At 44.4% G+C, this 288,358-nt stretch overlaps 7 protein-coding genes and 1 non-coding gene across 14 annotated transcripts in view; 3 read left to right on the top strand and 5 right to left on the bottom strand.

The window, feature by feature from the left end:
• TRPC5 (transient receptor potential cation channel subfamily C member 5) overlaps window positions 1-92,265 on the bottom strand; it is a 97,139-nt gene extending 4,874 nt beyond the window's left edge. Inside the window, exons 1-11 of one of the 2 annotated variants that reach the window (XM_030498209.1) lie at window positions 91,857-92,265; window positions 63,059-63,463; window positions 46,997-47,518; window positions 32,348-32,684; window positions 29,171-29,310; window positions 25,130-25,452; window positions 20,486-20,681; window positions 5,381-5,587; window positions 5,166-5,207; window positions 3,686-3,775; window positions 1-2,968 (exon numbers count right to left, since the gene is read on the bottom strand). The exon at window positions 1-2,968 is cut by the window's left edge and continues 4,874 nt beyond it. In XM_030498209.1, coding sequence (XP_030354069.1) covers window positions 2,234-2,968; window positions 3,686-3,775; window positions 5,166-5,207; window positions 5,381-5,587; window positions 20,486-20,681; window positions 25,130-25,452; window positions 29,171-29,310; window positions 32,348-32,684; window positions 46,997-47,518; window positions 63,059-63,436 — 2,970 coding nt within the window. In that variant the 5' untranslated portion in view covers window positions 63,437-63,463; window positions 91,857-92,265 and the 3' untranslated portion in view covers window positions 1-2,233. The remainder of the gene's footprint in view (window positions 2,969-3,685; window positions 3,776-5,165; window positions 5,208-5,380; window positions 5,588-20,485; window positions 20,682-25,129; window positions 25,453-29,170; window positions 29,311-32,347; window positions 32,685-46,996; window positions 47,519-63,058; window positions 63,464-91,856) is intronic. The other variant, XM_030498210.1, reaches the window with a different exon arrangement.
• Window positions 92,266-158,628: 66,363 nt separating this feature from the next.
• Window positions 158,629-221,530, bottom strand: AMOT (angiomotin). 4 transcript variants are annotated; one of them, XM_030497410.1, is made up of 14 exons: window positions 221,358-221,506; window positions 217,165-217,258; window positions 195,695-195,858; window positions 193,334-194,252; window positions 186,513-186,966; window positions 184,549-184,693; window positions 183,078-183,170; window positions 180,293-180,438; window positions 167,894-168,043; window positions 166,907-167,097; window positions 165,047-165,169; window positions 164,143-164,375; window positions 163,079-163,303; window positions 158,629-162,033 (listed from the first exon to the last, which is right to left on the bottom strand). In XM_030497410.1, the coding sequence occupies exons 4-14, from the start codon at window positions 194,203-194,205 to the stop codon at window positions 161,933-161,935; spliced, it is 2,733 nt and encodes a 910-aa protein (XP_030353270.1). In that variant the 5' UTR covers window positions 194,206-194,252; window positions 195,695-195,858; window positions 217,165-217,258; window positions 221,358-221,506; the 3' UTR covers window positions 158,629-161,932. The 4 variants fall into 4 exon arrangements, with proteins under 4 accessions (XP_030353270.1, XP_030353271.1, XP_030353269.1 ...); XM_030497411.1 differs by lacking the exons at window positions 217,165-217,258; window positions 221,358-221,506 and adding exons at window positions 194,786-194,989; window positions 209,199-210,030; XM_030497409.1 differs by lacking the exon at window positions 217,165-217,258 and having other exon boundaries at window positions 221,358-221,530.
• On the top strand, window positions 220,803-221,441 carry LOC115613114 (basic proline-rich protein-like). The gene has a single exon (XM_030498203.1). The coding sequence runs from the start codon at window positions 220,803-220,805 to the stop codon at window positions 221,439-221,441; it is 639 nt and encodes a 212-aa protein (XP_030354063.1).
• A 2,987-nt stretch (window positions 221,531-224,517) lies between the features above and the next one.
• PGK1 (phosphoglycerate kinase 1) lies at window positions 224,518-238,086 on the bottom strand. The gene is made up of 11 exons (XM_030497241.1): window positions 237,907-238,086; window positions 235,225-235,275; window positions 233,950-234,105; window positions 233,678-233,822; window positions 231,655-231,758; window positions 230,819-230,938; window positions 228,163-228,277; window positions 227,697-227,876; window positions 226,979-227,156; window positions 226,622-226,720; window positions 224,518-224,993 (listed from the first exon to the last, which is right to left on the bottom strand). Exons 1-11 carry the CDS (start codon window positions 237,969-237,971, stop codon window positions 224,953-224,955), a joined length of 1,254 nt encoding a protein of 417 aa, XP_030353101.1. The 5' UTR covers window positions 237,972-238,086; the 3' UTR covers window positions 224,518-224,952.
• A 4,955-nt stretch (window positions 238,087-243,041) lies between these two features.
• On the bottom strand, window positions 243,042-269,590 carry ATP7A (ATPase copper transporting alpha). 3 transcript variants are annotated; one of them, XM_030497238.1, is made up of 23 exons: window positions 269,534-269,590; window positions 262,918-263,054; window positions 259,789-260,278; window positions 258,330-259,064; window positions 257,818-257,997; window positions 256,648-256,811; window positions 255,958-256,119; window positions 255,279-255,355; window positions 254,910-255,135; window positions 254,247-254,480; window positions 253,856-253,947; window positions 253,309-253,436; window positions 252,986-253,140; window positions 252,548-252,682; window positions 251,515-251,709; window positions 251,112-251,294; window positions 250,335-250,548; window positions 249,618-249,764; window positions 248,694-248,836; window positions 248,163-248,366; window positions 247,433-247,550; window positions 247,030-247,132; window positions 243,042-246,268 (listed from the first exon to the last, which is right to left on the bottom strand). In XM_030497238.1, the coding sequence occupies exons 2-23, from the start codon at window positions 263,023-263,025 to the stop codon at window positions 245,992-245,994; spliced, it is 4,470 nt and encodes a 1,489-aa protein (XP_030353098.1). In that variant the 5' UTR covers window positions 263,026-263,054; window positions 269,534-269,590; the 3' UTR covers window positions 243,042-245,991. The 3 variants fall into 3 exon arrangements, with proteins under 3 accessions (XP_030353098.1, XP_030353099.1, XP_030353097.1); XM_030497239.1 differs by lacking the exon at window positions 269,534-269,590 and adding an exon at window positions 268,236-268,640; XM_030497237.1 differs by lacking the exon at window positions 269,534-269,590 and adding an exon at window positions 263,528-264,321.
• Window positions 269,591-270,230: 640 nt separating this feature from the next.
• On the bottom strand, window positions 270,231-272,774 carry LOC115612667 (cytochrome c oxidase subunit 7B, mitochondrial). The gene is made up of 3 exons (XM_030497244.1): window positions 272,460-272,774; window positions 270,953-271,077; window positions 270,231-270,432 (listed from the first exon to the last, which is right to left on the bottom strand). The coding sequence occupies exons 1-3, from the start codon at window positions 272,494-272,496 to the stop codon at window positions 270,358-270,360; spliced, it is 237 nt and encodes a 78-aa protein (XP_030353104.1). The 5' UTR covers window positions 272,497-272,774; the 3' UTR covers window positions 270,231-270,357.
• A 37-nt stretch (window positions 272,775-272,811) lies between these two features.
• On the top strand, window positions 272,812-272,928 carry TRNAL-CAA. The gene is made up of 2 exons: window positions 272,812-272,849; window positions 272,883-272,928. It is a non-coding gene; the product is annotated as a tRNA-Leu (tRNA).
• Window positions 272,929-273,660: 732 nt separating this feature from the next.
• On the top strand, window positions 273,661-285,225 carry MAGT1 (magnesium transporter 1). Its single transcript, XM_030497242.1, has 10 exons — window positions 273,661-273,773; window positions 274,875-275,044; window positions 275,918-276,035; window positions 276,861-277,001; window positions 277,462-277,602; window positions 277,940-278,029; window positions 279,764-279,827; window positions 281,816-281,890; window positions 282,353-282,443; window positions 283,720-285,225. The coding sequence occupies exons 1-10, from the start codon at window positions 273,663-273,665 to the stop codon at window positions 283,733-283,735; spliced, it is 1,017 nt and encodes a 338-aa protein (XP_030353102.1). The 5' UTR covers window positions 273,661-273,662; the 3' UTR covers window positions 283,736-285,225.
• The last annotated feature ends 3,133 nt before the right edge of the window (window positions 285,226-288,358 follow it).

The following is a 288,358-nucleotide window of genomic DNA, read 5'->3' as shown; positions in this document are numbered from 1 at the left end:
TTGGTGTGACTGCAGCTCTCTCAAATGACAGCGCTGCTGGATCTCTTGAGGAGTGACCAGCAAGCTGCTGCTGACCTGCACGTTTGGCAGGTCTCCTTGTGCAGCACATGGGTCAGTTTGCTCAGCCTTTCCTCAAGGAAGAGGAGATGCAGTTCTCAAAGACAACTCTAACCCTGCAGTTAGTATGAAAGCTTGAAATCTGTTGATGCAAAAATGCTTTTCACTCTGCCTTAACTAACACAGATAGAGGCTTAAATATTTGGGGCTTTATACTGCATGCTGGTAACAAGAGTGGTGTCATAAGGAGTACAGAAACATTCTGGAGTCTCTGCACCTCGCTGCTGATTTTCCTTGACACCAGAGCTGACCTAGAGCCAGAGTCTCCTCCCTGAGGTCTGTACTGAAACCTGCCCATGAGTCCAGTGTGTTGGCACCTACAGCTCTGCTACAGGAGCTGGGCTGCAGCGTTCACATTTACCTCTGATGCAGGTGTAATCTTTAGGTACCGCTGTATAGGTGCCCAAAGGGAAAACCAGCTTTCAAACCCCAGCAGAGTATCCACCTGCAGGTGTCCCAGTAACTCTTCAAGGCAGAATTGCTGTAATGACAGATCCCTCTCCTCTTGACCCTCGTGTTGCCATGACGAGCGCTGCTCATGCCCTTGTGGTAGCATCTGACCAGTGCCAACGGGAGGTGTGGATTTCCCAGCATTATGCTTTTACAAATGCAATTCACAACCAGTTCATACAAGAGGTGATGTTTTGGGGGCCACCCCTGGGATATGCTCCAGCTCCTGTAACCTCTCCTGGGAACAGAGCCTTAAGCGTGACAGCACGAGCACTGTAACGAGGCTCTGTCATACGGGAAGGACATTTCTGAGCTCAGGACTTGCTTCCTCCAAGCAAGCGGCTGACTAATACCAGCTCTGGAGGGGTGGTAAGTGCTGATCTCTGTGTTTCTTAGCAACACCACACAAGAAAGTTCAAGTATCACATGGTTAAAATAAATCACTGTTAAAAAATGAACCATTTTGCCCTTGATGGGGTTGTCTTCTCCCCACTCTGATGCTCCTTAGGACAAAAGCAGTGACAGTGCTAGGCCCTGTCCTGACACTGCCATGACTAGGGAAAGAAAAGATCACCTCTACTGCTGCACTCCTTTCTGCTGCACCTTAGAAAAGGAGCTTCAGAGACTTCCCAGGCTGCCAGATGCAGTTTGAGCTGCTATTGCTTAGGTTGCTTGTCAGAAATGCAGCTCACGGCCCCAGGGAAGATGCTCTCTCTTGGCACTTGCCATCCAGGAGGATGGTTTTCTTCCTAAAGGCTGACATCTGTCAGAGAGGCAGCAGAATGCAAATGGAGCAGTGGAATGAGATCAGGAATCTCAAAGAGTAGATGCAGCTGAGGGGTGGGCTGTGAGGGCGAGGCCAAGGGCTGGGTTTGGCTCAATGTGAGAACCACTCTGAGGTTTGGGTTTTGAGCAGCCATGGCCCGTTCAGGGGCACTTCATCTCTGCAGAAGTCGGCAGCACGGCCAGGTGCTGGCTTCCAGCCTAACTGGAAGGTCATTCTGCTCCCTATGGGGGGAATCTCTCATAGGAATTGGGTAAATGAGCAACTCATACCATGTTCTAGGTGGATGACTGGAGGGGCCTCTTATTCAGTAACAATTTACAGTATTAATGTAATAAACAACCTGAAAACCACACACAACCGAAAGACTCGGAGATCATATTGCTTAAAGAAAACAAAAAGCCCAGATATAAGTTGAAACCCTTTCTAAAAAGATTTTAGACATGATTCTCAGCCTCCTGCTAAGCCACTGCTCACCAGCTGCTTGTGTGGATGAGGAAAACTGAGCAGGATGCAGACCCAATGGGTTGGATAGCAGCAGTGAGAACCCAGCGGCAGTGGGACGATGGTGACAGCACTGGAGGAATCCTTTCCTCGGCCCCCAGCATGTCTGAAGTCTGTGGGGTTTGAAGACAAGACTGCATCTGAAGGGATTCCTGTGGTTTATAGTGACCTTATAAACGTTGAAACCTTTAGTTTGGTATTTGTGAGTGTACAAAAAGTAAATGAAAAAGGTGCAGATGGCTATAAAATAGGCTAACATGAGTCTGACGCGCTTTTCCCACCCGTGGACAGAAAGGAAATGGTAATGCTGGATCAGATGAGAGCAAAGCATTACAAAGAAGGGGCTAAGTTCTCCAGGGAGTGCTAAGATAGCTCTACTTATAGCCGAGTCGTGACGTGATCCTCCTGCCCATCTTTCCACTGGTTTATAAACAAGTCACAGGCCTCTCCCCATGAATCAAACACGTCCTCTGACGAGTCTATAAGTTTGGAATTAGAGGAACAAATACTGGAAGCACAGTGAAGGGAGCTGGTACAAACCACAGGGCACTCCTTGCTCTGTCCTGTAAGTCTTGTGTTCCCACTGTAGTCCACCTCATTGAGGTTAATTTCACTTTTGGAACAATTCTCTGCTTTCTCTTTATCAATCTGAGAATATTTAATGTCTTTCCACATGTAGTGTGGCTGAATAATTCCGTCTGAAATCGTGTACATGGGCTCTGAGTTTGGTTCAGGGACGTGTCCATTCATCTTGGAGAAAAGCAGGCCCAGTCTCTTAAAGGACTCCTTCTTGGAGCTGGAAAGTCTCTGAACTCTATTTCCATTCCGGACGAAGGAGCGTTTACTGATCCCGTTGCTTTTTGGCTTCTCTTCCACCATATCGATCCCAGACATAGTTTTAATTAGAGCAGATACATTGAAGTCCTTTTTTTTGTTGGCTACATTGAAAGACACGCTCTTGGCTTTAGGTTTTTCTCCAGCACCATCCTCATTTGTTTCATCCTTTTGGGACACCTCCGTGCTGCTGGTAGAGTAACTTCTCCTCTGGGGCTTCCTGTTTCCTAAGAGGTCAAGAACTTCATAGCGAAAACTTGAGATGTCCTGTTTTAACTCCTAGGGCAAGAGGAGAAATGAGTTACACTCAGCAGCTTTATCTGTGACGTGGAAGAATGATCGTGTTCCCTTGGGAGAGCTGTTCAGTTGTGCAGATGGCTGACAGCAAATTGCACTTGCAAGAACACCAGATCCATCATCATTACTCAGTGACACACAACAAAAAGTATTGGCAATCCCAAGAATTGGAGACCTCCCAAGATCTTTGTCTCCAAAGGCTGTGGGACCAACCCCAATGACCAACCCCCTCTGCCCACCCCACCACCCACTCCAATAAAAAAAAAGGTCAAATAAGACACTGCTGAAGTTCAGAAATGAGGCAGGAATCTTATTTAGTTGATTTAGTTGATAGGCCCAACTATAACATGTTGGTGTGTGTTCTTCATATCCATTAACCCAGACTCATTCTTTGGCTCTGCCTGCGTTAGGATTAGGAATGTGATGTTGACTCAAATCAGATACTTCATTCCTACCATTTTCCAATGATTTTGTCTACATAACACACTGTACATTAAAACCTGGAAGTGATCAATGAGAAGACACTCCAGTAATAATATTTTCTGCTCAAAACCCCCACATGCACATCATCTAGATCCCAGCTCCAGTAACACTCCTACTTCCACAGAGGTTACAGATCATCCTAACAAGTAAGCGTGAACTCTGCAAGCTGCTACTTGAATGAGTGTAATAAATTATCATTCAGGAATAACGAATTACCTTGAAGTTTTCTTCAGTTAAACCTTCGTTGGTTTTGGAAGTTCTTATCATTGCTGCGACGTATCTTTTCACAAGGTTTCTTATCACTTCCTGGAACAGGAAAGAACAAGTGATTCAGACTCTGTTCTTACTGCAATTCCCCGAGTTCTGACCCACAGAACTCTGTCCTGACTCTGCTGACTAGAAACAAAATCACCCACCATTAGAAGGAGAACCCCTTCTTTTAAAGAGAACAAACCTTTGGCAAGGGTTATGTACCTTCCACCCTGAATGCTCAGCGTTTACTACAGCGAGCAGGTACTTTGTACTGGTTTTGTATATGTAAAAGCTGTCAGGAAAAAATTCTGGATGTTCTTAAATGTCCTCAAGCTGTCTAATGTCAGTTCTTAAGATGACCAAACTCGTGTATGTGCTGTGTGTGTGCCGACAGGGCTGTTAGTTACAGTGCAGGGTTTTGGTAGGATGAGATCCATTTTGCTCTGTGTTCATGAACCTCTTTGCTCACTTTACATAAGCAAACTGGTACTTTAAGCTTGTACATGTATCTGTGCTGGCAGCATACACAGAGGTGGATCTCTCAGCACGCAAAAGACTACTCCAAACCTTTCCCTCATTTCCCCCATTTCATAGATAGGGATAACAAGTCTGAGCAACACCAAGACAGTCTCTGCACTGAGGTTTTACTGGGAGGTTTGTGTAAAAGCTCCTGCTGTTGGTACCCGTAAGCTGTGCTGTGAAGTCAGGAAGTACCAAATGTCTGTTGTCAAAGGTGACTAATTACAGTAAACACCAACTTCAGAGAAAAATAGTCGTTAAAAAGCAGATGTCTTAAGTAAGACAAATCACTGATGGCTTTTGACAGTACAGCTGAATGCACCACCTAACATTCTGGAGAGCACTTTTTTCCCTTCCAGCACACTGGCATATTGCACCACACTGAATGCAAGTACTGAAGCTGGTTTTAATACAGTTTCATCCTTTTGTAGCTTGACTTTAATGAGCATTTGATGATAGGCAGGCTGAGAATAAACAAACCCAGCAAAACTCAATAAAGGGACCGTTCCTCCTTCCTGAGCTGTCCAAAACTAATCCCAACCACTGTCTGAGGTAGGGATGCTTTACAAAAAACAGCAGGAGAGGAACAATTCAAGAGCATGTAAAAAATGCTGCAGAAACGGGTTTAATCAGGATGCTGTGACAGCCGGGTCCCCCTGATGGACCTGGAGGTGTCACCTTTGACTTCTGCTGCCAGACTGATACCCGGCAAGTTTTCCACTACTTCAGGGGGGGTGAAAAACAAGGAGTGATTTACTGAATCACCCCACCTCTAATGAGGAAATGATTTAATCCATGATAAGCAAAATCCAAGAGGACCTGCACTTGTCAGAATACATTGTAGAAGTAAGAATGGAGGTGTTTGTTAGAAAATGAGCAGGAAGAGAAAACAGCAAGTAAAAACTTTATGTGCTCAAGAGTTTACCTGGTAATGTTGATTCTGGATCAAGTTGTCAGCATGCCGCTCCTGGAAAGGGAAAGGCACAGACATGTTACCTGTTCAGTCCTGTCTTTAGAGCTCCTGATGGCAAGTTATGAGCCAGCAACCTTCTAGTGCACCAGCAGAGCAGCGGCCCTTGCGATCCTGAACGTGCACAAGCACCCTGGAAAAGTGAAGCATAAACCCATGCAGCTCCTTACTGTGAATGTTTTGAGGTTTTCATGCCTCTTCTGTTCGTTGTCAGAGTCGTTGCCTGGGCACAGCTGATTGTGAATCCACTTGCAGAGGTACCAGACGGACTTGGGACTTGGGACGATGTTAAAAGGAGGAGGCAGAGTGGCACCTTCATCAAAGTAACTCATCCAGAGCTTCGTCCGTGCAAACTTCCACTCAATATCCGCATGGTCCTGTGGGAGAAGGAGAGAGACTATCAACAGCTTCAGGCAGGCTTTGCACAGCCAAGGAGGCAGCATGTGAGCAATAAAGGATTTCTCCAGCTCAGGCAGAGCTTCTTCCATCTCCCTCACTGGGGATGTACTTAAAACCAATGTGAAATGTAGCCAGAGTGCCAAAATACCAACCCCTGAGGAACGAGATGACAGCAATATTCAGCACAAGGAATTGCAGATGCTAAAGCCCAGCTTCGTATTAGAGGTTGTGCTTATATTAGTTTTCCAATACAAGAATCAAGAAAACACCTTTGCTTTTTGCTAGCACTTTTATTACCACAAACTGTTGTTTCTCATGCCCAAATCCAATGAATTCTCACTTTCTTCTCTACGAAAAGATATTTCACAGTGGTTTTTTTGTGTCTTTTTTATAGCATCCATGAATTCAGCTCTTATAAGGAAGCGACACATTTTATGCGTGCCGTATTTTACATCTTGCCTCTGCATTATCCTTACACAAAACAGAAGACATTTTACTGTTTGTTTTATTCTATTTGTATTAGCATCATGCTAGCTTGCTGTATTCTAGTGGTTATCATCCCCAAAAGTAATGGTGGAAAGTCAACAGCATCATCACTTTACAGCTGCACAGATAGGCACATGGTCCAAACAGTCACCAGGAAAGGAATACTGAGGCTGTGCAAGACACTGCCCTCACAGACTGCAAAATGGTGATCCCCAAATCAAGGTATTCACAACCTAGCCCATGGAGTCAACAGGCTCTTTTCAGTAACAAACTCCATATTCTCTTCACCATCAGGGCAGAGCGCTATGCCTCCAGCCTCCATTCAGAGAGCTGCTGCAGCAGCTATTCAGAATGGATTTAGTGCTAACTCAGAGTTAAAAAATGCCACTGGTTTGTAGGTTCTGCAGAAATTCTGACATTAGACAGAAGAAGAAGGAAATAGTTTGAAGCCCTCAAGCCAAGCAGTGCTGAACACAGCTTACAACAGGACACTGAATTTAAATGGTAGGTTAGCGTATTGTTATCACTGCAGAGGACAGCGCTGAGCTGATGGTTGTGACATTTTAGCTGTTCAGCATTTCTGGTAGCAGTACCTGGCAGGAGATTAAGCCAAAGCTGTAGTGATCTGAGCTAAGGAACAGCGCAAGGTAGGAGGAAAGGACAGCTTCAACCAGGCTGGAACAAGCAGCCCTCGAGTGAGGGATGCTGCAGCTCTCAGAAACAGGCACTGAAGTGTAGGACAGGGAGTTTGAATAAAATATGGCTCAACATTAGGCCCAAAGAATGACTACACCAGCTTTGCGGCTGTGCTCCAGTGCTCTGACATGGGGAAATGTGCTCAGATCTTGACAGTGAGGTGCAGCTGAACTCCATTTTAGAGGTGTATTCAGATTATGTCTGGCGCTCGGTTTAAAACAAGAGCCTCAGTGGCCCAGGAGCACATTAGTCTCTGCAGATGGCCTGAATCAGCCTAGAACACTGCTGTTCCCCTGCCAACTGACTGAAAGGGCTGTTTTCAAGCCACAGGTAGACTCAGAGCAGCAGCCTGCCATGCCCCTTCTTGCCTCACACATTATCAGATCCCATAAGCAGGGAAATCGCAGCATCACCATGAAGTATGAGAAGCTGATGCTGGTGGAAATGAAGCTCTGGGTAGTAAAAAATGTGGTTTGCCGCAGTAGAAATAACTGCCAGTAAGAAAATAAAAGAGTGTTGCTCATTTCTTCATTTGTCTCTACCTGCATGACACCAGCACTGAGTTATTCAGCCCTACTGTGAGTATACCTTTCTCATGGTGTGCAGGAACTGCAGCACTTGGCACCACTGACAGCACTGGCTGGGGCAGCTGGAGAGTTTGGGATATGACAGTAGCTGAAGAAGAGTGCAAAGACTGTTATTTTGGGTACGGACATGTGTGCATTAAGTTCTTTGTCAATACAGAAGCAGGTGTGAATGTCTTATTGAGGAGTCAGAAGGGAGAAGGCAGCTTGGGGAAGGTTATAAATCCACCCTGCCCTTTTAGAAAGGCCCATCAAAGGTCCGGTGTGGTGCTTGGGTGGGATCAGGTGTGGTGACTTGGCAGCAGTTCCCTTCAGCACCTTATAAAAAGGTCATGTCCTGGGCAGAGGCAGGTTAGCAGTGGATGCTGTTTGCAGAGGAAGGTAAGGCAGAGCTATAGCCTGGGGACTGCAAATGAGTGGGAAAGGAAGAAAAGGGCTAAAGCCCTTTTCTGTGCAGTGGTTTCTTTTTGTTCCTTCAGTTTTAAGTAGCTGTAGGGGATCACATGGGCTTGGCCAGGGGCTGAATGGAGGAGCAGGGCAGTGCTGTGAAACTTAATGGGAGCTTTTCATTAGGGAAGTTCTGTGGTTGGTCTGAACAAACCTCTGTTGATGTCAGTGTCTGCAGGTGAGGTTGGTGGATGCTGGCTTCAGCCCCACCTGTGTTTCCTTCTTTCTATGCAGTCTCAGTCAGTAAGTGCAACATAACCTCTCTTAAAAGACACTCTATACAAAGCTCGAAGTATCTTTTTTGTTTGCTGCTGCTGTGAGGTCCCCAGGGTTTACAAACTCAGCCTGTCTCAATTACTCACCTTGATGTTTTGAGGACCTGAGCAAATCAGATGAGAGCTCCTGGCAGAAGTTTTGTGTTGGAAACACAGCAAAGAGACATTTCAATTTTACTGAGAATGTCTTTGTGTGCACCAGGAAACCATTTCTGTGGTTAGAGTTCTCTTTAGTGCCGTAAGCAGTGAAATCTACACACAAAACTACAGTTTTCCTAACTCTCCTCCCTGTGGTGAGTACCAGGAGTACCATGCCTCAGCAATCATTCAATACCCAATTGAAAGCTGAAGCACTCCTGAGTTAGAGCCGGTATCGTGGTCATTGCACTGGCTGTGAATGTGCCCCAGGGGACCATCAGACGTGCTCCAGGTTTTTGGAGCATCTCATAGAATCCCAGCCTGGTTTAGGTTGGAAGGGACCTTAAAGCTCATCCAGTTCCAACCCCTGCCACAGGCAGGGACACCTTCCACTAGAGCAGGTTGCTCCAAGCCCCTGTGTCCAACCTGGCCTTGAACACTGCCAGCCTGGACCTCCTATGGAAGAGGCTACCTGCTGCGGTGCTGCACTGGCCACTGATTTAGAGATGGGTCACAGGAGGTGGGTGTTGGAGCCCTCTCCCAGGGACATCCAGCATGGACATCACCCTGGGAGGCTTCAGTAGAAGTGGGTTCCTAAGAGAGGGCAGGAGGAGGCACGGGTGCTCTGCCCCTGCACAGGGAGCACTGACAGAGGGCACAGCCCTCACCCAGAGCTCAGCAGTGTGAGATGTGCCCTGCAACGCTCTGCTGTGGTGAGGAGCTTCCAGCTGAGCCACCATGCAGCGAGGATGGGCTCCTGTGCTGTCTCATACAACATTCTTAGATGACAACTCTTTTGGTAACATTTATAATAAGCTAAAGAAACACATCCACTAATGCTGCGAGTGTGACCTTGTTGCTAGGAATTTAAATCCAAGTCTGGATTTCATTGTCCTCTCTTTGAGCTTCTGTTGCCCTTGTTCTCAACACCATTTTCTTTAAAGCACTGCTCATCATTGCAGCTATAAAACACTCCCCTTCTTAAGAGGGCCAAGCCCTCAAGCTCAAACAACACATGAACTCAGAAAGCAGCACTCAGCTTCTCTGTGAGAACAAAAGAAATGTATGACTTACTATCAGAGTGTGGATGTGTCATACTGGCCACATAATCCTCTTGCAAGTCTCTGCCATTTGAAGTGAGAACTAATCTCCCATAAAGATTTCCCCCGTGGGATCGCTGAAGCCATCTTACTGTAGCAGTTGTGAGGATTTTCTAATTCACTCAAAGTGATGTATTCACAGGTGTGCCACATTTTAAGTAATTACCTGCTACACTAATGATCCAGGATAATTCCAGCATTAATCTCCATCTTTCTCTCTGGGTAGAAAACCTGTTGTTTACATTTTGTCAAATGTTTGCTAGAAAGATTTCCATCGCCATCTCCTTGCTGGGCCATATGGTTTAGATCATACTTTGCCAAGTAACAGCCAGTTTCTCAGCTGGTACTGACCCAGCCAGCACAGACCCAGACTGTTTCAGTCCTCTGCATGAGGTGTCTTCCACAGCCTCTAGGTTCACAAACCTCTTTGTGTGTTCAGTATTTCAGCTCCCATGTGGCTGGAAAGCTGATGGAGGAAAAGGCTGTTACTTTTAGCACACAGGAGCTGAAGCACAAGGCTGTCCCATGGGAAGCCTGTGCCAAAGCAGAGCAGAGGAGCCCGATCTCATGACTCTTGAATTAGCATCCCTGAAAGCACTGGGGTAGTTCTGAGTTCACGTTGTGAAAGGGATTGTGGCAGCTCCCTGCGCTCTGCTGCACACTGTGGTTAGCTCTGGATTAGGCTGGTGTAGAGCCATGGTACAAACACTCAGCTAAAACACAGTGCTGAGGTGATGGTAATGCTCGGCAGCCAAGCACCCTGAGATCTTCAAACTTACCCACTGTAAACCAATCACAAGATAACCAGTTACTTAAGCTCCTCTATACTACACAGAGGTGCACTGAGAAGTATGTTCCTGGGATGCAAATCCTCCCCATGCCCATTAGGAAAGAATACAGATACCCAGCATCTTTCTAGCTGGCACAAAAACGGCCGTATGTGCTTTTCTTGTGTTTTATGATACAACAGTCAGTGGGCTAAGCTGGAAATCAGGCTGCTGCCTGTCAGATGCAGATATAGATGGCTGTGACGATGCCCTCGGGACCAGGCTGTCTGGCTGTGGCTGAATGCCTTGGAAAGAGGCACAGGAAGCTTTCCAGTTGTGCCGGGAATGCTGGCAGAAGCATTTCTGCATCAGGAGTAGCAGGATTGCTCCCTGCGGCTATCCCAGGAGGTGTCAGCAGCAGCCCCATGAGATTAGGAACTGCCCAAGCTGTAGTATTTTCCTCTAGGAAGGAAGAAGGAGCTCACCAACATATCTCATTTGCAGCCTGTGTAGAAGTCATTAAACTCTCTTTAGTATATTTCTATCTTACATGCCTCTTTACTGCTCTTTGCTAAACCCAGAGCAGGAAATGGCACAGAAAATACATCACCTTTTGGGCAGGGTAGCACAAAAAATACACCCTGGTGTGTCCGGAATAGAAAGCATTGCAGAAAGAGGGTCAGGGGAAAGTTACGCTTTACAGAACCCAACACAGACAACTCTTGTGCAGTTTCAAAGCTGTTAATTTTGTAAGATGCGTTGGGCAAACTGGTAGTAACGTCAGCAGAGCTTGAGGCTTTAACGACGAGCTCGGAGACTCGAGCAGCAAAAACCCAAGCAGACTGTTTGAGGTAAATGATGTTTAATAGTTTTCAAAGAAAAATATGTCATAGAAAGAAAGAAAAAGTCTGTGAGAAAAATCAAGCACCTACAAAGGCAATTAATGCACAGGTAATTCAGCTGCAGCTGACAACAAATGACTTTGCTTTCACAGCTGGGGATGACATACTGAAGGATAAGAACTTAATAGGATCAATCTCAAAAAGAATACAAGAAAAATTACTAGAGGAGGACAATCCAGCACTAGAAGAAGCAATTAGAACAGTGAGGGAATGAGGCAGCCAGAGAAGAGATGGAAGTACTGCCTAGCACAAAATGACTGGGTAAAGCAAATGGAATCCTCACCAGCCATCCACACCATGGGAGCCGTGGTGGCCCCAGGACAGCCACACACAGCTTTGAAGAGGAGCATGTGGCAAAGCCTGGGGAGAACCAGCCCACAGCAGATTCAAACCAGCACATACAAAGTGAAGGAGCACCCAGATGTGAGGGGAAAGGTGCCTGGAGAGCTGCAGAGCAAAGCCTATGTATGAGCACTCGGCACGGGCAGGGAGAGCTGCTCCTTGAGGGCCTTTCTGCTCCAGCACAGAAAAGGAAAAGGATGTTTGTGAAACGGGCAGGTCCTGAAGAAATACTCATAAATAAATACCATCGCTGGGATACAAGTCAAGTGAATTCTTAGGCCAGGGTACAGGTAAAGGCTTGACTTTAGAAAAGAATTCTTCTTATCTGGTAAAGGCAGACAGCAGCAGGGCCTTTAGGTGAGGGACTCAAACAGAGCACAAAGGAGAAAAACACCAAAATCTGAACTTTTACACAGCAGACATTTCAGATAAGCCATCAATGGGATTGAGCCTTAAAACCCTGAAAGCTGGGATGAAGATCCCACTCATGGCAGAGCCCATAAAAGAACACACTGTGACAGGGGAAGTCAGGAAAAGCTTCCTTAATTTTGCAGTGTCCTAGGTCCATCGCTTCAAACAGCTCAAGGGAATGGCCAGTGTCAACAAGACATATAGCACAGCAACAGCATTGTGTACTGAGATGGATAAAGGACTCCATCTTTGGAGCATTGCCAAAGAGACTTGGAAATTATGGGAATGGGGCAGGTCACTGGTTGCGGTGGAAAAGAAAACCACTAATGGCTTGTGAATACAGAAGATTAAGTGAAGAGCACAGGCATTCACTCCGGGGTGACACCACAGCCAGACCTCCCCGGTGAACTGCTGATCTGGCCATCGCTTCCCAAGATGATGAGTGATCTTGGCTGATTTTCCCAGCTCTGGGGAATCATTCTGTTTGTACTTGGAAAATGCATGCTTTAGCATCTCTGCTATTTATATCCTCCATGTGCAGAATATACTCATAATTAACAGTTTTATTATAGCTTGACTGTGCTACATTCCACAATGTATTTAGGTTATATATATATGTCAATTACCTTTCATCTCCCACCAGCATATTGGATAGAAACAAAGATAGCTAATGAGAAGGCCAGGGAATATTATATTTGAGAAAACACAGAACGGTGGATTGTGCTGGTTTTAGTGCAGTTAAATTATGTGAACTGACACCTTTTTTTATTTCAGTCATCTTCCAGCAAAGTTCAGTTTTCATTTTAATAGTCAAATAAATCAGAGCAGTAGGAAGTTCATGCAGACAAACAGGTCTCTAAAAAAGCCTCAGCAGGAAGAAACAATGAAAAAGATATCACTACGGCTTTGTTCTTCCTGCCATCCATTCCCTCGCCTTTAGCACTGCCTGATAAGAGCCTCTTTTCATGCTGAAGGTCAGAGAGATAAGGTGCATCTGTGCTGGTAATGTTAACTACCTCCAGCCAGGTCAAAATCAAGTAATTCGCACATGCTCATAGAGAAATGGTGGGCTGAGAAGGTACGTCTAACCTGGAGTGCTGATGTAGTTCCATGGCAAAAAGAAAAAGATCTTCCCCTCTTTTCTACCTGCACTATTTCCAGAATGTTATTTTTTTTCTGCAGCCTGGGATTTGACCAGGAAGGAAGAAGAAATGTCTTGAAATCCATTGCTGGACTGGTGGGAGCCAGATACAGGGGGAGAATCAGGTACTTCTCTATTTATTTATTTATCCTTTTTTTCTTTTTAGTTTCCAAGAGAAATTAGTCCAAGAAGAAAAATCCCAGTTCAGATCCACATGTGAATTCCAGATCCCAGGATCTACTCTGTGACATAATAAGAATGTGATATCAGCTGAGAAACATGATGTCAACTGCCACAAAGGTATTTAAAGGTCTAACAGTTTATTTAATGTGTTATTTAGGGCCATTTGCAACTTTCAGATCTGAGCTCTGATTATGAATAATCACAAACTGCATTCGATGGTCTTTGCTGCTGACTCCTGTGCTACAGAAATGTTCACCAGAGCATCTGGTCACATGGAGCTGACCAGGAGGGTAGTAACACAGTAAATTCCTTATTGCTTTGACCCTGGGAGCTGTTTTCATGTGTTGCTGGAATTTCCCTGAAGCGAAGCTCTGCCTCACTGTCTCTCCTTATGCTTTACAACCTTCTTGCGCACATACATACGCAGCCCTTATGTCCCTTCCTCAAGTAGCCAAAAGAACAAAATGACCATTCCCAAACTTCCATAATCAAGCAATGAAACCGTGTACACGTACTCAGGTACCAGGTGCTTTAGTATTTTGCTCTTTTATGCCTGGTCATAAGCTGCCTTTCCTTAGCAAAGCTGGACTATGTCTTGTGCTGAGTCTCTAAAGATCATAGCACCAGTGGGAGAAGCAGGTGCCCAACACCTCTGGAAGTCAGCCTGCTTGTACAGTCACTTAATGCAGTGCCTGAGCTGGGCTGCCAAAAATTGAATAACTGCTGAAAAATCTTAGTTAACATCCCAATCATTTACATATATCCTTGAGCCAAAAGAAAGTGACCCATTATAAATGTATGAGATTGCTCAAGTCTCCAAGTGAATCCTGAGCCGTGCAGATAGCACTGATTCAGGAGATGAAACTGACTCTGAAAGCAGGGTCTGAGCTAAGGAGCTGCAGAAGCCAGACCAGAGAACAGAAATGCAGCCCAGGAGCCACAGCATCGCATCCAGGTTATCAGACATATTCCTGTTTAATTGGATGGAGTTGTATGTTTCCTGTTTCACCTGCAATAAAATCAGCATCAGCTTATTTGCTAGATTGCAGTGTGTTGAAAAGGAAATCTGTGAAGCACTGGCATCTAAACAGTCACGTTTCAGGGGATTCTTAATATAGCTGTTTCCATTGCTCAGCATCAGGTGAAAGCTCTTCCCAGATAAATCCCTTTTAGTTTTTCACTGCTTTTTCCTCAGCAATTTTTTCCTTTATCTTCCACTGTTCTCTTTTCTTCTGCCCTTTTAGCTAAAGTCCCCTTGATGCAGAAGCACAAGATAATGCTAATTGAGCTTGTCAGGCCTAAATAAAAGATGGGATAATGCAGGGGGCTGCAACCTATGTGGTTCCATCTGGATACTTCAACTCCTGTCATGTAGCAAGAGCAAACCTTGCTGCGCTGCTTTGCACGTAATGGGCAGAGAATTATTGACCTGTCATGCGGGGCACTGGTGTGTTAACTACACCACAGAAAACAGAACCCACCTGTATAAATGCCAGCAAATTCCCTGTAATAACTTAAATGAGACAGGGGTCATCTGCAGATCGCAAGCTTGTCTTGTTTTTTACTTAAATGTAATGATTTTGCTCCTCTGTATAAGTCTCGAGGTGGTTTGGCGATGGTGGTACGCAGGGTCAAGTAAATATCTTGGTTTTGAAAGATTAAAAACAACAGACAGGATTAACCTTCTGATCCTCCTGACAATACTCTCATGAGCAGGGGTTTGCAGGATTGGGCCCTAGGATGGAGAATTAGTTTTGTCTAGTCTTAACAGCAGAAGAAAGATGCTGCATGTGAAGTCAGAGCACATCGAGTGCTTCCATTTAGAGGCTCTGCAAACACCAGATGAATATTAACAACTCGATTCAAGTCCACGGGTTATATGTAATTAGACCAAAGCCAGCAAAAAGACAAACAGTTCTACACCTTCAAATGAATACTTGAGCTTGCTAACAAAAAGTAATTAAGCTGCCTGCCAGTCTAGAGCAAGGCTCAGGGCTAATTTCACATACAGGCCAGTAGCTGTATGGTAGCATCCTGGCACACTGCTGCTCCAATGTTTTTCCCTTTACTTTCAAATGAAAAGCTGCTGGAGGTCCCCTGCATCCAGTCACAAGCCACAGAGAGAGCATCCAGCCTTGGGAATCGATCCCACTCCTCTAAAGATGTGCTGCAGCTACTCAGGAGGGAACTGGAGAGCAGGGGTCCAGCATTTCTTGACACGTATCGCACTCCATGGGTAGATGTAACAGAAATGTGCCCGTCCAAATGTCACAAAATGCCTCGAGTAAGTTCAGGAGAGCTTGTGATTTCAATTAATTATTACTGATGACACGGATGAGTTCTGGGAGCGCAGTAATTGAGATCTGGGTAATTACAGCTGCATTGTAGAATGAAGCAAAGACTTGAGCATATTACCTGCGCTAGATCTACTCGTGGGCAGGGACCAGCAGGATGCGTGTGCTGGTCAGCTGGAGTCCCCAAGGGCTATAAAACTGGGGGACAAACAGTGATATTTCACTCAGCCAGCAAACCAAAGAACCTCTTAATCCCCTTTCCAGAGCCTAGTTGTTTTGCTACATCATAAAAAACTTCAAGACACATTAATCCCAGCTCATACTGGCAACAGGAGTGTAATAAGAGCATAATTTAATTTCCTGCTGCATGACAGAGTTAAAAAACAAATACATCTCAATTTCTCCTAAGAAATTCAAATGTATGGTTCTGAGGGCTTGTGAGATGAACACCTTCCTGATGCTTCGTAATAGCTTTGATTTGAGCACAGCCTTTGGAGCTGGCCTTACCTCTACAGGAGGACTATCTACCACCATAATCCTGCCACAGGCACAGGGGCTGTCAAGCTGTGGATCTTGAACTAAGTTTATGGATACATAAAATTCTTCCTTGGCAAAGCCACCAAGTAATAACTGTGCAGGTCATGCAACCAGAGGAGGTGCAACATTTTTTTGACAGTCCTAAGGGTCCTAGATCACAGTGAGGAAGGGAATTTCTGCTGCTGTTGTGAATTAAACTGGGTAGCAATTACTGAGGCAGTTCAATTGGTGCAGAAAACTGGAGGGATTCTTGTTCTTTGTAGATGAAGAAAAGTTTGATACTACTACCTGGGGGAAATCCTGAGTTATCTTAGAGATAATGTAAAAGGGAGCTGAAAAATCTTTATATCCCTCTGTGCTTTCATTTTTAAGTTCTCTGCTATGCAAAATTCCACGTACAACATCCCTACACTTAGAGTCAAAATCTCCTGAAAGCAATCACTTATTTTTAGCTGCACATACCAACTGTTTCTGTTTACTGCACTGTTTTTGTTTTGCTATGCGAAGTACTTGCCATTTTCATTCTTGCCCTCCACAATATGTGCTAATCCAATCTATCTCATGCCATCATTTAAAACTACGCTCCTATTTTGGTGTCCAAGGCCCTAATTTCTCCAATCTTAACACTGGCAACTGTGTTTCAGCTTGGTCATACACTCCCAGAGAATACACTTGAAAAAATATATATATATATGTATACATATATTGCAGTCACAGCTGAGATGAACTAGCTTGAAATAACAGACATGCAAACCAACAGAAGGATCCAAAATTTCATAACTCAATACATACTGCTAGAGTGAAGTCATTCCAACATCACACATACACTGTGTATTGCACACTTGAAGCTGTAACACCTTCACTTTCACACACAGTAGTTAGAGGTCATTTTTCTCAGACCTGTTTTGTTTTCCCTGAGGTATTAAGCATCGTTGTACTTTCCTAAAGCACCTGAAAGCTCCATTCAAGATGCTAAAATCTCTCCTTAATATGTCAGTGGGATGCATCATGCTGCAGTGCTGTTGTGTGCCACTTATCGCTCTAACTCACCAGGAACTCGGATTAGGAGTTCACAGCTCTACGGTTTTCCTCCTGCAGACGGGTCTTAGTTGCTGTTCCTCAATCGATCTTGCTTCCCATTGCTCCTGCAGCTGCAGTCAGAACTGTTGGTACAGTTCCAGAGACTAATTCCTGCATGACTTCCCAGAGCATCACAGATGTGTCCATAAGGAACATGCTTTCAGATTGTAAATTGCTAATTCCCTGCAAAACATGCCTGCACCCTTGGACCCCCAGTAACACCCACTACCACATCACTTTGAAGAGATTACAAACTGGCGGAAGGATTGTGTAACTATTAACAGGCAAGTGGCATTCCTATGAGAAATAGCCTATCATATGAAGTGTCCTTATTACCCACTCTACTACTTTCTGCCACTTACAAATGATGGAGTCACCTGGCTACTCTCAGATAAGCTCCATTGTCCTTCCTCTCGCCATCATGACGTATTCCTCTGCTATTAACCGGGTGATGGTATTTCTGTCACGTCTGGAAGGTACTGAAATGAGGACCCGGCAGTGCATCACATCCAGTCACATTGTGTGCTGCTTGCATAGAACATTCTGATCCTCGAGTATTGACACGGTGCAAAGTGTATGGAAATGCTGGTGTGCGTTTGGATTTTGTTTGCTTTGGCAGTGAAATATTGTGCCTGCTGGAACCAGTTTGGCAAAAGAGAAAAATGGGCTGCATGAAAATAAATCAATATTGAAACTGCCTCGGGGTACCCCTCGAAAAATGTGTTTATTGAAGTCTGAAATAGCTTAGTGAAAAAACCCCAACAAAATTATGGCAGAAAAATTCTTCCTTCTGTGTGCGTGAGGAATCGTTCAAAGCTGTGTGGAGGTTTTACTCTTTGCTTGCCTTGCTCTGCCTTCCACAGAAACACTGTGGTTTCATGGTGTGTACTTACAGTGCTTCATTAACTACCAAGCCCTAACCCCCACACTGGGGAGACACAATGAAGAGTGGAGAAATACACAGCAGAATTAATGTATATATATGAGACAATGGAGAAAAGCTAACTTGATGAGTAACTGCTACAAATGCATTAACGTATTTGTCCCAGCAAAAAAGCAGGGGAGAAAGACTGTTTGCACTGCAGCAGTGCCACTGGCTCATTAACAAGTGGAATTAATTAAGATGTCCTGATCACTCCACTGCAGAGAAATCAACAGCAAAGATGCGCTCTCATCTCTGGTGTCTAGCTCATTTTATTTCTCTGTAGAGCCCCGCACATGGCACAAAGTTTCCTACTGAAGTATTTGAGAAGATCTCCACCCCACTCCAAAAGCTTCTTGGTCCTTTCCCCTTCTCCCTCCCTGGAATACTGTCATTCCATGTGTATTGAATGTAATATAAATACCAGGAGGAAGAAATGCCCAGTCTAGCAACCAGTCTACTGTGATTCAGAAAAGGGTAGAGCTGATTACAGGAGGTTAAAAACTGACCCACAGTTGTAAAGCTCAACATTTATTAATGAGTTGTTTTCTTCAGGGAAGAGATTAATTGATGCTTGTCACATAAAGGAGACTTATCCTCGAGACAATGCTGTGAGCACACAGAAATATTAGCTTCAAAAACCAAGCTGCACGAGAAGGGGCTGGAAATGACTGCTCTTGCCTTCACAGGAAATGTCACTGCTCTCAGCAGCCATTGCAACATGACAGCTTAAGTGACAGAGAATATCCTGTAGCATTTTCACTGTCATTCCTCTGAGTAAGGACTCACGCTGCACACTGAGTTGGGTGTTATGCCCAGGTTTATCTGGTGAGTTCAGTCCTTCACCTTCAGGCCTCTCACAAACATACTTTCTGATCTAGCAATTCACTGTTTCCAACTGCTCCAAAAACATTAAGACAAGTCCTGCTCTGGACCATTCACTTCAGTTAATTGTTATGATGGGTCTCTAAGTCATGTGGGATGGTTTGTAATGTGTCGCTGCACCACTCAGATTATTCAGGCAAAAGAATGATGAGTGGTTTGTGTCCCAGTGAATAGCAAATACTGCTATTCTTATGCCAATCTTAGGTTTGGGCTTTGTGTCAGTGACAAGCCTATTTGATGACAATAAAGGAAAGGGAATGGGAGAAAACGACCAAGGAGAGTATCTTTGTTTCCTGCCCCTCATTCCAGTCTCCCTGGAATGTGAGGAGTAGCACTGAACAAAGAGAAAGCACTTAAAGCATTGAAACAGACTGATAAAGCACTGATGCTTTGTGATAAGCTGCTTTTCTGCTTGTTTGGAAGGTCAATGGTCCAGTTTTTCTCATACTTTTTGATGTGATAAAGATCAGGTGTCCAAAAGTATCACTGATTTGACTGGGTCTGTGCTCAGTTTGGCCAGATAACTAAATTTATAAGCCACTTGAAACAGCAGTTGTGGAACCTGTTCAAGCAGACAACTCAATACCCTCTGTGTGCTTTAACCAGGAAAGGAGCTCACCCATACATTTCCCCAGAGATTTGTCCAGGAACTTGGGAATGAAAATAGTAGGAGAGCTGGTGCTGGTTCTTTTTCGTCTGTTTTATCCTATCTTCTAGAGTAAATCCAAGAGCAGAGAAGGAAGTCTCTATGCTGTCTGTACTTCTGAGTGAGCAGCTGAGGAGACAAATGACTTTCCCAACTCCTGTTTCTGTTCACAGATGATGTAACACTTCATCACCTCACTAGCTCTAAACCCATCATGTTAGGCATCAGAACTGGAAAGTGAGTGCCCACTGATTTACCTTAAGTACTGTGCATACAAGATTTAGCTTCCTTCCATACTGTGTCTGTGCAGTTTACCTGAAGAGCCTTAAAATGCAGAGCCACGCTGCTGCAGTTTTCAATCTGTTGACAAATTTAATCATCAATGTACAGATTGGCTCTTAGGTACGCAGAATGAGATTACAGTAGAGAGACCAGTTTTGAACATTCAAATGAAGATAAAGTCTGAAACTGGCTCTACAGCCAACTGGCAGCTCAGATCCATCCTGCACTGAGGTTACTCAGAGATTATGGGTCTAAGAGTGTCAGCTGCCAGGAGACTGGCTGGTGTTACAGATGGGAATGATCTAATTTCAGTGGGAAAACTGTGGAATAAGGAATTATAGGTCCGGGCTCCTGACACATTCTCAAATGAGAGAACAGTAATAGGAGAGAGGAAAAAAAAATAGCACCCCAAGTTAAACCCAAACATCAGGAAGCAGTGGGAAGGCTTCCCTTTATATACCCTCTCTGCTACCAAGTAAATCAGCTGCTCATGACAAAGGGACCAGTGAGGTGACTCTACAAGACAAGGGCAGATCACAGCTGATAAGCCTTTTCCAGCTAAGTAGCATTACAAACTGAACAAAACCTCCTCCGCAAGCATGGTTTAGGCTAGTGAGGAGAAATCCCAACTATCTGCTGTCAAAAACTGGGGGCAGCAGCCTCCAGCATCCCAGAAGATACACACTTGCTGTAAGCCAAACAGATGAGGCACATAGGAGAAAAATAAAAGCAAAGAGAAAGAGAATGAGATAACTTACAGCAATGAGCTGGTAGGAGTTGTTCATCATGGCTATGAGCATGTTCAGCAGCACGACGAGGGAGATGACGTTGTAGGTCCCAAACATAGTGGCCCCAACAAATTCTGTGAACTCATGTCTGGCTTTCACGTTGGTGACGTAGAGATTGAGCAGACCAAACACAGACCAGAAGAGTGACTGGAGGGTCTCGAAAAGTCTGCAAATAAAAACAGCTTTTTTACTTGGCTACCTGGCTCTGGGGAATGGAAAAAAAATGCCTGGTTCAGGTGGTGGAGAACACATAGACATCAGGAGCCTGGGGCACCCCAGAACAGCTGCTCAGTACAGCCATTTATTCTCCCTTGGGACAGTCCCCCCTCCAGCCACAGTGACCCACTGGCCAATGCATGTGAGAGCTGTGTCACATCAACATTTGCCACTTGTCCAAGAACCGGTCCTTATCCTTGTGAGATGCAGCGAGCCTGACTGCCCTGAAGGAAGCCAAGGTTCCCTTTCACACTCTATACACATGGAAAGAGCAGCCACAATATATTCCCTCTAATTAGAATTGCTGTGCTGCGATACTGCTGTTATCTATAGATACAAACTCTCCTGTTTAATCAGTGCCTGCATCATTAACATATCTGCAGACTAAATGTTCAGGAAACCCACCCCCAAGTACAGCCTGACTGTAGTAGTTAAATAGTGCACAACAACAATGCACCACGAGGTAGAAGATGTGAGAAATCACATTGACTTACACCTTTTGCTCTAATATAGGCTGAGAGCTTGCAATTACTTTGGCTGCGAGTCACTAAGACCCTGTCAGTTTGCAGAGCATGAGGCCAAAAATGCTGGTCTCTGTGGCTTGTTTGTGCAGCAGCTCCCACCACTGCAGCGCAGTGCCCGCAACAGCGCTGCAAGAATTGATCAGTAACGACTCTGATCAGGAATGACTCAGATGAGAGTCATCACTTTAATTCAGCTCAAGAGGTTTTTCTTCTTTTGAAGTCTTCCTTCCATAGATGAACTAGACCTGACCTCACAGTGCTTTACAGCTGATGAGATCATCCCAGGTCTCTATTTGCTTCAGCCAGAGACAAGTGACCTTCTGCAATCACATCAAATACATAATCAGCAATCTAAATAATAGCTCTATTTGGGCATCTTTGTTCTGGCTTTCCAGAATATGGCATTTATATAATCAAAAAATGACATTTATATTCCTGTTTAAGAGTTTCCATTTTGGCCCGAGGTCAGTAGGTATTTTCAAATGCTACTACTAGAAAAATCAATACAAATAATTCAGATACTTTACTTGACATACCAGGAATCTGTACCCCAGGCTGCTGCTCCACATGTAGCCCCTGTGCTCTACATGGGGGTTTAGTTTCTTTATATTTTGTGGACATATCTTATATTTTTCACTGGCCAAAATGATAAAGGCTCTTTAAATCAAAAATCCTTTCTCCCAAAAGTCAGGCTGTTCGTTAGATTTATTAAATAAGTGAGGTGATAAAATAAGAATGCTAAACATTCCCCTGCTAAAAATGGGGGAGTGCTAGCTATCTTTTAACTTACTTCAATTATTAGCAGTATAAGTACTGATCAGGCTGTAGACTCAGGGGAGACAAAGGTTCCTTTCATGAAACCTGAAATCAGCCTTCGAAGCCATCAGTGCCTTGCTCTGAATTCACAGTATTAACCAGGAGTATAGTTTGACCACAGACTAAGGCCAATATATTTACACATGGACACGTAGTCCCCTTTGAAAAGGATAGTAACTGGTTTCTGCACCTCTGCAGAGAAATAAGGCTTAGTTACTCTCTCCTCAGTGTTTAATGGCAGGCCAGAACCATGATCTCTTTCCACAGTAAGTGTTTCAGGTGGGGCTCACACTCCTTGGGAGAAGCAGCTTTAAAAAGAGAATTATGTTAATTGTGATTGAGAGACAACCCCTCTTGATGAGTACATCCTGGATCTTAAGCAAACTGGATAAATCCAAAAGCTCCACCATCTCTCCACCGAGGCAAGTGCTCCTCTGCTGCAGCAACCCTCCTGCCCTCCTGCAGCCGCTGGGGAAACGGCCCCAGACGTTGGCGTGACCCTCCAGTGAGAATGACAGAGCAGGCAGTGAGGTGTGACTTCCTCCACCCCTTCCTCCTCTTCCTCTCCCTCCTCTCCTCCAGTTGCCAGAATCACAGTGATAAACACATTTTCAAATTGCCTAAGCTTTCGAAGGTGAGGCCGAAGCATAAAACCTTAAATTATTCATGACTTCCCCTCATTGCTGTCACAAAGGAATATTACTTTTCCATGATCTGTGTTTGCAATGCAGAAAATTTCCTCACCAAGAAAGTATTAAACCCATCCTTTGGGACTAATAGGAAATAATGCACCAGTAACTAGGTGTCACATTTTAAACAAGCTGTACAAACATGACTGGCGTCCTGCTTTTCCGCCCCTTAGGAAATTAGGTCTCATTGTGTGAGTGCCTAGAAATGCTGGCAGGAATCAAAAGGTACTGATTGAAAGCTTTTTACATTTATTCTTTCATTAGGGATGAACTATGAGCAAACTTGAGGTACCACCAGCTCTGACTTGAACTCACTCCAGCCCAACAATATAATGTTCCGTTTTGCAGGTTGCTTGTTCTTAGTCAGTCCCCCATGCTGTGCATCTGCTCAGGGGCCAAGTGTCAGCTTGTACTGGGGGTGTTAATAACAACTATTTAAACTTTTAAGAACATGTTAAATAAATTTCTTAAGCAAGTCTCAAACAAAAAGCAACTGCAGAGCATTCTGTCCCCTGCCAGGAGACCTCAGTTCTAATGGATCCCCTCCCACTGCGATTTTGTTTTACACAAGCCTCTGCCATAAAGGTTGAGCCCCCTCAATTTCCTTTCTGTGCTACATTCTCCTTGGCAGGGGGTTTAAACTGAATGTTAGGGTGGGAGAAATTGTGGTCTGTATTTAAGCTGATCTGCACACTTTCTGTTAAGTGGTTCTGTATCATTGCTAGTTCCCAAGATACTACACCTTCTTACAGGCTTGAAGAGCTTTTTCTTTTCCCCACTGACTTAAAGCTCTTTTTCTTCAGTCAGATCCTGCTGTTGTTTTCTCTACTAACCTGCTGACAGTGAAATATGTAAAACAACTGGTTTGCAATGGAGACAGATCCAAACCAGAATGCAGAACTGAGCACATCTGCTCACCCTAGCTCCAGGGGAAGGCAGGCTCTAGTCCTGAGCTTGGTGGGTTTGACCCTTCCTGCGCTAGAAGTTGCCATTTAACAAACACCGTGCTCACCAAACGTTTCTCCCTCTGGCTGCTGCATCAGTATGGACGTAGATCAAGGAATCGTATTTGTTATTTAATTCCTCTGCAAGGGCAGCACAACACATTTCTGGGGCATGGGAGGCAATTGACATACAAAAAAGACTGAAGTCTTTAATTCTGTTTTTCATTAGCACAGTGCAGTTCCATTCACTTCCTCCAGATAGAGGTGGGTTTCACAAGAAAATTAATCAAGCCTGTGGTGCTCCTGCTCTGCAGTGGAAAACAGCAGCATGTCTGGTCTATCAAGTCATGATGCTCTCGTAAGGCTGGACTCTATCCTGTGAAAATCCCCTGCTTTTTTTAAGCAGGGAGCCCATGGGATGGTGTTGGAGCCTTTCCTCTCCCAGCCTCATCATGTGGCCTCAGCCATCATCTGCTTTTGATTAACAGTGCAAATATGTGACAAGTCCTTTCTTAACCTCAAGCCTTCAGCTGAGGAAGGGTGGAGAATTATTGGGCATTATGACAAGTTTTACTTAATTTAGCATAACGTGGTGGACAATAGTTCTGTTTTGCTTGTTTGCAGGGCGTAGGCCTTTTTCTAGACACTGCTTTATTTATTTCTCTTCCCATTGTGTTTTAAGTACTGTGCAAGCAGCAAGAACAATGGCATAGGGGCTGATTATTATAATTATTTCCACTATTAGTAATTAAAACAAATACATCAGAAAGACAATTCATGTTATTTTTCAGCATGTGCTATCTATTTCAGCCCTGCCAGCTGTCACCACAGCAATTTCCATGCCAACATCTCAGTAAAGTACCAGCATCTCCAGCAAAAAGGGTTTTGCTGAGATTATAGTCTCACCCCACTGCAAGGAAATCAGAGAAGCCTGCAATATCATGCATGCATAAAAACGGCCTAGGTGAGACTGATGTTGTTTTTGCTGTATCGTGTTATTTATTAATACCTTTTTTCATAGGTTTATCCCTTGTTTGCTACATTTTGTTTAGCTTTCCCTCCTTTCCTCTGAATCAGACAAAACAATGACTATGGCAAAAGTATTCTTGCTTTCTGAAATACACTGGGATTGTACACAGCCATAATAAATGTAAGTTTCAGGATCATGCAGGGTGACACTTTCATCCAGAACTAAAACAACATCTTCCACTTCCAGGCATAAGTAAGAGTCTTTCTGACAGCAAAGCTCAGCAGAATGTCTGCCCCAGTTAACTCACACCTTTCCTGCAGTCAACCAGCTGACCCAATACTTGCAAATGAATAAATAAGGGCTCTGTCAGTACAGTGACAGACAATATGCAAAGGCAGGTAACACAGGGGACAGTGGAAGTCAACCTTAAGAATGGAAAGGAAAGGACATCTTACGTGGAGAAGGCATTGTTCTGTTTCTCACATCGGATCCCCTTGCAGTTGTTGGGTTCCTCCGAGGCACTGGTCTCATAGTAAAAATAAAGCTGGTTCAGTCCGTTGGCAAAAGCCAGAAGCACCAGACAGTAGATAAAAAGGAATTTAAGGATGTCTAGCAGCATGCGTCCCAGAGAAATCTGCAAGGGTCCCAGGTGTGAATTTGCTGTAAACAGGGATATGAGACGCAAGGAACTTAAGATGTTGGATATTGCAAAGAGGGCTTCTGCAATGAGAGTCGGGTGCCACATCTCCCACTCCTCCCTCGGACGAGAACCGTTATACTGAAAGAAATCGTAAGGGTATAAAAGTAAATTATGTTGTAATTACTCTCAGATATCTTAAAAAGACACATCTGCTAATACTAATGTTTCACATGTAAATATTACCCAGGTACTGGTGACACGAGAAGTAGTTTTAGACTCTTTAGAGGCTTCTGGAACATTGGCTGTTCTTAGCCTAAATTTAGAAAACAAGGCTTTTGAATTTTGAGTTCATTGTTTGCAGGTTCTTCAGGTTCTTCATACACAATCTATTTCAGTGTTTAAAGAGTTCACCCTGCCCTTTAGCAGGCTCAGGTCAGAAATTTCCAATTACCTTTTCTTTCTTTTTGTTCCTAAATATGATTGCACATTGAAAACACTGCACATTCCTGGAAGAATCCAGGGGAGGGAGGAGAGAAGAAGGAAAGCGACGAACTGGTGAGCGTAAGAAATGGATGCTTTCCTTCCCTAGTAATCTCAAAACCCTGCCAACAGCCCAGAAACAAAATACTTTCTTCAAATTAATTTTCTTATAAGTTAATTTGTCATGGCAAATTTTAGGAGAGTTGCTAAAGCACAGGTCCTAATTACAGCTGAAGCACTGGATACATTTGAGTGCATCAATTATAACATTAACTTGGTTTGTAATGCAACTGCAAAAGCAGAAGCATTTTCTGAGCAAAGAGCAGCCAGATGCAAATAGGTTACACGAAAGAGGTGGTTGTATAAATGTTAACTACTCTGGCGTAACTACGCTGGCACAACAGAATGGAGTCTAAGACATTTTAATGTCAAAGAATAATTGTCCTTTTAACATTTGTCTCTGCTCATTTCACATGTATAAAAAGGCAAAAATGTGCTTGGAATATATAGCTAATAGTGTAGCCAGTGTGTTTAGGACTCCTAAAATAATTTTTGTGTCTCTTAAAAGGAAATGGTACCAGAGACAGATGAATTCGGGGGACTTTTCTATTTAAATCTGAAGGTCCAATATATGAGCTCACAATTTTTTCCAAGGACACAGCTAAAAGCAAGTTGGTATTTCAAACAATTCCTCTGTATGGCGGAGCTGAGACATGATACAAAGGCATTTCAGCATGACCTCTGATTGCTTCTGACATTTCCAAACTGTTCTTTATTACATGAACATCATGACCTGTGCCTGTTAACTTGATTTGAAGATGGGTCTTAAAATGTTTACAAACAGGCAGACATGTTAAGTTTTTGCCAGTATCCAGCACTGGGGGTGGATGGTTGGGATTGGAAAGTCTCCCCTGCATAGAGAGCAGATTGTACAGTTGTGTGCAATTCTCTTCTGCATGATGCCTGGACACAGCAGCCCAGGGGCCTTCTGCTAGGGCTTAGCATAGACTGCATGTAAAGGTATGCGAAAAGGTCATCTTCATCTCACATCTATTTTTAAAGCAACTTGTTAGTGTCAAATATTGGCCCTGATGGTATATCCCTGCTTGGAGATCAGTAGACTCTTCAGAGCAACCTAGCCATCATAGATATAAGATTTCAGAGGTATCTAATGAAGCTGGGTGTCTAGGAGGGCTGCAGTTGGTTGGGTTGGGCATCACAAGATGAAACAGAGCAGAGATGTATACAAAATAGTACAAATAAGTTACACCAGGCAGTCACATTTACCCTTCCTTATTACGTGATAATTCAACGCAGCAAATGAAAACTGATTAAGAAAGTATTTTTACCCTGTAATTAAACTGTAGGTTTCATTGGTATTGGGCAATATTAGGGTCAAGTCTTGGAACCAATCAAATCAAGACAAGAAAAAGTCTCCACATAAAAACAAGGATGGAAAACATCAGCGTCAGTTTGCAATTTATTTTTCTGATATTTGGCAGAAATCTAAATGTCCATGTAATCCTTTGAAGTTCTAAGAAGTGTTAGAATACGGTATATTGGCATATATCCCAGCATTTTCCAGCTCGGGGCTGTTCTATAAATAACAAAAACCTTTACAAGCCATGTTGCAAAAGGTTCTGAAGCCATTATCAATGTTATATATCCTCATGTTTCAGAGCATACTGCAACCTCTAAGTGACATAGGTCAGAAGGGAACTTCTGGGAGCACGCTGTTTCAGAACTACTCCTATAGGAGATTTTATGCACCTCTCAGAATTGTCTGACATTGGAGCAGAACTTAGATCAGCCAGGTTTAATCCAAGAGGGTCTGATCTGTACTCAGAGACAGATACATTCCTTTTGTGTGCTGGCATATACGTCTTTGTAGTCAGCCTGCAAGCTTCTGCAGTTCTTACAGAGTATACAAACAAAGCTGTGCTTCCTTTGTACATGTGGTTTGGCTATGAGTTTAAATCTCAGTATGCGACTGTGTAAGTCTATGGATGCACAGCTCTTCTAGTAATTTGTGTGTGAGAAAGAACAAGATTGTTAACATTTTAAGATTTGTTTGTGAATCTTACCATTTCCAGTATTACTTTTTTTGTATTGCTCTCAGTTTAAAGGCCAACCTTTCAAGTCTGTAATTTCCTCCCTGGTTCTGAATCTTGAGAGAAAAAAGATGTAATCTCTTCCTGCTTTGATGCTGTTACAGAGCTGCTTCTTCAGGGAGCAGCAGCTATCTTAAAGCTTTTCCCTTTGAAAATCTAACCCTGTGCTATGCAGCATTCTGGATTTTAAAAAGGCCCCATAGCAGACTGCTTGCCATGTTGGAGTCAGAGCTTTGTGAAATTTTCTCCTCTTTTCCGCTCTGCCTGTGCATATGCTTGGGTGGGACTAAACAAGGTTACTTTGGGGAAGTGCTTGTCCTGGTTATTAGGAGCTGGGCTAAAAGAAGTAGTATTTTTCTACCAGGGCAAAACCAACACAGTAGCACAGGAAACCTGGAAAGTGCATAAGTGGCCAAGGAGCAGACTCCAATTACTTGATTTACACCTATGTAATTACACGAACTGCAGTACAGTTACTGCAGATTCATACCAAGAAAAGAATCAGGCCAAGCACACACGGATTGAAGTCAGAAAGCCATTGCATAAAGAAGTTTGCAGGAGACCATTTGTGCCTTGTCTGTGTCTTTGAAACAGAGAGACAGAAGGAAAGTGCTTCAGGCCATCCTCTGGCTTCAAAACATGGGCATACGCTAAATGGAGCGTCAGAAGTTGATAAATGTGGAAGGTGCTTTTGAGGATGAGCTCTGATGTGTGTTCTTGCCATCAATGGAACACGACTGTGAAGCATCTACACGGTATTAAAGCTCCAGCATGCTCCTTTGTCATTTCCTTGCCTATGGTTTAAAACTATATATTGAAGAGAATAAGTTGACTCTTTTGTATCAGATGGAAGCCTCCTACTAGCAGGCCTCCTTTTCTTGGTAGACTTTTCACAGGTTATAAATCTTGGCTGCAGATGCTTTCAGATAACCCTATTCTTGTTTTTAATTTTACTGTTTTATTTTAAATTCATGTTTTCACTATGTCTGGCATTGCTGAAAGATGTCCAGTGTCAGTATGGAAAACAAAACACATCTTTGACAACTGAGTAGGTGCAAAATGGACACCAAATGGGGAAACTTCTACTCAATGCCCAAACAATCCACTTCAGTCTTAATTAAAGAGTCAGGATGAGAAGGCTGATCACTCTCCAAACAAATTCATAAGCTTGAAAAGCAGCTATTCTCTTTGATTTTGACAGTTACTACCCTGTGTACTACAGTTCTCAGAAGCAAGTTACAAATTATCGCTCCCGAGATATTTACCTTGACGTAGGCAACAATTTTAAGGGAGATAGTTGCAAGGTAGAGTGAGTTCATTGCAAAATCCATCAGATTCCACCAGTCATGTACGTACTCATTGAATCCACCATCCCACATCTCCTTGATTTCTCCCCAGATAAAACCTGTGGAAAGAAAAAGAGTTCATTGACATGACAAGGTATTATTTGCCATTAAAGCACTGTGTATACCTGATGAAATAAAAGACAATTCTAAATTAACAGCTTGGAAAAAATGTCTCATCCCTCCTGTCTTCTACAAAGTACAATACTGCTGATTATGAAGCATTTTACAACTCTGTGGGGAATGTAGTCTAGAGAGAGATGAAACAGACATAGGTTTCCTATCTAGGGCTCCAGACATACACACAAGGAGACTGCTTGAAATGTATGTTAATTACAACTAGTATGAGTTGGCTCAGATCAAATTTGTTCTACATGAATAAACTATTTAAGCCACTGTATTTTATATAGTTTCTAACAGATTGTCTGCCCTCCCAGAAACTATCAGTAATTCATTGCTCAGTTGGACAGCACTGATTTTTCCTGACTTTCTCTGCAGCACATGCAACACTAGTACCAGCTTCTGTGTGCCAGTACATTTCCTCCCTGACCTAGAAATATCACACCAAAGAAGGAAGAAGTGAATTCATTCTCTGTGCTCAGTCACTGTATTGATGCTTCTTGCTGCATAAAGAGCCCACTGGGACCACTTGTGAAAAAAGGTAGGACTCAGCATGAAGAAAGGCACTGCAGCCTGGCACTGCATCTCGTGGCACTGACTCACCTCATGTCGGACATGCCTATGGGTTCTGTGAGGTGAATATTTGTTCCTGAGGATATGAGGTGTATCTATGAGGTTCTCATCTTATCAACTCTGAAATGCCTTCTGGTAATCATTTTTGGCACTTGCTAACCTTCACTACACCTCCTTGGAGCTGGTGGGGTGAGGGCCAGCTTCTGAAGTTCATTACCTGACTGCTAGTCTCACAATTCTAATTTTAAGTAACTTACATGTCCTTTAGTGTAGAACTGTTTAAGTGTTTTTGAGAGCCTAAGTGCCATTAAAAAGCAAAAGGCAGGTAGGCTCCTTCATCATCTATATGCTTCTGAGAATGTCTATAGAGCCCCCAGGTATTTTAAATTACTCAGTTTACAACATTTTCCTTGAATGAAGACCTGAAACATGTGAAAAGAAAAAGAAACCAACAAAATACATCTCAGGTGCATTACCACTATCGTTACCCAACTTCCTACCCATACAGGCTACTGCAGTGGTCACTGAAATGCTACTTGCAACTCAAGTTTTAGGACCTGAAAGCTCAATCTGAAGAGCAGATAATGTTGAAATGAACTGCTGCAAACATCTAAATATCTGTCTTGCCTCTTCAGCTGCCAGCCAGCAGGTCAATGGTCAGGCAATGTCAAGGCCAATGAGGTGATTACAGCTGCCTCCAAATCTTTGCATGCACACAAAAACAAAAAATAAATCATCAAGAGGAGCCTGTTGAAGAACTCATACACTGTATTTATAGAGAGTTATCACTGCTGGTTACTATAGTTACAGCAATGCCGTGTGTGCCTGCTCTCTCTCTCCTTTTATTGTGGAAAATATTTCTTAAATCATAACCTTTAAGCTGGTGAAACTGTTCTAATTTCTCAATAAACTGTCCCACAATATCCCTACTTACCCAAAACAAAGGAACTCAAAAGGAAGAGCAGATAGCTGTAAGAGGTGATTCTGAAAGGGTTTTTTAATGGATTATCCTTCTGCAAATCAATTTGGTTGAAATATTTACCATTTCCCTCAATTTTAACCACAAAGTTAAGGATAAAGTGAAGAGATCACCTAAGCTCAATAAAGATGTTTATCCTTCTCAGCTTATGCTGAAGTTTCTACCAACACATGTATTCAATGCCATAAAGGAGTTTAATAAGATAGTGAGGCTTGAGTTACCATTTGTAACTTGTGGTAGAACTGTGCAAGAAGCAAAGTGCCCTGGGTCACCACCAGAAGGGATTTGTGGACATATTTGCAACTCAATTTCTTTTCTCGTTTTCCACCAGCATCAGTGTGGCTTTCCAGGCCACTGACCCCCACTAGACAGTCTCAATTCACTGTTACCTGATCTCTGGGGTTTTGCAATGAACTGACCAGGGCTGTATTGGTAGAGGCTGGAGGAGAGCTATAAGGGTATGGAAACCACTTCCAGTGAGCAGGCCTTCTGGTAACACCCCAGCTCATAGTGGTGCTGCATGTTAATGGCACAGCAAAGGAGATGTGAGCTTAATTAGGGGAGAGATCATGCTTCTAATGGAGTTCTCAGGTTTTTGCTTGCTGTTGTGTTGAAGCTCAGTTTGAGAGGGTAAATACTTCTTTCTCATAAAAAATACATCCAGCTTTGCTTCTCTGCTCTTCTCCCTTGGGGCCTCTGTCTGCTTTCTCCTGTCCCTCACCTGTACGTCCTGCCCTCAGGAACACAGACACCCTTTCTTCTTAGCCGTGGTTGCCCAAGCCAGACTGCAGTAAGAGCCTCATGTTTAACCTTCTTATAATAAATACTGTCTCCTTCTAGTGCTTATATTAGAGCAGTAGATACCGATTTGGTCAGTGTTTAGTAGCACACAGGCATATGGCAGAGTGAGATTTATCTTCCCTTTTCTGCCTCCCTTAGACTGTTTGGGAGTCTAGGAGGCCAGAAATCAACAGGTCTGGTACCTGTGCACTGGCTCCGGGCACAGATCAGTGAGAGGGTGAAGGCAGAGACAGGCTCTGGGCGCTGCCTTCTGCCGTGTATCAGCCAGCAGAACTAAGTCAGCATGAGAAGTGACACTATTTGTTACTAGGATGACCCAGAAGCTAATTCCTAACCCGTTCCTCACACAGAGCATGGGGGAAGCAGGGAGAGAGCTGTGTCTGCTGCGGTTTACTCAGGGTCATGTCTGATGGCATGTCAGATGGCAATATGAACAGCAGAAGAGCCCTAGGCCAACAGGATCTGTTGTTCCAGAAGGAGCCCAGCTGTTTTATGCAGTTACTGAAGCTGGCTGCCAAATCTCTTTACATGCTGCTGATGCTGAGATCAGGAATGAGTCTCCACACAGTTGCCATGGGTGCGAGTCAGGAGACTGTGGCTCAGGCACGTTTGTGTTTCTGATTTACCTAGAACCCAGGGCAGGATCATCCATTCCACGATGGTAGGAGGTGGTCCCTGCATGTGAAGGTCAGTCCTGACAATGTGCTGTGACGCCAGTAGGAGCATGAAGAGGAAGGTTAGGTAAGAGCCGGTGTGGCAAATAAACTTTATAAATGGCTTTTTAATGAACAGTCCCAGCCTGCTCTTCGGTGCAATCAGATATGCCACGGATAGCACAGGAAATAGCAGTCCAATGGTGACACAGGTCAAGAGTTTTACTGCCCAGTGTTTCCGCCTCCATCCTGGAAAGCCATCATACCAGAGTGTTGCTAGTAGCTGCTGGCAGTTTGGCTGAGCAACAAACTGAGGAGAGAGAAAAACAAAGAAAGATTATTACTGACTGGTACTTTATGTGCACTCCCCCTCATGTATGTGTTAGAGCCCACACAGACCCTCATATTGAGTTTAGGGCTGGCTATGGAGTGGAAAAGCATATTCTGAAGACAGAGGGAAGAAAGGAGGGAGATTTCACTCTTATTTTTCGGCACAAGATTGAAGATTTCTTCTACAAGTGTTTTTTCTATTTGAAGGATCCTTATGTAGATCAGTCGCTCACCACACAAGAAACCTTGTGCAAAAGTGATACAACGAAAATTACTACAAGCTTTTTCTCTTCCCGTGTGTTTCTCTTCCAGCACATTTCCTTTCAGAATGTTTCAGGTCTCGACTGCCTCAAACAAATCAGTGTCAGCATCTTTAGAAAGTGACTAAAAGATGAGGCAAGAGGGAAAAGGTGTAAAGCTCTGAGTGCGTGAGAGAGGGAGAGAGAATGTCTCCAGAAGTGTGTGGGGTGCTGCACGTGGTTTTGTGCAAGGAGGCCAGCATATGTGTGTGTGGGCTGGGTTGGGCATGAGACAGCATGCAGTAATGTGAGGTTCAGCCAGGTGACATCTGCTGGGAAGCAGGACAGCACATTTGTAAATGTGCCTTGCTATTAAAGAGGAGAGCAGTTGTAAAATGGAAGAGATTAAGCAGAGGCAACCAGAAATCTTTGATCACAGTACCAAAAGTGACACTTGAAAGTTTACTTTCACTCTGTAAAAAAAAGCATCCTGATGGTGATTTATTGCATCTCAATGACTCTGCACCAGACATGCTCAGGTTGCAACTACTTCAGACTGCTCTAATACCTAACAGCCTCCGGAAATTCAAACTCTGGTGTATGCCAGAAGACTTTATGTTCCTGATTATACCTGGACAGCCCCATGGTTTTCAAAACGTTTCCCATAGCTCATTAGAGATGTCTGCAAGACCAAGACAGCTTTGTTTTCTTTACGCATTTGATTGCTAATCCATCTTAATGAAGTTACACTTTTGAGCTACTAAATTCAGATTTCTCACTGAGCAATCTCAACTGTTGTTTAAGGATGCTTGTTACACTTACTTTCCTGTAATGAAACCAGAAAAACTGTCTTAGCATGGATACAGTTACTGATAAATATACTCCTGTAGCAATATAACTACATTTATGATCGGATACAGCTATATCAGAAAGAACCACACTTCCAGTAGACACAATAGTTCTAGCAGCATTTACCTTCTCTAAGAGTCTAAACCAAGGTCAAGTGAAGGGAAAAACTAGTTGCTCAGTCTCATAAAGTCATTCATTTCTGTAGGTATTTTTAGATTTTGTGAATACATTTTATACTCTACATCAGGCTGTTTATATCAGAATCAGACCATTTTGGAATGGGCAGTTCAAATAGATAGGCTGACCAAAGTTAGTATTGAAAATAAGATCTCCAAAAAGAGTATCTGGCGTTTATGAAGCTGGATGTTTATCTGTTATTACTATACTAAACATGACTGCTGCATCCAACATACAAGTGACACCGTGCTCCAGAGGGCATCAGGAGACAACATCAGAAACACACGTGATTTGGAATCAACCTACGCATGCGTGCAGCAGAAACTGGACAACAGCTGATCTGGTGATGAACTCCAGAAAAAGCCAAGACCTGCAGCCTGCAACGACCAGAAAATGTTATTGTAAAATTCCAAGTCTGGAGACCTGAAATGAGGAAACTGGTGAAAGAAACTATTCTACAGAAACTGAAAAAAACCCATCAAGCATCGATTGTCCTTTTGTTGGTTGGGGTTTAATCTGTGGTTTCAGAAGGGTCAGCGTGTGTTGTCTAAAAGCCCAAAGAAACTGAAGGTTACACTGCTATATATTCTCTTTTAAGATCACAAGCAGAAGCTGTGACTGGATGTGTTCTGCAGTAATTTACATGGTAATAGATGCTGCTGTTTCTCTGCGATGAGGTACAACTTTTTTTTTTTTAAGGGGGAAAATGTGTAAACACATTTTCTCTTCATCACATATGAGAGAAAGCTCTAAGGGGAGAATAAAACTGTTTTTCCCCTGAGTCAAAGTCAGAGTCATTTGAGAAATCAAATGACTGTAAGTTCCCCTGGTTGCTGTGCAACTTGCAAGCATCTTAAAAGCGCCTCTTCTCTGCCTAATAGCTCATTTCTAAAATCCGCGTTCTGTGTTGTATCTGATGTTAGTTCTTCAAATGGAGAGAAATTCACACATCATGAAAGAACAGCTTTAAAGACCAGCTTGGCAAAAGGGAATGGAAACCATTAAATGGAACCCATTAAATTTTCCAATCAAGCCCATCCCAACCTCACTGAAAAAGGCCTAAGGGAAATTTAAGCATACCACAGAAAGAAGCTCTCCCTAATGTCACAAACCATCAAATGCTGTCTTTATTAAAGGTAAGGCTAAGCACTTACTAATGTGGGCTTTTACTAACATATTACTCCAACATATTAATCATGGATTTAATAGTGCACAGATAAATGAATGCACGTAACATATAAACCCATGAAAAAGCTCAGCTTTAGCCCTTTCAGGTGTGAAGCAGCCTGAAACTGTAATAGTATCACAGAACTTTTGTTGTCATTCCATAATTTCTAATTTCTTCATAAAGTTAAGGAAACAATCTCATTTCTGCTTTGTAAATAGACAGAACTAAGATCTGGAAAAGCAAGTTGACTTCTCCAGCACTACTTATGCCAAGGCCTTTCCTGAGTACTTTTCAAGTTCAATTTCAGCTTAAGTACAGTCCCAAATACGTTTTCTCACTTTTTTTGCAAAGCTTTTCCTTTGCCATAGGTAGAAATAGTGCATGTGTATATCACAGTCTTGTATCATTTCACATGAACATACCACATGTGACAGGATTTGGTATCAGTTAGTGTTTCTGCACAGTGAAAAGGAGACATCGTGATGATTTTAAAACCTGTATATTGTCCCAGTTTTGTAGATGGTCCAGAATGAGAGGCAGATGTACTGTGGCAGAAGCTCTCTGTTTGTGTAAGAACACGAGTATACAACTTGCAAACAGTGTATTTCTCCAATACATAATAAGGATGGTGTCAAGCATTTCTTCCAAGGACTGCTGTGTTATCAGAGCCTCCAGTCTCTATTACAAGTGGCAGCACAAGACATCATCCCACAGACATGATGGAGAATGTTCTGACAGCTGCATTAATGAAAAGAAATGCTTCCAAAAGGTGGCATTTATACTCAGTTCAGCTAATGTATGAACTAAACATTCAACGCTACAAACCCTGGGGTAGTGCTGGCATAACATTGTCAGGATTTTCCCTACCTGTAGACAAAGCCTGTAGATGCATTTCTGGGGGAGTTGATCCAAAGGGCAAACTCCTCCTTTATCTGTTGAGCAGAACCTGTCCCTATCTGAAGCTACAATTCATTTAATGACTAGTAACTCAAAGTACTTTCTTGTGAGGACAACGCCACTGTGTCACCGTGGGCAAGATGTTCAGTCTCCTGGCTTCTGAAAATGGGAACAAGTATCTCTGCCTTTCCAAGAAGTGAGATCAGCAACTTCAGTCATGGTTGGGAAGCACTTTGAGGGTAGAGGCTACTGCAATACAAAGTCTTTTATGTTCCCTCTTTCTTCCTTCAGTCTTGCCAGAGTCTTTGTGTAACACTTGGCTTGCAGCTGGATTGTGCTATTAGAGAATTTCATTTTCAATGCTCATCATACTCATTGTCACCTGATCTTCTACCAAGGGGGAAATTTTCAAGGGAAAAAAGCAGCTGCTGGATGGAGTGTCTTTTTCTTCCTATCTAATCTTTACTGATCTTTTTATGTCACCTAAATTCTACTTCTTGGGAATTAAATGCTTTCTGCATGCTGTGCCATTAATATAAATATCAAACACAGAAATTATGTTCCACCCCCCCCCCCCCCCCATCTGTGGGGAAATCCCTTATCTCTCACAGCCATAAGTAATTTAGGATCAGACACAGATGGGCTGAGATGTGAATGCCTCAGGGAGCAACTGAAATAGCTCCCTGATAGACATCACAGGGGCTGAGCACAGTATTTCTCTGCATTTATTCTGATTATCATGAAGACTGCCAACAGGCTCTTCTCTTTGGAGTTTGTTGGAGCTCTTTTCTGTACTCTTGCTGCGGATGGTGATAGCGAATGCTCTTCATAGATGAATAAGCACTAATTTGTAACTGCAGAGCCTTGTGTTAATAAGCAGGACCAAGTTCTTCTATCAGTCAGCTACATCAGCTCCCAATGAGGTTACCACTGAGAGGCAAATGTGGCATGGGAGCCATGAAATTAACTTTAGTTCCCCTGTCTGACACTCATTTCAATAGGTTAGATCTCACCCGCAGCACTGAATCCCACAGCACCTAAAACATGACAGCTGAATACCTGCAAGGTTATGTGTTTGGGGGTATATTATATGCTGCTGCCTTCTACAACGAAAGCTATTTTGGCCTTGCAAAGGCAGATTTTCACATGAACTGAGCTACATTTTGCAGTCTGTGTGACAATCGGGTAACTGCAGTGTCTGATGTAGTAGCATAAGTATATATTCTAGCTACATCCATAAAGAATGTGATTTCTGTGAATCCAAGTCTATCATGAAAAGGAGAAATGCCATTGCTGGCGAGCACAGCATGGCTATGCAGGGCTTGAAGTAGCAGGTCTATGTTCCCATCCATCCCAGGTTTGAGCAGGGGAGGCCTACCCAGGCACAAAAGTATCTGCCCCACACACACCAGTACAACTGCAGATGACTGGGGAGAACACAGCCTTTTTTACTTGATTTTTCAGAATCAACTGACTAGGATTTCTTTCCTCCTATGAAGATATAGGAAGCTCCTCACTGTCAGTCCTATCACAGGCTTGGGTTTATCTATCAATGCCAAATCTTAATGTATTAACCCACAAAGCTTAATACACAGTGTCCAATAGCCCAAACATGCTGTAACACTTGGCACAACCTTAACAGGCACATGGATCACACCATGCAGTGAAGTGATCCGACTTTAGGAACATGAAATGGCATGCAAAGAAACGAACTTTTAGAATCCATCTTCTTCTTGTGCTCCCAAGTCCTTCAGATGCTCCTGCTAAGAACCAAGTAGCACAACATACTTCCAGTGCAAGAGACATGCCACTCTGCCTCCATTTCCTGTCTTCTGAGGAGGAATGTGGTTGTTATTTCAGTTTGATGGCTCTTAAAGGAAATTCCAGTGGGCAATACTCAAAGAGCTACATTTCTAAATTAGCCCAAGACAGAAGAGAGAAAGTATCTGTGGCCTAATTTGATGTCTGCTGCAGAGAGCCAGTAAGCCCTATGAGACCAGCTATTCTACATAAGAAATACCAGCCTCCTCAAGTTTGCAGTGTTGCAAACAGTGAGATGAATAAGAAAATCCTCTTTTGTAGCACATTTCTTTTTAAAGTTCAACCCTGTTAATGACTGCAAAGTTATTTGCATTCTGCTGCTGAAGTGGGAGCTGCAGAGGGTAAACACCTAATGGATGTTCATCCCGCTAATTACTTTTGCAAAAGGAAAAGAAGGAAGGAAGGAGACAAAGAAGTTGGAGGGGAGGTGGTGGAAGTTGGGGAAAAGGAACTATAACCCAACATCCTCATCAGGCACTTCCAAGAGATCATAGTTTTTTTCTCAGGAAAATACAGGATGAATATCCTATCAAAAACACAGCTGCTACTCAGATGTCTGTTACAACTCATGATGCAAATCCAAATGGCAGTCATTCCTGCCATTAAGAAGATCACTAGTTAAGCTGCAAGAGTCCTTCAAGAAAACCAGGTGCTACCCAAATTACTCAATCCTTTCGCTGGTGAATAAAACAGACTCCAGACCCTCCACAGATGAACATATGGCCTCAAATTATACAGAATTTTGTCTAATCTGTTCTCAAAATATTTTAAGTGATGATGACACATGAATCTTAACTGAAGGCCTTCTATCCATAACACATCTCTTGATGGTAGCAGATATGAACTCATCTTAAGCAGTAGCAATTGGAAATTCACCAGTGATGTGAATGCTGCAAAGGGAAGACCGAATAACCTCTAAAAGCCTGAATAACCTCTAAAAACATAAAGAGTTTTCATAAGATCATGTTGGATTGGCTTAAATATTTAAATAAAAGAAGTCCCACATATTCTAGGACAAAGGCACCTAGGCAAATCCTGGGTATCTACCCATGGAAGAAGCAATTAGCAAAGTATTTAAGCTTGAAATTAAACTCATCTCTACTCAGAGTGCTTAAACATGTGTGTAGCTATAGGTTTGTATTTATGCCTTGTGTAGCAGGATTTAAGAGCAGGTATAAATTCTTCACTGAATAAAGGCAAGCTGCCGAACAGAGGCCATACCCTGTTAGGAAACTCCCCACCAGAACACAGCTCAACTGGGTCAGACCCTGGGCAAGAGTCCAGATATAAGCAAACCTTGCCAGCGTTTATTTTAGCAGACAGCAGATTACAGCTGACAAACAAATCCATGCAGGATGTATTTCAGCAAACACTCCAGGATACAGTTCTGTTACGAAGATTAAGCAGGAATAGACTGGCTTCCAAAGGCAAAGTGCTGCAGTACAAGCAAGTGTTGGATATGAGCGATATACCTAAGAGACAGTCAGCTAATTCACAACACACTACCTAGTTTCCAAGAGCTGAACAGGGGATATCAGATACATCCTACAGAAGCACTGAAAAACCAGGCTAAAAGCTGTTGAGAGACAAACCTTACAGTTTCCTAAGTCCTTCTGTAGGCAGCACTTCAACAGTTACGGATCTTGCAAATGAATAAGAGGAGCTCTCACTGGCTTTAGCTGGAGAACGTATTGACTTAAGTAAAAGGCTGGCTTTATTCTCCTTAGTGAATGTCTAACATTTACATTAAATAAGTGCTAAGTAAAGCAAACATGAGAATTTAAAAAGTCATTCACAAGCATTTTTAAATGCATACCTACTTTATTCTGTTAGTGTTAATAAAAAGTCCTAAAAATGTTTTTCGTTTGCTTCCTTTCTGACCTGAGCAATATCTGTGTTGAAACTATTCAATTGTGTTTTGTCTTTCTACCTTACGTTCTCCTGAATGAGGAAATTTCGTCCAATATCCAGGGAAGAACAGACCAGCATACTATAAACATTTCTTTCATTCCTGGGAATCTCTAAAGGCTACCTCTGGTCTGAGCAGTATCACTGTTGTACAGTGAGGAGGACACATGCTTTACTGAAGGATGTTTACTCAGCAGCCAGCGGGGGTTTGTAGAGAAAGAATAAGAACACAAAACCTGCAGTCACAGCTTCTAAATGCCATGCTGCACAAGATCTCAGTTCGGGGAGTTATGATTAACCCATCTATCCATCTCACTTTTCTTGGAGTGAAGAACTATGTGTTCTCAATCATGAGACACCTAAATGGCTTGTCTGGATGATGATGAATCTGATGTATACATAAGAGGTGTAAGGGGAGTGGAATCTCAGTTCTTTATAGAAAGAATTTCCTAACACTCTTCACTAAGCCACAGAAATAAAGCTGAAATTCACAGAAATCAGACAAATAACAAAGACCACTTCTATATCCAAAAGGCAGAATCCATAGCAGTATTTTTTCCATAGAGTTTATTATTTCAGGGTATCGTTCAAAGTGAAGTATGAAATGACATGATGTACTCTTCACTACTGACATAAAGCTGACTCTGAAAGACACTCTAAACCTTCAGACATAAAACGACTGCACACTTGGCTTATACAATATACAAAGCATCACTTCTCCTTTCCACTTTCTGTTGTGTATAGAAAGCAAATCAATCATGTCCTGTACTTCAACTCTGGCTTCCCAGGCCTCTTCCCTTGCTCGCAAGAAGACTGATGAGATACACGAAGTTAAGGGAACTGATGAACCCACTAAATCATTCTTGAATGTTCTTTAAACAGTGTCAATCCCTTTAGCTTTCAACATATTTCCTGTCTTTGTCGAAGAGATCATTTAAATCAGAGGCATGAGACACCAAAAATGACTTAAGAGAATGATCTAGGCATTTACTGCCTGCTACACATTACACTAACAGCAGCAGAGCCCTTGTCCTTGACTGACATACTGATCTTATGCTGTTTTTTCATATTTGTTCATGGCAAGATTAGTCAGAGATGATTTTGCTGTCAAAAGATAGTCTTCTGCACTTCTGTTCTGTGACAGCTGCAATATGTGGCTAACCTTCATCAAGTTAGAACGTTTTGGTGTTACAGGAATAATATACCAAATAATACTGTTTCCTCAAATAAACATACAAGTCCACTTTGTCAAACTGATGAACCATCAGTTCTCTGAATATTTCTTCTTATTCTTCTTCAAAGTTTGGAGACAATGCACGAACCCATAAAGCAGGGGCCCCAAGACATGCACCGCTCACCCTGCTGCCCCACCAGCCATTGGCAGGAAGGCCTGTTTTAAGGGTGCAAATGCAGATATGTCTCCTCACCTGCCACCCAAGGTCCTGCTGCTGAGACTGTTGGTAACAGCTCAGATGGTACCACATACATGGAAGATTTTGTAATGTGGTCATCTGCCTGTTGGGATTGAGTTTGAGGAAAACCAGCTTCATTCAGCATAGGCCACTGATCATGCATCAGAAGGTAACTTTGCTGCCTGTAATACTGAATGAAGGAATGCTGTTGGAAAATGAAAGATGACATTTGGACATTCAGTGCTTTTGAAATCCCTAAACTTAGATTCTCGTTTGTGGTGAAGGACACATTTGGACATAGTGTAACCACACCATCCTCACCATCTACTACCCTAAGGGATACGGATGTTCCAGGTCATTAGAAAGGAAAAAAGGTTCCATAAGGAGCAGCTTTGCTTCTCTCATCTCATCTAATAAAGATCTTTTCCTGACATGGTATGACTTCATTCTAGAAACCTGAAAGTAAAAGCCTGTTTATTAACCTCCTGAGTTGTGCAGGCTCGCAAAACAGCTATTTATTGTGCCTTTAAAGAGCACAATACGAATATTCAGCCCTGTATCATTATACCTCCAGGCAGTGTGGCATAAAACTAGACAAAACCATAGGAGAATAACTTAGCATTGCCTGCAAGCAAACAAAGATCTGTGGCTTTCCATCCGGATACCTGAATGGCTTTCAGAACAGGTAAACAAGGTGCAGTGGACGAGCTTTGATTTTCACAGGCCTCACACTTCATTTTTCATTCATTTCTGATATTTTTAAAAGCTCTTTTTATACACTAACTGAAGTGCCCTTAGAAATTTGCCAGGTTTATGCATACTCCCTGGAGAATGATGCTGTGCTTCTAACTGCAGCCACACAGATGACGAGAGTCAAGACAGAGCTGAAAAAGATGTGGCATGGCAGGAATGATTATTCATTTGCTCTAGTACTGTATCTCAGGAGGTACTTGTCTATGTAAATGTCTTGGAAAAAAAGAACTAGAACTTTTGAAGGTTCATCCTGAAAACAGAAAAGAGCACTGTTTTTAAATGAGAAAAGCTAACAATTATACTTCTCTCCTTTCCTGTCACTGATTAGAGTATAGTGAGTAAGAGGGACTACAGTTAAGATTTCTGTGAGGGAATTTCATGCACTTCTTTGATCTAAGGATCTATATTGCTAAGCAATATAGCCATAGGTAAAATAGTTTATTTCTGAGTGCTTTGCATGGTGTGTTTCTTACAGACATATAAACTAAACCTGCACGGCCATTTGCAACTACCAGTACCAGAAAAATGCAAAGCACTAAAACCCCTCTACTGTGATGTTTCACCTCATCTTGAAGATGTGAATGCCCTGCAATGGTATACCGTACATACAACTGTGCTTTACATGACTGGCAAGATCCTGAGAGATGACTTTTCCCCATTTTTTCTTAGAAATACAAACAAATTAACAAATGCAGAGCTAATGTGGTGCCAGAAAAGCAAACTGAAGACTGATCCTCAACAGCGGAGCTGTGCCTTTTTGTATTAAGTTTTCAGCACCTTTCTCCTTCCAAAATTAGCCATGAATAAAAGAATTTGATAAGTGATAATACGAAGAGAAATGCCACATGCTGCAGAGCATTTCTGAAAAGCCTACTTGTCCCTTAGACTGTGAATTGCTGTGATCCCATTAAAACAACTTCTTCCAAAAGTGGATTGAGAAAATTGATGTGTCCATGCTGGATCTAACTCATCCCATTTCCCAGTGTACTAGAGCTGTCCTCAGTTTTCTCTAGTATTTTGTGACTGCCATCTAAGAGTAATCACAACTATCAAGTTCTTCCTACCTTCTAAAGAAATTATCGGGTCCTTTTGTAATTTGGAGCTGAGAACACAATCATTCTACACTTAAGATGAGATGGCAAGGGAGCTTGTGAACACTGCACAGCATGGTTTTAACATTTACTACCATAAAATACACTACAAAGCTACCTTAGGGCACATTTTAATCTTTCCTGTATAATTGAAATTTTTCCTTCTCTGTAAACAGTAATTTACCTTCTAGGATATATGGGCTTATTAGAAACAAACATGAAAAGCAAGAAATCTTTTCTCCATTGTTTAGGCCCTCCTCCAAAGGAAAATTACTTCTTCCTTATGAGCGACACATTTGCCACTTTGTAAAATACTTAACGCATGTAATGTCTGGGAGAAATCAAACCTTGTACCTCCCAGGCTTTTTTATTGAAAAAAGGAAAAGAATGGGAGATTTTTCTACCCCTGTAAAGACTAAACCCAGATCTGCATCATGAGGCAGAAATGCACTGGTGGGATTTACCTGGGGACACAGACTGAGGTGGAGCCTTTGAGGAGCTGGTATTCCTCTGGAAGTAGGACTGAAGTGGTTCCCCTTGCTAATCCAGCCCTCGTCTAGGTTGCTCACTGTGAAAATTGAGGCACTCAGGCCGGATCAAAAGATGAAGTCATTGTGTATCATGAGTATGTTTACTGGATTCAGTGCAGAGAACAGGGATTTGAGTTTGTGGTGGGGCTGACTGCTAACTGTCCACTAAAACTTACTATACAAGATCATGTTTTTCTCCAAAAGATGCAGCTAATTCAGCAGTGGAATTTCAGAATGCCACAGCAAGGTGTCTAATCTCCAACAGGATTTAGGCACTTAACCACCTTATACTCTGTTTAAAAACTTATTGTCTACCTACTTGCATATTTAAGCAGCCTAACTAGCTTTAAAAAGCTTTCCTCCAAAGCTTTCCTCCAGTTTGGAGCAATAACCCATAGATACCTAGCTTTTCCCATAAGGATTTTTTTCAGTTCTGTATAGTCACTGCTGGAGATCATCAACCTGCACTAGAAATGTAAATGCTGTTACTTTTCTGTACCTGGATCAAACCAGCACCTACTCTTCAGTACAGAAGTGCAATGGGGGCAAAAACAAACACGCAGAGCGGTTCATCTGAAATGCCTGGGAGAGAAGAACACTGAGTAATGTGTCTGGTGAAGAGTACTCTTGAATTCCCAGATCACTTGAGCTGATACAAAGAAATAATAACTTTAAGACATATTCCCTTCCCAAAACACACAGTAGAGCCCCTCCATCCAAAGGCAACGATCTCTTTACCAATTCCCTCATAACAACTTCCATAGAAAAATGTTGAAGTCGAACATCTCTGCCTGATTACTCTGAAATGGAATAATTTCACATTGGGGGGGAAATTTTGATGTTTATTTCTCTCAAAAAGAAAAAAGCTGCAGGAAATTTGTCTATCTATTAGTCTAAAATCAATGGGAGATTATGCATTCTTTATGCTGAATATAAAGAACTAACAACTGAGGTAGCAATTTACAGCCCCAGAAAATAACTTAAGGCCCACTTTGGATTTTCATCTTAGGCTACTAAAGATTTGACTTGTGACTTTGTCAACTTTAAGACATGAAAATCTTCTCCATCCAATCCAATCCCATTTAATGTTAAGTCATAAAAAGCTTCAGTGGAACAAGGTGATCTACTTTTAAAAATCCTGCTGTTTCTCTCTGCAGAACTGTCTTTCACGAAACCAAACTTGTTTCTATTTTTCTCCCAGTCCCCATAAAAATTCTCTCAGTCTGATACTCTTCAATCATGATTAAAAGGCCTTTCTTAATGCCTCCCTGACAAATGTTCCTACTTCTGTTCCAGAAGCTGGCAATGACATTTGCACCTTGCTTGGTGTTTTGTACTGGACTAAATATCATGGTAAGAAAAGAACTGCAATATTTTGTTGCATACAACACCATCCTGCAGGCTGTACCAGGTATGTGGGAATAACTAGGTAGGATAATGGGGTTCAGTAGTTTCCCAAACTCATTCTGTCCCAGCCCACCAGTATTCCACCTGGAAACAGCACTGACTTTAGCTGGCAACACAGAGCAGATTTGCTACCACTTCTATGCTGGAACTGTGATGAATATGTCACAAAACATGGAATTTGTCCATATGCTTGGAATTCAGTCAACTATGCCTGAAAAAAAAAAGGGATTAAAACTGTCAAGCAAGCAAAGATTAAAAATTTGTTACTTCAAATGAAAGAGCTTCAGGGCTGTTGAGCACTACATTTCAAATAGTGAACTGCTTCAGACTTGCAGTTTCTTAATGTGAACACAAGGTAAGGGTAGCCACAGATTTATGCTTGGATGTCAACAGTGACCCTGAACTGTGACATCGAAATCAGCAGTGATCTACACACAGCAGAGCCACTGGTGTCCTGGCTGCTGAAGGATGTATGTGCATGCAGCATCTGTGGTTATCAGGCCAGTAAATAAAACAGAAGTAGAGTTTCTGGCCCTTCTTAGATTCAAGGAACATTTGATCTGATTTACTGTATTACCCTTTTCCAGACTAATTCTTCACTACTTGTGTGTGCCCCTAAAGCACTTATGGTGTCACCTAACTCAGCTAGAGTGAAAAACACAACCTGACATGAATCCAAGTGAGCCTTGCTGACACGGCACTGGAGCAGCCCAGTAAGAGCAGTAAGTGACCACTGTAAGATCTCAAAAAGCTTGAGGTTTCATCTCCAGCTTGTTGCAACAAGGGGCTGGTACTCAGGAGGCATAACAGGCCAAAGAAGAGAGGAAAATCTGCATCCTTCCCTTCTTGACTATTGTACCTGGGATGACACAAGCAGGGAGGTGGAATGTATCATATCAGGCTGTCCTCAACTGGGTCAATGCATAAAACAAAGCATCAAATGTGGGGAAGAGAGTGAAAAGAGGAATGTGGCAGGCTTTTCTGCCACTCCTGTCACCCTCTGGACAGCAAAGAAAGCAACAGACACAGCAATTCAGCTCCTTAACCAAGCAAGCTAAATTCCTCCTTCAGATAACCTGGAACATCACTGCCAACAAATACATATCATCTGCTGAACTCTACTAAATGTCCACCTTTGGAAAGAGAAAGAAAATCCAGAGCCAACTAATGAAACTGTTGCAGGCATTCTCCTTGGGTTCGTGGCCTTTATTGAATCAGGTTATAAATCTCTGGATTTGCAGGGCTTCTGAAAGGCTCCCTGCCCTTTAGCTGAAGAATGTCTTTCCTTTCTGGTACTACGGGCAGGGGTTTAAATTTCTGGGAATTGCTTCTCAGTTCCTAAAACAGAGAGGAATCAAAGAGCAAGAATCAACCTGAGGTGTTTCAGGTGTGAAAAAGTATTTGTATGTTGTGATCCACCTCCTAGCATCACACGAGCATTCTGAACTAACAAAATTGCTGGCAACATGGAGACCTGGGACAGTGAGGGTGCTCTTGATCCTCCCTGCTCTCTTCTGCTGCTGTTGTTTCTCTGGCCCTTATAAGTTAGTGTTGAATGGGTGCTAGGAAGTGTTTGGTGGCTGGAGGAAGTGAATTGTATATTGTATTGTTTCCTGTAGTCAAGACCTTCACGAGCCAAGCAAACCCTTCTAGGTTTTGGTTCCTCTGTAAAAGCAGCTACTGGGAAAACCTTTCGGAGCAAACAAACCTGGAAATCTTTGAAGGCTGTTCTTTGCAGGGGGATGGGTCACAGTGAAATGGGATTCAAGTATCTGAAACAGAAAGCGTTGGTGCTGCAGAAGCCCTAACCTACTGCAGCAAGTCCTCAGTCCTGTCGCCCTCAACTGTCACCAGATTCATGCTGTCACCAGGGTGCACTGAACCTCCTGGTTTGCAACTAACCCATCTGCACAGGGTTCTCCACTCAATCCAAACTCATCCTGCTGGCAACCCTGAACGAACCCATGGAGACTAGAGAAATGAATCATTTTACCCAACACATGAAGCCTTCACACATCTTTGCATTTAGATGACTCTTACCTCTTTCTGGTGATACTTTATTGCTACCTTTAGCTTTGCCAAATCATGACATTTTTGGGGATCCAGCTCTTCGCTTTGATCATCTCTGTGATTGAGAATGATCTCCAATTCTCTGGAACTCCGTGCTTGATCCAAAAGGTCCTTAGCAAAACGCTTGCACTGCTGTGAAAGCTCTTCATATTCAGCCTTGAATTCATTTTCCACCTTGCTGAGCTCCTTCAGCTCCCAGCCCAGTCGGAAAGCCGTCAAGATGGGGTCCTCACTTGATAAGGCAATCAACGAAGGGCTGGCTAAGGCTTTGTAGATGTTCAGCCTTGACCTGGAATGCCTCAGGCTGTCCACCTCTGAACTGGAGACACATTCCACACAGTTGCATCTGATCTGGTGCGGGCGTGGAATTGTTACCCGTCTTTGGACAAGCAGTTTGATGATTTCATAGTTGTTGGTGTGAGCCGCCAGCATTATTGGGGTGATATCTGGAGTGAATTCTGAAAACTGGGTGTCCATCATCAAAGTTGGAACCTATATAAAGGGATAAACCACAGTCATACTTCACGTGGAACAGCAGAAATCAGATGTCCCTCCTTCATACTTTTGAAGTGATGTTTTTGTAACACCCTCTGTTCTTTAAATCCTGTTGTATCCATGCACACTCACACCTCTGCTATTCTGGCAAAACCACCTTCCCCCAAATCATGCCTGTCTGCCTCCCGAGCAGGAACCCGTGACGATTCAGTTCCCAGCCTAGTGTAAAAGCCAGTCACATCCCCATCTGAATGTTTTCTCTCTGTTCTGAAACGGGTATTGGTTCATATACCAAAAGGTGGAATTTTGCATGGAAAAAAGAAGGCAAAAGACCCAGATAATTACACAAAAAGAAAGGAAAGTCAAAAAAAACAGTGAGCACTGAATAGACTTCAATAACTATAATTATTTGCATTATGTATCTGCATTGGCATGCCAAGAACCTGCTTGTAGATGGCATTGCACAAACCAAACCAAACCAAACCAAACCAAACACCGGCCTGCAGTTGAGCAAAGCTCTTCCTCACCTTTTCCCCACTGTTTGTATTGGAACATACTTTTCAGTGGCAGGATACATTACATAACTGCCCTCAGAATAGATTTGGTGGGGTTTTTTTTTTTAACGGGTTTGAAAAAATCTAAATGTAAAATTAATGAGCCATAGTCCACTACAAATAAGACACTCCAGGGTGTGCATTATTCAGCTACTGTTGCACTTCTCAAAAGATGAGCTTAATGCATACCCTGTTGTGACTTATTACTATATGCAGAGTGCAAAATTAGACCAAAATGCTCTTACATCCCAAGCACGCAGTGTGTTTCCATTTGAAGCACAGGCAGCACTCTTTGTTGTGTGTTAATCATTACTCAAGCATACTGTACTCTGTGTGCCCACCGCTCCTGCCCTGGCAGTTGGCATCCTGCTGCTCAAGGGGTGATTGCTGGTTTTGGTGAACAGTAGGCCCATTTCCCCTTGCAAATGTCAGAGGTGTTTCAGAGAAACTGTTGTCAAAGAGTCCTAATGACAGGAAACATGAGTCAGTCTGTGAAAATCCAAAAGTAAAGCGGTGATAAAGTAGCAGGAAGTAACCTGTTAGAAATCCTGTAGGATGTACCTAAGACTGGTTATGAGACAGTGAAGCTCTAACCTCTGAATCTGAGTTCCCTGGGAGTTAAGTGCCTCTACAGCATTAAAGAGCTAAAGACTCCTGGGCTGTAGATGATTGATAAACCTCTCCATAACCCAGATGTGACAGCAGGCTGTTGACAATACACAGCGCTCTCCCAAAGGTCAGCCCCATGCTGAGGTACAGGGTTATTTACTGTACCTGGGCTCATTGGGTGGTATTTTTGGGAATCCTACAGGTTTGCTACACTAGATGTGGCACATGAGGAGTTAAATCTCTGGCAGCCAACAGACACACAGGTGTAAAGAGGATTTGCTAAGGCGGCTGGTCCCTACAGAGGCTGCCAGGAGGGAGCCTATAAATACGGCTCATGGGGAAGAAAAGAGAATGGTGGTGAGGATCTGCTGTGGGTCATGGAGGGCTTGGTGTCTCTTAGCAAGGTGGGGTAAATGTATTTCAAGTAACAAACAGCTGAAAGCAGCTCTCTTTGTGAGGTTTTGACTTTCTTTTGCTTTGTTCAGCTTGTTTAGGTACTCTGTTAAATGTCAAGAGGAAGGTGCAGGTTTTTCTTATTTTCCACTCTCTCTTGGAAGCAATTTTTTTTAAGCCCTGATGCTTGAATAGCTGCATTTATCTTGCTTCCCCTCCTTTTCCAGTCAGTCACTGGCTGCTGTATTCAGATCCTCTGCCTCAAAGGAACAATGTCTTCCCCCTCTATCACTCCTATTACTGTCAAGTTTCATCTTGTTTTTCTATATGAAAGTTACTGTACCCAGGGCTGTGAAAAGGATTTTCAGCTTTACCCAGATGAGGTGTTTGTGTTGCTCAGAATATCAAATGGGCATTTGCAAATAGGTAGTAATGTTGCAGGTGGGGAATAGCGTTAATCTTGTCTGCTCCTCTGTGCTCCTAAGGCTTCCTAATTCTGTATCTAGGGCTCTCAAAATGGTTGTCCCAAGGTCTAGAATCAAATTGGGAGTATTTATCAAGTGATGTTAAATCCCTTATTCTGGCTCATATCACAAGCCCCAAACGGGAGCACTGCTTTGTTTGGGCTCAGGCTGCTGTGTGGAAGGCATGTTTTCCTGGGCAGTGTGCATACCTTTAATTAAGGGATAAGAAGGGAAATGGTGGTGCAGAGACATAGAGGCTCCCTGGGGCCTGGGAGCAGACCACTGGAAGGCCTCAAATCACAGGAGCTGAAGCTTATTTCTGATTATAGCTGAGCAGCAAAACAAACCACCAAAACACAGAACAGGAACAGTGTGAATGATAGCTGCTGTGGCCTCTCTTCCATGCCTGGCTGCTCCGAAGACCATGCACTGGTTAAAAAATTCATGTCTTGTGGTCAATATTTTTGTTGTCACCTTGCACAGTGCTTTAGTAACCTGCAGCTTAACAAACTGTCTTGTTTTAAAGATGGGGCTATGCAAAGCTAGCCTTGCTCTGAAGGCTGTACTCTGTGTATTATCACTGGAGGGGCAGCAGAGATGACGACAATGCGTTGTAATTGCTGATATTCCTTCTGCACTACCCTAACAGGCTGAGTTCATGTTTAAATCAGCTTCTTCTATGTCTTGGGTTAACTTACAGTGATGGAAGCAGATGAGGAATAAATTATTCTACCCCAGGGCTCTGCTAAGCTCTACCAAGGTTATTTTCATTAAGTGACCTGAATAACATTCTTTTCCATTAACCTCATCACCTGACACAAGCTGTTAAGCTGAGTCCTTCAGAACCTTATTGCCACTACTTGCATGGGAGCATGTGCCTTGTCTATATTTCATCTTGGTAATGTTCACTTAAGAAATTAACTACCATTAACAAGTGACTGAATGCTTGCTACCATCTTTCTAGACTTAATCCTCATAAAGGTAGGCTGCTTACCACTGCTGCTGCTCTGAATGGTACTGCAGTGAGTGAAAAATCCCCTGTAGTTAAAAGGCGGGGGGGGAAGAAACAAGCTTAATGAATTTGAGAAGCAAATGGAGGATTAGCTCACATAAAAGCACTGTGTGGTATAGCTAAGCTCTCCTCTGAATGAAAAAACAAGTTTTCCAGTAAATACTGCACTGCTGGAAAGAAGCTCTGGATAGGAAGAGTAAGAATCTCTGCTTATGTTAGTAACTAGTACAGTGTAAGAGGAGCAGGAATACACAGCAAAAAACCCCACCCCAAACCTAGTACTGAAGACCCAATGGCCTTATTGTAGGTCTTTTAGGAGTTTTACTTTGGACTTAATCTAGTCTGCTGTCTGAGGGCCCCTGGAGCATGTGCTCTAGTTTAGCGTTGCGTAAAAGCAATGCAGCTCCAGTGCTCTGAGACTGCGCAGCGTTGTGAACTGAACCACAGTAAATGGGGAGGTTAAGGAGATACAGCTCAGAAATATGCTCCTCAACCAAGCTAGAAGACTAATATGAATGTATCTTCTACCTGCTTCTAACAGACCATGGAAGCTAATATCCAGGTTTAAACACCAGAAGATTTAAAAGCAAGCTATAGTCTTTCTACACCATGTCATCTATCTATGCATATAAGAAGGATGACTAGGTGAGAATAAGCTGTTCTCAGGAAAGGAACTTGCCAGTTAAGTGCAAAATCTTGAACTCCAAGGAGAGTCTGGCTCTGTCTAATGGCTATTTGGGGATGGTTTCCTGTTTCTATCTCTGCTTATGCTTTTCTGCCCTTCTATACAGATAGTCCTGATTATGGCCTGGTACCCCTACTAGGCTCCCTTCATACTCAGGTCTCTCAGCGTTCACCTTTACTCATGCTCACAGCTGCAGTCTCCCCAGGGAACAACTCACCAGTGCTTCAGACCTGATCTGGAAAGAGAGTACCTAGAAAGCAAAGCAAAGACGAACTAAAAGATCCTTTACTTTCTGAAGTTTTGTTAATCTCTAATTATAGGTTTCTTGTGTCAGAGCTGGTTTAAATACGTGTCCTGTCTGGCATTGAGAGTGCTTCCAGTTTTGCTTGACAATAACAATGCTTTTACCCATCACAGGTGGAAGTGCCCCATTTTCAAGCCTTCTCCATTCCATAAACTAGCACCTCACCTGGACCAGTGTAATAAATTGTAAGTATAACCATAACAAACAGTACATATATTAATCTGCATTATTTTCAGCTTGCATAACTTTTTGATACAACTATATGTTATAAAGTATTTTAATTGCCAAAACAATGCTTTACTAAACAAAAACAACTCATGCAACCTCACTGGGAAACTTCAAATTTAACATTTATAGAAATGGAAGCCTGGGTAACTTACTGAGCAAGGATTTCCTCTTTCTAGTTTGGTTTTCTATGGGGGGAAGCGTGTATGTCATCCACAAGCATGTAACAGGCACAGCCAATTTCTGTCGTTCTAAAAGATTTTTGTGCTAAGTGGTCAGAAGGAGCTTTACCAGTGACTGTGATTTTGCTCAGCATCCTGTGGTACTTTAGCTGCAGCTCTATAAATAGAGCATGAGAGATGGAGTCAGTGTTGCTAGACCATGGGTCAGCCGTGTTACCAGCAAAAGGGTCTTGAAAAACATCAGTATTGTGATTAGCATGACTAGTTGAATGCTGCTCCTTGCCTAAACCCATACACAAGTTCTTTCATTGACAGAACCCCAGGGGGATTTGTTTCCTCATGTGGGACTTCAGAAAAATGTTATATGCTGCTATGAATTTAAGCATTCATTTTAATTGATGCTGTGGTGCAGGTTTCAATAACAGAGTATCTTAATCAGAGATGCCTTGAGAGACTATCTTCTATCAGAGTAATGACAGTATCTATATTAATAGGGAGGTTTTTTTTCTCTAAAGAGCTATTAATTGACTGAAATGATGTAATTTGGTTAATGAAATATGATAAACACCACAAACGGATAACAAAGTCATGGACTTTAAGGGCTTTTGTACTGGTTATGAACAAGTTTGTAACTCTGGCATAAAGCATAGGTGGTTATAGAAGTACTTTTGGGCAAGCTCTGCCGTTGTTATTGAAGTATTCCAGTGGTTTCAATACAGCTGTCCCAGAATATCCAGCTAAAGAAAAAGCTCCTTCTGGTCTAAACTCTGCTCATTGACCTACATGCCTGTAAAGCCAAATAAAGTCTCTGCCCCCCAGACTGATACTGCAAAATGGGGAACATTAGTACCTTCTAGTGCCTTGCAGCAAGCAAAACTCTGATACAAGTTTACCAGATGGCACACAGTAACACTGAAATAGGTATCTATCTTTGATTAAAAACCAGCATGATGTGATGCATTCCTGCTGAAATAATGTGAAAAATTAGGTTTGTGATATCTGTATAATCAAACTTTTTTCCTCTGCAACCAATAAACAAAAGCAAAATACAGATATATCTGCTCTAGATTCTTCAAGTTTTAATTTAGCTTCTTATCCATGTGTTTGAAAATGGAGGTAGACCCAAGGGATTAGTTTTCAGAGCTGAAATGAAACCTAGTGCATCTGACAGTGGCAGAACTGCATCAGAGCTTGTGCTCAGCCATGTGTTTAGGAAATGCAGCACAGCCAGAAAGATTGTCAAAAGATGTCATCATTTGTGGTTGATGCTATATAATAACTTCTTTTTTGTTGGGGATTAAAAAAGAGGAATCCAGAGAGAAGCCTTCAGAAGGAAAGGATTTTGTAAATATGCATTTAAATGGCCTGTGGCAACTTGTTCCAGACAGAGCACTTTCCCCTCTAAGCCACTCTTCCTTTCTGATGCGGGTGGAGGAAATAAGATGAGGCACTTGAGAGTGAAATGAAGAAAGAGCACAGTCAGTGTGGAGTTTATTCTCCAAGTCATAGAGGGATGCTGTTAAAGACATAGCTTGTGTTTGAACCTCTTGTATTTAAATGAAGTGCAGTCTTGAGGTCTGCTTTGCCTTGAATTCCTGTGTCTTGCTCCAGCTAAGAACTACTGAACCCAGCAGGAAGAGGGACTAGTGAGTGCCTACCGTTGCTTAGAGAAACAAGACCAGTGTTGTGCCATGAGCAATTGCACCCTCTTCTGGTTATGACTCTGTAAGAGCAGTTGAGAAGTTCATTGTAGTCACAACTTACATGTTACGTCACATTATCTCTATGATATGACCAACTATCAAATGAATCTTGGTTTTATATGTTTATGTAGCCTGGGGCTAGTGAATGACCCTTGTCCAGTAAAACAAACAAGGGACAAAAGTTTGGGGTTGTTACAAATCCAGGTGTTAAGTGGCATAAGTGACATCAGAACCTGGCTCACAGCATGTTACAGATCTACCAGAGCCTTGCCAAAGCACAGAGATTCTCTGGCTGCTTGCTCAATCTGTTTCCTGAGACCCTCTGATACCATCTCAAGTGTAAGCCTAGTACTGCTGACATGAGAGTAAACCCAGTTGTCTTGTGCAGCTTGGATAGGCAGACTAGTTCATACATGCCTGAAGCTGGGGTTTTTTTCCCCCATTTGGAAATATAAAACACTGTTTGTTCATTTTTCACCTTCATATCATTTTAAGAGTTACTCTGTGATAGGAGTAGCTGCTTTGAGTAAAAATAAAAGCTAAATCCTAAACATCTTTAATGTTTTTAAGTTTGGAAATGAATTTTGTTAAAAAGCTTACTTAATCCAGTTTGGTCCCCAACGACATTTAAGGCCTTGGAATGTCATCCAGGTTTTTAATTTTATCTGGTCTCTGTATTTTCTATTCTTAATGGTAACAAGGACAAGATGTGCTAATATAGGCTAATAATCATGCTATCTATAGTTTTCTATGTCATCTTTGTACATAAAATGTGCCTATTTCCTGAAATTTATTACTGTGTATGGATGAGAGATGTTTCATTAAGTTTAGGTGAGGTAATACGTTGCTAAAAGGGCTTGAAAAGGGAAGGCTTTTTGCTTGGGAGAAGTGGGGTTGTGTTCCTATTCAATCACACGCCTTTAAAAAAAGAATGAGATTAAATCATAAGACAACATCACAGGGAGGAGCAAGTAACTGCATCTGCTGCCAGCCCAGCACTGTCTGATGCTGTACAAACACATCTTGATGCTCACAAACCAGGAGGCTGCATTTCTCCCCATTCTGACTATTAAGCTGTGCTTTTGGCATTCTGATGCTAACCAAGAAGACACTGTGGCTTCCGAAAAGATCGCTGAGTTTGTGATAGCAAAGAAACGACAATCTAGACAGATGGCAGGGTCTCACATGAGAATAAAATCTGCGTGGTTGTGATCTTCCTTTATTGTTACCACTCAGGCAGTGACTGTTTCTTATTTCTGATGCTAACACACACACCCCCATTGCCACCAAAAGACAGTCCATCACAGGGATAAACAAGCCATAAAGGTGCCATTCTGTTTTGCAAACCCAAGCACAGCTCTATTCAACAGCCAGATAAGGACTAGGAGACTTCTACTAAACCATCCTGCAGTTTTTTATGGATCCCAGAGCTTTGCTTTGGAGGAGCCTGTAATTCATGTTCAATTTCCTCATATGAAGAAGCTTCCCTTGGAAAATGGGTTGCAACTATTGCACCAGGCAGACTTTCCTGCATTTTTGTATCAGTGAATCTAAGTAGCCAAGTCAAAAGCCCCTTCTGGGTTTCCGAAGTCATACAGACCAGAGGCAAAACCACGTGTTCTGTGATGTAAGGGAGCAGCTGATGCTGAAATTAGGGCTTATGAGCAAAGGGTGGTGAATAAACTAGGCACATGCATGGATGCTGCACAGGTAATGAAATACGGGTTTTTGAAACTTAACACTTTCATCAACAGATCAATAGAGAGTCCAAAGCAGGCAAGTGCTAAGATCACTCCCACAAATTGATACAGATAATTCCCTGGGAAGCACCTTGTATAACAGTGCATTCCCAACTTTTCCACCTGCCTATATGTTAAATTTAAAGCATGACATGTTTGTGCACGTTGTAATGCAGTTCTTGCCCTGACAACACCAGCTCTCCTAGGAGCTAATAACAGACTTCATGTTGGCCTGGGAGAAGGGGCCAGTGACTTCTTTACCACTGTCAGATGTCTGGTAGCTGGCACTGCAGCCTGTGAGCCCTAGCTCCAATGCTACTCATTAGGCCTACACAATACATCACCCGAGTTCTTCATTCTGCCTCACACCTTCTCAAGGATTTAAGATTCTTTAGGGAGGAAGGCAGTGGGGAGAGAGGAAAGAAATTCCCAGTTAAATGTAATCATTAACTGAAGTGGTCTTTGATTTCTCTGTTGCTCAGTTTAATTAGATGGGATTCATTCCGAAGGCAGCCGCCAATGTCAAAGGCATGTTAACTGTAGCTGTGAATTATTACTGCATCAATAACAATAATGAAAAGCTTGGATGCAAGCAGAGCCATTAGGCTTTGGAGCTGTAACAACTAGTTTTCTGTTTTCAGACACAATCTTCCCTCCTTAGCGTGCCTTTCAAATATTTTTGTTCTGAGAACTTAGGGCCAGTTTTTCTCAACTGCTTCTATTCTTCAGAACCTGTGTTTTTATCTAACCAGGTTCAGCCTTGCCTTTTCACTGTGGACCTCTCGTATTAACATGGAAATGGCTGGTTTGAGTCATACCAAAGGGCACAGTATCTGCACTGAGTCACACCACTCAGCCTGTTACCCTGCCTGTTAGTGCCTGACAGGAGGAATTCAATGACAACAGGTCATGCCTACAGAATTCCTTGATACAGGTGCCCAGGTGTCAGCAACACCTTCCTGAATTAGCCAAACTTTTTAAACTTAAGGAAAACTGCAAATACTGCTGGTATGCAGTGGTCAGCGCTGCAGAAGGGCTACACAGGTCTGCTTGCACTTTGGGCTTGCTTTGGTCACTTTGTTGTACTTCACACCTTTGTAATGCTCCCTGCATTATATATCTATTACCACCATGTAAGCAAGACTTATTTGTTCACCCTGTATACAGGCAGTGTCCCCACATCCATTCTCAGCTCCTAGGCTAGGAGCTAGTGCTGCAAGGCTTAGCAATTATAACTGGGAAGTCCACAAGTCTCGGATAATGAGACAGGATAACGTTTCTCAGAGCTACAAACCCCTGGTCCTGCCGCAGGGTACCTCTGTGCACTTGCCTGGAGATGAGACATGCCACGGCATGAGGAACACTGACTGCTTCTAGAACTCTTCTCTCCAATTGCCTGCAGAATCTACCTTTTATGCCATAAGGTATCTGACAACTGATCTGTTTCTTCTGACTTAAAAAGTCCTGTCAGTGATAGCACAGTGCTGACAATGCTGGTAATGAGCCTGTACATCTAATAAGGATCAGCAAGTCTGCAGAAATCAAGGGCTGTTGGTGGTAAGAGCTAAACTTTGCACTAGACTCTGCATATTAAGAACCCTATGTGAGTAGGAAAATCAAGCTAAACCACATTGGATTAAGAAAGTTACTGGACTTGGGCAAGAATAAAATGATTTAATGCAACATATAACTTCTGGTTCACAAAAGATTGTCTCTAGGCTGTTATTCTATCATGTTTACACAAAGATTAAGGCAGATTTTCACTCATCAGCTCATCTGGAAAAGGATTTTTTGCAGTCAAATTTTAAGTTCACTAATGCTATCAAGTGCAGCACCTTCCACCAGCAGGTATCTGAGGATTAACAACTAAGACTGAAAACTTGCCTTTTATTCTCTATAGTTTCCTCTTCACAACCATATTCTTCCAGGGTTTATTTCTGTAAAGCTCCTTCTTTTGGAAGCCATATGGACAGGTATCTGTTGAGATCTCACTGATTCAGGCCTCTGGTCCACCGAAACAAACTGAATCACAGTTGTAAATACTGAGATCCCTTTTCTTTTTACTCTCATTATTGAGAAATTGCATTTGTAGTCCCATCTGTGAACCAGATTAATTTGGAGCCATCTGCCATGAGCAAATTGCTAATTTTGGCAGATAGCAGAGAGATGCTAGTATCATCCTTATGTAAACATTTGATGTCAGCTCCGATTGTTGTGAAGAAAACAGCTACCCGTAAAGGTGCTTATGGCTGCATCATGAAGGTGCAGGAACTCAGATGACTGATTACAGCTTCTTAAAGGACAGAAAGAGGCTCAGCAGTCAGCACAGACTGTGCCTGGTGTGCTGCAAACACATCCACTGTAGCAAGGCAAAAAATGATGTGAGAGGGATTTGTGCAAACTGAACGTGCTGCCCTGAGAGCTGTGATGGTGTTCAGAGGAGAACCGGGACCATTTCACTGAACTCACACAAGTGCTGTTAAGAAAATGCCCCTGAAGAACTCATCTGGAGTCAGAGGGAAAACTTGTACTGATTTTAGTGGTCTTCAAAATGCACGATGATGATTTTACTAATGACAAATGGAAAGGGAATCAAATATGAAGGAAAATGTGAGTTTTGAGACCTATACTTCCTGTTCTTTGCTGGTGCAGTTTAGGTGCAGACTCCAGGCTGGCTGAACACACAACCCACTGTATTGATGTTTGTACAGTAAAAAAAATGCTGATATGACTTCTAGCGGGGAAAACAAAAAAGTCAAACCTCAAAGACTGAATAGGTTGGGAGACAGAAGATTTTATTAAAAAAGATAATTTGCTCAATTGGCTTCACTTATCCATTCCCTTGCTTCTACAGTAGTAATGGACCAAAAAATTAAAGAACTAATATGAAGTTCCCTCTTAATTCCAACCCCATAGGACCCCAGCCAGATCTCTGGTTTTGACATGTACCAAGAAGTCCCATTTTGCCATTGTATGTATTGGACCTGTCCTGTGCAGTGACAACTCTGCAGTTTAACATTCCTACCCTGTAAGAGATGAGCCACCTGATTCAATAAGCTTGGTCTAAAGTTATTGCTGCATCTGTGTGTGCTGAGTTTTACTATTTCTAATCCAGCCCCAGTCTTTTTGATAGTTATTCAGTGATTTGTCTTATTTAAATGAGATGATACTCATCGTGTGGAAGACCTGAATGCGGATTGCCGTGCCAACAGCCTGCAGTACACATATACTACTCTTCTGCCTCTATGCAGTACAACATCAGCCTGCTCACTGTGCCAAAAAGCAAACAACAACTACCAAAGCACCAGATTAAGCTCACTTTTCTTTTCTGGAGAATACATATTCACTGAGTACAAATCTCCTCAGGAAAAGCACCACCTGCACACCCTCCAGGTGCCATGAATATTAGTTTGCTTTGTTGTTCCTCTTAATATTCATGAATAGGCTGCTTGCTTTCCAAATGTCTGTCATCTATTTAGGGAAAAACAAACTATCCTATGATTTAAGTGACCAATCAGCGATACAAAGTGACTGGCCAAAGCAAACTATGATTTAAAAAAGAAACTTGGGGGATTAACTGCAGTAAATTACGTAACGTTTGGAAATAACAAGTGAGCTTGTAAAAATCACAGGCCCAGAAAAGCTCTTTTGTTACTTAATCTAGTTTGAGCAGATAATTGAACTTTCCTTTATTTCCCTGACAATTCAGCTCTCAGTGCTGGGCCAGGTCCAAACCACGTCCCATCGAGGTCAGCAAAGCTTCTACCTGCACTGTGGTGGATGAGCAGGGCTGTCGCAGCACTGCATGCTCTACAAGCAGGCATCTTCCACTGCATCCTGGACCACACTTGCACACTGACAGTACAAAACAGTGAGAGTGCACCTCAGAGCATGGTGTGGCATGTCTGAGGAGAGGTTAGCTCTGATCTGAAGAAGAGAATGGGTCCTTTAAAGCCTCTGAGTGAAGCACACCTCTATGGTCTTCCCACTGTAGCAAAAGTAAGATGCTTGCACCATGATGACTCTCACTGACCCCAAAATCTCCCAGAGGTGACAGTACCTTTCAAAACAGTTCTAATATTATTAGCTATAGAGTTATTTTGGCTGTAATTGGTGAAGTCTTCTCCCCAGCTTTATCAAAGGGCTCACAGATCAGTACACAAAAGCAAGGCTTCAAATTGCCAGGACCAAGCAGAGTAGATTTGAGGAGAAAAGTTCTTAAAATAGCTTTGTGAACCTTGCTTGGAGGTAAACCTAAAAGGAAATGCGTCTCAAGCACATCGCTGTTTAGCACACTCATCTATCATGTGCCTTTAGAGAGAGGTGGTTCATGCTCCTGGCTCTCATACGCTCCACATGTAAACAGAGTAATTTCTTCCTCTCCCAAGACACCCCTGACACGCACGGCTGCAGTGCAGGAGAAGCTGTTGTTATAGTTACTGGCTATGACTCGCCCTGCCATTAGCACGGTATTTTCAGTAAATGGTGCTTAAACAGCAGTTGGGCACAGGTTTGTAGAATAATGACTGCCTACATTCACAATAACATGACACAAGCATCTCTGCCACCCGATCTCTTCATCCATTTCTCCCTGTCCTTTATATTGTGATTTTCTTACATAAGGAACACAACAAAGGTCACTTGTTACATTTACTTCTGCTCCCTGGAAAGGTCATCATACAGGGGAAAGCAGAGCTCTTCTCAGGCAGCTCTCAAGTGACAGGTATGGAACACCCAGGACACATCATCTTTTAGAGACTCTGGCTGGTGAGCAAAACTGCTTTGCAGGTCAAGTCTGTACAGAGCCATGGTTTTCTGCCTTGGTTTGGGTGTATCTTTTGCTAACTAGACCCAGCCACTGTAACCCCACAAGAGGCTGGCATAATGCAACCTGGTACATCTTCAGTCAGGATTGTGGTATGATGGTAAAGTTGTAGGAGTGAGCAAAGATACATGCCCATAAAATGGATTATGCTGAATGATGCTACTCAGCTGCTTTTGAGATGCAAAGACAACAATTAACTGAGCTGACGTGAACAGACGCAAATAGGAACAGCTCTTCATGCCTGGCAGAGAAATGAGACTTTGGTATAGAGGCAAATAATAACCTCTCAGAGGCAGACAGCAGGAAAATGGGAACTAACAGGGTTTCACAGACCCCAGACTCAGACGAATGAAGGTGATGTATTGAACGTTTAAGAGAGAACAATCAGAAGACGCTGCTTCTGCACCTTTGCCTGGAGTGCAGCACAGACAGCCAGCCCCTAGCTGGAAACAGGCTGCTACACATGAGTCCAAGGAGCTGCCTTCACATGGGTTTGTTCAGGCAAACTGAACCTTGTGTACATTTGATGAATAGTTTATACTCACCCTTATATATAAGAAGTGCTGTGACACTATCTTACAAATTTCTCAGATATAAACTGTTCCAGGAAGTGTGAATTTTTGGCACTACTCGACCAAAAAAGTGGTTTTCCTGTATGTTTTAGAATGTATAAGTAGATGATTAGGACAAAACTCTGCTAATCTATCAAGAGCTTTTTGTGAAAGCAATTAGGTATGGGATTCCCAAAAGACTTTCTGAGAAAGAGTCAAGCAAAGATAGTTGCCGAATGCATATCAACACTGCTTTGGAATTAGCAACTTGTGTTCAGAACCCACTCCTATATTAGCTTTGTGATTTGACAAGCTAACCAACTTTGTCCCAACTTTGCCTAACTACACACTTAATTCCATTTAATGTTATATCACTATATACACATATGATTTCATATATACTATGAAATAAATGTTAATTACCATCACTGCATCAGTGAAACTGCTGAAATGGAAGTCCCATCCTGCAGCCCTTTACCTGCAAACGCTTCCTGCAGTCTACTGAAGAGCCTGAACCCCAGCCAGGGAAGTTAATCCTAGTGTGTACATAGGATCTTGCATCAAGCCAGTACTAGTCCCAAACATACTGATGAAATCTGCACTAGTAACAAACCTTGTAAATAAAGCTGAAACTGGCACCGCAGCTCCTCTCCCACACACGTTCTCCTTTAAGTTGTAAACTGTGCAGCAGATACAAACCTAGCTACAGAGGGATGGCTGCACACTGGCAGGGAGAAAAGTCAAACAGACCTGCTATGAAATGTATCATTGAACTAGAGACGCTGGAGCTCAATTTCAGCTGCAATAAAACAGCCTTATTTCACGGTCCTCTGTCCAGTTAAGCCAGCAAGGCTGTGAATTTCAGTGGACAAAAGTTTTGGTATTCAAGAGATCTTACAGAAATCCACATGAATCCCATCGCTTGCTTTCCATGACATTTCAGGAGAAACTTGCCATTAACCTGCATTAATTACTGGCAGTTCTTCACGCTACTGAAAAAACCCCTCTTCTATTCTACTTTCTACCCTGTTGGCCTATAGGGTGGTCAAACTTTCTAGAAGACAAAGAAAAAAATGGCTCATTCTCCATGTATGATCCGTATTTTGCTACTTACATTTTGTCAGACTAAAACCTAGTGCTAACATTTCAGTTTTTAGGTCTGATAGAAGAGATTCTTTGTATCTCTTGTGCTTAAACCACACATTAGAATCCCATTACTATAGCATGTTGCTGTTTCCAAGTATTAAGCTGAGCACTTCTGAATGTTGTCAAGGTTGACCCTTAATTTTTGCTTTGGCTACATGAAATTACTATTGAAAAACTATGTGCCAAGGGGCTTATCCATTAAAAACATTTTCTTCTATGATTGACTAGTATTAATCATTTTCTTCTTTCACACACAGAGGGATGTGTTCCAGTGGGCTTCAAAATGAGCCTTGATATATAAGGTTATTCAAGTTTTGAATGCTCCTTTCTAAGCAGTGAACATGCAAAAATTGTCAGTGGTCAGTAATGTATGTAGGCTATTCCAGGCATTGGCAGTAAGTACCTGCAAATGAAAAGGAGCAAAAAAGAAGGAAGAAAAGAAAAGTTAGGGACAGTGATATGTGACACCTGAAGTGACAGGATTCAGACTTTGTGGGTTTTCACAAAGACCCTTCTGTAAGTTACTGATGGCTTGTAGCTAAGGATCCTTCCTCTGAGTCATAGTTGTTCACTGCTCAGATATATAGCAGGTTAGCTCATGCTGTAACATTATGTACTGCCTCAGCATTTCTGAACCGGAGCTCTTTGGAGATGGAGACTAAGATGATATGTCTGTACTATGGCTAAGTACTGAAACCTAGCAGACTGCTTGCTTGCTTACAGTTATTTATAAGCTTGTGCGCTTTCAGGATTTACTTAGGAAAACCAATTGCACTTAATACCAGAACAACAGCATGGCAATAGTTCATATTTATAGATTGCAATATAATTTCAGACAGCCCCAAATTCCTTTATAAAGTGTGTGTCTGTAAATCAGCCTATAAATCAGTATGTTCACAAACACTGTAAGACTGAAAAGAACACTCAGTGAAATTGAAAATGCTCAGCATTTAAGTCAGGCAGAACATGTTTGCTCAGACTGGAAAGTTATCATCCAAAAGGACTGCCCATGTCTACTCCGGGCATTTAAAGCAATGAGCCTATAAGGATTTTGTTTTATGACTCCTGCACAGCACCTCTCTGTGCAGTACCACTTCCCTAACGCAGGATAATACCTTAAAACTGCACTGGAACACTCCACTAACCTGTTTTTCACCACTTGGCTTCCTGTAATTCAGCAGCAGCTCCACAGCTCCCACCACCTCTTTCCGTATTGCATACAGCAGAGCATCTCCCACGTACACACTGTGGCTCAAAAGTAACTCCATGATCTCCAGATTTTCATTCTCTATGGCTATTAAAAGGGCACTGCGACCAAGAGGATCCATACAGTTAATGTTGATGTTGTAGTAGATCTCTGCCTCTTGCAAGGCATGTTTCACACTGGCATAGTCCCCCTTCTCCACAGCGCTGAGGTAGGCCTTCTCCTCCGCCGAGAGCTCTGCCTCTGCTCGCACGATCTGTAGTGGGATCCGGTCTCTGTACGGTGAGTAGTTTACCTTTTTGTAGTATAGCTGGGCCATTGTTCATAGTGACCGGGCAACCTAGGGCTGAAGAAGAAGCGTGCATAAGTGACAAAACAGACAAGCAACCCCTAACTGTTCTTCACAGGGGACAAACTGCCAAAGGTCCATCACAGTAAAAGCTTCCGATCCCTTTTTAAGCTGTTTTATTCTCAACACATTCCCCTTGAGCAATCCCACGTTAAAAGGATACCTGGAAAAACAAAGGTTACACTGCTGCTCAGAAGAGGTACACAGAATGGGAGACAGTGTATTTTTAACGCAATGCTATTGATTTCTCTTACCTGATCAGAATCATGACCTTGCTGTTTATGGATAATCTATCACATCTGCAAATAGGTGGACTTCTCATCTTTGCTTCGTTTCCTGCTCGATGTTTTTCTCACTTCCCTCCTTTTTCACTGCTGAACCAGGCCCTCAGCATCTCTGAGCTGTCAGTCATGGGAGCTGCTGATTTGTACTCTCCTATTTACAGTAATAAGGTTTGTTTTGATTATTTTTGCTGATTCTTCTCTGCTTCTACCTCTCAAAATAGGTTTTCGTTTTTCCCTAATGTTTAGTCTTTGACTAGGTCACAGTCTTATTTTTAAAGCTTGCATGTTTTTAAACATATTTTGTCACTCTCCTTTTTTATAAATAGGACCTAAAGACAGGCTGATGTAGAAAGCCACCACCCTTGTTCTTCAGAGGCAGTGGTGGTGTTTGCGATCTAGGAAAATGAGAAGTAAATCCTGCCTTGGAAAAGTGTACCAAACTACATTAATTACTGTTTCTTCCCATGGCTCGAAGAACCTAGCAGGCGACTGAAGTCATAGGAAACATGGGCTGCACAGCTACTCACACATCAGCAAGGAAAGAGCTGTGCTCATCTACTTCTGTTTGGCACCAATAACCTACACCACATCAGGGCCAGGAGACACCACCAGCTATTAACTAATTGGATGACTTATTTCATGCCCAAAGCTCAATAGTTTCCTGCAGCAAATTCACCAGGGCTTTGTTCCATTTTAGTGCCCTATCCAGGAGAAAGAGGAGGTTTTGATAAAGAGATAATGAGAAGGAAGATCTTGAGGTTCAGGTGCCAAGCCATGAGTGCGACACCATAGGTTCTGGTTCTCCCATCCCACCGCATGCCATAAGGCAACCGTGTTCAGCAGAGACAATCTGCATTTTGCCTTCAGCTCCAGTGTGCTGGGCCTGGTGCAGCAGCAGTGGGTGGATCTGCGCTCCAGCCCAGCTGACACTGCAACCGGTGGGTGGTTGTAGCACACAGCAAAGCTACATCTGCGAATTTCCTGGGGAGCCAGAGATCTGGAACAACGAGTTTGGCATCTCAAGAAATGTGCTGTATCCCGGTTTCCCACAAGTACGAGGAAAGTTTTTGTTTGTTACACTTCCAGAGTTGCAGTTCTCTGCACATATGCTTCAAGCTGAAGACACACAGAAAAGCGTTAAGAGGCAGAAGGGCCTATCTTCTGAATAGAAGCTATCACAAAAAACATCGATCTATTTTCTGTGGTTATGCTGCTGAAGCTTTTAGAACCAAGGAACAATCTTGAGTGACTTAGGAGCTCGAAGTCTCAATAAGCTACATGTAGTAGCCAACTACTGTGATCTTCAAAAGGACTAAGGTTCACTCTTCATATTTTGGTTTTGAAAATGTCATCCCTGCGGGGTCCAGACAATTCCCACTGAAACACTGATGAGACACAAAAGGATGCAGAACGAGCCTGACAACAAGTAAGACCAAAGAGATCTTTGGGAAAATAAGGCTAAGCCCAAATGGGAAAGGAAGTTATGTCCTCGTGACAATCTGGCTCACTAGAGAGGGAACACCAACCAGTGGGACTGGTAACAGAGGACAGTAGCCACTGTGTGGAGATCTCCAGGAGGGATTCTGGTGACAAGTGAAGCTGCTGAAGTGGAACTGAGTGTTTTTCACTGCTCTTCAGTTTAATTGAGTGTTTAGTAGATGGTGAGTAACATTTGGAATGAGTTATAACAAATGTCACCTTATGAAACGTCATGCTAGAATTGGATCCCTTTCCTTTCCAACAATTCTGGAGAAAGAAAGCTTCAGATATCTCAATTTCTCAGTGAGATCTCATCTCCCAGTACAACCCCAATCCAAGAAAGCATTTTGTTAATACTTCAAGCACATAGGAAGCCTATAAAGCCAAACAGGAAAGACTCATGAAAGGAATTATTTGCCCTGAATAGTGATAGGACAAGGGGTGATGGCTTTAACCTGACAGAGGGCAGATTGAGATGAGCTCTTAGGCAGAAGTTCTTCCCTGTGAGGGTGCTGAAGCGCTGGCACAGACTTTTCCCAGAGAAGCTGTGGCTGCCCCATCCCTGGCAGTGTTCAGGGCCAGGTTGGACACAGGGGCTTGGAGCAACCTGCTCTTGTGGAAGGTGTCCCTGCCCGTGGCAGGGGGTTGGGACTGGATGAGCTTTAAGGTCCCTTCCAACCCAAACCATTCTATGATTCTATGAATTCTTCTCATGCCATCATCTGCCCAGCCTAACAAACATGCACTGCTGACTGGATATGGAAATGATGGCATGTAGTATCAAAACAAATACGTCTGCCTGGATTATATGGAAGACTGCAGAAAAACTGTTAGCTGAGCCACCCCTCTGCCTGACACCCAGCATAATTACAGACGGCCCTTCCAAACCTGGTGTCTTTCTCTTCCAAAACTGGCTAACAGAGCATCGGTCAAGCATGTGGATGAAACAAATGAGGCCAGGAATCACAGCTCTCTAGCTGTTGCTTCCAAGCACCACCAGTCTCCTGGAGGCAGCATCTCTTTGTGAAACAGACAATACTAGTAGACCATAGACCCAGATAGACCACATCTGTCCCAGAGCGGTACTGTCTCCTGCTTAACAGTTAAAAAATGGCAAAAATATTGATGAAATCCAGGTAAGAAAAGGGGCTGGCAATTCAGAGGTGCTCAGAGAAAAGAAGCAATGACGTACTTGAAAGGTAGCAAAAATAGAAACATAGTCACATTAAAATTTTGGAATCTGTGCAGAGAGCCTGAAAACGCCCATTTTCCATCTGAATTCTCTTCACAGAGGGATTTTCTGCTACTTGAGTTAATATTTGGGGCAAGGAAGTATTTTTTCAGTCTATGCCTGATTGCAGATGCATCAAACAATAACCAATGACTGGCTAATGCAGTGGTGATACCTGCAGCACAAACAGGCACAGAAAAACTAAGAGAACCACATAGTAAACTACACAAGGGTAAGAGGACTTAACACTCAATTTGCACTCTATCACCTCTCTCTAGTTGGGTCACCCTTCTTCCTGAATTACTAGTCCAAATCTTTAAGCCATTTCAGCCTGACACCACTTCCATGTTGCCTGGCACAGAAATGAGAGCTTTAGCCCCTGAAAAGCAGCCATACCTGGCAGAAACAGCTTGTCTGGTTTGGGGAAGGAAGGTTTCCAGACACATTACTTTGTCTAATAACACAAAATGGATTTTCTATCCCATTTCCCAAATTTGTCTGCATCTTCCAGCACTCAGTTCAGATGTATTTAATCCCTGCATCAACGGGGCCACTTTCTTCAGTCTGAAGAGTGAAATGGCATCACAGATGCTACAGGTGGGTCTGTTGGGATCTCTGCCTGCTTTTGGACTGGACTCTTGGGCTGGATATGTTACAATCACAAGGGAATGGTCTGACTTCAGTCGAGGGCTGAAAACAATGGCTTTTGCTAAAAACTAAGTGGCTTTATACATGTCACTGTCTGTATGAAATCTACAGCCAGCACTCTACAGACACTGCACTGTCCTCAAGGCCCTTGCATTGATTCTCCTACCCTGGATCATGACCTGATACCAAATGATCATCAGATTGATGCATCATGCCCAGGTGAATGAGAGGTCGCTTCAGCACAACAGCAAGAACAAAAATTAGCTTTCCTTTCTTACACTTGTTGTTGGAGAGAACAACGTGAAAAGTTTAAAGCAATGTGTGATAGCACAGGAAAAGGCAAAGGGGGGGCAGCCTGAGCGATGGGTAAGAACCAGTGAGGAGAGGGCAAGGAGAAAGAAGAGCAGGGGAGCAACACCGAATAATAGCCATTAGTTAGAGCTGTGGTTAAGGCAGAAAGAAAGGCAAAAGTCACTCAGCAGCACTGCCTTTTGCCACTAAATATTTAATGAGTTTCAACTACGCATTTATTTTTTAGGATCTGTTAAACCACCTTTATTTCCCACTTCACATGCACAACACACTCCCACATGCCACTATCTCATGGGAATCAGAATGACCTGTAGGAAATGGGATGAGTGTAACTGAAAGGATGGGAGCGAGTGCTGCTTCCCATCCATGTAGTCCTACTGTAAAATAGCACCTTCCTGGCTTTTATTTGCTGTTCTCATCATTTGACTTTTCACGATGCTGAGTAAGAGGTGGAAAAGCACCACTGCTCTGATTGCTGAGCTCCCTGTGTAATGGGAGCAGCAAAGACTGGTAGAGGTTTTGCATTTAAATATTGGAGCTTATCGCTCCCAGCTGATGTGAGCGTCTGGCTACCTGAGGAACAAATCAAATCCTGGATCTTGAAAACAAGCCCAACAGACAAGAGCTACCTTTCCTGTTTGATGGGACACAGTATGAGCAGCCGACTCACATCACACATTAGAGCAGACAACAAAACACCCCATCTGCCAAATTGCAAATAGAGAGGTTGGTTGTTCCCTCCTACTGGCGATTCACTCTGACACATGCTGGCAAAACTGTGTGTGTGGCTTTAAATGTCACTACATCTTCTGTCTCGGATCTGCAGAAGGGTTTATGTGCTGGAAAGCCTGCCTGAATTGTCTAGTTGTATCAGCGCAATAAAAGAACTGATCTCTGGCAACACATCTTACTTCACTGCTTCCATCCATCCTCTTGCCAAAGCTATTTTTTCTTTTTGGTATTTCAGGGAGAGTATTTTCCTCATCTCGCATTTCTAATCTGGACTTTGGGTCTGGAAATCATGGACCACTACTGCTAAAACAGCCTGACTCTTTCATCATGCTCAGAGGCAGGTTGTGTGCTCAGTAATATTGATCTTTTTTGAAGAAGCTTATAAACCTGAGTTATGAAATAGTCCAGAAGGGCCACTTAGCTAAATAATATTACGTGTAGTTAATGGACCAATTGAATTTGTGATTGGATCCTTCTTTTAAGTGCCCTAGATCTTATTTACTAACAATGCCTGACTGAGCTTACACCTCCCACAGTTTGAGGAAATAAAACTGACTTTGTAATATCCTGCAATTCCTTTTCTTCTGCAAAGATACCCTCTTGTTCCAGAAAATTGCCTTTTCCATGGAGTTCAGTGGGAACCAGATTGCAACCCTAAGCCTCACCGCTTCTCACGATGTCTCCTTATCACATTCACCACCTTTTTGGTAAGAAGCAGAAATTTTTCCTGCTGCTTTAAATGCAAAAAGAGCCACTACTGAAAAAATGTACAACCTCAGAAGTATTTTAAAATTATACAACTGCAATGACCTTCTGCTGTATATGGCTATGTGAATTCCTGTTAGCAAAGGCCCCATGATCTCGGGAAGTTTATATTCAGCTCGTAAGTTATGCAAGATATATCATTCCCCTGGAATAAGTGCTTTCCAAAACTTGCAGGGTTGCAGTGCAGCACAGAAATGAGAAACCAACAGCTAATAAAACTGCAGATGAGTAATCTGGTTTCACTGCCTAAGATGAGTGAAAGGGAGAGCACTAATAGAGTGTGTGATAAAAATGCAAGGCTGCAGTCGTTCATGATTCACATTGGAGGGTATGTCCTTAGAAGAGGCAGAGAAAAAATCCTTCTTAGAACATTTTTCACTCCTCATCACTTCAGGCATGGTTAAGAATACATACAGACACTGGGGTACTGCATGTAACCTTCTAATCTGAGAAGCATTTGGAAAAGAAAGACAACCTCAAACTTCAGGTTAGAAATTTACAGAAGCCAAAAGAAAATTCTTTGCCAGTAACTCAAAATGTCATAATTTGACTCAAGTCCCAGCTGCAATTCTTAACTTCGGGGGGAGGGTGACAATTATCAAAGATATATGTTTGATTTGGAAAGGCCAACTCTTTGGTATAATTCTCTTCCACTGCGTAATCAATTGATGAGTCATGACCAACCACATATGGGTGCCTGTATATATATATGTATATATGAACATAGCATTACAAAAGATGTCACGTATGCAGTATGCTTGGAGATCCCGTTGGGCTTCAGAAAGTACTTCAGAAAGTACTTCCTGTTGAGCACCCACTGGTCCTAACTAAAACTTAGAAATCAAATACAGTTCTCAGTCTTCTGGCTTTAGGATGCTCCATCATGTCAGTGCAGGACATCTACAAGGCCGCCTAATGCTGCAGGATGGGAATCTTGGCACAGCTGAATTCTCTACTAGATGAATAAGCTCTCTCTGCTGGATAACAGCCTTACTGAGAGCCAGTATGACTCTAGCACAAACTTGCCCAGGATGCAAAATATACCACTTTCCAGTCCATGTGCAAAGCACTTGGTTTGACCTTGCCTTCTCAAGCATTTGATACTCCTTGCTTTCCTCATCAAGCCAGCTATGAATTTTGTTCTGTTCTTGCTAGGTTTCTCTATTGAACTACTTCAGCACTTAAGTCCTTCATAAAACTGGGGACAGGATAGACCATTGTTCCACGGGACCAGGATGTTCTCAAAAGGCTTTTTTCCATGGAGCTGCAGAGGTGGGCTACCATTGATTCACCGCTAGCAATGACCACCTATAGCAACCCAGAAGAGTTATTCTTCTCTCTTTTGCCCCGCAATGGTTCTCTGTTCTCCATCTCCACCTACTGAGCTCGATGTTCTCTTCAGCAGATCTGTATTTCAAAAAGGTGTTCTCCAGACATTTAAGTTTTCTACATCTGTGTCTTAAATAAGTTAATTTTCCCTCAACGGGAAACTTCTTAAATATGTATCTTAGTGTATTCTAGCTGTGTTTTAAAGTATGCAGTGTAACAACATTTCAGTAGATACACAGTCACCACATTTTGTGGGCAGGCTGCTTAATTCATCCACATGAGTAATGCCCTGAGTTTTAACAGTGCATGGGAAAACACTTCTCTGGGGGACTCTGCTTTGCCGTGGAGGAAAAAGATGTGTACTCACCTGGCTCAGCTCAGCGTATTTCAGTCACCTCCATCACACATGACTCTTAAATGCCTGAACAGGATGTACTGGCACGATTTAAGGGTGTAAGTCACCAAGAAAACAGTATTAGGAAACCCCTAGTTTGTGTTATAGCCTTCATTAGTTTCAGTCTAGTTGTACAGCATAAGTTGCAGCATTTCATACCAATCTGACAAGCCCTAGATATATGGGCTTAAACCAGAATCCATTACTGTGAGCACACTGGTATGAGACTGCTCAGCCTCATATACTCCGCAAATTATACTCAAATTATAGACACTATATTCTGCAAATGAACTCAAACAACAAAGTACCTTTTCTTGGGGTACTCAAACAAAAGCTAATACCAAGCTTGTGTGAATTTATCAAACTGTAAATTCATTCTATGCACACATCTATAGTGTCTGCATTCCAGCGAAGTTGCTAACATGTTTGACTTTGCTTTCTCTGGTCTCTGGACAACAATAAACAGGACATCTACTCCTTGCTGTTGTGACTTGCACACAGCCTAAGCAGCCATGTAGAACATGGGCCAAGCAACATCCCTGTCTATCTCCAGCTCTATCTTGCAGGGTCTAGGTAGCCTAAATTTGGTTTTATCTGTCCTGAAAGCAACGCACAGCTTCCAGCATGTCTTAATGGAAAGGATGACAGAAAAAATCTCTGGTGTAGAGCCAATTGCAAAGCTCCTATTTGGGAGGCAGAGGGAGGGGGGAGTATTAACCCATCCCTGGAATATTTCAGTATTCCCTCAATAAAAATCAGTCTGGGCTACTCAAATGACTAGAACGACTTCTGATCATGGAACGGCTGCAGCACATGCTTTTAGCTACTATTACAATGAAGTATTTACAGTTTGTAATTCTCCCACTTCTCTCCACACAGCCATCACACAGGTGTGAATAAATAAAAATGTACCATTGTGAGGAGCTTAAAAAAAAAATAACCCTAGAATATATTCATAGTATGTATCTTTGCAAATGCAGACAGAACAGAGAGCTTATTTTGTCTGTCTGACGTCACTGCTCTGTCCCCTACTCTTTTGCGATGGGCTATCTATTCGTTTTCCACCACTAATAACAAAAAAGAGATGTCAACTGAACTGAGAAATATTGTCAAGCAAGCTGCCCCGTTGTCTTATCTGCTAATGCAGCACTAATGTGGCATGGCATCATTATCATCTCTCTGCTCTGTGTCCACTGTTTCTGCTGCTTGTAATCTCTTGCTGCTGTAGCTATTGACGAAGAGATTTTTTTCCCTGTTTCCACTCCTGCTCAACGAGCGTTGTAATCATTTCTTCAATCAACAAGATAACCTGTGAACACTGTAGGAGAGCTGGTGGCAGCATGGACTGTTAGACCTGCCTTACCCTGGCTGAAAGAGCAAGTAAACCACCCAGTCACAAGAGGAAAGTACAAGATGATGGCACAGGTGCTGGGATGAGGAAAGGGCAGTTGCAGCAGGCTATAAACAATCCACAGTGACAGCTGTGGAGGCTCTGTTTCTTGTCTCAGTAATAGGTGGATTTATTAGTGGTTATCAGTTACCTCTTCTGAACAAGCTCTGCTGGAACTGTTTTCACGGGCACATGTGTAAAGATACAGTCAAGACCCAGTGTACACAGCAGCCATCACCCGCAGCCCCTACACTGACAGTCTCCAGGGTTACTGTGAGTAGTGACTTAGCTCTGGCTCCATTTTAGTTTTGTTCCTAATTTTGTCACTCAAACCAGACTGGAGGTTTTTGGAACAAGAGGAAAGATCTTGTGCTCTATTCTCACTTAAATGTTTCCCAACTGCAAAGAAAGGCTGTTTTAGAGAATACTGTGTTCACCTACAGCACCTCTTGGAGATGAAACAGTGCAAGACCCATGATTACTGTTTCCCTGAGTTAATTTCCAAACTGTAGTAAATATGCTGGTTCAGTCACACCTCATCAGCAAACCCTGTAGTCTGAGCTGCCTGGGTGGGTGTAGAGCTGAGAAGGAGAAACATTTCTCAGAGCAAAAGGTCCTGCTGAATGTACTGTTTTAAAATGATGGAGACTAAGCACTACAGCTTGCAATGGTCGTGCAATCACAGTTTGTCTCAGTCATGTTTTTGCACAGGTCAGGCCTGGTCCTAGCATCCTTCACTGCCACTTCTGCTGAGACAGTCTCTTGACAAAATGACTGCTTTGGCTGTGCAGTAAAGTGGGGCATTTTTAGGGAGGTGGAAATGCCATACAGAAAAAAGAAAAGAGAACTCATCATAGAAAGAAAGTGGGAGGGACCTTTCCCTGACAATGATAATAAACAGAATAGTCTGCAGATAAAATAAAGAGGCAAGTCAAATCCTGGTTCATTAAGATAGCTCTGGAAACCGCCTAGAACTACAAAACGGACAGTTTTTGAAGACCCACAGAAATGTTGGAGGGGATAAAAACACATTCATTCAAAATGGAAAAATATTGTTCTCAAGATAATTAAGCATGTGGATCTAAAAGGCACAAAAAAATGCTGCACAGACAACGCAGTGTGGAAAAGGAGTGACACTTATACTGCTTGTAAGTAAAGAAATGTAGGACACGTATTTGCTTCTATTAAGGCCCTAATAAGGTTCCTGAGTACTATCTCCAGTACAGGACTTGTCTATTCAACTACCAGATCATTCCTATAAAGCCAGAGATTGGGGTCAGAGTTTTGAAGGAGTAACCATGTTATTTCTTAATCTTTACATACTTACATTGTGCCCTTTAGCTACCAACAATAACAATACCCATCTCTTATGTGACTTTTCAGCCACGGATCTAAAGGTATTTTGCAAAGGACAGACAGCATTCATCCTCTCAGTGTATGGATGGGAAATCTGCAGCAAACAGAAGTGACTTGCTTCATCCTTTTATGACAGCAAGGGATAATTGGCCAGCATTGCCCAGAAATACACAGACACATACATACATATATGTATAGCTTAATATATGTAACAGATCCCTCGGTATCTACTGAGACAAGCACAAGGCAGAGCTGTCTCGAGCCAGAATGCCTCCAGGGGAGCTGAGTCAGTGAGCCCCTTTAGATGGATGTGAAATGCTCTTCCCCTGCCCTATTTTTGCCTTCTGTATAGAGAAAACCAAGCAGCAGCTTTGCCTCTGCCCACCCTCTTCCAATCTCATGGTAATGACTTCCCTCTCCCAGGGCCCATGCCCTGATGGGGGGCACAAGTTCTGTCCCACGAAAGGCTGAATAAGAAGTGATGATCAGCTATGGAAATGTCCCAGCTCCCGAGGGAACACCTTATTTTAAATATTCCACAGGGCTACTCTGTCACCTCCTGAAAAATCTGCAGGACATTATCTTGGAAATCAGTCCCTGGTTCTCCTAAGGGGAACTTCTCACATGGGCATAGGATGTTTGTTCTTCCTCCCCAAGCTCTTGCCTGAAGTATGATGTATTTTCTTTCTTCAAGATACTATTCTAAAATTTCCTCCCATTTTCTTTTGGATTTCATTTTGCTGTTTGCTTCCCTGTTCAGTTAAGTGTTCCTTCAAGATATCTCGGCTTTCAAGCGACATCTGAGGTGAGGCTCGTCAGTTTTTCTTCAGAAGAGATTTATTTTGTATGCTCTCAGTTTTAGGCTCGGCTACAGTCTAACTGCAGGGGGTTCATGTTTAAATTGAACTATATTCTTCTGGCTGCAGGAGTGAGCCTATGCAAAGGAAATGCACAAATCCATAAATAAGGCTTGACACGACTTCACTGCTCTGCTTAATGCTGACATTTGCAACCTCTGTTTTCCCAAACCTCTTGCTTCCAAATTCCTGCACCTGCTAATTTGTTAATTCTGTTTTCAGTGAGTTTAGACTCGTGTATTCTTAATTATGCTAATGAAGGATAAACTATTTAAAATATTAATGTTTTGCAAACCTTAAAAAGAAAACAGTTAATGAATACCTTGCCCCAGGGTCTTCTCTGTTGGATTCACAGACCAGTCCAGGGCATTACTTTTTCTCTCCCAGGTTCTCTTGAGTGGATGTCCTATCCTCCCTTTCTCCCTTCTCCTCCCTCTCAGGTCTCTTCTGAGACAGCTTCACTTTCCCTTTTTTGTCTGATCTCTGCTGAGAGGAAGATCTTGCAGGTTGGCGAAGATCAACCCTGAAGTGGTAATTACCACAGAGGTCTCTACTAGTTTTCTTTTCCTCTCTTGATATGGATCACCTCTCCCCCCCAAGGCTCAGTAAAGGCTCTTTGCTTCTGCTCTCTTCCAGTTAGCCCTCATGCCCGGAACCTGCTGGGAGTTACTGTGGTGCCACAGACCTCTGTCCCCCTCACGTCCTTTGGGCATCTCTCAGGCGTCTCTGCGAGGCAGAAGAGTTATACTTCTGGCAAAGGAATGAGGCATGAGACAATGTGTGGTCCCTTACGGCAGCAGCTGTGGCCTCTCCTCCCCAGGCACCTACAATTTTAATGCACTGTTGTTCTGCTTCCCCTGAATGAACATTGCTTTGCAGAACTGGTTAATGTTTTCCTGGCTTTACATAAAATATAGGTCAGATCATGGTAAACATACATGAAATTGTGATCTACTGCACATGGAATAGTGCGCACTGAACCCACAAAGAAGAAAGGTGGCTAATTGTGTAATTTACCCAAACATCTACCTGCAGAATGTCTCTGTTCTTGGTTTCTTGGGGTGCATTCCTGATGTACCTTTAGCTGTGCTTTTTATGTGCTTGTCTTTCCTGGATGTCTATGCAGAGCTGCTAAATCGCAGATATACAACACGTAGGATATCATTCTCACCATCTCCCTGACAAGACAGCATTGTTTCTTACAGTACAGATGGCTTACAAGATACTGATCTCTTATAGTGGAACAGCAATGCACTCTCTGTAAAGCGACTCTGAAAGGAACTGTTTTGGCATTATGATTGTGACTGAGGACAAACCACATCACCCAGTCAGGGCTGAGCAGGCCATGTAAGCAGCATCACCCTTAGCAGCGTATCAAGAGCTATTTCACCCCAAGAGAGCAGTTTTCCCCAGGGCTGTGGGCTCTCATAACTCTTCACAGTCTGCACGACTAGACTAGATTACAGTCATGCCATGCTTGTCACTTCCTTAGGAGTCTAGCCACATTTACTGGGGTTTATTTTCAGCCCTGAGCTTTGGGAATTCAATAATTACATGAGAATGTGGTGTTCTTCTGAAAAAAAAGAAAAAGAAAAAGAAAAAAAAGAGGAAAAAAAAAGTTTCTAGCCTCTAGGGTGTGAAGTAAAGAGTGTGAGTCACCGAGTGAACCTCATTGATGCAGAAACCAGACAGAAAGTGTCCCACATTCTCTCGGTTTAAAAATCTCATTAAGACAAAGTTTGCAGGTCTGAGGTATGGGGCAGAATGGGGAGAAACAGGGCTTTAGAGCCCATGCACTTGGCAGTTCTACAACTGCTTGATTTGGGCATCCCAGACCTTCTCTGCAAGCCATGGCCCCAGCTCCTCTAAGCCCTTTCCTGGCTGGAAAAAGCCTGGCATGGTCCATGCAGCAAGGGATGTCTTTGTGCCCTTCTCTGGTACCAGGCAGGTCAGGGCAATGGTGGTATTTTGTACACTGGCTCGTGCCCACACACTTTAAGGATTGCCTGCTTTGCTATTTATAAAACTAAAAGGGTGTTATCAACACAGTGCAGAAGCATCACTGGGTATTCTCCATGAAGACAGTTTTCTAAGTCCATTAAATCACGCCAGCCAGATATCATAAACCCTTGTTCACATGTAGCATGAGAGGAGCGCTTGGACTCAATCAGATAAAACAGCCACCAACTTAACACCACTTCTGGCTGAGGAGAAAGGCATATCTATACACGTCTTCTTAGAGCCAAGGCCTGCTGAAGCTTCTCTACTGCAAGACACCTCTATTACTGCCATGCAGAGTTTAAAATCAGCTGAGAAAATATGTTACAAACTAGACAACTTTATACTTAAGCACAGCCGTAACTGGGGCTGTAGACAGAAACGCAAACAGCGTGTGTATTACCAGACAGGCACTACTTTCCCATTTCTTTCCTTTTTCTTTAAAGTCCTGGGCTTAAGGAGACCTCCTCCAGCAAATCCTTGCTCGCTAGCATGTCTAGTTAAGGCTCCTTACAAAATAGAAAGTATCATCACTCCCATTTTCTAAGTAAAGAAAAGCAAGAGACACTACCAACTCTTGACAAGAAGTCTAGGGCCAGAAAAAACCCTCCTTCCACTCTAGGCTCACACCTCAACCACCGACTGACAGCTGAACTATGTGTGGAAGACTGTAGAGGAGAGTCAGGCTTCAGGGTAGCAAAGCTGTTTTCCCTACTGATGTTTTCACTAGAACAAGGCACTGGAGCAGCAGATGTACAGTGATGATGCACTGCTAGTCTCTTCTGACAGGCACTGTTCTCTCAAATCCTCAGTTTCTTTAGGCTTCCTCTCGCTTTTTTTGGTCTTGATTTCTTATCTGAAAGCCTTCATCTATGACGGCTGTGAAGAAACTCTGATGCTTAGACAGCTACCGGAGTTAGCAAAGAACCTGGGAAAGGAACAAAAGGCTCAGAGAGGTTTGAACAGTCCCATCCATCTCAGTGACAGGCTAATTCCAGGGCATGATGATCAAGGTATCAATGCTGATTGCAAGTCTAGTCCTTAGAGAAGACAGGAGACGGAAAGTTGCCTCCATGCTTGGATGATGCTTGAAGATACCCTCACCTATTTTGCCCTACCAAACAGGGGGTGCATGAACAAAATTTGTACAAGTGAACAGAAAGGGAGCTATGCCTGAGGTGTTCATTGAAACACAGACAGAGAATTTAAATAACTATGCAAACTGCTGCAGATATCAGACATCACTTGGACACCCTATCACCTGGCATATGTTACTTTAATGAGTAGAGACTGAAGAGGCACTTTTGCTTCTCGGTCTGACCCCAGTCCTGGACTCTGAACTATCTCCTGCTGTGAGGATGGTGTTCAGAATGTAATCTTCCCTTCTGAGAGTTATTTCCAGAGGAGCAGGTCTCTTGACATTGACTGGAGAAATGAGTATCAAACCAAGATCCTCACTTTCTAGCTACCTGAAGCTTAGCTGTCCGCAGACCTTCGAAGGTCAGGAGGGTTGGGGATGACCTCCATAACCAGGTCAGGAGAGCTTCTCACACATCATCAGATCTACAGCAAAACAAGCAGAATCAATGTGTGCGAAATGAGGTTAGTGCCCAGCTCTGCTCTAGCTTAGGCTTCTCATGTCAGTTACGTGAAGGGTCTGGTCGTTCCCACCAGAATCAGATCTGCCTGTTATAAAGTATACTCCACCAAACGTGCCAAAATAAAGTGGCTAAAATCCTTGAGGTGCCCGAGGGCTTCTCTGGGGTCGGAAAGAAATCAGGATTTTAACTGGGAGTTTTATGAGCAGCGTTTGCTCTATCTGCCAGCCACATCCCAGTGACATGGCAAACTGGGGATTTTCCCCTTGCCTTTCTGGTGCACTTTTGGGCAAGTGGTTTTTCAGATCTGCACTTCCTTTTGCTTTTCTCATTTGATTTTAGAGGATATAGCATCACTGGTAGCTACAGGTAAGGACACCAAGAGGTCCTGATCTTGGTTGCTGTAACAGGAATGCATTCTGTTTCTAGAATTCATTTTTTGCCTTCCTCCCAGCTTTGGTAACTTTCTGTCACTGCACAGCTCTCATTTTCAAGATCCTGTCAGCACTGTTCTTTCCAGACACATAAAGCAGATGAAGTGTCTGATTAAGAAACACATCCAAAAGGCTAAACCCAGCCTGTATAACAAACAACTGGCAAAGATACTAAACGAAGACCTGTGGATTTTTTTCACCTCAACTTTCAGTGGGCATGGTGATAATGACCATGTAGAGTTCTATAATTTCAAGCTCTATGGTTGGTTTTACACATTTCTTTTGCTCCTCTAATGAGCTGTTAGCATTCCTGAACACCATCCATTAAATTTTATTGCCCACAGTCAAGTTTTCATAACGGAATAGCAAAAATGACTGCAAGGAGAGTATCCATGGAAGACATGGCATGTCACATGCATCACTGCAAGGGAAAATTGGGACTTTCCTCAAGTTCTGAGCTGTTCCTAGATCAGCCGAATGATTGATGAAAATCCTGAGCCTGATTTTGCTTGAGGGCACGTTGTCACAAATCTAAAATTAATTGCTTGACTCTTTAGAATAACGCTGCATCTCCACTGGTTCAGTTACATCCAGGACCTCATTTGGCTTCACCGAAAGTATTCCAGTCCCCAGTTTTCTCAAGACCTTCTAATTTTTTAGGTCCCTTTCTGTAACTATAATAAAGGAAGGGGGTTATATTTAGTAGCTCATTTCAGCTAGTACATACATGAACAAATACATAAAACAATGAATTTTTTACACTGATGAACTGAAGCCAAATTCTTCTCAATGTTCTGAGGTTCCACTTCCTAGACCCTGTGTTCTGAAGTGCCATGATGCACAAGAGGTATCCTTCTGTTTAATGTTATGGTACTTGTAGCCTAGCTATCTTTCCTCAGCTTCTTCAGTCCTTGTTTCTCTGAGATTATCATCCCCTGCCCATCAAATACCTTTGCACCGCACAGCTCTCCAGTGAGAAGCTAAATTCAGCACCCACTTTCCTGTGCCCTCCAGCACCCTGAGGAGTCTTTGCATTCTCATTTTAACTGGATTTTGCTGTCAGTGAAGACCTCTTCAATTTTGTCCAAAATGCATTAGACCAGTTGCTTGCTATTTGCTTTCTTGTTTGCATGCCTTCAGCCCAGCAGGTCTGGCTTCTTCCTCCCAGAGCTATTTTCAGAGCTACAGGTCAGGTCCCTCTTTACTGATTTCTGATCAAAACACAGCAGTGTAGACCTTATGTCTATCTACATGAGCACAAGTACTACTTTTCTCCCTACAGTGAGCTAAGGATGGTGATGCTGCTGCTGCTCATCCTGCAGTTCCCAGAGCAAGGAACTCATCCGCTCCTTTTTCAGCCTTTCCCCTTGCAAGAGAAGTTTTATTCTTTGCCCCCATGATGCCAGCTTGCCTCCTGCCCACATGCTCTTGCAATGGGAAGGAAGGCAGTACAGTCCTTGCACCTTCCCCCAAGGTCTTGAGGCTCCAAGTGGCATTTATTCAGAGTATGCAATCTGGAGGGATTCCAAGTTGCAGATGCTTTTCTACCTCAAGTCTTTCTTTTCGCTCCTAGTACTCTGGATTTTCTTTCATCCCTGAGGTGTCACAGAACAGTCCACCCTCGCTCAGTCACAGATGATTTATCTTCCTTGGCAAAATCAAAATGTTTTGCTAAGGGTATTTTCTGGGCTTTGAAATAGGTTCGGGTTTTTTTTCTGTGAGGACTATTGCCCAGTTTCCCTTTATTTGTGCTTTAAGTTTTCTGTGGTGATTTTAATGACAGCAGCCCTTAAGCTCACTCTGAGTATACTACGCCAGGTAAAGCAAACAGTGCCCCACTCAGTTAGTGAGATTCCCTCTGAAGCCAAAAAACCAGCTCAACATGTCATGCTAATACTAACACCAGTCCCAAACCACTGCTGACTTAGTCAAGATACATGCATCGCCTTCAAGGGAGCTACAGGAGTGAGGGGTCTGGGTGAAAGAATTCCTGGGGCTTCTCAAAGAATTCCCCTATATTTCAGGCAAGCTACTGAATCTCCTTGTAAATCCTTAGCAGGATGGTCCAGGCCATTCCACAGTGACTGTTGCCTGGTGTCTGGCTATATTGGTTCACAAATGTTACTTGGCTGACATTTCAGGCTGAAAAAGTCAAATGCTATCCATTTGTTTGCCAAATTTCATCCTGGGCTTCAACTTTCTACAAAAGAAAATGAGGGGCAGTGATAGCTCCAGGGATACTGCATTCCTGCCAAGGATCCTGCAGTTTGAGCTGCCCCAAAACAAGCTCAAACACTGCACCATATAATGCCGTGGACAGTGAGTGAAAGCCAGCATGAAATGTTCAGCACACCTCAAGTATGCCCTCCTGAAAGCCTGAAAAAGGTGAAGCCACTCAGACAAACAAACACCATCCCTCCCTGGGGAAAAAAAACCCCACAAGATTGCCCACTCTTGATTTGTGTAGTGTTTGACAAGAGCTACACTTCCAGGGCCACTGCACCAGCCACTGAGCCAGCCAGCCTCCAAAATCTGTTATTGACAATGAAGCTGTTTGTTTGTCATCTCAAGGCTGAACAGGAATGACATTTCTATTGCAGTGCAGTAAAAGGTTAGCACTTGCATAAGCTGATAAATGTGAAGTCAAGGTGACTCTACTTTATGTATTACATTAGCATAGGACTGCAAATCCTTAGGGCACACAGTGAAGTCTAAGCAAGCAATATATGCAACTACGGCACTGCAACTGAAATGTGTCAGAGAAAATCCTCCCTTTACACACATAAAATGTGGGACAAAATCGTATAGCATGTTTGCAGTCTGCAGGGCAAAGACACAGAACAAACCAATCCAACGGCACAAGGGATGAATATTGCCTATTAACAGGGGAAATACCTGTTCTAGGATATTATTTCTTTCCATTAAGTTGACCAAAAAGACCGAAGCTCTGGAACAGTGTCTCATTGTAACACCTGCATGACTGGATGAATAGATCTGTTTTAATTAAAGGCCTTTTTTATAGTAGGCTGTAATAAAATATTGTGAGAAAGTGTGAAGCTGATAGCTGGCTTTGAGATTTCAAGTAACCTTCTCCTAATTAAGTCTGTATATATTTATACGTCATCTTAGTGCAAGAAAGCAGTTCGAGCTCTCCTTTCTTTTACTTTCTTTTTCTATTTCCCTTTCTAGTGTTAGTTATTAATTTACTACGCTCTTTCTTCACATTACTTCAGCCAAAGCAGAGCCAAATTATTTCAAATGCATTTTATGCATTCTAAACTTCATTCTGCTTAAGCAGATCCACTTGTCTTGCTGGTTTCAGTGACATAATTGCACAGGTAAAACTGAAAAGAGAAGCCACTATCCTGGACTCCTTCCTCCGTTACACTGGGCTGATGCCATTGACTAGACTCACCAAGTTAAAACTCCAACTCAGCAGGGAAGCTACTGCAAAGCTTTGGTAGCATATCAAAGCATCTCCATGCTTTGCTTCTCATTGAAGGTACCACTGATGCAGTCTATCACATGCTGTTCTTGAACTTCTTCAATTCTCAGCCCCAAAGCCTCCTACGTTTTGACTTAGTCTATTGTCACTCTCACTTCTGGGCTCTATCTTCCTTACTCAGCACCCTCAAAAAAAGCAAGAGAAGAGAACAAGTGCCAATTTAGAAATACGTCTCTATCCATGACACCAGTGCTTTGCTGGGCTTGGGTGTGTGCAGCAGGGGAGCTTTAGGACCTAATACAGCAAAAATTGGCAGGACCATCTCCAGGTCCTGCTGTATGTGTATCTGTATGCAGAAACAGGGTGTCTTGGAAACATTGGAGGGTGCACTTCAAAGACTGTCTTGACATTACCCTTTGTGTATTCAAAGACCCTTCTGTGTTTCCAACATCCCCATGGCACAGAGGTGGTTCATCTAGGCTAGAAAAATTCTGCAGTCTGAGGAGGCTGTTTCCAGGGTAAATTTTTCAGGTGCAAGAGGTTCTTTTTAGGACCAACCTGACGCTCTTCATAATGATAATTGATCCATATGGATTCAACAGGAATGTTGGATAAAAAACAGTAGATCACGCCTCTGGATCCAAACCAAGATAAAAAAAGAATGAATTTAAATGAGAAAAGAGTAGGTCTACTTATGTGTTGGCTAATTTGGAAACAAACCAGTACTTTTGAACAGCATCAGTTATTCATTATATTTATAAACGATCTTTCCTATAAAAGACTTCCGCTGAAGAGACAACCTGCCCATATTCCTTACTTCCTGTATTTGCAAATTAGAATTCACTCATTCACTCCTGCTTTGGGCTGACCTTAGTGGCAGGAAGATCGACACAAGACTGTTCCACAGCTTGATCCATTCCTCATCATTCAGCAAGACAGAAGTGAAATGTGAAGTTTGTAGAAGTGTGACATCTGCACACTTCTACAAACTTCTACAGGAGCTTCTGCTACAAACTATTGCTTGGATCCTCTATCTAACAGTGCTTCATAATTATTTCATAAATATCCTACTTTATGTTCCTTTCTTCCTTTCTTCCCAACTGCCAGTCCCATTTTAGCACTGGGTATGTTCGATATTGAGTTTAAGCTGGTCATAACAACACGATGTGTGTGTGTGTAACTGCAGCAATGCTAATGGTCTCTCTGTGGGGAGTGGGCTGCGCTTTGTGCCCCCAAGTCTCAATTCTTTATGACTTGATTCCCCATTTAGTACTCACAAAGGCTTATGGTATATGTTTGGGCTATAAAAGATGATTAAAACAGGAATCCATCCATCACAAAATCTACACAGCATGTTGGTATTCCTCGTGTAACCATGTTGTTAGTAACACACTGTTCTTTTGCTTCTGAATAGTAAAACATACCACACAAAGCTGAACTCAGTGACAGCTTTCTGTGGCATGGCATCAAGGAACAAAAAGACCTGGCTTTTGATTTCTTGATCTTGCGTGATCATGGGAATGCTGCTGTGTTTCTCTTTCCTTGTCTGTAAAATGGGTGAGGATGCTGCTAATCTATCCTAACTCCACATTAAGAGGCTCAATCCATAAACTGATTTAAACAACTGCAATATGGGCACAGTATATTAACACCATTTAACATCAGATTTTCCAGAAATGAACAAGAACTAAAAGCTTAATTTGGTTTCTTTGGAACTCTGCATTCTCTTCATAATGCTTCAACACTTAAGCATAGGAACACGCTATGGACCAGGCCTCATTGCTCTGTGACTACATGCTGCTGTTTGCCCCAGCATGTACCCACTCATGCACGGTTATCACTTGAAAAGGGAGGAAACCCCATGCTGTAATGTGTACAACAGCAATCAGCTTGCCAGTACTACCAGAGAACATCTGAACAGAGCAGGCTCTCCAGCCCAAGCATCAGTGTCTGGATCAAGAAGAGACATATCCTGTGGCTGCCCAAATCTTCCTACAGGCATCACAGAAAGTGAGACCAGTCTACAAGCCATTGCTGGCAAAAATGTGTTTGGCCAAACATCCAGGAACACCAGAACCATTTGTAGAACCTGGATCAGGTTCTGAAATGTCCATAAACAACAACAAAATCCATCTAACTATGTAGCTGCTGTGAATAATCTCACAGCAGCAGAGATTTTACAGGTATTTGTGGTCTTACCTGGTACAAATATAGGAACAATCAGGCACAGGATCCTCTCATGGCACTGCAGCCTCAGCGCTGCAAGGCTGGCAGTTAAAGGACTTCAGCCAAGCAGAATAACCAGATTAAAGGACTCTAAAAGAGCACTGCCATGAAAGGGGCTACGTAGCAGGACTGCAGGAATCCCATCTTTGTGACTCTGTCTGGAGCAACTCCTTAGCTCCCTTCACCTCAGCCTGTCACAGTGCAAAACACGCTCAGCTTTTACCCAGCTATTTGTAACTCCATGCTTACTAAGGGCTGAGCCTGAATCTCCTGGGCTGAGCCAAACCCCATTCTGGGAGGGACAGAAAGATGCTTCTGAAGAGGTCACCTTCACAAGCCTCCTGCCACACCAGTGGCACGTCCCTCATCCACATACACACCTCGGGCCACTGACAGGAAGCTCTGCATGCAGAACCAGGAGAAAGAAAGGCTCTGATCCTGCAAAAGTGAACACACAAAGCAGCCCAAACAGGCCAGCTCTGCACAGGGCAGCGCCACAGCGGGGGGAGCTTTGTTTCCAGTTGATTTTTGTAAGAGAGAGATTAATCCAAACATGCATGGGAAGGTCATAGCAGCTACCCTGCTTCTTCACTACACCCCAAATACTTCACCCTGAATTTTGGTGCCATCAACTATTGGACCTTAAAAAAGAATGAAAATAAGCCCTTCAGAGGACAGTGAGAACATCTGAAAAAAAACCCAGTGTTCTTCAAAGCTCAGTAAAGTCAGTGGGAATTTTTCCATTTCCCACTGCTGTTTCTATGCTCACCTCATAGGCCCAGAGATTCCCTTCAGATTCACCAGCAATTCAACCCATGGCCACTCCTGGGACTGGTGAAAAAGAACAGGTCGCTTAGAGCCACATTTCCCTTCAGCCAGGCAAAAACTGGGAATTCTGAGAATTGAGCTTAGCTTTGGACTGGAAATGTGTCTGAGCAAGGACCAAACAGAGCTAACAGCTCCAACAAATCTGATCTTTCTTCCATACAGGAAAGACCAAACGGGCTTTTGGCCCAAAATGCATTGGTGGCCCAAATCCAAGCCTTTCCTTTTCTTTCCCCAGGCCTCTCCTGAGTGATTTAAGTACCAGGCTCTTGGCTTCTCTAGATGCTCCATTTTGCACAAATAATGACAAACTTTCAGGGCTTGTAGGCTGGAGTGACATTTTGGGAATCTATAAGATTTCTATAGGAAGAAAAACCCCATTTTCTTTCTTGTTCCATTCATGATTACATTCAAATCTTTGGCAAAATCAGAAGCCAACCCAGGAAGATCTGCTAGCATTTGTGCTACCTGAATCACTCCATAGATGTATGGCCAGTGCAGATGAACTATTTTTGACTGAAGATCCATCAGAAACGCTCACATAAAGAGCTAGAAGACTTCTAAAACACCTCTTTCTTTCATCCATTGCAGCATCCTGCACACATTACTTTCAGCTTAGCCACTCTTCAACTTCTTCCTTTTCCCAAACTGTTTCAGTCAACCAGGGGTTCGTGTGGCTTCTGTGGACAGCAATGGGTTTATTTTTGGGAGGGGTGTCTACCCTCACTGGTTACATTTTGTGCCAATAGCTAATGTGATGGCTTGTTGACTGCTGATATTCATACCGGTATCTTTGACAGGCAAGGCGCCCACTCACCAGCTGCTCAGCCTGTTTGATTAGGTTACAGACATGGTGCAGGGAAAACTGCAGGAGATGATGTGGAAGTGAAGCCATTTTGTGTGTGTGCGCAGGCGTGCACTTCAGGACCATAACGGATCCCTCCTCATCTCCAGCTCTGTGTGTAACCTTAGCAGTGTGCATGTGTGCACACCAGCATCAACCCCTGTGTAGGGTGAAAAAGTAAGGGGAGCTGGAAAGATATCATTTCAAACCTGGCGTGATTTCAAGATCAATAGAAACCCACAGACAAATGTCAGAACATTTGCCCTAACACTCCATAAACACAGAGCTCCACGCTTAAACAAAGATGTGCATTTTAAGGCATACACTTGTTTTAGACCTTGAGTCTGAGAAGCCTGAAGTCCTCTTCCCAGCTATGGAGCACACCCCAGGTCTGGGTTCAGCTTGTGCCCCTTTTATCTATGGCCATGTTGTATCTATCTCCTGTTGTGCATCCCCCTGACAGCAGGAGCTGCTGATGGAGCGTCAGCCAGGACCTTGTGGGAGCTGCTTTTCCTGCTGAGGAACCAGGAGGATGGTGGAGATGCTGGCTGAGCAGCCCTGTCCTCTCCAACAGCCCCTGTGGAGCCACTGCACACAGTTGGCTCCAGATACAGCCCTCATGGACCTTCCCAAGAGGGAGGTTAGTCTTTGTTTTTCCTGCTGAAGAGACAGGAGTTTGCAGGAGAAGCAAACTTAGGAAGACTTTTAGGATTCTTCAGAGACTCAGCCTGCTCTTCCCAAATGGGGATACCCTGATGGTGTTATACAGCAAAGAAAGATCTGGGTAAAGGATTTTCACCGTAGCCTTAAATATACTGCAGGGACTTCACACCTTTTGATTGAACATAGTCTCTGCTTTCCTGACCTCTTCCTCTTCCCTAGATCAGGCTTTACTTCCTTTGCTAATGTAACCTCTCCTCTACTGTCACAAAAATCTCCCTTGCAGCAGATGCTTCTCTTTGAAAGAGCCTCCCTAGCTGTACCTTGGGGACCCATCCCACAGCCCCTCATCCATTCTCTGCATCTAACTTGACCTCCCAAGAGAAATGGGTGAAGAGTCAATGATGAGGTGCTGACATCCTAGGAATCTTTATTCCTCTTGTTCCCATTAGGAACAATTTTAGGTCATTAGGGCAATTTTATAAACCTGGAGGTCTTTCCACCTGGAAACTTTCAAATACCCCAATACACATAATACAAGTATTTCCATTAACTGCAGCTCCAAACTAAGTAGGAGATCGGCACCTCCATTTCATAATGCAGCACAAACCAGAATGAACAGGACACAAAGACTGAATGAGAGAGTGGAATTATTTAATCTCTTGTCCCAGCCAAGCCCTGAGCCCCAAATGGCTTCATGCTTTCGCACTGCTTTGCCAGTAAGGCTTCACACAATGAACCTCTTTCAGCTTCCTATGTTAATCCATTAATACCTGTGAGAGCAGGCTGAAATCCCTACTCTGGTTATCATTCTGGAACCAGAATGCCCAATAAACATTATCCCATAAGCTCTGCTCTTCCCTCTTTATTTTACTGAGGAGAAAGTGAATTGCTGTTTCAGCAAGCTATGTGTGTCAGTGCTGGGAGAAAACAGGAACAGATTAGAGCCACGGTCCTTCTCTCCCAGGATGTTATATCTCGTGATGGGCAGCAGTCTGCATCCACTGCACTTACAGTGACTGCACTCTCCTTGCATCTGGCAATTCACAGTATAGAGAGCCAGAGCCATTGTGTTTCCTATCCACAATCTGTTGTGAACTCATCTCATCCTTTTCAACCTGCTTAAGCTTCTGCCCTCCACAGCATCCTGTGTAATGAGCATTACAATTTAATTAGCAGACATGATAAGAAACATATCTGACTCTATTCAGGTGCTTAAGACAGTCTTTCCCAAACAGTGAATCAAATGGTTCTCCAAGGATGCAAAAGAGATGCAGGACACGTGAGAGGAGCCAGGAAATTGCTTCAGGTCTTACTGGAACATGTTCACTGCACATGAAGAGGAGGAGACTGAGAAAAGGGAATAAGGACAAAGTAGCTTCCTGACTTGAATCCAGAGATTAAGCTGGGAATAAATGAGCGTAAGTGTCTAATGATCTAACAGAAACACCCGTAATTCCAACAGCAAAAACCGTCCTGATGCTTAAGTCAAGTCTCCTGTCACGGCCACTGTGACCAACACTATAAAAACCCTAATGTACTCTTAAAAAAATTAAAAAATGGAGCAATGAGGACTGAGGTCTACCCGCCACTCATACACATAGAAAAATGTACTTTGCCTCTCAAGTTCCTCCCCTTCACAGCCATCATCTCACAGAAAACACTGCAAGGATGCCATACCTACAGCCACACTTCACTCTAAGGACACCTCACTGCTTTCCAAGACAGGAAATCTCAGGAAGAGCACAGGTTTTACACTGAGTGACTCCACAAAACAACACAGCATCCTCTTCTTACCATGATGATAAACCTGCCCGGAGCAGGAGCTCCAGGGATCTGATTCTTGCGCAGCAAAAGGGGACCAACTCCAGCTCTCCTCATTTCAACCCTGGATGCCAGCACATTTCTTGCTTCCCCAAGAGGGAACTTAACCTAACTTACCCTGGAAACACACTGAAGCATAACAGCTCAGACAGCTGAAAGGGATAAAAACCCTGCCCCAGCTCTTCCAGTGACTGCACTCTCCCACACACAGAGAGCTCCACCTTCCTATGCCTTTTAAGTGCACAGGGCCTGGACAATCAAGAGAGGACCTGACTGGCAAGGCGCTCTGTTGCAGTGATTTGTGCTTACTGGCACGAAAACCAAATGAGAATAGCCTCTGCCTTGTTCTGATTTTGTGCTAGAGACTCACCTAGCTAAAAAAACTACAGTTGTTTCGAAACCACTGACTTGCTTTGGTACTTCTTAATCTGAACCACAAGCTGGGTCTGGATCCTTCTGCATGTACCAACACCACATTCCTATCCAGGATTCTGGGTTCAGAAACTTCCAGGAACCACTTGCTAGCTTGTATTTTTCCCTAAACTGGACATTGTAGAGACTACCAAGACGACACTGGCAGCATCCTGCCCCTCTGAGACAGGCAGTACACCTGGTTCCCAGCTGTCACAGTAAGTGGGACATTTAAAAGTGCCCAAATGCAGCTTTTGACATGAGCCTGCACACCTTTGTGTGACACTATCAGCCCAAGCAACTGGAAAACTCTGCTTGCTTCTAATACTTGCATTTAGGCACTGACTTCATCCAGGTTCCTCTCATGACCAAGCTAAAAGACTGTGGCAAATCCAGCCCTGAGTTTTTGATGGCTGAATCCTGCTGAACCTAGTGATCCTTGCTGATCATGCCATTATAAATGTCTTATCCTTGAGGCTTGCTTTTCTCTGCTCCCTCATGTTTTCCCTTCCCTCTCTCTAGCCAGAAATGATTTACATGTTTGTTTACTCTGAGCTACATTCATCTGAGTCATTCAGCAACCCTCTACCCACAATCACATTACAGCAAAGTTTGTACTGGAGTCTTGGTGAGTGAATATCATGCTGTTGTGAACATAAGAACGGGGCTAAATTCTGCCACTGGGTTTCCAGAAGAACTGACCTTTGCTACGAACATGTCAAAACTCAAGAGCATCATATTCCCCTGTGTTGTACATTACTTCATAGAGCAGGAGAAACTCCAGGCAAAGAAATTACTCTTTATTTACACCAGTGTAACAATTAGTAGGATTTGGCTCATTTCGTACAAATTATACTACTATACTTGTAGGAATAATCTTTTCTGTTTCAAACTAATTTTAGCCACTCTTGAGTGGTGATTATCGAGCTCTTCCATCTGTTGTACCAAAAAAAAATATTATTTGCACATAGCTTTTGTGAATTTTCTCCTCTGAGGTATGTTTCCAAGAACTGCATCTCTCAAAAACCAACGTAATCATATTATCAGCAAGACTCATAACTCAGCTGACAGTACCTTGTCTATTAAATCCACCGCATGAAAAGACCTCAGAATTGACATTCTAAGAATTTTTTAAGGTGGTCTGAAAGCAAATCTTTGCAAAAAGCGAGTTAATCAAAGAATTTTGTGTCTCGCCATTACCCCAAATGCGATTCTGAGCAGAAGCTATTCAGGGATCCTACCAAAGCAGAAGGTGGTTAAGAAAAATAACAATGCCTTTAAAAAAATATCCATTACAAAACCAGTGAGATTTCAATCTGCTAGAATGAAAGCAATGCATGGCAAAATATAATGGATTCCTTCAGAATCTCAGTAATAAAAATAAGGAATTCTGTTCATGTTGTATGTACTTGGAAGACAAATTAAAGCTCATCAGAGGTTAGTCACAAACTGAAGTGCTTTTCCATCTAGTCTCTTTTCACAGCTTAAAAAATAATAAAAGAAAATAAGCCAGCATCTTGACCTTTTTCTTTACTTCTAACACTAGAAATGTGCCCTGTCAGTGTCTGAGACATCATTCTTGCCTAGGAAGACTTGCTCCTAGCCAAAAGCACACTGATCACTGCTATAGCTCTAAATAAAAGCACAACCAGATGGAACAGTGAAGCCACACCACAGAGACCAGTGGACTCACAGTGGGCCAGGCTGATGTCATGGTCAGGATAAGCTCTTTCACGTCTTCATCCACCACTTGCAGCTTAAACCACCTAGGACGGAAGTGTTTCTTCAGCCGATAATTACTGCGTGCAGTAATTACTTACGTGCAGAGAAACTGGGGGTGAATATTCAAGGACAGAACAACGAGTGGCACATCTGATAAAACCCAAATGTTATGTATTTTTTTTTCCTTTTCCTCAGAAATGACACTAGATCTCTTCACTCAAGAAAATAGTTCCTCTATCCAGCTTTGGACCTGTCTGCAAAGACATTCTGCTACAGCTTCAATAAGGTGCCTAAAGATCCTGCTTTAAGGTCTGAAAAGCATTTTTAAAACAGCAATAGAGTAATTTGCATTTATACAGTACCTCCCTGGCTGAGAAGTGTTTTCAAGGGCTTCTGAGTAGCTGCACACAGCCCTGAGAAGCAGCAACACAGGATAAGCCATATTTTATGGAGAAGGCAAGCAACACTGAAGAAGACTGACAGATTTGCCCAAGATCAGGCAGGATGTTGACAGAAGTAAATAACCCTCCTTGGTGGTTCTCCCATGGGGACAGGCACACACACACAGAGACACTGCAACCACATGACCATTCTCTTCCCGAAAATCTTCCCTTCCATCTCCTCTTGCATTCTGCACAGGGCGCCGCATTACATAAGCTTGCTTGCGAGGAGGTGCACCCGACACAAAACTTACATCTGACCAGCAGGAAGATGAAATATTTTTCATTATACAGTGGAAAACTTAAGAAGAAGCAATCAAACGGGCTGGAAGTTCAAAGCAACATTGCTCCCGTGCAGCAGCAGCAAGACTTCATACATGACAGTTCACCCATGTTACCTAGGGCATGTGGGATTTAATGGAAGACTCGCACATTACCATATTCATAACCGTGACTAACAAATCTGTTGTCGGTGCCACCAAAAATATCACACAAAGCAGAATGTTTTTGTACCAGAGACCACTGAAGTCACGGTTCCATAGTAAACAAATGAACTTACGGAGAGTCTTGAGGATCAGCCCTGACTTTCCTTTGTAGGCTGCAGAATTTGATAAACTATAAACTGCCAGATGCTCGGTAGTCTGTGGACTGAAGGGACGATAAATGAGGCATTTCTTGTGTGAGCACCACAGCAGAGAACACCCTTTGCGGTATCACTGTTACCTTTCCCATCCTGAGGGCTCCCGGGTCAGCGAGAGGACTCACAACCAGGTCAAAGGATGCCGTAATTAACAATTTACATCTCTAGCTAAGCCGTACGCGGGAGGATGCAGGTGGCTGACACGGGGCGCGCTGTCATTTAGCGCAAGGGCAGGGAAAATTCATCTCCGTCTCTCGGGGTGCAGAGTCCCGGCGGGGCCGGCAACTCCTCACCGCCCGCCCCGGCCCCGCGGCCCCGACAACTTCAGCAGGAGAAACCCCCCGGGCCGGGGCAAGCGGGAGCCGGTGACCGCGGTGAAGTCAAGGAGCGGCCCCGCCACACGCGGCTGGTGCGCGGGGAGAGGGGACGAAGGGCCCGCGGCGCCAAGTTCGGTCAGTGCCCTGAGGTACGCGCCGCTCCCCGCCCGGCCCCGCCGCCGCGGCCCGCTCCCCGCGCAAGGTGCGCGCCCGCCGCGGCCCCGCTCACCTCCGCGCCGCTCCGTCAGGCTCTACATGCCGGGGTGCCCGCGGGCCCGGGCCGCCGGGCCGTGCCGCTCATTTGTAATCCGCTCCTTGCCGAGCGCCGCGGGGGGCGGGAGCCCCCATGCCGCCCCGCCCGCGCTGCCCAGCCCGACCGCCCGAGGCGGGCGCGCTACGCCGCTGCCGGCGGCGCGGAGCCGCGGGGCCGGTGACAGGCAGGGCAGGGCGGGCGCGGCATCCCGCTCCTCGCCCCGGTAGCGGGCGGGCGCCGGGTCCCGGCCGTACTCCCGGCAGCCGCCGCCTCCTGCGACCGCCCCTCGGCGGCAGCGGGGCCCGAACCGGAGCGGAGCGTCGCGGGCAGGGACGCGCAGCGCCCCTCGCACTCCCTTCACAGGCACACGCCGCCCCTCGCACACACGCGGGTACACCCGCCCCTCGCACACACACACGGGTACACCCGCCCCTCACACACACACACACACGTACTGCCTCCTCTCCCTCACTGTCACATGCATACACCATGCCCTCACACACAAACACACTCGATGTGGTCTCCCCTCACACACCTGCACTCACAAATACACAGCGATACAGGCTCCCCTCACACACACCCCTCCAAGTTCAAGCAGCAGCAAGGGGGGACTGAGGGAGCTCACATCCATCTCCCCAAATCACACTCCATCACCCCCCCACACCCCTTCACACACACGCTCACACCCACCCGTCCCCATACCCACTGTCCTGGTGTTGGCTGGGATAGAGTTAATTTTGTTCCTAGTAGCCGGTACAGTGCTGTGGTTTGGATTTCGTATGAGAATCATGTTGATAACACAGCGATGTTTTAGTTGTTGCTGCTCCAAGACAAGGACTTTTCAGTCCCTCATGCCCTGCCAGTGAGGACAGGCACAAGAAACCGGGAGGGAGCAGAGACAGGACAGCGGACCCAAACTATCCAAAGGGATATTCCATACATCAGGCTCTCTATAGAGACTGGGGGCGGTTGACCAGGAGGTTCCAATTGCTGCTCGGGGACAAGCCAATTGTTGGTCACGGTGAGCAATTGTTCTGTGGCTCACTTGGCTTTCTGGGCCTGTGGCGGGGAGGCTGAAGGTGAAGGCTGAGGGGTGCCCCTCCATCCTGGCCGCTCCTGGGCTGGTGAGAGCCGTTGGAGCTCTGCACCCCCGCCTGAGCCCCCAACACGGGACAATTCTAACAGCGTGCCTCAGCTGCATCCAGCCAAATTCCCTTACGGGCTGTTAATACCTGTCAGCCCACTGCTGAGTGGTACCCAGCTCAGTAACCAGCTCTTTCCAGCCACCTGTGGGCTGTGGGTTCGTATCTCCTCATCGTTTCCCAGACACTATGACACATGGGTGTCTAAATCCTTTAGACAACTGAGAAAATCTCATAACTCATTTACTGACAGACTAAATCCAGGGAAATCCAGTTTTTACCTTTTCCCTCGCCAGGAAAACTTCCCTCTGGCCAGCAGGAGGCACTTTTTCTGTCTTTCTCCCCTTTCCCACTGACCCTCCCTTTCCAGGCATCACTGGTTACTACTGGGGCTCTCTCCCCATTCCTACACTCTCAAGCTGACCATAGCATTTTATTTACACCAGAAGAGAGGAGCTCCAGTAGAGGCATTTGTGCCAATCCTGCCTTCTCCATCATGCTGCGACGTTGCCCATGGCCAGACCTATTGTGGGGAAGATTGCACCATCCTGACAGCACCCATGCGGGAGCAGGTTGATTTTCTTACTCTGCTCTCCCATGCTAATCCTCTGTGGTTCTGTCATGGGCACAAAATCCCATCATTAAGGTGTTTTTCCTTTGTAAGCACTCTAATTGTTACAATGAGCCTTTCTTACCGCTTTACACTTGAAACTGAGACTTGACGCTCAAGAGGAGTTTGTAATTGCCCTTATAGACATGTCAAACCCGTGTCCTGCCCTCTTTAATCACCAAAATCGTCACCATTCTCCTCTAAATTTTGCTGTGATATTATTCAAAGATGAATAATACATACTAACGCTCTGAACTTGCTGCACTTCTCTGGCACTTTTCATAAGAAAGCACTTTACTAGCTACAGTCTGTGTACAGGGACCACTTTACCTGTCACAGAGATGCACCCACCTATAAGGTGAAACGCAACAGTGGCTTTAATGGGGCACAAAAGCATTACGCAGCCAGTAATAGGCTCCGCAGCTCCAAGTGCCATTGCCTGCCGGCAGCCATGCTAGGAATGCACAAGCTAAATTGGTCAGAGCATCAGGACAAGCACTTCTTCCCCAGCAAAACAGTACTAGATTCGACTCAATATTTTATCACTGCAAGTGTTTAGCAGCCCTCCTTGTCCTCTGAGGTACCGAGTAGCGCTGAGTAAATGATTCAGAGCAAATCATTTATTCAAAACTTCTGCCCACATTTTGTGTCAGTCCAAGAACACAAAATTATTTTCCTCCTGCTCAGATTCAGTCAACCCATGCTTTAGAGTTTGCCTGGGTTTTAAATCCAAGGACTGGCGTATGTGACACGTTGCTGCAGGGGTTTTGCTGTACCATATATACGTGTATGTGCTGAGTGCGTGAAGTTGGCTTTGTAAATGACATCTATTTGTCCCTGTTCCAGTGGGATGAACTGAATTTACTGCCAGGGAACAGCCTTGAGCCCAAGGAGAGAGTCCCCTTAGTGGCCAAGATTAGGTTCAGATTATGGACAGAAAATAGTTTTAGTGAGAAAGAAAAAAAGAATTTGCAACCATGAAGCAAAAGCCTCACATCATTGTAAAGTGATAACATAGGTCAGGGCTTCTTGAGCTACCCTTTCTGGTTGGTTCAATTAATTCCCTTTTGTATATTCTCTATAGGATTTTTCTTCTGTATTTTACTGCAGACCCTGGCCCTTGGTTCTGCCCAGCCAGGGTGTTTTACAAGGTGACCACAGTCTGGAAGAGCAAAGGGTTGATTTTTGTGCATATAAAAGGGTGCAATGCCACCCAAGGGACAACAGGAAAAGTTGGTGGCACGGCGGCCCTGTGAGCAGAGAAACAGGGCAAGGCTGCAGCGAGGCTGTGGCAGGGTGCTGGGCAGAGCGCAGATTCGCTCAAAAAGCAATGCAAAACACCCACAAAAATCCCATAAATGCAGGCGGTTAAGGAGAGTGTTATTTCTGAAAAGCAATACTAACCCAAACTCCATTTAAAAAGTATATATGTGCATATCCCACTTGGGAAGTCATTCCTCTGGAGCCACCTAAACTAAATTAAAGCATAAGGGATGAGGTTCCTAACTACAGCAAGCTCTGGCAGTGTGTGGTGGTCCCAATGTCAATCAGAATCAGGCCATTGTGCACTGACAACCAATTTTGTCTCACAAAAGCTGTCTGGTGCTAGTAATCTCAAGAACAAAAGCAAGTCAAATGGGCAAGACTGTTTATTTCCCATTTCTCTGTCATAAAGTGAAGCATCTAAGCCCTAAAAACAGAGAGGGGAGCAATTATTCTTGGAAATAAAGCCTCTGGAAAATGCCTTTTATCTCACTGGAAGAATGTGTATTCCTTCATCGTGCAGAAAGGGAGATTTTGCATATTTTAATTAGATCAGTTGAAAAGTTGGGAAAAAGGGAACCTGCTTTGCTGTCAAGCTCCCTAGTGAAGAAAAGTTCTGGAAGTTCAGGAATTTGGAGAGAGCTTTAAATCTCCATGGCTAAAAATAATTCATCCCTTAAGAAAATGCCACAGATTTTTTCTTTTTCTCTCTTTTTATCGCTGCCTTATATGACTTCAGGTCATCAGAACATGGAAATTAAACTGGGAAACTGGAAATCTTTTTTCATTTTAACTTTCTGCACTTCAAAATCTCCTCGCTGTGAACAGGGCAGTGGGTAGTCCCTGCGGGGCTGCCATTTTACTTGTATTTGCAAGAAGTAGTGCAGCTTGATGAAATACAGCTTGACAAGATGTTCGAGGCTACAGCTGGTGATGCAGACATGGGCAGGAGATTTCTGTGCCTTCTCTTCAGTAGTTTTCATTTTTCTCTGGATTACCTTTATTACCATTATTTCAGATTCCATCTTTTTTGCTCCAGTGAACACACACTGAGCAAACACTCCAGGCCAGCTGCTTCACTGGTGCATGGTCAGCACAGTTGGGTTTGTGTTAGTGGCAGAGCACTGATTTACACCAGGGGAACATCAAGTGTTCAAGGCCAGGTTGGATGGGGCTTGGAGCAACCTGGTCTAGTGGAAGATGTGCCTGCCCGTGGCATTTAAGGTCCCTTCCAACCCAAATGATTGTATGAGTCTACAATCAGGCCCCAGGACCTGCTGCTTCCACTAAGCTGTATGGAAAAATGAGTTTAATTTCTGTTGTCACCATATCCCTTCCATCCTGCAATGGATGTGTTAGCCCAAGGGCAGTTTGAATCCGTTTACTTGTTAAGCTAACGGTCCTTTTTTCCCTTTCATAATACATAATTTACGTTGTTGTTTCCTGCTTGCAGACAGACATACTGCCAGTCTGTTTGGCTGCTCACCTCAGAATGGGATATTTTCTGGCAAGGCTGACAATGAGCTCTAGGGCAGGTGAAATGACCAATATTATCCCCTGGAAAGACAGCCTTTAAACAAGTTATTCCCTTCTTCAATTTTACTCCAGTCCTTCGGCATGAAGCAAGCCAGCTTTGAGTCTGTTACATGAGTGCATCATTTCACGTCTGCTGCTACCTGCAGGAGCCGGGAGGAGATAGATGACCGTGAGCAGCAGCCACAGCGCCGTTTAATAGATTGCTGCTCATTAACTTAATGCCATTTGCTCCTTCTGCTCCCAGCAAACACGGCTTGTAATGTATTTGCTGAGCCCTCCTCATGCTCCCCATGCATGTGGCCTGTGCATGCAGTTCTACAGGGCACGCTGGCCCCGGCACGGCTTCCCTGCACCCGCTGGCAGAGCTCATGCACCTGATAGTCTGTTCTCAGAAATGCCCTGGCAATTCTCCCTGCAGACACGGGTGTGGGTTTAGTACATACTTGAATTGCCAGAAAGGAAGCAAAGGTCTTGACCTGGCAATAAATATCATGGGAAGAGTGTGGTGTAACTGCACACAGCCCTGGGGAACTGCAGAGCGCTCAGCAGCCAGGGGCACTCAAGTGTGTGCTGCTATTTGCAGGCATTTGTATGAGACCAAAGCAGTTTAATTTCTATCTATCTGCCCACAATTCACCTCTAATTTTAGCCTTTAGGATGAACACCTCTGAAACTGCCTTTATGCTCTCTTGCTCTGGTTTGAATATCTGTCTTCAAACCTGGTCTTTTCCTTAGTATGCAATTCTTAATTCTTTGAAAAGGAGAGTTTTAAAAATAAAGAATTACTCCTAAGTTAGCCATGGTTTACTTTGTATTAAGTGACTGAAACTATTTTACATTCCATCACTGCCTCATATTATTATTATTATAACTTCTTGTCCTTGGTTCATAAGCTTTCTTTCCCCAGCGCTCTGAGCCACCCTGCATTTCAAGAAAACCACTGAATCTCCAGATAAAACTGGAAACTTACTTACTAAGTCATTTGCCAGCTGGGCAAAAGCAAGTACTGTCAAATGCTTGCTTGAGAGGGCAGTGGGAAGAGTTTGTTGTCAGTAATACCTGTATCAGCTGCAGCGTGTTTCCCTTGGCATCATATTCCCCATCCACAGCCTCATGGTGGGACCCCAGAGGCAAGAAAGGAGTATGAGGATTTGGGGTGAAACTGCTTGCTGTGCCAAGGGAGAGGGTGATCACTTCTGCCCTGGATGGTTTGGGACCAGTGCTTTAGGAGTAGAGGGGCTGTTCGTAAAATCCACATCTGGCTCTGGTTCAGACCCTCAGCACTGTCAAAGCAAAGATATTTTGAAGTGGGTCAGCTACAGGGGGTGGCTCCAACTGGTGCAGATTTGAGAGTTCAGCCAGCTCTCTTCTTCCCAGACAATATCTCAAAATGCCATTGAACCACTTAGCTATATGCTGTACCTGTCCCTATATAAATTAATCTCTAGGGAGCTTACCAGCAAACTGATGCAGCATATCCTTGTCTGTGTTTAATTAGGATTTGCATACTGGGGACATCAAATCCAATGCCCTATCCTTGTCAGGGCTGTGTTCTAGCTGAGTGAGAGAAAAAAGGCAGGAAACCACATTGTGGATGCAAGTGGAATAAATAGCCTGGAGAAAAGGCATCTTCCAATTTCTGCTGGCAATCGGCTTCTGTGCTGAAGCAGGAGGGATTATATCCCTTAGAAAAATATTAACTTCCTCTGATACAGTGGAGAAAACTCTCACTTTACAGATAAATCTCACTATGTGCCATCTTCAGTGCTATTTATCCACGATGCATCTCTCAGACTAATCACAGACAGCAGCTTTTTTGCATGCAGTGTTTTGCTGTTTTGGTCGTTGCACTCTTTGGTTTTACATTCTATTTACATTTGCATGAAAATCATGGACTCAGGAAAATCTACAAATGCACAATATGCACTACATGGTTGATGACTGTCTGTCCTTCTTTCTGAGCATCTGCGTATCACCTCCCCACACTGAATCATACCCATCTTTTCTCTCTCCTCCTCAGTAAGAACATGTGTTTTAATTCAGGACTTTTTCTTTTCATCCTTCAGCCCTCAAGTGTTTCAAACTGAAGCAGGGTAGTGGCTGTCCAGGGTGTACCCCTGGCATTAGTCACCTACAGCCAGACTGATTTCATCTACATGCAGGCTGAGCCTAAGCAAAATATTGATTTCGGTGTTTCTCATTATTTATATTTATGTAACAAAGTTGTTTCTGCTACACATATCCGATTTCTCTTCTGTTTAATGGAAATAAGGTTCTTCACGTGGGGATAATTTTGTTTGGCTTCTAAAACTTGATGCACTGGAGACAATACAAGAGATCAGAAAGTATACAGTGGGATTGAGTTCACCAAATAAGACCTCTGATTTTGAATCGTTCAGACTACAAATTATTCTTTGGGAATAGGAACTGCTCACTTTTCTGTTGCAAATTTTTACAAAAGGAGTCTGTTAAATCATCTTTCTGTGCCTTACACAGTTCTTAATGAGCTCAGAGATGGAGCCACAATGGAGGGGTAATAAGTTGATGATCACTTATATCGGTTTTATCACAAAACTGCCAGTATAATGGGATTTAGTACTGTGTTTGAGGACAAAAAGAACGATTTTTTATGTATCAGCACCTGTCTGCAATTTCAAACCGTGGCATCAACATAGATCCTTTTGTAGGAGCCTTTAAAATGAATTATTTTGCTGTGCAAAGCTCTGCTACCTTGCCCTTAGTATTGCTGTGCATTATCTTTTACTGTCTTCTTTCCTTTTTATCACCCCATTTTTATTTACAATACAGCCCTCAATTTAGTAGTGCTGACACAGTTACATTTGCAGTAATAGCATAATTACCATATATTCATGAATAGGGTGGTTAGGGATAGTAGCTACAAACATGACAGATTCATTTGCATTATTGTCATTAGCATGCTGCACAAATGAGTTTATGTTTGTGAAGTAAGCATTTAATGGGGCTGTATTGCTTCCATAAGAACCCAAGTCTGGAGGAGAACAGCGAGCTGCTACTAACACTGTACCGGTCTGAAACTTCCAAATTGCACTAGGATCATGCTGACAGATGGTATGCAATGCCTTTTTCCAACTCAGCAGAAAATGGAGAAATATAATAAAGAGACTACAGAGATTAGAGTCTTTATCAATGGGACTTGAAAATCTAGTGCACCATATGCTTGGTATAAAAAGAAACATTTATCTGAAAAAATTAAAGCAGAACATAGACTGAATTTATCTGTTATTCTTCGTAGGCCTCGTGGATAGGTTTTGATCCATAATTTTAAGCATAAATGTAATTGCAGTGAGTAATAACTTGATGCCCTGACATCTTCCTTGCTCCCTAGTAGCGAGGGCTTCTTCAGTGCTCTCAGAACCAAACTCTCTGCATGCAAAGGTGATTTTGCCAGCGGGAGATGGGCTGGCACCAGCTGGTGTTCCGAGTCCTTCTTCCCACACCGTTTGGTGGCGTCAGACCTGATCCAAAGCCCACAAGAGCAGAGGGATGCCAGCCAGCAGCCTCCTGACCTTGCAGGCGGTTGGTGGAGAGGCCTTTGGCAAAGGCCCAAAGCTGTATCTTCAAACATTCACAATCAGCGCTGGTGCTTCTGCAAGGGTTGTTATAGCTGCTTTTTATTAAGTGTTCCTTGGTGGCAACAGATGAGGTGTTCAACAGCCTTTGAAGTGCCTTGCGTATTCACACAGTGCTTGAAATCTAGGCTTACAAGTTCTGCTGCTAAATAAACTCCTTTCAGGTAGTATGAAGAGATAGGCATCCTTCCTGATAAAATGCTGATCGCCAGCTCAAGTGTGTGTGAAATGCTGTACCATTGTTAACTGCACGTGTTTCTCTGCACATATTCACAAAGAGAAAAATTGCAGATCTTCAATCACAGAGGTACTTAGGTGCCTGCCTGATTCTCAGCACATGAAAAGTCCCACTGTAGTTATTGCACTTGCTGAAAATCAGGTCATTTACTGAAGTGGATGCCCTACTCTGGATCAGAATTAAGGTCTGAGGGAGCAGGGAAGCTAAAATGTTGCTTTGATTCCCCTTGAAGCCATGAACTATATTTAGCCATGAAATTAAGAGTGGTTGGGAGACTAAGGGCGCAGAAAGTGATGAGTAAGATGGGGTAAGAGACAGATTTCCCAACCTTATTTATGGATTTGCAATACACAAAACTAATGATTTGAAAATGATAGCTTGTAACCATTTTTCCCCTCTTGCCCTACCTGTTAGCTACTTCTTTGGGGTGGACGTTAACCTGAACAAAAGCTCCTTTCAACCACACTCACAATAGAAAAGAGACATTTGTTTGGAATGGGTAGAAAGGCCAGACAGGAGAGATTACAAAAGGGGCAGCAGGTAGCAACACTTCCATAGGAAATGCTCCCAAACTCCCACATCTTGGAGCCTCAGAGCTTCCCAGTTCAAACATGCTGTCTTGGTATTTGAGATACCTCAATGATATTTCCTTTCTTTAATTTTTCCTGCTTCTAGCACCTACAGCATCCTGTAGCAAGGAGTTCCATTGCCAATTCACATGTTCTCTAAAAACCCAATTTTCATGTTTAACTGATTATCTACTTGCTCTCTCCCGGAGTCTTGGTTGACTCCTGCATAGGCAATCCTATGGCCCTGGTTGTTCCTGGATTTAGGATGTGTCAGCAGGATGCACTTGGCAGGGTTACAAAAGTGTTTCACTGGAATAAGACTTGGTCTCTGTGTTCCCAAGCACAAAACCCACTGTTACTCAGCAGTATATTCAAGCTATAAATACACTTTTTTTCACATTAATTCATCCTTATTTACCACGGCAGATAACAGAACTCCAGGCTCAGATTCATGCAGCAACAAAAAAAAAGGAAGAAATTTCTCCCAGATTATAAAGATTTGTCATGTTGTCACTATGTTTATTTTCTCTATCTATTTCTCTCCTTCCTGTGCATTGCTTTACGCTCTGCAGGCCCCTCAGGGAAAGAAAAGAGGGTACTATTTTGAAAAATATAAGTTTTTTTTTATTAAAGGATACAGAATTAATTTGCTTCACAAAGCCTGGGAGCGTATTATTTGACAACTGTACTCTGCTGAACAAACAGAGCACACATGGCTAAATTTATCATGTTCATCACCAGACCCTGGTCTTTTGTTCTTCAGACCATGGAGTCGCTTTTGCAACTAGAGAATGTGAATTTGCTAAAACACATGTAACCACAAAGTTGCTGTTTTTTTCACTAACTCACGCAAGGTTAGAGTAATGATGTAGCTACAGCGTTCATTGAGCTGGGAAGAGCAGAGGAGCACAGCATTGACCACACTGTAGATAAAAGACATTGGAGACTGAACCACCTTAAGTTTACTGTTAAACCCAAACTTAAGCTTAGTAGCAAGGACCTAAACCTAAGAGCAGAGAGATCAGAGGTTGAAAGAGCTACAGTGGTTTTCTCTGAAAAGAAGATTTTTCCCATTTGAAGGATTGGAAATCAGAGGTTCAGAGCCACATCTGGATGGACTCCAGAGCACCACCACTGCTCTCATGCTGGTTGCATCCAGCTGAGGTTATTTTGCATGTTTGATGCTCTCAGAATAGGGCACTGCCTGTCCTTTGAGCAGATATCATTAGCAAGATCGGAAACAAAGCTGAAAACAATTTGCTCCTTGGGATATTTGTGCACCAGAAAATGGGGCACAGAAACCTGTCTGGTGGCTCCGCCCTGGGAAGGTATGCCTGTATGGTGCTGTCCCTGATGGATGCAGCTTCATTGGTCCCAGCTGGGACATCCACTTGATGCACAGTAGTAACATTGCCTGTTATATCTCCTTTTTGCTCTGTGTTTTTGAGTGTGACAAGGAAGAGCCCAAAAATACTCATATAGGCAGAAATGTCACTATGGAAACAAGGAGAGAGTTTAGTGTAGTTTGGCCAGTATTGACACAGCCGCTCTAATAACCCAGAAGATGGTGTGACCCTGTGCGTCTGCAGGAGAGCTCCCTGAGGAGCAACCTCACGTTGCAGTGAGGTTGGTAAAACCAAACAGCACAGTGCTTCTTTCAAAAGCCTTGGGTATCTGTGCCAGGAAATCCAAATCCTTAAAGCTGCTAAAATATATATGCAAAATATATATGGGCCTAACAGACATTATCAACTTTTCCCTATTCTCACAGTGCCTTCGCATGTCTAAAGGACTTTGGGATAACAGAGACAGGATGAGACTTGAGCAAGTCAGACGTTTGCAGAGTGAAGACACTATGTTTTGCCTGTCCCAGCCTTTCTAAGGGATCAGACGTGCGTTTCTTCGGTGGTGTGTATTTACACATTTAAATTACATTATGTTTATATGCACACAGTAGCTAAGGTCTGTTTGCTGCAGCCCGGGGAGGGCTATGGTCCTGGGCTCAGGATGGAGAGTGTCACACACTACCGGTAAGCACAAAACACACTGTGCTGTAGGACCAGCAGTGACACTCGCCACAGCAAACACATCTCATGTACAGCACAACCAGTTCCATCAACCCAAGTGAAAGTAATGTTATAAAAACAAGTTACGCGGGGAGTGGTCAAAATCCTGCTGCTTATGAGCCCTGGGGAGAGCACACCTCCCCTTCTCCCATCTCTCCGTGGCTTATTTCCCTCATTGCCTCAATCCATGCAGAGATTTTTCGTAAAGATGCTGCTGTAACCATTTTGGCTGCAGATGTGCTCTCTGTGGGGTCTTACTTTGCAGTCACTTGACTGAGAGATGAGCACGAGGAATATGGATTTGAGACTCTTCCTGCAGATTAGCAGGAAGCTTTCCCTGCCAGCACAGACTCTCATACCTCATGTGGTATAAAACCAATTTAAGTTGAAAATACAATTAGAAGCAGTAAGTGTGTAACGTCAGTACTTTAAATACCTTCCAGCCACCTCCGTACCAAGGCAGACACTCAGTGTGGCGTCCAAGTGGATGGTCCCCAAAGGGTGAGTGGGAATAGGCCCTCCAGGACCCCCTTTGGGCAATTTTGGCTAGTTATTCCCGCCCAAGGTGGGAAACATGCACAGGGCTCCCACCACATCCCAGACACCCACAGCTTCAGCCAATTTGCCTGCAGCAAACAAAGTAATTAGTCTGATTAGGATGTTTTTGCTGGTTTTGTTGTTTTCTGGAGCCAATTATTGGTGAAGAAGGAAAAGGCAGTTTTTAACCATCTGTATTTTGGGCAGAACAAACCCTCTCTCTCCCAGAATACCCAAAGGGCTTCATGGCCCCTAGACCTCCCATGAATAACCAGGGCCATCACTGCTGCTGGAGAAGCATTTTCAGTAACGGTGAGAGTTGTAAGGGAGAGCTTCCAGGGATGTGCTCTCACCTTAAGCCTCGAGCAATACTGAACTTGCAGCTCAGACTTTTCACACAAAACTTGCTCCAGTGCTGTCAATCCACCATGCCTTAAACTGCAAGAGAAAGCAAAAACCTTTAATCTCTTCTAGCTCAAATCAAGGTTAACCTACAGGGACAATTCTTCTCACTCATCCTCTCTACACAAAAGCAGCTAAGCTGGTGCACGAATAGGAGCAGAATTTGGGGAAAGGAGCAGAGATATGCACACACATTACCACCCCTGTGCTATCTCTATTTTGCTCACTTAGCATAATTTCTTTAACAATGCATTAGATGATACTTTCCAGTACAACCAGGGATCTGTGACCAAAGGTTAGCATCATTTTGGAAAGACATGATTTCTTAAAAAAAAAAAATGGGTGTAAATAGGATTAACTGACCCATTTAAGCTATCAGCTTTGCTTTTTCATATGTAACTATGCTGTCCTTTACACAACCACCTTTCTTAAAATAGGCAGCTTTAGAGAAAATTAATCCTATAAAGTCAAATGCATCTTGATCCTTTCTGGGCTAGTGTCTCTGATCTCATCCATTTTTTCCATGCCTATGCTGCTCAAAAGCAGAGGAAACAAATCTTCCTGCAAATCACTGCCTTCTTCAGCCTGTGATTTCTATTATCTGATTCATTTAGTTCTGTACATGAAACAAAATGAGGGGAGATGATAATTTTCTTCCCACTGAGGCAAGTTGATATTGGGACTTCTTAGACTCCGGCACTTCTTACTCTTTTGAAGGCTCTGCCATCACTGTAGTACTACTGGAAACACACAGTAAAGCAGAAAAGTGAGCTGGTAAGACCAAGAGCTGTGAACAACGGAGGGAATCTGCCAGGCTCCTCCATGTTAGGAAATGCAAGCATTTTGTCTCAGGCTGCTCTAGTAAACAGAATTTATAATATGTTCCCCCAGAGGGAAAGATGAAATAAGCTCCCGTATATAAGATAATTTCTGTGGGAGGAAGTTGTCTGCATCATTAGTTATATTGCACATGTTCCCGTTTTCTTGCATTGTGCTCTGCTTTCAAGTCTTAAGTCTCAGACAGATTCCCCTTGGAGAACACTGAAATTAAAGACTGAATCAAGAATGAATTAATTCTGTTCACTAATTATAATGCTCGTGTTACCTGGTCCTTGGGAGCAGTGTGAGGAGCAGCTGCTGCTCTGCCGTGGCGAGGTTCTGCTCCCTGCAGCCAGGGAAGAGCTGAATGTTTAAATTTAATGCTTCTTTTGGTCCCCGGCATCTCAGTGAACATGTGAAATGTTTGCTGATGCCAAAGTGGTCCCTGTCCTGGGATAAGCTTGGGCAAACTCCAGGGTCCCGCTGAGCTTTGCCAAGAGGATTTGCTCTCCCAATGTCTCCCATGCTGCAGAGGCAGGAACGCACTGGTGAAGCACCGCCACATAAAATCTAGTTTTCAGCATTATTATGTCTGATTTCAGTCGTGTAAGTAATACTGATCCTGCAGCTCTCCAAGTCCCTTTCCAGGCTGGTGGTAACCTGGTAGGATGCTGGTGTGAGAGAAGAGCTTCAGTGTTTGGTGTGACCCCTTCCCACCCCGGCACACCACAGCAGTGGAAGTTGGTGGCCTTAATTTAAGACCCAAACAGCGCTGTCATAGCTCCACTCCCCCAGTAAATATCATCCTTCACAAGTGAGCTGTTTGCCACCTAACTGGGGAAATTACTCTGAATACCAAATCGCTGTGCTGCTCAGTCACCTCTTTGCTTCTGAGCTATGCAAACAGTTTATTCGTCTTGTCAACTTTTCACTGGTCAAAAGTCCTTGTTGGACACCATGACTTGAAGCATCAAGCTGATGAACTGGGTGGTTGTGGCAGACTGTTTTTCCCATTGGAGTATTGCTTGGCGTCACAGAGTGTGGACCTGGTTTGCAGCCAAGAAGCCAGTGGGAAACTCTGGCACACGGTGTGCCTACAGTGTCCCTTGACACCGGGTGTGCAGGGGAGCACTTTGTAAAAGTGGGTATGACAATAAGAATAGTCCCAAAGCACACCAGTATTATTCCTCACTATACCTGCCTACTCTTAATTCTGGAAGTATTTCTGGTGGGTGTGCTCTCAGTTCACCAACTCCTTCATTCAGCATGGGCTGTCCTGGGCTGGTCCGGTGTTTTCTGCACTGCTTGGAAGGTGCAGCAGGGCAGAAAGAGAAGAGACATCTGTAACTTGAATGCTCCCTGAAAAGAACAAGGTCTTTTGTAGATTTTGTAGATTTTTGTAAGTTTTTATAGATTCTTTTTGTAGATTTTGTAGATTTGTAGGTCTCTTTCTTACCTACAAATCAAGTTGTCTTTGATTTTCCAAGGCGTACTTCTTCCAAAGTGGCACATAAAAGGTCCCCAAACCTTAAAGACTGTATTATGCCCATTGACTTTACAGCACATTGGAAAATAATCCATATTAAACATACATTATTGAAAAAAGTCTCAGAGATCAGTCAGAGCAAATATTTCAGCTCTGGATGTGCTTGTCAGAAGACAAGCAGATACATAGAGCCCCCATTTTCATAAAAGCACACTTTGAATGAGTGCCATCTGTATATTTTTTTAGCTTTTAACGAGAAGTTTCACCTCTTTGAAATTAACTTCACTTTTGACATATAATGATGCAATTGCTCATCACATCTTCAATTCTGCATTAGCTGTTGGAATTCAAGACATTCCCTGCTTCTCTTTGAGTATCTCTTAATAACAAAGTTCAGTTAAAAAAGAACCAGCTTATTTTCATATGCATTTCCCTTGTGTGTGTAAAGCCCACAGCCAGCTCAGAGCTGCCTCCTGATACAAAAGCCCTCAACGATTTGTTATAAACTCTACAATATATTGCTGTCACTTTGTGTTTAACAGCAGGTGCTATCAAAGGACATAAAATATGTCAATGTAACCCCCGGAGGTAATGGGAGAGAAGTGTCTTGGTGGCAGCGCTTTGTGTGCAGCGGGAGAGTGACAAGTGGTGGGTGTTCAGCGCTGGCACGTTCCCCGCTGGCAGGCTCCTTGCCTTGCAGGGTGGAGAGTTACGGTACGACTCATGTGGCATCAGCTCTTTATATATAAACTCCAGATTTAGATCCTCCTTTTCTGGGGGGACATTTTATCAAGGAAAAGGCAGGGCACTACTTCTTGTTTAGCAAATATTTCTGATCTTCTCAAATGGGGAGAAGAGAGGGGAGGGAAAGGAAATCCCTAATGATACAGGACTCATCAGTCATTGTTCACACCTAATCAGCTGGGGACATAAAGGAATCATTATCATATTAGTGCTGTTCCTAGGCTGCAGTGATAAGATGGTGATAGACATTTGGCAGTCAGACCAACCAGTGATTTTTGCTGTGATCTGGAAAACTTTTCCCTGTGTAGTGAACTTGTAACAGGAAAAAAATCCAAATTTAGATTCCATCTCTGAAAGGCACTCTCTGAATTTCACTAGATCTGATATATCCTTGTTCAGCCTAGAGAAAAGAAAGCTCAGGGGAATCTGATCCATATATTTAAGTATCTGAAGGGATGGTATCAAAAGGATGAGGCCAGACTCAGTGCCAGATGATAGGATGAGAGGCAATGGGTATAAACTGATGAGAAGCAATGGGTATAAACTAAACCACAGAAAGATCCAGCTGAACTTCTTTATTGTGAGTGTGGCTGAGCATTGGAATAGGTTGCCCAGAGAAGTTGTTGGGTCTCCTTCCCTGGAGATTCCAGCCAAAATCCAAAACACAGCACTGTATAAGCTACTAGGAAGAAAATCAATTCTATCCCAGCCAAAACCAGGACATTCTGGATTCCTAAGGCTTTGGGCTTGGCAGAGCAGAGGATGCTGATAGTACATGGATTTCCTAAGTCCAATTATGTTTCAGACATGCTGCATGGTAGAAAGATTCTCAGTGGTTCTGTGCATGTTTTTCTATACATATGTGTATATTTACTCATCCTGTATTTGTTGCTTGCCCCTACTATGAGGCTAGAGCACAATGTACCTCTTAGCTCAAATACAGATAGAGGGCAAAAGTTTCTGGTTTGCATCCTGGCAGCCTTTGTCGTCCCTGGCGTATCCACTGAAGCAGTGTTTGTGCCTTTAGAATCTGCTACAGCTGGGCTCTCGTTTGTACAGCACATGTAATGTGAGCTACAACTGACAATACTCAATGAAATTAAAAGCATCGAGGCTGTGGAAGTGTAAAATGAAGGAAGGAAAAAGTCAATTTACTGGTAAAAAGAAAGAAGGATTTCTTTCTGATTCGTTCATATTAAACTGTGGATAATGTCACTGAAGGCAAAATGTAAATGGCACCAGGAAGACCAGAAACTTCCCCTAAATCAAAGCTGCTCACCCTTTCAGGTGAGAGCAGGTCATAACTGCAGCAGGAAATTGTCATGATTTTGTTGTAAGAACAAGAAAGTGCAATCGATAGCAGGGATGCCAGTGTAACTGAGGGGTGAGGAATTTTGAGCCAAAAGGTTGTCAGAAGAAGGGGAGTGAGGCTTATAACAGCTAGAAATATGGCTCAGGACTGGTAGTTGTACACTTACCTGCTGAGTGTGGATCCTATCTCCTGTGTGCAGTTTGGAGTAATAAGAAAGCAGGGTCTAGAGGAGATAAATGAAATTATCACTTGTTTTTGACTTATTACTTCCCTCTGTCTGGAGACTACTGTCTTCCATGGACAGGCATTGTCCCCCTAAAAGAGCTTGGGACCCCGGAGGGTCTCTGAGGTGTCTGTGGCAAAACCTACCCAGCTCCAATGTCATAGAAGTATACATATATATTTATATACACACACACTAGTATGTATATGTGCACGTTTACGTATACTTAGGCCTGTTGGTATTGTAGAGAGTAAACGCTGCCTCAGAACTGTATCTTTGCGGTGTCTTATGTTCTCAATATTATATAGAGAACAGAAACAGGAAAGGAAACAGGCCTTTTTGCTCCAAGCAAAATAGCTAAAGCTCTTCACGTATATTTAACTGGGAAAAGGCAAAATAATATTAAAAGAATAATAACACAGAAAAACAAAAGCTCATTTTTCAAGTTAATTAAACACATATAACAGCCCAGTTTCTTGGTGGACATCCTTTGAAATACAGAGTTATCACCTTTGCTTAAAAGATGAGTACAAAGAACACTCTTTATCTTTACTCTCCCAGCCCACCTGCTCTCTGTAGATGTGCCCTGCTGCAGTCCAAGGAATTGAAATAAAGCTCTGCAAGTGGAATAGTGCAGAGAAAAAAGGATGACTCCAATGTCCCATGTCCAAGGATATCCTAGCACAATATAAGATGTCAATCATAGGATATCCTGGGTGTTGAGTGCAGCTGTGCCCTCTGAAAGCCCCAAATATCTCTAACAAACGTGGCCCTCAAATAAAAGTGGCCCCACTTTTGCCTGTGCTGGTGTGGGTCCAGAGCCAGCTGGGGTGTTCATAATGGACAAAATGGCATTTTCACTATCAGTTACAAAAGAGATCCATTTACCACAGTCTGTTTCATCTGAGGCTTTCCAGATGCTCCTGCTGTGCATTAATCATCAACAGAGATCATGAGGATGACTGGAAGAGCTGTCTGCTTTTGAGGCAGGGCAAATGCAAAGAGGACAACTGGAAGATTCCTGCAACAGGGCTTGTTGCAGCCATGCTGCAGTTTTTAATTTACATCAGTTTGTCCCAGGGAGCAGTGGGCAGCGAAGGAATGAGGGTGTTAGCAGGTGCCTGGTGCTTCTGGGTGCTGCAGGCCAGCATCTGAAGCAGCAAATGATGTCTTGGGTATTCCTACAACTTTGCACATAGCTCATGTGTTGAAGAGGCAAGGTCACAACTAAACACCATGCTGGGCATCAGAGGAAGGATTTAGCTTGACGACATCTGCACCAAAAGTGGGTGATGCTCTGGTAGTGGCCTCTGTTGGTTTGTCCATCCCTGCCAAGCTGATGGTGGGTGCTGTGAGTGGGTATCTGGGTGAAGCAGGGGTGATGGGGAGCAACCTCCTCCAGGCCAGCGTGTCCTGCCATCCCTGCCCTCTCATTTCGTCTAGTACAGCTACTTCATCCTCAACTTCGTGTTTCAGAGCCCATTTTCGGAGCAGCAGATGACGGGCTCCAGAAGAGACTGGGGTGCCGCAGGTCAGGAGCACACCTCCTCACTGAAAAGCCGAGAGATCTTGCTAAATAGAGATTTCTTTCTCTCGCTCATGAGAGTCAGACTTGCCTCCTCTTTGCCCTCAACCCTGATATTTTTGGAGATTAGCAGAACACCCTGTGAGCCTTCACAGGCCCCATGGATAAGCTGGGAGAGGAAGAAACCGGCTCTGCATGCAAAGCAGCCAGGGACACAGGGAGGACTCCCTGCACGTGGGTTCAATCCCCTGCCACAATACCAACAGCCAGGGACAGGGGACTAGAAACAGAGAAGTCATTTGGGAGCTGGATGACAGGGAAGCCTGGCTGACAGGGACAGGGAAAGCCTGGCAAGGTCAGGGGGTGGATGCTTTGGCAGGGATGGAGCTGTGGGCAGAGCCCAGGGCACCGCTCGCATGCCTGCAAAACATGTCGTTTATCAAGGTGGCTGATACTGCAGGTTGTCAAGCCAAAATCTTCATCATCCAACTCCTCTGAATGCAGTGGAAGGAGGCCAGAGGCTTTCTGCTCAGCCAGTACATATCTCTGGACCATAAAATGTTGGGGGGGGGGGGAATATGGGTTTGATAATGCTTTCTATGCATGCTGGCAACAGATCTTTTCAATAGGGGCACTATCCAGAACACCTGTAATGATATGTTATATATTCTGAAGGTACCATTTGTTGGAATTGTCACATTTATGGGGAGATCAATAACATTTTGAAAATGCTTTTAATGTTTTACGCCACATATATAGCTAAAGGAAAATAATGGACTTTATCCTCATTTACCAAGAATGACATCTTCTTATTGAAAACCAAAGTTTTAAGAAAATAATTTATACATCTGGTTTGAAACTGGCTATTTGATATATAGGTATAAAGGTATTTGATGAATATCTTTATTCCACTGCTTGTAGAGCAGTGCTGTTAATAATGACGTGGAAAATGGAGACATTCTTTCATGCAGGTTTTCTAATGGAAAATGTTCTTTGAAAGAATATCTTCAAAACAACAAGTTTTCATACAAAAAAGATTAGTTAATTTTCAGCCAGTTATCCTACCAAAAATCTCTCACTCAGAAATGTTTTGCTGAGTTAAGGGCTATTTCTTTCATCTTTTCTCCTAGAAGGCAAGGGCATTGCAGCAAATTCTGCTGAATAAAGCACTGACAAGAGATACAGATTGACATTAAAAACCAGAAAACTTCTACAGGCAGCTGTCAGGGAATGTCATTATTATCAAATCTCATCTTTCATTGCCATCTAAAACCGGATGAAATCTTTACAGACCTCAGTGATAACATTTCTGTAACAAATAGTGAAGGCTCTTACTCCCAGATCTAATGAGCTACAGAATAGACCTGGAATCTGCCAATGGCTATGGGCAGAATATCACCCAAGATGGATTTCAAGAACATGTAATTTTAATACAAAATCTTACTTTTGGGTGGGAAGAAGGGCACATTTCTTTGAAAAGTGTCTTTCAACATTGCCAGAGGAGAAGGAGGTGGGAACGTTGGGCTAGTGAGCTACATGCTGTTCTGGTTGTCAGAGGTGCATCAGGCACACACTTTAGCACATGGCGCTCTAATTGCCTACATAGATAACAATGTAGGATCTGGGAATAAAAGCAGCTTAGCTGTGATTTATATCTCCCACAGAGCCCACCACCAGCAATTCACTGTTCCCCTAGATGCCTATTTTATAGGTGTCAGAGCACAAAGACCTCGCTTGCCAAAAAAGTTTGTAAACTGGCACAAACATATCTCAGATCCTTTTCTCTGCAACAGATTTCCCGTATCCTCCCAGCAAGCGCCTCATGTGCTGCGAACATTTTATTGGCACACATTGGAGCAACCTACACGCGACTCCCGCTCGTCCCCGCTGGCTCCTGTGCCCTGGAATCTGAGGCAAGGAAAACCATATAAGCTCTCAATCGAGGCACAGCAGCTTGTGATCCATTCGATTAAGCAGAGACAGGTGAGCTGCTGCGTGAGTGAAATGGGGAAGTAGTAGAAAATTGCAAAGAAATCCTATTTCTTTGCTTAAAATACGTTCCCAGGCTAAACCCCACCAGTCCGTTAAAGCATCTCTGTCCCAGATTTTCTCTTGCTGGGTGCTCAAGCAGCTTCTTTGCAGGGCTGATGTGGGTCCAGGCAAGCCCAACCACTCAATCCTCATCCTTCCTTCCCTGCCTGAGGCGGGCATTAGCAGCTCGGCAGCAAAATTCAGACTTGGAGTGTTGTGTACAGTTCTGGTGTCCTCAACATAAAAAGGACATGGAGCTGTTGGAACAGGTCCAGAGGAGGCCATGAGGACGATAAGGGGGCTCGAGCACCTCCCGTATGAAGACAGACTCAGAACATTAGTGGTGTTCGGCCTGGAGAAGAGAAGCTGTGTGGAGATCTCAGAGCAGCCTTCCAGTATCTGAAGGGGGACTACAAGGATGCTGGAGAGGGACTCTTCATTAGTGACTGTAGTGATAAGACAAGGGTTCAATCTTAAACAGGGGAAATTTGGGTTAAATGTAAGGAAGAAGTTCTTTACTGTGAGGGTGGTGAGGCACTGGAATGGGTTGCCCAAAGAAGTGGTAACTGCTCCATCCCCGGCAGTGTTCAAGGCCAGGTTGGATGGAGTCTTAGATGACATGGTTTAGTGTGTGGTGTCCCTGCCCATGGCAGGGGGGTTGGAACGAGATGATCTTAAGGTCCTTTCCAACCCTAACTATTCTATGATTCCATGAAAATCAGGGTTTTCAGCCACAAGGAGGTGATTGCAGCCAGAAGGATCAGAGATGGGATTTAATCAGGGGAATGTGCTTTTAATTTTGCCTTTTTTCTTTTTGTAACGAGCCTGCTGAAGAGCCTGGGAAGAGGAATAATTAATACATGAGGCCTGAGAGCAACATGGGTAGCAAAGGCAAAGATTTCATTGAAAGCCAGGTTTAATTGTGCCTGCTAGCCGTCTGCCAGGGAATCGCTGCTGCTCCAAGTGCTTTGGAAGAAAAAGGGGACGGTTTGCTGAACCACTTTGATGTTCTCGGCTTTTTCAGGCTGCTCTGGAGGGCATTTGGTGGGTTTCTCTCTCCTGAGGAGCCCCAGAGGACTCCAGCTTCTCTGCCTCGGATCCAGAAATGGGGTGAGGCAGAGGAAGCATCTATGTGGGGTGAACCCAGACAGGCACAAAGCCTTAAAGCATGAAGAAAATAATAACCAAAGGCCTTTCTACAGGCTTAAAGGAAAGAGCTGATGTTGCTTTCTTCAGTCTTTTTGAAAACTTAACAGGCTCGTTTTTCTGTAGAACAATGTGATTTTGTTAATGAAAACCTTGAAGGTTTAAACTCCTTAAAAAAATAAAAATCCCCATTTCCCTTCCTCCAAGCCAAAGTTATTAGATGCACTCAAATGAGATCCACCAACATTAGTCCTCTGATCTGTCTGTTATGATGAATAACTTCACCTTCAAAACTCTTCTGGCTCTAGCTGAGACCATAGGAAGAAATGGAATGAGCAGAAATTAATGCCTCCCGATAGCTGCTATCATTGATATGATATTATATTAGAATAACTGTTTGTTATTCTAAAAAAGTAAAAGATTGCCCTTCACCTGATGTGTCAGTGCCTCCTCAGCCATGTTGTTGGAACCATTGGGAAGGGACCTCCCGTTGCCCTGCGAATGCTGTAAGTCTCTGGAGCATTTCAATCAAAAAAGGGAAGAAGGAGGCTGGGAGTGTGTTGTGCTGTACAGAGAATATTGTGTTTCTTTGCATGTGTTTCTTCAGAGGAAGGCTCTTTGCTCAGCCTTCAATCCTCGCATTTCACAAACTCTCTGCAGCTACACTGGAGCGGAAATCAGCTCCCAAAAGACAGTTTAAGAATAAATAGTCCCAAATACATTCCTGGCAGGCAGCAGAGTTTACCAATAACAGAATAACTTTTAAGTCAGTAGTGCTGGGTTTTACCATTTGCTTGGGCTGGAGCAGTGGTTGAGTGTGAGCTGGGTATAAGAGCAGCAGCTCCACGGCTGTGCGAGCTGCTGGCAGGGGACACTGCAGGAGCAGTGTTCTCCTCTGCTCCCATGGGATTCTTGGTTGATGCAACGCCACAGCATCATGCCAGGCCTAGCATCAGCAGGGAGTTCCCTCCAGGTCTTTAATTAATGCCTGGATAATGAGAAGTTTCATTGTGGAAACCGTCCATTAGCACAGGGCAGAGTTAACATCCAGCTCCCAGTGCTGCGTCCTCCCAGCTGCACACGTCCCACTGCTTGCTGCCTATTTCTGAACCATTAGGAGAACTGGCACGGTGGATTTCCCAGTCGAGGCATTCCCATCATCTCTGTTGGCATTGTGCTGATGCTTGGCTCCAGACTCCAAGTCGAGCAGGGCCAGAGAAAAACTCAACCTGGGGGGGAAATCAGGACACTGGGGCACAAGATGTGGTGGCAACCTGAAGGCAGATGCATCCAGAGAGGAAAGAACATTCAGCAGTTAAATGGTTAGTCTGGGGACACCACCTCAAGTGCCTCAAGAGCCCCTGTGCTGCCTGAGCTCAATAAATGACCCTTACAAATATTCCTAGATGGCACCAGTTATTCCCAACATCCTCTAGCCACATTGTGCATGCCCTACGCCAGACGTTCATCAAAACCCAGAGCAAGGCTGACTATTTAAGGCTCCTTTTCTGAAGAACTGGGCAATTATTATAGCTAAATGATGGGGGAAAGAAAAAAATGCACTTTTTTAGCAAGATGTCATTACCTGCAGACCTAAGTGAGACCTTCACTCCCCCACCTCTATTGCAATGTACAGTCTCCTGCTGTAATGATGACATGACTTTGTGTTCAAACAGAGCTTTTTAAAGGAGGAAATAGCTGCTATCCACCTTCAGGAGAAAATGGAGGTCAGTTGTCCAGGGCTGCACAGTGAGACTTGGCAGAGACAGCAGCAGATTACTCTCTCTCAGCCAAATTGATGACAATTCAGTAATTTTCTCCCTTTCTCCTGAATCTCCAGCAATGTGAGCAGTGGGGCTGAGGGCAGTGTGACCCCCAGACTGAGAGTCTAACTGGGCTTTTCAGTTCCTTGATTCTCAGGTAGATTAGAAGGTCATTTTTGTTGTCATATTTAGGTTCGTTAGTAGCCCATCAAATAAATTGCCTCCGATCCCACTGATGACTCTTGGTTGGGCTCCAGCTCCAAGCACACCACGACGCTGCTGACAGCACCTGTCTTACTCCCAGCCAGTTGTCAGCAGGAGGAAAAAAAGTCATTGCAAATGTCACTTTCATTTGGTCCAGATTAGACAGATTATGGTGGAAATAGAATGGTTTTTTTTCCATTCAAGATGGAAACTTGAATGTTCCATGAAAACAGAACCACTGACTACAAGTGGCATCTGCTGGCGCTTGCTCTCCGTACTCTTTAGAGCCATCTCTGATGTTTCCCAAGCAGCAAGGATTGGAGTTGAAAGGGCTATCTGATGGCAGGTATGATCACAAGAGCTTCACCTCTGTGTTTAAGCCCTTGGTGTATGGTTTCTCTCCACAGCCATGGCCTCAAGACAGAGGGACAAAATGAAAGCCAGAAATTATGAAACAAACCTTTCCTGCCTTTTAATTTATTTGCAACCAATGACTGACTTCTCATTATAACCCACTCACATTTGAAATATAATTTTGGCATGTTTCCACCACCTAATACAATACAGATAATTCTCTCACAATGTACCAAAGATAATGCAATTAGCATGGAGTTTCCATAGACATGTTTTATATTATCTACTTAAAATAATCCCATTTCCTTGCTGTAATCTAATCTAGCTGTGTCTTGGTTTGCCCTAAATGAGATATATGGTCAAAGACAACTCAGAAATAATATACAAGGGGAGGATAAATGCTGTATCATTGCATTTCGATTGAGACACTATGGATTCAGAGTAGACTTAGCACTACGTCTGGCTTGGGGTTGTATAGTTGTTAATCAACTGACTGCACTGTTTAAAGGCACCAAATGATGTCTAGATGCAGGAAGATAAAGGAAGAATATGACTGAGCTCTTTGGCCAGTGCACTGGAGTGTAGAGGCAGCTTTTGGCTAGAGGAAAAGAGCAATGGGATCTGTGGATCTGAAGGGTTATTCCTGCTTCAGAGATGCGTGTGATCTGCCAATGGCCATAAAGTCTGCAAGAAAATAAGGAGCGGAACCAATGTTCATGGTCTTGACTGTTGCTTCTGCCTTCCTGTGGTATCCAGCTGATCCTGCTGGTGTTCAGGGCATGAGAAGTGGTGAGCCCCCAAACAAGGAGCATGCTTCAGCACCTCCTCAGCAAAGCCAGGACATGGCTTTCCATTTAGCTGAGGTGGAACAGTGACAAATCTGGCTCCATCAACCCCAAGGTGCAGGAAGGGCCCAATGTGAAGTGAAACATTAACAATTATTAGTATTGGAATAAGATCTGACAGTATGGTTAGCAGGTTAAATAAGGATTAATGAGACTTAGCTGCCGTGCTGTATGTGTTTGCTATGGGAAACATATTCCTCGCATCTTGGAAACCTATGTGACCAAGTGAAACATCCTGTACTGTACCCAGGAGTTTCCAAGTGATGTGAAAAATTCCTCCATCTGCACCAGAAAAGCAGTTTGGGCTTTTTTTTTGTTCCTTTCTCGTCCTCTAATGATCTGTCTGCCACAAAATGAATTTATAGTTGGCTGAAAACCTAGATGGGCTTTCAGTTCTGTCAAAACTGCCCAGTCCAATGTCTGTCTTCTGCAACCATATGCATCCATCACTTTTTCTTCTTCTGCCTTCAAAGCATCGTATAATGGACAAGCAGGAAGCATGGAATTTCAGACAATTTATGTGGAAAGATAGAAAATTCCCTGTTTACGTAGAAGACCAGATTTTGCCTTGCATTTTCATGCACCCCGTACAGCACCCATTGGGATACATCTCTGGAGGGGTCTGAGCTCAAGCCCCCTGAGGTGGGATCAGTGCCACAACCCCTGTCCCCAAGGAGGGGGCTCCTGGTTGTGCCCAGGGCACAACGCTGGGCTCCATCACTCAAAATCCTGGGAACGGGTGCTCATTCTTCCTGTCCCAAGCCCACACAACCCACAAATGTGCTTTTCTTGTAGACATGTGTTTTTAACAGGCAATCATTCAGCCTACAAACTCCAGACATCCTTTTGGATTTGTTGCCACAGCTGAAAAATCTCATGGAAACAGGATGGCTCTTAGGTGTAATACAAGTAGTGCTTTTGTCACAGTTTAAAGTCAGATTAGTCAATACAGATGGAGGGCCTGATCCTGCTCTTAGCATCAGAGGTGCACCATCTATTCAAGCTTCTCAGTATCTTGTGCAGGAAAGCACTTAAGCACGTACTTAGCTGCATGAACATGAATCCCATCTCCTTCACTCTGTGGGATTTGCGGTTGTACTTATAGATAAATACATCTCCAAAGTGGCTTAAGTACTCAATGAACAGGGATGAAGCATCTCATAAGCTTATAGTCTTTGCCAAACTGGGTCTTTAAACAGATTTTGTGGCTTTTAGGATGTTTGTGTTTTTTGTGTTTCTCCCCAGCACAGACAAAACCCCTGCCCTGCAAGGCATAGTGGAGGCTGAGTACCCAATCCCACCATCCTCTCACTGTCCCCAAAAATCACATTTATCCCTATCTGACCAAATTGGCTGATACCTGCCTTGTACCATGATTGCCACTCGAATCCCACCACTGTGGTCATTGGACAGATGCCTAAAACACAGTCATCTTTCCCAGGCTTCAGTTGTGTCTCTATCCAAGTACACGATTTGTTTGACTACCCCCAATTAGAAAGCTGTGGATTTCCATGTTTGTCTGTTTCCTGGAGATGAAATAATATACACCACAAAGACAATTTCAATTTTAAGCTCCTGCATTCATAATATTTCCTTTTTATTTTTGTCTTTAAAATTATCACCACTGAACTGCAGCATCTCTAATCTGTATAGATGAAGATGCAGGAAATCCAGAACACATTATTAATCTACAGTAATTTCCAAAGCATTAAGAACAGACACATATTATGGCAGACACTGTAAACCAGCAGCGAAACCTAATAATAAGTAAAGCAAGAGCAAACCGTATTGCAGAAAGCTTTTTACAAGTTGAAAGATGATGTAAAATACAATCTGGTGGTAAGGCGAGCACCTTGAAGTGCTGCATAGAAGTGCTGAGTGCATCCCTCACACAGCTCAACTGCATGTTAATTACTGGGGACGGGGCTGTGAGGGGGTCCCAGCCCTTCCCTGTGGTCAGGCCAATGCTCATGTCCCAAAGGCAGGAGCTAATGGCAGGATTTATCACTGCCATCACATTTCATTACAGGAGTTTAGTGTTTAATGGAGCAAGCAGAGCTCTTTCATCCTGCTTGTCCTCCGGCTGCGGCTGGCTGCTTGGGAGTGGGGAGAAGCTGCCCAGCCCTGCTGATCAATGTGGGACGAAGTGTTTTTAAGGGTTAATTTAATGAGCCCTTCAGCATGAGAGCATCGTTTATCTTCATTCATCATGAGGCTGTTTTGCTCTGCTTCCTGGGTGGGATGTGCAGAGCCCAAGAGCAATGGCAGCCCTGGGTGGGATGCACAGAGCCCAGAGCGATGGCAGCCCAATGCAAGCCTCACAGCATGGAGAAGGCAAAATATGACACAACAAGGGAACAGGAGCCAGGCATCACATCCACAGCCAATGGGGACAAATCTTTCCTCACCAGCACTGCTGTGAATTGCGCCGGTGACAGCTTTGCTGCAGTGCGTGTTGCAGTGCGCTCTCTGCACAGAAACTGCTCACTTTCTGCATGTGAAAATGAACAGAAGTGTGCAAGGAGGCTCTGTGCTTGCTGCCATGGGCCAGGGGGGTCACAGCAGGGAAAGATGATGTGCATGTGTTAGTGCACATGTGCACGTGTGTTGGAGTCAGTCTTTGTAATCGGTGCCTCTGGAGATTTGGGGATGCGCCTGTATCCCCAGGGAGGCAAGAGGACAAGTACCACATAGCAAAAAGGGGTCAGAGGCTGGTGAATCAGTCCCCAAACCAGGCTCCTAAAGCCATCCTTTTCCCCTCACTGCTCTCTTACCCATCTTTGGCCTCTCTTTACTACCCCAAAAGCACCAGGGAGTGCAGAGCTCGTGCACTGCAGGTCTCCATCAGAGGGATTAGGGGGTTTATGGCTCTTGCAAGTCTCATCTCCACTCTGATCAGGGCAGGTTTATAAGAGTATGTATTAACACAAACACTCAGTAATAAGCACATCATGAAAAAGAAGGAGAAGAATGTACAAATGATTGAACAAATAATGAGTGATTTGGAAAAGTAGAGGCAGTAGCCAAAAATCCCACTGTGTGAGTGTTACAGATGCTGGCTGTCACACACAGCAACCCAGCCAGGTAATTTGCTGCCTTTAGAACAGAAACAACTTCATTTTTGTTGCTTGAAATGTAAGCTTGGTACCAACTGCTTTTGAACCATCTCCATTGTGCCCTGTCTCCCCCAGCCATGCTGCTCTGCCTTGGGGTGATGCTGGCCTCATCCAGTTTGAGAGATCCCAAAAGCTCTGATCTATCACTCCAGAAATTCATCCAAATTCTTCTGTCTACTTTGGTCATAGGACCAAAGATGAGAGTCTCAAATTTGGCATCTGAGTCACATAACCCATGCTAAAGAGCTCAGAGTTAATCCAGCCTCAGCTGTACTGCTTTAATTTTTTAAATGCCAGAGATCCCCAGAAAGCACCATTCGGAAGAGTTTACCTACTTAAATCCTAAACACTCATAAAAACGCTATTTAAAACATTGGGGTATATGAAAAAGAGGCACTTGAAAGCGGATAAAACAGATTCAGCAAAGTAGCTGTGCACACACATAAACCACCCATCCAGCACGCACTTCACTGGTTTTAGATGATAAGCTTCAAATAATGCCCCATGAATTAATGCTGAATGTAGTATGAGAGGTTCCATAATGAAATAAAGTGCAGCAGCAAAAAAAAACCCCTAAACCCAATAAATAAAGCCTGCCTTCTGTCTTGAGCTGTCCCCCAACCACATGTTCTTGTTTCACCCGTGAATTATAGTGCCTGGTACATCGGACATTGGGGAATTAATTTCATTATTTCATTGAGAGAAGATCATAAAAATTGTTTTACAGCTCCTGTACCTCATCTGAAAAATGCCCTGAGAGGAGATGGAGTGTCCTGTTATTCTTACCTGAGACAAGCCAATTGGATTTCATTGGGAGGAGAATATTTATTAACACCTTCTCAGTCTCTAAAGAACCAGTTATTTAGGGTCTGTGCCTGTGATATAGGGGTCACAGCAGCAGAGGCACACACGTCCTCACGAGCATCCTGCCCTACCTGGGAAAGGCTTGGTGATGCCAAAGAATGTCTGTATTCCCCTGCAAGGGTGAGATTTTAATCTGCAGCCCATTTTGTATATAATGTCACAATACTCCCTGCCCCATCTTTACACTTAATCACTTTTAGAGCCCACCTTGCTTATAAAATGAGCTTTCAGCCCATTTGCATCTTCAAATGTAGTGGAAAGGGCTGGGTGAGGAACCCAGGCGGCCCCAGCTCTCATCTCGAATGCATCTTCATAAAGTAGAAATGGGAAAAATAACAATGGAAAGCAAGCAAGTTTTGCTCATTTCTTCAACTAAAAGCCCCACACTGATTGTCAGTGTTCGGGTGCTGTATTCTTGCAGCAACCACTTTGCTTGGGTTGCCTCACACATGCCCTCCTTCTAGGACAGTGTGGACAGTGTCCCTGCATAGCAACAGCCTCAGGGACTGCCAGAGGCCGTGTCCTTGGAAAGCAGTGATGGGATGCAGCTCACAGCCGCCACTTGTGCCTTCCTTCATGCATCCATCTCGGATCAAGAGGTGATGGATAGTCTGTCCCTGCTGCGAAGGGCAGCTCTGCTGCTCCCGCAGGCTCTGCTTGGAGGCAACAACGCACTGAACAGGAACTGATGCCACCCACCAGGTTTAAGCTGAACATTTTTTCCTTTCACATTTTAATATATTAAGCCTAATACTAATACCAGGTCTAATTTTTAGACTTCTTGTTCCCCGCTTCCTGGTTACAAATGGGTCTGGACAGCAGCAGCAGGGCAGAAGAGCAGAGCTCAGCTTTTGTGCTTCATTTGGTCTTCAAAACCTCTCAATTTTTCTAGTTTGGATTTCATTTCTTACCCATTGGTGTACAATAAACTGGTTCCTGGAGGGAATAGTGAGGGACTATCTTCCTTGGCCACATGAGAGATTTTGCCCTGTCCATAATCTGTCGCAGGCTACAGTGCTTTTACATTGTTCTCTGCTCCATAGAAAATGCAGGTTTACCTGCCTAAATATACTATGTTATATATTAAGCTTCTGTTGCTAAACTGAAGGATGAGCTTCTGTGCTCAAGTGCCAGGGGAGAGAAGTAGGAAGGCTATCGAACTGTTTTCATTCCTCAAGGACCTCTTTAGGGTCACACCGAGAACGTGGCCAGGGCCACACTTAAGTCCTTCAGCTCCAAGCAAAGACCCTGGGGCTGGTCTCGCACTGCAGAAGGAGCCCAGCACTGCCAGTCCCAGCGGGATTTCTATAAGGGTTTCCTTGACTCCAAAACAGAAACTCTGCCAGAAATCCTAGTGAAAAACCCTACTGTTATGTTGAAAGTGGAGGCTCGGGGCAGTGTTACCAACCCAGCTCTATTTTAGGACCTCCTGATAAGCCAGTTCCACTTACTGAGCAGGACCCCCACTTCACCGAGTTTTCATTCCAGTCTGCCCCTGCTGTTAATGTTTCCAAATATTTCCATATTTCCATCAATCATTGCAAGACTTCTTGTTTCTCTTAGCGTGCCATGTGCTGGAAGCATCCCCTTTAAGGGCTGCCAGGGTGAATTCAGAACCGAGTCGTGTAATGAAAAGGCTTCATAATGGCTTTGGCTTTGAACATATGAAAGATAAAGGTAAAATTCTTGTTGGCACTCGTAGGTGCTGAGTGGAGCCCTGAGACACACCGTGCCTACAACATGCTCTGTAACTGGGGTTCTTCCTCCTTTTCTTGCACTCCTCTGTTGAAGCTCACAGGCTTCACACCCCAGGGCCCTTGGCGTACACTTCCAGAGCTTCTTCCGTACCCAGCACTATCTGGGAAGTGGATGCTTCTCTGTTGGGAAAGGAAAAGAAGCCCAGCTCCAGCTGAGAGCTGGGAGATGCAGTGGGGAGAACGATGGCCTCATGTTGGAGCCCCACAAGCTGACGTGCATAACTGCCCTCCAGGCCTGCAATTTTCCAGGGAAAAAGGGAAAAAGAGAAGGATTTTTACCACTGTGCATGCTCTAAGCTCCAAGTCACTCACACTTGGCTTGCTATCGAAGGAGCAGCTCTTCCAAAACTGGGCTCTGGGAGATGAGGAATCCCAGCGCAGCATCACGGCGCAGCATCCCATGGAGGGCAGAGGGTTTTGCCCTGTGCCACAGTGGTGAGGCAGAGCCAAAGCTCCTCACCAGCAATGGTGACAGCTCTGCTCCTCCCAAGAGCTGCCTTCTGCTGCCTCTGTCTCCTGAGAGCTGGGGATTAATGTGCACACTGCCCGCGAGACAAACTGCCTCTGAATAATTTAAGGTACATTTTCTCAAGGCATCGAGCAGACTTCAGCACGTCTTATTTTTCATTGCTTTGTGTTAGGCATGTAAGAGACTCTAAATTACAACTGGCAGTACCCTCATTTCTTTAGAAGAAACTACCTATGGGACATGGTGAATAGGATTTCATTTTTCTTCAGAGGTAAATATTCTTTATTTCAGCACAGATCACCAGCAGAGCATCTGACACCCATAAACCAGGAGATAGTCTTCTCTCTTCTACAAGTGTGACTCAAATACGTATTGGCTGCAGAAATTATTGTCAACCTGCAAATAAAGAGTTGGAAAGAGATGGCATTTACACCTGGACTTTAGTATGAATGACATTCCCAAATTTGCTGCCAGGAGGCAGCACTAACAGTTGTTGACTTAGTGATTTTTTTAAAGAACAATAAGTCATGAAGTGTGATGTCATTTATTTTGAGGTATCATTTATTCTGGGTTGGGGAAAAACCCCAAATGCTCAAGACTCTTATTTCATCTAGTTTTCTTTCTTTTGTTTTAACAGTTTAGTCCTGTAGTGAGTCTGAGAATCTTGGTCAAATGACTTATTTTCTCACTATGAGACTGCTATAAATTAGAGGGTTTTTTCTTAGTGGAATAGCTGTCTCCCTATAGACTGTTTAGGCATTACCTGGCTATGGGGATTTTGTACTTTAGGGTTTTAAGCATCTAAGCTGAGGCCTGGGGGTCTCTGCAGAGCCACTGGGAGCCTCCATAGGTCCATTCCTTGCAAAGAACGTCAGGATTCTGCTCCATGTGGGCGTGCAAGTTGGACAGAGTAAACACCCCTGGCATGGCACAGCATTGCATGGCTTAGCACAGGGGACCTGCCTTTTGTGGGGTCTGGGGAGGCTATGGGGCAGGATCTGGCTTAAAAATGGATGGAAAGGAGACCCATGCTCTCTCAAGGCCATGGCTCTGTGGCTAGTTAATATGGGAATTAGTTGGGAAACACAAAACGACAGGATAAAAAGAAAATATTGTTGAATTAATATAATTTATGAGGCATAACACTCAAATGAACCCTCTAACCACAAACTGGGATCCCTAAAGCCTTTGATGGTATTACTGCCTTCAACTGCAGAGTTGCTTATCTGGCTTTGTTGTTTGGAAGCCCAGCCTGCCCTCTGCTTTGAAGGGACCAAAGCATCATTAAAACAGATCAGGCTTTGATTCCAGTTTCCAACCCACCCAGCCCTGCGTATCCCAGCCACCCAATTCTGCAATAGCCTGTGGCTCCGTTGTCGTGACGGAGGAGATGTATTTTTCCTGGAACAAACAGTGATTTGGTATTAATAGCTGGCACATCACTTCCTTCTAAAGCTACACTAGCACTACACAAACAAGAGGGATCTCTAAGGAGACACTATTGAAAATGAGAGGTCAGAAGGGAAGCAGAAGAGCTCAGGTACCCCAAAGTAGCCCGGGGCATGGTTCACATCGTGACAGCTGGTAAGATTAAATTGTTCAGAGAAGAACAACAAAAGCTTTTCCTTGTTTTCTCCTTCTTTCTCCCCCTAGTACTATTTTAATCAGTTTGGCAGCAAAAATGAGGCCCATAAGGCATCTATCACCAATTTTTCTCACGGGTAAACATTTATAAGATGACAGATGTTTCTATGAAGACTCGAATCCCACGGTCACTCGACAAGTCATAGAAAATTAGACCAGGGGCTTGTAACAGGTGATCTCTCCCATGCCCATACTTTGGTAATAGAAAATACCCACCTTGCTCTGTGAGACAATTTCTAAGGACAGATGTGTAGGTGTTTGTAAAGCACATGGAGATCCGGCGAGGAGCAGCACTGCGGGCTGTGTTATTTAGAGCCGGATCCCGTTCCTGATGAGGACAGCAGCAAAACTGGGGCCTGAAAATGGATTTCAAGGTTTCTAGATGCTTCACCTTCCTACTTCAGCACACACATATATATGCATGTACATGAAAACCAATAAATAAGATATAATTATTACTTTCCCCATAATCATACAGTTGCACTATTCTGGGAATCGTTTTATCGCAGCATTTAGGAACAAATTTGTCTCGTCAATAACTGCTGAGTGACAAGTATGTTAAGTGTCATCTCCTCCTGGATGTTTCCTTCTCCCCCTCCCCTGTATTTAAGTACAGACTAACACTTTCCACCTGCTGTTTCTCTGCATTGAGGAGCAGAGCTATGACTTTTGTGTAACCCTGTCAAAGGAGATGGATGCCCAATCTTTGCTTCCTGGCTGGGTTTCTGCCAGGTTAAAGGATGCCATGGCTTAGTGCAGGGATTTAGTTGCTCTGAGGTGAGCCCTGGTGCCACCCCACCAGCCCTGCAGATGCTCAGCCCAGCAATGGGACATTTACATCTTACAGAGTGTCCCAGCCCTCAGAGTTCAACCACCCTGTTTCCCCTGTGTAAATCCAGTGGCACCAGCAACAGTCACTGTGGTCCCTCCTCAGGCTTCCACCAGAATCATTTTAAAGTGAAACCCAATGGAAACAGGCACAGGAGGGCTCAGTCACCTAGGATGCCCCTCTCCCGTTACCAGAGGCCTCTGCCAAGCTCATTCTTCCCCTGCATTGACCAGCATCCCAGCATCCTTTTTCACAAAAAAGTGTGCACTAAATGTGCACAGAAGCATGCAGGAAAATGTGCACTAAATCACACATTCAAAGCTCATACAAAAGCACGTGCAGCATTTCCCACTGGAATTTTAAGGCATTTCAAACCCAGATGACTTCAGGGAGTTTTTCTGCCAGCAGCAACAGACCATTGCAGAAAACAGTTAAACAGAAGCAGAAGGCCCAGGCAGCACAAGGATAACTGCTTAACAGCCTCATGGGGCTTAGGGAATCATGAGCCAAAGCAGAGACATGGTGTGGGGGTTTTCCTACATGATGCTAGTAAGGAAATAGCGGGGATCTCTGGGAGACTATCCTCTGCTCCAGTGGTGCCTGTTGGCAGTGGCTCTGCTTCCCTGGGAAATGATAGGACATCCCCTATCCAAGATGAACAAGCTGAGTGAGGAAAGAGGCCCCTCCTGCTGCCCCCAGCCCTTGTGTATGGCCACTTTCAAGACATTGGTATGTATAAGATATATATATGGTGTCTGTAAGAAGACCTGAGCATGGGCTTGGGTCCCAGCTGAAGCCAAAAGGCTGAGGCTGGAGAAAACCCGGCCAAGGGGAGAGGGCTGTTCTGTGGGATGCCAGGACAAGACTGCAATAGGGGAAAAGCCCAGAAACCCAAGGAAGGAATTCAAATGGGCTCAGTGCAGCACCACAGCGCCCTGGCAAACTGATAACTTTGCTGAAGCCGATCCCTTTAAATGCTGAACTGACTGGAGCAGCCTGCCAAGAACAAATATCTGTTCTTCTCATACACTTCTTAGCAAATTAAAGAACCAGTGCTGTTCACCGACTGCTTCGAGCTCATTAGGAGGAGAGGGGGGAGGTGACTGAGACAAATCCATCATTTGCTGCTAAGTGCCAAAATGCAAAATCTGCATCATGAAAATGGGGCGTTAAGGGAAGGAAACCTTTGGCCTGCCAACAGTCTTGCCTGTGCCCTGGGATTGGGTTTGATATCTGTGCGTATCAGCAAAAAAGTTTGTTTTCTGCTCCCTGAGATGAACCCCAACACCTCCACCCAGTGCCTGGTGGTTGGGTCCTTGCTCCCTTCTCCTTTTTCCCTCCCTAATGAAATCAGAGCAAGCTTCTACCTTCATTTCCCCCTCTCTTCCCAAGCAGGCAGGGCTGCATAGATTCAGGCTTTACTTCTAAGCACAGACAAGTGTTTTGTATCAGAAAACCCAGCATCTCCTGGAGCCTCATCCCTCAAAATCACATTTTGCTTCTTGCCCGAGGTCTCATTACACTCACTGCCTCCTCCTTGTTTGATGTCTTGCATCACAGACAATCACATCAATGCTCTTACTCAAACATGCAGCTAAAATAAAATGCTTCTTTGCAAAGAGAATGTGTTGCAAAGAGAATGCAGCTGGTAACTGCACCTACAATAGAAGCTGTCGACACGGATGTGCTCTCCAATAGTGGCCACAGACAGCAGCAGCTCTCATGATGCTCTCAGCCCTCACTGGATGTTGGACTTGTTTGACTGGGGACCAAGCCCTCCACTAGCGCTGCTGGAAAACACCTTTCCCAGTGTCAGGGCTCGATCTGCTCGGGCAAAAAGCTCTTTGACTCGTTTTTCTGGCAGTTGTAACAGAAATGCAACACAAACACTTATTCTTGTGGGAATTTTCTCCTGGACTGTTTAAGACGAGCTGGGGCTAAGCTGCCCAGAAATCAACTTGACAGAGGAGGCTTAGCTCTCCTTTGGGTTGTGAAGATATTCCCAGGCACAATTCTGGGTCAGGGAAAGGTGTGATGGAGCACGCAAGCACGAGAGCCTGCAGCTTTTCACTGTCACTTGACGGGCTGTAGGGTGCACTGTGATGGAGATATTACTAACCACCCCATAGAAAACAACTGTGATTTGCAGTATCGAGTTCCAGCTCTTGCAGAAGCGGCTGGCACACCTCAGCCCTCATCCATCCTTCCAAGCAGCCCCCGCCGCTCTTCACTCTCTTCCACCCTGCCGGGAGAACGGCACCAATTTGCTCCCACTGTTCTTTAGTCTCTTGATGAATATTACTTCCAAATTACAGCCCTGGGAAAGGGTTTGCTGTTGTCAGCGGGGCAGGGGAAAAGGAGGAGGATATTGTGAGCCCAGCGCCATGTAAATATGCAATGCGGAAAGTGCAAACAATGAGGTTAAGCCTGACAGCAGTGTTGGACGAGTTATTGTATGCATTGAGTTTGGGAAGTGGGAAAGCTCTCAGAGGAAGAAGCCTGCATTTTGGGGCTTCATGGACTCTTTTCTCAGAAAACAACCCTTATAGTGTCCAAAAGCCTAAATATTCCCACCATTTCAGATGCATGAAACAACCATGTCTCCTTATTGAGCAGAAGAAGCCGTGATCTCTCAGGAGGAAGCATTCCCCCTCAAGCTCTGCCTGATGCATACCTGGGCTTTGTAACCAGCCCTTCTGCGCATCCCAGGATGGACTGCAGAGGTGCTCAGGTGCTTAATTAGGGGCTTAATTACCTTGAAATCTGGCTTCATTTCTGCTGATTAACAGTAGCCCAAAATTAAGGCATCACTTGAGAAAAACCCAAGGCAAAAACATTTTGGTATCTGCTAGAAACCGGAGGGGGATTGAGTGAAATAATCCACTAAACTGGACTCAAAATAGGGGGCAATCACAGAATCACACAGAATCACAGAATGGTAGAGGTTGGAAGGGACTTCTGGAGATCATCTAGTCCAACCCCCCTGCCAAGGGAGGATAACCAATCTGTATTGTCGCTTCCTGATACATGAAGCACAGCAGATATCCATGCCCTGGTTCTGCTTAACATTGGGGTCAAGCAGTCAACCACACATCATGGTAAGACAGGCTCAGAGGACAAGCAGCGCTGTTTCATCAGGAGCTGTACCCTCCTCATGCCAAATAACTTCTAAATACACATTAGCACTTTATGAGCAATGCTGGAGGAATATTTCCATGTCATTTTCCCTAGTAATTGTCACCTATTCGGGTCTGCTGCAGGTTGGCAGGAAGGATGGGTAGGCAATACAGTAGCGGGTTATTAATTGTGCTGCTTCCTAAACTCTCCATCTTATCTACAAGCAGATCTTTACTGAGAAGCCTATGCACGCAGGCACAGCAAGTTACAAGCTATTATTAATTGTACCACATCACTATTTGCAGAAATCCAACCCCACTTCCATCTAGATATGGATTAAATGAGAACTTTTCCATAAGTTTGTGTGAAAAATGGACCTAAAATGAAGGCGTCCACGGAGATGTTATTTTTAAGCTGGAATTACATTTTCACCACTACAGCTGTGCCAGCCCTGCAACAGGGGCTTTAGATTAAACAGCAACATTTAAACCAATGGCACTTTAAAAATGGCCTGAAGTCAGGCAGGTCCCAGAGATGAGATGTCTGCAGGGAGGGATCATCAGCTTGGTGTGGTGTAAGCATCTCTCCTGGATGGGAAGCTCCATCTGGAGGACGGAGGAGAGGAGCTGGGCAGCTCCTCTGCTCATCCCAGCAAGCCCAGGTCAGGAGACCCCCCTAGTCCTTATCTCCAGGGGCAGGGCAGAGCCTAATCTTTCCCTATTGACTGTTCAAACAGTCTTCAACATCACTAAGCAATTAAAAAAGTTGGAAATTTGCTTTTAAGACGGTCGTGGCTCATGTTTATCTGGTCAGAAACTGCCCAGCACAAAAGCCGGCAAAGCTTCCTCTGACCTGGAGCCCAGCCCCATCGTTTTCCCAACCCAACAGCAGAAATGGATGGTTTACTTCTGCTCTCTACCATTATTTTGGTTTTGCATAGGCTCAAATATGTGGCTGAAATACAGGAATGTCCTCAAGGCACAGAGAACATAACACTGATAAGCCTCTTTGTTCTTATTAGCATTTTACCAAGAAATTGATCACTTTTCATCCTCGCTGTCTGAGTTATACAAAGGTTCCCTATTTCCCAAAATTCCCAAGCCAAACAAGCAGGCTTCCCTCTGCCCCATCCTCCCCTCCTCGTGCTGCTGTGAAAACACAGAATAACTCACCATTACTGCTGCCAAATGTTGTTAAAGTAAGCTTTTCAGAAAGTTGTATGCTTTATGGTGATTTTTTTCTATTGCCAGGCGTCTCTCTATGTATATCTATAAGCAAAGCCATCCTTTTGAAAAATTCACTCAGCAAATTTCCTCCTCAGAGTTGCTGTGACAGAAATCACTCCCTGACCTTTCTGCTTATTGAGAAACGGGGAAATCAGAGACAAGAAATGAAAACCCTCCGAGTCACACTGACGGAAATATGACAGTTCAGGAAAAAAGTACGATTTATAGTTATCACTATTTTCCTATCTTTTTTTCCTCTTGTTCAGCCATATGTCCTGAGACTGTGATACATCTCTGGGATGGTATTAGGGCTTCTGCTTATACAGGCATTGCTGCACCTGGGAATGACACCTGTATATGTGTCTATATTCCCCTATATACAGAGAGGACAGTGGTGGTAGGATTTATAGCTGGTGCTGTTGAGGTAGTTATGTGAAGGGTGGATTCTGGCTGTGGTGGTGCTGGGTGAGGATGGACACTCACTAACTCCTTTGCCAGTGCTTTTGTATTTGAAGTTGCCTCTGATTTTAGCAGAACAAACCCAATGGACCAGGAAGTCCCCTTGTCTGAGTGTCCCCAGCTTGACACAGAGCCCAGCTCCCTCCCTGGATTCATGTGCAGGCTCAGCCCTAGGGGTGTCATCCATGATGATGCCTGCATGACCACAGCATCAGAAAACAGATTCAAAAAGGAAATAAAAACCTAGTATGTAAGGAAAAGAAGCTAAAATGAGCAAAACAAGTGCAATCAGATGACTTATCACATGGCAACTGCCTTCCAGACCAAGACCAAGGAGACACAGAGGAGGCCATTTAAAGTTCACACCGGGAAAATCAAAGGGAGAAAGAGGAGTCCAAGCTGATGCGATCCAAGAGTGAGACGCAGCCTCTTCTCAGGTGGCTGTTGTGAACCACCTCTGCCTGCTGCTCCCGATAGCAGATACTTGCACTCCTGTACCAGACAGGCACTGTGTGTATGATCACCTCTCAATGCTAAACACTTTCTTTTTACCCTGTTCGCTTGCACAGAGCATCTCTCCATCTGTCCCCGCAGCTGCGGAGCATCGTTTGTGGTCTTGGTGCCCGCACACAGCTGGTATATAGCTGAGCCAAGGCAGCAGTTGCTGCTTTCCCCTCTGTGCTTCAGTGTTGCAGGCAGAGAATAAACTCCCTTCTCCCTGGCATCCAGCCCCGAGCTCAAAATGGCTCTTCTTTCTCTTTATTTTCTTTTCTTTTTTTCAGTATTAATCCTTAAAAATGGGAAGTCCCTCAAGATAAGAGGCTGCTGTTAACCCATGCATCAGCCAGGTTCCCAAAGCCAGCACCCTGCAATGCCATTGAGCAAATCCAGATTTTGCTCTATATGGAAGGGCTGAGAGTGAGCTCTGTGTGCCAGTACAGGCAACTGGTCCTCGCAAGTTAAAACACAGATTTCTACAGGTAAGGATGAGCAGCGTGGAGAGCTGCGCAAGGGGAAATCAATTTATTCCAACATGATGATTTGGGTGTTGCAGTGAGACATGAGGCTGGTGCTTAACACGAAGAGGGTTCCCGCCTGCCCAGTATGGACCTTTCTCATCCTCCATCTCCTGCTCCCATGTTGGTTATTGGCAATGGCATGGGACACCCCACATCACCGATACAGTGCAGCATCTCAAATCCCTATTCACACCAGTGCCAGAGGTGCTACTCAGGAATCTTCCCCCTTGCTGCTGCTGTGGGAACAAGCAAGTGGTTAAGTGGGATCCTGAGCAGCTCCAGAGGCTGGTGGGTGACTCAGAACTTGCACCAGGCTGTGAGAACCCAATTGATTCTGCCCTTGTAGGGAATCAGTGTTATCAGCCTGGATTCTGCACATGGCAAGCAGCTTGTCAAACATTTTATCCACAAGTTCACAGTAGGACAGTTATATTTTTGGATCTTGCAATGAGTGAGTATTTGGCAGAGGGAGGCAGAATGTGAATGGAAGAAATCAGACAGGGCTCCACACCGCGCCTCTCCAATCTGTGGGACTTTGGATTTGAGCATTGATGCCTTTTTCTTTGCACACAGTGGACCTTTGTGACTGAAGTCCCAAAGAAGACATGGATAGAAATACTTAAGAGGCCTTTGGGGAGTCACATTTCTTCCCAAAACCCCTCTAGCACCCCTCTGGGTGTCACTGGTGAGGGAGGACCCCAAGCCTGTCACTCCCAGCTCATGCCAAGTGCAAGATCATCCCAAATCCCACTAAATAATACCCCTGTGGAGAGATGATTGCAAAAACCTCAGTCCAACCAGGAGCTCTGCTGCCACATCTATACCCATCAGATGCATCTTGCTGGTGGGGAAGAGGCCTGTGATTAAATTGCACTGTAACCTCCCAGAAAAACTGCTTTTTGATGACAGAAGTGATTAATCACCATCTCTTCTGGGTGGATCTTATCTGTCTGTGGCAGTGGCCTGCAGTCACAGCCATTTGGTACTCCAGAACTGAGGGGGATGAATCAGTAGAGAGCAGCCTGATAGTCACTAGAGGGAGGAAAAATCTCTTGTGTATATATATACATACATCATTATGTATCTTGAGCTTGAAACCCATTTTCTGCTGCCCAAAAAGTGCCTGTTTCCCATTCAACAACCCTTTGGAAAATACCCTGAGATCTTGCACACTCCTGCTTGTGCCTTTGCCCACACTTGTGCAGGACAGGATGTGTGTGGATGATGCAGGAAGTTAATGGTGCCCCAGGTAATGAAGTTTCATTACCAAACCTGTGGCAGCTTGGTGACAGATTGTCCCTGGACAGAGGCTTGGTGAAAGCAGGTATAAAGCACACAGCCCTTTCCCTGGCCAGTGTCAAGGTTGAAACTTCACAGGGAAGCAAGTGCCAATCTATTGAAAGACGTGTGCTTTCAAAGATAAATCCAGCTTACATTGCAATTTGAGAACTGGCTCCTATTCTCAAGCCACAAGCTGAAAATTGCTTTGAGGCAGGCTGGGTGGGATGTAGGGGAGCTCATTCCTCCTCACCTCAGCCCTGTCGAAAGCTACTCCCCTGTGGAAAGGTTTGGCCCGGAAAGAGAAGGTGCTGCACTAACATCTGCTAAAGCCTCAGCAGGTTTTGGTGACACTCCTTGTTTACGGTGGCATTTGGCTACAAGAGGGGCTCTGGCTGCCCAGTCTGTTTGCTGCCTGGGCCGGTTGCTGTGTGGGAAGAGGTCGGGGTGTGCAGAACCTCCTACAAGAGGTTGTAAAATACTTATAGCAGCAGCAAGCCATGCGAGACCGGGGTCTGTCCTGACACAGGCGTTTCTCTTTCCCAAACAGAGAGAGAAATCAGCATTTAAAAACTGCAGAGGTCCACTGCCGGAGTGAGGTGCTAGCAGGTAACACTGCCAAACTTCAGGTTTCTCCGTATCTTTATAAAGGCCTTAAAAGTTGTCTGGAGGTGATGGTTAGTTTTTAAGCCCTGTCATTAATCCCTTGGACAGAAGTGGCCAGGAGCATTTCCTAGAGGCACCACAGCCTGCAGCAATGCACTGAGGGCACGCTGCAGCCCACGCTCAGGGAGGCTGGGTCATCATGACCGGAATAGTTCCATCAAAACCCTTGAGTCCTCCAAGAATCCTCCTAAGTGGGTTAAGGCAGTGTATGGTTAACGGAGAGTGTCAGAGCTGAGCCTCACAAGGTGAAGGTGCCTCTTTCAGCACCAAAACACAGTCTGATGTTCCACAATACACCAACCCCACTCACACACAATATGCAAATGTTGACCACAGCACAAAACTATTGATATTAATCCTTTTCTCCTAGCTAATGCAATTATTATTTGTGTGAGATGAATAAACGCTGGTTCTCACACTGATGATTTTGCTCTGAAATTAATTCACCAACATATTCAGAAATGCACAATGCAACAGTGTGAGGTTTCTGCGGTGATTCCTTGCGATGATGGCTGGGACCTGTGTCCTGCCCCGCACACGGAGCTCCCCAGATCCCCATCACTCCTCACTGTGCCTGGCACTGCGTGGCTGCATACCAAAAATATCTCCCACTCTGTGAAGCCCTGAAAGGTGCTGGTCTGTGTGCTGGGGGGTTCTATTCTGTCTCATTACGGCCAGATCTGCTCTCACAGGGTCACTCACGGCAGACGTGCTCTTACCCAGGACCCACATACATCTGTGCATATATATAGGGGGGGTGTTTATACATACAGAATATACTAGAAATTACCACTCTCCTGATGGTACTTCAATAGCATCCTCGCTGACTTTGTGTGCCTCTGGCACATCAGAAGGCAGAACCATTTCTTCAGGCACTGTTATAAGACGTATGCACAAGCGCAGGTCTTGACCTGAACCACAAGCTCCTGCCCTGTTTCCACCAGCTCTTCTCCCACTCATGGCCAAAGGCTCGCTTCCCTTGCTCTCTAGAATACACAGCAGCTCTAAGAAATAAATTGTAATGATTCGGTCTATACTGAGTGTCTTAAAAATGTGAAATGCAATAAATTTGGATCCGGACTGTATTTAGTTATAGACCTAACCAAAAGGGTTGGGTGGATAATTTATAAAGGACAGTAATAAACCAGACTACACAGTTTAGATCTTAATAAAACTGCAATGCCTCATGTCTGATTTTATAGACAATATTTATTAACTTAGTATCTTTGTAATTGGAAAGTCTGACAGATTCCTTATGGCTGAGGGCTCTCCAGAGCAAGCGTGCATGATTCAAAGTGAATCAGAAACATTTAGTGCCTGGTAGTAGTAGAACACAAACCTCTTGCAAACCCATCCTCTTCCCTTTGCCAGGACCTTGATGGAGCTGCAGGGAGAGGGGCTGTGCTAGGGAGGAGCTGCTCGACATCCCTGGCTGCCAAAGCAGGACAGCTGGAGCCTGAAAGTGCTGGTAATTAGAAATGGTTTGCTAACAAATTTCATTCCAAGCCATAATCAGCAGTACCCAAGTACCCAGCACAAGCATCCCTCTGCTCCAGGCTGACTGCCTTAAGTCTATTACCAAAAAATAAGGAAATAGATCCTGGGCTATGCTTTGTAGCTGTGATAGAGAGGGATTTCCTCACTGGAGCATGCGTGGGGACACACGGATGTGGGACAAGACACAGCAGCCCCTGGGAATCCCTCGGGTACATCCCTGACAGTGACCATGCCTGTGCTGCTCGTCCTGGTCTCTCCTTTATCCCAAGGAAATAAAGCCCAGGTGAGAGCAATGGTTTGCAGTGCAGTGGCCTTCCTAGTCACACTTTGTGCAGAGATGTGTGTATCTGCTACTGATTACCCAAATGGTTTTCATCTTTCCCAGGACTCGGCCCAACTCCCCTTCGTGAGCAAACCACTACCTGTTTTTGCTTCACTCATTAAATTAGTTGTTTCAGTGGATGGATTTCTGTGGTGCTGAGTTGGAAGCTGCAAGACTCTTATATAGAACCCTGCACCCTCCACCGTGGCCATGGGATGCGTGGGAAATGGCCTCAGGGAGCTCTCCCACCAGCAATGGCCAAGGGGTTTATGTTGTTTTTCTTGGTGAGCCTTCATCCTGATGCATGGTTCTACCTGAGGAGGATGGGACAGGCTCAGCTCAAGGTCCGCCAGGCTTAGCTAAGGGACTGTAGCATCTTCTGGAGCTTTGCTAACAAAATAAATAGAGTGAGGGATGAAGCAGGGCTGCTCCAGGTGTGCAATGCTACTGCTACACACAGCTCCCAGCAAAGACAAGTCTTATCCCTGACTCATTATCCCAGGCCCATTTTTCTGTGTTAATGAGAAATGAAAATATAGATTTAAAAATAGTCATTAACGGCATCAGTGGTAAACATTTAACCCAGAAGCCTTGTACATTGTCCTCCCTCTGTTTCCCTGGGTATGTGTGCAGTGAAGGTGAGTTAAGTGTAGATTAATGCAGGTCTTGATGAAGTCTTGATAAATCATTTTAGTCACTTTATTAAAGTCTGTTTGTATCTGATTTTTTATGCCCAGTGACGTGTGCTGGGTTTTTCTTTTACAGTAGGGTTTACAAAGGGTTTAGCATCCCACAGGTAAGGCCAAACTCTCAAATACTGTGTTTGGGACACAGCATTAGGACTCTCCTTAAAAACCCAATCCCATGCAGACTGCTCAAAACCAGGGCCTGGCTAATGGGAGATTGTAGCTCTGCCTGCTTTTCCTAGCAGAAATTAAGAGAATGTGTGTGTCTGAGATCCTAGGAGGCCATGATCTGGAAGGAGCTTTTAGTGAATGGAGACAGTCTTGACCTTCTCAGCTCTGCACCTCACTGATTTGTATTTCCTCCATGAGCTGCTGCCAGATTCAAGCCAGAATTGTGGCTTTATTTCATTCTCTGAGTTTTATCTCTAAGTAACACAGAACATTCAAAGTGCCGGAACAAGTTTTTGTGTGACATAGCTGCCTTCAGTCCTGGAGGATTGGGTGAAGGACCATGCTCCTGTCACTGTTGATAGAAAAGGCCACTTAGCTGCCTTTCTGTGGAAGCAGCACAGGAATGGAGATAAAGATGATCAAAACAGATCGGAAGTCTGCGAGAGCAATGCTGTGAACAGAGCAAGGTTTGGCTAACAAGGCAATCTGGGGGGGCAGGAGAGGGAAAGCTGCCCAAAGAGGCTTCAGTCTCAGAGATTTCTGATGGATTCTTTTAGAGAAGTTATTATATCTGCAGAAATTCAGATTTTCCCCAAATAGGTGGAAGCTGCTCCTCCACTGGCCCGAGTGCTCCCTGTGTCCTCCTGCAGTGGGACAGTGCGGGATAAAGGGATTTGCCTGCATCCAGCGATGAGCAGCTTTTCATTTACCCACTCAGGCATGTGCAGTGCTAAAAAGGTCGCATCCAGCTTCAAAACCAGAGTGATGCAACCCATACAAAGAGATCATTGAGTGTTTTGCTCCGCTCTTCCCTGCATGTAGGGCAACACTGACAGATGTGGAAGGGCGGTGGGATTTGATCAGGACCCAAACCCCATCCCAAGGCATCAACACCACCATTGCTGGCTGCTGGAAGACACAGCCAGCATCCTTCTCCCTTATTCCCCAGGGTTAAAAAAGAGGGAATAAAAGGGAAGAGAGAGAAACTGAGTTCTCATTTTGTTGCCATAGCAGCCTTCTGGATTATTTAGACTGATAGCATTTGTAAAATTTCAACAAAGGGTAGAGGATCTCTTGGAAATGGGAGTAGATGTAACACTGCGTGCCATATGCCACTTGGAAAAAATCTATTGGCAAAGGCAACATCATCAGAACGAAAGCCTAACCCACATTGTGCAGTGGAAAATGTCACTTTCCCTAGATTACAGGGTTAGAGCTATAAAGCAGAGAAAATTACGTCCACACATGTAATTGCTGAAAGACGTTCTTAGCAGAGTGCTGAGCTGCTGCTGTGGGGAGGTGGGTTCCTGCTCCCCTCCAGAACTTGATGAACAGCCACGGGATACGAAGAAAAGGTTGTTAGCGTTAAAAATTAATTAACCCTCACACACAGCTAAATGGAACTCACTCCTGAGAAATCCTGCCCGCACAATAGATGAATTAAACGGGTCTCTGTGAGAGCAGTGAGTAATAGCACCCTTGGAAAGTCGCTGGCTTCATACCCCAACTGCTGCTGCAGCTGGAATAATGACAGCGCCTCTCGTGCACCAGATTGAACCAAAGAGCTGCTAAAAGGGGTTTGGAAGGTGCTGGCATCCTGATGGTACTTTGGGGGTTATCCTGGGCAGGGGTTGGGGCAAATCCTGCTAACACTGAGGAGGGAGGGCGAGTGGGGCCCAAGGCTGGGCAGGAGCAGGGAGGCTGTGTGTGAGGGAGGGATGCTTCCCAGCTGCATCCTTGCCCCATCATTCCCAAAAAGCATGGCCCAATGCTCCCCGTATCTCCAGCTAACACACAGGTCATGCCAAAAAGGCACAAGTCCTGATCCGAGGCTGGCACATCCAACACATGGGAGGGTGGAAGCCCAGCAGCGGAAAGCTGTGGTTGCCAGAGGTCTCCTCCTGTTCAGATGTGATGTTGATGAAGAAAGCCCTGGGCAGTTCTGGCAGCTGCTTGCCCCTGGCATTTCCCCCCAGTAGCTTCAGGGGGCAAAAATTCCTCCTGTCCATTAAGTTCCCATTGCTGGTGTTTGGTGGCAGTGGCAGGTGGCTGAGCGCCCCTGTGGTGTGCCCTGCACAGCTCTCCATTGCCCAGGAACAAGCAGAAATTAGTAATCATTGCTTAAAAAGGGGTAGAAAGTTGTTAGTCCTGAGGGCTTTTTTAAGAAGAGGCAATTGCCTGGCGTAAATGAGAAGCAGCAGCGGGGAATGGAGGTGCTGGGTTTCTGCCTTGGCTGTCCTGGTGCCGGCACTGGCTGGTTTGTCCTCCCAGTGCCTCCACCAGCCCAGGCATCCCCTGCTGTTTAGGGAAAATTGAGCTTTTTGTTCTGTCTGCTTTCAAGGGAAATGTTTCTGCCTGCTTGAAGTCTTAATGATAGCCTGCAATTTGAAGCATAACTTTGGTGCAGTTGCAGCCATTCCCCTTGCACCTCCACAGGCTTCTCTGGGCAACCTGTGCCAGTGCCTCACCATCCTCACACTAAAGAACTTCCCAGTATCTCATCTCAATCTCCCCTCTGGCAGGTTAAAGCCATTCCCCCTTGTCCTGTCCCTGCATCTCTTGTCCAAAGCCCCTCTCCAGGTTTCCTGGAGCCCCTTTAGGCACTGGAGCTGCTCTAAGGTCTCCCCTTCAGGAGCCTTCTCTTCTCCAGGCTGCCCCAGCCCAGCTCTCTCAGCCTGGCTCCAGAGCAGAGCTGCTCCAGCCCTCGCAGCAGCTCCGGGGCCTCCTCTGGCCTTGCTCCAGCAGCTCCACGTCCCTCTGGTGCTGTTGCCCCAGAGCTGGATCAGGACTGCAGGGGGGGTCTCCCCAGAGTGCAGCAGAGGGGGAGAATCCCCTCCCTGACCTGCTGCTCACACTCTGGAGACGCAGACAGGATACCTGCTACCACAGTGGATCTGCCACTTCCAGGCATGACAAGATTTCACCTAGTGCACAAGGAAACATAAGCCATGGACTGTTGGAAGCCAGGTGAAGTGGTGGGGAATCCCAGGCTCCAGCTCCACGCCATCCTGGAGGTGCTGCCACCCCAGTGCTGGGGATGAAATGAGGCTGGTTAGGAAATCAATAACTGCACTGGAATTACAAGTCTCCATGAGCATGGCCCCGTGCCAGCTGAGTGCTGATGTGATCAGTTGCTTTGTCCTTCTACACATGTACTTTAGGAATCAATAGCTATCATCTAACCAGAGCACACCTTAGCAAAGCCTAATAAATCATTTTTTTTCTTTGGAAGAGGCAAAGAACATAAGTTTTCCTGCTGCGAGGACCATCCTCAGCACTCCAAGGAGGGGAGGCTCCAGCACCTCATGGGTCCCCTCCTGACCCTGCACCTTGGGGGCAGCACCCAGGGCTGGGGGTGACCAGGACCTCCCGCTACATGCCATGGGCATGCATGGGCAGCCGTGGCATATCCATGGGTAGCAGCCAGAGAGACAGACCCTGCTCAGCCTTCCCAGGGCTCATTGCACTCCTGGGGCTTTGCAGGAGCTTCTGCTTTGCTGCAAGTGACCAAAGCCCCAGTTTCAATTCCCCGCTTCCACAACTGCCAAGACTTCTAATGGAATTATGATTTGGAATGAAGAAACCACAGTAAAAACCTACTTTAGTTTTCAGAAGCACCAAATCAAGTGCTATAGCACTGGTCTCACACTCTTTAGACATTTCTTCCATAGTGATGATTTTTGGAGCCCGAGTTTCGCCTGGACCGTGTTCCCAAACAGTGTCAGCTCAGGCGACATGCCTGCTGCGTCCTTCAAACAGCCAGACCCTGAACAAAGCCAAGCTGTGCAGGAACCAAGGGCAGCCTTGGCAGCCCGGCAGGCACTTGGTGTGCGGGGAAGAATAAAAGATAAATCACCACTTGGGCAGACAAAGGGATGGAGCTGCCGGTCAGCAGGAGCAGGACGGGTGGGAGGTGCGGTATTTGGGGATGAGCAGTGAGATGGGCCTGGGGAAATGATCACAGAAACCTTATTCCCTGCAGCAAGAGGTAGGGAAAGGAGCCAAATATCCCAAACTAGTGCACACAGAGCCTCAGAGCCATCCCAGGCATGGAGCTCTCCCCTGGAGACAGCCTCTAACAAGGTACTTTCATCAAGTTAAATCATGCCTGGATTAGTTAACCTCTCTCTCAGGCAATTCTGCAAGTTAAATGACAAAGTTTCCCCTCACTCTGAAGGTTTTTACAAGACTTGTAATGAATCCAGGTATGCTAATGACTTCTTTTAATAGGGCAAAAGCAGCACAGTAGCTTCAGTGCCTGGAAGCTGTTTGCCAGGTACAGGACATCACTTGCTGTTTCTTTTGTTTTCTCCTCAAATATCAGTAAATAGCTATAATAAAATCACAGAATGGAAAGAGAATTTTATCAGCCATGGCAAATGATGCCATTTTTTGATGCACGTTCAAAGCAGCAAATTAGACATGTGCCGATGCTCTTCCATTTACCATGCAAAGGGGACAGGATGCTGGATACAGCCTCCAGCAGTGCGCAGCATGGGAGGGAGGGTCATGGCCGCTACACCAGGCACACACTCCATGTGGATGAGGCCACCAGGACCAAAATGCGACAAGGAACTCAGAAATCCCCAGAAAAATCAGGCTGCAGCTCCCTGGTTTGTATCTGCAATAGCAATTGCACTGACAGCTCAGGGGCTGGGAGCTGCGCAGCCCGATCTCAGGTGGAATATTCACCTCCCAGCTCCGACCTGTGCAGCTTATCCCTGCTGAGGAACCGAGGCACTAGAGATGAAATGCTTTGCAGGCTGCTCAGGAGCTATTTTAACTCAGGGCATAATTATTTGAAATGGCAATTATGTGCTCAGCGAGACTCAGACACAGACGTCTCCAAACCCCGTGTGAAGGGGAGGCTGCTGAGCGCTGTGGGTTATCATCTGTGGCACCCCGCCAGCACCCCGATGGCCATGGGAGTTTTATCCCCTTTGTGGCCAGAGGAGGAGGAGGAGGATGAACATCCCTGTTGGGTTTGAGCTCACCTTTGCCCTGAGGGACACAGGCACCTCTGGGACAGCGTTTTCCCCTGGGAAGCTGCACCTGGGATAGAATCATAGCAGCATCATAGAATAGTTAGGGTTGGAAAGGACTTTAAGATCATCTAGTTCCAACCCCCCCTGGCATGGGCAGGGATGCCTCATACCAGACCACGGACGGAGGAACCTTCTGCTCCTGAGCTCCATTCGCAGCATTCTGCCCGTGAAATCACCATGGTACCATAAAATAAATCTTTATGAACGTCATGTCTTAAAATCTGCAATGTAAAATGTTGTTGGTTTTAAGCCCATTTGTAGCTACATTTCTCCACATGCAGGGCAGAGAGCAGGGGGAAATTCAGATAATAGAAGGGAAGGAAAATCTCCCAGTCTCCTAGAGCCAGGCTAGGCAGAGCAGGGATGGGCCGTTAGCACGGAGAGGTGATCTTATGAGCTACTAAAATGTTTTCTCTGATTGACTGATAATAGAAGCTAATTTCTCCTGCTCATTAGAGCTGTGCTGCTAACAAGAGCAGGGACTGTAGCGAGAAGGGGATGAGTGTCCACCCTGGAAAGCAGCAGTTTCTCGGTGAGGCTGGCAATGCCTCTCACAACACTTACGGAAAGTCCAAGTATCTCTGTGATATGTCAGATAAGTGATGGAAGATGTCCTTAAAAATAAGCGCTGTCAAGGAAAGCTGCACGACAAAGCTGTTACCAATAAAGGAGTTATGAGAGGAGGGGAAATCTGCCATTCAGAGAAAGATAACCTCGCAAATGCACTGTATTACTGCCATGAAAAGAACAGAAACAACGCGTTCCTGTTCTCCCACCTATCCATCCCTTTCAAAAACCCCGTTTTCCTGCAAGCTGTGCAAGGATCATGTATTATCTGCTCATTCCCAGGTTCAGCTGAGGCTTCGGTAGGAGCTTCCTGAACTGTCACTGCCTGCAATTAACACTTGCAACTATTTTTATAGAGGGATCTGGGCTGGGTGTTCGAAAGTCCCTGGATAGAGGCTCAGACGTGCACTGTGGCTAGGGCAGCTTCGGGAAGCACATTGCCCTGACTCCACAGGCTTCTCCCTGCCTTTCATACCCTGGTCCTCACCGAACCCTGCAGAGCTGCAGACCAACACGGATGGGTACAACGAAAGGGAATTAGGGCTCAGCTACTGCCTTTCTCTGCAAATCTCGTCTAACCCTTAGGCACTGCCGCACTTCACACTGCAAAACCAGGGCTCAGCGTGGTCCTCACACCCTGCTGCGATCATGGCCAGCTCTGCCCTCTGAAAGTCATCACCAGAATAGAACAGTCGGTGACTTCAAGTGTCTTGAGGCTGGAAATTTGTCCAAAAAACTTCCACATGTAATTTGTGCTGCAAAGGAGCCAGCTTAGAAATAGGGGGCTGAAGCCAAAGGGCCCTGCAGCAAGCTGAGGGGGATGTGCTGGCTATGGGCTGTCCTAACAGAGAATAAATGCTTTGAGGAGCAGAAGGAGGCTGTGTGATAGCTGAGGAAGTCTATGAAAAGCTGTCCTAAGGACAAGATCCTGATTTATTTTATAGATGAGTAAATGCAATGAGTCTTCATTGAGCTCTAGAGCATTACTCTGGGTCCCTGCAGCCCAGGACATGCTGCCCACTGCAGATTCAAAGTTGTCATCTTGTGACATGCCCATCTCGGCGTGGTCCGAGATACAAGACGCTTCCTGTAAGCAGAATCACCACTATGGACTTGAAAGCTCTTGAGCTTTGGAGTCTGGAGCTGAATATAGCTTTGGCATCCTGAGGCCATCTCTGCTGGTACTAGAAGTCTGATAGTGTTACCTGGGCTACAGTGAGCACCAGACCTACAGTGATGTCTGGTGCTATTGCTCAGGCTGACAGTGTGAAGCACAGCTTTTTATCAGATAATTCCTGGGATGGACGAAGTACAGATAGCAGGTCATACTGTGGGACACTTCATAGCCACGACTGACTTGTCTCCTTACTGCAGGCTCTGCAGACGCCAGTGATCACCCACCCTGCTGCAAAGGGTACTTGCTGCAAAGCCACAGTCCTCCTAGCAGATGTTAAGTCAGAAAGCTTTCAGTGTATATATATATATATATACATATAAGGCCAATAGAAGCTGCTTTGCCAGTAGAAAGAGGCAGGAGCGAAGCCCCAGGGGATGGGAGGAAGGTCTCAGTGCTGCTGTGAGTATCGCTGTCCCATGGGAGAGCTGCAGGCACCAGCATCCAACAGGTTTAACACTGGGGGAGAAGGGGCTATCTTTGTATTTGCCGCAGTATTTCATCCCCCTTTGGTGGCAACAAGCAACTCGCTCTCCTGCCTCAGCAGCTTTACTCCTTGGAAGCCACGATTCAACGCTTCTGCTTTTTAAGCTGCTGGGGAGAATGGGGATAATTAGCAACGAAGCACACGTGTTAAGAACATGCAATTATATCCCATTGGGTTATAATTTATGTCTTATCCTTCTGTGCAAAGTAATTAATATAGTAAAAGATTATTTATACCTAAGTGCCTAGAAGGCAAGGTTAGCTCTGCAGCGGTGATGAAGCTCAGCTAAACAGCCTGAAGAGGCCAGAAGCTGGAAAGCCAGCATGGTCAAGGAGAGGCAGGATTCAGAGGAACTCCTGATTGAATAGAAACTGGTGTTTTGGAAAGCCTCCTTTTCTGGGCACCTTAAAGTAGAGGAGTGCCTGTGCCCTGTGGGATGGGTTCCTTGACCCTGCTGAGGTTTTGGGCAATAGAACATTGAGATTTACAAAAGAATCATTTAGAGACCTTGTTTCCCATCTGGTAGCCACTTTTCCTTGTCTCCTGGCCATGAGCCTGGAGAAAGCATGGTGAAGGCTGGCCCATTACAGGCTTCCCACAGCCACCAGCAAGGTGGGGTAGAGCAGACTGTGAGCAGCTGGGACAGGGGATTGCAGCCAGGCACCAGCCCCACTTGGCAAGGAGAATGTGACCAGATCTCAACTCTGAACAGAGCCATGCCTGTGCCAGTGCAACAGTCTGAGCAGATGAGCTTGGATTCATCTTTTTCCTGAGGATGCACAGTGGAGACCTTTTGGTTTAATGAGTTTTCATTTCCCATCTATGTCCTGCAGCCGTCCCCCACCAGCGCAGCAGCGAGAGCAGCATCGCTCTGACGTGCACATTGAAATCACTGCAAACTCCTACCAGGTCACAGAAATAGGGAATCATTAACCCTCACTGCCCCGGGGAAGGCTGCAGCACATCCAGGGAGCTCTGAGATGAGGTTTCCTTGCCCTGTCCCTGCTGTTCCTGAAGCTGTAAGCCCCTGGGACCAAGGCTGAAGGCAGAAGGGATGAATGCAGCTTGTCCCCTGTGGAGACCCTCTCAGTGGCTGCTCAAAGCCATGTTTTGTTTGCCTTGGCTCTCTGTTTCCATGGCAATTCACTTGGGAGCACCACTGCAGAGGGAGCATCCAGAGGGGATGCACCTGGGAGCAGCACAGGCTGCAGGGATGGACATGGGGTGAGGCAATGCCGCTGCCTCTCACCCAGGCTACCCTCGTGGGCAAACCTTGAGGTTTGCTGTGTAAATTATGGGGAAATCACATGGACTTTGACTTTATAACTCACCTTCCAACCCGCTCTTTTCTCTTGTGCTGGTGGGATTTACAGCTCCCGGCTCACCCCAGCTCCTACTGACAGACAGTCCCTGGAGCTCAGGGCAGACGGCTGGGAATAGCTGGGCTTTGCTTTCCTTTTCTCCAGCACAGCCTGTGTCCAGAGCGATTGCCAGGAACCCTCTGGCAGTCACTCACCCTCCAAGACAAATTGGGTTTTTAATGGGTGTGAAGGATTATTGCCCTTTGACAGTGCTGTGAGCACTCAGGTGTCCTGCTGGTGTCGGTGCAGATCAAACTGTCGTGTCCATCTGGCCGTGGATCTGCCTTGGCATATCTGGCACTGGGATGTTGGGCGAAGGAGCAGAAGCATGAGCATCTTCACCTGTCTGAACAGCACTTGCTCCTCAGCATAGTCCATTGTGGCTCTAAGAGCTCATCAGTAACAGGGTGGCACTCAGTTTTTGCCTTACCCCAAGGCAGCAAGACCTCATGTGTACATACATCTCATCTGGGGTACTTATACTCCTCCTAAAGGCCATTGTAATGAAGTAGGGGGATTACTTTTCCCTTAGGGCAACATGAAACCTTGGGGAGGCCTCGTGAAACACATAAAGCTCATTCTGCAGGGAGAGATGAGCATTAAGCAGCGCAGGAAGGATGTGCCAAACACTAGCAGTGAAATTCATATTTCAAATTCTCTCTGTCACTGTAAGATGGGGAATCCAGCAGCAGCAGCAGGCTCGCACAGACCCCGGCTGGTGGTCAGGTATGTTGCTCTGTGATGGAGAGACACAGCTGCCCCCTCACCATTCCCTTCTCCTGCTCAGTGAGGACCTAGTCAGGAAGGATGAGACACTGAAAGCCACCCAGCTCCATGTAGTGTCTCTGCTGCTGCCCCGGGCTCATGTGCTGCTCAACAGTGTTGGTGGCCATGGGAGGTGTTTGTCCACAGATGCTCACCACCACTGGTTGCATTACAAAATGTAGTGCAAAGCACTGTAATGAAGAAAAGAGTAAAGAGAGCCCTCCAAATGCCATTCTGCCAACAAACACCTCCCAAAGGCCACATAGGCCACTTCCCTGGGGTGCAGGGGTGATTTGTGCTGCTGGAGCTCAGTGCCAGTATCTGTGCTGGAGATCGGGGAGCCCCAAGGAGCAGTTGCTCTGTGATGTTCAACCCTGATATTGGCAGGAGCCAGCCCAGAAACCCTTGGTGTGTCTCACCAGCGCTGGAGCTGGATGGTGCTGGGGGCTTTGATGTGGTGATTCAGGCCATGGAGCACCTCTGGTGCTGTGCAGTGCTGGGTACCCTGCCCCAGGAGGACCCAGGCATCGAGAGCATCCCAGCCCCTGCCCAAAGCCAGGTGTCCCCTGCTCCATGCCCTCTGGGGTGAACAGCCTCGGTGCCACCCTCCCCATAGGTGACAAAGTGCCTTCTCCCTGTGCTGGGAGGTGGATCCACTCCCACCACATCCTCGCTTCCCAGTGTGAGCGCGTGTTTTGGCAGAGCTGTGCACGGAGATGGCGCCTTTCCAGAAAATACTGCAGAGTATTCAAATTTTTCACTCCATAATCACAACTATTCCCCTGTAAACCATTGGAAAAGGGTTACATGAAGCTGACTGCGAATGGAAGGCAAGAGAGCCTCATCCTGGGCATTCATGTGCATCCTCAAATGATGATGGATGAGGAAAAGAATCTCCTCATCCTCCTGCCAAAGGGGCCCTTTGGATGTGGGATTTCCCTTTCCCAAACGCCAGCCTGGGGACCTTTGCTGCCACACTTGGGCCTTGTGCCCCATTCCTCACGTGCCTGCAGGCATGTGTCGCGGGGTGGCCAGGGGCAGAGCACCCCATCTTGGGGCAGGTGCAATGGGGTTTGGTACCCAGCCACAGTACCAGACTCTGGTCCTGCATCCTCTGCTCTGACCAACACATCCCTGCACATCCCACACCCTAATATCCAAGAAAATGACAGGGAAGGGGAACATTTTGGAATAACATTTTGGAATAACATTTTGGAAGGGGCTGCCAGGAAGGCTTTGGAGCATCACTGGGTGAGCACAGCATAAAAAGCCGCTGCTCCAAGAGGCCTCTCCAAAGGCAGCGGCTGCTGATGCAAGGGCAGGAGCCAAGCAGCACTCACAGCTGGCAGCTTTGCATCTGGCTTCTGCTCCGAAGGAAGTAATTAACAGGAATAATCACACAAGAGCAGCAGCACACTTGGGAGTTGAGCAAGCATTATCAACCCCGGCGTGCTGGATCGGGGCACGTTTGCCTGCACCAGGAGCAGCAATAGCAAAATGAATGCAGAAAAGCTCTGTAAAGGCAGAGACCAAGGCTCCAGGCAGAGCCTGGGGAGTTTCCCTCCCCAGCAGATACAGGGCTGTCTTTGCAGAAGAGACTAAATAATGCAGTGGTGGCCTGGCAGGGAAGCAGCGCTGTCATCTTGTGAACCCTTCCCCTTGCAGAGCAGCGATAAACTGTCTCAGTTGCTGGTCTGGGGGAAGGATCAAAGCACTAAGAGCAAGAGGAGGGAGATGAAAAGTTGCCCGGTGGGATTGCTGGCTGTCCCCATCACTGTGACCTCCAAAACAGAGTGGGGCCAGTCCTGGCACCAGTTACTTATTGTCCCATTTGCTCCGCAGCATCTCCCCCTGCACTGGCCCTACTGCATGGTCACAGAACTGCTCCCCCCGGGTGACGTCTGCTTTGTCTAAAGGGACCTGAAAAATCCCTATAAAACTAAATGAAAGCACTTACAGCAGTGCTGAGCTTGTAGGAGGGGCTCAGGCCCGCCTGTTTCTGGCTGACAGCCACACTGGGAGGCAAGCATGCTCCCTACATGCTGCCCTATGGGGGGACAACATCGGGTGCCAGCAGCAGGACCTGGGCTGCTGCGTGGGGACCCGGAGCCTTCCGAGGACGGCAGCTGCTCTGACTCATCAGCCTTGCTCAGACACTTGCAGATGGATGTTAAAGGCATTTAAGTTTTAATTTTTTATGGTGTCTGACAGTTTATTTTTTAATTAAAGCTGTGCTCGAGCAGGGGGGGCCGGAGCTGTTGTCTGTGCTGGTGCTGTTGTCTCTACGGCTGCTCTGCCCTGGCAGATGCTCCTGGTTGTGTTTTGCCCATCAGGTTTGGGAAGAGGAGCGGGATGGCCTCTGGGAGCCCTCCCCTCTTCTATTTGTTTTAATAAAGTTGCTCAGAGTGCCATCTGTACCGAGCCAATTTTCTGAGAGAAAAGAAGTGAAGCAACTCCTCCAGGCTCCATTGCCTCTGAGATAACAGATACAACAAGTCATTAAACCCTAACTTTTGTGCTTACAGATGACATTGCGCACGGTGCATCCCTGGAACAGCCTTTCTGTTGTTTCTGCACGGAAATAAGATGAAAACCAGCAGCTGCAGTCACAGGTCAGCAAGTGTTAGCAAAGCTGAGCAGTGAAGAGTTTGGCTGCCCTAAGCCCCACTCCTGATCTGAGCGGGTACTGCGGGCGAGATGGGTACTGGGGTACAGCGGAGCCCGAGCTGGTGGGACCCCAGACCTCCATCTCCAGCCCAGACCAGCAGCACTGGGACACTCAACTCCTGATGCAGAGGCTGCTGCTTGGATCCAAGACCCATTTATGGGAAAGAGAAACCAAAAAGCCCCTGTTTCTGATGGACTGACGCACCGTGGTGGTGATTACTGATCCCGTCCCTCCTTGCTTTGCGTTTCACAAGAGCCCTGCTCTCAGCAGGCTAGAACCAGGCATGAAAGCAGATTTAATTACATTAGCAAACGGCTCCCAGGAAATAATTGTCTCTTTTCTGGAAGTGACCTCATTAAACACCGTTAAACTGGGCAGTAACAGAGACATCTGGTATCTCTTGACATCACCACACTAGCGAGGGATGGGCTGCGGCCACGTCCGTGATGTTATTCACAGGGTTCAGTCTTTTTCTCTCCCTGACACACAAGTGCCCAGCGCTGGCATAGGATGGTCTGTGCCAGGGAAATACAGGACTGGTTCCTGGACCAGGAGACTGCGTGTCTTGCACAGAGCTGCAGCACGGGGGCCTTTAACAAAGGGAAGATGGAAAACCACAGATAAAATCCTGAAGGAGTCAGGGCTGCCTAGACTGAAACCGCATCCAAATCAATAACCAGGCAGCACGGCGTAAATAGAGATAATTAATTACCTCTTACTGCATCATTTATTACCCTATTGATTCATGCTTTTCTATAATGGTTCGTCATTTCCTACTTGCTCTCTTATGTGGCTCTTAGCCCTGAGTGATCAGAGAACTTCCAGCACTGGGCAAATGTCACACCAGGGAAACCCAGACCCCCAAAGATGCTGGGAAAGCTCTTTGGTGCCAGCATGCCAACAGGTCACCCTATTTCTGAGCCGCTGTGAATGAGCATCCCTCTTTTTTTGAGGGGTAATTGGTGACTGTGATGAGCTGTGCTGGGTGATGTGCACCAGGCTGCCATGCTGTTCCCACCCTGACTGACGATGCTACACCTTCACCTGCAAATGGTTCTCATGGGGTGAAAACAGCGGCTGCTCCTGGGGCAGGAAGAGCCCAGGCACTTCCCTTGAGAAACCTGAACCCAGATGTGCAGGGAAGCTGTTACCTGGGAAAGTGAAGGCAGAGGTGGTCAATGGGATGAGCAGGGCTGTGGAATGAGCTGATCTTTGTCCTTAGCTGGAGGGAAGATAAAGCAGCTACAGCAAATGGAAGGTCTTCATGTGAAAACCCACTCTCTTCTCCAGCTCCAGCAGCAGCTCAGTAACCTGCAGAACACAGAGATGGAAATTAGAGAGCCCAAGTGGCTGTGTGTAAGTGTGAGCATGCAGAAACGGAGCCGGAAGGTGACTCTGGCTTTTCCCCATCTCCCACCACTGAGGCTGAAATAGGCTGATATTTTATCAGAGAAAACTGGCAATATTTGCCATATTATCTGCCTGACAGCTGCTGTGAGTGGTCCCCTGGGCTGGAAGCACTCTCTTAACACTGTTCACTGTGTCTGCCGCTGGGGACTGCCTGGGATGCACATGGCATTGCTCTGGTTGTGCCACTGCTCCTGGTGATGTTGTGCCATAATGAATGCTCTGCCCAGCCCCGAGGGAAGATGATATTTGCCATCCCCTGGCTTGAACCTGCTCCAGTCTCACCCATCCGCAGCAGGACCCAGCAGCACACCACAGCCCCATATAGAGCACAGACTGAGCACCTCCTGGCTGCAGGGAGGGGGCAAATCTGGGGTGCCCCAAGCTCACCCATTCCAGCGAGACATCCCGCAAGGCTTTCCCTGCCTGGCCAGTCACCCTGCACTTAAATACACACTTTTCATTTCAGCTGTGATGGGAAAAGCCTTTTGTAGCCAGGTAGGAATAAAATGGGTGATTTAATGATTGTTTTTCTCCAGGTATGTTGGGGCCCTTTAGGACACAGACACTGATGTTGGGGCTAATGATGGGCTGATGCCCTCCTGCTCCTTGATCCCAACGCCCAGAGCCTGGAGCCGGGTCCCCGGGAGAGATGCTGCAGCATCAGCGGGGTGCCAACCCCCCCAGCTCGCTGAACAAGCAGGTACAACACAAAAAAGGATGCTGAAAAACAACATCAGGCTGTGAGCATTATTTCTGCCCAGGCAGGACGCAGCAGAGGCGGTCGCTGGTCATAAAGCCGGTGGCTCTACCAGCCGGTGTTCCCAGCGAGCTCCATGTGGGCAGTCTGGAAGAGGCTCCTCAGCAGAGCTGCAAGCGATTGCCATCTAGAGGCTTTTGAGAAATCAGTGTCCTCAACCTCACAAATACAGCCCGAGCCGGGCAGCACCGGGCAGGGTGACAGGGGGTGGCTGGAAGTGGCCGTGATGCCCCATGGAAGCCACTCCAGATCTTGTGCCCCTGCCCGATGGGGCAAGAAGGCTGCTGTGGCACTGAAGGTGCTGACTTCAGGCTGTGCCGGGTCAGAAGGGGAAAGAAAAGACTGTTTATGGCTGGATTTGGCAGCACTGGGACAAGGGACAAGCTGGTCTGAGCACAGAGTGATGTGGCCGCAGCCCGTGTGCCTTGTCCAGGGATGCTTCTGTGCTTGCTCCTGAGCCATGAGCAGCCCATTCTACCTGGGAATGGCCTGTGGGCTCTGCTTCATGAGGTGGCCAAGTGCAAAGATGCTCCGAAAGAGACGAGGTCGCACGGATGCAACCCCCAAAAATGCATCATTTCAGTATTGCATCACTTGTAAAGTGTCTTTTGTGACAGCAGTGCAAACCTGCATCCACCCTCCCACAGTCTGGCTTCTCTCCTGCTGCCAAGTTCTGATGTGCTCAGTCAGACAAGGCTGTGGGGTTGTTTTGATCATTTTTCTTTAAGTTAATTGCATTTTAGATTTCCCTGCTTCTTGGTCATCCAGCAGAGCCCCAGGCTGCTCTCCTGGGGCAGCACCGTGGTTCAGGCCTTCTTCACACCAGTATTTCACAGCTATGTGTAACCCAACAAGGTACCACTTGTTTTCAGAAGCACAAATGATTTTAATGAGGGTCCCAGCAAGGTTTTGAAACCACGGTTGCCTTGTCACACCTCCAGCCCCCTGGGCTGCATTTTCCTATTGATCTGTTTATTGCCTCTACTGAGAGCAGTGTCCATCACCAGCGCCAGAATCCAGCCTGGAGCATGGAGTGGACATTGATAGCACTATTTAGGTGATAAATGAGACTTGCCTCTTATTCTCTACGCTTATGAAGCATGAAATACTATTTTTTTCAAAGCAATGATGTCTAGGAAAATCAGCAGCAGGTTTCTTTGTGTTTCTTGCTGTAGGTAGTTAGGAGCTGTGCTGAGCTGCAGGTGGAAATGCCCTTGCAAGCCCAGATGCTGCTGCTGAACTTTGGTGCTTGGCTTGAACCTCTTTCATGCTGCTTTCCAAAAGCTCAAACACCAGCTCCAGCTTTGAAGGTGCTTACCCAGAGAGGCACCAACAGCTGCAAGCCAAGATGAGGTTTCAGTTGCTGATGCTTCTGTCCAAAGGGACATGGGGACCCGTCCCAGGGTGGAGATGCAGGGGCAGGAGGGGAGCCCATGGCTTGCAGAGGAAACCCCAAATGGAAACCTGGAAAACTGGAAATTCGGGCATTTTTTACAAGAACAGCAAAATTGGAGGAACAGGAGGTGGAGGTTCAGAGGAGGAGCCAGAGGAATCCCAAAGTAGGAGACAAATAATAACAGGAGATCAGGCAGCCCCTGGTAATGATGCTCTGAATTAGCCATAAACCCTTTGTCTGGGAAGCACAGCCGCTTTTTACATCATCTCTCCCCAGGCTGGAGGTTTCCTTCTAAATGATGCTTTTCTGTGGAAATTGAGAACCAGGAAGGTGTATTTTCTGCAACATGAAGTGGGCAGGTCCCCACCTGGTTCAAACACCAACCCCGGAGCTGCAGCCCTACCAAAGGCTCCTTTCCGGGGGAATCTCCACTCCTGGAGCAGTCCTGCCTTTAGAGGCTTTAGGAAATACTACAAGAAGAATTTGGGTTCTCCAGTGAAGTGGGATAACTATGATCGGCTTAAAACAAAGACCAACAATGCACAGACACACAGAGACAAAGCACCAGTGAAATGTTTAATGTTAACCCTGAACAAAACTTCCTGGAATCCATCCCTGACCTCGCAAACACATGGCTTCATTCCTTCCTTCCTTCATATTAAAAATAGGGAGAGAAAAAGGAAGAGCAGGCACAGACGGGCATCTCCAGTGATGCCTGAGGGGGCCCTTGGAGTGACCTGTCCCAGCTCAGTCTGGTCTCCCCCATGGGAGACCAGTGTCCGATGGGCTGGACACTGGGAAATGTGCCTTTTCACCGGCCAGTGCCTGAAAACTGAGCAATGCCCATGGACATACCTGCCCTGAGAAGGACGGCAATGGGCTGAGCAGTATTTTGTGCCATTGCGAGGAGCAATACAGCAGGGCATCACCTCACTGGCAATGCCTTGCTCAGGCAGCCTGCAACCCTGGTTTAAAATGACAAAGAATAAATTAATGTACTGGCATTGAAGCCTTTCCCTACACGTGTGATGTGCTGTTGGTTCAAGTCTGATTTGCTCAGCCCCTCCATAAAGTGCTTTTTTAACCCATCTAGGCCTTGGCTGCCTGCTTGAACACCCATCAGCAGCATCTGAGGGTTAAACCACCATATGGCATGGCTTGGCTGCTGATCCTCCCTGCACCAGGCATCTGAACTCAAACAGGAATTTGGGTTTCATTATCTTAATAGGCTGTGGGGCGGGCTAAATGTGGATTCCAGGTCTGTAACCATAGAGTGTCACTCAGCAGCATCCAGCTGTACATGGGGGAGAGCAGACGCTACCCGCTGTGTCTGCACAAGAGACCTAAACCTGTTTTCTCTCTCCAGGTTAAACCTGAGCTTATTCGTAATGTGTGGCCATGCTGCCTGTTGCATCTTTAAGTCATGGTGTTTACTTAGTCAGCTTTAACCTCCTCATTTTCCACTGGCGGGTAATTTGCAGTTAGCACTAATGCAATAAGGTTGCAATTACTATCTCCTTCATCCTAACATCTAGTTAGGGTGCAAACACGTTCCTGTGTTCTCCAATTTCTGGAAGCACTCTGGAACCAACATATAGAAGTTTCTACTGTGGAGCAAAGGCAGATGATGTTTGTTGCAGCCACAAGAGCCTGTGGCACCCAGGGAGGGTGAAAGCTGCTGGGACAGCAAGAGCTTCAGCTCCATGGGGATGGGATCCCCAGTGCAGGGGCAGGGAGGGAGGGGAAGGGCTGATTCCCTGCAGCTGGCAAAGGGGCGGCTCCAAGGGTTTATAAACCGGCCCTGGAGGCAGACTGAGGTTTGGCACGCAGCAGGAGGGGTGGGTGTGAGTGTTTGAAGTGTTGGGGCATCTGCAAAGCAGGCTGCAGGAGGAAAAGGGTGTCTTATGTGTGACTGAGTAGGATAGAGTTGGACATGCTGCTTTGGAGGTGTCTTCCTGAGCTCCTTCTGCACCAGCCTTTTGTGTCTGTCCCGTTCATCCTGGGCTCTGTGAGTGCTCACCCTTCATCTTAACCCTCAGCTCACTGTGTTGCTAGAGTTGCAGAGTGGAGTTAGTGAATATACCTGGTTTTTTTCTTTTATTCTTCATCTTTTCTTTAGGTTCTTGGCTCTGAAGCAGCCCATGAGATGTTCCATCCCAGTTCCATGGCAGGCTGTATTGGTGGTGGGTGATGGTATGGTACATTAGCAAAGCTCTCCTCTAGTGCTAAAAGACTTGGTGAGGGTTATCTCATCCAGGAGTAACTCACTCATCAAACAAAGGACAGGGACACCCCTTACTTCAGCATCTTGCACCCCCCCTTCACTCCTTATGGAGAGGTGCCTTTTACCTTCAATACTTCACTACCTAAATCCCCTTTTAGTCTCTGCAGGTAGAGCAATAACAACCTCATTAACCAACAAACCTGGACAGCAAGGCTTCCTCCCAGCCTGTTCAGGACCAAAACATCACCTTGGCCTGGCTCTAACTGGGGGACCTCAAACAGAAAGCACCTTTCCTTGCCTGCCTTGGGATGCATCTGAAGGCAAGTAAGTGGCCTGAGATGTGATGGGCAGGGCTGGAAACCTGGGCAGAGTCCTTGAAAGCCTCAGCCTTGTTAATGTGTGGCTGCTGCTGCACTTACCCCAACTTTTAACCCTCTGCAGCTGAATTATCCATGATGCAGACTTGGAAGATCCGCCTAAAAAGAAGGGCTGGAAGCCCTAATTAGCTGCCTGTTGGCACTTAGCAGTTACTGCTGTATGGTGTGCCCCAATTATGGTACTGTTAACTTTAGTTCTCTGGAAATCTAGTGTTTAATAATACTAATAATTCTACTGACCTCAAAGTAATTGCAGAACATTAAAGGAGAAAACTGTTTCTAATTAAGCAATTCGCAGTCCTCCTGTTTTTGCTTTTTCTAAGCCTCTGGTGCCCTTTTGGCTGTTCCAGTGTGGGACTTGCCTGGCTGGGGACATGGGACATGCAATGGGATAGAAACTGCTTTTTCCTCCCCCCAGGAAGTGACATTCCTGGAATTTTTCAGCCTTTAAACACCCAAAACCATAATCCTACACCCTGTAAATGACTTCTGATGGGAAGTGTTTGTTTCATTTGCAGATGAGCCACCAGGAAGGAGACCCAGCAGCCTCCACTGGCCCTGAATGCATCGCTGCAGGTTGGAAAGCAGCAGAGATGCTCGAGCACCAGCTCCCTCAATGTGCTTATCACTGGGGTCCTTCCATCAACTTGGGGTTTAATCACAGCACTGAAATGAAAGGGTAAGGATTTCCCTCCAAGAAAACAGATGATAAAAGGGTGCAAACTGCTCTCAGCTTGGGAAGGCAAAGGGGGGGGAATGAGTTGAATCAAGATGAAAGTTTATCTGGAAAACAACATCAACTGACCTACCACATTTCCATGGGCTTTCCCAGAGCAGGACGGGCTGAAGGGATGCATTCCCGGAGCACACAGGGTGCCAGACGCAGCGGTTGCACAGCCCTCACCAGAGGCTGCCCCTTTGATGCTGGCTGGCTCCAGCAAGAAAACGTTTGTGGTTTCTTCTTCCTTCTGCTGCAGACAGCACTGGGCTGGGGTCTGGGCTGGCCGGGCAGGGAGCAGGAGCTGCTGAGAGCTTTGGCAAGCAGGGGAATAGGCAGAAGCCTAAACCGGGAACAGCCTAAACTGTTCCCAAACCGGGAACAGCCAGACCCGGAGGTGGTCACAGAAACCCAAACGCTTTCAAGCAAAGGAGACAAACCCCCGCGATGTTTGGAGGTGAGGCAAGGGATGGGTCCCTTTGGGTTTGCTGCCCTGTAGCATCCTGCTGGCTGGCAGGGCTCTGACTCTGCCCCAGCATGCGGCTTCTCGCTGCCAGCCTCTGAAAATGGACATTTACTAAGAACTGGTGCTAGCCCTCGTGATCTGAATGCTATTGCTTCCAAAATGGGAAACAAATGGAAGTGGTCTAGCCCTCGACTGTGCTGGGTGCTTGCAGTGGTTCTGTGTGATGCCCGAAGGAGGGCAAAAAAGCTTAGGTGAGCCCTGTTAACACTGAAACCTAATGAGGACAGTGGCTGTGTGCTGCTAAGTCCTTTGCTCTGGGCACTGCAGCTCGGTGAGGAGGAAGCCCAGGTCCTGCTCAGCCACAATAGCCCTGTCTCCACATGCCCCTTTGGCAGGAGGCAAATCCCTGTCCTGTCCTCTTGTGCTTCGGCCCATCAGCAAGGGGAAAAGCAACCGAAACACTCCCAAAATGGTGAACTAAAGAACTGAATTGCTGCAGACGGGAGGGTTTCTTTTGTATTAGTTCTAAAACGCAGTAACTGAAGGGTAGAGAAATAATGAAGTTTCAAAAGTGACCATTTCTGTTTAAAAAATGGCTAGGGAGAAAAAGACAATTTCATTTGGTACAGTGAGGTTCTCAAAATTACCAGCTTTTGTATTTTGTATGTATTTGTGTGTGTGTATGTATATATATATAAAGACTTTATATTTAAAAGGTTATTACTCCTCTTGGCATGGGATCAATAAAAATTTTCCTCTAAAGTTTACCTCTAAAACACAAAGTGAAGATTATCTCAGTCAAACACGTCACTGTGTGTAAGTGTGACTTTAAAGGCACCTTTACAAGGGCAGTCTTTTCCTGCTATTTTATATTACTCTTTCTTACAAAACCCAAATAAATGTTCCAGAACATATAAAATGCTCAAATTTAGATTGTCTTGGGGAGCAGGAAGGGGGCAGAGAGCTGCCTCTAGACAGGTCCTGTGCTATTATGGAGAAAACCCAAAACAACCTTTCCATCTTTTTCTCCCCTTTTAAGGCCCCAATCTTGGCATGCCGAGTGGCAGGAGATGGGATGGAAGGAGATGTCTTTACTATGCACATGTCCAGCAGATGGGATGGCCTCAGGCAGACGGTTATGTCAAAGTGAGCCGGTCAACACGCTTCCAAGTAAAGGTAAGGGGACATGGAACCCCAAGTCATCCCTGTGTGGCTTCTCGCTGCTCCCTGTGGAGCTCTGTCTGCAGATGGGCCACAGTTGTTTTAAATAAGCCAGCTGTTAGCAAGCTTCTGTAGCTGTTTTCCTTGTCTGGACGGGGTGGTTTTGGTTGTCTTGTTTGCTCTCTGGCATGCCAGAGATTTATAGAAACAACATCAAAAGGCCTGAAAGCATAGGGGATGCATCTGCTAAACTGACCGCTGGCCCCTGGCATTGTCAAGCTGGTATTTATTATAGCAGTGGCAACCAGGGGAGGGGACAGCTATCACAGAATCCCAGACTGGTTCGGGTGGGAAGGGACATTAAAGCTCACCCAGTTCCAACCCCCTGCCACAGGCAGGGACACCTTCCACTAGAGCAGGTTGCTCCAAGCCCCTGTGTCCAACCTGGCCTTGAACACTGCCAGGGATGGGGCAGCCACAGCTTCTCTGGGCACCCTGTGCCAGCGCCTCAGCACCCTCACAGGGAAGAACTTCTGCCTAAGGGCTCATATCAATCTATCCTCTGTCAGTTAAGATCAAATTGAAAAGTCAACAGTGAAAATGAATCAAGGCTGACCACTTTCAATCAGCTTCCCAATAATCCCTGCTCCTTCCGTCCAACAGCACGATGAGAGGGGACAGATAAATCGGAGGCAATAAAATGCATTCAAATATATGCATATTGTTCTGTTGAAGACCATGATGTAGAAAATACTCACATGACTGCAGGTTACTCATGTGCTGTCACTCTTAGGCATCTAAACAATGGTCCGGCCATCAAAGCAGAGATGACTGCCACTGCAGCTTGAAGTTATGATAAGCAAGCATTGTTAATCTGGTTATTAAAAAGGCATGAAAGTGTGCAGAGGTTGTGCAGCTGCAGGACCGGGCATGGGGAAGAATAAGAAGTGATGCTTAAGGGAAGAGGCTGGGCTGACAATTACCTTGTCCTGCAAAACCTCCAGTTAGGAGCCAAAAACTTAAAGGCAGAGGCCAAGCAGCAGCAAGGAATAGGTAAGGTGAAGATCTGGTTTGTTTTCCAATCAATAAGGTTTTCATACTAAGAAAATTGACTGCAAAACAAATAAATCAGTAGGGGGAAAAAATGAAAACAGAGGAACCATTCTTTAAAACCACACCAAATATTTTTATAGCTGGCTACAAACATAACAATAGCCATTTACAAGATCTCTCAGTGCCTGTTTACACTTATTTCTTTGTTTTCTTTCCTAGAATTAAAGCTGCTGTAACCTTCAAAGGCTTTAGGGCTGTTTCAACAGCTGAATTGCAGAACAGCTCAGTCACAAGTTACAAAACAAAGTTGATGGTTTAAATAGAGGAAAAAAAATTATTCACTTTAATATAGATTTATATAGGAGAGATCATTCTTGCGACTCATTTCTCACCTTCTAGGCCATAACCCTGCTGAAAGGGGAAACTGGGTTGAAGCCATTTGCCCCCCAAAGCTCATTCTCTATGCATGGGAGAGACCCAAGTGACAGGACAGGAGGCCTGAGCCTGCCTCTCTTGGGGTGCACCCTGCTCCCAGGCAAAGCAAAGGGGCAGGCGCTTCCTGGCTCTCCCTGGAGGCAAGGCTTGGAAGCTGCATTGCTCCAGACTTCTCTACAGGTATTTTCAGCATTGTCATTGCTTATCCTGAGCAGAGCCCAAGCTGAACAAGAGTAAGTGTTCAAATACTTCAATATAGGTTCTGCTTGAGATGGGAAGGCAGAGGGTCATCTTTTTCTTCCATCTCAGGAGTGCATAGCACAGCCCTAATGGTGTATGTGCAACCCAGAGGAGTTTCAATGCTTCTGGAAGCCTAGGAGATGATGTTGTTGGAAGTCAGACTCTAAAACCAACTTAGAATTAGATCTTTTTGAAAAGAAATGTATTTTCTTCATAAATACAGTACAATTACATTTTACAATGTCTTTTTACTTTCTAGACATAAAAATGCTAGCTTTTAAAAAAAGAGTTCCTATACAAATACATGAAAAGAGACCCCCCTTCCCCACAGTCTCCCACCCCTGGCACGGAGTAAAACCATCAGCCGTGGTGTGAAGGAGCACAGTGAATCCTGGTTAACCTGTGCCAGCCCTCGCAGGGAGGGAGGGAAAGTCAAATCGGGGGTTTGCTTGCCCTGACCACACTGAATTTGTATTTCCACCACTCCATAAGCAATGGAAAACACACATCATCTGGTCACGGTTGTTGGGATTCACTGTATGGGTGTCATGGCTCATGGGATGCGGGTGTTGCATGTCTCATGTGCCACTGGTCATTGGTGTGGGCTCATGGAGCAGGAGGTGTCCTTGGAAATGGTTCTGGCCTAAAAACTCTGCAGGTCCCCTCCCTCAGGCAGCCTCCACAATGAAGCAAAAGTAATGCCAGTTTTCAGGCTCTCACTCTACAAATTTGCCAACAGAGGCAGAGACCACACGTGAACTAAATCATTTCATCCCCCTGACAGGCCTTGCTGATCTCAACCACCCTTCAGAGACTCCTGAAGAGCAACTCACAGATCCTCATGAGCCTCAGACCACAGGCAGAAAACTGCTGCTCTAGACCCCACAAGAGCTGCCAGGTAGGAGCTATCTGAAGTTTATAATGACAATGGGCCAGATGGGAACAAAAGCCTCTAGAGCTTCCCAAAGGAACTGCCCAAGGGAAGGACTTGTGAGTTTGGCCACTCTGTAAGCAGTGAAAGGAAAGAGGAAAAATAACTAAACTTGATTTTCTCGTTCTGTTCTACAAAGAATAATATGTGGCTTTCTTTATAAAAGCTACAATTCTGCTTCTAATACCCGAGTTTAAGAAAAACTCTTAGTCTAAGATTTTGGTTTGCAAAGAAGGCCATTGCAATCATTGTGTTAAAATCACTTCCTACTAGAAATAAGCTCTACAGAAGGAAAAGGAACTAGGTGTGCAGTTTGACTCCTTAAAGCAGTTTCTGTTTAAAAACAAAATACAAATCTGTACAGAGAGACTGAAGACTATAGTACACATCTTCCTCAAAGCAAGCAGCTCTTTTACATTCACATCAGGATGGCTCTGAGGAAGCTCAAGGGAACGAATACATTCCTGATGGCTCCTAGTTTGTCAGCACAGGAAAATGACCTCAAACTTCCTTGTCAAAAGTTTTAGGGGTTTTGCTTCTGGAAGAAACCAAAACTACAAAATAAGGCAAAGAACCTGACCTAAGCAATGTAAAACTCCACCATCTTCTTCCACAGGCAGAGACCTCCTGGCTTCCATTTCTGGAGGAGACAGTTGCTTTCCATCATCTGTGTTTTATTCACAGAAAGCTATTTATATCCTTTATTTCTTTGTAAAACTACATTACAGTGGCAGTCAGTTTGAAAATAATGAGCTGCAAGGAGGATAAACCAATTATTCCTACCTAGCCCAGCTGAACAGCCAGTATTGATTGGGGAAAATCAGTTTTGTAAACCAGATTTTATCTGTAAAGGATCCAAATTTAGAATTAATGTGAAGCAAGTGAGCTGGAACTGTTTATCTAGAGACCTACAGTTGCAAAACTTCTTTCCCACTGCTGAGAAGTACTTGTAAAGATGGAGTATCATTTTTTCCTGATATTAAAAGAACAGAAAAGCCCTCAAACATCTCTCTGCCCCCCTCAATGGCATTTGATCTCCCTTGTTTTTCATTCTAAGCCCAAACCACAAAATATTATATAGAAGATCATGCTGAAACGGCAGAAAGATGGACACCTTGAGCTACTGAGAAAAGCTCCTCCTGCATTTCCAACTGTGGAAGAGAAATAGCTTCAAATCATCCAGAGTGGCATTACTTCATATACTGGGGTGGAATTAAGCCAAGAGAACTAAATCTAAGACATTCTCAGGGATGAGAATGAAGAGGCTGTCAAGAGTTTGTCCAGAAAAGGGTGAAGAACTAATTCAGATCATTAGGATACACTTAAGTAAGGAAGATCTAATGCATTGCCCAGAAAGATGTTGTCCCATATGGCAGAAACAGTCAAAGCCTCAAAATGCAGCTTTGAAGTAGTGGTGATGGAAGGAAGGTTGAGCTGCCTGTTAGTCACTGGTAAAGCCAGGCTATTTAGGCTTAGTTCATATCTTACCATAACCATTTTGTCATCTCAAGCTTTTGTGGGTCTAGGAATATTGCCTGAAGAACACTAACAAGCAGCAAATCTGCTAGAAATTATGGGAAGTGTTTTCCTTGGGTTTTAAGTGATTATCACTAGAAGACAAACAGAATCCAACTCATGGCTGATCTTTAGGCACCATTAAGTCACCTATGCTGCAGACAGAAGGCACCTTCTTTCACCTCCCAACCCTCCATTGTGAAATTCACGTTGTATCTGGTAAGGCCATTTCAGTTGGACACCATATGAGTAGTGTCAACTAAGTAGGAATTGAGGATATTCACTAACTGTTTGATGATTAATTGCTGGTTTTTCTTATTTCTGGGGTGAAATGATCTGAAATGAAAATCTGGCTACTCTAATGCTGCCCAGAAAGCTGAGACTCGCCAGGTTCCCAATGCTAATTACATATTTTAACATTCAAGTAAAAAAAGTAGTTTTTAACAGAAATTAATATTGAAGTGTTTTAATAAAATGCAAAGACAGTAACAAAAAAAATACTTATGTACTTCTATTGGTCTTCTTAATATCTCCTTATAGCATCTGCAACCAAAGCATTGCTGCATCTGTGCTAGTTCTCAATACTCTGAAAGTGAACCCAATGACTTGAATGTGTAAGTAAGTTTCTTCTGTAATGCCACTGGGACTTTCCTTAAGCTGCTCTCTCCTGTTAGATGAAGAAACAAATTATTTTGGAAGGAGAAAACTTGCCATCCGAAACTTTACACAGAGCTTCTCTTGAAAGCTCTCCCTCGGAGGTTTTGCTATGTGAAAAAGAATCTAGTATCTTCAAGAAGGAGGGACATAAAAAGGACATCTGAAACAGAAAAATCTGCTTGGAGAAAGATCTCCACAGATGCAGCAGACTAAGTTGCTAACACTGAAAAGCAAGAGGGCTTGCGACTTGCACTATGGTAAATTTGGAGCAGTTCCACTAAAGCCAATGGAATTATAACAGCAGAAATCTGATCTAACAGATCAGGACTGAGCCTGTAAACTCTCCTTTTTTAATTTATGTAAAACATGAATGCAATATATTATTTACTATACACTGTATAAATTACTGAAAAAGTACTTAAGTAGAAAAGAGTGGCAAATCTTTCAACGAATCTAAACTTGTGAAATGCGACATTAATCACCGGAGTCTTCCTTTAATAAAGAAATAGCACAATTTGGGAAGTAAAATAAGAAAATGGAAAACTTTCCAGCCTATGAGTGTGAAATACCTATTCTGAGTTCTTACACCGAGTGTAAAGAGAAAGTGTAGAGAAATCTCCCTTGATCACAGCTCACATTTGTAAGTTTCTCAGAACACCTGTATTCTAAAACCTTTAAGTGATGCTCACAACTGAGTCCCTGGTTCTGCTCATGAGAAGGGCAGCAGGCTCACCTTGCTGTGATCAATTTAGACATTTAACCAACAGCTGTGAGAGGAGGTACTTCTGTTTAGGAGACTTCAAACACTGAAATGAAATATTTGATGTAGTGCACCTAAGTTCTTGGGTTTTTCTCCAGATGTTACATGATCCAGTATTTAAACAATAAAGGGGGAAACTTCCAAAGAACAAATGTTATGGGGTTTTTTATAATTTAGAACAAATTATAAATTAACCTGTCCATACTTTTGAGACATAATATACAAGAGCAAACAGCTGAGTGTTCTTTTATTACTCAGGTACTACATTTTTTTCCCAATAAAAATGTCTTTTAAAAATTTCTTGCTACTGTATCCCAGCTCAGATCCTGGTACAGCCTTTCAGATGAGGTATTCTACCATCTCTCCATCTGGGAGGTCCTGCCCCATGGTCTGAACAGGGGCTTTTCTTTCAAGGGTGCTGGAGTGGAAGATTGGCCCATCTACATGATGAGGAAAAACAAGAGACAGACAATCAAAGCTGTAACTTCAATGAGGTCAGAAATAACGACATTAACATTTTAAAAGTCATCTTCTATCACTGGCCGAAAGATAGCTGACAACTCCTTATTTCATTTTAAAACAATCAATCAATTCTTCATGTATGTAGCCAGATGAAGATATTTTATCAAATTCCCTTTGGGTATGTCCCACTGATACACAATGGCATGTGAAACTGGAGTGACTGCATTTAAACTAATGTCGTCAGCATAGACTTTCACCACAAAACCTGTTCCCCTGTCTCCCTTGATACCCATTAAATAGCTCAGCATGGGTAAAATGCACAGCAGACCAGCCAAATTCACTCTTCCATAAAGAACAACATAATTGTAACGTGTCTGTAAGTAGAAGAGGCAAGGTTGTGTAATCTGCATTGATTTGGCAGAGTGGGCTGGAAAATGAGCAGCTCTTGCCAGCTCGGAGCTCTGTGGGAAGCAAATTCAGCTTCTGTGACAGTCACTGTCAAGTGGATCTACTTGGGCCAATGCTGAGGTCGGTCCTGAGACTGGGACAGTACAATTATGAGACAGTTTTGTCACAATAATTACCTTTCCTCCTTCTTCCCCCCCCTCATCTGAGTCTGCTTTGCTTTGAATACCCACTGAAATGCAATGGCCAGTTTCTACAGCCCATTTTCATATGCTGTTTACACCCCTCATGCTACTGATGATTTACTTGAGTAGACACTGATTCAGACACTATCCTGGGATTTGCATATACCTGCTCCAACTCTTCAACCTTGCTATACCTCTCTACTCAGTGTGTCCATTCTTATGCTACCACTCTTTAGGCTTTTTTTAATCCCTTCAGAGCAGTTGAGACCCCTCAGAACATTGTCACACTTGCCTCTGAAACCCTTCTGTCCTCACAAAAACTAAACCCAGTGCTCCTAATGGATGAAGGGATGGCAGGGCCTGCCCCACTGAGCAGAACTGATGGTAAGTCAGTGGCAGGAGCCCCTCTGGGAGAGCAGCTGAGCTCTGTTACCTGTTTTGTCTGCGCTGTAAGCCAGGTTGGTACTGGGGAGTCGTCCTGGTGTGGGGGCTGCAGTGGAAGGTGCAGCTTTGCTTTGTTCGTTGCCCCGGTCAGTCTGGGTGCTGCAGTCTCTGCTGCCTGTTTTCGAGTGGGCTGACAGCAATGGTGTGGAAGGAAGGACAGGAGAGGGGGTGGAGGGAATGGATTCGGAGCGATATTCTGTTCCCAGCAGAACACCTTTGTGGAAAAAGGGAAGGAAATGTCACAATCCCAGAAAACTAACTGGTATCAGTTCTGCACCCCTCTTAGTACTTGCTCTAGGGTGTGGAAAGTGCTCCGTGCTTCAACAGACAGCACTCATTTACCTTTCTAGAGCACCTTTCACCACTGGGTGCTGAAGTACATGAAGAATAGCAGTATCCTCATCCATCCTGCATGTGAAGATACACAAGTGGGCACTAACACCTTACTTCCCTGTCTCTAAGTAGTGGCCCATCTATGGCAGGGTAAATCTGCACAATGAAATCAGCTGCAACAGATTCTCATTTACATTTCAGGGTCTTTTAGTCTTACAGGGAAGGCCTTTGGGCCTAGTTTCCCCTCAGGACAGAAAAATCATCTAAGATTTGCTTTGTAACAGATCAGTTTCTCTGAATAATGGTGTTGAGCCATTCCAGACAGGAGCCAGGTTAGTGCAGGCACAACACTACAGGACAGCAATCCTGATTAGTATCTTTGCTCCTATTCAAGGAGACTTTACACATTCAGATAGCTGTAACAACCCAGATGAAAGCAAGCACTTGGGAACTCTGAAAACTATAACTCAAATATCCCTAAAGTCAGGTATCAAAGTAGGAATAAAGGCTTACATAGTTGAATGACAGAGCCTGGACATCAGAAGTCATATTTCCTAAAGTGATTAAAACAAGCAGCTGTGCTAAAAGTGTTCCACCTTGCTTGCAGTCAGCTTTACTGCATGCTGATCTGTCTGTCCAACACACCTTCTTCCTTCTGCTGCTCCTGCCTCCCCTCTAAGGTGACTGGCATATCAGAATTGACAGTTATTTTAAACTTACCTAGGCTGCCTTTCCAGCTCTTGTCCTCCCTCTTCTCCTCCAGGATGGGAGTGCTGCTCAGCGTTGAGGAGTGGGACAGCAAGCCTGAGCCAGCGTTTGAAATGGACATCAGCGACTTGGCAGGTCTCATTGAGGAGAGCTGGTCCGTCTTTCCTGGCTCCTTCCGGGAGCGCTGCTGCAGGACTTTGATCATGGCATCCTTCTCAATGATCTGAGCATGCAGAGTCTTAATCCTTTGGAGAAGTACAAAGAAAAACAATGTACTCCTGTCTCCTTGGACTGAGGCCTCAGTGCCCCCATGGCTGTGACTGGGACACCCTTAGGCATTTGAGGAGGCAGAGAGAGGATGCCAGTGAGCTTTTTGCTCTGAATACTGGCTGCTCACTAGCCCACCAGAGCAGATCATGCATGAGACTTCCTGTACACATGCATGAGTGAACAGCACTGAGATACCCTCCCACCTTCGGCTACTGGAAGCTGCTCTAAACAGCCATGCAAGGGGCTTTGAGACAAAGCTGAGAGTTATGGGCAGGACATGACACCAACAGAAAGAAGATTAACACACTTTGGGGAGTCTGCGCTGGACCTAACCCCAGGAAAAAGAGTTCTGTGAGTGTGTTAAAATGCGGATGGAGCCTGGGGTCTGATGAAGATGCCCTGAAGAAAGAAGAGCAACAAGCTAAATGCAAAAAATCTAAGACTAGGCTTTTTTGCATTAGCCCTCAGTATCAAGACAGGTTTTGGATTGCCATGTAGATACTTCCTTGGCCAAATGAGCGTCTGGCATCCTACACCATTGCTACTGGTGAAGACACAAGAATTTCTGGTTCTGAGGCGTCTACCCAGACAATTAATTTAAAATCCCTGTCCTAAAGAAGCCAGATAGGACCAAACTGCTTTTTACCTTCCCTCCATGTCGAGACACCTCCTGTTCGCAAGCAGTATCTCTTCCTCCTCCTTCTGAATGCGAGCTTCCAGCGAGGTGTCATAGCTAGGGTTAGGCGAGTGGCTGATCACTGTCGTGTCCCTGAGAACAAGCAGTAGAGCAGACAAAGAATCAGTTAAGTTTGCTGTTTTCCTCCTAGCAGCAAAAATTATTGCTCAAAAGTAACAAACAATAATATCCACTTTTTTGAGTTTTGGCTCAGTGTCTTCCAAAAATCCCCCTTTCGGACCTAATGAAAGAAAGATTACAAAATATGCAAGTCATTACAGCAACAGGCAATCTACCATCCATCTCAGGCCAGTCCATAATCTAACTGATTCACTGAGCTATTGTAATCCTACCAGTGAGGCAAATTGGAGGACTTGGGGGGGGGGGAACGGATGGCACAGAACACTAAGCACTTTTCTTCACTTGAAACAGCGCAAACTTTGCTTCAGATATAAAGCTTTTTCCCTTCCCATTCCAACAGTATCATACATGGAATCTGAGTATCAAGGGAACTAGGCATGGAAGTTTGTTAAGCAATCCTAAGCAGGTTGGTCCAAAAAACTTGGAGTGGGTTGAAAACAGTTTTAGACTGATTCCATATAGTGCCTGGTGTTAACACTATGATAGTTGTTTGGTCCACTAACCAAAACGTAAACTTGCAGAAGTACTGACACTAATGGAATACTCTCCTCTGGGGGGAGAAGCAGCTAGAAGGAAATGTGAAAACAGAGGCTGGCTCTTTCCTGACTGTTCATTTAACAAAACCCAAACAGGCCTAACACATCCCCTCTCATTCTACGATAAACAATAGACCAGACCCCTACTTATCAGCACACAGCTGAAAATATGACACAGCCTCTAAGGACAAGCAGTAGCAACAGCCTTTAGAGAATCTCAGGGGAGGTGGAAAACACTGCACAAGAAGCATCAATACCCTAAAATAACAGCCTGCTCCTGGAGCAAGATAAGGTAAGTCTTTAAACACTAACACAGCAGATCTGCAGCTTTACCCCTGTAATTCTAGTACGATCTTATGAGCTAGGAAGCCAGTTGTGATAACATCCCTATTCCAATCTGGTTCATAAACAATCTAAAATGAAATCTGCCATCAAGAACCAGAAACTAGCGAGGCATGAAATTATATGTAAGCAATACCTAATGCTAAAGAGTCACGCTCCAATAACAGCTCTTGTTTACCAACTAGCTGAAGCACTTGGGCCCATTTACAGCCATAGTAAGTGTTTCTGTTCAGTTGTCTTGGAATGTGAGCTTGTTACCCGATTTCATACACCCTTCCACCCCCGCAAGCAGTGCTCTCCATACACAGCAGAATGTTTGGAGCACAATTTCCTAGTAGATGTTTCTGGTTATAACCACGTTGAGGACAATACCACAAAGTAATTTGCAAAAACATGCTGGAGAACAAGTAAGGCATTCAGGGTGAGTGCTGTGAATCACCAAGCTTACCCCAGCTCCCACGACTTCAGCGAGGACTGATTCTTGTTTAAAACCCCCCAAAACAAACAAACCCCTTCTCATACACCTATTTTTGAATCAACAGCTTCTAGGAATGGCTCAGAACAACTCTAGTCTGGAAAATGGCTCCTGCATGTGGAGGAATCTTCCCCTGGAAAAAAAAAAAGGCTCTAATTGTTGGCAATTGCACAGCTCCCAGGAAAAGCAGCCAAGCTCCACTCGCATGCAGAAGTGTGAGAAGCTGTTCAGACCACAAGCTGAGGTAACATGGGTATGACAACATTCCTTGGTGGGAAATATGACATTCAACTGGAAAAAGAAAATAATCCCAGTACTATGAAAAGCCTTATTTACCTCTGTGCAGCCACAGTTGCAGCTGCATCCAAAGCAAACTGCCTCATCACGCTCTCCTCCAGGTATTTCTGTTCCCACTTGGTCATGTCAGCTTCCAGAGCAAGAATCCTTTCCTCCTTCTCACGCAGGAGTTCCATAAGCGCCGTGGCGTTGTACTCCGAGACATTGGCAGTCTGAGATGTACCCTGACGCTGATTTCCAACAGCAAGGAAAAGGAAAAAGAAGTCTCAAGATGCATCTGTAAGACTCAGGGTTGGTTTGTTTGCTTTTTGTCTGAAGGACAGGGGCTGGTCCAGAGCAGCACTGGCTTGGGGCAAGTACGCCCCACAGTGAAATGCAGTGGCCTATGCCATGCTGGGCAATTAGGTGATGGTAACCATCTCCTTCAGAGCTTAATCTGAAACATCTGCAGAGGCAGTTCAGCCTCACTCTATCAAAACCAGGAAACAAGCTCATATAATGCAAAAAAGACTCCTATTTTTCAAATGTTGAAACTCAAAAGCAATAAAACATCAAGCACTGCTCCCAAGAAAGGCAGCTTAACTCACAGCTCTACGTGAAGCTCTCATCCATTTCCATCAACTGCACTTACAGAATTGGTTTTGCTGTTTGGGTTTTCTTGGGGTTTTTTTAAATGCAAAAGCTTTTTGAAGGGCCTCTTTTCAGGCCAGTTAATTAATTTTATATATAATCTCAAATTGTGAACAAAATCTTTTGAATTGTTTAAAAGCAAATATAACCAGGTTACTTAAAGATAGAACACCATCTAGCTACATGGCTGTGATGGATCCTCTTTGCTCTCTTACCTAACTTTTCAGGTAGGAATGGAAGAATTAAATCTAGGCAAAGCAATACAACAGCCAGCAAACCCATGATTCTAGCTACCAATTACAAGATAGCAGAAACCACTGCCCTTTTATGTGTCGTGTAGGGTGTAATGTACAATCCTGCTAGAAACCTAGTGTGGCACAGGGCAACAGAAGGTACCTGCTGCATCCGGAGAGATTCCAGTTCTCTCTCCAGCCGGGTCCGCAGCCTGTGCTCCAGCTGTTCCCGTTTCTCACATGCTGCCTGCAGCTGAACCAAAGCCTGCTGCATCTTCTCCACCTTCTCAACATAGACCTGCTTCTTTTTGAGCTGAAACAAAGGAAGAAAATCCAACGTAAGTTAAATAGTAAGAACAAGTGAGTGAAGTTCTGGGTCTGTACATGTAGCCCAGCACAGAAGCACCAGCCAGGAAGAACCTGTCCAGACAACTGCTGTCAGCGTGCCTCAGACTCCTGCTAAGTGATGGGCTAAGAAAGGGCATTTGGGTTCACAACAGTATTTCAGTGACTTGACAGATGTTACCAAAGTAGCAAAGACAGCATTTAGAGCTAGCTCACAAGTTGAGGGCACTTTTCAGTGCAATATTGAAAATTGATGGCAGTGTTTTTAGGAGATTAAGCAGAAACTGAATCCAATCTTGCAGTTCCATAACAATAAAATAATGAATAGGATCAAAGCACACACTAGACATGACCTGTGCTCCCTCCATGCTGCAGACAGATTTATTCTAGCCGTCTGGACATTCATCTTGCATATTTTGGCCCAGTATGACCTGAGAAGTCCTGCTTCATTCCTTGCCCCTGCCCTTCCATCCTCCTCCATCATTCACCCTGCAAACCAAGCTGCTAGCCCACCTCATGATAAGCAATGAAAACCACCATGCTGAGACACCCAAGAACTGTCTTTGCAAGGTTAATCCACAGTTCAGGCAGAATAAAACCAAACTAAAATATGAATAATGATAATAAAAAAGAATAAAACACAGCCAGGGCCCAGCTCTAATCTAATATATAGAATACTGCACACCTATGGACGTCATTTTCTGTTAGGAAAAAGACTAACATTCACAATTAGCTGGCCTTCTGTGGCACATCAGGGTCTCTGCTTTTTTAGTTATGACTGTCATAAACCCCCCAAAACCAAAAATAGCAGGAAGAAGGCAACTTTTCCCAACAGTCAGAGCCAAACTCTAGAGCAGCACCACAATGCAAAACACAGACTCCCTTACGTGAGTTCGAAGAGCTACTCTACAGCTTCATGGAAGAAAAGTCCACTGAGGGATATTAAAGACAAAAGACACCACTTCTGGCTCAGGAAGTCCTTCTTGGAAGCGGAAAGTATTCTGGGAAAGTACTGCTGTTTGTTGGCCTCATTACGATCGTGTTCCCTAGGAATCTGCTCTAAGTTTTGCTGGAGACAGGATACTGGGCTGGCTGGGCTTTGATCTGAACTACATGAGCTGTTCTTGCATCGCACCTTCATCCCGAAAAAGTCTTATCATGTGCTTCATCCAAATGTTCCCTTTTCACACTCCTGTTCCTTAAGACAATCCAGAGACTGCAATGTGAACAGCACAGAGAGAAAAATCTCCAAACTATTAATCCCAGACATGGTATCCTTTTCTTCTCTTTGTAAGTCAGCAGGCATCTAATCTCACAGCATGAATGCTGCTGCCCTACAGGATTTTCCCCAAACAAGTATTTTATAATAAAGGTTACAATAAATAGTGAGTAATCCAGCCAAAAGCCTTCCCACTAGTGCATGTACAGTAAAAAGGTATCTTGATTCTTTGATTGCTCAAGATTTCAAGCTTGTTTGAAATGGGAAGGACAAGAACATTTTCATACAACTTAATATTCCACTGCTGTTCTGCAGGAAATCAATAAAAATGTTATACTTCACTTTTTTATTCCAGATCATAGTGCTTAAAAACACTGATTTAAGCTTTCTCAGACTCCAATAAAGTGTGAATTAATGCACTAGTTTTACACTTAGATTAACAGCAGCTCAAAGTAGTTCTGTAACTAGCCAGAAATGATAAACCATGAGTCAGCAGCACAACCTAGAAATGGAGAGCACCTAGTATCTTGGCTTTGCATATGAGCTTAGTGACCTGGACGAGAGTAAGGAACAACGTCATAAACTTGCTAGCAGTGAAATATCCTGCATGGAGATGGAAAATCAGCTCTCCTTCCCAACTCCTCAGGAAGGACAGACATATAGTTGATCTCTTATAACTTACCACAAATGTATTTACATTTCTGAACAGTTTTTTAACACACAGTTAAAATTCTCCTTGCAAAAGTAGCCGCTGACAACATTTTCCTAGTTTCATAATTAATAAACCTCAGTGTGCATAAGTGAGCATTAACGTGTTGGCCTGCATTCAAAGAATACCAAGAGCCCAGCCAAAAAAGAATTAGGACACAGAAATTCCACTGAAACATTCACTTTGAAAGTGCTCCCATCAGCCAAACCTGCAGGTGAAATGTTGCAACACAAGCTGTTGCCCAACTTACCAGCACTGCCTGCACATGCCTAACTCATGCACCAGACCTAAAGTACAGGCACGGCTTGTTCAGTGGCTTTTCATAAAGACAACTTTCTTTCCCCCCTTCACAAAATGCACTTCATCTTCCAGCTCAGGAAGATTTAGGAATGTTAGAAAATTTGGGGGTTGTGTATGTGTTTTTTTAGTGGCTTAAAATGAGAATTAATTCAGGAATCACTAAATAATATTCAAGTTTTTGGAACACAGATGTTTAGTAAGCTATAATGGCATGTATGTGCTCCAGACAACTCAGCTTTCCTAATGTGCCTTTTGACACAATCATCCTTTATGAGATTGTTTCACTTCATGCACTCGCTGCACTTGGTCAACTCACTGCATATTCTGGCAATTCCACTCACTTCCATCTCTGCCACCTCTGCACACACTCTGCATGTGAGGAACAATCTACCTCTCTGTGAGCCAGGATTCCCCAGCAGTGGTAGCAGTGAAATCTGATTTCATCGGTGTTTTCCAAATCTTTCTGACTTGATCTGTCCTCTCAATGCAAAGAGGATCAGGAATAATGCTTCCAAGCACAGAGGGATTTCATTACCATAAATTGAGAGTATAATCGTGTTTTCCTAAGACAGGAACTGGAAACAGTTTCCTGAGCATTTCCAGGGTGCTGCAGACATAAGTGAGATGGGAGGAAGAAAAAGAGGCAGCATGCTGAGGCTTGTTCTTGGTCATTTGCCATGGATTCCCTCTCTCTTCCAGCAAAGAACCAAAACTGGCTGCTCAGTGCCAAGGGCCACAGTGACATCTACCACGGGTGAGATGGCATCAAAGGACACTGGAATTCTCTCCTCTGCAACAGGCCTGGCAGTGAACACATGCTCTAGATAAGAGTTCATTCCTGAAGCTTTACAAGGATGCTGTCACGCCCTTCAGTATGTAATGTGAAATACATTTGACAAGATAGTAATTTTCCTTTTGATGGTACTGCATTTAACTAAGATGCAAGCTCATGCTCACATAATGTAACTGTTTTGCCTTGAAGGGTGCTCTGAAAATGCAGAGCATTTTACTCATAATAATATCTTTATTATAACAATACCTCTTTAAGAGGGTAAGATCTCAAATAACCTCAGTGCATGTCTGGAAACACAGCAGAGAACTTCAGCATGACTGTATCCCTTCCCAGCATTTCCTATGGCACATGGCACAACTTCAATCATGTGCATATCTTCTCCATGTCAATCCCTGAATGCTTTGGAAAATGTCCTAATAAAGTACCAGAGGTCAGTCTTTATCAGCACAACTTTCTAATTAAACCATTGCAAACAAGAGCAGCCACTCTCCAGTTCACATCCACTTCTATGGTACATGAAATCTGCAACAGGAGGACAAGAAAAATAAAGAAGGCAAGGACTGGCTTGGGACTCTGCAGAAATCTAGTATACAAAGTGTGAATTGATGCAGGGAATACCCCTGAAAGATTCCCTGGCCTCCTGATCAAGTATTTCTGTCTTCATTTTATTTCCTCTATCCATCCCTTGTCAAGATTGCTTTCTGCACTTGAGAGCAGCTGGGAGAAGCAGGATACACTTGGGATTCAGAGGCTTCATTGCTCACAAGACTGGCTGACCTGGAGAGCAATCCGTTTCCAAGTTAAGTCAGATAGATTTATTGCCTGAAAATATCTGCACACTGCTATCCCTGAACTGTAGAGCTTCCAGCAATGGAAAATGAATCCACTCTAAACATACAGGGATGAAATGATTAACCAAATTCACTAAACCTAGGAAACTGAAACTAGTCCTCAAAATCTGTTCACAGATGATGTAATGCCTGGCAGCAGGAAACTTGCAGGCTTCTCTGCTACAGAGAGCATTTGCATGGTCTAAAACCAGTGGTGTTCCTCTCAGAAACAGGGACATTTCATTATTACCACAACTGCCCAGCAGAGAATCACAGAATCATAGAATAGTTAGGGTTGGAAAGGACCCTTAAGATCATCTCGTTCCACCCCCCTGCCATGGGCAGGGACACCACACACTAAACCATGTCATCTAAGACTCCGTCCAACCTGGCCTTGAACACTGCCAGGGATGGAACGTTTACCACTTCTTTGGGCAACCCATTCCAGTGCCTCACCACCCTCACAGTAAAGAACTTCTTCCTTATATCTAACCTAAACTTCCCCTGTTTGAACCCGTTACCCCTTGTCCTACCACTGCAGTCCCTAAGGAAGAGTCCCTCCCCAGCATCCTTGTAAGCCCCCTTCAGATACTGGAAGGCTGCTCTGAGGTCTCCACGCAGCCTTCTCTTCTCCAGGCTGAACAGCCCCAACTCTCTCAGCCTGTCTCCATACGGGAGGTGCTCCAGCCCCTGATCATCCTCGTGGCCTCCTCTGGACTTGTTCCAACAGCTCCATGTCCTTTTTATGTTGAGGACACCAGAACTGTACACAGTACTCCAAGTGAGGTCTCACGAGAGCAGAGTAGAGGGGCAGGATCACCTCCTTCGACCTGCTGGTCACGCTTCTTTTGATGCAGCCCAGGATGCGGTTGGCTTTCTGGGCTGCAAGCGCACACTGCCGGCTCATGTTAAGCTTCTCGTCAACCAACACCCCCAAGTCCTTCTCTGCAGGGCTGCTCTGAATCTCTTCTCCGCCCAACCTGTAGCAGTGCCTGGGATTGCCCCGACCCAGGTGTAGGACTTTGCACTTGGCTTGGTTGAACTTCATGAGGTTGGTATCGGCCCACCTCACAAGCATGTCAGGGTCCCTCTGGATGGCATCCCTTCCCTCCAGCCTATCAACCGAACCACACAACTTAGTGTCGGCAAACTTGCTGAGGGTACACTCAATCCCTCTGTCGATGTTGCCCACAAAGATGTTGAACAAGATCAGTCCCAACACCGACCCCTGAGTGACACCACTTATCCATCCACGGAGGTCTCCTGCCCCTCCCAAGGATCTCGAACTCAACCATCTCGTGACCGCTACAGCCAAGGCTGCCCACGAGCATCGCATTCCCAACCAGGCCCTCCCTGTTGGTGAGCACGAGGTCAAGCATGGCACCTCTCCTTGTCAGCTCCTCTATTACTTGCAAGAGGAAGTTGTCTTCCACACAATCGAGGAACCTCCTGGATTGCTTGTGCCAGGCCGTATTGTCCCTCCAACAGATATCAGGATGGTTGAAGTCCCCCATGAGGACAAGGGCTTGCGACCGTGAGGCTGCTCCTATCTGTCTACAGAGCACTTCATCCACAGAGTCCTCTTGATCAGGCGATCTATAATAGATCCCCACAGTAACGTCTCTCATCGCTGTTCTCCCTTTGACCCTGACCCACAAGCTCTCTGTTGACTCATCACCTGCCCCCAGACAGAGTTCCATAGGCTATCTCCAGCCTATCACTGACATAAATAGCTACTCTCCCTCCCCGTCTGCCTGGCCTGTCTTTCCTAAAGAGCCTGTAACCTTCCATTCCAACACTCCAATCATAGGAGCCATCCCACCATGTTTCTGGGATGCCAATGATACCATATCCCTGTAGCTGTGTGCACATCTCTAATTCCTCTTGCTTGTTCCCCATACTATGGGCGCTTGTATAGAGGCATCTGAGTTGAGTTCCAAATGCAGCCAACTCAACGGCTGGAGCAGCTGAAATATCTCTGCATCGCTCCAAGCATTTATTACAGTGCTGGCAACTGACTGGGAGTGTTGGGATGGATCGATGCCCCCCTCCCTCACCACATCTAGTTTAAAGCTGCCTTGACCAGCCTGGCAAGTCTCCTACCTAAGCAGCTCTTCACCTTCTTTGTTGGATCAGCTCCACCAGCCTCCAGTAGACCTGCCTCCCAAATCAAGTCCCATGCTGTAAATAACCAAATCCCTGACTATGGCACCACCGTTCTAACCATTTATTAACCTGCCAAATCCTCCTGGCCTTTTCAAAGTCCTCCTCTTTGACCTGGAGGATTGATGAAAAAACTATCTGAGCCCCAGAGCCCCTAACCACCTCTCCGAGGGCCCTGTAGTCCTTCTTGATGATTCCCAGGCTGCTGCTGTCAATATCACTGGCACACACATGGACCATTAGAAAGGGGTAATAGTCAGCAGGACTTACAAGACCAGGCAGCCTGTCAACAACATCCCTGATCCGAGCCCCTGGCAGGCAACACACTTCCCTCGAGACTGGGTCAGGCCAACACATGGGTGCCTCTGTGCCTTTCAAAGTTGTCATCTACTACAATGATCCGCTTTCTCCTTGAGGCACCAGTAGTGATCCTCTTTACTGGTGCATCAGCAGGATGTTCATTTGGTGCGGTGTGCGTTTTGTTAGCCCCCCGCAGAGCTGCGAAGCGGTTCCGGGTGAGGATGTTGGATTTTGGAGGAAGCCCCTTGCTTTTAATTGTCATCCCCCCCCTTTTTTATGTTGGTTTTTTTGTTATTAGTTCCCAGCTTCCTGGATTAATGCCCTCCTTCTTATCTGTATGTGCTATGATGGATGCTTGTGGCCCCTGCGCAGTTTGGGCCTGGAGCAAGCAGTCCAGCTCCCTCTCAGCTCCCCTGACATCTTTTAGCCCACTGACAGTGTCCTGAAGCTCAGCCCCTGCTGCAGGAGGACCTCCAGCAGGGCACCGAGTGCAGCCCTGCCCATTGTGCACCCTCGCCTCAAGAGACCAGCTGAGGCACTTCCTACACCCCGAGCTCTGCACCACAGCCTCCCCTCTCATCGGCTCTGTCTGGTGCCGACGCTGCCACCGCCGGGGCAGCCAGAGCAGAGCTTCCAGAGCGGGCCCTGAGGTGAGTGCTGGGTCGCTCGCCATTAGAATTGACATTCTAAAAGCCAAACAAATCCTGTTCCTTCGTTTGATTTTGGCTTTGACAAACCCTGCAATCTCTTTCAATGATCCCGGGTCCTCGCGAGAAGAAAGGCTCTGAAGAGGGCACAGAGGTTTCGCACGGCACAGGGAACAGAGGCATGCAGGAATGAGGGGTTTTCACTGCCAAGGCACTAGAAACAAGGGAAAGGCTGAACCATCCTCTGCACTGGAGCTGCCCCTGCAGGACAAAAGCAGTCCTGTACATAGCAAGTGAGGGGGAAGGAAGATCTTTTAAAAGAGATTCATTGCTTCCAGATGCGTTACTCAGCAAAGAGCTTTCTGGGGAAGAAGACTTCCTGCATAGCTAGCAATGATTCAGAAACTCTCCCAGGCATTTTGACAAATGCAGCCATTACCCTCTTCTTCTTGGACAGCTCCTATTTCAGCAAATTGGTAACACTCGTCAGCATCTGCTTGTCTCCCACCCACTATTTCTGATGTCTTCAAAGTCCTTTGTTTAATATATTCAGGGTGTTTTCATTATGTCCTGAGTTTATCCTAAAGCTGAATCCATTCAGATGCAGCTGAAAATGTGTTTCCCCACAAGAATTTGCCTGCTATGGCAGAAATGTAGTAAAAAAAAGGCGCGCAAGCACGTTTAAACCACCTCTCCCTCTTGCAGTTGGAATATATTCCTCTAGGATGCCTTTGAACCCTCAGTGCATTTGAATTTGGGCCCAATAAGGCACCACTGGCCTCAGCAAGAACTCATGCTGAAGCAATTTGGTAACACTATCCTCTTGCTAGGGAATAGTGTTTGTTGCATGGGAATGTCATAATGTCGTTTTTCCAATTGTTTGTGTTAAAATAAGTTATGATTCCCAAAGCCACCTCTGGAAAATTACTAACAAGCAGCATATGAGAGGTAGCAACACGGCAATAAAAAGCCAGTTCTGTGTTGTTACACAGGTCATTAAAGACACACACATGCACACACATTAGTTACAGGGAACCTACCATCCTATCCCTCCATGAACAATAAGCCATCCCAAAAGTGTCCCCTTTAAAAGCAACTCCGTCCTAAAAGGAGTTATGTAGCACTGAGAGTCTAAGCATTTAAGTGAGACAAAGCTGTGGAGAGTGGAAACATCTTTTTATAGATCCAGACAAAAAACTGGAAGAAACCAGACAAGCTTCAAGCACACAAACTCTCCTTTGGGTCTCTTCCCCACAAGCCAGAGATCTGTTCCGAAGGTATTTCAGACACAGCATATAAACTACAATAGAAGTCATTTGGAAATGAACGTTTCTACATTTCCCCATAGACAGAACCCTCAGTGTTATCAGAAATAGCGTGCTATTGCTCTGCACAATAGCTGAGTGGGAAATGAATACAGTATCTCAGGTCTGATACCTGGTTTATGTTGAATTCTGATTGCAGAAAGATCTCAGAGCTTCTAAATATAACTCACTTTTAGAAAAGATATTTCATTCAAACCTGTTCCCTTCCCTCAGCCACCAATTTGTACCCATTAGAAAGGATGTCTGGCTTCTCCTTCCATTCCAAGACGTGTGCATGAGGATGGCAAGGAGTAGATATTTATATCTTCTTAGTGGTAGTAACTGTAGCTGTCTCCTTAAGGCACTCATTAAAACAGTGGCTTGTAAAGTGGTGGAGCAAAGGAGTGCAAGTTACACTACTATAAAGAAAAACCGCGAACTTTTTTAAGTCAAAGTTTGGTCTTCCATGGTACGAATTAACCGGGGTAAGCAGAAATGAGCAAGTTCAAGTAAAGTTCTGGAAATTCCCTTTTTTTGTGTGTGAAGTGTAGGAACAGTAGCAATTGTACCCTCTGCATCCAGCAGTTGTGGTTAGATCAAGTATTTGGCATCAAACTCCCTCCTGCAATATTACAAGCCTGGTAAGGACCCACAATAAGCCAGTGTTCACCCAGAGTCTCCGGTTGGTCAGGACGGGCCTCGCTGTAACCCAGTAATTCTGCCTCTGGACCAGAGCAAGGAGAAGTTTAACGATCTGCTCTGCTTGCTGCAGACTCTCAAGGTATATGCCAGCACATGTTGTTAAATCATGATGGTGTGACTGTTTCTAACGTTCACACATACGAGACGGTGGCCCATCTGTGACCATCCATCAGCTATAAACCTGCTGCACACTGCAGCCAGTCAAACTTTTACATCAAAATTGAGACCATCATGGCAATCCATGCTCCAAAATGAGAGCTTTTCATTGCTTTAGCTGCAAGTATCATTATCACTAACCATTTCTGACCGTGCTACATGGTTTTAAGCCAACATGCATTTTACCTCAAATCTACTCAATTTATCTCAAATTTGCTGCATATAATGAAAATTACCAGAAGCTGTGACCTTAGAAAACACAGATTAATACTTCACTAGAAATAATTTCCACAAGCTGCTGACATGCATAACTGTGGAACATCTACTAAAGGGAAGAATGAAAATGGAGCAGTGAGAATAGGGGTTAATAACCGGGTATCTACATAGAGCAGAGAAGTAGCAGAGTTTAACTATTACATATAAAACATATACATACTTAGCAAGTCCATCCATAGACACATTTAAGTTTGTTTAAAATACTCATGATCACTCACCCTTTTTTAGCACTATCAAACACTTTAATGTCAGCTCGTTCTAAATTTGAAGAGCCATTTCACCCCTGCTAACAAACCAGGCCAAGTATTCTGTGAATGTCTACTTTTGCTTCCCACTGCTTCACACTACACTTTGGTATCTCCAAGATCATCCCTTTCTCCGTCCCATTTAGTATCCCTTTATCTCTGCTCCTTCTAACTTGGATGCTAAAATCCAATATATATGAAAGCTCTAATCCAACATATAAAAGCTCTCAAAGCTGCATAGGAATAGACAAGTACCTACATTTTACAGATGGGTGCTTTTGTCTAAACTGACAATTCAGAGAAAGGATTATAAAAAGAATCTGGAAGTTCCAATTCCAATGCAACATTTAAATTCATTGATAGTGATATAGTGATAAATACAGCTATTTTACTGGCTTATAGCTCCCATTAGAACGGAAATACTCTTTTTATAAAGGATCTGGTGCATATAAGGCAGCATAACTCTGCTTAATAGGAAGTCAGAACGGAAGAGGGGAAAAAAACCAGCTGAAAACTTACATTACAGGATGCAGCAACTGAAATATGCACCCCCCATGGGCCCTGAGCCAGAGTGGCTGCCAAACCTTCGCGTAAGAAACTCCACCCTCTTCTGCAGGACTAGTTAGGAAATTCCTGACAATTACAGGGACTGGTAACTCAGATTAAGCTGGCAGGAATAACATGAAAAATGGACAAATTGTTCATGTATCTTGGTCTCTGAATGTCACTAACTCAGGCTGACGTTTACAGTCCCTTCTAAACAGCGCTCTGAGTACTGAACAGCTTGCGGGGCTGTCTTTTGGAAAGCATGTTACCAAACAGCTCGGGGATTTGAGAAGTTCCCACAATTTAATACTAATGAGGCAAAAAATGCTTGATAATCCTAAGCATTTCATTAAAAAGTGATTTGGGAAACCTGCAAAAGTGACTCTTCACCCCTTCGGTTTCCCTTTATCACCTCTCACCTCTAGGAAAAAGCAGAGTTAATTCCTGCTCCCTCACTGAGACGCTTCCATATTTATCTACAACAGGAAGGGTGGCACTTCCTGCACACCCTGGGATTCGAGCAAAGGTTGGATGCAAATGACCACAAGCCCTCATGCAGGGCATTTCACTCTCTATCAGCATGTGCGTGGGTTTTAAGCTATCATGCAATCTAGCCCAGAGTTACTTACCTATTTTACTATTCTACCTAGGCGAGGCAGAAATATTTTGAAGCAGCACTGAACCCAATTCTTCTAGTACAACAAGAGAAATTTGAGAAGAAAACATACAATTACTATTACCCCTAAAGGATTCAACTTCATTTGAGGGAGGCAATAGTGCCTACACAGAGGTTCAGCCTAGCCAAGTGCTGTGTGTGCTGGCCCTGGCTGATCACAGCACGATATGCAAGTTGACTCCATGCATGTGAATAGTTCTGGGGAAGCCACATGGATGTTCTGTGTACTTAAAGTTAGTCATACATCAGGTGCTGAAATCTGAAGGAAAGTCAAAGAGCTCCAATACACCAATGATCAAATGATAGAATGGTTCTAGAGCCAAATAGAATCATGTCACATTTAAATTACCCTATAACCCAGTGCTCCCTGTCCCCCTGAGCAACAAAGGTACAAGTCAACTCTGCCGGGTGATGCTGCAATTGTAGTGAAATCAATGGACTTGTCTGCTGTGTGCAAGGCTGAATGTGGCCAGTGACATTGAAGCATTCCTCTGACTCTGTTCTTTTTCTTACTATTATCATTTGTATTGCACAGAACGTGGTTCCTCAGTGATGGACCACAGCCTGGCGATGCAGCCAGCAAGATGCAGGTGGATAGAGGCACAGTGAGGGTGATGGTGAGTGCTAGCAGGCAGGAAGATGGCAGAATTAAACGAGGAAAGAACAAATCTGCAGTGGAGGAAGTGTGCTTGGTCATGAGATTTCCTCCAGAGGCTCTCTATGGAGGAAGAGTAGGAGTAAAGGAAGCAGAGGCTGGGAGAGGGAAATGGAGCCTTTGAGAGGAAAGGAGTAGGCAGGAGCAAAGAGGACGGACACTGCGACGCAGAAGGGCAGCGAGGTGAGAGCCGTGTGTGAGTGGCAGTGACATGGCTACAAAAGAAACTGCTGTGAAAGCTGCCCCGCTAAGCAGCTCAAATGCATTCTCACCTCTTGGGAGGAAAAGGAGAGAAAACAACCAAGGTCGTGCCCAGCTTATTACGAATGCTGGGCACAGATGGTGATCTGCACTCTGCACCATGATAACCTGGTGTAAGTGGAACACCTGGCAAGGGGACAAGCTGCATTCATTTGATATTATTTAGAAGTCCATCCAGATCTGAGTTTCTGCCAAGTTCAGGAGGTTGCCAGGCTGGGATTTCAGTCCCAGCCCACTTTTATCAGTTGAAACAAAAAGAATACAAAACATGGCTGTTCAGACGAAAGCACTTCCAAGGAAATAGAGATTTGTGGCTTATCTGCGCACAGTTCAGTGGCTTAGCTAACCAACACAAAGCTAAGCCGATACAAACAGCTTTGAAGCAAGCAAGTTGGAACCCAAGCTACCCTAATTTCTCTCTCCCAGCATCCTTACCTCTTCCTCCAGTTTCACCACCTTGGCCTGAGCATTGTTCAAGGCCTGGTCTCGGATCTCGATGTGTCTCCGTTGGTCCTCATTGGTGGAGCGTGCAGCAGCCAGTTCTATTTCCAGTTTCTCTTTTTCCCGCTGTGTTTCCTTGTCTATGAAAACAAAGTGAGAGTTAGCAATGGACAGCACTTGTCTTTACCCAGTTTTCAGGACTCTTTCACTGCAGAGGTGAAGGAAAGACTCTTATGGAACTTCTTACAAGAGAGAGAATGCAAATCTAGTACTAAGGGGGGGGGAAAAACAGGTACATGGATTTCAAGGAAGAGGAAGATTTGTAACCCTGAAAAACAAGCATGGTACCTTCAAGTACTAGTGAGAAGGACTAGAAGGTGCATTACTCAGTACAGTTAGGTAATTTGCTCTGATTATGCAGATGGTTAGTGACACTTGGCACTTCTTTACCTCCAAGCTTTCAGCAGCAGAAAACAGACTGGGTAATTTTAATTCCAGAGAGATTAGAGAGGAGACGGCAGACTTCTGTGCCTGAAAAACTTGTGCTCCTTTTTTTCACACTGACCCCACAAACAGGAAGGCTGTTCTGCCTGGGGTAGCTGTCCTCCTTCTCAAAATAACACCCAGTCGTCCCACTTTGCTGGCAGTACCATCAGAGGAGGCAGAAAACAAGTGAGCAATGAGAACTCTTCGGTCTTCCTCTACTGCCCTTAAAAAAGACCCCCTTGGCCAGCACTGAGGCACCTACATCTGTTCTGTCACTGCTTAAAGCAGACATGCAGTTCAAGAAAGCCTTTTGCCCAGGACTCAGAGCTCATGACTGATGCTTTAAAGCCACCCCAAGCACAGTGGCCAGTCCTTTGCTGCTGCTCTGCAGAAAGCTGGGCGGAGTGGGAGCAGCTCTGCTGTGTTTCAGGAACAGGGAAACTGCCTTCATACAAAAATAAATGATAAAATAATTGGGGACTGGAGAAATTATCACACAGGGGTGTAAAGCAAAGCCACAACACAGAGCTGATGTCCTCTGTATATACTCTGTCATTCCCAGCTCAAGCCAACCAGCTATAATGATAACATTTAACACCCTTGCTGGGTACATAACCACAAAATACTCCCTGGAGTGATCTACACCCAGCACTGATGACACCAGAGAAACTGCATTCCAGAAACCAGAATCCCACGACAAAGGAATGAGGACAAGGAGTGGAAAGCTTGAAAAACAGGAACTAGATCCTGGGTGTTAGGACAGACTGCATATGGAATACACAGGCCCACTTGTGCAAGCATGTGCATAACTATATTTACAGGACCACAATTATTCCCTTTCTTCTGCCAGCCAGGAGCAAAGCTTTAGCAACACGGAGTAGCTAAAGATTCCCTTCTGCTAAGGAATCAACGCAGCCCACACACAGGTTGCAAAACAAACCTGTCCACAAACAGCACCCAGAACTCTCCAAACCCTGACTAAAGCTAGGCTGCGATGTGAGACACAATGACAAAGGCTAATGTCACCACCTGCCTATTCTTTTCCCCATCTCTCCCATCCCAATATTTCTCCTGCAGCCAGGAAATGAATTGCTGACAGTGTCAGCACACTAAAATGTGCTGTAGAAAACGGCAGAGATGAGGCAGGGTGGCATTATGCCAGCAGGTATCCATCAGTGCCTGCAGCCTGTTTGTTTGTTCATCTGTAAGTGCTTGCAGTGAGGCTTTTGGCAGTTTCATTCCAGACTTTTCCCCAAATGAGAACTGCTTCACTTGAGAGGTGCCTACAGCACCCCTAGAAATGCTGGGACCGAGGAAATGTAGCACTATGGTTTCCATGCTCATCCAAAAGGAGCAACTGAGTGTGAGGCCTCACAACTTTGACTGCCCCACCTCTCTGGGTGAATCTATGAGCCTCAAGGTCCACCCAACCAGTCTGAATGCGAGACTAAACCCACAGACTTTCCACTGCCACCAGTTTTGAATTCCCACCGTGACAGCCATCTGCTTGCAATGTAAGCCAGAAGGAATAAGCTAAAGGCAACACAAGAGAAGGATACCAGCACTTGACAGAGTAGAAGCAGTGTGTGTTACACCACAGAAAATCTCTATTTTGCAATTTTGTTGCATTACCTTTTTATATAACAACTGGAGAAAAGTGAGCATTGTCAGAAGGGTGGAGTACACCATGGGATGAGGGAAAAGTTGGCTCGCCGCATTCAGCCTTAAGACATTTCAGTACAAAGGAAAAGCAGCATTTCACATCCCTCATTTTGTGATAAATCCACTACTGTGGACAGAATTCATGACCCTTACCCAGCCCAGCATACTGCAGGCAGTGTTCATCCCCCTTATGTTTGCAGAACTGGATAAGGCAGTGGCAAATTAAAGAGGAAAGAGATAGGAGACCTACCAGGTTCCGGTCTCACTGGCCTTAATTCATGCCAGGACTCTTGTCAGCCTGGAATGGTTTAATTCCAAAGCTTTCAGGGGACCAAATAAGTGGCCAAACTAGCCTGTATATTATGGGGTAAACACTAATCTTGCAGTTTAATGGCAAACTATGTTTGCTTCAAAATCTCTACTAAAGGACATCAAATGGTCTTTACGTACTGACAGAAGAGGAATTCTTGAATCCTTTCTCCACTGTCAGTTTTGGACTGTCACTGCCCTGAATTCCATCCTGATAGAAAAGTGACAGATCTGAACTACAGTGACCTTCTGCATTGTTACCGATCCCAGAATGGCTGGAGCATTGGTGCTGAGCCCACTCACTAACTCACTCATAACTCACTTTGTGCAAAGAGTTGAGAGATGGTTTTCCGATTGTCTTCAGACCCCTCAAATTCCTTCTCCGCCAGCTGCTTGTTGGCTGTCTCCATGCGCTCTGCAAGTGTTTTCAACAGAAGGAACACTAAGTCATTAAAAACCTTCAAGCACTAAGTCACATCTGCTCAGGACATTTCCAATGCAGTTCCCCATTAGAGGGACAGACCTCCTCATTCTACACAGCCAAAACCAGAAGCTAGCACCCACTTTTGGAATGTTTCCAATTATGTCCTTCAGAAAATCTTCTCAATGAGACAAAACAGGCTAAATAAAATCCTAAAGAAATTACTTTAAATAGTTACAACACATAAGAAGTTTATTTTTTCAATTTTTACAAACATTAAGACACCTTATTTTTTCCACCCAAATAAATCCCACTGTGCAATTAAAAGATTCCCTTATAATTCTCCACTAAATCTGAATAGTTAGAAGATAAAATCTCTGTTGTCCAGTTACCTGACGCTAGGGAAAAGTGTAAAACTCTAAGGACAGGTTACTGGTTCTGCTGCTGCAGGCTGTTAAGAACTTATGTCAGTCCGTGAAAGTGAGAATGAAATGTTTATGATGTGCTTTATTATGAATAAGATTATTTAATGCAGGCCTTCATGTACTGTCCTTCTTGACAGCACTGGCTTTACTTCTTGGATGCAAAACAATTTCTGGGAACACAGTCTTAGCAAGAGACATGGGGCAGTGCGAGCAGATGACATGTAGGACAATCAGAAGGTGTTTGCAAAAAAATTAAGTTTAGAGTTTAAAAAACTGATTGTGTCCTTTAAACACCCCAAATTACAGATGGTTTTCACCTTTCAAGCTAATGGTAAAATTTTTCCCATGTTAAGGTCAAATACTGTTCAACATCACTCTCCACTGTCAGCCATCGTACTGTCTCAGCCTCTTAGCAAGAACCAGACACTAATAACATCTCACTCTGGAAAAGGAAGGGAGATCCAAAAAAACAGATGCCTACACTGATAAGAAATGACAAGACCTTCAGGAAGAACAGGCAGTCTGCAGTTTGTATGTCAGTGCAGAAAGGTCACTGGACAGGAAATAAAGTGAACATGCCTGGTGTGGGATTAGGCAGTCAGCAAACCGTCTTTCCATTTGTATAAACTGAACAAATTGTACAAATCGTGTCTAGGATATAAGACAAGAGAGGATTCCAGGCTTGCATCTGGTTTATAGTATTTGGCTTATCATGTTTCTTTTCAATGAGAAACAGGCTGGAAATGAGAGACTACAGCACCCTCCTAAATCTGTCGTTTCCATACTTGCAGCAAGCACTTAAAATCTCAGGCTGCTGAACATACCTGAGTATCCTGTCACGGTTGAGTTGTCAACAGACACAGTGAATTCTGCAGCAGAACACTGTCCTGCCAAGTAAGTACAACAATAAAAACACCCCAACATTGAAGAAGTTTTACTTCATTCACCTCTTAGATCCCTGTTGAAATCATGAAGCCTACGAATTTCTCCTTCCAGTTTGTTTCTCATGGCCTTTTCCAGGGCATCACGTTTAGAGGATGATTTCTCCAGGTTTTTGTATGCCTCTGAAACTTGCTGAATTTCTGTTTCCAGCTGCAGTGGAAGTGAAAACAAGCACTTACTATTTTACCACTAACAATTATTCAGTTTCAGAAGGGAGATCATTTTCTCTCAGGTTTTCTTTATTGAAGAATCCTACACCCATACATTAAGTAAAACAATAGTCTCAGGTTTGTGATGGCTCCTTCTGCATAAAGGACACCAATGGTTAAAACAAAGATCTAGAATCTCCTTCCAGATTCTACTTCTGTTTCCCCAATACAAAAGCACAGATAAAGCAAACTGAAGAAGTGCAAATGTAATCTATTATTTTCTAAGATTGGGGCAGTTTGACACTCCTGTTAGTCTGGGCAAAAAGCATTTATATAAATAGCTAGTGTGGTATCAAGTGAGTTAGTAAAATAAAACAAGAAAGGCAGACAAAACTATGCTACAAAAACACCAGTGGCAGATCCCGTATTACTGATGAACTCTGCAGCTCTGCAACTGTTATAGTCCAAAATTCATAATCAAACCTCCTGATGTTCTCTGTTTACACTTCTACAACTTAGCTGTGCTTTTAAATGTCCAATTTACTAAATAGCAGGAGGGAAACATTTGCAGTAAAATATGTTTCATCCTTCCTTCTAGCCTTTAGTGTGAAGCTTCTCTGATCACTCAGAGCAGAAGGAGATTCAGTTCTAACTCTCCTTACTAGGCATGATTCATTGCTATGGAAGCATGGATCCGTGTAGCAGCAAACCCCATCAGCACTCCACAGCAAGTGATCAACAGGAGGGTGGAGGAAAGTGCATTTTTATCCTTCTTTCATTATCAGGAAGCTGTCAAACATTTCTCTAAAGCATTTCCTGGCCAGAGACCTTCCAAAAAAAACCACAACAAAATGAATGTATGTCCCTGGAAAGAGGTAACATAGGGAATAAGGAGTGTGGAATGCCATACTGGTCACCCGAACTCAAACAAGTGTTTTAGGCAGCCACTCATTTTTATGGCCCTGGAGACTGCTCAGTGGAAAGAGCAGAGCAAGGCCCACAAAGTCCTAATGTGCAAGTAGATTCAGCCTCTTCTCAGCTGCAAGGCACAAGCAAAGCTGACCTGCTGCCCAGCTTTAAACCAATGGTCATCATGAAGTTATTTCTATGAGGCTGCAATGAAAATACCTCTACACATGCATGTTAATGATGGGTCTCGCTGGGATATTTCTTTTAAAACGTTTTATCATACCTTATTCTACTTGTTTCATAAAGCCAAAGGTAGCAAATAGCTTGATCCAAACCAAGACATTAAGTTTTCACAGAAGTTGTGTGGCATTGAGAGGGGGACAAAAGAAGTGTTAGTTTCAGTCCTACAGTCCAAATGTCTTTAACGTAGCCATAGCAGCCTTGTACTTGCCTTCCACAGTGTCCTGCCAACCAGTTTTGTGGCTATGTCCCCTGTTGCCTCCTTGAGTGACTATGGTCTCATGTCATTCCAATCAGGCCCTTCCTGCAGTCTCTAAAGTCTTTAAGACTAATGGGAAAATGAAGCCTGCTGCTATCCTGGGCATAAGAATACTAGCCTTAATGTAACCAAGCAAGCCAAGCAGTCAGCCTCTTCAAGACAGCTGATGAGGATGCTCTTTTGAGCATGGTCAGTAAACTATTAGAATACAACTGAAGGCTTTGATTTTATCTTCTGACAAAGCTAAGCTGCTGCCCTAGGGGACAGGATACAGACTAATCAATCTGCATGTAAAAGACTCCCAAGTAGATAATCAATCCCTTAGGCAAGGAATGTAACAGTTGCGGATTAGATGATTCAATTATGGACAGTACTAGACACAGGAGAGTGCCTGATATCCCAAAACACCCACCTTCTGCAGCCGGGCTACTTTCTCATAACACCCATCCAGTTCCTGTCGTAGAGACCGGTTCTCTTCTGACAGGATTTCCACCATCTGCTGGGCCCTGGAAACTATGGCAAAAGGATCTACTTGCATCTGCTGATAGGGGGAAGGTATCTGCTGAGCTCGGGACATTACTGAATAGGAATCTCCTTGCTGCTGCTGCGGGCCTAGGAAGGGCTGGCATAGTCGGTACAAGTCCCCCTGATGGACTTGGTTTGACAAGAATGGCTGCTGGGTCCGTGGCAGAATTCCAGGATCTCCCTGGCTTGGAGTCAGAGGTTGCTGATGCTGGGAAGGGGACAGCCTGGATGGCGGTGGAGACTGAAGCAAAGTCAAAGATCCCAGGGATGTCAAGGAAGAAGTTGGGCTGTGGTGGTGAGGTGGTCTCTGTTGTAACTGCAGCTGCACATCTGGGTTCTGCCTGGAAAACAGAGAGCAGGAGCTCCATCAAAGTCATGCAGAAGATGGTGCACAAACCCAGTGAAAAGGTGAGGGATAATCCGTGTACTCCTTTCCACAGGCATTCCCACACAAAAGACTCATATATGAGTTTTTCCTCATTTTTCTAAGTTTCTATAAAAAATTCAAAACCAAATCATTATCAGAAAACATATTATAAATGCACAAAGGTCTTTCCTCTTGGGTCTGTTTTGTACAGAAACACTAAGAGAAACTCCATCAACAACTACTGACCAAAACTATAACTTTTCTCCACACTTCGTGGATAAAACAACTAAACTATTAGGAATGGGCTCGTCCATTCTGTCCTAAAATGTGCCATCTCTCACGAAGAAAACAATGCATTGTCTTCTGCAATTCAGGATACAGAGTTAAAGTGGCTGGTTAAACTCTATGCTATATGCCAGCACCACTGATGTGAGCTTTCTGAAGTATCAACCAACAAGCTGCAGCATGGTTAAATGAGATAGTTAAAGGGTCTGAAAACCAGCATAGGCATCAGAACCAGCCCTTTCATTCAGAACCACCTGCAGGTGATTTGTTTACTGCTCCTAACAAAAGCCTCTACAGGTATCAAAGCCAGATCTAGGAATCTGAAACCTGCTTGAGTCTATCACACAAGTAACTCCAAGCTACATCAGCTCACATTTCCCAGGCACTGGAGATCCCCAGCTCAACTTGTGCTGCATTAGCCAAGTACAAAACCTCTCTTAGAAGATTTGTGTGGATGTATTGTGCTTGGATGACCTCAGGAGGCAGGTTTTGCTTCCTCCTCCAAAGACAGACAACCTTTAACTTCTCTGGATGTTCTTTATTCTAACAGCTGAAGTCACTCCCTCTCCATGCTGCAGTCAGCCTCCTCTTAAGCACAGACCGCAGCCTGGTGCAGACCCAGCCTGGCAGTTCAACGTGTTCTGAAATACTCCTGTTTTGATGAAATTCCCCACCCTTTGGGATGTAGTTCAACCCTGCAGCTGGAAAAGTGCATGGTGTTGTTCCACGTGGCCATGGCTGCTGCAGAATACCCCCATGGTTGCCTGTGTTCCCTACATGCTTGCTCTGCTGAGTGCAGCAGAGGTACTGGATGTACAGGACAGCCCACAGCACAGCTCTCCCGCCACACCAAGAGCACTAATGGCACGTCAGTTGAAAACAGCAAGCAAGAAGCTGAACTGGGAACTCAAGGGTTACACAACGGGCTTCTCAGCCGATGTGCAAACACTCAGCATCATCCTTCCTGTTCTCTGCAGAAAGAATGCACCAACTTTTCGTACGGGTCCAAAGAGGAAACGTCTGCATTACTCACATCTGGCTGGCAGCACATGGAGGAGTTGGGGCATTCTCAGCCCAGCACAGGGTTCATTTTTCAGTATCATGCATCTCATGTCTCATTTTCCCTGGTTTCCAGCAGAGAAGGTGCATAGAAACCCCCGAGCTCACACTCAAATTCCTTAATGGGGAAACAAATCTAGCCTTTGTCACTTTGGAAAAACCAAATTACTGCTCTAGTTACTGTTTCTCTCTTCCTCACACTCGGGTGACTGTGGTCCCTACCAGTAATGTTATTGCAGGAGTTGTATTTCCCCAGAAATGATCCTACACAGCATGAGGATCTCAGGGGTGATGCAGAAGAGAGATGTGCAATTAATTTCCTCAGGAATGTGCACTTTAGCAGCAGCACTTTGGTTTTTTCCCTCCTGGGAGGCCAGCTCTACTTATTGTTGTATTTACTCCGTTACCCTTATTTGGCAGTTCTCATAACGAAGAATGAGGCAAAACCATCACATGCCATGCTCAAGGTTGTCTGGTTTGTCTCAGGTGGTTTCCAGCTCCTTTCCTAGCTCACCCAGTTATGTGCAGAGTTAAAACTTTGCATCTCCAGAAACCACTCGTCTCCTTGAGCTTATTCTTTACCTGACACCTCTGTTTTGATGTTATAATCAATTAGGGAATAACCTTGCTGTGACATTTAATCTCTGATGACCTAAAGAGGTTAGATCAAGAGAGACACGTTGCCAGCCTGCCTCATGGATGCAATAAACCACATTTCCAACTCTGAACCTACAAAATGCTCTTCCAGTCTGAAAACAACCTGAAGCAGTTAACTCAGACTGACTTGATCTTGGTGTGTTAGTGTTATAAGCCTATTTAGATGGACTGTTTAGATGCCAAAGTCAACAATTTGAGCTATTTGACCAAAAGCATCTCATCAGAGACACATGAGTAGAATCTTGCCATTTCTGCAGAACCTGAGAGCTAATGAAAGGAGCACAAAGATGGCCAAAGGGAAACAACAGCAGCAGCTAAATTCTGAGGGGACAGTCTTTGTACTGACATGCCTGGTAATGAGTTTTTTTAAAACCTATTGTAAAGAACAACTCTAGGAAATCATGGCTGAGTATTTCTAAACAAGAGACATTTCCAAGATTTCCAGCATCTTGGCTCTCACATCCAAAGCCTCTCACGGTCTTGAAATGACACCAATCTTGTGGGTTCGAGCTAAAACAGAAGAGCTGGGAGCCTCTGGTTCTCTTGCATTACCAACAGCCAAAAATGTCCCAAATGTGTTTATATTCCCAGCAAAATGAGGTAATACAACATCCTACCTTTAAAAAACACATAAAATCCTAGCAACCTCTTTAAGATCTTCCATGCAAATTTGTACATACACGTTCAAAGAACTCTTTAGCATCCCCACTGCTTCAATTTTGTCTTATTCTGTGGGTTCAAACTACCTGGTTCTGAGATTCCTCAGATTAACATGAGAATTGCAGAATTTATTTCTCTGGTAAAGCCATTTTGGACTGGGAGATTCCAAAAAGTAAATGAATGAACCCAACTGGATTTCTCAAGATTTTTAAGCCAGACTGCAAAATTTTCAGGTACAAATGACTATTGGGGTCACCTAACAGAACTGCTGACAGAATGGTAGTAGAAACTTCCCTCCAGGAGAGAATCAGTCCCTGAGTAACCCTGCAGTAGTCATCAAAATTGTATCTGAACTAACCACTCATGTAGGAATGCAGAAAGACTCTCAAAATACATGGAAAACAAAATTACACAATCTCCTTCCATTTGCCTCAGCATCACAGAGAGCTGAAAATCCCAAATGCAGGGAAAAAAACCTCAGAGCAATAATTCCCCGAGGTCTTTAAGTCTGAAAATGTAACTTTAAGGGCCTCTTCATTTTGAAGACTGTATCACACAAGAATGTCTGCTTCCCTCACAGCCCCTGGTGCGTATCAGAGACACACACCAAGTACAAACCTGGATTTATGGTTCTACAACTACAAGGGTTACGTTAGCTTTTGAGTCATGAAGACAGAGCTATGGAGCAAGGGCAGCTCTGCAAGTAATCCCAGAGATTGGGAGTCCTGAGGCTGCCAGGATGGCAAACATAAGTCACACATGTCTGCAGGTAAAGCAGCAAAGTGGGGAGGGCAGAAATGGGAAGAGATCAGGAAAGGTCTCTGGCTTGTTAAAGTTTTTTCTGCCTTCCCGGCTTCTCCTGCCTGTTTCATGTTCAAGAAGCTACAGCTCCTCTCGCTTCCACAGCCCCCCTGCATGAACAGGGACACGCTGGCAGCAGGAGGGAGCAGACTTCACTTCATTAGGCAGCTGAAATCAAACCAATGCATTTTTGTTCTGCTTCCCAGTCATACCTGATTATCCCCCACTTTGATGCTGCTCAGGGGAACGCAGTGCACAAAAGTGATTTACTAATTATGGGACAAATTCTTCGGACCTCCTTCTCAAAAAAGTTTCTGTGAAGTCAACAGGACTAATCACCACAGCAGGAGCTCAGTCATTTGGGCTCCCAACAGAGGATGGCGCTTGAATCAGAGAGACAGTGAGCTTCCCCTGCACCCAAAACTGCATCAGCACCTGCTGTTCTGCCACAGGAGACCCTGCAGCAGACACCAAGCCGAGGGCACCCATCTTCTCCTCTTAGACCTGCAGCTTTGTTTTCATCACCAGTGTGCAGCTGAGCTGTTAGGGAAAGAACTGGATTTTAGAGCTTCACTCGCAGCCCGCCCTCTTCTGAACTGTCTTCACAATTTCCAAACAGCAGCCTGGATGCCTCCGGCATGCCCGGTATTTACATTAAACCAACATCATTACCTACACATACGTGTTCCCAAACTTACACCGCCCAGGAGCAGGTGAGGCAAAGTGTTTGCAGACTGGTTTAAACTTACCACACAGCCCATTCCTTTCCCAGAGCGGGGAGGGTGAAGCATGAGAATGCTGTGAATTCCCCAATGTTTATCTTGCTCAACGAGTTTTATTTAAACCGCATCGTTAGGTCACCCTCAAATTCCCCTGAACAATGAGGGGAAAAACCCGCAGCAATGGGTGCGGCTTCGCCAGCAGAAAGAAGGGGCTTTGTTTCCTTGACGCGCAGTTCAAAAAATGCACACATTTACCAACCCAAATTAATCCCCATAAACACAGAGCTGGGAAAACTGGAGGCTCGGAAAACACTTTATCACGCCAGCGAGGCTGCAGAGACACCGGTCAGCGCTGCCCAGAGCGAGGCAATGCCCTCCTGGAAGTTGTGTGCCTTTAAAATCCGCACACCATCACCCAGCTGCACCTTTAGTAACACAGAAGGTTTCTTGTCTCAATGACAGTTTCTCTTAAAGTGTGTGGGAGAAGGAGGGGAAGAGAGGACTTGCTCCCTTCCTTTGCTACGCTGCTCTGTAATTTATGGATTAGTCTTGCGATTGTTCTACTGCTTCAGCATTTGCTTGCAAAGGAAACCTCTCCTCTGTGCAGCTATTTAGGTTAAAAAGTAACCTCATTAGATTCCCAATGCTTTGAAGACAAATTTCAGTTGCTTCCCCTACTGGAAACCTTGCCAGCTGAACCTTTCTCCTGCCCCCCCCTTCTCCCCCACCATGTTCTTTCAAAGCAGCCAGGATCCATCCAATACAGACAAAAATCACCCTGTCTAGAGGAGCTGACTGTTGGCGAGTTTTCAAATACCTCTCCCTTAAACAGCAAGCAGGCTGTGTCTCAGATTCACTATATGTAATATTATGAGGATTTCTGATGCAGTATAACCATCAAGGATCTGTTTCCCTTTCCTGGGTGCACAGAGATTCGAGACCTTTGCATTTGCAAAAACATTTGCAATGAGCTTCTACAACCATTACCCCCCCTAAACCCTTTACTTCCCCTTTTCCTGGCCTCTTTATTATTTATTTAGCCAGATCAAAGGGCCTTTTCATCAGGCTTGTATGCTGCTGAAGTCATTTCAGATCACAAACAATGGTGGACAAACTCTGAAAATAGTTCCCCATAGGACTAGGAAGGTTCTGAGCAGATTCAAATCCCCCAAAGCTCAGACTCTGTTCCCAAATACAGACTGGTTACTTCTTCGTGCTCCCCTCCAAGCACAACACAGTATGTGCAAACATCAGCATAGACACCTCACCATTTACTCAGTGTGGCAACACTCTCCTCTTGCTCTTTTGTATTATCCTCTTAGCTTCAAAATGAGGCCAAAATCGTTACACCAAATCTCACCTGGACTTGAACAGAGATGAGATGGTAAGGGAACAGGTTAAGCCAAGCCTTATTTTTAGCCTACCTGAATAAAACTTCACCTTCACCCACACGGACATCTGTGCTGGCTTAAGCCAAATCTAGCTCCTTATCTAAAGGAAACCAGAACAGGCTGAGATTTCAAATGATGCAAGGAAAATTAGTGAAAGCTAAGCTAGCAAGCCTGGGATGAGGCACAAAGCACGCTCCATTTCCCACTCCTACACTCTGGTCCACTGAATATAACATCTGAGAAACTCCAAAGGAAGCTCAGGTGGTTGCTGTTACCTGCACCACTGTCACTTTCAGTCACTTTCTCCTTTCCTACATAGCATTTAGATGCAGTTTAAATCTAAAAAAACTCTTTTGTCTGGGCAGATGTAATTAAAGAACAGCTTAAGTCTTGCAATAAGTAACTGCAAGTTTCTACAATGAATCACACCCTAACTTTGGCTTTTGTAGCAAACCTTTTGTAAGCCTCTGGAGCCTCAGCGTCAAACCTCCCCATGCCATAAACTCAAGCTGACTCGTTTTGTTTGTTGGGGTATTTTTAGTTTGTGTTTGTTTTGGGTTTTTTAATAAAGAGTCAGGCCTCTCTAAGTAGCTACTGAAACATGTTACAGTCCTTCCAGACACGGTCTGTAGCTGAACACAACATGTCACCTCACATAATACAGATGAGATCTGTGCTGAAAGAAAACCTGCCTCAGGAGTGAGGGCAATGGACTGAGTTGTTCCTTGTGTGGCTGTCAAGGAGTTTGTCTGAAGATCTTGCTTACCTGACTGACCCATACTCAGGGGGATGTTGATACCTCATCATCGGCCCATCAGATCTTCCCTGCTGGCTCATGCGATGATCACTATAGAAATGTCCCGAGTCCTGAGGTTTGCAGTTCATAGATGGGGTGGACACATTTTTGTACGGATACTCCGGAGGAGGACCCCGCTGCTCCATTCCTTTCATGTTGGGCTGGGAAGGGGCCTGCACCGAGTTCTTGTAGAACTCATTGGAGCCAGAATTCTTATAAGGGTCGCTGGACTGTTGAGGAGAAAGAGGGGAGAGGGGGGAGAGCGGTGCGCTCGTGACAGGCGCGTGGGCCTTGACCCCACTGGTGGCCAAGGACAGCTGCATCAGCCTCTCGCTCAAGGAGCGGACGTGCCCTTGCTTGAGGTCCTTCAGTCCTTCATCCTGGTGGACCTTCCCTGGGCTCACCCGCTGAACCGTGGGCCGCCCTTCAGTCCTCATCTTTTGGTTGGTGACCCCCGTTACATAGAACGCTGCCCCGACACTAGCGTGCGGCTGGCCCCTGAAATACTGTGACTGCACTTTGGCTTCCTCATAGGTCGGGAGATCCTCGCTGTTCTGAAGTCGTGGGGAGAGCTGCTTCTCCATGATGCTGTTGTCCACCTGTATCTCCTGGCCCTGGGGCTCCTGACGGGCAGCATGAGTCACAAGCTGGTGGTCCTGGGAGCTCAGCCCTTCGTTCTGAGATGCTGGACTCCCACTGCTGTTGAAAGGGGGGGCATTTCCTGTGGCTTGTTGGTGTAAGGCAAGAAGGTTACGGTTGTCATTTGGGTTTCCGTATCTGAGCTGCTCCTGCAGCAGGCGTTGTAAAACTGTCGTAGCTGCTTGCTCTTCTGAATTCCTCATCTCAAACTGTGGTGCCTTTTGGGTGGAATGTAAAAGCTGCCCTTGACCTAAGGAAAGGAGACACGGTTATTAGCGCCTGAGTGGATCAAGCAAGAGACATTTAAGAGCAATGGCTTGAAATACAGGAGCAAAAAAAAAGCAGGTTAGATTACCAAAGGTTCCCATAACAATGGAGGTCATTAAGGCCCTTGACCTAAGAAGGACTTGCATGCCAGGGGGCAAAGCTTCGAAAGGTGATGAAAGGTGACTCGCAAGTTTATAGGAATATCAATGGACTGCAAGCTGCAGGGATGCATGCTGAATACCTCAGATAGCAAGGCTGCTTTCAGGCAGAAAAGAAGACCTGTAACTCACAGGATGATAGTAAAAATGCCTAAGACCTGTTTGCTTTACACTTAGGACTACCAACAGTGAAATACACTCCCCATATTTGCAGGCAGACAAGGATTAAAGGGTGAAATCAGCAATTTGTCAGTTTTAAGGGGGGAGGGAAGAGAGAGAGGCCCACTGAGATAGTATATGGTTCAAAGGAAGTAAAGATATCTCTTAGCTTAGGCTGTTTAAAGCAATTAATGAATACCTTGTCAGCCAGCAGGATTTTAGAGTTATGAAATACCCTGAGCGAGATCAGCACCTAGTCTCCCTGCTGCAGAAAACACAACGTCCTGGTGCAAGAGAGGACTCTGCAACTTTCTGCTATACAAAGGCAACCAAATCTTCGCACATCTAAGTACCATCAGCTGAATGCATGCAAATGCAAGAGGGGGAAAAAGAGTCGTCTGACCTAAGGAACAGAAAAAGACCTCTGAGTGGCAGGAAAAAACACTGTGTACCAACTAGAGAAATACAAAGAGCCAATGTCAAGCACATCCTAAGTACAGATTAAGTCAGTGACCAGCAATGATTACACTTCACTCGGTCTCCCAGTGGAGTCAGGAATTTGTCATGGAAACTCAAGCCCACTGGTCTTGCATGAGTTGAAATATCCAAAATTAATGATACCTCTGAGACATGTAACTAAAAGCAGAGCTACTTTTGAGCTAGAACAGTTCAGAATAGAAGGCATGCTTTACTTGTTGGCTAAGCTGTGGCTCTGCCCTAACAGCAGAGTGCATGTTGGTATTCCAGCACCTTATTTTGATCCCTTTTTTCTGGTTAACATTGTTCCTTAGCAAGAGGTAACTTGCTCCCAACAGTTTATTCCGTGGCAAAACCAGGGATGGACTGCAGGAGCCAGGAGACCTGAAGGATCTGCTTTGTTCTGTGACTCCACAACCACCCAGTTTCCTCCCTTGGGCCAGCCTGCTGCAGGAATCTACCCCTGTGACACAAGGCCTGGACACACCAGGCAGACAGAACCCTTCTGCAAACGTGAATGAGGAGAAAGTCAAAACCCACCTCGCTCCAGGCTGCCTCAACTAGGAACCCAGGCCCTGTTAACTGGCCTGGAACGTGATTCTTCTGAAATCCTAGTTGAAGTGGCACATACCTATTTCCTTCACTTTGACTTCCTTGGTAAGGAGAAGCAGTTCCGCCACATGGGGGGACACACAGCCTTCCGCATCCAAGTCCAAAATCTCCACTCAGAGATGGCTTCGGTCTCCTCTTCAGTAGGCCAGATCACTTGACACTCTCCTCGCTTCCAAAATAATTCTGAGGAAAGCATTGAAAACATCATTTTAATCAGCAGATGAGACCCTAGAAATAATAAACCTTGGCCCATATTTCAGATTCTGCTTTTGTAGCTTCTCATTTTCTCCCCAAGCCCAACAATTTTGGTCCCTTTAGGATGAATGAACCCCCCCCCCGTCCTCGCAATCTACTCCAGCTGCTGCTTTAATCATGACAATTTCTGCTCCAAGATTAAATGCTGCCAAGAAATGCTCTGTCCCATCTGTGCCTCCAAGTGAAACAGTGATTAAAACCCGCTAATTCTTTAACTCCATTGTTTTATTTTTTGCTAAGAATGAAAGCTGCAGCACAGATGATGATGTCCTGTGCTTTATGGCTCCTTTTGCAGTGGTGCTGTAGATTGCAAACTACATCAGCACAAATCCTTTGATGAACAGTGATATGGTTAAATGCTTTATAAACTTCAACATATTATGCCTCGGAAATGTCTGTGAGAATGATCAGTATATGAATATTAGCTTTATTTTACAGACTGGGAAAGTAAGGGGGAGAAAAGGACATTGACAAAGTATACGCCAGAAATATACCGCAGAGCGCAGCTCTAATTCCCAAAGCATTCTTTGATTATGTTACTTTTCTCTTTCAGAATATAAAGCACTGAAGAAACTTTAACCATTGAGGGGAGAATCAGGAGAAATGTGCGTTTAGGTATGTTATTCAAGAAGCAGTTAAACAACTACTAAAGGTGTCCTAAAGAAAGGCAAACGATGCAAAGAAAGTGGAACATACTTGTGCACTCAGTGGGCTTGTACTTTAAGGGCAGGCAGTTAAAGTAGAACTAGTGAAACTAAAAATATTCATTGAGATGGATAATTTAACTTAATTTCCTGGAATGTTGCAAAAAACCTAAAGGAAACAGATGCAGCGAAGGAATGCAGACGTGGATACTTCTGTCTCTGCCTTCTTATGGCACACATCCACACCCCAAAAAAATTATCTCCGATCTGCAAGTTAAATACTTGAGGTGTCAACAGCAATTTCAAGGCACATGAACAATATCTAAGCAGAGAACAAGGCTGTGCTGTGTGGTGTGGTACTTCAAGATGGTGGTTGAAAAAAACATCTAATGTCAAATTCTTAACTGGTGACTTAGCTCGAGAGGGATATATTGAAAACAGCTGCCAGCAAATATGCAGTAAAGAACCTTTAAACCAGGCATTAAGATAGCAGATAACCAGAGCAACTTCTAGCCTCTTTTCCCAGTGTTGCACAACACAAGTTGAGGATTCCTTGTCCCCCTCATAGTAGCATCATCACTGACTCTTCTTTTTAATGTCTTTCTTTTCTAAAGCAAAGCTGCCCTAAGCAACCCTTTTTATTAGAGCATAAAAAAGCTTTTATTATGCAATATGATGCTGTCTTTCCACCCAAAGATTTCTTTTGTCTCAACTGGAAAAATCTAAGGGGGGGGTGGTGGCGTGTGTGTGTGTTTATTTTTTTAATACAAAGATACAACCCAGCTTGAGATTCTGCCTCTCAGCCTCAAAGATTTTCTCAACAGACAGATTCAATCTGTGCATGTTTAACTCCTTCAAATGTTCAAGGAAGTAATTCTGTAGGCAACCATTTCAGACACGGAGTTTCACTTCACAGCAGTACGAGCTCATTCTGCTGAACCGATGGAGGGAGGGCAAGTTCACACCAAAAGTATTTGCTGGAACTGAATACTACTAATTTTAGTGTGGATGTAAACCAGGAATCAGCCTGGCAATCCAAACCAAAGGTGGACAGAGATACAATATGAAGATATTCTGGCCAACAAATCTACTTTCTTTAAATGCCAACTGTTAGCGTCAAGCCTACTTTGTTGTATCTCAATATTTCTAATTAACAAATAAAATCTTGTGCAACTAACTTGGGTGGCAGCATTCCTGGAATCTGCCTTCTGAGCAAGCTGGAAACTCATGGCAGAACCAGGGAGTTAACTTTTCTGTGTAATGAAACACAAAAATGAACAATACAGTCGGTACTGGAGCCCATGTGTTATTTATTTGGACACCACATTCTATTTGTCTTAGGCTCTTCCAGCAATTTCAGTCCTCAGTGTGCCAAAGATGGAAATTAGTGAGGTGCACTGGAAAAGTTGTTATGATAGAGCTGGAAGGAAATCGGAATAGGTTCTGTAGACATTTTAAGCAGACCTATTTGAGGGTTTAGCCTAAATCTATTATGATGGATACGGCTGAATTCAGACTACCAACAACTCTGCAAAACGGGACTAGCTTATGGATTGGATGGTGCACTCTCCATAACCACAAAGCCCACAAACACTTTGCTTTTCAAGTGGAAAATTCAGTTTTAGACCAATTCTGTTCCAAGGAAACACTGTGAGGGAGATTTCCCAGGCTGAACTGATTTCACAGTTTGCTCCTGTGCATCATAGCTCTATCATCTCACTACCTTATTCTACTTTCTAGCCTGAAATTATTCATGGTAAGTTTTCATCTGTATGTTCTTGAGCAAAACATTAGTCTAGAACTGGTAGAACTAACACAGGAATGGCAAATACTTGCATGTACTCATGCTGAGATCAAGAACGGGCATAAGAAGGGAAGTAGCGTAGGTACTATTTAAGGAAGAGAAGACCCATGTTTGCAGGGCATTGTGTAAAAACTCAGTAGCTGAGGCTTCTGTCTTCAACATCGTGTAATTATGCACAGGAACCTTGCCAGTCCCTTATGAGGAAGAAAGATTAATAAAGAATTTTGAATTATAATACTGCCAGGCTGGAAGGAACCAAAGCAGCACATTTCTGTACAGCATGCAAATACTTTTCAGTATTATAAAAATAAACAAGCTTAGACAAGTGAGCTACTCACCACTGTTTGATGAGTGGCCATAACGCTATAGCTCAATTAACCTGCATGGAGCAATAATAACCTCACAAGCAAAGAGAAGCATCTTCCTTGAGCTTGTGAAATGAAGAGGAATGCAAGAGTCCCTGTGAGGACAGCCTGTACCTACTTGCCCAGAAATACTGCTTAGCCAAGAAGCTAATTAGCTTACACATCAGGTGGGATGGGAACAGGTTCACCACCTCAAAAGGGCTGGAAAACAGTTAAACACTTTCAGTTTTACTACTATATTTTGCGTCATACCCAAAATGCAGTGACAGTGGCAGACTTCAAACTCAACCAGTAAATTTTACTAAGTAATTCTGTGTTCTTCTTAAGCGATGTGCATGTGATACTGCTAATCCTGGTTGGCAGCAGGTGGTGATGGCATGCTATCAGTTAGATGAAGTCTTAGGTTGGTTTTTAGGTGCAGAGTTATCTTCAGACATACCCGCACGCTGTAATACAGGAGGGGAGCACAGAACAGAGATAGCATAGAAAGGGCTGGCTGTGAAGTCCCCGGGTGATCGCAGAGACCAGCTCTCATGCTGAGCCACCCTCTGTTTAATAGAAACATGCTTTTGCTGCGTGGCCTATGCAAAACACAGCAGGCTGATGGCCTGATCCTGCAAAATTCACTTCACATGAGTGTCCATAAGACCACTGGAAACGTGGCTGTTGTGCACACATGCTCACTTTGAAGTGGTCAGGAACACAACTCACAAGGGCGAGGTCCAAAATTATTTAATGAATAGTGCAGGTTATCACTGAATGCTCTTTGGTTCATTTCAGTCCTACCCAAGGAGGAGGAAGGGAGTAAATACATGCTGGGATAGTCCTCAGGAATAAAGGTTCCCAGCGTCTGGCGCCAACACCCGAACCTGCAAGGCGGCACACAACAAATCCCAAAGTTGTGACAGCATTTCGGCACCTGCTCTTAACCAAGAGTGGGTTTCAGACTCCAACCATAAACACTTCCCCAGCTCCCATTGCACCGTCCCGTCCCTGCTTGCCCAGATCTGCTGACTGTGGCTCAGGTGATCCCGGAGGGTGGCAGCGAGCAGGTGCATGGAGCAGCGCCAGCATTACTCATCTTCATACCAGGAGGACACAGTCACGGGGCAAACAAGAAAAACTTCCTTCTTTTAACTAAAAACAAGAACAATGTCACCTGGAGGGGTGCAAATAATGTGCATACCCACTCTATTAGATCATCAGGCAACTATAGTGAGAGGCCACCTGAACATCGGAACATTGATCACAGTTTTAACAACTCTCCAGGCCAAAGTGAGTCCCCTTTCAGCAAGGACTAGACTGCCTCACCAAGACCCACTGACAATCCTCCTCAAACACTCATGGTATTGGCACAAGAAAGCCTTGCAGGCCTGAAGAAAAAGCAGTAAGTCACTTGGTCTGGCTTGAGATGAATAAGACATCAACATAGGAAGAACCCCGCTAAATAACATCTCTAAGGAAAAAACTGAAAAGACCTTACTTGTCCTTTGAATTGCTGCTCCCTCATTATAAAGTATCAATTTCTTCACAGGGAAGTACCTATAATCTTCACCAACACAATTTAGGTTTTATATTACAAAGGGGGAAAAGAAAGAGAGAAGAACAAACACTTACAGAGCCTGGTACAAACAGGAATGCTTCATGGCTTTTAAGCATTTTGATAAGAATGCTATGGAATTTCAAGTTCCTCCATAGGATTTTAAAAGTCAAAGGGGCAGGAGGATTTACTCTGAAAATACCGGTCTAACAGCAAAACCAGTCTAGGTATATTCATCCAGCTGTTTGTATTGGGAATATTTCTACACGAACACATCCCACCACTCAGTTAAACTGCTCTGCAGCACAACCAAGCACTACTCACATCTGCAGAGAGAAGCCTTTCATGGCACGCACTGCAATTTCTGCACAGTTAATGAAACACTAACTTCATTATTAACTTCATAAAGGCCACAAGCTCACCTTTTAGACGTCTTCCTGATAAAACCAGATCAAGCTTACACACGTTTAGTCACACCAGGTCTCGTTTCAGAGCACTGCCTCCCAGCACATACCGAGCAAGACTGATCCGCTTCAAACTTCACAGACTTCCAGTCATTATCCTTGTAGAACTGGGGAATTGCTGTAAGCCTGAGCCACAGTTTTAATTCAACATCAAGTTCTGTTTTGTCTTTTAAGAATGCACCACTTCTTGCTGCTGCTAGCACTCAGGCAGCGCCCTGCTTCTGTCGTCAGCAGCCCCTGTCCCACAACTATCCCAAGTATTCCTCAGCACCATTTTCATTGCATTGTGTGGTTTCTCCATTCCTTCACTGATTTAGTCCAGGCCTCTCCTCGGGGCTCTGAGATAATGAAAACCATGTGAGAGCAAAATGTAATCTTCAAACACGCGAACCAGTTTCATGTGCATTATCAGAAGGGAGCAAAACGTTGACAGTGCATCGTTTGTCCCTACTGATAGGATCAGGCTGTTTTAATTGCTGGTGAGATAAACAAAAAGATTAAAATCACCATCTGCATTAAAAATAAAGTTCAGATTCAAACCTAAATCTTAAGTCCTGAAAACAACAGAAATACAACCCCCAGATTATCTGTTTTATGCTACCTTAAGGTATTTTTGCCTCATATTTCCATTGTGACATCCTGAAAATACGTATCTTCACTTGACACAAATACAAACCGCAGGTGGAGAGGGTGTAGAGAAGAAAACAATCACTAAGGCCTAACTTTAGCATGGAATTTTCTGGCTTTTCCTAGCACTACCACAATTTAAACTATTTTAAGCTCCCATATGGAGGAGTAGTTCTTATTTCACAGAGCAATTTCACAGAATTTAACAGGACTGATCACAGAACGCACAAAGCAAGTAGGCACAGCCCCTCTGGTTTCTTTTTTAAAGGGATGCTTTTTGTTTTCCTTTATGGACAGTTGAAATGCAGGTAACTTATCAGCTGACAGTCAGCCTGACAGTGCTCACTGATGCTGTAGCTCAAGGAAGGGAACAAACCTAACGCAGTGCTGGGACAACCCAGTATCACAAAACAAGCCCATTCTGGGATCTCAGTGGGTAGCATGGGTTAAAAAGATGGATCTGCATTTTACCTTTTTAACAGTAAAACCCAACAGAAGACGCAGACCACCGAATTTTTAGAAAGCAAGGATGTTATAAAAGTGGGGTTTGGTGGTGTTCTTTTATCATAACCACGTGGGCTTTCATGTGCACCTTGTAAAAACCTTTAATTACTTGCAAGATGATTAACTGAGCCTCACCACCACACTGGGAGGAAGATACTACTACATTTGCTTTAGTGCCGTGTTGATTGGCTAAATCCTGGCCTCCCTTTATGTTTTTGTTGCCACAACTATGACACTCAGGGAACTGATTTCTTTCAACGTAACTATTCCAGCAACCACTCTAAAGCAGATGCAGTTACACTAGGAAATAATTGGGTTTAGGTGTATTGCTTAGGAAACCTTGTGTAAACCAAACCAGCAAAACTTCTTGCTAATATAAACTTCATCACTACTAGAAAGATTTTCCATCATTTCCATTTGCTGAAGCAGCAAATATTTTAAGCATCGATCTTGGCTAAATGGTTTGAATGGAGGATGTAGGCGGCACAGAACTTGGGCCAACAGAAGGCAGGGGAACTTTCCAAGTACCTTCTATAGCTGGAGAAGGTACTTCTGCAAGGTATCCATCCCTAGCAGCTGCAGAAACCAGAAGTTACAGCTACACAATATTCCTCTCATGAAGGAAACCTGCATGTTTGCGTTTTGATGGAGCAGCATCAGCAACTAATAAGACATCACAATCTTCTGCCACTTAAGCACCGAGATGTGCTAAAATGAACTTCTGCACGCACAGAAACCACAGGTAACACGTTGATCCTTAAGCACAACTCCAAGATCATTAACCTGGGCTCAGCCCTCCTGCAGAGCTGTAGTCCATGCCAGCAGGAAATGCACCAAGCTCTCCACGGCCTGAGGAACATGACAGCCAGGGCTCACGCGGCTGGAAAACCTGCTGTCCCCTGCCTCGCAAGGCAACACATCCCTCTGCCTCCACAGGCACCAGCTCCATGCCAGCCTTTGGGACTGCTCCATGGAAAACACACCTTCAAAATGCCACCTGAGCAGCTTGGGACGGGGCCCGGGGCCTCCCAGACAAATTTTCTCTTGCTATCCCTCTGTCCCCAAACCAAACACACACCGGTGTTTCACCAGGCAGCAAATCCACTCTTCCCCTTAGGTGCTAAGATCCTTTATTACTTTTTTAAGACCCGAGTGCTCCACACCCCATCCCAACTTGGCAACAGGAAAAGCTGAGGTTTTCATATAACTCTGGAGCACTCTTTTCTGCCTGCTCTCTACTGATCCCTGATCTTACCCAAAGGAAGGGTGGAACATGCTATTTAATTGCTCTCTGTCTCTTCAACCTTTATCATCCTGCACTTAAAAGTGTTTCAAATTGGGTTTTACCTAATGTAAGTATCAGCAATAGGTTGCAATGATTTCAGTAAATACAGGTCATGGATTCCTCGTGTACCTCCGCAGGCTGTTGTACACTGGGTTTATGTTCTCTGTCTCCAGAAAGATGAAGGCTTCAGCTTTGTTTCTTTTCCAAAACACAATGGGAAAACTAGGAAGATATGTTTTCCCACCCTGTTTTTCCCAAGCCCAACAACAAGACGGGTTAGCCCTAGTATGAAGCAACAAAGTGTGTTTCAGCTGAACACAGAACCACCCAAATTAGAACAGCAGGAAAAGTCCACCAAACCCTGAAGTGAACAAAGTCACTGCAATGTGGAATTACTTTCCTTGAGGGTTACAGTAAATAATCCTCAAAAATGAAATAATTCTTTCAAAAACCAAGTTGTGTAGAGACACAAAAGCATTTTACAGTAAACATTCCTGTGATACAGCTCTTAGACAAGGCCTTACAAATACTGATACATTCATTAACCAACAACTTAAATTGGTTTAATTCATAGACACTCATATAAAAGAACTACTCAACAACATCTTGGTCTGCAATTAGACACTGGAAGTGCTTTGCTAACACAAATAATTGCAAGGCCTTTAAAAACCAATTTTATTACATCAGTGAACTTCCTTATGATTTAAACAAAGTTGTGATTCTATATCGTAACCAATGCTGATAGACATTATATAGTCCAACAGCAGTTATCAAGGAAAATGACCAAAGACCTCTCCAAAATCCCAAAGAATTTCAGATATTTAGTATTTTCTTTTTTAATAAAAGGTTATTTTAAGCTCAGACACAACCAAACTAGACAAGAGCCATTCTGAGAGAGGATGGGAAAGCAGAAAAGCAACCAGTATGAATGGCAGTATTTATCTGTGAGTCCCTTCTGCAGGACCAAGAACACAGACTGCGTGCCAGTAAAACAGGAGATGATCCAGCTATGAGGAACGGGAGCGAGCACTCGCTTCTCCAGCAGCAACCTGGCAGTGCGGGAGCTGCTCAAACACAGCACGACACATCGACAACCCTCACCAAGGATGACCACAACTCATGATCCCCAGGCACAACAGGAGCTCCAACACACGCTCTTCCTTCACACAATCACTCTCTCCTAAGACATGATTTTAAGGCTTTGAGAACTCTGTTTCCACAGGCCTTTTTATTTTGTTCTCAGTTTCTTGTTTTGTTCATGACTTTCTCTTTCCAGTTCCTATTAATTCACCTATTCACTCCTCATTCACCATCTCCCGCTTACATTCGATGTCTGGTTTGCCTTGAAATATATGTTTCAAATATATGCTTAGTTAAAAAATTACATTCAAGGCCAGGTTGGACAGGGCTTGGAGCAACCTGCTCTAGTGGAAGATGTCCCTGCCCATGGCAGGGGGTTGGAACTGGATGAGCTTTAAGGTCCCTTCCAACCCAAACCAGTCTGGGATTCTATGACGTCCCAGTAAACACAAATTTCATCAGCCCTGAAGAGCTTTCACTTACAGGCATAGCAGGCAAGTCAGAGCAATATTTTATTGCATATTTGAAAATGAACTGCTCCTAGGAGCTCCTTTACATTATTATTCCCCACACTCGTTGAGATTTTTTTTGCTGTCTCGAAGATTACATCTCAAGGCTCCTCTGGAGAGCCAAGTAATGTGCAAGATTTGGGTATTTGCTGACTTTAGAGTTCTCCATACAGCACAGTATTTTCACATGGATACAATTTCAGCATCAAACACTTTTGCAAAAGCTGAAGGTATGGCCACAGCGTGGAGGCTGCAGCATGCAGTTCTTCCTGTGGCCAGCACCGCATTCCAGAGCTGTTTGGGAACACACTCTCTCCTGTCTACAAGGGTTTAACAACTGAGAAGCTCCTGCAGCCAAACTGGACTCACAGGGCAGCTATGTGCCTGTTCTTTCATAAAGACAATGATTTAAAGCCTACAATATGATGATGCCATATACTGGACACGTACAGAGAAAATCAGGCACAAGAAGTAGATGAAAGTCTAATCTAGAAAGTAGCTACTCATCAGAAAGTAAGACAAGCAAAGAATTCTTGAAAGCAGAAAAGCAGCTTACAGAAATCAGTCGTGGCCCAGATTCAACACAATGGGCTAAATCATTTTGACAAATCCCCTAGTGCTTCCTGAAACTTTATAACCCCAGCAATAGGCAATTTGGAACACTTCTATGAAGAGCCAAGAGATCCAAGTCCTCTCTTGTATTTCAGTGGATAGAAGAGGAGAAAGAGAGCCTTGAACCTTATTGCCAATCACCAAGAATGGCTGTTCTCACACTATTATAAACATTTGGTCTCCATGGAAGGGGGATACCTAGCAGCAAACATTGGCAACCAAGGACATTCCACTCCCACTATATCGTCCACAATAGCGAGGAGAAAAAAAAATCCATAAGGCTGTTTCAGTTAGGAAACCTTTGAGAAGATTTCTTCAAAAGTGAGTGTCTGAAATACCGTGAAATATGGGAATGTGCAACCACAGTTAGATGGGGGAAAACAGGCATCTTACTGTATTCAGAAAGCATTTATACTTCACTCCAAAGCGGGAACATCTAATAACCCAAGGTCCTTTTGCCAAGAACAAGGTCATAGTTTTCTTTTTAATTCAGAACAGAACCTAACACACACCATATTCTGCACTGAACAGAGAATCTCGTCATTTACAGGTGTTTGGAGCCACGTTTTAGTTTAATACAAAGTCTGAACATGTAAGAACTTTCCTGTATTTGGCTTTGTCTTCCCATCGGGTCACAGTTCTGCAGCTCTTTAAAAGCTGTCAGTAAGAATAAAGCAAGAACTGCAAAACAGAGTTCTGCCCCAAGAGAGGGAGGAACAGATAATTCATTCACAGCGAAAAGTGTTCATACATGAACATACACTTGGACTGTTGATAATGGTAGAATTAAAGACTTATCTCTGTATACCCAGTAATACAGCAACAACCTAAACCTACAGCAGATTTTATGCCACCTTAAGAAAATAAAGCCTTTAACAAGATGAAGTTTTACTTCAGCTGTTCATTCATTGCAGTGACAGGGAGCCCCAGCCATGGACATCATTGTGCTGAGTGCTAAACAGAATTAAATGGGGCAAGTTGTTCCCTCAAAAAACACCCCCTAAAAAATAATCACAGTACACTCAACTGGAGACAAAAGGAAGGGAGAGAAGAGAGAGCAGCATTTGTGCTTTGAGAACTTGTGGGTTGCAAATACACTGTCCTGGTTAGGAAAACGTGGCAGTAAAGCAATCAACCTGATTTCTAAATACACAAAAAGATTGGTCAGTCTGCTGATGAAAGGCAGGATAAAGAGAACAAGAGAACTATTAAATTATCTACACTTCTGGGATTCTTGCTATTCTTTTGCAAAGTGAATGGCTTATGCTAATCAGGATGCATCTGAAATACATCATTCAAGCCTTCTTGTACAAATGTAGTTCTTCTGTATCCAGAAAGATCCCCACCAGCTGGCAATGTTTGCATACAATGTTAAACCCAACTTCAAGAGCCCATGCATTACAAGTCATTTTACATTTAAAAACAGGAGTTCTCTTAGCTGGTCTTGATGGTGCACCCCATGAAAAGAGTTTTAGTGGAATTCAACACTAACACACTACGTTAATGTCCTACTTCCTCCAGCACAAAGGAGGTAAAAAATTTTCTGTTGCTTGGTGGGGTTTTATTCTGCTAACGGTGCTTTGCCCACTGAACTTCTTGGGAGAAGGGACAAAAGGATTTGCACCAATCCCTTCTATATGAATCAAATATTTATGCTATGCCCTCTTCAAGCACTTTCATCTAGTAACCCATGGAATGTGATCTCCTGACCTTAACACTCAAGCACATCTAAATCAGCTGCCCTTTGAGCTGTATTACAGACTACAGAGAATTTTTATACATTTGTATTATGTACAAAACCCTTGTGGCCCAGCTGCAGCGTTCAGTGCTACAAAGCATCCGTTAGTCCAAGGTCACTCCAGCAGGCTTCAGGAAAGAGCAATCCTTTGATTCTGCCACGTTTATGGCACAATCCCATGCCATGTGTCACCATAAACAGGTAGAATGATGAACCATGCTATCAGTATATTAATCAACCATCCCACTTGAAGTATTTCATGCCAAACAACACCACGATTACGAGGTGCCAGCACCACTGCAATCAATCCTATGTCCCACTGTATGACTTGTTCTGCCTACTCCACACTGCCCAGCTTCCTCTCTGCCTCCTTGACAACAAGCTTGGGAGAAGACCAGGCACCCCCTTCCCTCCTCCTGGAAATCCTACCCTTTCCTCAAGAAAGCGCTAGAGCAGAAACAAATCATTCCATGTTGTGTTTGTGGCTCCCAGGAATGTTTTAAGGACAGGGGGTTATGTCGCAAAGAAATGTCCTGGAGAAAAAGAGAGGGAGGCCAAGTGCCCCAGGTGAACCTGCATCTTCAACTATGGGGCAAATCTTTCCAGGGTCACCTCACGACTCTGCTTCTAAGAGGAGCAGTCACTGAGGGAAGGCTGGAGAAAGCCTGACCCAAAGATTTAACAGGGTCACGGTCTCCATGGTAGGGTTCAGCCCTGACAACCAACATGCTGCTGCCCATCGCTCACATAGGAGCAGCACAAGAGAGCTAGAGGAGATGGCTCTTGTGGTCCCACCCTGAAAGTCTCAGTCTCCAGAAGTCAAGGGGAGCAGAAAAACAAGTGCGACTGCAGCCAAAACCTGTGCCACGTCCTCACCCCCAGGATGGATCCTGGTCAGCCACCAGCAAAGTGCCCCACTGGCCACTGCGCCTCAGCACGCCGACACTGCCCTCATCCCAAGGCAGGACCAGGACACCTTTCCCACCTTCTTCTCCCACAAATATCCCTCCAGGGAAGAGGAAAGGTAAAAAGAAAACCAAGTTAAAATAAAAAGAAAGAGGAACAGGGACCACAACAGACCAGTATGCAGCATTTCCTGTATCATTCACAGGAAAAACCCACGCAGTGGGGAAGAGCATGATGTCAAGGCTGGTTCCACCACATGAACAGCCAGATCCTCCTGCTGGGGAATGCTGCGTGTTTCCACAGGGAACAGTATAATGCACAGAGGAGTCCTACTACCAGCCACACAAAATTCCACAGTGCACCAAAGGCTGGTAGCACTGAAACTCTGGCCATAGGGAAGTGGGTATGTGGGTACAGAGCTGGAGGACGAGAAGTAGGAATTCACAGGGGTATTATCCCTTGTAAGCCAGCACACATCCAGCACTCAGCCCCTGCAGAAAGGGGTATGCTACAAAATATGTTTCCCTGCACAGAGACTGGGCCTCCATCCAGTTATTATGTGCACATGTCCCTGCTGAGTTTTCAGTCTCACTTTAAAGAAATAAGTATCTCAAAACAAAGAAAACATCCTCACACTCCCTCTGTACAGCGCCAAGCATGTTCCCGGCCATGTTCAATAATCTGTTAAGGCGTGTTAATTACAGGTTCAACATTTCTACACCTTGTGACACAGCAGTAAAGCACTTAATGTAAAACAAATTCCAGTGCGAAACAAGGACTCTCAGCTGACGGTGGAAGCCCTCTTTGCACGCGTGTAAAGGCACATCCATGTTTCTCCACGGAGCATGAGGAGCAAAGACAATCCCAACACGTGGATTATGAGCACAATGACTGTGATTACTCTCTCAAAAGAACACTGCAAGAAACGCAGCTGCTTTCAAACCCAGCCCGACTTCCACTGAATTTTCCTTGATCCCATTACACACAAGCACATCACTATTAATAGGGGCTATTTACTGCCAGTGGTGAAACGGGTGGATGAGTGCAGGTTTTAGGCAAGATGAAGAGTAATCTTTACAGGAGAGAGAAGCGATGGGCAAAAGCTGACAGAGCAGAGAGCCAGTCTAACTGCCAGGTTTAGGCTGCGCGAATGAATGCTGAGTTCCTTGCGCCATGAGCACGTCTCTTACCTACTGATCTGCTGAAGACAAAAGGGTTTTCTTCTTTTCAGAAACTGGACACTCGGAGCTCGTTGGGTCAGTCACACAAAGCTTCCCTGCTGCCAAAGGTATTTTTTTTCCCTTCGGGTTTTTGTTGTTGTTGTTTGGTTTTTTACCCCAGAGAGTAAAGGGCAGAACAGTGGATTCAGCAGGGGCAAAGGGTGGAATGTGAGACTCAACAGGCGAACTGCAGAGCTCTCTCCAAAAGATGTTGTATTTCAAGGCGCTTTCATTTGCAAATCCTTCTTCATCCTCAGTGTCAATAAAACTGGAGATGGGGGGGAGCAAACTTTTTTAACTGCACAAATAAAGCGGACTCCACAGAAAGGGGAACGTGATGTGCACTGGATTTGTGGCTCGACTTTTTCCTTTTATTAAAAATAAATATACTTTCAGACAGATAACGAAAACAGACGGGTAGAAATCCAACAGAGTCAGGCGGGACCTGCCCGCAGTCCCTGGGAGGACGATAGCGGTACCTCAAGAACGGCGGAATAAACAAAAAGAAGGGGAAGTCTGCGTCCCGGCGGCAGCGGCCCCGGCTCGGCTGTCAGTGGCAGCGCCCGCGGCCGCGGCAGGGCAGGGCGGCCCGCAGCATCGCGCCGGGGGAGGCTGGGCTGCTCCGCGCCGCGCCTCCTTCTCCGCGGTTACCTGTGCGCAGCGGGGCGAGGCGAGCGCGGAGGAGCCGCGGGGCCGGACGCGGGGCTGGGGCAGCAGCAGGCGCTCACCGGCGGCAGGACAAGGCAGGGCAGCTCCGCTCCCTCCTCCGCCTCCTTCCGCCGGGCTCTGCGGCGCGGGCGCCCCGCGGGACCGCGCTCCGCCGGGGCGGGCAGGAAGCGCCGGCACCGCCCCGGGACCGCCCCCCGCCGCCGGCACCGCCCCGCCCCGCGCCGGCACCGCCCGTCGCTCCGCCGGCGGCGCGGGGCTGCCCCGGCAGCTATTGTGTGCGGGGCGGCAGCGGGGAGCCGGGGCCTCCGCAGAGCCGCCGCTCCCCCGCTGCAGCGAGCTCCGGGTGGCCGCTGCCCTCGGGGCGCCGGGCGGGCCCCAGGCACGGCCCCGGCCCCGGGTACCGTCCAGCCGCACCCCGCCGTGCAGCACCCCGGGGAGCTCCGGCCCTGTGCGGGTGCCCGCTCGGGCTCTGTGTGAGTCACTCGGCCACCGGCAGAAGCGTCCACAGGGGTTTGCCAGCCCCAGGGTCCCAAAGCCGCTCCGCTAAGTCGGGGGGGTGGGTTTACAGCAGCGCACACCGGCCGAGGAGCTGACTCACCCGCTTTTTGCTGGCCAAATGCTGAAAATAATTGGAAGCATGGCAAGAACTGATCATGACTAACTACATGTAAGCAGGATATTAAAGCAGCTCCCTGTATATAATGGTCTGCTGAAGTATAAAATAGACTACATGTAGTCTGCCAAGGCTTAAGTCTATTGCAGCAGTAAACATCCACAGACCTCTGCTACTCTGCCACAGCTGGATCTAACGGTTGGGGTGGAAGTAGAAGAGACTTCACTATTTTCTCCAAATGCAACCATGAGTTTATAGAATCATGGAATGGTTTGGGTTGGAAGGGACCTCAGAGCTCATCCAGTTCCAACCCCCTGCCACGGGCAGGGACACCTTCCACTAGAGCAGGTTGCTCCAAGCCCCTGTGTCCAACCTGGCCTTGAACACTGCCAGGGACGGGGCAGCCACAGCTTCTCTGGGCACTCTGTGCCGGGGCCTCATCACCCTCACAGGGAGGAACTTCCATGTTTCCTCACTTTACTGCATGATAAAAGATGGTAGGCACATTCAGAGGTGGGTTTTTTTGAAGGCTTTAGTGCCTAGAATCACACTCTTGAAATTCAACTTAAAAAGTAGTTTAAACATGGAACAGCCTTTAAAGAAAAGCCTGAACATGCTGCCTCTGAGCCTGTCTGCCCATTCAAGGAAGGCCAGCAAAGGGATTCCAAAACGCTGACAAAAAGAAAGGCTTAAGGCAGCCTCCCTGTTGTGGAGGATCTAATCACACATAGTAGCAGCAGCAGTGCAGTCGTCTCTGCAGGGTACCAACCTCTGTACCATGTCTGGTACTGAAATGGGGTGAGCAACTTCACCTTCTCCCAGCCCCACACCTGTAATCAGGGCAAATCCCCAGCCAAAACAGGGCCCAAGATAACAAACTGATCCTTCGATAGGAACATGCTTGTGTACAAACAATGGTATGTTGCCTTTCTCACAATCCACCTCCTCCTCTGGCTTTTGCATACAACACACTCGAATCCTCCCCTGTGAGGTCACTCCTGTCCGTGAACTCCCGAGGATGATCTCCCAGTGACAGCTTCTACTCATCTCCTGGCTCCTGTTCACTAACTTGTCATTTGAAAAACAAGCAAAAGTAAAAATGAAAGAAGCTGTCACAGCTGATATAACACACTAAGGTCCAACCATGCAAACATGAAGTCCATCATGCAGTCCCAGGCTGAGGTTTGGCTGTAAGAGGACACTGGTTTCCAACAGTACTAAGTGTGCAAAAACTGGCCACATGTCAAATCCTTGCCCTGTGCAACCTGGCCTACAGGAGCTCATCAGGGCTCTTTGTGTGAGAAGACATAACAAGATTCAAGGCCAGGTTGGATGGGGCTTGGAGCAACCTGCTCTAGTGGAAGGTGTCATGCCCGTGGCAGGGGGTTGGAACTGGATGAGCTATAAGGTTCCTTCCAACACAAACCAGTCTGTGATTTGATGATTCTAGGAATTCAGCCGTTTACCTTGTAATTACTCTAAGCAAACAAATCCTTTCCAACATCCCCAACTCTTAACATTGAAAAGAAAGATCTGGAAAAAAAAAATCCAGGAAGTCAAATTTCAGTAATCCTGAATGCGGTATATATAAACATCTATTTTTTCCCTCCTAACTGACATTTATTCATTGGAACACTGCAGTGGAACAAATGTAGAAGCACATGTAAACAGTTCATTAACATCCCATAACCTTACAGCTTGCAAATGCAGAAAAACCCCCAAGACAAGGCAGCAGCAGCTAATGAAGCACATATTTGCTAGATGCTGAGGGGTAGAGTTGTAAGGGAAATGTAGCTACAGAAAGTTCAAGAGTTATAAACTGTGCTTCAATCACACATCCTGTCTCCCTCCCACACGCTGAAAGAACATAGTGGGGAGTAGAGAGAGAAGGTAGAGTCTTAATATTGCTTAATGCAGACACTGAAAAGCAGCTAGCCTTGCCCGAGGCGTATTAACCTCAACTCCTCTGCTGCTGTTTATTCTGCAGAGCGCTAGCACTGCTCGTGTTTAACCCACACAATGGGAGATAACAGCTTTATCAGAACTGGAAAAGAACAAAGATGCACAGAATCCAAATTCTCTTCCTTAAAATATTCTCCCCCCCTGTATCCTCCCTTCACCCAGCTCCCGCCCAGCCCAGTCCTCAGGAGCTCCAGCGCACATCTGAACGGCTGCCAGCGGAGGAAGCGAGCAGTTTCCATACACACATCACGCCACAATGTGGGAATTCAGGAAACAGCACAAGAAAGGGGTTCCTAATAACTGTTCCAGCGCGCTCGGGCCAATTTATGCAATCATACAAAGGTCACAGGAGATGTGTTAAAAAGCACAAAAGATAAATGCCACAACGGCAACTAGGAAAATAAATCTTGGGCTTACGAAGTGTTTGGATGACCTGGACTTGCTCCACCTACGATTTTTTTAAGAGGTTGTCCTTCACATTCTTTAAAATTCCTCCATCTTAAAAGTTCCTCCCTCCAGGAATCACTGTAACTCCACCGTCCTTTGTCCACAGCAGCTGGAGCTCAGGAAGCTGCTGATATTATCCCTCATGTACAGAGAGAAATCACCGCTCAGTCCCGCGTCCATTCAGTGCAGCTGAGAGGGGTGTAAATTAATTTCCCTGGATCTCTGATCTCGGGCCAGTTTCACAGAGCTTTTCTTCTGGCACATAAAAATAAACTATTAACAGTGCTCAGAAGTGCCATTCAGCTCTTGGGACCAGACAGCACATTCCCACCACCACCAAAGCTGGGGGGGTCTTTGTCTAGTCTGTAAATATGCAGTTGGGTGAAATAATGACCCTACAGTAAAAAAAACTCATGTAAGAGATATAGCAAAAAAGACTAAGAAGAGAAGCTGAGGCCAAGTGCATGAGGTGAGCAAGAGCAAGAAATAGGTTGTTCTGAAAAGGGAGATTGTATTTCTTGCCATAGAAGCCCAAGTCAGTTTTACAGATACATTCATTGAAGGATAGGAAGTGAACGAATCATTAGGGGATGCAGATCACAACGAGATTAGATGACCTCAGAACTGTGTAAGCATCACAAGAAACACATGGAGAAGGCACCACGGCAGAGCAGGGTTAAGTGGTTTCTCCAGGGAATTCAGTCTAGACTTGGAGAGCCCCTGGGAGTCGCAGGCCACGGGACCTGCCTTGCTGCTGCACCTACGTGAATGTGGACATCCAGCACTGCAGCTTCTGCTCTCATTTTACCACCAGGCTGGACAGCCCCCAGGGTGGTCATGGCCATTTTGAGTTGTATTTAGAGGATCTGATGCTGCTGCTATACCCAGCCTCAAGCTGTAACGAACCCTGACGGACTCCCTCAGGTCCTGCCTTTGGGTATGGCTGGAGTCCAGCTATGATTTCTGAAAAGAAACAAAATCACTCTGACAGACATGAGACTGGGCACGAATTATAATTAAAGCCAGTTATCATTCACCAACAGAGGGTAATGACAGGTATCCACAGACCAACACCACCAGAACTTACTACTATGAAACTTGACATGTGTGGAATCACCAGAAAAATCCTACTTTTGCAAACACAAGAGGAGGAATAGTCACACACTGTGTATTCCTCTGTCCTTCACTAAGGAATTGCTGTGTCTTTCTACACAAGTTTATCATTCTACCAATTCTGTACAATAAAAGCTTAATGACCATGTAACTTTTGGGAGGGAAACAGAGACTTTTGCATAGCCAACATCCTGTCCTTTAACATGGCTCCTGCTCACCTAAGGGTCTATATCATACTGTGTGTGAAGACTTTGAGAAGTGTGTCAGTTTGGATGGTACCTCTGATGGGTGTAACTCAAGTTCAGCATGGTTCCTTGGGTGAAGAAAGGGCCTGCACAGGAAGGGGGAGAAAAGGAACAGCTTATCACAGTGGAATGCAATATATGGGTCAGCAGTGAGGGGTCACTCATGAGCTGATTGATCAGGTACCACCTGCAAAGAGAATTTTATTAACTGCTGAACCTTGGCCCCCTCCTATGGGGAATTTCAGAAGAAAGCTGTGTAACCAGAAGAATGATGAACAACTGCCAACTATGGAAAAACAAATTAATGGTTTCATCTTTGCTCTGAACATGTTCACAGTCCATCCCCTAGACTTAAAGGTGGTTTTGGCAAAATAAGGTTAGTTTGGATAGAGGGGTTTCCTTACAAGTCACCATTCTTCTCCCAGAGAAGGACCTGTAAGCCTTTAACTGATGTCTATTGTGTCAACAACCTTGATGTACGAAAGTTGACCATCTCTCTTGTTTCTCTGCACTCTCCTGCCTCTTTAAAAAGAGATTTCTCTTCAAAATCTGCTGAAATGAATTAAAGGATTCCTTCAGCTTCCAGTGGATTTGGATCAGAGTGAGCTGTAAGAGTAAAGCATGGAGACCCTGCACTTCAACACAGTCTTTGTTTGCTCCTGATAACTAAAGAATGCATGAACTCACAAGAGAGCGAGATGCACAGCAGGTTCTGCAGCAAAACACAGGCTTGATAATCCTGGTATTTCAATGGCCATAAAGATGAAGAGGGAGAAACCACAGCTGATTTGAAACCAAAAAGCCAAACCTCTTTAAAGTCCTATAATGGTGCAACTATATTGATAAATACCATGGGGACAGGACTGATTTTGGATTTAAAGCTTTTGCAACTTGTTTTTAGTATCAATGTCAGAAGCAGGCTCAGAACTGAGAAATGAAAGAGGCCCAACCAAAAGTAATCTTCAGCTGGAAGCAACCTTCCATTGCCTGGGAAGGTTAAAAGCATGGTGAAACAATGAGCACAACACAGATGCTAGAGCTCTACTCATTGTGGGAGCAAGACCATCTCCCCCCACTACAAACAAGCTGTACTGAACAGTAAACAGATTATTTTGAACATGAAATTAAAGAAGAGAAATGTAAGAGGAAATAATGTTATGTACAAAAAGGTCAAATGCATTGGGACAAAATATATGAAATTCTGTTTAATAATTGCTTCAGAAAGTGGCAATTTTTCTGAGCACAGAGTTACACCTCTACGCAATCTTTCCCCTGTAGTAAGCTACAAGAAGATGGATAATGAGATCCAGCAAGATATCAAGCCACAGATCACTGATTAACATTTCATTTTCACAGAAATGAAAACCTAAAAATAGAATGATGGAACAAAATCTGATTCGATTTTACAATCAATTTCAGAAGCTGCTGCCCCGTTCTGGAAGAGCACCAGCACTCTCTGCTGGTGAGCTCTGTTCAGTAGTTACCGAGAGGAAAAATGAGGAATGAAAATGCATTATGGTTTTGATACAGAATGCCACTTCGTTTGAAATGGATGATTAATTCAATTCCTCCCAATTTAGCAAACAGGAACTCTAGGAGCTAGTTTTGGTTTTGGAAACAATACAGTCATTACTAAGAAATGTATTTACTATGGGCCATCACCACTCACTGGAATAAATTTCAATCACAAATAAACATCTGATGTTTAATGCTTCTCTCTGCAGAAAGCACTTCTGCTGTGCTGCCACATAAAGACAAGCTGGTGTGAGAAGTTCCCAGGATGCCAAATCCCTTGGCTCCACCCTGACTTTCCATCAATTTTAGAGCTATGCCAAGAAAAACAGCTCTGCTTAAAAAAGTCTCAGCATAGCACCAATGTGACAGTGGAAATGCTACTGTATTTTAATGAAAGCAAACCTGCTCTCAGCCCTGTCTCTGCTACACCCTTTGCCAGGAAGCTGGAAAAGCTTTGACTCCCTCTCCCCAGCGTGCACCCAAGCCTTGTCCACACCCCTCATGTGTTGCTTTACTGCATCCCAGCCAGAAACCGCACAGGGACAAGCGGATCAGGAGCAAAAAGAAATAAACCCAAAGCAAAGTACCCAAGTGACAGCTGTCCCAGTTTCCAAACTCTGCACAGACTGGGCATCAGTAAGAAGGGTTAAAGACTGGCAAATTGAATCCATGTGCAGCTCATGCAAGTGTGGAAAACAAAAGAGACAATGTTAAGGACAGAGTATTCATTAGCAAAGGGCTCAAGTTTCTTGGCTTTTGCCGGTCTGCTTCCCAATGGCCATTTTTCAAGGTAGCTTTTTGTTCTTTGGTTTTGAACATAGTCATGGAAAGACATTCTGCTCTGTCTTAGCTAAGGAACTAAAGCTCAGTACATGTTGAACTGCTTAAGATAATTTGTCTTTAGAATTCCCGGGGGGCAAGAGGGGAGAACAATGTCAGAGATAGGGTTTTTCTGCCCTTCTCTCCCTTTCAACGCCTGCAAGACTCTCAGGAACTGGTTCATGAGGATGGCTTCAAAGTATTTGCGATACTTAGGAGATTCAGTTTACAGCAGCAACACACATTGGAGAAAGGGGTCCCAGTCATCCACCTGAGGGTCAGAGTCAACCCTCTGACAAGGTGGAGTGTGCAGCCATGGCTGAATTACAGGGTGTGGGAGGGTGAGTGGCTCCAGTGAAAGCCCAGTGCTCCCAAAGCCCTGCGGAAGGTCTGCAGCCCTCCACCACACAGGAGACATCCAGAGCAAGACTGCAAACCCCCTGTGCCGAGGGCCAGGGTTTTGAAAGCAGCTCCAGATCTGGCAGGACAGAAACACCACCTTGGGATCTGCCTCATAAGGTCCCTACATAGAAGCTGAGTCTTGAATTCTGACCTTTGCTTCTTCAGACGAATCTGGATCCTCCTGGGGCTTAGAGGGGAACTGGTTTGCTGCTCAACCAAGGAAAAGCAGCAATTAGGGTAGAGTTCTGGAAAAAGCAGTTAAAATAGCAGGTCAGAAACTACAATAGCAGGTCAGGATCTATTTCACCATTTCAGGCAGTAGATATCTGTATATTAAGTGTAGCAAGCTACCCAGCATTTTACTTTGACTTTTTACTTGATGAACTTCATGAAGTAAAAGGTGGGAAGAACAGCTCCTGAAATAGAGAAACAGCTAAGAGCCCTAAAAGGAACAAGCACAGTGGTAAAAATAAGTGACTTTGAACATAATCGTAAGTCAAAGTCAGAAATAATTGTTCTAATGCATTCTGCTCCTGACAAATCCGAACTTCAGAAGCGCTTAACATCTGCAGAGAGTCCCAAGGAGCTTTCTAAGCATTCAGGGATCATTGACACTTGGCTGAGTGGGACAGAGTGACAGCCAAATGCCAAGCACAGCATTAAAACACTGCATGAGGAACAGACATTCCTGCCTGAGGGATCAGAGCAAGTTTCCCATTATAGAAAAGGAGAAAAAGTTTTGACCCTGAAGTTTTCTACTTTTCAAGGAAGTTAATATTTTGGAGATCACTGCTCTATGAGGAATGAGAAGATGCTGAAAGCTTTGAGAACTTGAGTAACTGCAGGAAATTAACATGATTACTTTTTATTAACTATACATGCCAGACTGCTCTTAAATATTCTCTTCCCACATTCCTACCCACACCTTTACCTTCGTACCATACGAATTCTGTATTCAGCTCTGTTCCTTGATCATTAATGCAGACTCCTAAGCTTCAGACTTCAAAGAAATGCACGAGTAAGAGTCACAGGCACAGGACTGGAACAGTGTCAAAGCCTCCCCATCCAGGAACCTCCATCTTCTGTTTGACTTCACTGTACAAATACCTCGTTCTATCAAGACTAGGAAATCCAATGATTTATGTAGGGCTTCCCACAGATTAAGTTAATAAGGGAACCCAACAGTGCCTCATCTCCTTCCGCCTTCCAAACACTGGTAAATGAAAGGAAATGGGAATGTCTCCTGGGGTAAGACGTGAGCGTTCTACAAATGCGCAAGGGAAGAAACCAAAGGCTTCATTGTGTGGATATGCATTTCTCCGGGACCCCTCTTCCCTTCTCTTCCCTCCCAAAAGAGGTGTATGATAATGTTCTTAAGGAAACTTGGTTCAGTCACAGAGCCTCACCCACACCACACCTATGGGCACCTAGAATGGTGGTGTTTTACTTTTCTTCCTGCTTTTTCTTTTATATTTTTCTTTCCTTTGTCCCTTCCCCCTTTCTTCTGTTTTCATCCTCCCTCCTGCTGCCTAAAATGTCTGCAATCCTGCTTCCTTATTTCTGGAGGTTCCCTTCTGTCACTTGCAGTACATTTCCAGTACCGCCAGCATTACTCGGAGCTCCAGTTATGCCTTACTAGTCAAAGCTTCCAGCCTATGAGACTGAATTACAGTTTAACACAATATAAATGAAGAAATTATGGCACAGATAGATTTAGATATAGGTCTCTCCAAGACCCTAAGGGACTAAGGGACTCATTTTAACGTAACCTGCAATCAGCATCCCTTTAAGTTACATTTGAAAATTACACCAGCTTTCCCTGGCCAAGCTTAAGCCTCTCCACAAGCCAGTTTAGCCTTTTTCAGTTTTACTTGTGGCTGCTCGTATATCACCAACTTGGAAGGAAATTACACTCCACCAAACTAACACAGGTGCAGTTTCTTTAGTGGTAAGAAAGCTGCTATAGGTCATCAGGTTTTTCATCATCATTTTCATCACAAGATGGTCTACACTTGCTCTGGGCTAAGTTAGACATTACTAAGGTGAAGTGTGAGAAGCTGCTGTAGATCCACACACTCCAAAGTGCCTCCATCAGCCTTACGATCCCTAGTAAAACATTAGGCTAAAGTGGCAGTGCTGATGGTGGATGGTGTTACAGAGCAGTGATTTACTTACTGAGAAGGGGAACTATAAAGCCAAAGTCAGGAATTTCTCTGCCTAATGAAGAACGTTGCAATTAGGTCATCGCTGAACACCGTGTAACCACGAATTGGAGCAAAAACGTTCCCACAGAATAAGTAATACGTGACAGCAGGTATTTGGAATGAGAACAAGGATTTCATCCATGTAGCCCTACTGCTGAATTATGTGGATAAACAGTGGTCCAGGGACAGGGAGCTTCAGTGGGGACAGGCAGGTGCCAGGATACACAGATCCAGCTTAGCACCAGCAACCTGGAGCCTCAACTCCCAAACATGAAAGTTCACGTCCAACTCTGATGAAATTTGACAAGGTGTTCAGAGCAAGTCTCGGGGTCACAACTCAGTTTAGGTCATGTATGAACTGGATTCCAGGCCACAACCTTCTCTGTATCTTCTGGACTCCAGTTTGAGCAATGCTTCTAATTTCCAATAACTATTTCTGCTAAAAAATTAGCTCAGTTCTACACCTAACCTTGCTCACTTCATGCTGTACATTTTGGTAAGCCTCTGAACACGAGACCTTTATTAAAATGACAAGATAAGGAGCTTTAATAGGAGAACACTCCCCAGACTGATTTTGGGGACTGAAACTCCAACACTCTCTCTCCCTTGGGTCACACGCAGGCGTGTGGAAGTACCTGCTGTTGGGGCAGACAGGAGAGCGAAGATTTGTGGGTTAATGGGATGCTGTTCTGATCAGGCAGATTGGGTTACAAGGTCTCTGAAGAGTGGCTGCTCCACTATGGCACTTTGGTTTACAGCTGGGGATTTCCTCTAATTGGATCGTACTCTCAATTATCTATGGCCTATATTATCTGCAGAAACTGCCCAAACCCAAAGCCTTAAAAAGGATAATTGGAATAATCATATTTTTACCTCTTCTGTAAAGCACCTTGAGCCTCACTGATGAGAAATGCTGGGATAGGATTAGATGCTTAATGAAAAATAATTGTTAAAAAGCAGAATAAAAATGAGAAGCGAACCAAGATGGAATTTGCTATTTAATGCTGCATTAGAGATGAACTGAGGATCATTTATCAGAGGTGACACTGAAAATTTTAACCTGAAAATTGAATGGGGATCTTCTTTATGCATCTCACCTTCCTCAGAAGGAATCCTCAAACTGATACAGACAGGATTTGTGCTTCTGCTTCAACCATCTGGTAAATGTGATGGTGAATATGTATGGGTCTACCTGAATCAGTCTGCTAAGGAAAGGCAGAATCTTTCAACCTGAGGGCAGACCATGAAGTACTAGCAGGGATGGCTAAACCCAGAGCCTCAAAAGGGGCTGGTGGGATCCCCACTCTCTACCAGGCAAGGATGCAAACACAAAGCTTTTAACTCTTTGGGGATTAGCACCCTCAGCCTGGCGTTTTGTTCTCTGAGAGATCAAAGCAGGAGGATTTGGAGTCAATTCTGCTTAATTCAGAGCTGGGGCAGATGTGGATCAGCTCCTGTGGGGTTCTGGGGCTGTCAGGGCCAGGGTCTCCACAGGGAAGAGGATGGCAGAGCGGCAGGGGCAGAGGCCCTGGACCTCCTCTGCAGGACCGCGGGTAGCAAACCATCCCCTTACAACGACTTGAAAATGGACCTAGGAAGAGACAGGACGGCTCTGCTCCTTCCTTCACACGGACTCCTCTGTCCCTACTACCACACACATCAAACAGTCCCCACCGCAAACCCTCGCAGCCTTCCCCTCGCCTTCCCGGAGACCACCGGGAGCGCCTGTGGTGACCCCAAACACGGGACGCGGTCCCGGGGGCTGCGGGCTCAGCCACAGAACTGCCCCTCTCCTGCCCGCCTGGCCCGGGAAAGGCGGCGGGCTCCACGAGGGCAGCGGACGGACACGGGAGCCCCTTCCCCGGGCTCTGAGGGGGGACCCCGCCTCGGGGCCGTGCACTTCCCCCAGGCTGGAGGCGAGCCGCCGAGCCGAGGGCCGGGGACTCCGCGGCCGTTAGGCGGGAGCCGGCGCCGCCGCCTCAGCAGCCCCTGCGGCGGGGAACCCCCGCTGCACCTGCCCCGAGCCCCGCATCCCGGCCGGGCAGGGCGGCCACGGCCCCCGCCTCGTTGCGGGGGGCCGGTGGGGCAGCTTCCCTCCCGTAGCCGGCCTCCACCTCCCACCTCCACACCCGCTCCTTACCCCGCGGGCGCCTGCCCCAGCGGCCGCCCGCTCATCCATCTTGCTCCTCTTCCCTCCGAGTTGACAAAGCCGGCATGGCAATGAGAGACACCGAGGAGCTCTGGGAAGTGCCTACCCCAGATCCAGTTATTAACTTTCACCAGGAGGCTGCAACTACGGCACCCGGCATCCCCCGCTGGGCCAGCGCCTGCAAAGCCGGCCGGGAAGTGTAGTCCTGCCGCCGCCTCACCGCCCGCCCGCCGGCGGGAGCTGCCGGCCCGCCTCGCCCGGCCTCACCGCGGCCGTGGGTGGGAGCGGAGCCGCCTCTGTGCGGTCCTTTAGGGTTCCATGTCTTGGCCGGTGAAGGAGAGGTGGAGCAGGCGGGTGCTCCATGGAGGCCTGGGACACACAGGCACCTGGGGGCTAAAAGTGCAAAAGTCCCCCATGAAACACCGCGGGGTGCACCAAGAAGGCTGGTGCCAAGGGGAACACACAGAAAGAGAGGGGATGGAGATGTTTATCCTTCCCTCCCAGAGAGGGGGATGCTTCCCCAGCCTCATGGTGTTGCTCACAAAATGGCCGCTGCCCAGCACAGGCTCCCTCATTGCAAAGGCAGAGCCATAGCCAAAAGTGTGGATGTTTTAGCGATTATGAAGGTACATTTGCCACAGCAGCCTCCTGCCCGGCCACATCTGCAAATATAAAGGGTATCGTGGGCCCCCTCTGCCACATCAGGGCTGATGTCCCTGCACAAGGCCTCTGAGTCACTGGTGCTACAAGTTACAACTAACTTTTCCAAGTTATCACTGAGCACGTTTTACACCACAGAAACGCTTTCCCTACCTCCCGCAGTTAACAGTACATTGTAAATTATGCAGGGAGACACCAGTATGAGAGCTCTCACGTATTTCGGCCTAAGAGGAGCTGATTTTGTTGACAACAATTTATGTCTTTCATGTTGACATTTTTTGTCATCTCAACCATGAGGATTTAAGTGCTTCACTTTTTCTTTCACCTGGCTCTAATTACCAGCCCACTTAAGTGCTAAATCTATTATCTTCATCACTCACATCATGAGCTTTCTGCAACAGTTTTGTCTTCTCATGTCTTCCACGGCGCTTCTAAGTAGCAGCATTCCTTGCCCCAAAAACACTCTTAACAAAGCAATAAAAATGTAAAAGCAGAACTGTCAAAGATCCATGTCTAGAAAAGCTGTCAGAACGCATGCCAAATAACGTAGGAAGACTGATGTCACTCCAGAGGACGTAAAATTTAGGGAGAGAAGGAATTGTGGATGCCTTAGGAATATTTTATCACTGCAATAGCCAGGTGCTACAAAACATTAATAGGCGAAGCTTTAAACAACTCTGTAAACTCTATCAGTCAAGTATTCAGCTGCTGGTCACCACATGTACAGTACCTGTGGGGCCCTGTTGAAATGTTTCATCCATTTTCCTTTACAACCTGTAAAGCCAAATATCTCTGGCCTTGCTGTACAAGGTTTGCTGTGTTGCACAGACAGACTTGAGCATTGCATTAGTTAAAACAAGCCAAGTGGAAACAAAAGGACATTTTAGAGATGTGAGTGACGGTTAGCATTAAAACTCAGGTGGAAGCAAGCCTTTTAAGCTTTGCTGCTTCCCATGAAGAAGGGAAAAAGCCCAGCAGAGGTAGCGGCCACACCAACCTCTCACTGTAACCACCACAAAAGGAGCTATGGAGGGAAAATTTCTTATTACTCCATGGGAATCCAGGAACACAGGGGTGCAAAAGTGACACTAAAATGGGCCATGCTGTCACGAGGCCACGTTTACCAGAGCCAGACAAGAATCATCTGTTCTAAAACATGGTGGAATGTTTGGTTTTGTAGTACTGGGTTTCCAAAATCCATAGTCTTTTTCTGTGGCCAACAAGCTCGCTCCTTTCTTTGCCTCATTACTGCAGCTGTCGGAGGTCTGCACCCCTGCCTGGAAAACAGGAGTACAGCGAGAAAGCAATCCTAGCAAAAATCTGCATCATTCATCCGTAATCAGACACTGCTTGGGAGGCTTACAAAGGAGGGAAGGTGGAGGAGGAAACCACGGCGCTGCACTCATTTGCATTATTTCTAGTGTCTGTTCTCTGCAATAGGCACTTTGAGCTTTAAAATGTACTATCTATTTATACACACACACCTCAGCATTATTGGGTTTTAATTCGCATCCCACCATGACTAAAATTTGGCAAATAGGCTGTGTCTGTAGCACATGCTTTCATTTTGTTTTGGTGATGTTATGTACATACATACATACAAATTAACCTAAAAGCATACTCTGTGTTGTGGCTTGCTGCTTACCTCAGAGATTCTCTCCGTGGTTCGTCCTGGCTGCTTTATACTATTCAGGCCATGCAAAACCTCCTGGGAAGCTCCCTGACATTCCTGCTGGGAATCCACTAGGAATAAAAACAGGCCATCCCTGCTTTACATCACTCTCTTCTCTCTGATCCAGCAGGAAGATACACAAGCAGTTCAGCTGGAGCACTGCATCTCCTTACAGTTCTTATGAGCAGAACTGCTCACATTCGAAGCCAGTCTGAGCTCGGAGCAGACCTGGGTTTGGTTGAGAGCCACCCTGTGCTCACATTTGGGTCCTGCAGCAAGCACCAGAGCCAGCGCACAACAGCAGAAATGGAAATTGAAACTTTCTACAGATGCACTATGTTGGTGGTCCTCTTCTGCCAGTATGTGTTCTGCAGTGTGCTTAAGCCACACACAGAAACCAAATTGTCCAGCTGTGTGGTTTTATTATGCCAGTTTTAGTGCTTTTAGGATCACAAACTTGAGCAGTTGTTTGCCTGTGACCCATTTTTACCTGCTTCTATCTTCAGTTTCCCTATATTAGATTGGATACTATAAGGTGAGTTCTCTAGTTTTAAATTTTCACTTTTTAGTAGACTTAGAGATTCAAAATTTCATCTTATTACTTGTTGGCATGAAAGTTTGAACATAACAGCACATCTGTAACAATTTACTTCCTTACTAGCAAAGTTCACTTTGATGATGACTGGGTGCTTTTAGATCCACTGGGCAAAAATAAAAGAATGTAGTGCAAAAAGGAAAAATCTCTCCCATTGCTGATGCTAGGAAGAAGATATTATGATGCAGACCACTCTAAAAATCTGAAAGACCATATACAAACTGTGAGCAGTTTAAATATGTTTATTCAGCAGCTATTACAATCAGCCTCCAAAAAACTGGAGTCCCCTCTTGTTTCAGAACCGTGTCAAGTGATGAAAATGCCTAGGAACATTGAAGTTAAACAGTGCACTCCTGAGAAACAGACATGTCTAACAGGGATTAATCTCTTTGAAAAGGCAAAATATAAATATATACACTTTAAACTCACAACAACAGTTTAAACGCACTACGTTAATTCAAGTTGGGGTAACAGCGGACAAATCCACCCTCGTGTAAACTGCGGTCGTAAAATCTCTGCTGTCTTCTCCTCAAACCCTGTCCAGTTTGGGTTTACACTGTGACCTGCCTATCGCAGAGCTGAAATACAGAAGCGCTGAAGTGTTGAATCTCAGGGGCTGTGCACAGGACCAGGAAGTGGGGCGATGGATGCTCTGTTCTCTACACGTTGCTCAAGGCATCCACACCAGGAAGAACCTTACCTGTAAGCAGTTAAAACACACCAGTGAGATTAAGAACCCTCTTGCAATTGCAGCACTTAAAATAAAATTAGAAATTATCGGTTAAAAAAGGAAGATATTGGCTCTACATATACTCCTGGTGACAACAGTGGCTCTCAGGGCATGTGGGCACGTTTACACTGCTCCACAGAGTAAACACCTTTTAGGGCTGTAGTGAGCATCCAGAGCACAGCTGCCCTCAGATGTCAGCAGGCAGATGCTGAGTGTACCCAAGTCATCAATTCTCCATTAACAATAATGGGAAATGGCTATTTGAGTCTCTGCTTGTGTCAGATCCGAACAGCCCAGATCTTTTTCCACTCAGTTTGATGGCAAACAGATTTTTGATTGGATCTAGGGAGTTGCTGCATATTTTCCTCGATCCCTAGTGGCACGTAAAAAGAATTCTGGAGTGCGTGGTGGAAACTTTAAGAATGAATTAAGTAACAAAACCTCCTACAAATCTCAAGGCTTTTACTTTAAACACCCAGGTCTGGGTATTTACAAGCCTCATTCCAACTGACGGAAGTAAGGAATATGCTCACCTTTGAGTATGAGGGTCCAGATGATTAAAGTGCAATGTTTTCTACAGCATTTTTAAGCCTTTTGTCCTACTTTAATTACAAAGAGAGACCATTCTGCTTTTTTTCCCCCCAGAAATCCTACTTTTTAATGCTCAAGCTGTGTGGCAGCCCTGAATTTTAACACTGTTCACAACTCACTGGTTTGCTAGGGGGTTTTTTCCCCCCTTGAATCTTCAGAAGCTTTTCCAATTAACAAGACTTCCGTAACATTTAAAAGATCACACACACAAACCCACATTTTGGGCCAAAACTTAGACAAGTTTGTCCTTTTGAATCAATCGGTTGCACAGTGTTTCCTTCTAGCCATCTGCATTCCTTCCCTTTCCCATCACTCCCTAGGCAACAGAAACAAAAGCTCTGTCTTGCATAGAACTGCTGGAAACTACCAGCTGCAATGCAGTTTACTGCAGTTTCTCTTCGACAGAGAAGTTGACAGCATTAGATAATTTACACACATTGGGAAACAGCTAATTACCAGAGGAAATGAAAACTCATTTAGAGTACAATGTAACTCATTAGAAGAACCCTGTAAATTCTCACCATTTTGAATTCCAAGCACCTCCTGCAGGTTGGTAAGTGAGCAGTAGAGGGCTCCCAAAACCAGGGGATTTCAAACAATGCGCTGAAAAGGAGACTTCTGGCAACAATTTCAGACTATTCTGATGAGATTTCCCTAACAGCCACTGGGCATTTTAAGCAGTCTGGTTAGTGTGTCTCAGGAGATCATCTACAAAACAGAGCCAGCATGCTCTTGAGGCCATTTTATTTTCCATTCCAGTGGTTTTGCCTTCTGGGAGTGGCAGACTGTGCTGTTTGCAAGAACATTCCCATTTTCTTTCTTCCTCTAGGAGGACTACAAAAGAAGAGCAGTGAGGAGAGCTCATTGCTCAAAAGCTACGTGCAACTCCACGTGGTGGAACAGAAAAGATATTCACCCTATTGTTGTGCTTTCTTGAGTATCCACACATGGTAGAGCACCCAGAACTACCTGATTGGCTAAACAAGTTAAGATAAAAGAAGAGTTACCCTCTAGCAGTTCCAGGCTAGCACCACCTCCTGTGCTGACATGGCTGACTTTATCCTCAGTGTTCCACTTCGCACAGCAAGTGGCTGTATCTCCACCACCTGTCGTACAAACAAGACCAGAGACACAAGAAATTCAGACTCTCTTGAGCTTAAGGGCCACAGCCTTGCTACAAGCTGGTCCTGCTGCCAAACACTCCACATTACTACATACAGCAGTTTTTAAAGCCCTATCTCCAAGCTGAAGGACAAGGGAAAACATGAGGAAAGAAAAACAAATTTAACAAGTACTTTTAGCATGATACTGGCAAGCAGAAGCTTCTTGTTGCATTTAGGAAGACAAGAGCACAAACCACTTACCAATAATGGTGATGCTGCCCTTTCCAGTTACTTCTACCACTTTGTCCATCAGGGCTTTGGTTCCTTTGGCAAACTTGTCCCACTCAAAGACACCGACTGGACCATTCCACACAATCTGCTTGGCCCTTCCAACAACTTCAACAAACTTCTTCACACTTTCAGGGCCGCAGTCCAAGCCCTAAACAAGCAAGAGAAGAGATACACTCACTGCTGGCCCTCATCTCAAGTCACCCGTGTCTAGCTGGGAGCTCAGAAGCTTCCCCCTCACCCCTGGGTACAAAGCAAGAGTTCCTCTGTATGCACCGAGGAACACAAAGTTTTGCCATCAGCAGCTGCAGTAGCATGGAGTGTGGCATTTACCTTCCTACTATGAGTAAGTAATTTTTAAATCAATGTCAAATGCCTGAAGCCTTGGTTAGAAACTTTTGCCAACTCTACTTAAATTCCAGTCAAATAAAAGGAATTTCTACTGTGCTCGTATCTGAAGGGTTTAGAGGAATTTTGCTGTTTTAATCCAACTCTTACAAAAGCTGCTTTAGACTTAAAAATTCAGAACAACAGGGCTTCAACATCATTAAACCAATATATTCCATGCAGCTTGACTGCCTTCAGAAGCATTTGCAAAGGATCACAATGACTCTTTCCATTCCTTTAAAGTGTCCTTCCCACCCCACTGCTGCCCATTACTTCTGTTAGTGCCTTGCCTATTGAAACCCACCATCCAGCCAGCAGGAATGCCTGAAGCCACTGTGGCTTGCCCAGTCTGTGCATTCTCATCAAATTTGTCTGCAGTGACAAAGTCAACAGGCAGAGTAATCTTCACACCGTTCTTCTCTGCCTTGGCCATCAGGTCCTTGACGATTTTTGATCCCTCTTCATCAAACAGAGAGTTGCCAATCTAGAGAAGTTAGTTGGGAAAAGGGAGAAAGGTGTTTGTTTAGTGACTGGTCATTACAGAAGAGAACAGAAGCAGTCAAGTCAAACTGCTCACACAGCAATTCTAGAAAGCCTATTTTCTTAAAGCACTTAGGCTAGACATAGGCAGCAAAGTGACTGTCAGGCAACTTCTCAGTGCTCCCTACTCTTGCAGAGCTGAGATAGACAGTTCTCAATACCACAATGTATAAGGGACATTCTGACCATATTCTTTACTAGGAGCAGACACAGAATTGCTCTTTTCGTACCTCCATGTTGTTGATCACTTTGAGGAAGGTGAACGCCATTCCACCACCAATGATCATCTCATTGACCTTATCCAACATGTTACTGATCAGCTGGATCTTATCCTGAACTTTGGCTCTGGTGAGAGAGAGAGAGAGAGAGAGAGAGAGAGAAGGAAAAATAATGAATAACAGCCACTGCCCCAAACTCCTCTGACAAAACTTAGTCTCTAGTAATCTTTAGCTAAGACAACATGAAGCCTCACAGGGACGTCTTGGATCGAAGCAGAATTCATCAACTACTATTCAGTAATGGCAATATCATGGTTGTGGCATGTCAAGGCCATCCTGAGAGAATGAGCCAACAAAGGAGTTGTTGGGAGCAGGCACGAAGGGAATCTGTCAATGTAGCAGGCCAGCATTAAATACCACCTTATAAGAGCATTATTCAGCCCTCCATTTTTTTTCCTATTTAAATATAAACTCTGGCACTTTATAGCCCAATTTCCCCTGTTTGTCCAGCACAGCAGAGATCAGAGCACTGCCATTCACAGCCACTGTCCAACCCCAGATCCTCTGTACCAGCTACCACACACCCAGCTCCTGTAACCCATCACAGAACAGCTTCAAACTACCAGGCTGCTCTGTGACACGGAACTGCCTTGCCCAAAAGCAGATGACTGCTTTTGACACGAGATACAAACAGTAATGGAACAACAATATCAACATCACATTATGTAGGAATGGCAGAGGATGCAGTAAATAAACACAAGTCTCCTGTCTTCTCTCTTTAATGCCGTGTATGGAATTTTTGTTATCTAAAAGAAAGCTTCATAAAAGACCATAGGAAACCACCCTGAGCTAAACCTAGGCTGGCAAACAGAAGACTTGCATTATTGTCATAGCTTCACAGTGCCCTGCTTGGAGACATTAGACAAGACCATTTCCTTGTCTTGCTTTAGTTTCCCCATCTCTGAATGGATAATTGTATGAATTTAAGTAATGAAGTGCTTTCAGATCTAACCCTACAAAACAGGTATTGCCTCTACAAATCCAACCTTACTGATCACAACCACCTCTGGTGTGAACCAGCCACTGACCCCAGTTTAAGCCATAAAGTTGCTGATGGTGCTACACTGGGGGAACTGAACGGGTGAAGCAGCATTGATGGGACAGGATGAAACCACAGCAAAACCCTGAGAGTCCTGCCATGCGCAGCTCCAGGCAGAAAACGTGAAGGTGAATTAGAGTTTTGTTTCTTTCCCTTGCACATACCCTGCTCCTGGCACTGACCCGCTTTCCTGCACATGGTCTTTCTTTGCCAACACAGTTCATTTCTGGTTTACTTGTTAGTACAGTTCTTCTCAGTTCGTTTTCTAGGCCAAATTTTGTTATATATAAGCAGTGGCAAACCTGCAGCTGGACCACATGCAACTTGTGAGTGTGACTTCCCTATGGTACAATCAAGCAAGAGTTGCTCATCTGTCATCCCACCTAGGAACCAGCTGCCCCACCAGTGGAAGGGTGGTGCTTTCAAACACATAAAGGTGTTTTCTGGCTCTGAACTCCTCCCAGAGCTCCTCCTCTGACTAAGATGCAGTCAGCGTTCATCAACCTTTAGTCACACAGTGAGTTAGTATCAAGCTTGTGGACTGGAACATGCTGGTCACCCTGATCATGCACCTCAAAAGAGCTTATTTTGTTCCCATTCGATTTATAACACTTCCAGACTTTACAAACGGGCCTGATATTTTAACATTTGGGCCATCCTAGCTGCTGCTCTGACTCAAACATCTGGTAAGATAACTAACAAACTTTCCCTTGGTGATATACCTGCAACTTCCATCAAAGGCAATGAGGCAAGTACAGCGCTTAGTGATGGGTCACCTGCAGCTGTAAACCTTGCAAGGGTACTGATGAAAAGAAAAGAAAGCATTGTTCAGTATAACCATGGTCATAGAAGTGTCAAACTTTATGTGAGAACTGAAAAGTAGTTCTTAAAACACACGTTTGGGTGCGAACAGCAGGAATAAGCCACATACTTCTACCAAGCACACAGGAATGTTACAGTGTCCCAGCTTTGTGTTACTTAGTGAAGTATTTTAATTCATCTGATGAACTGAAATACACTGGCATAGAACCATGGTGCTGAGCTGGGAACACACAGGACAAAATTCAGCAGCAATGGGAAATTAGTTCTACACACAAGCAGCCACTTGGTTTTGGGGGTTTCTCTGCACACTGGCTGCTGGGGAAGAGCAGAGGCCCATCCAGCTACAGTAGGTCACCACTGCATAGTGACAGCCCATGTCACTTCACACAGTGCTGAGCCTGCAGGATGCTTGTATTCTGAACTGTGGAAGAAGGGTCACTGACAATGCTTCAGGGCCATCATGTGTTTCTAAGGGGTCTTCTGGGTCACCTGTGCAACAAACTCCATTTGGGGAATGTAAGAAGTCAGGAGATACAATGAAGAGACCCTGATAGTATCACAGGAGTGGACGTGATCAATTAGCTTCTCTCTAATGACATCTTACAGAGATCTCAGGACTTACCTACAAATCTGAACTGTAGGTGCAATTAAAGGAAAGCACTTGTTTGAACCAAGCCAAAGTAGCTTTTCATTTCTTACAGAGGAGTTAAACAGAAATACAAAATACATATGTTTCTGGAGTCTTACCCTCCAAGAATGGCTAAGAAGGGTCTCTCTGGACTCTCCAGGGCCTTAGCAAAGTAATCCAGCTCCTTCTTCATCAGGAAACCAGCAGCCTTCTGAGGCAGGTTGACACCTACCATGGAGCTGCAGAATAAAAAGAGTGAGGAAAGAAGAACTGTCTATCAGTGCAGGTCCAAACAGCCCTGTGTCTCACAGCATTATAAAGCCAATCCTTTAGTCAGCTGCAGCAGTGAGAATAGCTACCACCTGTATGAAAACAAACACAAGGTTCTGTTTTCCTAGTTTTATAAGGTGGCTGTACACACTTACTTTCTGAGGCTGTTTTTGCACAGACATATCGTTATGCAAGACATTTATGCTGTTAATAATGATCCAAAACACTGAGGGACAAATAAGCATAGCGAGAGCAGAAATGCCTTCCTCTGATAGCACTGGATTATGAAATCAAGCTCAAAGAGGACCTCTGGAGTTAGTACACATACCTAAACACACTCCAGGAGAATAACCAATCTGGAGCTATTAATCTTTTGGAAAAGAGGTCTGCTGTAATTGCAGCACAATTTATACAAAAATTACTTGCTTAGGACTTGTATCTTGAAAGCTTAAAAGGTCAATTCAAGTTTTAAGAGTTTCAGCTGTCTTCTGTTCCCCCAGAGCTTGAAAGAGCATACACTACTGACAGCCACCTCCACTAAATCCATTACTTAGTAACAAACACAGCAGAAGGATAATGGGAGAAGCCCAAAGGGAAGTTAAAACTCACTGGGGCAAAGCTGTATGTGTTTCCACAGCAGACATCATTCTGCAGTTCTGCCTGTGGAAGAAAAATGGATACACACCTGTGAGCTCGGTGGGCAGTTCCAAAAGCATCATTGACATAGACGTCTCCCAGTTTAGAAAGAGAGGATCTGAAAGCCTCCACTTTTGCAGAATCAGCCTTGATCTAAAAAGAGAAAGAACGACAAGTTTGTGGATTCAGGTACACAGAGTTGATTCTGAAACTAAAGTCAAAGTCAGCAACTTGCCTTGTAAACCCAAAGCAATGAAAGACCAGCTGGAGAAACTCGTCAGTTCATCTGGCAGGTCACTGTATTTCATATGCTCTTTCCCAGACCAGCAGGAGCAACGGAAAGGTTTAAATGGTTTAAACTGCCCAAGAGTTTATTCCTGCTATTACAGGCCTGAGGACTGTTCCCACTTCACATTTCTAATCCATCAGCAGAACAGAACAAACTGCAGCACTACCAGCCATTTCAGTCCCTCTCCAACAGACTTCCAGTCTTAGTGGTGAACACAGGTGATTCAGAAAGGGTGTGGAGAGACAAGGCAATGCCAAGATGAGACTTAAACTCGTGCTTGCTCACTGAACAAAGAAAGCTCTGTGGTCTCCAAGTGCCACAGGTAAAAGGATGAGCTCCTGAAGGACTGATACAGCAATTGCATTGAGGATTAACTGATAAATAATCTGCACACTACAACAGGACACAGAGAAAGCAGCCAGCATCAGAAAGCTGGAGTTAAGCTTAGCATGTAGTGGGCAAGAACAGACACATGTCCAGGCATAGATCCAGCATCATGGGGACAATGGCAGGAAGGTGCTCTAATGTACAGCAGATGGATTCAGCGTGGCTTTGGGTGCCCTTGTATTCACACAGTCTGAGCAGATGTCAAGCCAAAGGGACCACAAGATTACAGAACTATGCTGTCAACTGCTCCTTCACTGCATAAAGCCAGGCAATTTACCAAGAGACTAAGTGCTCCTGTTAAAACCAGCAGCATCTCTAAGCAGGACACGAGAGGCTCCAAATGAAGGAACCACAACCACTTGATTTGCTTTGGAAAGCCACAGTTTCTAAGCACCAGTTAGTAACCTGCAGTCCTGCATCACTATTTCCATAGCACCGACCTTCATCCCTGTTAGGATGAGAAGCAGGTCTGTCAACAGCACCTCTCCTGTTGTGCTCAACTGCAGTGCAGGCTTCTACACCCAGCTAAATAAGATGAGAACTACAGAAACGCACCTGGGACGGTTCCCAAAGCAAATTCAGTTCTTGCCCCACTCTTCTCCCTGCCACTAGACTGGCTTTCAGTGGCACACAGTTCTAGTAGTGAATACATCCAGACTCGCTGCATTTCTCACTGCCATCTGCAAGGGCTTACTACTTCTCTGGGCTGTTATTTTAACTCCAGGAGTCCTGTGTCAGCCCATAAAGGGCACCACACGATGTCAGCATTCCACTCCACACACTGAATCCGAAAGGAGCCAAGGCCTGCGTAAAGTCATGGGGGTCACCATCGCCAAGAAAAGCAGCTGTCTGGAGCAAGCATTCTTCCTGACCTTCAAGAAAATGTCAGAGGTGCAAGGCAGCCTGGTTCTGGATGTCTGCTCTTAAGAGCAGACAGCAAAAGGGTTTGAAAACCCCTCTGCTGCAGCATATTTAAGCATATTAAAGCAATAGCCAGAGAACCAAGAAACAAGCATCACTCTTACGGCCCCAGTAGCAACAAACCATCTCCAACAGACTTTGGTTTTTGTTTTAGACATCCCAATATAAAGTCTAATAAGCATCAACCAATTTCCTGCCCAACCCTATTTTGGTCCTTTTTCCTTCTTTTACAGACTGCACCACCTTCATCAGTCATCTACAGCCTTTCATTTCACCTGTTTCATCTTGGAAATTCAATTTTTGCACAGCATAGTACAAATGATGGGACATGTTGAACTAAAGATCTCTGACACCCTTCTCAGAGCAAATTAATAAACAGGGTTTTAATACAGGCTGCTGTCTCCTCGTCATTCTGCAGCAAAAAAGGTAGTAAGACCAGAGCAGGCACACAAAAAAGCTAAACTTGAAGTTCTACCTTGTTCCCTGATGCATCCTTCCCTTTCCCCTCTTCTTCAACATGGAATCGGAGGTTCTCTAGCAGGATGATGGAGCCAGCTGCAGGATTAGCACAGGCTGCCTCCACCTCAGGACCAACACAATCCTTCAGGAATAAGACCTCCCTGCAAACACAAGATGAACACTGACTCTGTGTTTCTTCCACCAGTGACTCTTGCTTTCAGAAAGGAAAGCAGCCAGGTCCACTGACAGAGAGGGCCTGATACATGCTTGACTGCTCTTCTACCTCACCTGCCCATGAGTGCTTTAAGCTCCACGGCTACCGGTGCCAAGGAGAACTTCTCAGGCATGGGAACACCATCTGGACGACCCAGGTGACTCATCAAAACCACTGACTTGGCTCCATGATCCAAGCAGTGCTTGATGGTAGGAACGGCAGCCTTGATTCTGTAATGGCAGAGAACAATAAATTAAAAAGGATTCAAGCAGAGTTTACCAGGCAAAGAGATCGAGTGACCACTTACACAAGAGCCCCAAGAATTGTCCCTCAAAAATGACAAAGAAATGGAGGAGAAGAGCATGGAAGAACAATTACTTACGAAGCCCATCCTACCGCTGGTGCTCACACAGTTCACCCAACCTCTCAGCAAAGAGGCATCACCACCAGTAAGTCTCCAAAAGGGACACTGGGCTTCTTAGGAAACTGTCCTTGCTAGAATAAGTGTCTAGGAGACTGACCACATCCCACAGAGCACAGCTGTGGAACTTACCCAACCTACTCTTCTCTGAGGGCCTGTGACGATCCTGGAGCATATTCCAGAAAGCATCAACAAAATTCTCCACCCCAGCAATGTTTTCATACATTTCACTGTTATCTTCCATGTGATGTAGGACACGGGAGTGAAATACATTGTGTAATCTAAACTGTGCTGATTGCTCTTAGCTAAGAAATGCCAGGACACACTTGAACATAACCAGGCTTCCTGGTTTAGTCTGTGATCCTGAACCAATAAAGAAACGATGGGAATATTGAGCAGTAAGCATATTGTGGTGACTGCACCTGCCTGCAAGTGAGAGACAAGCAAGGCAAGACACCTAATATCACTGTTTCTAAACCCTGTGTCTTTGTGTGCTACACTGAAACAATTATTCTAACACAAGCCAACAAGTTCACATGACTGCAGGGTAACCAGGAGGCAGAAAGTCTTATGGATGCTACTAAAAAATACAGCATATTTTTACACACAGCCAAAGGGACGTGGCTGTGAAATGGTCACAACACTTCAACTATATTTAAAGAATGAAGTTTAGGGTCTGTACAATTAAGAGATTTTTTCTATATGCTTTCCATAGTGAGAAGAAGCCTTGTAATTAGTGTAGGCTGCTAACAGCTACAAAGGATTTAATTAATAATTGATGACCTTCTCTGAGACACGTTTAATACCGTGGTATGAGCAATGACAGGTTAATCATAGTACTGTTCCAGGTACTGCTAAAAGAACTGGGCTAAAATGGGAAAGCAAACAGACTTCAGGACTTCTATCTGGGATGGGAATTATAACTCACCTTTGATTGTTGGTTATTTTGTGATCCTTCATTGGAACATTGAAGTCAACCCTAAAAAAAAAAAAAAAGAAAACAGAAATAGAATTAAATACTCAAAAAATTTCTTTACAAAGAGCAAGGGAACCTGCCAGTAAAGGCACTGGCTAGAACAGCAACATGACAACTGCAGTAAGTTTAGCTCTGCCTCGTGTACAAGTTCTGTTTTGAAATCAGTACATTATCAGCCAAACAGAGAACAAACATCTGCTAGAATGACTTAGTAAAGCTGTGCCACTGATACATCCTAATGCTCATGACTGCAGTAGCAAAGATGCTCAAGCAGGAAGTAAAACTGAGAGTGAACAAGCTCCACACAGCCTTTTCATTTCAAACAACGTACCCTCGGATCACCAACTAGAAGCTTCCAAGGGAAAGGAAGCAAATAATGAAAAGTGGCATCGTGTTGTCTAATGAGATGCTTGGTTGGACTGTCCCAGCAAGCAGGCAGCCTCCAGGAAGCGGTCCAGTTACCGCCTACAACTTGGAATTTCTGTTCTCTAATCTCTCTGCAGACGAGTGCTGGGCTTATCACATTCCCATTGGAAGACCTGAGGAGGATCTACAGGTAGATCTTGCCCTACTCCTGCCAGCTGAAGGGGTGGAAGGGAGGAGTTTCATCAGCTGTTCCTCGCTAGCATCCCTTGTGCCCATGTGCTGAGTAGCAGCAGCAGGAAGCTGCGTTGCGTAACGGAGAAGGCAGAAATTACTCACAGAGCTACAGGAGGGAAGAGAACCGGCTGCAACAGCTTATGAGAACAAGGAAAGTGAAACATGGCCTTCGAGTTTACCCTCCATCGTTCCACATCTATATTAAACAGCAAAATTCAGCAAGTTGTTTGAATTCTCTTGCTCAGCACGAGAAACAGACTGAAAGAATGACAAGAGCTGCCAGCAAAACAGGAGTAGCCGAGCAGAAAGAAATTGAACTGGCAGCCCCACGGTGCAGGGGATGAATTCTAGAAAGGGGAAAGAAAAGCACTTTTCGTGCTATTTTACTGTCCTATTATTCTAAAATGAGAGAGTAAAAGAATAGTTTGCTTTACAGAGTCATCAGAGCTACAAAATGAAGACCCAGCTCAGCCTTCTTCCCCACTGCAGGCAACTGAAATCTGAGCTCCCCTTAAACCCTTTCTCCTCCCCATTCTCAACTTCTCTTGAAGCTTACAGTAGGACTGGTAGTTAAGCAGGTTATGACTATGCTAAAATTCTGATGACTATGAGAAGCAAAAAAAAGAGGTATCAGTTTTAGTAGTGGTGAGAGCACATGGTGCCTCTGTTCAGAGAAATGAGAAGCAGGCAGGAAACACAAAAACTGGCACCACATTTGCTGTTTCATTCAAGTTTAGTAGCTCATCACTGAATTGTAAAGATAGATTGAAATGCATTAAGTATCGAGACCAAGAGCTGGCTTAACCCATCCTCTACCAATGCAAGGCTGTTCTCTGCAACACAGCTCAGAAAAGGTAAAAACCAGTCAGACTGGAAAAAAATCAACTGTTACAGAGATAAAAGGGATCTTTTGTTCACCAGATTTCAGAAGCACGTGTGAATTCTGAGCTAGCTTCTTCGCTCATTACGGGGCTGGTTTCTGCTACAGGCAAATTTCTAGAGAACTACTTCAAAATAAGATGACAGAGACTCGATGAAAAGCTGAAGTTGTCTGGCACAGACTACAAGGAAGAGAAGTTTTAGTTCTGTTCTACCTGCACACTCACCAAGCATGGTACCAGCCACACAGCAGTCACATTTCGGTGACCTTGGACAAAGAACCTCACAATACGAGCATTCCCATGCTGGAAATGTATCACGACGTAGCTCTGTGCCCTTATCTCCCGGAATTTGGCAGCAATTCCAACATCAGGCTTTCAGCAGGCCATGATACTTTACAAATAAGTTATAAACTCCTATTTTGGGTTTTTACACCAGGATGTGCTGAATACCTGCGACTTAACTCTTGCTGCAAAAAGGAGAATTATTATTTTATTGGGGTAGAGCCGTATTTTCACTTTTTTATTGAACGGGGTTTGGATTTGCAGGAAAGAAAAAGGGAAACGGGGAATTGTGCTCTCCCGGTTTTCCTCTCGGCCTGTGGATGACACGTGCATTAGAGCGATGTACCAAGGCGGCGCTCGGTGGTTCCCCACTGCCAGAGCCGCGGGAGGCTGCGTTCACAGCCCTCCCCATCAACACATCCCTCCGAACAAGGCAACAGACGGTTAATTTGACGGTTAATTAGGGATATACAGAGCCTTTCCAACAGCCAGAGTACGGGAAAGAGAAAAAACGAAACCAAAGTCCCACCGAAAATAACTCGCCAGGCTCAGACAAGCAGCCGAGGACAGAAATGACTTGCTCCTGCCTGGGAAAGCTGCGTGTGAATCCGCCCAGCCCCCGGGCGCCCGCCCGGCCCCACCGCAGCGCCGACATGGGGCGGGTTAGCGCCGGCGGGGCCCAGAAGGCCGCGGGCGGCTCCCACCCTCCTCCATCCCTGGGAGGTACAACCCTCCCGCGCTGCTCCCGAGGCCGAGGGCCGGCCCCGGGACAAGGGCACCAGCGGCGGCGCCGGGGACTGCCGTGGCCGGGCCGGACCCTTCCTCCCTCACGGCACAGCGGGAATGCGTGCAGCAGACCCCGGCTCCTCACCTCATGACGACCCGCTTGCCCTTCACGTCCACCTTGTCGAGGGTGAGCTTGTTGGAAAGAGACATGTTTGCTCCGGACGCGACACAACCACACGCTCCACTCCCTTCCGCCGCCACCTGCGCTCTGCCGCAGCGCCCGCCAGCACCGCCCGCACACAGCCCGCCCCGCCCCTGCCCGTCAGTGATTGGCCCGCACTGCCCGCCGCGCGTCGCTATTGGTCGAGCAGCCTGTCCATCAGCGCACCGCCCGCCCCTGCAGGAGGCCGGGCTGAGGCGGGAGGCCCGGCTGAGGCGGGAGGCCCGGTCACGTCCCGCACGCAGGCGGCGGAGCCTGTGGCGGCCGCGGGAGGCGTTACCTCAGCGGCGGGGAGAGGTGTTACCGCAGCGGCTCCCGCCGCCCGGGACCGAGACCCGGTGAGATCTAGCCCCCAGTTTCGAAATACGTTTGATTATAGACTCAAAAATGCATCTGTAAGCGCACCGCGCTCAATGCTTTTGTGGGAGCACAAGGCAGAGCGGTTCATGGCAGGTAACAAACCTGCCTGCCCTCATAGCAGTGATGTTCTTCCAGCTCCTGGAAATAATCAGCTATTTGTTTTGTTTTCTCCTCAAGTACTTGGTACGGTTTCACTGTAATGAATCCTCTCTTATTTCCGATCTCGAAACTACTGAATTAATAGTCCTGGGTCTTATTTGAAGGTAAATTGTCCATAAATGTTTAATATGTGTCAATTGGCAAAGGCTGGGCACCTCCACAGCCAGTACTTTGATCTGGTGTAGGGTCAGCATCACAACTAAAAAACCAAGCCACAGCCTGGGGTATTTTAAAATTACCTAAATAGTTTAATGCTTCCCAAGACAACTGGGAAAAAAACAGGGTGGTGGGTTTATTTTTGTGATAAAAAGTTGAGTGCCTGAGAGATCAGTTCTTCCCTGACAGAAAGGGCAGATTTAGGGGAAAGGCTACAACAGACAAGTAAAGTGCGGGCAAAACTGAAGAAAACAAGCATGCCCTTACAAGAAACAAAATAGAAAGATAAGTAGAGAGGCAAACCAAAGCGTTGCTCACACATGGATAAAAACATCCAGCCTGCATGGGCTCTGCCTGGGCAGAAGAGCAGGAGCATCCTGCTGCAGGACTTGTCAGAAGGCTTGGGAAAGCCTGGATGGGCTTCCAAGGCAGGTTAGAGACATCGATTTACCCAAGTGATATGGCAATCCTAACAGCAATAAAAGCTGAAATGACACATGTAGGAACAAACTAATAAGAGATGTGAAATCCTCTATTAGGTGGTCACTTCAAAGGATGGAGATCAGGAAAACATCACCATAGTGTATCAGTGTGTCACTGTGGATAATCATCTGGAGCTATAAGTCATACAGTCAGGGTTCAAATTAAATTAGGTTCAGTAATAGTTGCAATATTGGCTGCAGAGTAAACATGGAGTGTATCCAGGGGTCCCTCCTGGGAATCAGTAAACCAGCCCTGAACCCGTGGCATCCATCAGGGTCCTTGTGAAGCCGAGGACCTGGACCAGTGGGCAGGGTCACCTTGAAGTATCAGTACTAATGCAACATCCACCAAGGCCCAAGAGTCAAATCCTAAATTGGTCCTGAATCCTTCCCAGCATCTGGGAGTGCTCCATTTTTGGATCTTCTTCCAGTGTTTGTTCAGCAAAAGAGCTGTCTCAGGAGTGGAGATCTCCCGCACACAAGTGTGGCTGCTGAGAGCTGCTTTTACCCGCAGAGCCTGAAGCACAACCAACACTCAGTTAAAGGGACTCTGGGTGAGAGGACAAGGCAGTGATCCTCCAGAACCACAGGAGCTGTGACTATTTAACTGTTCTGAAACTAGTCTGTTTCCTTCTTCTTGTTCTATTTTGTGCTGTGCTGCTTTCTTCAAAGGCAAGTTAAATTCCTCAATGCTGACTCAGAAAGGAATGCTCTTTCCAGCTGCAGTCCAGAACTTCTTCCTTGCAGCACCTATTAGTTTCCCTGGTGAATGGATGCATTCATTAGTACAAGGCTTTAGTTTAAAAAGCTTGCATACCACCTCCTAGGGGTAAAAAAGTACAGAGGAGAAATATCACAGTGCGTGATATGAACACAGTAACTTGAGCAGCCACAGTAATGGAAGAGCTATATTCTGCAGCTGGCTGAGGAAAGGGGACAGTGGGACACTTGCTAATCCTGTTAGAAGAGACATTCAAGAATAAAGGACTAAGCAAGCCATAAATAAGAACGACCAGGAACACTCTACTAAACAGAACTAACTCCACTACAACTATATAGTTCTGACAGGCTGGTATTGTACAAGAAGTCTGTAATAATCTGAAAATAGATGCTTAGTGCACTTAAAATGGGCAGAACTGCAGCCATAGTTCATAAGGTGTACTCTGATTTTATGCTTGCTTGCTTTTTCTCCCTTTTTTTGTGACAAACATAAGGTAGGGGACTAGGGAAGATGTCACATGAGAACTTGTGGTGGCAGAAAGTAATTGCACAGGGGATAAGGCCAGGGCACCAGAACTTTCGTTACAAAGAAGTTACAAAGAAAGGGGAAGTATTACAGATGTGTTTGAGACTCAAAGCTCCCTTCCACGCTTGAGTCACCTTTCTGTCCTTCCCTCCCGTTGGGAAATATTTAGAATATACTGCAAATATTTAAAGAAAAAAGCCCGTGCAAACAGTTCAAACCCTGCACTTTTAAATTAACCAGTTCAACAAAGCCAGGAGGGCAAAGGGCTGGTAACAAAAACCCCACAGATCTGGTGTTAGACCTGTGACCATCCCAGGAAGTCATTTCTAGGAATACAAAACAGAAGCTGCACTTTAGACTGACACAGCTGTCGCCTGTGTGATCCTGCCTGCTTCATTTATCCAAAAGGAATGGGATTGTGGCAGGTTTAGATGGATCCCAGGCTTTGGTGCACTGGAGTGCACATTTACGTGAATCAAGCTCAAGGCCTGTAGCTTGGAGACCAATAGTCTGCATCTTCATCTGTATTGCATGACCCAGCCTTCAGAAACTCCCTGCTTTGCAACGACCCTCTGTGGTTTAAGCTTCCACTTAAATACTGGCTTCAGCACAAGTTCTAAGCTTGCTTTTTGCAGGAGAAAGGGGGCTCTAGGGTGGGTGGGTGGGTGGTGACACCCCACCAGAAAGCTGGTTCCAGCACCAGGTGAAAGAGGGGAGATGGGAAGATGCAGCTCTGCTCAGCTTTTATCTTCTGAAGCTATGAATGGGAAGCAGCTCCTCAGGGAGCTCTGCTGCTGGCGTAGATCAGGCCTTTTGGGCAAAGGAGATGTCATATTTTGAGGCTATTCTTTGTTCACTGTGAATGTCTCCTGAGGTCACCTCTGTAGGTGATTGTACCCACTTTAACTCAAGCATTGTGCAGCAGTGAATGTTTGTTTATGTGCTCTGTAAATTATCAGCCAGCTGTGGCTCTGTGGAATTAGCAGACTTAAAGGCAGACAGATTACAAGGGATTCCTTAACAGTGTGTGTGTGCACGCACAAGGTTAGCTTTCGCCTTTTACCCTAAATAAAGTGGAGTTACCTGCAGGGAAATGTCTCTGCCTTCAGGGCCAGGCAGGGCCTCTGCCTCCATACTGATGGCAAAGCACTCACTGCACTCTGAGCATTACCAGGGAGGAGCACGGGAATTTGAGGATAAATTAGGCAAAATATTAAGATTTATACCCACAAGTTGACTACTGCTCTAAAGATTAAAGTTTATGTGAACACAAATCCCATGTGTTCTCACCAGCTCTAGCTTTGTCTGGGTTTTGTGATTCTTTTTGTAATCACTTAAAATAAATGTTTGTTGTTACCTTAACTGGGGCCAAGATGGCTTTTGTACCTTGGGAGACTGACTATGCCTCAGTCAAGCTTCCCTTCCACAAGGTACGTGTCACATATCCACCCTGCACACAGGGATAGCAGCCTGAGGCTGCAGACTAAGGGACTTTGGATCCACTTCACCAAACAATCTGCTGCAAATCCACAGGTGAAGATATATGCAAAAAAGTTCTAGCAAATTTTTGCTTTATTTTTTTTAAATTCACTCATAGTTAAAAGAGACTGTTCAGTTTGAAAGAAGAGGATTCACAGAGTCCCTTAACCCGAAATAGCTGAAGGCCTAAATTAAACAAACCTAAAAGCTTTGGCTACTATTTCTGTGCAGCAAGCCTGTATTTTCAAAACCCCAAGTGCTAAAACCTGTAGCTTTCCACACCTCTTGGGGCATATTAGGCCAATGAGAGTCAGTCCAAGATGATAAAATTACAGGGTTGTGTCTTAACTGAAAGCAAAACTCATCACCTTGGAAAGACTTAGATGCAAATTTAGTCTTCTACACAATAGCAGAGCTAGTGAAGGTGAAGACTTGTTCTGCCTAAAATTAGTGGTTGCGAAACACATCTGCACAGCCCATGGGCTCTCCCATAAATGAGCCTCAGCCATTCACCTTCCAGTTCACTCTCCTCAGCAGCTTGGTCTCATGGACTCTCTCCCAGCGTGTTCCCCAGTGCAGCTGGTTTTCCCTTCCAGCTCTAGCCCAGCAGAGTCACCATGGTCACTGCTGGAGGAGACACAGGGCACTCCAACAGCATCACATCCCCGGGGTGCCATGTGTGGCCTTTCAGTCGACCAGCGCAGAGGAAGGAATGGGGAGTTCTGCACAGTGGGCAGTACAATCTGTTAAGTCAGCAAAAGAAATACTTGGAGGAGATCATAGAATATGATTGAGAACAGTCTTTGGATGTATACTTTTATTATATAGTTTATAATTGCTATTACAATGATGGAGGCAGAGTCTTAAAAGAAGTGTGAGACTGCACATTGCTAGAGACAAATGTAACAGCATTAAACTAATATTCCTCAACACACTCATTTCTCCATTCTTCACACCAAAATGGAATAGAAAAAAACCCCTCAGGTTTAAAACATTCCATTGGAAGTTCTAAGCAAAAAAAATAAACAGTTTTTAATAAATAGAAATGCTCTCTTGATGCCATTGTGTTGTGTCAGCTTCACATTCTTTTTTGTATAAAATATCAAGTGTTAACTCTTTTAAAAGTTTATTGGTAAGATTCAAAGAGCAATCTTTAAAGCCTGGAGCATATGTACTTTGTTTTTTAAATAGAGCACAGGTTTTATAAATAGCTAGGTACAGAAAATAATAAAATAGACAAAGCAGTAATACAATTGGACGTGAAACTGTGTGTTTCCAAGTGATATTTCAATTTCTGAAGCCAAACTGTCTCCAACAGGAGCAACTATTTACATATTAAAACATTTACATTTGGGAAAACATATTTAGCTCCCACATTATTCCACTCGCACTGTACATTCAAACTGAACAATATTTGGTTCTTCAACATAAAGCACCTTATGTAATATTTTAAGCACAAGATAAACATTCTGTGAGTCAATATCACACCTTTGGGGGGGGAGTGTTGGACAAAGATCTAGACTCTGGATTTCTTAATCAGCTACACGTTATTTAAACACTGAGTACTAAATTCAAGTTCAAAAGACATGTCCAGACAGATTTTCCTAAAGAGGAAAACTGGATGGAGAGGGACTTCCTGGGTTGGAAAGCCCTGACCACTGCTTTTGCTGGCATCCCTTCATATAAGCCTCTTTCAGAAATGCAACAGCATTTTGCCTTCTACCCACACTACCTCTAGCAGAAGCTGTCTCACAACCTAACAGCTGTTACAGTGAAAAAACCACCTCAACTGAAGCTCTGATTGATTACAACCACCTTATTTACAAACTGGTCTTTAACTTCGTGATTTCCTCTCTCCTGCCAGCATTTCACTGCTCCTTATTCCCCCATAATCATTTCTGCACCTCATTAAGTATCCTGCTTTTGAAAAGTAACCTTGTTTTGCTGTAACTGGACAAATGCTGGGTTTCAGAGAAAATGGAAAAGCCTAGAAAAACATCTGTACTGAGAAAAAGTTGGCAATGAAACCAGCATTCCACTGTAAACATTCAGCCTACCTACAGTTTAGACAACAAAAGGCAGAAGCCAAAGTGCTCTAAAAATATATTTGGAAATAATTTAACAAATTCTTCATGCTGCTTTACCTACCAACCAGGAATTTAACCCTAAATTATTACTCTATTTCCTGCAGGAAGAACATGATGCCTGTCATTTACACGCCATACAAACCATAACCAGCACCTGCAGAAGTGAAATCCCCCTCTGAAAGGGTGGGGTGCCTGGTGTCTTCTCTGCATGATTAAGACCAGCCACAGCACAATCCAGACAGCAGTACACAGATTTCTCTTTCATTCTGCAGAACCTTGCCAAGAACACCACTGAGAACAAGTGTGGATAAAGAAGAAAACTGAAATCTTTGGAAACATGGTCGTGGAGCACTAAGAATAAGACCCACCATAGTACAACCAGGTAACGATCTGCTTTGTAAGAAACACCTTTGTTGCTGAAAACTGAGAACATCACCTTATGGAATGACTTTGCAGTAATCTATCTATCTCAGCATTTCTTAACACTACAATATAGACACAGATAGATATAATCTAATTTAAAATATAATCTATATTCACAGATATTAAGAACCTAAAACCTGCAAGAGAAATATGTTGTTTCGTAAACTAGTGGCAGCAACAAATGATGTTGTTCTCCTCACTGCAAGATACCAAGCACATTGGTATCTTGCACATTCCATAGCACAACTCTTCTGTTTTCATACACTGGTACTTTTCTGTTCTCAGATAAAATCCAAAAGCTACTTACTTAAGAATTCTTACATACACAATCTATGCACTCACATCAGACTTCAGGTTAAAAACTAGAACATTACAGAGATCTCCTTATTGTACTCCGAACTGAGTATTTCTCCTCTACAAGTACAAATTGGAATTGCATGTTTAACACCATGGACTGTATTTTGCAATGCAATTCACCATTATTGAACCTAGTAACTGCTGCAGCCAGCCACCTCAGCAGAGGATTTAAACAAGGTTTATTAAGTAACAAACAGGTAGGTAGCTACTGGGTGATGAACACCTCTCTCTCATTGAGAATAGTTTTAATAATAATGACCAAACCCTGCATTTTGATACTTCAGTAACAAATGAAGACTGTCTCAATTCAGAAAGCCTGGACCTAAACACTCCAAGCAAAGGAGATTTAGATCAATCTATGGAGTGGATTCTGGACCATTCCTTGTATACATACACTGAATATCTTTACAAGCAATTGCTGTTACTGGAGTATCTGACACAATTCTTTGATGGTGTCATATCTGCAAAGACTGAACTGTAAAGATTTTAAAGGCAATCTGTGTGACAGCAGTCTATTCTGGTTCACTTATGGAGTCCTAGTAGATACTGGTAGTAAGCACTAACTACATTGCTGCCTTCTTAAGGCTAAACATTTCTGCTACATCACATCAGATTCATACTGCATTAAGATGCTGCAGGAGTTTTTGGCTTAGGAAAGGTTGGGAATGAGCAAACCTCCCAACCCATTCAACCTTCAAGCAGTTAGTAGTAAGGAGTGTGCTGGGGCATGGATGTGTAGAATTAAACATGGGTATGATGTCGAAGCAAACCCCAAACCTCTCAGTTATCTCTGCCTCACAGGAATCCAGATCACAAACAGTGAGATGAATTGAGGCTGGGAGTGTGAAAAGCTGGAACCAGATGTCTGTAAAAGGAAAAGGCATTGGAGAGGAACCATTCCTGGTAGAAGGCAGGCTGTGGGAATGAGAGGGGTCCTCAAAGTTCTGAAGTAAGGCACGTCCATCTGCAAACACAGAACCTTCAGCATTTTGCAGATGCAGTCATTTGTAACTTTTTAACACAGTACTAAACTTGACTGTTAAAAAACAGAAAACAGAAACCAACAAACCCCACCAAACAAAAGAACAACCCTGGAAAGTCACTGAAAAAAAACCAGCTTTCTACAAGAGGAAATACATCTGAAAAGCCCTGCAGAAACGATCAGTACATGCACAGACTTCTAGGAAGCTGTCTTGGTTGGTTTTCCATTTTGCTTCAGGGTTTTTTGCTTGGCAGGGGTGGGAGGGAAGGGGCAAGTCCTTCACAATGCTGTGTCATCATCTTCTCCAAAATCTCCCACCAAAAGTGAATGCTTATCTGGTTCACTAAGAACTACACTGTTCACTGAACGCTTGTCTGAAAAGAGAGAGTTTATAGAGGCTCTACTGTAATTGATGATTCGATCCATTAAGCTCAGTTTAGGTGAGCCTGTCCCAGTCTCATCAATTCCAATGTGGACACTGATTTCTGATGGGCTCTTGTGCCTCATTTGGCCACGGGCCCGGAACTCGAGCTTCTCAGGACTTGGTTTCTGGTACCTAAGGAAGGAAAAACCAGAAGATGCCAAATACATCTCAGGTTGAAGGAAAGTGCACCAAAATACAGAAAGTAACTACTCTACGTGCTATGATCATGCACCAGCCAGAGACATTTATAATTTGATCTATTATACAGTGATGAAAGTTTCAGATTTAAAGGTTACTATCCAACCAGAGGCTAATTCAGTGCTTTTTGGCCAGGACACAGAACAGGTAAAGCTGACACACATCACTCAGTATTTAACTGTTTAAGTGGTGCTGAGCATCTGCAAAACATATTGGCAAAATGCATATACTCAGTGTACCACTGTAGCTATCATTTACCAGCTCTTCTGCTCTCCTTCTGAAACCTCATGTGTTAAGTAAATAGTAAAAGATACCACAGTGCTACACTACTCCTAACTGCAGAGTAAGGAACAGCAGTGCAATGACAAATGCAGCAGATTGCTTTGCTTACTACAACAATCCTCTGTGTCAATGTGGTGGTCACAGCTGCACTCTCTCAGAAACCAGTGTGTCCTGACAAAGGCCACTAAGGAGTTCTCCATTGGGAACATGCTTCTGACCTGTACATTTCTCTTCACATGAGAAATGACATTTTCAAACACTACTGTCTGAAGCACTTTGGACCAACTGACTCCTCTTGAACACAGACCTGCCTGAACTGTTCTGTCACAGTCCCACGCTTATTTCCTGCCACTCTTAGTGAAAGACCTGAGCTTCAAATCCAAATTGCAAACCACAGAATTGTTCATACTCACATCTTTAACAGCAAAGAAGAAAGCACAACAGAAACAGAGGAGGCAGCCATGGCTGCAGATCCCATCCAGGGCTGCAAAACCAAACCAATGGGCAGGAAAACACCTAGAAAAATAAGACAGCAGTAGGTTCAGAGCAGGAACAGCATTATTCATATATTAACACATACAATTTCACATGGACTGACTAATTCTAGTTGTATTTTAATATGTTAATAAATAGCCATAATGTGGGAAGAGGACAGCTCACAAGTAATACCACTGCAACATCCCCAGGCAGAGAACTCTGCACTTACTGCCAGTCAGAAATAGAGGAAATAGATACTCTTCCACACAACAGTAAATCACTGCCATCTTCTGCTCACTAAGCACAACCTGATTTTACTGCAGGGAAACATTCACATACCAGCAGCTATGGGAACTCCAACGAGATTATAAATTAGAGCAAAGACAAAGTTGATCCGGATCCTTTTCACAGTTTTCCTTGATAGATCTATACTTGCTACCACATCCATCAAGTCATCCTGCAAGTTAATATGTTCATTAAAGAGGTCAAAGAGAGAAAAAAAAGCATACATGTGGTCATCATACCATCATACTCTCATTTTCAAGTTAACTACCATACACTGGGGGTAACAGATTATATGAGGTATTCTAAATGCTGCTCTAGTTTGTCCACATAGAGCCCATAGAAGCAGCCCCAACCTTATTCCAGATGTCAGTGTAATTCAAATGATGTACACTGCACCACACAGTTCAGCTCTAGACACTGACCACTATTTCTGTCAAGGGGTTGGTTGCTGATGTGCAGGAAGCAGTGACTATAGCCCTTGGAGGTACTGTGGTATGTTACTGAAACATAATTTACCTTTGCCAAAGGTCAGGGCACCTTTTCCTCCTCTGCCCACTCTCAAACGTTACTTACCCCAAAATTCTGTGCCCAGTGCCCAGGAAATAGGTAAGTTTCCCTCACAGGATAAGTATCACTACACTAACCAAACATGATGAAGACAATCTCTGCTCCAGTTCTGCTGGCTTATGAAGTTGTACACCCCAGCAATGCCTGAACCATTCAAGACATCCTGGGCCTTCTAACCCTTCTCATATCATTCTAATGAAGCACTTGTATTTCTTACCCTAATTAGAACCACATCAGCTGCCTCAATGGCTACATCAGTACCCGTGCCAATAGCAATTCCCACGTTGGCCATAGCGAGAGCTGGGGAGTCATTGATGCCGTCTCCAACCATGGCCACCCGCTTTCCTTCGTCTTGCAACTGTTTCACTTTGGCTACTTTGTGGGAGGGAAGAACCTCTGCGAACACTTTGGTGATGCCAACCTGAAGAGAGAGAAAATACAAACCTGTCTTGCAGCTTTCCTACTATCAAAGCTTCTACCTTCAATAGGAAGGTTGAAACCCATGTGATCACTCACGAGTTAACAACCAAACCCATCTGATATGAAAATAGCTCTGAATTCCAAGCTGATGCTGCTTCCATTCAAAAAGGCTTCTTTTGTTCCCCCTCCTTACTCTGAATGTGTTTTCACCACCATTTTTCACAACAGTCCAGTTCTATGCCAGCCACAAGTGACACCATGACACAACATGCTTCCTGTGAGTGGTCTGTAGCAAGCTGCAAACCCCAGCACGTGCGTAACAGCTTACCTGAGAGGCAATAGATCTTGCTGTTTTGCTGTTGTCACCAGTCATCAGGACAACTTCTAATCCCATACTCTTCAGAGTGTAGACTGCCAGCTCAGCTTCTGGTTTCACAGTATCAGCAATAGCTATCAAGCCACAAAGAACTCCTAAAAGAACAGAAAGAATGTGTTTGTAACTTTTTCCCCCTAAAACAATAACATCCTTTTCCCCTCAGTAAGACCAATTCCAGAAACAGTAATATTGACAATAAAAAGCAGAATGAGAACAGATATCAGGGCAGCAGTGTTTAAGGCAAGACAGAATATGGACTGTCCAACAATAAAAATATCCAATTTTTCTCCTTCTCTTTGAAGTCTTTACATTATTATTTAACTAACAATTATAATTTTAGTTTAATTATATTAACATATTTAAATTATACAACCCAAACAGTTTAAAATATTGGTAAACATTAATATTTGAGATATTATAATAATAATTAATATTATTAACAATATTATTAGATATTAGGAAAAAATTCCTCACTATGAGGGTGGTGAGACATTGGAACAGGTTACTCAGAGAAGACAGAGGATGGCTGCCCCATCCCTGGCAGTGTTCAAGGCCAGGTTGGACACAGGGGCTTGGAGCAACCTGCTCTAGTGGAAGGTGTCCCTGCCTGTGGCAGGGGGTTGGAACTGGATGAGCTTTAAGGTTCCTTCCAACACAAACGAGTCTGTACTTCTGTGATTATGTCCAAGTCTCCTGTCAACTAAGAAAGGCACAAAGAAGTCTCTCATATGAGAGTTTTATAAAACTACCTAATGATTTCTTTTCATCCTATTATTCTGCTTCAGGTGTTAACTTCTATGACATTACTGCTTACTACTTTCAATTTAAATGGTGACAAATCAACCTCGGAATAAAAAAAGACAGCACTAAACTTACCATCAACAGCTGCTAGAACTGCTGTGTGACCTCTCCGCTCATGTTCCATCATGGCTTTATCCACCTCATTTTTAACAACGAGGCCGTTTCTGCTCATCCATTCCCGGTTCCCAATGAGAACAGAGTATTTCTGAGAAGTCCTAGTAGCTGAAGGAAGAAAATACAATCCTATCATCATGTAGATAACCAGGAAGCTTCCCTCCAGTTAATCCTGTCGAGCTTCTCCCAGTATGCACTGAAATATCATTACAGATAATCTACACGCAAAGTATGTTTTTCTCAATACTTTCTGCCCCACCAACCTTTTCATGTGTTCTTGGCAAGAAAAACACTAACATTCCTTCAGTAATGGGAAGTTACCATGTCAGTGGACCAAGAATCACAGGTCAAAGGACTGTAAAGTGGACCAAGTCCCTTTCTCAGTGCTTCTAATTTATATTTAACAGCCCAATATACAGGACAGATCTAACAAAGAGCTGTTCTGGATTGAAAACCAGTCAGTTGTGCAAACATACATCGTTTTGGCTGGCAAATGGTAACTTAGGATGAAGCAAAGTAAAAACAGAGAGAGCTGAAAGACAAGTGCAATATGATTTCCCATCCCCATGTTCAACATGTAACTTCAAAATGTATTTAATCAAAATGTCTCAAGTGATGTGTGACCATGAAAAACACTAGTGACCAACTATTGCACGTGTGCCTTAAGCGTTAGCTTACCTGGTAGCTCAGCATCAATAATCAAAGCAGGCTGCACTGATTCCTCCATATTTTCCTCAATTTTCACCAGTGTCACGTTTTTAATATTGTTTTCTTCAACCATTTTAGTTTTCCTGTAGAGTAATCCTTCAACATTGGTGACTTTGCAACTAATGCCGCAGCCTGGAACTACCTGAAAGTCTGTACATGTCCCAAGGGTTTCCGAGTCTAGTTCCTGAAGAGAAAGGATGTAAATTGAGAAAGAAATGTAAATTGTAAACAGGGGAAGTTTAGATTAGATATAAGGAAGAAGTTCTTTACAGTGAGGGTGGTGAGGCACTGGAATGGGTTGCCCAGGGAGGTTGTGGATGCTCCATCCCTGGCGGTGTTCAAGGCAGGTTGGACAGAGCCTTGGGCCACGTGGTTTAGTGCGAGGTGTCCCTGCCCATGGCAGGGGGGTTGGAACTAGATGATCTTAAGGTCCTTTCCAACCCAAACTATTCTATGATTCTATGAAATATTTAAAAGATATAAAAGCATTTACAACCCCCACAAAATAAAGTGCAGTCAAACTAACTCTAACAGGAGCAGAGAAATATTCAATCATCACAACAGAAGTTAGAGTATCCAGTGCATCTAATATGGTATTAAGTGATTTATATGGCTCCACAATTTTCGGCTTTCCCTAATGATTATCAATTACTTTGTAAATAACACAAGACTATTCATACACATTAAGTACTGCAAGAGAGGTTCTTCCATAACACAAACTACTCTATTCCTGTATAAGTAACTTACCTTCTTGCAGTATTTTGTTATTGCTACTCCAAGAGGATGCTCACTGTTACTCTCTGCAGTCCCCACTATCGCCAGCATTTTATTATGTGGTAGTTGGCTGCCCTCCACTAGAAACTTCACCTGTGTCACTTCTGGAGTCCCATGAGTAATAGTACCTGTTTTGTCAAATACAACCACCTTCACCTGCAGCAGAACAGGAAGACTCCGTTAAATGAACAAAGCTTTAATGTGTAACTTCCCCAGAAAACCACCTAATTCCAAGAAACTCACTGCCACGTGCTGGTGATCCATCACTTACTGCCACGTGCTGCTGTGCACGTAATGATCTGCTCCGGCAGCAACTGGGAACATGCCACCAACCCCAGCCTTTGGAGTTCTTGTAACAGTAACCCCCATTTCTTACCTTGTGTGCCATCTCCAGGGGCTCTCCTCCTTTGATCAGTATTCCGTTCTGGGCTCCTACTCCAGTACCAACCATCACAGCCGTGGGGGTGGCCAATCCCAGAGAACAGGGACACGCAATGCACAGGACTGTGATGGAAGCTTGGAAAGCAAAGCGGATTATCACTTCGGCAGCAGATATGCTCTTGTTGTAACCCTGGTGGCAGAAGTTTTAGTAGTAGAAGAGATTGAACAATGGATGCAACAACACATTGCCTTTGATGTTTAAAATACCTGCAAATATACAAGCTGAAGTATGAATATTAAAAAGTAAAGCTCAGGTGAATTATGCAAAAGCCAAGATTAATGATTAAAGGACTAATTAACTAATGACTAAGTTCTATTATATACTGCATATACCCATAAGCTGTTCTATTTATAGGACTTTTTCCTAAATAAGGTACCACATGCTATAACTTTTATGCTGTAGTGTAATAAAAGTTACTCGATCAACAAATACCTACAGTAACAAAGAAACAGGATATGAAGATTGCTTTCTTGGAAACGGATCATTTCTAATCAGAAATAGTCATGAACCAAGAAATCTGTGATCTAAGCAACCCTAAGGCACAAGTTAGGATGATCCTGATCTTCCTCTGGCATCTGTAATGAAGATGAATCCCACTGATTTCAAAGAGGAATTTACACAGAGCTATGCTAACAAAACTTGATGCACAACTGGAGCTTGTGGCACAAGAAGCTTCTGTTCCCCACAGAGAAGGGATAGGAATGGGAAATGTTGATGTTAAGTATTTACTTTTTTGAATTAACTTCTTATTTTTAATACTAACTTTCAGGAGTTGATCAATGACTGTACAGTCTCTTTAATACAAATGTAGCAGTGGTACAGTGTAAAAAATATAACAACAACAATAACAATAACTATAGCCACTGCCTGCAAGGATAATTCAGAGAAGGAACCACTGCAGTCTAACAGACTTGCAGGCTAACTATTTATTAAACATTTCAGAAGGTGTTTAAGGAGACTTACTCACCAGAAAGTATTTTTCTACTATTTCAAAATCCACAAAACCAATTATAATCCAGGCAAAAAGGGTAACCACAGAGACAGCCACAATACAAGGAACAAAGTAGCCACTAAGTTTGTCTGCAAATTGCTGGATAGGAGCCTAGAAAGGAGAAAGACGTCAGCTCCAGCAGCATTACGCTTACTTTGTGCCTTCAGACACAGATACAATCAGAGCTGCTGTTTGCAGCACACTTGGCACACCACACTGTATAATTATGTATTTGCTTAATAAGACGATGAGACTTGGAGCTGTAGATCGTATCAAAGTCCTTATTCAGCAAGATACTTCATTATGCAACTGCAATTCAGATCTAAACCATCTTAATCACTCTTCAGGTGGTTCGCGATGCTGATGCCCAAGTGATAAGCCAAAACCCAAATGCTTCATTTGACAATACTCTACCTTTGAGGTCTGGGCTTCCTCCACCAGTTTAACAATCTGGGACAGAGTTGTATCAGCTCCAACATGGGTTGCTGAAATCAGCAGTGATCCATTCTGGTTAATAGAACCTGCAATAACTGTATTGCCAGGTTTTTTAGTCACAGGCATTGCTTCACCTAAAAAAAAGAGCAACACCACATACTAAGGTATATTTTTCAGGAATATTATCATAGCTACCGACTCCTACCACACAAGCAGAGGAGTGAGAACATGAGCTTCAACTTCCCTTCTCCAGATCCATTTGAAGAAAAACATTTTCACACTTGCAAAAAACAAATGCTTACCTGTGATAAGAGATTCATCTACCATGGAGTGTCCTTCAATAACACGACCATCCACTGGAAATTTGCCTCCGGGGATCACTTTGACAATGTCACCTCGTTGAACCAGTTCGACATCAACCTGCTCTTCACTAGAACGATGTATAGTGTTTTTAGTAAGAGATTGCCAACTGAAGTTACCTGGGCAAAAAGAGTTGCCACTACACACAAAGCATAATCCCACTGGTTGACATTGTAAACATATATAAAAATTGCCAGAAGAAAGGCCATTTTAAAGAGTGCTATGATTATTTTATCATCATTTTAGTTACTTTCCAGTTGTGAAAATCCACTATTTTTCGTATCACAGCCAAAATTAGCAAGATTCCAATAAAACAAACAAGAGCAGAGTTATTTTTTGTGCATTTTAACATGTATATCTGGCAAATCTGCCAGCAAATGTGAAGTTATTTGCTCCATAGTTCTACAGAATGGTAACATTTGTCTGTGAATTAGGCATATTAACAACAAACAAGGAACAACAGAAAAAGCAAATGACAAAGCAAGATACCTTAAAAGAACGTTATCGGGCCCCAAGGTAACAATAGTAGCTTCAGTAGCTTGTAATGAAATTAGTCTTGCCAGTGCTTCTGATGTTTTACCCTAGAATAATAATTTTCATGTTTTTCTGACTATGCTATTGAAACAAATTGCTGGGTAAATGACAACTGCAGGTGTTGCAATTTACCCTGTTAAAAAGACTTTCTTCAAACAGACTAATATTAAGTCATTTCATATTTTTACTAGTTACTGAAGATGATTTTACAACACAGAAGGTTAGAAGAACCTAACAAAGGTTGTTCATGGGACTTGTTTTAAGGTACACAACATTCTGAAATGACTCTCAGTGTCTTGCACTGAGAGTCATGGCTTTTATTTTTCTTGGCTTTTATTTTTCTTACCTTTGCAACATGCTCTAGCCACCGGCCCAAGGAGATGAACACAAACAGCATAGGAGGTGTGTCGAAGAAAGTTACAGGGTTCACTTTTGCTTTCTCAGCCATTGCAACTAGAAGAATAACAAGTGAGTACACGAAGGCAATGGTGGTTGCCAGAACAATGAGCACGTCCATGTTTGCAGTTTTGTGCTTCACTGCTTTGTAGGCCTGGATATAGAAGTGCCAGCCTCCAAACATCTGTAATAAGAGCATCAGTTGTATTTATACATACACATATTTATATACATATATACACACACACACGTAACATACAGCAGCAGCATTTCCATAAGAGAGGGAGACATCCATTTTATTTGTGTTATTTGCCTTCTCCATCTCTCCTTGAAAAAAACTCAAGCTCTAGCCAAGGGCTCTGATCTCTACCATAGCACTTGAGTCTTCTCACCTCCACACCATTCCACCAGCTCCTCCCTGTGCTCACCAGTGCTGCCTCAGATTCTGCATAGCACCTCTACACTGACTGGCCTGTCCCTAATAGTCCCTAGAACCACTTATTTTAGCAGAACCACCTCAAAAGCAACTTCAAAGGCATTTAAATCACCATAATTAGAGTCAGTTTTCAAATTTTAAGCCAAACAAACTAGGAGTTGTCATATTCCCACTTACCTGTACTGGGACACAGAGTAAAAAGGAGAGAAAATTCATAACAGACAATCCTGGTAGGAGCTGGTATTCCAGGACCATTGAGGAGTGAAGAGCCTCCATTTCCTCACTGCTCATGTTGTGATGTGCGTGAGCATCTGAAAGTTGACTGTCCATCACCATCATGTAGATCATCAGCCCCATGACAGGGATGCAGAAAACCAGACTCACAACAAAAGACCTTTTCCACCTCAGATTTGAAAGAAGAAAAAGAACTGGTTTGCAGTCCAGTGGGTAACATTTTAGCTAAGCAAGTCTGCACACACATAAAAATATCACCACTTTTGCTGTTGATTAAAAAAGAAGAACCTAAGTATGTTCAGGAATACTTACTGCCTTATTTCCTGCTTGTGATCTAGATGACTCGCAGATCTATCTTTTTTGACTAACGAAGTAGTGAAGCCTAAATCCTAAGGGAAAAAAGCATAATAATGAAAGAGAACAGCCTATTTTTAAAGACTTTGTGCTCATAAAGTTAATGCCACGTAAGTGATGGTGTCAGCCTTACATTTACTTTATTACCATTTCTAATATGATTGTTACTGTTTTTATTTACCTTGCAAAGACAGAAAAGCAAACTGATGTAGAAATGAGCCTTTCTAGAACACTAAAATGCTATTCTAAAATGTGGGTTTTCAAAATGGTTATTCCTGAAGCACAAAAATAGAGATATTTAGACAGAAAGCTAAGAAATGTATTTCATTTTCATCTCTCTCCTGCTACAGTACTCATGGATGTGCTTTATTTTTCTGCAAGCCTACAGCTGGTATCTTCAACTCTACCACAGCCGGGTGTTCCTAGTTTTTCTGCATAAAAACTTAGGTAGTCCTAACAGAGCCTTGCTTCCAACTCAGAACATACATTGTCTGCAGAACCCTGTACTAAGATGGTAGCAGATGGAAGGAGAGAGACATTTTTTCCTTCAAGTCTTCCCTTTTATTCAGGGATGTTTAACTTTTCAGTTAAAGGACACTGGAAATTTTATGGGACTTGGTGCCTCCACCAAACTTACCTTTACCACTTGTATAACATCTCGAGGCCCTATAATCTCAGGATCATATTTGATGTGTGCTTTGTTGGTTGCCAGAGCTACTGAGCAATATAAAACACCATTAGTCTTCATGAGAGTGGATTCTATTTTGTGTACACAAGAGGCACACGTCATTCCTCTCACCTGGAAAATAAAGATTCCTTCCTGTTAGCAAAGCCACAGGTTACTCGGTAAATGCATCTTAAAAAGTAGGAAAAGAAAGAGTGCTTCTGACTATCCTGAATTACTTATTGCATGTTTCTGGAGTTTGAAGCAGTGAGATGGAGCTCTTTAGTTAAGGATGAGAGCGCTATAGAGGAGACAAGGTTATGAAGCTCTGCTAAAGCTCTGCTGGCTCTTGAAGCTCAGAGCTTGGGCTACACCGAGTTCAACTCAGCTTCAGAAAAGTAAAAAGGAAATTCCTGAAATAGCCAGAGTAATCAAAAATCCCACAGGAATATTTCTCTGACTTAGTGTAGCAGAACTGAGCCAGCACAGTTTGCAGGACAGGATTAGTTTGTGACACATACCTGATGTACTCTTATACTTTATTCTTTGTAAATTAAGCTCTATTAGAGCTTATGAACACTTTAGGAAGCGGATGTTACACAAGCACATCCAAGAGATAAAAGCAATAAAGACAGGGGTGGCTGGTTTGAACTACTAGCTTACAACAAGTTCCAGAATTCCATCTCCTTCACCACAGTTTTCCATCACGGTAGCTCCAAATCCCAGTTCCCGGATGAGCTCTGCAATCGCTGAAGGGTGTATGACAGCAGGATTATACCTCACTTCTGCCTTCCCTGCCATTAGGGCAACAAGTATGGAATGTATTCCTAGAAAACAAAACGTGCGAATGGCAGATCATGTTTAAAAGTCTCGGTGCACTTCCAGTAGCAGGATGGCACAGCAGCAACTGACTGAAATTGAGACAGCTACCACGGTGTAAGTACACAGAAAGAAAAACCATCAGTTTTGGAAGATGCAGCAACAATGCAACAAAAGGACTTAAGGGCAGGTGTGGCAGGTGAAGTATTACTCCACATGAGTTGCATGGATTTAACAGCCTAATTACAGACATTCAATCTATGCTATATGAAAAGATTATCTGGTTTAATTAAAGAAATGCTTCTAAAATACAGTTCTGCCTATTTTTGTGATCTACATTTACTATTTCTAAAAGCCTTTTTAAAGAAAGAACACGTATGAGAAAGGGAAGATCGAACAATGTGCAATCCTACTGTACACCAAGTGAAAAGGATTTGGATTCATCTGTTTTCTAGGATGAAAAAAGATTAAATCCCAGGTTATCTTGGAAGACATCCACCTTCATTACAATAATTAAACACAGTCTACATTAACAACTCTCCACTACATCACAGTTATGCAACTTTTTGTGCCTGCAAATGTAATCATCACTGACAGAAGATAGACACAGTTGTCCTGACTTGCAGAGCTAAAATTAACTTATGTCTCTCTAATCCGTATTACTACTGTCCTTCTCTAATAGCTCCCTTCCTAACACAAGCATAACAAGCATCTGCCTTTAACCTGGGCATGTCCCTCCAGTAGAAAAGACTTAGTTTAGTTTCACAAGGATCCATATTTGATCCCTATATTCTTTTTGGAGCATTCCACCTCCTGCTTTTGCAAAGGCATTCTTCTTTAGACACAAAGCAGCCAGAACAGTATTGTTTTCATCCTATGTTCTCACCCCTGAAACACAGCAGCAATGGCACTTCTCCTGACAACACACCCGTTAAAAAAGCTGTACCAAAGCTAGATGGATTCTCTAAAAGAAACACTCAGAAGTTTATCAGATTACCCTGACACATATCTTACCATCTTCTCTCCTCAGATTTCTCTCAATGTTGGCCACACATGAAGCACATGTCATTCCTGTGACCTGGACATAGCACTTGGATACAGTCTTTGTCTCTTGTCTCACAAGATGGGCTGGTGACACTTTGGAAAGAGGCTCAGTTCTGTGGGATTCCAGCTGCACTTCAGGTGAGGGCTGAGCTGAAAAGGAGACTGCAATTCAGGACATTGTGAACAGCCACTGCAATGAGGGATGAGCTGGTACTGCCCCAGCCACAAATACATGCTCCTGTAAATCTAGACCAAAAAGTTTGTACATGCCTCTATTTCCAGGTATCTCAATCATTTTTAATTAATCTGCTACATCAAAGGAAGTGCACGTGTATTTCATTATCTCATTGACAGTGAAGATAAAAAGCTTTTCTGGGCATGCACAAAGAATGTGTCAACTACTAAATTTCATCTTGGGTGGTACCAAATTCTAAACAGAACTGCACAATCCTTTTAAATGTAAAAGTTTAGCATGTCATTACCTGGTAAAGATGCATCAAAGCCCATATCCTCTATGGCAGATCTCAAGTCTTCTGGGCAAGTTTGCAGAGGGTCATATTCTATTGTCCCATTATGGTTTGTGAGAGACACATGAATAGATTTGACACCTGCCTTTTGGGATATGACTCCCTCAATGGACTGCACACAGGAGTTGCAAGTCATTCCCTCAATATTTATCACAACAGCTTGAGTAAGTGGCTGGCTGGCATCCTTCAAAGCTGGATGAGGAGACTTCAGTGGAGACCCCAGCATGGGGAAAAGTGCTACGTTGTCATATTCCTCAGGAAGGCTGACTTTAAATGTCTCTGGAGACACTGCCTCTATGGCTCTTCTCAGTACTTCTATGCTAATTAAGTTTGGGTTATAGTTTATAATAGCAGATTTCTTCTCTAATGAAACAACTATACTTGTTACAGATGGGAGTGCTGATACGGTGCTCTGAATATTGAGGACACATGAATTGCAGTGCATGCCATCAATCCTGAAGACAACTGTCTTTGTGTCATTCATATTTGAGTTTTCTTTCCATGCTGTCTCAGAGCCTTTGGTCTGAGTATTCCTCAGCCTCTCCAGGTCAATGGCACTGAGCTTGAGGGGTTTAGGCTGCTTTTTGAAAGATGCTGTGAAACCAGCAGCTTCAATTTGATGCTTTATTTCTTCTGCTGTAATCAGATGAGGCTGGTAGACAACAACAGCTTCCTGATTGTCCAGGGACACTGAAAATTAACCAATAAGTGTGCATTACTGCCCTAAGCATAAGCAGCACATTGCCCCCAGAGCAACAGATCTTGTCAAATGCTTTGAATGCTTTAAATGATCAGAAACCTAACTGCAATGGAAAGGAGACTGAATTGGTTTGGTAAATATCAAGCAATTCAGATCTTCAACCATTTTTTGCCTACTACTACAACAATTTTCCACTCCTTTTCCTCAGTTTTTTGCTCTTTCACCAGGACTTTCACAAATTCCACTATTATTTCTTACTAAATTTATTCTTTTATCAAGGGTCCGTAGCAATACATTTATGCCAAAGCTATTTATATTTTTCTCTTGCCTTTAAGATACAATTGCATACATGCCAATATTAACTCTTAATTGAACAGAAAATATAAAGTAGGATTAATTATAATACGAAAAGACATCTGGTATTAGAGATTTCAATAACTGGTAATAAAATTATAGAACATGACTACTCCAGGCTCCCTACCAAAATCCAAAGCAACCACTGAATACTTTCACACATGTAACAGCAACAGCCTTGCCACAATTTGGGCCCCTTTCTTACTTCCTAGTCCAAATTAAACATGTAACTAAATACCAGGTACCACAAAGAGTAACTGTCACACTAAGCTATCTAATTAAACTCAAGATATCTCCATGATGCTGCCGGGGAACAGGTTGGTCAACTCCAATTTACATCAAAATACACAAAGGTTTTACCTTTAATCCGTTGAATTCCCTGCAACTTGCCAATCTTCCCCTCGATGGTGCTGGTGCAGGAGTGACAGGTCATCCCATCTACTTTCAGGCGCAGCACAACGCTACTTGCTTGAGACCAGCTGGAACCTTCACAAGTCCCAGGCGTTACCTCTGGTGCAGGGATATTTAAATCCACTCCTGGGACCATCTGCATAACCTGCTGGCCGTTTACAACGGAAGGAATGAACGTCACCACGGCAGTTTTTTGATCAGAGGACATTTTAACATCCACAACACCTTTGGTCTTTAGCAGCGCGCTACAAATCTGTTTAGAGGTTAGAGATGGCTGAGTAGGAATTGTAAGAAAAATAGTGTCAAGTAAAACAGGTTGTGGGTTTGAATCAGCTAATGTAGCATCAAATCCCATGTCATATATTGCTTCCTGCAGTGTTGCTGGAGTCTGCAGTTTTGGGTCATAAATGATGACTGCATTCTTATCCTCTAGAGATACCTGGGGAGAGAAAAAACCCAAACACCAAGTTAGTGAACTGCAATACTGAGAGATGAAAACTAACACCCTGCATGAGACTAGAAATAATTTCTACTTGCATATATTAGTAATACTTATCCAGTATAATTTTATCCAACACTACTCACCTTGAGGAGTAAAGCCACACCAACAGCCACCATAAAGTAACCTCTGCTCAGCTGTGCAACACCACAGCTAGAAAGAACAGACTTCCCCACCCCAGTTTCAGCACCCTTTACAAGTCTGTCTGGCCACTTCTACTTACAACACCCAGACAGCATCAACACATTTAATGAAACTTCTAGAGCCAAACTCTCTTGAACCACGATGACTAACCCAATTCAACCCCCAAAGCAAAACAGCCCACAGAAAAAAAACTCTAATCACATGCACAATTCTGCAGTTAGTAGGAATTACCCTCAGGCTACGAGGATGGAAGAAAACACTCTTTGAAAAAGAGCACAGATGTAAGTAGCAGTGAAAGGAGCGCAGTGTTTCCAGGCATCTCAGGCACAGGCTGTCAACTTGCTCTGCGCAATAAAGCGCATCAGACTGCACAGAACAAACTTCAGTTTCAAAATGTGATAGATGACAAACATTAAGGAAGCTGATTTTCCTCCTTCTGGACATTTTGGTGATCCAGAGGCCTCCTGATTTGATACTAACCTTTCACATCAGATGGTCCAATTATCCTCAATTTAATTTGCTCCCAACTGATGATATATCAAACACAATTATTGCAGTTTCCAAAAGGGAACACTGATGCCTGCCAGAGGCCAAACACATTATCATTCAATTCTACCTTTCCTCTGGGCAAAGATGCAACTTAAAGAGCATAGTCATGATTAGATTAGACGAGTTAAATCATTGTAAGAACAACCTTTCTTCATTTTTGTCCCAATTATGTGCCTTAGCAGAATTAGCAACATGGACGTTTATTGGTTTCATTGCAGCTGGAGGCAAAATAGCCTAAACGCAGCTCTGTTTGTCTGGATCAGCCACCTAACATTCATCTCCTGTGCTGACCTAATCCACAATCACTAAACAAAACCCTGGTTTACTATTCTCAGAGATTTTTCTGAAACAAATGATCTGGTTCAATTGAAGCTCTGATGCTGTAATGAGCATAATGACTAAGTATGATCTCTTGTAGTCCTGTTTCTTAGAGTCCTGTTCTACTCAAAGTTTTTGGAATACATTTTCTTGCCAAGAGTGGGATTAGAAATAAGTCTTTACCTTTGGGTATGGTATTTACCTTAAAAATACAAAATTCTTAATACCCTCCTTTAAAAACCTGCTTCATTCCTATGTAAAGGACACTATGGGATGCACGATGTCTTCAAGCAAGTTGAAGCATGAATCTCTCCTCCTCCTATCTCAAGTCACCTGCACATTCTCAGAGATTAGCTGGCACAATAAGGATGCAAGGCTGATGATTATATCTTTTGCCGGAATAAGGGAGGAAAGGAGGATTCTGAAGTCAGATTATTTAGGGGTTATTATTTTACAGGTGTTTTAAGCCTTCATTTGACTTCATGCTTGTGGACACCTGGTGATTTATCTGACCGTGCCATGCCAAAAATGTTAACAGTGGTATCCCTACTTCTAAAAGGGTCTGTTCAGTGATCCAAGGATCTGGTGTCAGAGCAGAGTCTCCTGTCATGTTAAAGCTCCATACTGAAGGGAGATGAAAAACGATGGGTCTTGTAAATATTGTAATAAAACTCTGCCATTTTCTGTTGCTGCTGCTGTTAGGACTGTTCTTCCTAACATAAGTTAGGTCATAAAACTAAGAGGAATCTCCCAGCTTTTAAATTGCTTCCCTTTTCAAAACTACTATAAAATGATGTATTGTGTAGGAATAATCAGCTCACACTGCAATATTCTACAACCCAGTATTTTAACCATGACGGAAAAAATACTAACAAAATATTGGTATCAAATCAGATCAATGAAGTCTGGAGTAAGGGCAAACCAAGTAGCTCTGGTAACAGTTGAAGACTACAGTTCTGCTGCTCTTTCTCCTGTTTCCTCACAAAGAGTACAAAGGAAAGGAAACTTCTAATGCTTGAAAGAGCTGGCTAGACTCCTTTGCCACCTGCACTACCTGCTGCTCTTATCTCATGAACCTCCACAAAAGCAGCTTTATTTTTCATGGTGGGTCAACTAGCACACAATGAACTGGACACCTCAAGCCCACAAATGCTTTTCAACCTGTGCAAGTGACCTGTGTGCATTATCAGTTTGAAAGGAAAGGCCTGGAGGCTTGTGAGCAAGCAGACATTGATTCAGTGTAAGGGATAAGGACAGCTTGTTTTTTCAAGTGTAAGCTCTAGGGCTTGTGCTTTATCTTATTTTTAAAATTGCTTATTCTTGCCTTTTGTGACTTCTCATTGCTTCACAATTGTGAAGCAGAAAATTACCTGAGAGTAGCAGATAATGACTTAGCTCCTACTGTAGTAAAGTGGGTGCTTGCTTTTCTCTTACACCAGGAACACACTACTGCACTTCTAACATCGGCTTCCCAGCTTTCCACATATTTTCTTCCCTTGGTGCACACTTTGTCATGGTTTCTCAGGTAAGACCAAAGCTTTGCAAGAAATAGTGATAATGTCACTTACTTTGATGTTATGGATGCCATTCATCCTCCCAACATGCTGCTCAATGGTCTGAACACAGGAATTGCATGTCATCCCCTCCACGCCGAGGGCGATGGATTTCACCTCCATTGTGAACCTCTACTCAAGTCTTCGCATTGCTGTTGGCCAAAACCAATTAAAACAGTTGTTCTTAAATTGTTTCACAAAGATTGAAACCAAAACCAAAAAGGGATTTAACAGATGCTTAATGTTTGGCTACGGTGGAAGCAACAGCAAACTTCGATGACTAACTGAGTGGCTCAAGTTAAGCACATGCTGAACTTGGTTTTTTACCACGGGGACTTATCTTGGAAGTGTAAATTACATGAAATATTAACAATGTTTAACAAAATTAGTTTTCTTGCCCCTTGGTGACGTTTCAGAACTGTTCCCTATTATAGAAGGTCTGAACGTTTCTGGTTTCGCATTGAGACACGCTACAAACCATGGAAGAATACAAGGATGTTTCATCATAGAAAGAAGTTTACCTCCCCGATGCACAAAACTCAACACTGAAGCCTCATCAACAAGTCAAGACAGTATAAATCTCTGAATTAGGGAAATCTTCCATAGATTTCTGTCAGCCACTAACCTGTGGGAGAACTTAACTCCCAGCAGAATCAGCAGAAGAGGATTATTTTAAGCTAACTTCCTATGGTGGGTCCTTTCTCAGGCTTGTCTGCACACTCAGAGGTACAAGGTAGTTTTAAAACCACTATAAAGCTACCCAAGACATACTTTCATGTCATCATATTGCAACATGCTCCTCACTGCTTACCTCAGTTCTTCCATAAGGAATGCTCAGTCCATACAGAGCAAACAAAGACATTATTGTAACTGCACTCACAGAGCAAGGAATATTCCCACAAGGCTGAAGTACAACTAAAGTTTCAAGAAGTACTTGACTTACAGCGTGTTTCATGAGCACAGACACACACATACAGCAAACTAAAATGAGACACAAGAGTCTATCACAGACAGACTCAATCTGTCCTCTAGTCAGGTTTGGATAGAAGGGAATTTAAACGCACTTCAGGTGCATGATCAACTTGGAACTGCCCTGACAGCTGCACTATTACTGTGTTTTGACAATAAATACGAAGTAAGGACATAGTGAGGCTGTGAGCTGCTACCTAAAAATAATCAAAGGTTGGTAAGACGTTGCCTTGCATGAGAGTTGGCTACAGGCGTACATCAGTCAGCCTGCTGAGCTCCTGGCTATCTTCCCTGCTCTTTGGTTTAAGAGACTCAAGCTACAGTACAATAATATCCACTGTTAGAGGAAACAGCATTAAAGTCTTTTCTAGAAGTCATATTTCAATCTAACAGCAGCCACACATGTAAGATGGGGAACTAGTGCTATTGAAGTGATTACAGCAGCCACCAGCACTGCTACTGAATGCTCACCAATGCATAAAAGATTTAACTGATTATATATGTAAAAATAACTTATACTTGGTTTTTTAACATCTATTATTATAGTTTGTTATGGACAAAGTATTTCCTCCATTTTCTCAGCCTGTTTCCTTGCCTTTCTGCCCTTCATTCCACACACAATCCCTTCCACCCTTTTTTACACAACCTCATATTTTCCTATGTAAAAGGCAGTATATGGAAAAACAAACAGGGATTATTAGAGCTATTCTACCTTAATAGCCTAATTAACTAAATAAAGTTTGTAAAATGACTTCAAATATGATGGATGATATTTACAGAAGTGCACAAAAATACTGTGATTGCAGTAATTCAGGATCACTCAAAAGCATGTTAGAATCCTGTTACGTCAATAGAACACCCCATTTATGTTTCAAATGCGTGCTTCATACAGAAACAATCTTTCCTTTAAATAAAACACATCATCTGCTATTTGTGTTTGGATTTAAATAAGAAATCAAAACCAAACAAGCTTCAATCATTGCACCTGCCCGAGAAGGGTTTTTTGTTGGGTTACTGAGGGTTTTTGACTGCTCTTCTGGGACCAACTGATCAGGGCCTCCGGCATTAGGCACTGTGTAAGCACTGGAGAGAAAACCCTTTCCTAGAAGAGACTCTAATTCAAACATGCAAAAAGCATAAAGACCTAAGAGAAGAAGAATTCACTTTTTCCCCCCCTCAAGGCCCCAGAGCACTAGGACTGAATCCAGAATGTCCATCTTGGAATTTATCTGTTGGATCACACTGTCTCTTCTTTTTGTTCTCTGGCTTTTAGTTAAGAAACATTACAGGATCAATATGACACATGCATCCTTAGCAGCTCTGTTGGTGGGCAAGGTGACAAACAAGGATCTTTACTTGCTTTGTTGCAAGTTGCTAACAGCTTTCATACCACTTTTAAAACCAGACTGTTGCCTAAGGACTGAGATGCATCCAAACCTAAAGGTAGGAAAGGAGCCATCTGTAAGTGATAACTGCCTCTTCACACCAGTTACACTACATCATCGACACTGAACTGAGAAACAGCACATTCACAACCTCAGTTTTCTGTACAGCCTTACTGAGATTCCTGAAGATCAAGTTGTCTGGAATTCCAGTGCTCCTGATGCTTTAAAGAGCTGTTGTCCTCAGAAGAAAGTACAGGGTTAATACACAGCGCCTGTAACTCTATGCACATCCTTTTTCCTCCCCTTACAGGATTGCCAGCATAAGGAGTTACATTTAAAAGCTAATACATGGTTACATCTGAGACAGTGTTCTACCTTGTTATATTCCATTTCATTCCTAATGCTCTGCCTCCCTCACAGTGCTTCCTGGTAGGAATACTTTGGCTAAAACTTAAAAGACCTCTTTTTGTCATAATTTCCTCCTCCTGACAGCATTAAAGTAAGAAAAACTCATGACTAAGCAGCCTGAAAAGTATTTGTTACACCTATAAGTTATGACTAAATGCACGCAAGAGGCGCACAACTATTGACGATATAATCCTAGTTCTCCTTATGTGTGTCAATATTTCACCAAGTTCACAAGAAAATGGATGCAGAAGTCCAAAGATCTGCATGAGGCTGTGTAACAACCTGCGTATGCTACAGCAATGGCTTGAACTTAGAACAGCTCATTTCCTCACTCCATCAATCACTATGTATCTCTGTTTGCTTTCTCCACCCATTAAAAATACATATATATATATTATAATGCATATATATGCATTAGCCCAAAGGGAACCTCATTGTAGCAGGGACAGTTAATGGTTCTGGGATGATGCAGCTGAAACCATCAACAAAACCTAAAACTTCAGTGATATCTGAGAAGTTTTCCAAGTGACAACATGTATTTTATAAGCTGACACTGAAGATCTCAGTTATTACCACTGACTGCGAAGGCAAATGACTGCTAATAAATAACTTGTAATTCAAAGTTATCACGGACATATTCTTCTAAGTGAGATGCTAAGTAAATTATGGATTACACGTTGTTTTAGGGAAGAATAATGGTTTTGTTCTTAACCAAAGCATTGCTCCATCTATAAAACACCTTCATCCTCAACTAGTAAAGAATTTTAGGATTTGATGATGCAAACAAGTGGCAGCCTCCTCCCATTCTTTAATCTAACAGTTGTGTATTTAGAATACAAGAAAGCAAAAAGCTTCAACTGCTGCCTGTTTTGGAATATCACCTACAATGGCTTCATTTTGCAAAGAACCTTGACTTTGAACAAACTTTGTATAAGCTTTCTGTATCCTCTAATATACAATTTACTGCTTAATACCTTTAGAAACTCCTATTTTCTACTCCCTTTCATTACTTCCACCTTGTTTTGCAGTACACAAAACTTCTTCCTTGTTTGTACATTAACATCACCAATGAAGCAGCAGAGCCCTAGAAAGAACCTGGCTCTGCAGCAGGGCAGAACAGGCTACGTGCAGAGGAGCAACACTCAGCAACAGAGCAGGAGGCTACAAAGGATAATTAAACCAAAACCAGTATTTGGGAATAGACATAAAGTCGTTGTATTGTTTCTTCCAGGTACAATTTTAGGCTTAACACAGGCTTGGGCTGCCTGTGTGCAAGTTAAAATCCAAACATCTAATTTCCTTGAAGAATGGTGTTTCCATTAAGTGAATGATGCAACAGAAAGTGAAACAATTTCTACTTCCAGCTGCAGTTTCTTCCTACAGAAAGGAAAATGTAACAGTGACCAAGCACGAGGCGACTGAGGAACTCGGATTCATCTCTCTAAACAACTTTTATGTTCTAACAGCAGTCTGTGAAGCAAGACAAGGCTTGATGAAGCCAAAGTTGTCATTCACAACGTCACACTACCAAAAAAAAAGGGGGAGAAAGAAAACATGAGCAATGCAAAGAGGAACTTACAACGCTGGTAAAAACCCACTCTCTTTACTCCACAAAACACCACTTTAGCCCTTCTAGGATCTGAGCTAACCCAGGCACCACAAACATGCTCTGTGCCCGTTCTAGGATCAGTAAGGACACATAAGAAGTTCTTTACAACGAGGGTGGTAAACCACTGGCACAGGCTGCCCAGAGAGGTAGCGGATGCACTATCCCTGGAGACATTCAAGGCCAGGCTGGATGTGGTTCTAGTTGAAGATGTCCCTGCTCATTGCAGGGGGTTGGACTGGATGAGCTTTGAAGGTCCCTTCCAAACCAACCCATTCTATGAGTGTATAACTGGGAAGCACCCAGTGTTTCTGGCTACATGCACACCTTCAGTTTTCACCACAGTTTTCTATATATAATTAACTTGGATTTATAGCTGCTGAAACTGAAAGAGGCCAAAGCCAGGCAAAAATCATACAAGTGCCAGAAACAGAATCCATCAGATTTAACTACAACCTTTAAAGTTTATTAAATTTCTAAATGGCCGAGTCCTACTTTACAGCTCATTTTATTTATGGCAGGACGAAGGTAAATTACTAATTACAGCAGATGGAAAAATGTACCTGTCCCTAAAGTCTGCAAAGACATATGAAAAGCATGAAAGGAAAAAGCTGTATCATCTCATCCTTGGGCTTACAGAAGGGCTGGAGAATGGGTTGCAGGAGATCTGGTCCCGTATGAAAGAACAAGGTTTTACTCTGCTCGTTAGCAAACAGATACATTTAAAAGTATGACTAGATGTACGAGGCTTAATAATTCAGGAAGAAACTGCACATCTCTAACAATGCGCAGCCAGCCTCGTGATACTCTCATCAGGTTGTCATTCATGTTGCTCAAGACTTTAACAAGCCTTGCTCGGTCAGCAGGCCGTGGAAATTGCTCTGAGGAACTTTATTTCTATACAAGCTGGATGAAAAGTGCACATTGAAACCACTCTCCTGCACTTCTGTCGAGCTTTGTAATATCTGAACAAGTAAAAGGCTTTGTTAAGAATTTCTCTCATGTACTTCCACCACCTCTTCAAGTCTGATTTTAGGAAGACATAAATGTTCCCCTAGAAGAATCACAGCAAGTATTACAGACTAGAATTTATAAAGCCTACTTATCTGAGCATACTACAGCAACGGAGGCGCCTCACTGCTCAGCTTGGTCTCAAAATACAAGGCAGAACAACGTGGAATGTATTCTACAAGTGAAAATAGCAGTAAATGACATGTAACGCTGGCTTTTACTTTTCTGGTTAACCAACCAGGAAAGTCTTTCATCTATGACAAAATACACTCTAATTACTGATTTCTAATCAAATGGTGTTTGTGCTCACACAGCGCACTGTAATACACATGATACAATGTGGACATAGACAGGTAATAGTTAAGCTGGGTTTGCTCTTGCTTATTTTCAGGAGATTTTACCCCCAAGCATCACAAACAACTATTTGCCCTTCTCCAGAATAGTCACACTGCGTTTTTAGTAAAAACATTGGGAAAACGTACTTGTGCCCAGACTGCTGCCATCACAAGGCAAACCACTGAGAAAGGTGTTTCAGAAGTACACGAGAAGCACCTCTCAGATCTGAAACAAGGACTTTGGAGAAGAGGCTCAGCGACTTGTGCATTCCCACCCGTTCCAGGTCTTTCTCTGAAGACCTCCGACAGCAGAAGAGGCGCGTTTCCAAGCCCGTGCACACTCACTGTGTACCAAGAAGCAACGAGACCCGGCATGCGGATGCCCGCTGATAAGAAAAGCCTATTACGCTTCCTTTTGGCTCCCGTTTGATACTACCCAGCCTGCCGGCACTGGCTGCATCCCAAAGGAACCGCGGGAGTGCCGATACGACTCCCTGGCATCCCTGCTTGCCCAGCGCTGGAGCAAACACCACGAAAGCAGGAGCAGCCCGCAGAGAGCGGAGCAGGACACACCGCTGCGGGTTCACAGCCGTGCTCCGGACTCGGAGCCCTCCCTCGGTCTGCTCCCGACACGCCACCTCACAGCCTCAGAGCCGGGGGGACCCACCGCTCTGCGCTCACCCCTCACAGACCGCGGCAGCTCGGCCGCAGGGCGCTAGGGGAAGGCCCGCTCCCGCGCTGCGCCTCAGGCAGGGGCGCGGCGGGTCCTCCCCTACCCCCCCGCTGAGGGGACACGTAGCGCAGCCCCGCAGGAACCCCGCGGCCGAGAGGGCCGGGGCCGGAGGACAGCCAGGGCCGGGGGGACAGCCGGGGGACGGCTGGGGGCGCTGCCGGGGCCAGCCCCGCTCCGCACTCACCGCAGCTCCAAGCGCTCCGCTCCGCACCGGGGTCGCGACTGGCCTCACGCCCCGCCCGGCCCCGCCGTCACGTGATCCGCGGCGCGCCTGGCTCCGCCCGCCCGCTCACGTGACACCAGCGCGCGACACGTGACGGCGCGGGCGGAAGCGAGCGGTGCCGGGGGCCGCGGGCAGCCGGTGCCTCCGTCTCCGCCGGGTCGCCCCCGGGGTCCCGGCGCTTCTGTGGGGCTGGGGCTGCGCACAGCGCCGACCCCTTCCTCACCAACCCGGGTGCCGGAGGGATTCATTACACAAGCAACGTTTCGGTGAACAGCACCGCTGTGACTGGCTGCGTGACTCCGGTTTAAGCCCTTCGCGACTCTCAAAGGCCTCAGAAACACTTATCTGGAGGGTGATTCAGGACATGGAAGTAATTCCATCGGGAAAATAAATGGGATCGTGGCTTTGTCATTCACCGTGCGGCTGACATAGGAGGTGAAGTGATGTGAACCCCGCAGGGGGAACACACCGGAGGCCAGGTGCAGCGGACAAGCACTGGTGAAGTGGACAACCATGCGGTGTTTTGTGGTCCATCATCCACCAGTGACCTTCCCAGGAACAACCGGGGCTACCTAAAACATGATTTAACTATACTGAGTTTTTTACACTGTTGTGTTTCAGCAGACAGGGAGCACAGCAAAAACCCAGAGGAGTCAGACAGGTTTCTAGGTACGTTTATTAGACCAGGAATGCCACTGCACAAGTGGTAATCAAGGAACAGACACCGTTATGTGACCATTTCTGCAGTGAAAGTTTAGAACAGTTCGTTACATGCAGAGAGTTCATTACTGCCTCCATTCTTTTGGAGTGACTCTGCCCACAGGTGAGAAGCCCCACTCAATACCAAGTTGTGTGAACACCTGTAGGAGGATAAAAACCAGGATTATTGACTCTGAAATCAAAGAAACCTCCTGATAGAGGGGCTGTTCCTATTGTTCTCAGTGTAGATTTCTTGTATTAGAACATGACATCTAATAAAGCAAGTGGAATATATTGAGTAATAGTTAAATACTTCAGTTTTCTGTTTCAAAATACCTAGCTTTAAAACAAAATCTGGAATGTAAAACCCCATCACCACACAGTTCTTTTTCTGATAAAAGCTCTATGTGTGTAGCTTGGAAATCCCAAGTTAAATGGAGAACACTTGTGTTTCTACTATGGTTTAATATCAAGCAACAGACTGACACAGACATCTGTGAAACATCCCAAAATCTAAATACAAACTAACACACCTTTCATCTCTATCCCATTACTATTAACTTACATAAAAAGCTCCTAAATTCAGACTTGTTATTTCAAACAAGTAAGCCCTTCTGAACCTCAATCGCTTGCAAGTTTACAGGTGCAGTCACAAGAGAGCAGTGAAGGAAGGATACTTACGTATCCCCAGACAGCAGTAAAAACAACGGCTCCCCCAATGAGCACCAGGTTTCCGTGTTTATCATGGAAGTTGGGCTCATGTTTGCGATGAGCTTGTCTGACTGCAGTCTGCTGAATGCCACGGGCTAAGGAACGTTGAAGAGAAGCACAAGAATCAACTAAAACATACATCCAAACCATTCCCATTCCTCATCTCCTGCCACCAGAGGCAAGCGGAAGCATTGAAAGACTTTAAGAAAAGCTGAAAAAGAAATTAATCTTTTGGATTTGGAGCTTTGGAATGATTCCAAAACATGGGATATACAGAAAGCCTTGCATTGTGTTTCAGCTCTCCCCATTTCTCTCTAGAAAGTTATTTCTGAAGCCTCTAAGTTACCTTTTCCATTAATATGCTTTCTTTGGGCCCTCAGTGTGGAAGTTCAAGCATACTTTTAAGAATTACTACATTTTTGTTGGTTTAGTAGTTTTAAAAGTTTCAGATTTCTGTATACACATATCTGTATTGTCAACGTGTGTACCTGATACAAGCATTTTCAGGATGAAGCTCACCATCAAAGGAAGGAGTTAAGGATTGTGGATATATGGACCTTTCTCATTCCTTCATCATTTTTGAAGGGGAGGGAGGGAGACGAAGAAAGAAGGGGCAATAATGGTGGAACTTCATTAATACATTAAGTAATTTAGTTAATGTTATATATATGTTATAGTTAATATACAAGTAATATGGCTAAGTAATATAGAACAAAATACAGGAGGCTATCTGCAGGTCACAGAAGGTATGATGTACATTATAAATGTACACTATAAAAGGTACATTTATTAAGGAGAAAACAGAGTGAAGAATGAAACCACCAGCTTCAACACACAAAGACTATTTAGCAGCTCTGTGCTGCATTTGATGAGACAGTGCATAAAGACGCATTACAAAATACAATCTTTAGTTTCAGGTCAACATTTACCCAACATGACTAGATAAGATGATGGCAATACCCACCAATGCTGCAGCATCCATAGCATGCTCTGTGAGGCTAAACAAGGTAGATTTTTTAAACAGAAGTTTGACTATCTACCAACAGAAACACTGCTAAGGAAGTTATTTTAGGTGCAAACTAAGCACATCATGAACCAGAAATAGGTTTGGGTTAAGCAGTGGGGCGTCTGTCCCTGAAGAGGTGACTTTACCCTTGAGTTTAAGGGCCGATCCCTGACTAAACCTTGTCACCTCAGGCTACCAGACCTCGGTGTGCCTTTAGCAACGATGAAGGAGGTAAAGCACCGAGGAAGGCAACCCAAGGTCAGCTCAAGTAAAAGCAATTAGGGGATAAAAGAGGCAGAAAGAAAACAACAAGCAGTAAGCGAAGGACGGCGAGAGCCGCCCTCAGGTACCCTCACAACCGTCACAGTCGAGGAACAATCCCCACAGAGGAGAACCCGGGGGAAGACCCCCTGACGAAACCGCCCGCTCCCACTAAACATCCGCAGCGCCTCGGGCTTCCTCCTGGCTTACCGGTGAGGTTGAGGGCAGCCCGAGCCACAGGGAACATGCTGAGGAGCGGGGCAGGAGCCGCGGCGACGGGACGCGCGTACCCTTGGCTAGCGGGCGGTGAAAAACAAAATGGTCGCGCCGGAAGTCGCCGCTGGGTCGCGCCGCGAGCGGAGCCCTGTGGGTAACGGGGGGAAAAGCGCCTCCCCACGACGGCTGAGCGGGAGCGGGGGAAGCTCCGCAGCCCGGGGAATCGCAGGTTTCTCTCCCGTTTACAGGCTCGCAAGCACTGCCCGCGGCGTGCTGAGGAGTGGGGCGGCGGGCGCGGCCATGAGGAAAGCGCTAAGAGCCTCCCGGCGGGGGCTGCTGTCGCAGTGTCAGGATGGCCGAGTGGTCTAAGGCGCCAGACTCAAGGCGTTCCGCGCCTTCCCATGGCGGGTTTGGGTATTCTGGTCTCCGTATGGAGGCGTGGGTTCGAATCCCACTTCTGACACCACTTTTTTTTCTTTCCCCCTTTCTCTCTGTAAATTTAATAAAAAGGACGAATTGCCGAAACCAGAGATTTTAGCGCAAACAGAACTTGCACCGAGGCGCGCGGCACCAGAAATCATTTCCACAGCACGCCTGAATTGAGAAACAAAGCAGAAGTATCGTCTCGGTGTTCTTAAAGGTGACTTCCAACCGAGTTGATTGCGTGATTTCGGACCGCGTTTTTCTGTGGCGATTTAGAGCCCATAACCGGCTCATTTCCCTTGGGCGTTTGGGACTTTAGCAATCTTTTCAACGCACGGCGCAGCAACACACGAGTATAACATTAAGCAAGCGTACGCCTTTGGGGAGATACTGAGCTCCTACTGAGGGCTGCAGCCCCCCCCCCTCCCCGGGGCACCCCGGGCAGCTTGAGCACGCTGCGGCTGTGTTGTGGTAGTTGAATAGCCGCAGGCGCTGAGGGGAGCACGGTGTACCTTTAACGCGAGGGGCAGCCGCAGCACCTCCTGGAGGCGGGTACCGAGGTGAGCTCCTCGGCCACCGCCGCCATCTCCCGGCGGTACCGCCCTCCCTCAGCGCTCCACCAATGAAGCGGCTCCAGCTTGCCTCTCTCCTATGGGCTAGCGGCAACCCGCGCTGCGCGCAGGCTCAACGAATCAGAAGCCGTCAGCGAGCCGCGGGTCGGCGCCTTCGCCAATAGGAACTGTATGGGCGGGGCCGCGCTGCTTGAGCCCGCCAATGGGCGCGAAGCGGTTGAGCGGGGCGGTCATGGCGGCGCTGCCGGTGTTGGCGCTGCTGGTGCTGCTATGCTGGGGCGGGCCGCACGCCGCCGGGCAGAAGCGGAAGGAGGTGAGGTACCGCCGGGCCGCGGCCGCCGCCCGCACCGGGATGGGCCTCGGTCGCGGCGGGCTTCGGCCCGCGCCGGGGACGCTGAGGGCAGGGCAGGCCCTGAGCCCCGCGGCGGCTGCGGGCAGGCGCTGAGGGAAACCAGCGGGCGCGCCTGCGGGCCGGGCGGCTCTTGGAATCGTCCCGTTCTAACCTTCTGCTCGTTGTCGAGTGCCGTTAGCTCCGGACCTTCCGTCCTTGCAAAAGGCACTGTAGGAGCGTCGCGTGCCTGCCGGGTGGAGGGCGCGGGTGGGCTGTCACCCGCTGTGGTGGCGGCGGATTGTAATCACAAAGGTGCCCCTTATTGCCACACACCTCACTCCAAGGGCTGGAAATAGCCCTAGGTATATACTTGCGTCGGTTGTAAGTCAGAGACGGGTAGTTTATTATTTACCTTAAAGTATTTACCTGAAGAAGGGTGTTAGTAAGGACTAGGGAAGTAGTTTCTGATAAGTGTAATATTCGGAGGATTATCGCTTACCTAATACTTGTTTGTGTAATGGTATAGAAGTAGTTGGCTCACTGTTAAAGAAGAGCTTAGTGTTGAGCACTCCTGAGTTCAAATACACACTGAATCCAGGTTTCTCCAGCAGCGCTGGAAATTAGATGTCGAGCTCACTCCCAGAGTGCTTCCATCTCCAGTGCTGATCCCGCTGCCACCAGGTTTGGAAAGCTGAATCAGAGTGTGATGCTTAATACCAAGTAAATACTGTGGAGTGGTTTGGGCAGTTTGTACCTCTGAAGGAAATCTGGCAACATGAGGAAGTACTAGTGAGGTGACAGTCTTTACAGCATGATACTGAGTGCTTAAAGACAAAGTGCTGGAAGTGCATGTGTTAGTAAGTGGTTAGAGTAAGTGAATAATATTAACAGGACTTCCACAAGGATCTATAAAAGCCTTCAAGAATGATTGAAGCATCACACCCTGGGTTGGTGTTCTTACGAAATCCAGTGCAGATGTGTGTTATGTCAAATCTAAAACCCTTCAATGTTGCACTATGAGGCTACAAAAAACCCCCACAAACCAACAGAACCCCAACAGTGTTTCTCTGACTTTGCTTTCAGATGGTGTTATCAGAAAAAGTGAACCAGCTGATGGAATGGACCAGTAAAAGACCCGTTATTCGCATGAACGGAGACAAATTTCGACGCTTTGTGAAGGCACCACCCAGAAATTACTCGGTGATTGTGATGTTCACTGCTCTTCAGCCTCACAGACAGTGTGTTGTGTGCAAGTACGGGCTCCATTTAGTCCTACATTAGAACTTGAGAGTCATCTTATGCTTTGTCAGAATTAATTGAAGTGTAGGATAAAACTTGCATGTACATGGGAGGAGTATACTACACTAGACATTTATAGTAGGATTATCTTTGCAATTGGATGTGTGGGAATATATGAGGAATGTGTATGTGAGAAGACAACATCGTCATGAATTATTTATCTCCCTCCTAAAATAATTGCTGCTTTGCAGAAACAATGTTCACACTGATAGGCCTCTGGAGGAGGAAAGGGAGGGTGAAAACTCGACTTCCCTATCATGAGCTGCTGGAGGAATGTTTGTAGCGTTACTGCTGGCCACGCAGCCTGAAAGTTGCTGTTAATGAAGATGTTGATTTGCACTTATTTAAGGATCCAGCATAGTGTAATTATAAATAACCATATTATGGCTTTCGTGTGTTAATCTGGAGGTGGCAGAGGTCTGTAAAAGATTATTTTGATACCTAGTTAGTTGAAATGAATTGGTTTCCCATCCTCCGACCTGGAGAAGAGAGCACACCTCTGCTCGTTTTGGTGCTGTGTGGACTAGCAAATGATGAGCTGCTGGGTTCCATTTCAAATTTCAATTAGAAATTAGCACTGCTTGTGTTCATGGACTCAACAAAACTTGCTCTTGCATGTCAAAAATCAGTGGTGCCAAATGCTTCACTTTATTATTAGATGAGTCTCTGGCCTTAAACCTTTTCTTTAACACTAGAAAGTGAATACAAGGGCGTGTGTGATGCACCCTCTAATGGAGTGGGTGGCTACAGCTCCCTCAGCTGCTTTAGAACTTGTGTTGTGAACAAACATATGATACAGCCTCTCTCTCACTTGGTGTATTTTACAGGCAAGCTGATGAGGAATACCAGATTCTGGCAAACTCCTGGCGATATTCCAGTGCATTTACCAATAAGATTTTTTTTGCCATGGTAGATTTCGATGAAGGCTCAGATGTGTTTCAGATGGTAATGTCATCTTGCTCTTCTATTGACGCTATGTAACCAGCCATAGATCACATTAATAGTTCATATAGTTTTGCAGACCTTGTTTTTAAGAGTTGTTATTTAAAAGCTACACAATTTAGGCAATGATACTTTATTAAATGGAAGCTTTGGGACTGGAGGAGTGGAGAAGCATGGCTTATTATTCTTGTTAAGTTTTCCTAAAGTGTTATATCAAAAATTCCTTCATCAAGCTATGGCTTTTATAGATTATTGTGCATATTCCTATTTGCAGATTTCTCTCCAAAAAGTAGTTTGGAGAGAAGAAACATTTGGAGAAGAAACAGGTTCAAAAACCTGAAATGCTATAGGAAAAGCAGTGTTAGGAAAAGATAAAACTGTATTTTGTAAGCAACTACTTTTACCTGTTATAATCTCCTCTTAACTGGTCTGAATCTTTTGATCTGTAGCTGTAGATCTGAGTACTACCAAAGAAATGTCAATGACTCTTAGAAATCATGCTCAGTTGTGTTTCTAAACACAAAATAGCCTCTTCAGAAGTAACAATTTATTTCTAAGACATCCAGCACAGCTAGTGACAGTGCTAAAAGAAGACAGCATGGAGCACGAAAGGGAAATAGCAGGAATATATGGATTACTTTAAGAAATACAGGAATGCTACTGTGTGCTGCCTGTGTTTGTTTTTTAACGCCAATGAAATCTGTTTATTGAATAGTTACTTCTTCAGATTGATTTAGTGAGGATGTTGCAAGATACAAATGAAATAGAATTGTGTTACTAAAGAGACCTTTCATGGTGCTGTATCTTCTGTGAATTTTCTAACTACAGCTAAACATGAACTCTGCTCCAACCTTCATTAACTTCCCTGCTAAAGGGAAGCCGAAACGGGGTGACACGTATGAGCTTCAGGTGCGGGGCTTTGCAGCTGAGCAGCTCGCTCGCTGGGTGGCTGACAGAACTGATGTCAATGTAAGTATGCACAGGCTTTCCCCATCACCACCTCTGCAGCACTCCTTTGCTGTGTAATTCCAGCTATGAAATATGTCCATGTCTGTGGCTAACAGTCTACGCTTGGATACTCGAAATAGTTCTTGTCTACGAAATGTAGTTTTGGGCACATCTTTTAAGTTTCCTTACATTCTGCGTTCTAATAGTTGTGTAATTCTTTATTAGATGGTAAAACTCATCTTCTTCCTTCTCCCTTTTCTGTTCTAGTGTAAGAAAAACAGTCTTTAAATTATGAAGTAGGTAAAGGTGTATAAAAATGAAGTTACACTGACAGGGCAAGAAGAATTACTTACTTCCCAAGTCAGATTTATGATGTATTATTATTATGTGTGGGTTGATATTGAGATTTCTTGTTAGCAGAAGTGTGGGCATAATGTATAATCTCAATAAGGGAAGATAACTGACCTTCTTTTCACTTCAGATTCGTGTGATAAGGCCACCAAACTATGCCGGGCCGCTGATGTTAGGGCTGCTGCTGGCTGTCATCAGTGGCCTCGTGTATTTGCGTGGAAGCAACCTGGATTTTCTGTACAACAAAACTGGCTGGGCATTTGTTGCTTTGGTGAGTAATTGTAATCCCCGGCTGCCTCTTGGCATGAGTTTTGTAGCAATTCAAGTCTTGAAAAGCTTTTGTATTTAAAGATGCTTAAACCTGGTAGAGAAAAATGAGGTGTGTTTAGTTTTACTTTTTGGTAATTTAATATTATTTGATCTCGGTCTTTTCAGCTCAGTTAGTGCTTGATTGGATGCCTTTCACACAAATAAAAGGCAGGACAATGCTTAGCCTAAGATTGTATTCCAGTATGTTTTGGTATGAAATGAAAAGAAGTTGGGTAAAAAAACTCAAATAATAATTATAATAAATCCTTATTAAATTGTGTTTCTTCTTGCCTTTTCAGTGTTTTGTGTTAGCAATGACATCAGGCCAGATGTGGAACCACATCAGAGGCCCACCCTATGCTCATAAGAATCCTCATACAGGACAAATGGTGAGTCTTTCCTTCATTTTCTCTTCTACATTTCTGTTGTATTTCTACAGGATAAGGCTGAAAACAGGCAAGTCAGAATGCAAATCATGTTCTTGGCTTCTTTTCTTTCTACGTCGGTGAGGTTAACCTCTCCTGCAGTGAGCATGGCAAAGCAGAGATGTGTTGATTAGTTCAGAGAGGATCTGTCTTCTCCTAATATATACCTGTAAAAGCGAGCTGTGTGGAAACTTTGATTATTCCAGGAATCACAGAAAGCTAAGATGGTACTAAAATAACGCTCTAGGGTAAAGAGGACAGAATACAGAGTAACCAAAAGTATTTGCTAACAAGTTATTTGGATGCAGGAGTTCCCCTTCTTGCTTCACAACCTAAGGTAAGCATTTCCTGTTCTCCATCTCTTCAAAATGCAAAGATACGTTTTGGAGGAAGCACAATGACAGTGCTTTTTTGCTTAGGTTCTGAGGGTAGATCATTTTAAATTAATTACCTGATGTCTTCCATTTCTCTGACCTCCTATGTGTCTTTTAACCATTCCTATTTGTTTTCATTGTTTTCTTTTCAGCATTTATTTGTCTTCCTCTGTCTTGTCCATATATTGATATCTAGTGAGGAAGAACCATGATAGTTCTAAATTGCTGACAGCAAAATAAAGTTGTTTGGGTCTTACTTGCTAAACTGCCCTATTGCTGAGGCAGTTTCATGTTTAATCTGGCCTTTTTAGCTCATACCCCATCTAATGACTTCCACATAAAACCATCTTTCTTTGAGAGTCTTGAGGTAAATTAATGTCTAGTGACCTTAGTCTTATGAAATCTCATTCCTGGGAGAAATAGTTTTAACATCACTTGAAACATACTGCTCCGTATGTAATAAAGAATGTGGAACACTGTAAAACCAGTCAGAATGTATCGAGAGGATTGCTTCTGTCCGGGTGCTTACACCTGGCTTTTGCCATGGATTTTACTCAAAAGGGAATTAATTTGTTGAAATGCCCTTTCATACCCGATTAGGTGGGTCAGGCCCTCTATATTCTTCCATAAAATGTGGCTCTGCTTGTCTGCTTCTCAGGGATTCAAAAATGGTATTCTTTCACAAACTGCACATTTTCTGTTAACCCAGTTGGTTAGTGAACTATTAATGTAAATAAAACCAAACCAGCTTACTGAGTGCAAGTTCTCAAGTTTTAAGTGTTTTCTTCAAATGCTTCCTTTTATTTCTTCTGTTTACATAAGTCCTAAGCCTTTCTGAGGCTGAGGAATGCTATTGGTAGTGATGCTGCTTTTCCTGGTATGCCATGAAAAAGGTTTCAAATACTCAGAACCAAGTGGGTGGGGTTTGCATATGGATTGAAGAGACTGTCCCTAAGCTGAGGAGCGACATACATAACCTAAGAATCCAAGTCAGGGAATGGATCAGACTTGGATCACAGTGGGTGCAGGAGGGCATGATTATGACATTTTGCCCTGCTGAACAGGGGATCCGGACCATGAAGGTTGTAGCTACACTTGCACTTTGAATGGTACTTTGGGCTGATTGTGCCTGTTAATAGAAGAAGGATATTTGATGCTCTCACCCAAATCAGCGGTCAACAGATGAAATTGTTCATGTTCCAACTTCTGTTTGTCTCCAGAAAGAGACAGTGCAACACCCACTTGCAAGCTCTATAGCTATTGTTAATCATGTCAAAGTTGACTCCAGTCTTTTCTAAATTCAATTACTCTTTGTCTCTTACAGAGCTATATCCATGGAAGCAGCCAAGCCCAATTTGTGGCAGAAACACACATTGTTCTTCTGTTTAGTATCCTTCCTACTGAGAAGCATGTGGCTGGTGACTAGTTTTCTGTTAGCTTATGCTGCTGCCTTCTCTATGAGTGTGCTTTGTCAAGGCTTGAAGCTGTCACCTAATACTGATGCAGAAGCTTACTGAGTTGACAGCTATGCTTTTTCTATGCCAGTGATCTTTAAGTTGAAGAGAAAAATGTTTACTGCTTTCTTATTACCTTCTTCCTTGTTTAGTGACTGTACTGAACACAGGGTTAACGATGTGGATCTCTGGAATCATATGATTCTTCAGCATAGTCCCTGTTCTCTGTGCATGTCTCTTACCTTTCCAATCTCACTTACTTAGTTCTTGCTTTGGTGTTGAATTCCTTCCTCTGTTACCGATCTTTCTTCTTTTATTTCTTTGCTTACCTTTTTTACTTTCAATCTTACCACTCATTGATGCTAACAATTCAGGATTTTTTCCATGCCGGTATTACGCCATCAAGAAAGGCAAGTGGAAACTTGCAGGTTGAGAGCTTTTGCCTTTCTCCTTTGTATAAAAATGTTTCTTTGGAGTCATAAGAACACTCTAAAATTCAGTGTTCTTTTCTTCTGTTCCCACATGTGTGTTTTTGATCCATCACCTGTAACTTGAGTCATCTCTGACTCAAGCTTTTCTTGTCCCATCACCTGTGTCAGCCTCTGCATTCTTCTATCTTTTGTTCAGGATTTTTTAATCTTATTTAATGTTTTTTCTTGCAGCTGCACAGCCCCAAATGGTTACATTTTGCAGTACACGAGCATACAGAACAGCAGACTTACTACAGGCACAGCATTTCAAAACTTCACCCAAACTACCTGTCTTCTTCGCTGCTTGACAGTGATTAATAAGTCCCTTTGGTTGCAACAACGGTGTTCTTTGACAGTGATTTGTGCTGATTTCTCCCTGTTCTCTTGTTTTATCTATTTAAAATCCCAGTTTCAGCAAGCGATGCATTAGGATTTTTGTAATAAAATGGAGTAAGCAATTGATGTTTAAATACACTGATGTTAAAAGAACTTTACTCTCTTGCTGTGTCTTCATTATCAAATATTTCTTCTTTTAACTTAAAACATCCATTTTGAGGGGAACTTCTGATCTTTTTCTAATTATTGCTGTACTTCTGATGCACTCAGTCAAATTCAACCTAGAAGCTTTCTGTGGCTGTTAATTTGTGTGATTGCAATCCATCATGTAATGGAGCCAATCTACCCATTGCTGGAGGCATTTAAAATGGTAGAGGTTGGCCGGGTTCCTGGAGGTTGAAGTCACTTTGCTCTTGTGCTGAAGGCCGACTACATCTGAAGTAGAAAAGTTTCTTAATGGTCCCACTGCAGTCAATTATAAATAGTTCTCATTTCAGGAGGAGAATCAATCCTGAGCGTCTATAGGGAAATGGAACGAAATCTTTACCAATTATGTCTTTTGTTCCACTGGATCCACTGCTTTGCTGGGATTCCTCCTCTGCAAATGTCAGGCAGACACCGCCTGCAAATTGTCTGTGCTTCCTTAACTGTACAAGCTTTATTTTTGTTTTAATTGAAGAATTCTAAGACTGACATATTGCTATTTGAAATATATCCTATTAGCTTAAATATTGCATGCATTTATTCATTCTATTAGCTGAGCAAAATGCAGAAGTTGATTTCTTTTGGGGAATTTCCAGTGGAGCAGAAGAGCAGTAGGAGCGGACTGAGCTCTCTGGGAAGGAATTCTGTTTTGTTACAAGCTGAGATAACAAATGTGTGGTTTTGATTTTGTGTCAAGACAATCTTTGTGTATATTTTCCCTTAAAAGTTGTCCCGATGAATGCCTTTCAGTTGTCTCCCTCCTCACTTGCTGCTTTGGGGGAAGTCTTTAATTTTTCCATTGAGTTTTAACCCCCTAGGTATGATGTTGGAGCTGAATTTATGAGATTTGGAAGGAGTGTATTACGTTGAGTCTATTCATTTTGTTGATTTAGCCTTAAACAGTGTTTGTAGATGGTGGCGTTACTTTAGGAATGGTCTTCCTCCACGAAGCTGCTACTTCTGACATGGACGTGGGGAAAAGAAAAAGTAAGTACTGATACTTTCCTCTCAAAGAGGAGGCGTATTCAGTGAAGGTTTTTGATACACTATTTAATAGTAATGCTTTTGCACTGTGGGTTTTTGTACGTTTCCCAGCTCTAAGCAGAAGTGAATCCCTTTGTTCTTCAGCAGCATTTGGAGTTGCTTAACAAACTGCAGGATAAACTCAAAGTCCTTTTGGGACATGGGCAGATATAAAGATGCTTTGCAGCATTTTTCTAGTAAGGGAGAGAAGGGACTTACTTTCTCTTAAAGCAATGGTATAAAATTGATTTACAATAGGAATTTGAAAGAAAATGAATGTTAATTTACTTTTTCTCAGTGACTTTAACGGAGGTCTCATCTGGCCAAATCTGTAAATGTTACAGAAGGCTTTTAAAAACCCCAGTTGCTGTGGTGTTTTCAGGACAGCTGTCACAATAACTGAATCTTGTTCTGCATCTCTTGCAGTTATGTGTATTGCTGGCATTGGCTTGGTGGTGTTGTTCTTCAGCTGGTTGCTATCTGTCTTCAGATCTAAGTACCATGGCTACCCATACAGGTACGTCTCTTCTGCTGCTTCAGTCATTGTTTTCCTGGGCATTCCAATACAGCTACGCCACCATAAACTTTTTTTAAAGGAAGTGTGTAAACACAAATGAGGACTTAAAAATTAAGAGTGATAGTGGAAGTTTGTGTGTGGTGGTTTCTTTGTTTGCTTTTTAATCTGGGCTGGATGCTTATGAATGAATCTGTTCCTGCTCACTGGTATTTCCTTGTCTGGTGATACTACTATAAACCAGAACAATGAAATAGGAGAAGGGAATATTTTCTGAAATCTAATTTGGTGGGAAATAATCTTTTAAAAATGCTCCATTTGCTTCTTAAGGAGCAGCAATATTGGTCAATACAATCACCAGAAATAGCGGTGTTTGGATATAATCATTTTTCAGTCTGGCCAAAGGACAGATGGTGGTAGTCTCTTCCTCATGCCATTACATACTATGAAATATTTCTGTTTTCATAGGGACATCTCAGCTACTTTATACTGAAAACAAATGTCTCCCCTATTCTACTTTTCCTCCATGTTCATATGTCTTGATTGTTAATCCTTATTTGTGAGAACAAGGAGGATGGCTGGTGCTTTAAAGCTGCGTACGTTTTGGGATTGTGTCTGTAAAGAGTCTAACTCTATTGAGTGTTTAATATATGTATGATTGGTATAGATATCTTGTGTGGTTTTAGTAGGTTATATGCATTTTGGAGAAGTAGATATGTGTTGAGGGACCAGCTTCTACCCATAGAATCATAGAATCCACTAGGTTGGAAAAGACCTTTAGTCTCATCAAGTCCAACTGTTACCCTAGGACTGCCAAGGCCATCACTAAACCATGTCACGTCTCAGCTTCTGCAGAGGTTGATGTGTCTGGAAGACTAATCCCATAGGCAACTTCATCCCCTTTCTACGAGAAGTCAGTTCTTACTTAAAAATATCTAAATAATAAAACTTGTGATTTCATAAGGGCTTTTCTCAAGACCAGGAGAGAGCTGAATTTATTCCCTGTTTAATAACTGGTCAGCTTTTATTCTGGTCTATGCAATGGTGTTAAGTACTTCTGCTAACTTTGTTGTAGGTAAGATGTAGTTGTCTTTGCTTTAGAGTTACTAGAAGATGCTTTTAAGCAAATTCTCCATGGTTGCTTATGTCTTAATGGCATCAGGCCCAGTTTCTTATTCGGATTTTCTTGGCCTATTTGAAAGCTAAGCGGAATGTTGCACACCTTTTGTGTCTTATCAATTTCTTATTAATGAGAATGTTTGTTATTTTGTTCCTGCAGTTTCCTCATGAGTTAAAGGATTCCAGAATCTGTAACATCAGAAAGGTGGCGACTCTGAAATGTCATGTAATGGAGTGGAAGAGCTAAATACGTATGGTTCGTGCTACCTCTCTTTATGCTGAATGAGATAGTTAAACACTGAACCAAAGACAATGCAGTGCCTTACATGTAACAAGCAATTTGCTCTGAAGGATACAGAGTGTTAAGATGCAATCTCTTTTCATAAGCTTTACATCTTTGTAAACAACTCTACTTCTAGTGAAATTCAGACCTTAATGCTTACAACAACGTTTCCGTAGACTAACTAGAAACAGTACTTTAAATTCTATTGGGTGACCTGTTCTCCATATGTTTCTTTTTCCCTTATCACTATATTTCCTGTTTGTGCATAGCAGGTGACAGTAGTGTCTCTGTCATGCTGCTTCATGGTTGAGAAAACATCTTCATGTACCTGGAAATCTTTTCCTTTGGTCTGTGTGCAGCCCTTGGAGCATACTCCAGATTCCCACGTGGAATGTGCATGTCCTAGAGCTGTATCTCATTTTTGAGAAGAGTACTTATCTGCTGTATGATGCAAGAGGTTGTTCCACGGATTCTGATTCACAGAGAGAATTTTCAGCAGCCAGAACTGACTTAATTCAATTATTCATTAAAACCTTTCTTTGCCAAATGCTGAAACTGCAACATTTAAGTTGCAAACATTGGCTCTGAGCCAACACAAAACATACTGAGCAGCATTCACACTCTCAAAAATACAAACCAAACCTCCAAAGCCAACTCACTCTCTGTAGCCTGAGTTGAAAGTTGCCAACTGGCTTTCAAGTTCCTGCTCGGAGCCCTGACAAGCCAACAGGTATCAGATTTTCGGTCACTGTCTAAGTTCTTGCATTCTCCATTTATCTTCTCTGAGATTGTATCCTTGGGGAGGATGTGGGAATGGGCAGAGATATCTAATCCCAGGATAAATACTGTTACCCCCCAAAAGATTTGTTAGCCTTACAATGGAATGTATGTGCTTTTTGCTCTCTTCTTTTGTTCTCTCATCTCACACAAGTACTTTGCCTTAAGGAGTCTTGAGTGGAAGACATTGTGCCTCAGCCCAAACTGCTGTTGTAGTTCAGCACTTGTACTACAGGAAATCTTACAGCCTGATCAGTAATACTTCCTTCCGTAGGCTGTGATGGCCTTGGAGGTTACTAGTCAGAGGAAAATACAATGAGACCTTTATCTCCTGCTTCTGCCTCTCCCCTCTCTGAAGGGGTTACAGACTTTAGATTGAATCTGGGGAAGGACTAGATCATTCAAAGTAGAATGTTATTCTTATGCAATTTTGCTGAATTAACACACATCTCAAGTGCCTTAACTTCACTGATGTAGTTGTTTGATGTTTCAACTTGTTGAGATGCATTTTTCTATGCCATACAGAATGACAAGCCTTAGTGGGATGGATAAATCGTGTGCCTGGCTGCGTTTTGGATAAGTTTCAATAAAATTTTTTAGTCTTAATCCATCCTCCTGTGTCTTTTGAACTTCAACATAAACCAAATCAACTTATTTTATTCCATTATTGCTTCAATGTGTTGTTAAAACTGTCTGTATGCAGTAGATAAGCTGAAGTGGACTGGATTGGTAGCATATATATGTTTATGCAGGAAATGGCTACGTGAGAAGATCTCTAGTATTGACAACTTACAGTATAAAGGTTGCATGGTTTTTACTTGCTTTGACAGCTGTCCTGACGTGAAAATCTTGGCTTCCTGGAGTCCTAGACATGTCAACTAATAGTGTTCCTGGAGGTGAGATCTGGTTAGCACTACAGATTTGATCGGAACAACTCTGGGTTGCTGTATCTGCTGCTTATTTTCCTGCCCTGATGGTACAATGCTTCCAATAAACTTTTAGGTTGGTTGTACTTCAGTCACTAGCAGTGCAGGTGAAGGTGGCTTTACAGTCTCATTCTAAAGTAATGTTTTCTCTCGAACTTTCAGAATTGTTTCTAATTTCTCTGAGATGGTGCATATTTTATCCTTTTAAGCATCTGATCATCTATTGACTTTAAACATCACACCGGTGGATGGTGGAGACACGTTGGCCTTCCACTTAGGGTGGTAGAGATGTTGAGGGTTGTGGGTTTTCCTTCTTTTTCCCTACTGATTCATGAAATGACAATAATGCTTACTTTTTCCAACAGTTTTTCTACTCTCTAGGCTGAAACTGAAGTGTGCAGAGAGGGGAACAAGTGTGGTAGTGGAGCAAAAGAAGATTGAGTGCTTCCAAGAACCTGTAGCAGATTTAGAAATGATGCAATTCTAGAGAGGTTTGACTTTTGCAGCAGTTGAGAGGTAATGGCCAGCTATAATCAGTGCCCAAAGTGATGCTTAGGGACCATTGGCATGTGCATCTCACTAACTAGTTAGTGTAATACAGTTCCGGGCCAGTAGAACAAAGGTGGAAGAGGCAACGCATTCGAGAACTGGGATGCTAAAAAAACCCCAGGAGTTTGATGAGGCCATCTCCTTTAGAAAGTAAGTCATTAAACAGCTCAGAAGTACCATGAAAGCTCACCTTTAGACACCACTTTTTATAATAACAGGAGGAAATGGTTGTTCTGTAGCTGGAAATGGACTGTGTGGTTTTGTTAATGTGGCTGATCTCAAAGATTGCTGCTTTTTCTGCCTTTGAGAAGGGGCTGCGGTGTATTTAAAAACTACTTTGGAATAATAGCTAGAAATAATTCAGGGAGTTTTCTGATGAGCTAAGCACAAGGCAAAATAGTAAATGTAATTGGATTAATCGAGGTAATGGTTTGTGTTATCTGCAATTTACTGGAAGCTCCTGTCTTCGAACCATTCTAGTGTTTAGCACAGAACGTGCCGCTTGATGATGGTGCCTCATAGTCATTCCTGCACTTAAGCCTCTAACAGATGCTTTGTAAGCACGTGCTCTTCAGGGGCAGAACTGCTTAGTCCTCCAGCAAGGTGGGGAATGCGCTCAGGTCTGTATCTGCTGGGTATGGATTGGTGCTTGTGAAAATAACCTTCATTAATCCCATGGCTGGTGGTGTCCGTGTGGCTGAGTGTACATGTGCAACTATGTGATGAAGATACGCATTCAGACAGCAGGATAAGAACAAGTTAAACCAGCAGTGTCTGGGAAATATGATGAGATAGTGGCTTTAGGAATAAAATGTAGATGCTTTTATGGTCGCAACTATTGGATATCTCACTAAATGTACAGCAAGGCTTATTCTGAGCCTTGTTGAAAATGTGTAAAAGTAAGTGTAACAGTGATTGTTCTTAGTTTATATTCCTGACAAACCAAAGTAGAAGTTTTAGAAGTGCTGCAGCAAGTCAATTGCTTAACTTCTAAACATTGAGAGCATCCAAAGAAAATCAGGTGCTTGGTTTGCTTATGCCTGTTTGCACATGCTGCCCGTGGCATCAGATTAGGCCAGATCCTGGCATCTTGTCGCCAGACTTCATCAGGAGAAACGAACGGTCTGTAGTGTTCCTTTCTGGTTCATTAGCAATGGTTTCTGATAGTCTGTTTGAGAAACTCTCCAGTCTATAATAGAAGATCACTTATGCTGAAAACAGATCTTTTTCAGAAGTTAAAATTTCGAGATGCTTTCATCTGCTTTGAGAAATTAATTCTCACAAAGGATATGGGAAAGTGCTGGTACTTTGTTTCTGTCTTAGACCTTGATGTTTACTGCTTTCTCATGCTGAAAAGGTTTAATTATCAAATTCAGACCACCGCTCAACTCATTCCACACCAGCACTTTGAACTTTATCAAGGGGAATAGAGTTAACAGCAGAACAAAGAATAAACCCAGGCTCTTGAGTAAGCAGTCACCCATTTTCATTTTTTATCCTGCTTTTTCTCTGATGAGCAGAGAATGAGTTTCACTGCACATAATCTATTCCATTTGAAAGCTTGGATCTTGACCATTCCCATAAACTGAATTTAAGCATAGCGGTTTATTGTTCTGGATTAATGGTGCTACTTTTATTACAGGTAATGATGTGAAAAAGTTGTATATGTAGTTTGTATTTCTAGGTCAGGAGCACATAAAGTTATTAAAATATTCTCTTGTCAATTGATAACTATACGTGTCTTTCAGCCATTATTCTTAAAAGTAGGCTAATATCTACTTAAGAAAACTAATTACTGTCATTATAGGGAAAAAAATAATCAGTGTGATGAGACTCTACAGTGGCCCTTGGTTTGTCCTGCAAACGAAGCCCTGAATCCTCATTCTTCCAGGTATATACACAGATTCTGGTGTGCTGCTACAGTCTGGTTTTTGACAACCTCACGAGAGTGTCAGGTTTTGTCTTCTGGAGTAATTGTTGGGAGATGGAGACATTTCCAGTCTTACTTTACCTTGACCTTTTCTCCCAATGGGATTTGTTTTTCATGTGCAACTTTAGGAACAAGTTTTGAATTGGAGGCAATTAAATCTGTTTTTCTTAAATCGCTTCCAAATACCTTCTTCCATCTCCCAAGGAAATAGTAAAAGACAAAATAACTATAGAGTAATAGTAATAAATGTATCTCTGTAGTTACTCCGAATCAGTAGGATATTAGTCCGTGAAGCTGACTAAATCCCTTAAAGAGGAAAATAACTGTTTTGTGT

This window comes from Strigops habroptila, chromosome 9, assembly GCF_004027225.2.
Source record: "Strigops habroptila isolate Jane chromosome 9, bStrHab1.2.pri, whole genome shotgun sequence".
Lineage (NCBI taxonomy): Eukaryota > Metazoa > Chordata > Aves > Psittaciformes > Psittacidae > Strigops > Strigops habroptila.
The sequence above is the reverse complement of the archived record's forward strand: the minus strand, read 5'-3'. Positions and strand labels throughout refer to the sequence as shown.

Excerpts from the sequence above, each read along its gene's own strand:
- AMOT (XM_030497409.1), bottom strand. The coding sequence starts at position 194,205 with ATGAGGAATTCAGAAGAGCAAGCAGCTACGACAGTTTTACAACGCCTG. Across the intron at positions 184,694-186,512 it reads AAGTAGCCCGGCTGCAGAAG|CTGGAAACAGAAATTCAGCA; the intron begins GTGGGTGTTTTG and ends CTTCCACTGCAG. Across the intron at positions 183,171-184,548 it reads TTTCAACAGGGATCTAAGAG|AGCGCATGGAGACAGCCAAC; the intron begins GTGAATGAAGTA and ends AAACACTTGCAG.
- LOC115613114 (XM_030498203.1), top strand. The coding sequence starts at position 220,803 with ATGGACCTAGGAAGAGACAGGACGGCTCTGCTCCTTCCTTCACACGGA.
- PGK1 (XM_030497241.1), bottom strand. The coding sequence starts at position 237,971 with ATGTCTCTTTCCAACAAGCTCACCCTCGACAAGGTGGACGTGAAGGGC. Across the intron at positions 227,877-228,162 it reads AAGTGATCAACAACATGGAG|ATTGGCAACTCTCTGTTTGA; the intron begins GTACGAAAAGAG and ends TAACTTCTCTAG. Across the intron at positions 224,994-226,621 it reads TAGCCTGGAACTGCTAGAGG|GTAAGGTTCTTCCTGGTGTG; the intron begins GTAACTCTTCTT and ends AACTGCTTACAG.
- ATP7A (XM_030497238.1), bottom strand. The coding sequence starts at position 263,025 with ATGGAGGTGAAATCCATCGCCCTCGGCGTGGAGGGGATGACATGCAAT. Across the intron at positions 253,141-253,308 it reads AGATGAATCTCTTATCACAG|GTGAAGCAATGCCTGTGACT; the intron begins GTAAGCATTTGT and ends TCTTTTTTTTAG. Across the intron at positions 249,765-250,334 it reads TATTGATGCTGAGCTACCAG|CTACTAGGACTTCTCAGAAA; the intron begins GTAAGCTAACGC and ends TTCTTCCTTCAG.
- LOC115612667 (XM_030497244.1), bottom strand. The coding sequence starts at position 272,496 with ATGTTCCCTGTGGCTCGGGCTGCCCTCAACCTCACCG. Across the intron at positions 271,078-272,459 it reads GGCTGCCCTCAACCTCACCG|CCCGTGGCATTCAGCAGACT; the intron begins GTAAGCCAGGAG and ends AACGTTCCTTAG. Across the intron at positions 270,433-270,952 it reads TTACTGCTGTCTGGGGATAC|GTGTTCACACAACTTGGTAT; the intron begins GTAAGTATCCTT and ends ATCCTCCTACAG.
- MAGT1 (XM_030497242.1), top strand. The coding sequence starts at position 273,663 with ATGGGCGCGAAGCGGTTGAGCGGGGCGGTCATGGCGGCGCTGCCGGTG. Across the intron at positions 275,045-275,917 it reads AGACAGTGTGTTGTGTGCAA|GCAAGCTGATGAGGAATACC; the intron begins GTACGGGCTCCA and ends TGTATTTTACAG. Across the intron at positions 277,002-277,461 it reads CTGACAGAACTGATGTCAAT|ATTCGTGTGATAAGGCCACC; the intron begins GTAAGTATGCAC and ends TTTTCACTTCAG.